The sequence below is a fragment of the Dermacentor andersoni genome, chromosome 7 (genome assembly GCF_023375885.2).
Source record: "Dermacentor andersoni chromosome 7, qqDerAnde1_hic_scaffold, whole genome shotgun sequence".
NCBI lineage: Eukaryota > Metazoa > Arthropoda > Arachnida > Ixodida > Ixodidae > Dermacentor > Dermacentor andersoni.
This window is the reverse complement of record NC_092820.1, coordinates 129,380,860-129,669,217: the sequence shown is the minus strand read 5'-3', so window position 1 is coordinate 129,669,217 and position 288,358 is coordinate 129,380,860. Positions and strand designations below refer to the sequence as shown.

General features: G+C 43.5%; 6 protein-coding genes and 2 long non-coding RNA genes across 14 annotated transcripts; 6 read left to right on the top strand and 2 right to left on the bottom strand.

Annotated features, from left to right (window-relative positions):
- The first annotated feature begins 7,986 nt into the window (after positions 1-7,986).
- Positions 7,987-14,986, top strand: LOC126533826 (uncharacterized). 2 transcript variants are annotated; one of them, XR_008613086.2, is made up of 5 exons: positions 7,987-8,109; positions 8,500-9,822; positions 10,542-10,625; positions 12,098-12,199; positions 14,858-14,986. XR_008613086.2 is itself a non-coding variant. In XM_050181029.2 (5 exons), exons 1-5 carry the CDS (start codon positions 8,011-8,013, stop codon positions 14,863-14,865), a joined length of 363 nt encoding a protein of 120 aa, XP_050036986.1. In that variant the 5' UTR covers positions 8,000-8,010; the 3' UTR covers positions 14,866-14,986. The 2 variants fall into 2 exon arrangements, 1 of the variants encoding a protein (XP_050036986.1); XM_050181029.2 differs by having other exon boundaries at positions 8,000-8,109; positions 8,500-8,569.
- Positions 14,987-31,839: 16,853 nt separating this feature from the next.
- Positions 31,840-47,834, top strand: LOC126533828 (uncharacterized). The gene is made up of 5 exons (XR_008612929.2): positions 31,840-31,876; positions 33,771-33,857; positions 34,791-34,877; positions 44,670-44,756; positions 47,715-47,834. It is a non-coding gene; the product is annotated as an uncharacterized lncRNA (long non-coding RNA).
- Positions 47,835-60,062: 12,228 nt separating this feature from the next.
- LOC126533827 (uncharacterized) lies at positions 60,063-80,628 on the top strand. The gene is made up of 7 exons (XM_050181030.3): positions 60,063-60,148; positions 63,006-63,075; positions 65,093-65,125; positions 67,311-67,394; positions 71,722-71,808; positions 79,362-79,448; positions 80,487-80,628. The coding sequence occupies exons 2-7, from the start codon at positions 63,012-63,014 to the stop codon at positions 80,534-80,536; spliced, it is 405 nt and encodes a 134-aa protein (XP_050036987.1). The 5' UTR covers positions 60,063-60,148; positions 63,006-63,011; the 3' UTR covers positions 80,537-80,628.
- A 9,208-nt stretch (positions 80,629-89,836) lies between these two features.
- LOC126533830 (uncharacterized) lies at positions 89,837-126,471 on the bottom strand. The gene is made up of 9 exons (XM_055072424.2): positions 126,300-126,471; positions 121,029-121,098; positions 117,324-117,410; positions 116,478-116,519; positions 112,133-112,174; positions 108,265-108,315; positions 102,867-102,956; positions 93,551-93,649; positions 89,837-89,962 (listed from the first exon to the last, which is right to left on the bottom strand). Exons 1-9 carry the CDS (start codon positions 126,381-126,383, stop codon positions 89,910-89,912), a joined length of 618 nt encoding a protein of 205 aa, XP_054928399.1. The 5' UTR covers positions 126,384-126,471; the 3' UTR covers positions 89,837-89,909.
- On the top strand, positions 125,095-179,648 carry LOC126533837 (uncharacterized). Of its 4 annotated transcripts, none has more exons than XM_055072422.2 (9): positions 139,389-139,730; positions 147,328-147,385; positions 147,491-147,560; positions 154,376-154,465; positions 158,181-158,228; positions 158,886-158,921; positions 162,416-162,502; positions 171,352-171,447; positions 179,433-179,648. In XM_055072422.2, the coding sequence occupies exons 3-9, from the start codon at positions 147,503-147,505 to the stop codon at positions 179,594-179,596; spliced, it is 579 nt and encodes a 192-aa protein (XP_054928397.1). In that variant the 5' UTR covers positions 139,389-139,730; positions 147,328-147,385; positions 147,491-147,502; the 3' UTR covers positions 179,597-179,648. The 4 variants fall into 4 exon arrangements, with proteins under 4 accessions (XP_054928398.1, XP_054928397.1, XP_054928396.1 ...); XM_055072420.2 differs by lacking the exon at positions 139,389-139,730 and adding an exon at positions 139,808-139,836; XM_055072421.2 differs by lacking the exon at positions 147,328-147,385 and having other exon boundaries at positions 139,390-139,730.
- LOC129385615 (uncharacterized) lies at positions 130,635-154,368 on the bottom strand. Its single transcript, XR_008613087.1, has 3 exons — positions 152,275-154,368; positions 150,812-150,982; positions 130,635-130,738 (listed from the first exon to the last, which is right to left on the bottom strand). It is a non-coding gene; the product is annotated as an uncharacterized lncRNA (long non-coding RNA).
- A 14,312-nt stretch (positions 179,649-193,960) lies between the features above and the next one.
- LOC126533833 (uncharacterized) lies at positions 193,961-216,234 on the top strand. Its single transcript, XM_050181034.2, has 7 exons — positions 193,961-194,004; positions 195,189-195,258; positions 196,305-196,337; positions 198,952-199,035; positions 201,203-201,289; positions 204,380-204,487; positions 216,096-216,234. The coding sequence occupies exons 2-7, from the start codon at positions 195,195-195,197 to the stop codon at positions 216,140-216,142; spliced, it is 423 nt and encodes a 140-aa protein (XP_050036991.1). The 5' UTR covers positions 193,961-194,004; positions 195,189-195,194; the 3' UTR covers positions 216,143-216,234.
- Positions 216,235-219,891: 3,657 nt separating this feature from the next.
- On the top strand, positions 219,892-277,817 carry LOC126533834 (uncharacterized). 3 transcript variants are annotated; one of them, XM_055072426.2, is made up of 9 exons: positions 219,894-220,031; positions 223,015-223,114; positions 230,135-230,227; positions 238,400-238,504; positions 243,739-243,878; positions 245,510-245,579; positions 256,798-256,884; positions 267,038-267,142; positions 277,531-277,620. In XM_055072426.2, coding segments are annotated over exons 1-9 (729 nt in total). In that variant the 5' UTR covers positions 219,894-220,004; the 3' UTR covers positions 277,533-277,620. The 3 variants fall into 3 exon arrangements, with proteins under 3 accessions (XP_054928400.1, XP_054928402.1, XP_054928401.1); XM_055072425.1 differs by lacking the exon at positions 267,038-267,142 and having other exon boundaries at positions 219,892-220,031; positions 277,531-277,817; XM_055072427.1 differs by lacking the exon at positions 256,798-256,884 and having other exon boundaries at positions 219,892-220,031.
- Positions 277,818-288,358: the final 10,541 nt, after the last annotated feature.

Below are 288,358 nucleotides of genomic sequence, written 5' to 3'. Positions count from 1 at the left end.
ATTGATAGTGTGAATGTGATCTATTGTTGAGTAGCCTTTACGGAATCCTGCCTGGTCCTTTGGTTGACGGAAGTCTAAGGTGTTCCGGATTCTATTTGCAATTACCTTAGTAAATACTTTGTAGGCAACGGACAGTAAGCTGATCGGTCTATAATTTTTCAAGTCTTTGGCGTCGCCTTTCTTATGGATTAGGATTATGTTAGCGTTCTTCCAAGATTCTGGTACGGTCGAGGTCTTGAGGCATTGTGTATACAGGGTGGCCAGTTTTTCTAGAACAATCTGCCCACCATCCTTCAGCAAATCTGCTGTTACCTGATCCTCCCCAGCTGCCTTCCCCCTTTGCATAGCTCCCAAGGCTTTCTTTACTTCTTCCGGCGTTACTTCTGGGATATCGAATTCCTCTAGATTATTCTCTCTTCCATTATCATCGTGGGTGCCACTTGTACTGTATAAATCTCTATAGAACTCCTCAGCCACTTGAACTATCTCATCCATATTAGTAATGATATTGCCGGCTTTGTCTCTTAGCGCATACATCTGATTCTTGCCAATTCCTAGTTTCTTCTTCACTGCTTTTAGGCTTCCTCCGTTCCTGAGTGCTTGTTCAATTCTATCCATGTTATACTTCCTTATGTCCGCTGTCTTACGCTTGTTGATTAACTTCGAAAGTTCTGCCAGTTCTATTCTAGCTGTAGGGTTAGAGGCTTTCATACATTGGCGTTTCTTGATCAGATCTTTCGTCTCCTGCGATAGCTTACTGGTATCCTGTCTAACGGAGTTACCACCGACTTCTATTGCACACTCCTTAATGATGCCCACAATATTGTCGTTCATTGCTTCAACACTAAGGTCCTCTTCGTGACTTAAAGCCGAATACCTGTTCTGTAGCTTCAGTGACACATTTTCATTTCCAGGGCGATAGCGCAAGCTAAGCCGTTCACTTGCATGGCCAGAAAGTATGTCTACGATTGAACGTCACAAAATCACTCGCATGGGGCCTAGAAAACTAACCTATAGCAAGGAAGCGTGCCATTATAGAAAGGCAGGCGCACGGGCACGAGTGGTTCGCAGATGAACAGCTTTACGACACAACAAAGATTTCAAGTTCATTCGAACTTACCGTGCAATCCTTTGACAGAGGAGCCGTACAGTCCACACCGCTGGTTGCACCTTACAGCAGCGAAAAACGCTGTAAATGAAAGTTGCCGCCGGGACACAACCGCTCCGTCTCGCAAATCTGAAACCACGATAGAAATTGGGCGTGCGTGCGACGGGCGGTGTTCTTCCGCGGCGTGGTATCATCGCGCAAGTTCCGAGCAAGAAGTTAGTTCTGTGGAAGCTTTAATGCTGCATTACCGAAACGGATATAGGATGAGCCTTCTTGCAATCGCAGACGATAATGGTACTGACCACATTAGTTGCAATACAGATAACTACTTATCATGTCCCCAAATAAAATTTCGTTGTGAAACGGGTTCGGAGCCGTTGAAGCCCGTTACAGGACGCGGCAACTACGGCGTTCGTGCGGCTGCGGTCCCGCAAATGTTCCTGTAATTTTACGGTTTTTTTTAACAGTGTATTTAACAGTGTCTTTGGACTGTGCTCGGCGCCTGCAACGTTCCAGCGCGTGATGGGCACGGTTTTAGAGGGATTGAAGTGGCAGACCTGTCTTGTATTCTTGGGTGACGTCGTCGTATTCGCCGGAAATTTCGATAATCACCTTGGGCGGCTTGCGACAGTACTAGAAGCCATCAAGTCATCAGGGCTTACTCTGAAGCCGGAGAAGTGCCGCTTTGCTTACGATGAGCTTCTGTTTCTAGGCCACGTCATCAGCAAATCTGGAGTCCGCCCCAACCCGCAGAAGACAGGTGTCATCGCAAGGTTCCCGCAGCCCATCGACACGAAAGCAGCGCGTAGATTACTTGGCATGTGTGCCTACTATAGGCACTTTGTCAAGGACTTTTCACGTATCGCGAAGCCGCTAACACATCTAAACAAATGTGATGTCGAGTTCAAGTGGGAAACGCCGCAGGCCGACGCATTTTGGGAACTCAAACGACGCATGCAATCGCCGCCGGTACTTGCACACTTCGCCGAGGACGCCGATACCGAAATCGACACTGACGCCAGTAGCTTAGGCCTCGGTGCCGTCCTAGTCCAGAGGAAAGACGGACTTGGACGGGTGATATTTTATGCTAGCCGGTCGCTGTGAAAAGAGGAAGGCAATTATTCTACGACTGAAAAGGAGTGCCTCGCCATCATTTGGCCTACATCAAAATTCCGCCCTTACCTTTATGACAGGCCATTCAAAGTGGTCAGCGACCATCACGCGTTGTGTTGGCTAGCTAACTTAAAGGACCCTTCAGGACGGCTGGAGCGGTGGTGCCTCAGACTGCAAGAATATGACGTCACGGTAATCTACAAGTCAGGACGAAAACACGCTGACGCCGACTGCCTATCACGCGCCCCCATCGATCCCCCATCGCAAGACGATGAGGACGACGACGCCTTCCTGGGAATAATAAGCGCGGAAGATTTCACTAAACAGCAACGAGCAGACACGGAGCTAAAGGCCTCGTCGAGTATATGGAAGGGAACACCGACGTTGTCCCTAGAGCATTTAGGCGCGGATTGTCTTCGTTCACGCTACTAAACAACCTGCTTGTGAAAAACAGCCTTTCACCAGTTCGCGCCAACTACCTTATTGTTTTTCGTTAGCGCTGCGTCCAGAATTATTGCACGCCCTACATGACGATCCAACCGCTGGGCACCTCGAATTCTCCGGGACGTTGTCGAGGATACAGGAAAGGTATTACTGGCTGCGTCTCACCGCCGACGTCGTCTGTTACGTCCAGACATGCCGAGACTGTCAGTGACGCAAGACACCACCGGCAAGGCCAGCAGGATTACTACAGCCGATCAAACCTCCTTGCCGACCTTTTCAGCAGATCGGGATGGATTTGTTGGGACCGTTTTCAACGTGAACATCTGAAAATAAGTGGATCACTGTGGCGACCGACTATGTCACCCGCTTCGCTGAAACTAAAGCTCTACCGAAAGGAAGCGCAGCCAAAGTGGCGAACTTTTTCGTCGAGAACATCCTGCTGCGACATGGTGCACCAGGAGTCCTCATAAACGACAGAGGAACGGCCTTTACAGCAGAGCTCACTCAAGCCATTCTGCAGTACCTCAAGACAAGCCACAGGGGACAATTGCCTAGCACCCGCAGACGAATGGTCTCGTGGAGCGCCTGAACGAAACCCTCGCCGATATGCTAACAATGTACTTCGACGTCGAGCACAAGACGTGGGATGCGGTCCTGCCGTACTTAACCTTTGCTTACAACACGGCGGTGCAAGAAACACAGATTACGCCGTTCAAGCTGGTTTACGGCAGGGATCTGATGACTGCTCTAGACGCCATGCGGCCGCACGTCTGCGACCAAGAGAATCTTGACGTCGCTAACTATCTCCAGCGCGCCGAAGAAGCCGGACAGCTCGCCCGCTTGCGGATCAAGAACCAACAGAGGACCGACAGCCGACACTGCAACCTTCGACGACACTACGTCGAGTACCAGCCCGACGACCGTGTTTGGGTTTGGACCCCTATACGCCGACGACGATTGAGGTAGAAGGTCTTACGCCACTATTTCGGACCATACAAGGTCATCCGAAGTATTGGCGCACTCGACTATGAGGTCCTGCTAGACGGCATTTCGCTATCGCTGCAGCGTCGCTCACGACCTGAAGTAGTTCATGATGCGCGACTTAAGCCGTTCCACCAGCGCTAATGAACTTTGGGGACGTCGCATAGCTGAAATTTGGATGGCGTCACCTTGGGCTTTGTTTTTTGTTGTTGTTTTGTTACTTTGTTTAACAAATGACCTTTTGTTTTTCACTCTCCTGTTATGTTTGTAGCATCGGGACGATGCCTTTTGAGAGGGGGGAAGTGACACGTGAACTCGTTCATCTTTTACGGGTGAGTGCTTTTAACGTCTAAGAAAAGTTATCGCTCAGTGCAAGACGCGTCTACATGTATCGGACGTTTCTAGAATGTTATCGATGCTTCTATCCACTGTCTGTTGTCGCCGAACCTTGCGTAATCTGATTGCATGTATGCGCCACGTGATTCGTGTAGAACTTTGTGGAAGGCACGCGGGTCCCAGTGGTTACGTCGGAACATTCGACGACTGATCTGTAAAAGCCGACGCGATTGACCCGCTGAGATTTTGACGATCGCCGACTGTGTTCGCGGTTGTCATCGTTCTTTAAGTGTAGCCTGTTTTTGTGGGCACAGGTTCACCCAATAAAAGTTAGTTTCGTCTTTCACAGTATTGCTACTGTGTTCTTCATACGTCACTCCACGTGACGCTATATAAAGAGAGCAGCGAAAGAGTTCTATACTTACCTGTTAAGTACCCAGACCCGCTACGATACCCCGAATCGAAGTAGTTACAGAGGCTCCTCCTATAACTTGGGACGAAGATAGACGGGAATAGGAATACATGAAACAAGGAAAGGTGGCAGCAGAAGATGGAATAACAGTCGGTTTAATCAAAGGTGGAGGAGACATCAAGCTTGAAAAGCTTGCCACCCTTTATACGAACTGTCTGTCGACTTCAATGGTTCCAGAGAACTGGAAAAATGCAAAGATTATATGAATCCACAGAAAGGGAGACGTTAAAGAATTGAACAATGATAGACCCATTAGCTTACTTTCAGTATTGTAAAAAAATATTCACCAAAATAATTTCCAATAGAATAAGGGCAGCTCTCGACTTCAGTCAACCAAGAGAACAGGCTGGCTTCAGGAAGGATTACTCTACAAGGAATCACATTAATATCATCAATCAGGTAAACGAGAAATCTGCAGAGTGCGATCAACCTCTTTATATGGCTTCTATACATTACGAAAATACATTTGTTTCAATAGAGAAACAAGCAGTAATGGAGGCACCAAGGTGTACAGGATGCTTACCTAAGTATTTTGGAAAATGCCTACGAAGATTCCACAGTTAACATTGCTCTCAACACGAAAAGTAGAAATGTACCTATAACGAAAGGGGCCAGGCAAGGAGACACATTCTCTACAATGCTATTCACTACATGCTTGGAAGAAATATTCAAGCTATTAAACTGAGAACGCTTAGGAGCAAGGATCAACGGCGAATATCCCAGCAATCTTAGATTTGCAAATGACATCGTCTTGTTCAGCAACACTGGGGACGAGTTACAACAAATCATTGAGGACCTGAACAAAGAGAGTATAAGAGTGGGGTTGAAGATTAATATGCAGAAGACAAAAATAATGATCAATAGCCGGGCAAGGGAACTAGAGTCCAGAAGCGCCAGTTAGCCTGTAGAATCTGTGAAGACACACGTACACCTAGGGTTACTACTTGCAAGGGACCCTGATCACGAGAAGAAAACCTACAGAAGAATAAAAATGGGCTGGAGTGCATACGGCAAGCATTGTCAGATCCTTGCTGGACGCTTACCACTATCCTAGAAAAGAAAGGCGTACAATCTATACCTTCTACGGGTGCTAACATATGGCGCAGAAACTTGGTGCTTGACAAAGAAGCTCGAAAACAAGTCAAGGACCACGCATAGTGTGATGGAACGAATAATGATAGCCATAACAGTAAGAGACAGGAAGAGGGCGGTGAGGATCAGAGAGCAGACTGGGATAGGCGATATTCTGATTGACATTAAGAAAAAAATGCAGCTGGGTAGATCATCTAATGCGTAGGTTAGATATAACCGGTGGACCATTAGGTTTACCGAATGGGTGCTGAGAGAACGGAAGCGCAGTCGAGGACGGCAGAATACTAGGTGGAGCAAGGAAATTGGGAAATTCGCGGGCGCTAGTTAGAATCGGCTGGCGCAGGGACATAATATAGCCGGATGATGCTGCTGCTGCTTCTGCTGATGATGATGATGGCGACAAAAATGCTGCAGCAAAGAAGTGGCATTTCGCAGACTGGCGCGATAATAAATGTATTACAAACGCAGATTTTTTGGTGAATCCTTGGACTCCTTTCAGTGGAGGAAAATCGCAATCGGCTCAGGGTTTAGTATATTGTGCATGTAGTCGCATTTTACGACCCTGTGCAAAAGCATGAAATACACTCGGAAAGCAAATATTTACACATTATAATATGCCCAATGCAGCACAACATGCAAGACGTGTTGCACAGAAATGAAGTCGCCAAATACATCTATACAGCACTGTTTTCTAACATAATGAATTGTCACCTAACTCTTTCCCAATAATTTGATTTATTTAATTTATTCATGCTTGTACTTTATTTATTAGAATAATATTCTACTGTCCCTGTCAGCCACCTCCTCACTGCCATTTATACGGCCTACACGTAAGCTCCTTTTCTTGCCGTTCGTGTAAGCAAGATGGCAGCTTCAACCGAGAAAAATAACAAAATAAAATGACGCTGACATAAATGAGTACGATGCCAAATACACCAATCCGGTCTGCTATTTTTATGTATGGTATCTTTTTATGTAATTATTTATGCGTGACAAAAGCTTGATGTCATTGACATTCTCGAATTTATTTGCAGCTACTCTCTTTTTTTTTCTAATTTCGCTCAGTGAGTGATGAGTACTTAAGGGAGAAAACTGCAGTACATGAAGTAGCCATGGTACTCACGTGTGCCTTCTCCAGCAAAGTATGATGTGGTCAGGGCATGGTGTTGCCTCCTAAGATGGCATGTAACCAATTGTAATAACCATGTGTACCACTAACATCGACTATACCTTTGCAACCTGCTACTCCGTGCAAGCGCCTTATTTTGATATTGTTGTGTCTAGGAAAGAAGCATATCAGGCATGTCTGGCGTTCGCAGTTTGCATGACGTAAATGAAGCTTAACTTAGCCTCGTGCTCACCTTTCGGGCACTCGTAGCTCGACAATACGTTGGGTAATATGGGCTAGAGGGCCTAGGTTTCCGAATTGTCAACCTCGGACAGTACGAAGATTTAAGGGAGTGTCCGCCAACCATACCATCTTAAAACGCGAACAATTTGTATGCGAATAGGACTGAGGGGTTAGTTACGAAGACTTCGTTTGCCTTTACCCTTAATTAACTGTTCATCAGCATGTGATTTTAAGGAAAATCGGCAAATCATAATCCTGAACATCACATTTCATGGCCGAAGTTGTTAGGATGTTGATGCAATCAGAAGCACACGGAACGATATTGTTCTACAAAATATGTGAAGGCGAAATTAAAGTTCAGACTAAAAAACGTTTGTACTTTTTAGTAATTTTCCTGCTACTTTTTTTAGCCTTGAATTACCGCTAACTGAATCTAGGGCGTGCTGCTTTCCGTTTGAATGTTTCGAAATAAAGTTGTCAAAGTTGCAAGTTACAGCACTCTAACGCAAAGATATTTCTGGATGAAATATACAATTGGAATTAACACTATTTAGCCATTAAGAACTTCATCCGTTGATGTACATTGTTTCCATTTACTACTCATGTGCTTAAATAAAGGTCTTCATTCGCTACCGTACACTTTCTCATCCACATATACCAGGTGTCTCAGCGAAGACTTACAATTTTATTTTAAATTTTCTCTAGCAGATGGCACAATTCTAGTCCATGAGCGGGTCTAGCTGAAAAGGCAGACATCACTTGTAAACAAAATTTAGATGCATATGGACTCAAAAATGCACTAATTAAGTTTTTGATTAATCACTTTATGGCCCATATTGCACTTTACAAGTTCTAGCCGGAGAGTTCGCAAGGCGAATCCACTTAGTAGATAATAAATGTGCAGACGCACAAGCTGTATCTATCTGTAATAACATTGGCCTATATAACAAGAAAATGTAATTAACAGGCATCAGCCTTGGGCATGTCAGAACAAACACCTCCAGTCGATAAGAAACAATTGAACATTTATTTCTATAACGAGGTCGGATGATTGCTACTTATCGGAACCATATAGATAAGGCTTTGTAGATAGCAGAGGGAAGGAAGAAATATATGGGCTGTGTACATGCTATGTCATATATCCAAGTGCCTGTGCCGCCCCTGACAAGAGCATTTTACGCGGCAGTAGCCGTCATCGCATTCCGCAGACCGGTGAGTACAACCACTTACGTTCCCGCCAAACTAGCCACTCTCTGCTTTTGATGTTTGTTTCACGCATTCGTGTATTATTGCTGTTTTTGTCGACTCCCGTTCAGTAAGTTTTGTGGAGCAGACCAAAAGTACATTATTCTAAACTTTATTCTAAACTAATAGCGCATATATTTCGAATGGACTGCACAATATTACAATTTTAATGTTTTGCTCAAGGCAAGGGAGAGCATTCTGTACGAAGAATGCATGGAGGGCGGAAGTACTTTATAATTCAGCAAATTATGTGGTGACTAGCTGTGTTATTATCAGCTCCATTAAATGAAGCATTGAATCAATGGCAACAAATTTACCGCGAAAAGGAAGTGAACAAATGCTTTTTTGCTTTTTCAGACAACCATGAAGGGGACACTGCTTGCTTACAGTTTCCTTCTGCTTGGGCTCCTTATCAGTACACCTTCAGGCAAGTGCTCGAAGTCGAGAGCAGGGTCAGATAGTAAATAGGCTTGTATGAACTTCCAGTCTACGAACAGCTCATCCCAAGCAATCCTAATCCACGGCGTCATAAAAAATACAGCAAATATCCGAAATATAGCCTTAGGACATTCCACAACGACGTATATTTCGCCTCGCTTGAACCACAAGGAACTGTAAAATTTTGTTCGCTATGCTTCATAAAACCAGTCATATGCACAGCACGACACTATACACCACAATACCACGTCAGCGATGAATATTTATAAAGCTAGTGTTGTGTAAACTTAGAAGAATAGTGAGAAAATATTTCGGTCTTTTTTAAGTCATTAGCGCTAGTATTTTCTATTAGTTCGGTCATATAGATTTCGATACCACTAGGAGTGTAGGAATAAATATCGGGTATCCACAGATATACTTGCGAACAAGTGTCCTTACTACACGTATTATCACCAGACTGCATGCAATTGCATATGCTTCAATACCGAGCAACGTGTGTCTATAGTTGCAGCGATTGACACGATGGCATAACACTAGCATGTCATCCTCAGTTGATGTCTCAATTTCCTCAAATCATTATATTAAGCAGAAGTGGGACGCATAATTTTAATTGTATTTTTATGTGAACTATAGGAGGCTGCTTATATTCTAACAGTTGATACAAGTAGAAAAATATTAAGAAATAGTGCGCCAACACTACGAACGAAGGAAATTTAGTAACGCTTCCTGGCAATCAGTTTTGATCAGGATTATATAAAGAAGAAACACCCATGAGGCGTATTACATGGTTTTACATGAATGAAGTCTCATTGAAGTTTGTAGAGGTCGATAGACGTTTCCTACCCATGCATCGTTGCATAAGGTGCGCCGACAAATCCGAATGCTGTATACCCACTCATAAATTCTTGCGACTTTAAGAAAAAAACATATTTCGAACATAAACAAACTCAGTCGCAACATAAGAAATATAAAATTTCAGCCTCCGTTAGCTGTATCTATTTTATTCTTTCTGTGTCGAGCATTTTTCAAAGTGTAGCGTAATCGTCTTTAAAATCTTGTAGTGGCTACTTTGGCACCATGGATGGATGGTCGGAAATGTTTTATTGTGTTTGATTGGAACGTGCATTCAGGTCCATCGGAACGTAGCGGGCCACTCACACGACGGGACAGAAAGGCCTAGCCTCTCCGCCACGTCGCGGGCCCGTTGGACTGCCCATAGTTCAGCTTCAAAATCGGGACTGCGTAAGGCAGCCTCCATGTCAAATGAAAACTGTATGTGCACGTTATACGAAAAAAAAGGTTTATTCAAAATAAAGGCAGTGGTGAAGCTCGTAGCAAACAGCAGTTGAGATGCGGGCGCATTATTCTGGAAATGATGCACAAATTTTGCAGCTATCATTATGACTAGGCTACTTGTTGCAACGCCTTTGAAGTGAAACAGCTGCAGAAACTAGAGCACCTACTTCAAGTCTATATATTTTAAATAGGCTTGCTTTGCACAGCAATTCGCACAAATGCAAACATGTTTTACCTGTGTGTCACGCCGAAAGAAATGTCAAACATCTAATACGTCCTCATTTTTTAATAAAACTGAGTGAAATTGGAGCAACCATGGCGCTTCAGCGTGCACAATGCCATTTCTCTGTCTTATTCAGCATTCTAGTGGTGTGCAAAGCATAAATAATATATATATAAGGTTGTACAAATTATCCAAATTATGTAATGTCCTTTAACAAGCAATGTGGACTGAGTATACGTTAGCCGAAGCACCACAATGTAAATACCCATCTGAAATGGTTCTAACACATAAAAAAGATGACTTTTCCATGTTCGTTGCATAGCTCTAGCAAAACTTATCGGCTGCATGTGGTTTACCCGCTTTCAGTAAACTTAATCAGGTAAACATGCTTGTTACACTTAAAGGGTACTATCAATAACAATTCCTATGTTTTCAACTGCAGGCGCTTCTGAGTGTTCCACAGAGTGCCCAAGCGGACAACAGTTTTCCTGCTTCAGCTTCCAAGGAACTTGCTCGTGTACTTGCTGTACGACCTTTAATGCCAAATGTATCTTCGTTCACAAAACTCGAATGCAATTCAAAACTTTGCATTTGCCACATTCGATCTATAATGTGGACCCATATGGCTTGAAAACTTTTATACCCATAAGAAATAGTACTGGTCTTAGAATTCAAAAAATGTTTGTCATGCCTATAAAAGATGCATGCACAAAATTGCATAACACGCCTATGAATCATTTTGTAACGACGAACATCATGGACTTTCACAAAGTCCGTTCGCTTGCGCAATTGTGCGCCAGACATCTAATTATAGTCATTTTTTTCTGTTTGGCGTGTGGTTTGGTTGTGTGGTTGTGGCGTGTGGTTTCTCACGGTGTTTCTCATTTATGTGACCATAATAACTAAAACAATTCCGCCGGCATGAATATTCATGAAATCCCTATCACAATGTCACGGTAAGCTTGTTCTAGAACAGTTGAATGGGAGTACATTTGTGGCCGCAAGGCCATGGTAGTTTTAAAAAGCACATTTGATTTTTAGCTGACATAACTTTCTTCAAACGACAAAATAAAATTACATATTAGATAGACGCGTCGTAAAAATGCGGAAACAACTGCAACAAATTATCATATTTTGTCCTGAATTTGCATAACTGGAAATTTTGGGCTATGCAGAGGTTATGCCACACGCAGACAGAGGGGAAGGAAAGCTATTTAAGAGGATAGCGTAATGTTAAAGAAAAAGGCCGTTCGCCATCAAGCCAGCACGTTTATCAAATTGGCAGACTAGACAGGATATCGGACAGTGTATTGATATGCATAGTAGACATCGTCATTGTCACAAAAGTGGTCAAGGTTGATACGTTCGGGAGGCAGAAACAAGGAAAGATAACGCTCTATAGCATAGCAAGTGGTACGGCTTGTATACGTTAAAAAAGGTGTAGTTTTTGCAATATATGTGAGACGTTTTTATTGGCTGAGGACTGATTCTGAGGCAACAGTCGCTATTATTCAAACACGTTATCAGATTAGTATTTTTACCAAATATGCCAAATTAGGAAGAAATGCTCTGAATTTTTTCATGACGTTGCAATGCTCAATTTACCTAATTTAGTTGCATTTGCGTTATTACTTGCTTTATATGGAGCAGTATTCAAGACAGAGCATTGCTAGCATGCCTCTATATGAGACCGCAAGAAAATAAATGCACCATTTCAGACGTAATTGCGAATTCCATGTGCGTGTTAAAATTACACTGATAAATATCATTCTATTTGTGCTCCTGAGGTTCTCGTTTTGATTTAAGAATTGAGGCGAGCCACACTGACTCACACTATATATAAATTTCGGTGTGTGGCTATGAGTGTACTCTGACAGACGAAAGTGGCATTCCTAACTACGATTCAACAATGTCATCATCAATAATCACGGCCTTCACAAACTCTGCCCCTTAAAAGCACAATTAATATTTATTATCTATTCGTGTAATTCGTTGCAGTGGAAAACTCCAACCCCTGCGAATATCTTCGGGGCAACACTTGTCCCGAAGGATATTTCCGCAGGTGCGTCAGTGACTCTCAGGGATGTACTTGCAGATGCGGTAAGTTTTCGTTTGACACCCGTGATAAGAATTGCCGGTTCAGTCATGGGATCTAGAAGGCATAGAAAGGGTATAAATTGTCCCCCCCCCCCCCATATTGCGATACCGCACTGGAATCTCTGAACTGAGTACAGTTGATGATGCTGAAACAAGATCTCTTTATTACTCTGCTGCGTATAGGTTGAGAAACACCTAGCGTAACATTGAGAGCACTTTTCATTAGTACTCATCAGCGTTCTTTGTCAATATTCAGTTGCTGTTGCTGACTTACCTGCGGATCTTGCCACGGATACAGACGCGGTATATGCATACCCGCAAACAATTATAGTGTGAAACCCATGACAGATTTTGGCAACATTTTAGTGTACACTTGTATATTCACAACATAAATGTGTTCACTACGCTATTTGTTTAATTGTTATGAGCATTTTCTCCTTGCTGTAATTACTTCATCAGTAACCTGTATAGAATAAGTGTAGTCGTATTTGCTGGCATTCTTTTTCAGACAATTTATAGGTTCAGCGCTTTCTTGCTACATGCTTGGCTTGACTCCTAGAGATAGCGAGCAGGACTTAAGAGGAATCTTTAGCTTGGGTCCAACTACGACGCGGCGTATTCAAATACATGCAAAACGCAAAAACGTTTTTCTTAGTATACCGATGAACCGATTTTAATGAAATTTGCTCCATTTAAACGAGAAAGTTAAATTCGAATGACTGTTGCAAGTGGAGTTTTGATTTAGGGCCTGCATTTTATTGAAGGAATTTTAAAATATACGAAGTTCGAAAAATATAGAAGCACGATGTTTACACGTTAATAGCTCTGCATCAAGAACAGACATCGTGATTTCGGCAGCCATTATATCATTCAACCAGATAACGGCAGCCATTATATCCTTCAAAGCGGACAAATTCGATATGTCAATTTATATATTACGGGAACTTGTTAGGTTGGATACAAGGGTTTGGCAAAAGCTGCATTTACACATTACAAAATTTTTTGAGATTCGTCTGTAACATATCATTTTTGTCCGCTTTAGATGTACTATGAGATGCAATTCACAGAATTGTGTAATCGGTTTCTATTGCTGAGTTACGGACTTGTAAACTTGTTGGTTTCATTTTCTCAAAATTTGCGATTTTTGCCAATTTTAAGTAAAATATTGACGTGCTAAATCGAAAAGTCGAAACCAACACTCAATAGATTTCAAGTTTTCCTTTTAAATGCAACAAACTTCGTTAAGTTTAGTGCAGTGGTTGCGGAGAAAAAGGAAGTCTCCTTTTAGAAATATTTAAATAGGAGCACCCAATCTAAACATTCCTCTTACTGGTGAGATGAAGGCCCAGATAAGAGATTAAACACGAAGTACAACAAAAAATGCAGAGAGAAATTAATGTATAAATTCCACAATATTATCGCCTTGGGGCACATGGTAGACTGCAGACACGTTAAAAAAAGTAGTTCGACCCGAAGGATAAGCATAGCAAGCGATAGCAAGGCTTTAGCGACATACTCATTTGGTCACACCCTGTTCTGTCACACCCTGGGTCATGCCCCATAGCCAGTAAGTAAATTCAAACACATGACCTCGTGCTAAGCACGAGGTCATGTGTTTGAATTCGGGCCACATACCCTTGGGCGCGATATGAAAAAAAAAGGCGCTTTTATACATAAATTTAGCTGCACGCTTAAGAACCATGGAAGTTATTTATTTCGGAGCCGCACCCCCCCCCCCCCCCCTCACGTGCTTCAGATTAGGCCGAGGTACTGCCACATAAAACCGTAGTGTAAGAAGGTTCTTATAGCGACCGTTGTTAGAATACGCTGCAGGAGGCTTGGCTGCTTGTATCTTATGGCTCTACACATGATGGACTAGCCGCCCGATGGCCTTGACTACAATTACGTTGCAGCTTAAATTATGAAGGATTGCTTTAGTTGAGGCCTCAAAGTATTATTTCTCAAATTTATTAGAACAGGTAAGGAATGCTTATTCATGCATGCTGCCACTCAAATATATGTACTTTTTATTAAAGTTGAGAAATGTGAGTACGGCTAAAAGAGGTGAGAAACAATTAGAAGCAATGAGATCGGAAAACAATGTAACAACTAGGAAGCTAGTAGATTTGCTTAGTAGTACCTCCGTTGTTCATTTTTCTTGGCGTGAGTAGGTCGACTTCGAGGAAAATAAACACATGAGCTTCAAATATGCATGCTTATTCCGATATATCCAGTGGCTCATGGAGTGCCACTGATGGAATTCGCAGTCTAGATATTATTGCAAATAATATTACTTGATGTAGGCTAGTTTATGAAATCGGTAACTTTTCCTGCAACATATTGTGATTAAAAGTTGTCACTTCTCAACCACTTCTTGCATACATTTAGAAATTCTCTTCTTTATTGACGGAATCAATGAAAAGAACCATCACACAAAGAAACCACGAATAAAACTGCAAATCCATCATTACACTGCAATAAGCAAGTTAAAATTTGTGAGCCAATGTTAGCTACCTCGGACTAAATATAACACGGGTGCGTCGCAATAGCTATGAAGCACGTGCATTGTCAAATTTTCGTGAACCTGGACAAACGAGACACTGCATGTGTTTTCATATTACGTGGTAAGTGACAAAACTTTTTTGTATTATTTTTTTCCAGATCTATAATGAATGCCTTGGTCCAGGTGTCCGTCGGCCGTCTACATGGTATCGATTCTTGATGAGACAAGACTATTCGACGACCTAACGAGAAACCAAGAAAATAAATTGTGCATCGTTGCTCGTTCCATCGACGTCATTTTTTTCTTCGTCAGTCTGTCGTAAACATATTATCGCCACCAATCGTGGTTATGCCACCGTTGTCATTCCATCATTGTCAGATAGACACTATCTGCAACATTTGTAAGACCGTCGTGGTCGTGCCATCACCGCCAATCCAGTTCCGTCATCGTACTTTGGCCATGTCGTTTCATACAGGTTTGATGACAAGTAATCATCCACCGGCATTGTCCTGATTCCATTGACATGCCATCATCGGCAGTTCAACGTCGTCAAACAGTTGTCCTTATGGATACGTTGTGATACATTCGCGGTGCCATCAGGGTCGTTGCATCAGCGTTATCCTGACTTCGACGTCAGACTCTCGCTATGCCGTCATGATCATGCAGTCTTCGTCACGCTAGCCTTTTATCATCGCCATCTTAGTGTCGTTATTGCATAACATAGCAAAACAGAATGGTTGAGCAAGTAACTTCAATGAAATCCTGCAACTGCCCTACAAGGAATAAACGTCTATCATACGTTACACGTTACCTGTTTTAACACTCTAAATCTAAGCGAAGTGCCTAGCACAGTTCATGGCGGAGAGTAGAGAAAGAAACAGGCCACGTGTAACAACAAAATAAAAAAAAATATGCAGCATGAGGAGCTTGTTTCCAAAGGAGATACGAAATTTAAACTCTCCGTACATGTCACGAGAAGGAACTCTCCTATCTTCAATAAAAATGACATCGTTGCCTCCATTCGTCTTCCTCAAGCCGCGGAAAAACTATGAGCACTTCAAGTTACGCATCTAACCTGTCCGAAAAAATGTTGTATAACATTCATTTACCACTCATATTCCTATACAACACCATTATATTACCTCTCAGATCACCCCCATTTCCGCTAAATATATATTTCATGATTGATCTTGATTCGTTTATAAAGTGTGGTAGCAGGTATTTAACATTTATAAACGCTTCTGACACATTCTTATTTTGGCATAAAATTAAGATATTTATGTGAGGCATTACCACGTTTACACTTAAGATTGAACACATATAAGCCAACTGTTCAAAATGAACGCACTCATCGCATATATAAATATATTCTGTGGTGATACTACTAAAAAACATGGTCTCATTAAGAGGTGTGTCTTAGTGGGAGACTTCAAATTAGTTAGCCGCAGTTAAACTCGTCACCATGAGCTGACCAGCTCAACTCGATATCTACTCAGCTACATCGACAGGTACCGCAGATGTTCAACAAAATGTATGCCTGTTTGGAAGCTGTGCCAAACATGTGTTCCTTTTTTTATTGCTTAAGCCGCGCATCTGCATCAAGAGCCAATCTTTTAGGGGAGGATATTTTTCGGGCGGTACGCACACATTTTCAGCCACCTAAAACGAAATAAAGCTGCAAGTGCCGTACACAGTCTCTATTTTTCTTGATAAGGAACACGTAGTCCTTTTCTTATCTGTTAATGCCTGCGTCGGCAGCCTTGCCACGAGAGAGAACAATCGAGTGACAATATAAACTCGAGGCATGTGGATGCCCGTGCTCGCAACCTTAGAACAAACACGGACAGCTGCGCGTGCATTATTGATAGCAGACGACGGCATTTCCTTTGTACGAAGAATAGGACTCTCTTCAGTTGCTCGTGTTTGCGCAGATAGTGCGCCTTCTGGACACAAGCTGTGTACAATCAAGGAGGAACATTTATACATGTACGAGACCAAAATATCAGGCGCCGGAATTCTTTCGCTGACTCACTCATCACATGGCCCGCTGCAGTTATTGAATTCAGATAGTTCAGGCGGCCTATGTTTTTAATTGTCCTGATGTTGCCGATTGCTGTGTAAGTTCACTAAAGGACAGATTGTCGACTGTGAAGAAGCACCTTATTCGTAAATTACTGAAGTTCATTGGTAAGGTTAGAAAAATAGCGGCACGAGGTCGCAGGATCAAATCCCGGTCGCGGCAGGGGGTGAAATGGAGGAACGCCCGTGTACCGTACATTGGAGTTACGTTAAGAATCCGCTGATGGTCAAAATCAATATGCAGTCTCCCACTACGGCGTATCTCATAATCAAACAGTGCTTTCGGCACGTAAAACCCAAGAATTCACTCCATTGAAATAGCGTAACCCTTCTAGGAAGTTATTCAGTTTATTAAGAGAATTACGCGTGTAAAGGCGCATATTTGTTGAAGTTAGACCATTGAATTACCGTTTGTTATGCCATCGCATATTTCCACAGAGTAATCAGCCGTTAATCAGCATATTTGCAGCTGCAATATAGGTGGCTGTACTTATACAAAAGTATTCGTCATATTTGTGCTGTCTTCAGCGGTGCCAAGTGCCTGCTTCCTCTCCTGCCACCGGAGCCATCCTTCAGAGCAGCTACAGAGAATGAAAGTGGCGGGATGGGAGAAGGAGGGTCCTTCCCACTCAGTATGTAAACCTTGGGACTCATCAAGAATATCGCGCGCCTAAATTAATGTTATATTTGCAGGCATGCGCATACGAACCCGCTCCGAAATTCGGCCTTGTGAGAACACGCCTCCGTTGCATCGCGCCTTTGTATTGGCGTTGAAAGTCGGATCACCAACGACCTCAAGATAGCCAAGGGAACATTTGCGCTTGAATAGGTACCAAATAGTGCTAAATTAGATGGGCCAACTGATGTCAGCTTTATTGTAAAACTGTGTCGGTGGCAGCTCATACTGCTAGGCCGTCGATTACACATGCCACAACTGGAGCATGACACATTCATTCAAGCGCGAAAGCTAGATATGTGAATTGTCACTTAAAATATTTCGTTAGCTATCGTTTGTGCTTCCTTGACAAACTGACAATCACTCAGTACCATGTCTCGCTGGGCGAGCTGGTACATAATAAGAGGGTAGGAAACACCCTAAAACAAAACAGCCAGCTTACTGTTTACATAGGCGCGATTTATACACCTATTGATGTAAATGAAGGGTCTGTGTAAATGTTTAGATGCACAGTTACGAAGATAGCAAAAGTTAGCAAACAGAATGGACTGTCGCACAGATATACTATATAGATAACCTTAAAATTGGCCTTCTCAATTAAAACGTAATCTGCAGATATTGATGCAGCACTCTTAGTAAATATACTTCTGTTAACACTGGTCTCATTGACTTTCGTTTTCTTCCGAAGATGTGAAAGCATAGTGTTCCTGTAACAAAACAACATAGACCATCAGGAAAGATCACTGCCTGATAATTGCTTAAGTATTCATTACAGGAAGCGCCCGCTGTGACACGTACAAGGCCTTCAGGAGAACGGCTTCTTTCTTAGGCAGATTCAATGGTCTACATAGGGATGCTTGACCTTGGTGCTGTGAAACACTAGCCACCCGTAAATAATTAATGTAAACTGCGATAGCCTCTCACAATACTGTACAAGAGGCCTAAAACCAAAATGCTGACCGTCAGACCTAAATGTAGCCTAGAATGAAAACATTGCCGTGGACACAAAGGGAAGGGTATTTTAGAAGGGGTTCATAACTATTATTTCAACAGTCTAGCGAGCATTTCTTACGTATATGTACATATGTCATTTGCTTGTTTCCTTACAATAAATCGTATGATTTTCTCAGCGACATGTAGAGCCAGCATTTCTTAATGCTACAAACAAAAATATTACCTAATGTGATCATTGCACCGCCATAGTTCTTAAGGTAAAGTAATGCACACGTGAAGGCACGCCTTCTTATCGTGCGTCCGATTCTGTAGCACAGCGTACCTCACGGTACTGTCAAGTAAAAACGTCCACATATGTATTCGAAAATAACCTTACTAAACAATTGAAGCTTATTTAGTCACCAGACTGCAACGTTCATAAGTTTCAGTTGATGCAATAGCGCCGGCAGTACCTTTCCTGCACATGCGATATGTGCCTATCCAAGGCCATGCGTCCATTTTTCTTCAAGTCTGCATTTAACTCCCTCTTTGATAAATAGTCCTTTGTTCTTAGGACTGGACGCTATGGCGGCCAGATACTCTTTCCAACCACTCAGTTTCTAATCGTGCAGATGCCACGCACTTCGGAAGTCGCTTTGAGCAAAGCCGCCGTTACCCGGCGATACGGAAGTGACGCATCTCTCGAAAAGAGACGTCTAGCGGACTTCAGTGAACAACGCGCCACGCTACTGTTAGCCCCGGCAGCGGCGACAGGCCACACCAAGCCAGCACTGATCACATCACTTAAACCTTCAGAAGCGGTAGCGCTCTCGCGCGGCAGCTAATGCGACCTAAGCAGCTCGTTGGCATTCGGTAATAAAAATGCCAGCAAGCTCCGTTTTGCGAAAGTAAGCGCCCTGCGTGATGAATATCCACCGACCAGAGAAACGGCCATACGAGCCAATGAAAACTATTCACTTTTAAAATAAAGCTGTGTGCGCACGACCGCACGTCTTTTTTCTGTGTCAGTGCTCACGGGGCGCAATGTTCCCATGTGCGCTTCTAATAAAGAGATTCCGCATGTGCACTGAAATACAATGGAACAAAAGAAACGACGGGTATTTCGACGCCAGACTGTCGCATTCATCTATTTGAATCGAAACAATACTACCGGCGCTGCTATTTTTTTTTTTTTTTTTTTGCTTTGCGGGCGCTGCTTGAGCTTTTCCAACTGCATGGCACACCCACATTTCTTGGGGAAAAGTACGGGTGATTTCCGTTGCGTAGAAGAGGATAATGACAAAAACAAGCTTTTCTCACGGATTCGGTGCTTTGTTAATCATTAGTTTTTATTGTAATATACAATGAAGTAAGAGAGAACCTAAGAAAAGTATATTCGATTGTGTGTAGGAATGCCCTCTGGTCAGGTCAGATTAACCTTAGGAACAGAACAGAGCACATTGAAACAAACGGAGTTTCGACATCTGTACCGATCTCTTCTTCACAAAGGGTATCTAACTAGCTAGAAAGTTCATGGCGGGAGCCGAAGTACTTGAAAAGTGCGCTCGGGGGAAGCTAGTGCAGTTGTTCGCACCCGAATGCAAAAATTACCTCTTGAGAGGCCATAAAGCACCGCAACTCGCCTTTATTCAAGAAAAAACAAGTGGAAAGGCTGTGGAGCAGTACGCGGAATAGATAATATCCTCATACGACTGAAAATGGTCAGGGCGTTATTGAAGGTATAAGCGAGGCATTTGATCCTAATGTGCCTCAGAATGTCCTGTGCTGTGCCCTGCGGGATCCAGAGCACATTCTTGTTCAGTGGTGTGTGTCGTCCTACGGAAAAATGGATGCTGCCAGCCAACGACACCGCAGCGGCCTGATTCGCCGATTAGTGTTACTCGGAAATCGGTACCAGTGGGCAGCTCTCTCCACCTCCGCCCCACTTTCCTGACTCTGCGAGACTGAGTCAATGTAGGCGTTTCGTTATTATTTTGAATAAATACTAATACCCCCACGCAGGTTATTGGAACCTCAGATTGCTTGGCGTGAGTTTCGCCCTCAAATGAGAGATGGACGTCGCAACGCTCCAGTGCTGGGAGCGAGACGAGTGACAGTGCTGCGTCGGACAGCAAGGGGAAGTGAATTAGTTGACGCAGAATGGCGGGAAATGTGAATTGCCGTGGACTGACATGTCAAGGAGTCGCAACAAAATGACAAAGAACTGCATTGGTTTTTCTTTGTGTATGGGCACCATAACAGAGCCCACAAGACAAAGAAATGGACAATGTCGATAGACAGGTTTTTTTCTTGGAAGAATTGAGTTACATATATTTTACTATGGTCGCTGTGAAAAGACCGCATGATTGATTGACTAGTGGAAGACTCAACAAAAAAATCGCCTACTGTGTCCCACCTTAACCAAAATATTCCTCGCAATTGCAGCCACAGGCGCAAATTATGAAATAAGTAAGAGTGCATGTAATTAAATTTTTCAAAACCAGAAGACATGCTTAAAGGAGAGTCGTTGGAGAAACTGAATAAAATGTTTGTGCTTCGAGCCACTTTGAATAATGTTCCTTTTTGCTGTGTCTTACCCGTAAACATTTAATGCAAGTACAAACAAAAAACTTATATGAAACTAAAAATTACAGGAACAAAATGTTTTGTGAACTATATAGCGAATTATTTATAGAACATACGCTCACAACATATGTTTCGGGCGAAGCTTTAATTCCTACGTTACCGCGAAAAAATGGCCAATCTTTATAGGTTCACCACAACAAATAATATCCCAGCACACATTGCAGCATGGCATATTGTGCGTAACAAAATGCTCTTTCCAAAAACATACGTTGCCAAACAAAACATTCATTATGTAAAACATAAACATTCTAAAAAACGTCATCTTTACAGCCATTTGATAAAAACAACAATAAAGAACACGATATGTACAGAAACATTAACATCAAAGGAAATTCAGAATATGCATTTCAAAGGTAAATAACCAAGGAACAGTGTCTGAAAAGATAAGTGCCGAGTACCCTGGCGTTCTTCGGATACAGAAAAGAAACTAAGGACAGTTCATCGCGCAAGTCATGCGGTGAAGCAGTTCCTGGCTTCTGTGAAACATAATTGCACTCCGCACTTTTCCCAGAAAATGTCTGGTTTTGGTACAACTTTACGGCCCTCGTAACACATTTTTCACTTCCGCCTTTTCGGCATCTACTGAGGATGGTCCGATGCGAAGTCTCATGAACGTACTTTTCCAGTTCGTCTAGTTATGCACTTCTTCCGCAACCGATCGCTCTCTTGGACGCACAAGACTGTGCGTCCAATCATATCTGTTTGCATTTTTGCAGATTCTCTTTATCAATTATGTAGGGAAGAAGAGTTTCAGTTTCAGTGTATTATTCTTTAAATACAGGGAATTGGTAAGATACAATATACAGACAAGGGTCCCAAAGTCAGAGACTGCAATGGGACCCTCGGATATTAATAACAATGTAGAGATACATTACAGAGGAGCAACTTAACTAAAAAACGAACACGATCGCGAAAATACAACATTGAAAAACAATATAAAAGAAAACAAATTGTATGTATATAAACCTATAGTGCATTAAAAAACTGTCAATACATACAAATGAGAAATGTACTTTAATGAATACGCACACTTAGTTTCACATATAAAACACACGATTGCGGAATCAGGGTGTAGACGAGCCGTATGTAAAAATACTGAAAGATATCTATAGCGGCTCCACAGCCACCGTAGTCCTCCATAAAGAAAGCAACAAAATCCCAATAAAGAAAGGCGTCAGGCAGGGAGATACGATCTCTCCGATGCTATTCACAGCGTGTTTACAGGGGGTATTCAGAGACCTGGATTGGGAAGAATTGGGGATAAGAGTTAATGGAGAATACCTTAGTAACTTGCGATTCGCTGATGATATTGCCTTGCTTAGTAACTCAGGGGACCAACTGCAATGCATGCTCACTGACCTGGAGAAGCAAAGCCGAAGGGTGGGTCTAAAAATTAATCTGCAGAAAACTAAAGTAATGTTTAACAGTCTCGCAAGGGAACAGCAGTTTACAATAGGTCCCTTACAATTCCCTTACCAATTCCTTACCAATTCCCTTACCAATTCCCTTACAATTCCCTTACCACTGGAAGTGGTAAGGGAATACATCTACTTAGGACAGGTAGTGACTGCGGATCCGGATCATGAGACTGAAATAATCAGAAGAATAAGAATGGGCTGGGGTGCGTTTGGCAGGCATTCTCAGATCATGAACAGCAGGTTGCCATTATCCCTCAAGAGGAAAGTTTATAACAGCTGTGTCTTACCAGTACTCACGTACGGGGCAGAAACCTGGAGGCTTACGAAAAGGGCTCTACTTAAATTGAGGACGACGCAACGAGCTATGGAAAGAAGAATGATAGGTGTAACATTAAGGGATAAGAAAAGAGCAGATTGGGTGAGGGAACAAACGCGAGTTAATGATATCTTAGTTGAAATCAAGAAAAAGAAATGGGCATGGGCAGGACACGTAATGAGGCGGGAAGATAACCGATGGTCATTAAGAGTTACGGAATGGATTCCAAGGGAAGGAAAGCGTAGCAGAGGGCGGCAGAAAGTTAGATGGGCGGATGAGATTAAGAAGTTTGCAGGGACAACATGGCCACAATTAGTACATGACCGGGGTTGTTGGAGAAGTATGGGAGAGGCCTTTGCCCTGCAGTGGGCGTAACCAGGCTGATGATGATGATGATGATGATAAAACAGCTTAAGGGCATGAGTAAATGGATGAAAGGATGAAGATTTAATGCTAAGGGGTAAACCATTCCACAGAATTATAGCAGCGAATAATGACGTCATTTTTCCTTAGAATGAACCATAGGTAGTGGAAAACTAGAGTTACGTACAAACCTGGTATTATTGTTATGAATGAGGTGCCTGGGATCAATGAATTGGTATGAGAGCTGGTTTATAAGTAATTTATAAAACAGAATTATTAGGGTATACTTAAACAAGTTCGTAACAACAAGGATGTTATTTTCACGAAGTACAGGAGTAGCACTCGGGAAAAGCCCACTGTTAGTTATAATGCGTATTGCTTGTTTTTGTAAGTGCTGAAAGACGAGATATGACGGTTATATGTTTTCCCCAGGAAACAATGCCATAATTAATGTGACTGCTAATGAAGGAGAACTATTATGTTAATATTGCGTCTTTAGATAAATATGGTCTTGATTTGATTAATGCTCTAATACCGAAGGTACACTTTTGCTTAATGAAGTTAATGTGCTGAGAAAACTTAAGGTTAGAATCTAATTTGATGCCCAAAAATTATACACAGTCGGAGACGGGAATGTGATGGCCATCTAGAGTTATCTCAGGCAAGCCAGGTAGTATTCTTTGGCTAGATCGAAAAATCATGAACTGAGTTTTTGAAGGGTTTATAATTAACTGATTGGACCAACACCAAGCAGCAATATGGTCAAGCTCATTGTTTAGTTTAAGGATTAAGGTTGTTAAAGAATTGTTACGCAATGAGATAGTAGTATCTTCTGCGTATAGTACACAATGTGCAGACTTAGGACAAGTGGGTAAATCAATAATATAAACAGAGAATAATAAGGGACCTAGTATGGAGCCTTGTGGAATACCTTGGTTGGTAACTTTATTATGATAATAAGCACCTCGAAAAAAATACTGTTTTTTCTCTATCATGTAGGTAACTTTTTAGGAGTTTTAGTACTTGACTAGTAATTTAGTACTGCACAACGAATGACCTCTGAGGATGAATTAATCTGCACGCTTGCTGACAAATGTCTGTCAGTCGGCTCAGGGCGGTCTCCTGTACATGTCGATTGCAAGGGCCAAGCTGAGTCCTACCTGGATGCGAAGTTTGGCGTTGAAGAAATTCGTAGGGTTCTACATGGTCTCAATGGTAGATGCGCACCAGGGCCGGATGGCATCTCCAACAAGGCGTTGCCAAATTTGGATGACAAATCAATCGCATACCTCACAGAGGAAATTAATCAAATTTGGAGGAATGAAACAGTCCTATTACCTTGGAAGACTGCTCTCGCAGTACTCATCCCCAAACCTAGCAAAACGCCTAGCGTTGAGAACTTGAGGCCCATCTCGCTTACATCCTGTGTGGGTAAGGTAGCGGAGCACGTCGCCCTGAATCGACTCTCCTGGTTCCTGGAGAATAACGACATTAACCCCCATAGTATGATAGGTTTCACACCAGGCCTATTCACACAGAATACCATGAAACTGATTAAGCATGAAATCATAGACAACGACTCTAGCGACATTCGGGCCGTTTTGGGACATTATCTTGAGAAGGCCTTCGATAACGTTCTACGTTCGCATATCCTAGCCTCGATATATCAGCTCAATCTTTGTGAGAGATTTTACAACTATGTTAGATCGTTCCTCTCGGATAGGAAGGCTACCCTCCGGGTGGCTGATTTCGAATCACAACTGCTGGAACTTGGCAAGAGGGGCACTCAGAAGGGGTCAGTCATTTCCCCTGTTTATTCAATATAACCATGGTCGACCTCAGCAGAAAGATTCTCGAGAGTGAAGGCATCAAACACATTATATATGCTGACGATATAACGATATGGGGCACAGGGGGGCAATGACGGTCAGGTTGACGGAGCCTTGTGGGAGGCCATAGACATTATCCAAATCTATCTCGAACCCAGCAGTCTCAGATGCTCCCCCTTGAAATTGGAACTATAGTCCCAAGAAACGCGGCCCAAGGCCCAAGGGGTGGACATCGTTAGAAGACAGAGGCATTAATCCATATACAAGAAATCGTTGCTGCATACCCGCAGTGGATTCAATCAAAGTCTTGGGCATGATAGTGGAGTCAGGGAGTACAAATGTCAAGACTATACGCAGGCTAATTGCTCAAACTAAATGTGCTGTTCGTTTAGTTGGGAGAGTATCAAATCGGCATCATGGACTCAAGGAGAATAACCTCATCCGACTAATGCATGCCTTCGATCTGTGCCACTTTACATACGTGGCAGCCATGCATCGATGGAAACGGACAGGGCGGGATAAACTGAATGCACTGCTTAGGTAGATTACTATGCGGGTTCTCGCGTTACCCGTACACAATTGTACAGAGCACGATAAAGCAGCGTCTCGAAACAGGTCCTCAGTCTTCTTGGGGTCAAGGCAATCACGCACCACTTCATTTATTGGTTTCCCGCACATCAGGGTCAGATAAAGGGTGTTCCCCCCAACCTCAACGAGTCGGCTCACGGGGCTGCGCGCGAACTTGCCCACCGCGCTACCCTCGACCAATCGAAAGCCAACTCCCCAGAGAACAGGGACACGCCCTCCACCTACAACGAGATTACTAAACACTACTATCCCAGCCGTAGAACTTACTTGTTTCTCATCCGGGGCTCAATAGAGCTCAAGCATTAACGCTCCGTCTACTACAAATGAATACGTATGCCAATCCGTCGCTCTTACATGAAATCTATCCGGATACTTACACCAATGCTACCTGCCGCGATTGTGGAGAAATATCCACGTTATACCACAGGCTGTGGTGGTTTGCCCAGTCACGCTCTATCATCGATAACAGCTGGGCCAGATGGGAGGTGATTCTGCGCAGCCCTCTTCTGGCCGACCAACACTGGGCTGTCCAGCAGGCCCACAATATGGCTGAGAGGCTCGATCTTCCTGTTCTCACGTGGGAGCGGCCCGCTTCGCGAAGCCTCACGTTCTGCAGGACTTCATTAAAATTTGACCATACCATACTATACCATCTTGAACGTTGGCACCTACTCAAGGCGTGATGCGGCTATGACGCCACATATTGAGGCAGGAAGCACCAGAATAAAGTGTTATCTTTTTTTTTTGGCGAGCATGGGCCCTTCAAATTTACACGCTAGATTATGTTTGGAAGATACCTCTATCCTCTCTCTACAAGCCACAAACGTCATCGGCGACGAGAAACTTCCTTGGTAACTAACATGAAGATCTTCCTTGTTAAGCACGTTTTAGACTCTTCGAAAACATGACCTTCAAATGCTGTTACGCATGAGTGATATCAGCAATTTCCTCGGTTTTGGTCTAAAAGTAATGTGTTTGTTTGTTCATATTAAGAATATCGACGCTGTTGGGAAGAGTGAGAAAACTATAGTACACGGTTTATCATAAGTGTCCTGGAATAGCGACAGCATTAATGTACCACTGGGGCATGCAAATTAAAGCAGCCTTCACCATGGCATCATTCCTGGTAGCATTCGTAAGTTGTCGTTACCCGGCACTTACCATACCTTAATACTGGCTTTGCAGCAACTTTCCTGAAACAGTAAGCAAAAAAAAAAAAAAAAAACATTTGCGGTGCATCCAGCAATTATGGCGGGAATCTCAAATACAGGAACATGTTTAGAAATTTGGAAGATACAGGCTTGTGCTGATAATATTTAGCCTGCCTGATACACGGCATTTGTCTTTGTTGATTCGCTGTTTGAGTTCTTGGAATATATTTTTTGCAAAGAAATTGCTCGTATAAAACATACTTTTCTGCTATCTTGAAGTAACTATCGTGTGTTTAATAATAAGCTGGCAGTACATACTTTTCTTAGTACGCACTGTACGACCAATAGAAGCCGCATTTGTTTATACTTCAAAACTCATTTTTCCTCTATACCCAAGAAAGAACAGCAATACCTAAATAGGTAGCTTTTCTCTGAGTATTTGTACAATTTGTTGAAGAGAGACTGAGTGGTGGATTGACATCTCATGGTCACTTGTTTGTTTGCTAGGGACAAAAGCTAGCTAAAAATAAAGGAAAATTTTCAGTGTATAAAGAAGGGCGACTCAGTCTAACGAGTTGCAGTGTGCTATCGAGGAGCAGCAGCAAATAGCTGGTCCTATTGAATAAGTGAGTATTGCAGAGGACAACAAACCCGTGTATGCAGATAGTTTTTCCTAACCACAACATTTTGAAAACTGGTAGTTAAACTTGTCTCCTAATATATCATACTTTTCCGCTTGCCTAATAATTAGTACCACTTTCATAGCAGATATTGTCCTTCGCAGCATACAGAAAACGATCAGGTTTTTTTTTATTGCTTTTATGTCGGGCTTAAGTTGATTAGTAATGTCTTCATGTCTTTTTGCCTTATAATTTGTCGAAAAAGTGTAAGTTCAGATATATGCAGCAGTTAGCTGTTTAAAGAAACTTATTGAGCAGTAGTCTACAGGCATTCAGAATTTTGAAGTTCTGGAGAACTGAAGGACCAATAATGGAGCCACAATTATTTTTCACAATCAAGAATGAACAACCGTCGCCATGTGCCACCACCTCAGGCGCAGCAGACAGTACGACACAGGGAAATGAGATGTCTCGAAAACAAACACGAAGTCATGCCCGTCAAAGTACATTAGGCGCTCCTAGCAGTTGTATTCAGGGCTTAGCCGTCCATTGCGTTTGCAAAAAATGGCTTACAATAAAATTTTGTTACCAAAAGGAACTTAACGTGTTTGCATTTTTGTGTATCCAGAAGGGAAATTTAATGTCCCGAAGCAACATTGCCATAACGCTAAATAATTATTCAGGGTAACCTAGAGCTTTGTACGCAATATGAACAAAGGACACTTTAAGACAGAATACAAAAATGACAAAGCATTTAGTAAACAAAGCCTCTAATATCTTAGTCGATTGCCCTTGTTTCTTTCACGCTTTTGGCCTCGTTTGAATGCAAATCAACTCGCTGACCTCGCTCATTTGGTACACGGTTGACATGCTTCGACACCGTTCTCATTGAATACCTATAGGTTCACGTGCAACTTCATTTTTTTACTAAGAATTGAAGTGTAATTAACAATTTTTTCTGCAACCTGGCAGAGCATGGCAGTGCCGTTTTATTGGTGACAAATTTGTTTGAACTTTTGATTATCCTACAGACAAAAAGAAACTAAGCAGTGCTTTACCGTCAACTCTTCAATGTTAGCCTTAGTGCTTTCAATTTTTGCTAAAGCGCATGATAATAATTGATAAATGGGCATTACATGTCTATAAACACTTAATAATAAGATGAAGCAGCTAGCTGAGCAAGACGCATTGGAACGCATTTGGTGTAGATCGACTTCTTTTGCATCTACGCAGAGAGTTATGTCGAGCAGTGACCATGCCTTGGCCTTTGTTCTGCTTATCTTGGTGGTCCACACGTCAAAAAGCAAGTATCTTCATGGCATGCTGATAGGATAGAATCATCTGGCATAATTGTTCCTGCAACAAAATAAAACTGATCTTTCTGAAGTTGTTCCCAATAACAGTAGTACCATAAAAATATAAGCACGTCATGCGCCGTTTAAGCTCAATGATGGTTTTTTTCCTCCGTGATTACATACTAGAATTTCACCTTAAAGGGCCCTTCAAGTTAGCAAACATTTTGTCAACGAAGGAGAACTTATCCATCTAATTTTACCAAACCGCGCTAATCTATGATACGCTAGTGATTTCTAGGCGAGATTTTTTTTTTCATACTAGCCATTTGCTACCGGAATTGCTGTGCATATAATGGCAGGTAGAGTCGACAGTGGAATTCAAAGAGCGGGATCAAAGTACGATGTAAGAATATCGATGTGCCAGGAGTATCGCTATCACCAACTGTACTTAGAACCAGCTATATAGGTGCGATACACTAATATGGAAGTCGCAGTAAAATAGACAGTTCTATCACTGAAGTTGACACTTGAAACAGCCGAGTTGACATACCTTCAGAAAATCTGAAATAAAATACCTTGCTTGCGAGTACCTGTTTTTAGTTTTCCATCTTTGTCTTTTTTAGTTTGACTGCCTCAAGGCATCCTCTGCTCGTTAATAATAAGGTGCTGCAACCAGACTGTTAGTGAAACTTTTCAAGCGTTTGAAAACGTTGTATATGTTATATGCCGCCCTAGGAGAAATATTATTGTGGCAAGAGTATCGTTTACAGGTATTTCTATGCGATCCACCTACTGTCAGCCTGGTCCGCTGCAATATTGCTTGTTGAGCCTCTGCAATACACGCACTGACGCCACCACTTATAGTCTAGGTGAAATGCAAACATTTCTACTTCGTCCTCGGTGTGCCTGTTAAGTGACAGCGTGGTAGTAAAAGTGCGCCCTCATTTGCAATGCACTTGTCTCCAGTAACATGGTTCGAATCCTACTGTGAACGCGGCGGTCTGATGATGGTAACAATTGTTAGGAGTCATCGATAACAGCAAAGTCACGTCAGCATAACGCATTAAACAGACGGATGAGATGGACAAGGCACGCAGGATTTTATGAGCTTAACTGCTGCCCCGCTAAAACGAGCCAAGTGAGGCGTCACGCGCCACATGTGGAGTGCTTCTCGCGCTTTAGGCGGCAAAATATGAACTTCTACTGACTAACATTACGAAGAAGTGACTTTTTAAGAATTGCGCAATTTCTTTGGCCCCAAGTGGCGCCCTTCTCCAATGCTGTTACAAAACATGAACGTTAAATTAAGTATCCAACAGTTCAGCGAAAGCTTTAGCTCGGTGCCTAATAAGATTCTACCAATTCAAATACAAGTGAAAGGTATAAAGGCTTTAATAAAGCGAACCCTACACCCATTGAAACGAAACTTGTTGCATATCATAAAACAGGAGTGAAATTCTCGTGACCATTGGGAGCAAACATTCTTTATGGGGGGGGGGGGGGGAGGTGGCTGTAAGTTTTTATAAAAAATTCTTTTTTGGTAGTAAGGTATTTCTAAAAAGCTCTCTAAGAATCAGGACAATGTGTCCGAAACAAACATGCATTCCAATGTTTTACACGTGTGCTCTGTTTAAACGGTATAAAACGTGTATGTGTTCTGGAATATATGACTGCAACCTTGCAGAGAGAAGAAGGGGCGGGGTAAATGCATACCATGGCCGATTTGCGCCCAAATGTGGGCGAGCTTTTTCTTTATTTTCTAGCTGTTTCACGCATGTTCTCCCGGTTTCCCGGAAGAACAGAATGTAATACCGCATTTAAATTTGCAAGGAAATTTGATCAATATCTTAGATGAGGCGTGGCCAGTGTTTCGGATGGTGTGGTTTAATCGAAGTTATTCTCTATTCTTGAGAACGGGCTGTGCGTTGGCAAGCTCACAATAATTTGCTGCGTTTTGAAACATGGACTCATTTTTCTTTCTCTGCAGACCTCACTCCGGTTCACGACATATATTGCTGCCCCGTCTTCATTATTAAGATCCCTATCATGAGCCTTTATTATGTCCACTGTAGGATGAAGGCGACACCCAGTATTCACCAATTGGCTCTAATTTCATCACCAACTCAACATACATGCTGCTAATCGCGCAATATCGTCGTGCCCTCTACGACATTCATTGCCATTCTCTTTCTTCTGGCCCAAAATTGTTTTTGCGGGGATTTAGCCGTTATCTATTTTACTTATAGTGCAGCATGTCTCACCCCTGTGGTCGACTTCAAGCTTCACATAGTTGTGCAGAAAACATGCTGCTTTCCGCATGCCAGCACTTTATGGCGTCGTTCAACGAAATTTGATGGCGGAGTTTCGATAGCTGCCTTACAATGAAAAAATATGGCTTACAGGTTAGAATGGCTGTTGATGTATATAGACAACGACGGTTCTGAGAACTGCGAGTCCGAACCATTGATATTTGAGTGCGGAAGAACTTGAACTTCATAGATGTGAATCTTGACGGCATAACTATCGCACTGAACGAGCTGCTTGCAGCAACTGAACGCTGTTTATATAAGTGTAGAAAATGAGAGATTGCAGAATCAGAGAGTGCTGGCTATGGGATGTCTGTCTTCTTTGGAACTTAATGATAATGAAATTTACGAGGCTTTTGCAAGGCCGCACAGTGGCGTCCGATGGTCAAGTCGCGCGGGTGAAAGCCTATGTAAGCGATGCGCTGTTAGCACATACAATGCTGGAAAATTCATCGCCTGGATTTCACGTTCGCAAATATGCTAGGTAACGTGATTACACGCAGTATTAGTGGCGAAAACTAATCCCGAGTGTTTCGATGCCTATATGTGCAGCCATCGGATAGTCATAGGAAATTGGAATTGTTGCATCATTGCAAGCAGGGTGGAATGCTCAAACAAACCCAAAGTGATTGCGTGTCATGGCTGATGCCTAATGCCGCATACACAGGCTAAGTAAAAGTGACTTTTATTATACCTGCTGCACAATTTTATGGCTGCAAAAAATGCTGATCCCCAATAACTTCTATGCGCGAGCTGTACAGCTAGAGCATTCTTTTTCAGATTTCTCAGCTGTAGCGTCGCGTTGCCACCGCCCAAATGTTAAGTAGGACCAGCTCCCATGGACTTTGTTTCCGGTAAAAGAATACAGTGAAGTCATGAACTTGATGTATTTGTTTGCAATTACTAATCTATTGTGATTTGCAGGTAGGATTGTCCAAAAAAATGGCGTCTTATACAGTAAGTAAACATTGTTGTTCATCCAAAACTTTTTCGTGTAGCTATCCTTGAGACAGATCATCTTACGAGAAAGATCTATTCCTTACATAACCATTAAACAAATTTAATGTGGGAGACCATGGTGACAGCCAAATGCATTTATCTTAAATTAATGCGATCATGTTATGAATAATTTAACAGAGAACAAACACAGAAGCATTAAAAAACCGCAAGAGCATCAGGCCTGCCTGAATTTAGGTGCATGGTCCCATACCTCAATCAATGCTTTGGGCGTCTATCTCGCAAAAAATGAATTAGCTGTTAGTCGCCTAGTTTTAATGAACTAGTAAGCGCGTTTTTCCAAGTTGCTTTATTTGCGTGTAAGCATGAGTGACATAAGCTGCAGCGTGCTGAAGACAGCAGTGAAAGAAATTCGCCATATGAATATTTCACAGCCTTTTTTAGTTTCAATAATCAAGACTTACAATCATAAGAAAGTATGGTGGTATGAAATGAAAATTTCGACAAACACAAAACAGTAAGATTGACTAATAGGTAAAATATTCATATAAATAAAAACAAAGCAAATGCAGTAAAAAAACCTTTCCGCAACGTCATAATCACCTATAGAAAACAACATGTGCAAGAATATAAGAACGTAGGAAGTATTACCTATATGTTTATGAGCCAATATAAGCACGGGACATTCAATTTGAAGAATCAGAAATTTTATGAGTTTTTATCTTGGTTTGTGCGACCGATACGATTTATGGGTGAGTTCTTATATTCATCGTAAGAAAAGCAAGTGCCAATTCATCGTTTCAGGCAGTTTGCAAAATTTATTAGTGCTACAACAAACGAGCTAAACTAATTAAATATTAGCATCAGTTAAAAGAATGAAGTGTAAACAAATAAAGAGTTTTAGTTATTCTATGGCAAGGCTACGTTACTTAAAAAAAAAGAGTTCAGTGTGCTTAACTGTTGAGACGTTCTGGGAAGTGAAATGTAATGGAAAGTGGGTAGTTTCTCTTGCTCGAAGTGTTCTGGCAAATGAAATTCACTTGAAACGGGGGCAGGTTTAAACTTTTATTCTTTAAGAAATCTACCATTATTCTGTGAAATCTACCATCTATTTTTATTGTGCTACATATAATCTTTATAGTGAAGCGGCACCTTTGTTATGGGAGAAAAGTAGGCAAGTAACAAAGCCTTGCCTATTATTACGCGTTTAAGACTCAACTCTTCCCAAGTATAACACTCAATTAACAGGCTGCTTGCGTTGAACGTGTCATTGTTGCGAGTCTCCAAAGCTGTATAGTCAAGCTCACAGTTCACTTGAAATGTAGCGACAACTCATTACAAACGAATTATTGTGAAAATAGAAGCGAAATTTGTGATGTTTGTTTCTGTTCCATAAGTTAATGTTACCCTAAACCCTGGCCCGCCGTCAGTAGTTCTATCTGCAGAAGAAAAAGTTGTTCTGCCGATGTAAGTTGCAAAATATATAGACACACGGCGTTCCCGACAAGAAAATCATACGTTTCGGCTGAATTAGCATATAAGCGTGCGGACTGCACATTGATATTATTTGTGTTCGACTATCAAGGATGGGAAATGTTACTAAAGAAATTCTAGCTCGTTGTGCCAATGTTGCTGACATCAAGCAAGATGAAAGTTTACAGCCGTAATTCGCCATCACGCATTTACTGTGAATTTTAAAGCTTGCGCAACGGGATCCAGTAGTAGCCACGCTCCAAGTCGAGTACAATATGATGAGTTACCCGTCACATGTGACATTTGGATGGAGTATATTTTGGAGCGCTCATGATGACTGTTGCTGTTGTTAGATTCTGCTGCCTATAACACTTTGCATATCATCTAACCCAAATGCATTTCATTAACTTTCTCGTTGCAGCGGATCAGGACTGTCTGAGGCCCGCATGCCCAAGTCCACAACGACTAGTCTGTCCGAATCCTCGAGACACTTGCAGTTGCTACTGTCGTGAGAACTTTACATCTAGTTCATGCATTTGCACGTCTAAGCCTACACGCGCTTTCAGTTTGCTCGAGTTCACGCGCATAGCGGCTAGCCCCGACAAGAGCTTTTTCCTAGATGTGCGCAAATAATGTGGTTTACATGCTTCATTCAGAGCTTTCACATACTTTTATGCGGGACAAAATTACCTAATTATTAAAAAAAACATTTTTTTTCTATATTTGCCTTGTAGATACATAGTCTGGGAAAGGGCTGTGAGCAGAATAACTTCCGCCCCCCAGCGGGCGCCACAGTTGGTTTAATTTTTTGATGTCACCTAATAAACTGAACGACCACGTCATAGACGGGGACCAAGCTTAATTACAATTTTTTTACAAATAATAATTGCAGCAGTAATGTCCTACAATTATTTAGCTATTTTCTCTCTGAAGCACAGAAAATGGGTGTCTTAATATGGCAATGGCAAAGTTTGAGACTATTCCGAAAGGCGGTATAGCATAAAACAGAAAAAAAGGAAAATTCAGGAAATCTACCCGCAAAACAATTCCGCATCCTAGGAAGACGTCTCTTGCATACTTTATTGCAAGCATCACCACGGGCAATGTTTTCTTTGCCAACAAAAAGTCGAGTGCTAAAAGCGCGATTATGTTCACGCAGTGATTAGTCGCAAATCCTTAGCAATGTCAATGTAACTGCTATAAAACGGCAAAAATAACGTTAATAAGCGTTGCACCCGAGAGCAGAGGAAGGAAAGAAGTGCGGACACTAAATTTTACTTTGATAGCCCCGGACATGTGGCAGCTAAGTCACATAAAACATTTACCAGGACTCGCAAAGCCATTCCTTTAGTATAGGGTTCACGAAAGCACAAATTTAAACATACGTCTCTAGCAGAACAACAATACACGTTTCGGGGACTTTCATATTTTATTATTTCAGAGGATGTCCCTTGTTACATGCCAAGATGCGGCAACGACTGCCAGGTCAGTTGCTTGAGAAGGACTGGCTGGTGTCAGTGCAAATGCGGTAAGTATGAAGCTTTACGCCCAAATTGCATCGTGAATATAGAGAGAATACATTTGTATTTCCATGTCATCTTGAAATAGGGAAGAAGTGCGCCAACTAAGACATTCACGAGAGGGAGAACGGCCTAGGAGAAGCGTCGTTGTGCCGCTCGTGATGGTCTTAGTTGGCGCACTTCTTTCCTAGTTCAAGTGTGTACCTCTAGCCTAAATGAATATTGTTCTGTTCCATGTGACCGTTCAAAAGAAAGGGAATGCTAGCATGTTCCCATGGCCATTTCAGAGCACCGCACAGCAGTGCAAAGCAAGTCGGCACCTGTAAACATTATGGGGATTAAAAAGGAAGTGAAGAAATTATTAGCACAGAGTTACGTAACCGATTGAGCTAGTTGTAGAAACACCATCCTGTGAAGGGTATTTCCTTGCGCATTTGTGTTCCTGTTTCGCTTTAAATATCATGCGCTTTCACGCAAGATGCTTTAGTAGGGATATAACACCAACGTATTCTTCCTATACACATCAGCACGGCCATGCACCGAATGTAGTCGCAGTTAATCGACCAGTTGAATATATACAGCGACTCTGTTCACAATTATCTGTACTTGTTCTATGACAAATAAACAAAAGCACGTCTCTCTGTGATGACGCCTTCCGATCTATTGCATCACAATTCAAGTTAGATAATGTGAACTTTGCTAATCCAAATCCAGGCCTTTCGCCAACGCTTCACGACATCGGAACTTTAAAGGGAGCATGAAAGGGCCACCCAACATTTTGCGGTTTTCCGCAAGAAATTGGGGTGGCGGGTATTTTATGGCTACACACATGAAAAATTTAGCGGCAAATCACATTTCTGTCCAAAATGAGTGATAGAACTAACCAGCTCTAAACCGACGTCCCGAGGTGGCCAACGCCTTAATGCCGAGCCATGTGTGACGTCATGTGCGGTATACAACAGAGGCATCGTCTGCTACAGAATCAGCCACCGCACCACGTGCGGTTGGAGCATAGCTGCCATTTGTTGCCGTATTTGCTCCAGATATCACGTGCCATGTCTTATACAACGCCACCTTCTCTGGATGAAGCAATCGATCTGTTTTTAATAAAGGGAAAATCAGACATCCACCCGTACGTAGCAATTGCTACAAAAGAAACCCATATGGGTTCCTCGAAAGAAAAGCGTCACAGTTGAAGAAAAATTCGTCCTGGTCCGTGTCTCGAGCCCGGAACCACCGACTTTTCGGCGTCGCCGCTTTACTATCTGAGCTAAACAGGCGGCTAGCAGATGGCAGGGCGAAACCGCATTTGTCGACAACACGAAGCAAAGGCAAATGTTTGACATAGTAGTTCTGCGGAAACCCGCAAGGTGGAGAGAAGTAATTAATAAAGGGCAATTAAATAGCAATTGCTACAAAGGAAACCCTTGGGTCTCCTTTGTAGCAATTGCTACGAGCGGGTGGATGTCTGATTTTCCCTTTATTAATTACTTCTCTCCACCTTGTGGGTTTCCGCAGAACTACTACGTCAAACACGATGTGTTTTTGAGCAGCAGAAGCAGCGATGGTGCTGCGAGCTTTCACTTCGATGTCATCGCCTCCAGCTAAGTGACGAAAGATGGCCTTGGCGATATGCGCACGCCAGCCATAGACCAGGACGGTGCGCACATAACTTGGAAGCCATCGACAAAGACATCGTAGTAAGCGCGGTCAACATAGGATGACGACATCGCTGTTGAGCAAAATGATGCTGATACATTTATCCACTGTTGTTATTTCATGCGCGCAGCAATTATTAACCAACCGTTCACGGAGGACGAAGTCTGCGCTACTTCGCACAATGCAAATTGTTACGCACGTAGATTGCTTGCTGGCGTCTATTCCATGCTCGCATTTCTCTTTGATGCGTACTCAGCAATGCCACGATTTTGTTAAGCTGCCGTCCGTTCCCACCAGTTCTTGTTTTTTTCCCTCTGTAGATGCGTGCGCCATATGTAAACAAATATCCCGTGCACATGTGTCCGCGACGCAAGGATTCAGCGCGGTGATGTACGCGTTGGCTGAACCTGTACTTCAACTTATTTTATTGCACTCAATATCGTTAAACGAAATAGCAAGGCTGACGTCTGTCCAGGGCACTGCCTGCAGGATGGGTCGGTGCGCGAACACAGTCGCCCTCGCGCCTGTCGGCAGGCTCAGCTTTTTCACGAGTAACCGAAACTGGGCGAGCAGTCGCAAGTGGTTGTTGTAGCTGTCTAGCGTGAAGTGCTCCAACAACAAAGGAAAAGCGCCAGATGAGCGCCAGTCTTTCCTATCCACATTCATCTCCTAAGCGTTACGCTTGACGGGTACCTAGGGGAACGTTAAGTACGATACGGAGGACTCCTGGCTGCGTTTGCTCTAGCATCACACGGCGTTAGAATAGGCGCCGTGGTGATATTGTTTCAGCCTCTTCAAGTTGAACAATTCCAATGGACAGCTGAGCGAAGCAGAAGATTGCCGCATGAGCGCACAGCTGAAACACCGATATGTATTGTCAAGTGTCTCCAAAGACAACTGACGACGTTTAATGAGGCAAGCTGGCTTCTGAAAAACAGCGGTGGTGGCGGCGGTGGCACCAGGCTATCGAGCGGGCGGGATTACCACGCACACTTCTTCCTTCTTGTCCTTTCTGACTCTTCTTTTGCACTGTACCCCCTACTGCAGGTGGCATTTCCCCCTCCCACGATAAGACAATTGGTTCGATGGTTAAAAAGCAGTGTAATGGAAGCAATAACGTGGTCAAGGGAGATGCTGGCGCAAAGAATAGAGCGACATACCCAAGAAAGACACAACCACATTAGCTGCACATATGAGCGCAAATAAATAAAAAATAATTACGAACGGGCGATATACGGTTCCATGCGTGCGACGTGAACGGTGTCAGGGCTTGGTTGTTGTCTACGCCGTGTTTGAGCCACACTATAAATTCAAACAGCGCTAAACGACAGGACCAGAATGAGGAGGAGACAAACACGGCGCTCCTCATTCTGGTGCTGTCGTTTAGCGCTGTTTGAATTTATAGTTACCATGCAACACCAACTCGCCCAATCCGCTGCCCTTCTGAGCCACACTGCCCGGAACGACTTCGTAGTTCACGTCACATATGCAGCGCAGCACATTGTATGGGCCAAAATACCGGCTGAGCAACTTTTCACAAAGGCCACGGCGGCGAACAGGAGTCCACACCCAGACGTGGTCACCGGGGTAATAGCTTCCTCACCGCGCTGAGCAAATTCTTCATCGTCAGTAGTTAAGCGCTCGAAGTCTTGACGCGGCAGCATAGCGTCCAGCATCGTCTGAACTTCGCGGCCGTAAAGGAGACGAAATGGTGTAAAGCGCGTCGTTTCTTGCACGGTGGTATAATATGTGAAGGTTACGTAAGGCAAGATATAATCCCACATTTTGTGCTGCACATCGATGTACATAGAGATCATGTCCGTGATGGTCTTGTTTAAGCGCTCCGTAAGTCTGTTGGACTGCGGATGGTAAGCAATAGTCTTTGGATGCCTAGCGTTGCTCAACTGAAAAATTTCGTCCATCAGCTCTGCTGTGAAAGCCGTCCCTCGGTCTGTGATTACAGTGGACGGGGCACCATGAAGCAATCCAATGTGGCACATGAAAAACAGCACTACCTCAGAAGCCGTCGCTCGTGGGAGCGCCTCCGTCTCGGTACAGGGGGTTAAATAGTCAGTCGTGACAATCACCGATTTCTTGCCGTCGGTTGACAAAGGAAAAGGCCCAAGAATGTCCAATCTGACTTGGTCGAATGGCTTATGAGGTGGTTCGATGGGTTGCAATAACCCGGCGGGGCTTCAATGACGGTGACTTTCGCCGCGGACATTCGGGGCAGCCTTTAACGTACTGTTTGACACTTGCCCAAAGCCCAGGCCAGTAATACATCTCGCGAACTCTGGTAAGTGTTCGTAAGGAGCCTAATTGGCCAGACGTGGGCTTGTCATGGCAAGCGAAAAGAATGTCGTCGCGAAAGTCTTTTGGAACCACCAGGAGGTAGCCTCGCTCATTCGAACAGCCGTTTTTCTTGTAAAGCACGTTGTCTGGCAGACAGAAGGACGTGAATACGCGACATAGATGGCGTGAAATGGTTGGCCGGCCCTCTAAATGATCGACAACAGGTCAAATTTCAGTGTCGTCACGCCACCCTCTTACCAAGTGCTAGACAGTAATGACATCCAGGAATTAAGCCGTCATTGTCCTCTGACTCTCGATTAACAGATTCGGCAGGTGCACGCGACAGTGTGTCAGGTTCTTCGTGCTTGCGGCCAGACTTGTGAACGGTCGTGACGTAACATTCTTGTAGCCGCAAGCTCCACCTTGCCAGTCGTCCTGAACGGTCGCGTAAGTTTGTCTACCAACATAGGGCATGGTGGTCTTTCACCACTTTGAAATGACGGCCGTAGAGATAAGGGCGCCACTTCGTGATCGGGCACACAAACGCGAGACACCCTTTTTCTGTGGTAGAGTAGTTCACGTCGACATAGGACAGGGAGCGACTAGCATATGCTCTTACTCTTTCATTGCCGTCTTGAAGTTGGACGAATACTGCACCAAGAGCGATGTTACTGGCATCAGTATGTAGTACCTCGGTGTCATCGTCGTTTTAAAAATGTGCTAGGACGGGTGCTGACTGCACGCGTTGCCGTAGTTCAGCAAATACCTCCTGTTGGCTCATTCGTTCAGGGAAATGGCGTGTCATCCCTTGTAAGGCGAGTCAGGGGTTCCGCTTTCTGGGAGAAGCCTTCAATGTAACGGCGATAGTACGCAAAAGAGCCAAGAAACACCATCATCATTATCATCATCATCATCATCATCATCATCATCATAAGCCTGGTTACGCCCACTGCAGGGCAAAGGCCTCTCCCATACTTCTCCGACAACCCCGGTCATGTACTAATTGTGGCCATGTCGTCCCTGCAAACTTCTTAATCTCATCCGCCCACCTAACTTTCTGCCACCCCCTGCTACGCTTCCCTCCTCTTGGAATCCAGTCCGTAACCCTTAATGACCATCGGTTATCTTCCCTCCTCATTACATGTCCTGCCCATGCCGATTTCTTTTTCTTGATTTCAACTAAGATGTCATTAACTCGCGTTTGCTCCCTCACACAATCTGCTCTTTTCTTATCCCTTAACGTTACACCTATCATTCTTCTTTCCATAGCTCGTTGCGTCGTCCTCAATTTGAGTAGAACCCTTTTCGTAAGCCTCCAGGTTTCTGCCCCGTAGGTGGGCACTCGTAAGACACAGCTGCTATAGACTTTTCTCTTGAGGGATAACGGCAACCTACTGTTCATGATCTGAGAATGCCTGCCAAACGCACCCCAGCCCATTCTTATTCTTCTGCTTATTTCCGTCTCATGACCCGGATCCGCCGTCACTACCTGCCCTAAGTAGATGTACTCCCTTACTACTTCTAGTGCCTCGCTACCTATTGTAAATTGCTGTTCTCTTCCGAGACTGTTAAACATTACTTTAGTTTTCTGCAGATTAATTTTTAGACCCACTCTTCTGCTTTGCCTCTCCAGGTCAGTGAACATGCATTGCAATTGGTCCCCTGAGTTACTAAGCAAAGCAATATCATCAGCGAATCGCAAGTTACTAAGGTATTCTCCATTAACTTTTATCCCCAATTCTTCCCAATCCAGGTTTCTGAATACCTCCTGTAAACACGCTGTGAATAGCATTGGAGAGATCGTATCTCCCTGCCTGACGCCTTTCTTTATTGGGATTTTGTTGCTTTCTTTATGGAGGACTACAGTGGCTGTGGAGCCGCTATAGATATCTTTCAGTATTTTCACATATGGCTCGTCTACACCCTGGTTGCGTAATGCCTCCATGACTGCTGAGGTTTCGACAGAATCGAACGCTTTCTCGTAATCAATGAAAGCTATATATAAGGGTTGGTTATATTCCGCACATTTCTCTATCACCTGATTGATAGTGTGACTATGGTCTATTGTTGAGTAGCCTTAGACCATATTCACACTATCAATCAGGTGATAGAGAAATGTGCGGCATATAACTAACGCTTTTATTAGCTTTCATTGATTACGAGAAAGCGTTTGATTCTGTCGACTCTGGGCGCAGCGGTGGCGTAGAGGTAGAACGCCCGCCACGCGTGCAAGAGGTCCGTGTTTCGAACCCTGGTGCCAGCAATTTCCCACCGGCTTTAAAAAAAAAGATACGCGTGTTGATAAAATTGCATAAACAGGCCTGAAGTGTGGCCTGATCCCGGTGACCAGAACCGGCAACGCACTCCCTCACCAGAGTAGGATTGGCCACCCTGGTGCAGTACTTGGCCACAACCTCCTATATGAACACAACATTCAAGAAACACCACACGGCCTTCTTATCGGCTGGAGAACGAAATGATCTTACTGCGGCAAGCTCTTCGGGATCAGGTCCGACTCCTCTGGCGCTTACGACGTGCCCGAGAAACTTCAGCTCTTCATAGCCAAAGTGGCTCTTTTCTGGTTTATGCGTGAAATCAGCCGATTGAATCGCTTCTAGCGCATTGCGCAAGCGAGGAAGATGTTGCTCAAATGTTTCAGAAAAGTCTACTACGGCATCAAACTACACTGGACAAGTCTGCCACTTCCGTCCAGCGAGGACAGTACCCATCATTCGCTGTAACGTAACTGGAGCTGAACACAAGCCGTAAGGGAGCATTCGAAATCTTTAGAGGCCGTCGGGAGTGGCAAAGGTAGTTTTCTCGTGGACTCTTTCATCTACCTCTATCTGCCAATACCCGCTTTTCATGGGTCGATCATCGGCATAATGCACTCGCTGCTCCGGCTGAAGCACAACAGGAGGAGGAGGCGGAAACGCTGGCGGCGTGCATCGTTCGGCGGTGTATTGCACCGGTTGGGGCTGGTGAAACTGCAACCCAATACAGGCGTTAACAAAGAGTGGGGGTGAGGAAGCATGGAGTCTCAGGGCGTCTGCGTAGGTCGCACGGCGATGTTCAGTCGCTGCAGGCGCGGTGTTAGCCAGGGGAAAGCTGGACCTGAGCGCTTGGTGTACCTCACCTTTGACAACATTTGCAATGGAGCTCACCGTAGCTTGTGACACGCCATGAGTCTTCTGCATTTCTTCCCGCACAACGGTTCGGATGAGTTCTCTGAGATTGTCATTCTTGCTTCCGGTCGCCAAGAAAATATCGGAAGTGGATGTTGCGTTCACTTGCCACTCGTAAAAGTTCGATCGCTGCTGAAGCATCTTCTCCATAGGTACAGCCTCAGACAAAAATTCGGCGACAGTCTTCGGAGGGCTCCCGACAAGACCAGCGAAGAGCTGCGCCTTCACTCCGCGCCACAGGTGACGCAACTTTTTGTCCGCGGTCATTCCTGGGTCTGCTCGTCTGAAGAGGCGCGTCATGTCCTCGACGAAAGCGGTGGCACTTTCATTGGAAAGCAGGATGCGGGCTTGATCGCTAGATCTGCTCATTTGCGGCGATGAGAACTGGTGTAGGTGTCTAGTAGCTGACAGCGAAACTCAGGCCACGACGTCAGTTACTCCTCACGGTTTTGGAACGTGCGCCGTTCTCCAGGCAAAAATATACATTTATAAGTTTACTGGTGCCGTCCCTTTCATGGTACTCGGCCACACGCTCAAAGTCGGCCATCCAATCTTCGACATCTTCGAACGCGTCGTCTCGAATGACTTTGGAACCCGTAGGTTCTGAAATGTGTACCGGGTCATCATTGCGCTATCCATACCAGCTGAGGTGGTTGAAATCGCTGTGTTGTCTTCTGGAGGTAGTTCGCTGGTCCTGCGGCTGGCCCTATGGACGGCAGTCTCTATTGGCCTAGGGCTGGTGGTACCGCTCCCAGGAGAAGTCTGCGGCATAAGCGGGAAATACTCATCACCTCCACTAGTTTGTCACGTGTGTCCAAAGCGCACTGGCGACGTTTAATGAGGGCAGCTGGCTCCTGAAAACGACGCCGGTAGGTCCAGGCTAGCGAGCGGGCGGCGGTAGCACGCGCACATCATCATTGCCCTTCCTGCATCTTCCTTGTATATATATATATATATATATATATATACCTTTAGCGTGTATAGTGGCGCTGTGGGAAAGAAATTTACAAATAGAGATAAACAAAACTGACGAACAACCAAACCCACCATGCGTATTTTGCTGTTGAAAAATCAGGTGCATAGGGCAAGCTACGATAGGCGGACACCACAAATAACTTACCGCTCAAATTAGGGCAGCATACACCTCGTAAGCCGAAATTGCTCCCATACTCGGCTTCAAACTTTCTATGGCACCATGCGGATTAAAGTGGTTAAAAAAATATTTCAGGTATGTCGTGAGCTAGAAGCCTCCACATAAAAAGTTATCGCACAAGGTTTGTTCCTCTCTTCCATACACCCACATTTAAAAAGCCTGGACAGCTGTCTAGCTATAGGCGATTTCTAAGAAAACATATGTTGTAATATGAAAAAGACCATTGTACTGACGTTACTATTGCGGTGAGTTTATTTCCGCGAAATGAGCTAAGAGACAGCTGATGGTTGAAACCCTCCCGATATAACTCCGACATACAGATAGATAACTGAATGCTTCTCCCTCCCCATCAGTTGGTCTCTACATCCACTACTCCTCAAATTGCTTTTATATTCTATTTTTCATATCAATTTCTACAAACAAAGAACGTAGAACTGAATAGTATAAAAGGATGAAATTTCAAATACCTATATAAAACCGTCTAAAGAATGTCACTCAAAATATCCACAATTCTCTTTACAATCGAATAGATTTCATTGAGGTGCAAAGGTAACAATAATTTTTGCTCTTTAAAAAGTGCACGCTCGAACGCGATTCCTAATACGAATGAGTGTAACTTTAGGCGATATCCAAATTTTCGAAAAGTTCAAGTAAGCATTCTTGAAGCACAATGTCTTCACCTATATTGACGCGAACGGCTCTCCCGTGCCGTGGTGAATGCCCGTTTCGGAGGCGCCACGAAATTTTATTTACAGTAGTCTGCTCGCTTACGCAAGCGGCAAATTTTTGAGCTTGTAATGCGGCAAACTGATAAACATGCGGAGACCTGGCAAAACATAAATAGCGCTTGCTGTGGTTCCTTGAGAGGGCTCACAACGTACGTGAAAAAAAGATGATTAAGCTGATGCAATCAGAATAGCTTAGAGAAATACGGAGTGACCCTTTTCCGGAAAGCAATTGCTTAACTTTTGCATCAGGACTAACCGCGATGCACTCATTATGTAACATTCGCATTGATGCTGTACTTATCTATTGTTAAATATTATACAAATTCAGTATGTTACAAATATTTGAAGACGTCGGAACAAATTCATATCATGGAAGTTGTGTAGCCAATATGTGATCACTGAAAAGTAACTAAAATCTTTGAGGCAAGAACTTACCTTACAACCTCCTTTTAACACATGTGGGGTGCTGCCAATTCGATTATAATATGGAGATTACAGCAAAGTTATAACAGTCTTCAAACGCTGCATGTTTCCCTGTGCCGTCGGGATGGGCTTTATGGAAACCTGCTACATTAAACTACATTTAAATACACTAAAATTAATATATCTTTTTATAGGTGTGGGCCCAGACCCATCATGCGGATCTATTTAAGAAATCCCAGTTTTTTATATGGACTCCCAAGAAAGATGGACATAGCTTAGGAGAAATTTATAAGTATACTTATTTTGGACGAAATAGGTAGTTTCGAGGCTCATCTTTTGACTTTATCTTCTTTTATGCAGTACCAAGAAGTCAGCGGTGTGCGGATACCTGGTCTAGTACATGCCTCGCTGTGTGTACCGGGTGTAATCCTTGCAAGTGCAATTGTGGTAAGCATGTTCCTGCCTATTAGATGCAGCGCAAATATTACGCCTAACTTTTGGAGAGATGATTTAGCAATGCCAAAATGACCATATGTGTACTGACAAATAATACAGAAGATTGCTGTACTTAAAATTGCGGCAGAAGCTATCAAAGTAAATAATTTACACGTGGTATGAGCGCCATCTTCAATTAAGAAGTGCTTTCTGGTGTTCAGTAAAAACATGTTGACAAAAAAATCCACCTCCATTACACCCTTTAAAAGTGGATGTACAGCGAAGTTGTTGCCGTCGTTACATAAGTACAACCACCACAAGCGACGTGAGTGATGCGCACACACACATGTGTGGAAGTGCAGCATATATCCGTATTCTTCTAGGCCCTCCGTCTAGCAAAGGAAGATTATTGAACTAAATGATTATTTAATGGTACATTCCGTCGGGAAAATGTGTAAAGTACGACGCGCGACTTACAACAAGCTAAAGACATGATAGCTTCGGAGTGTCAAATTCGATTATGGGAGAAAACATAAATTTGTTACGAAGAAACTGAACGACAAAGCTCTTTTCCGGCTGCCATTAGAGGTCTCTCTAAATGGCGGTACCATTAGCATAGTATACGTCGTCATTCTTGTTGGCCCTCCGCCTAGCCCAAGTGTGTTACTGAACAAATTAAATTTCTTCAGATAAACTGCATCAGAAATGCTAAATATTTCGACTGCTGAACTGATAGAAATATGACAAGTAGGGAACAACTATCCAATTTGTTTCGGCAAGGCGATTGATTGATGAACCTTGCGATTGCACAAACATTGCTTTATTCTCGAGTAAATTTCTGTACAGAATCCCCTCAGGAACTTCTATTTTAGAGATATTAAACGAAGCGCTGGTAACGCGGTAAGGAGGCTGGTGCATCACCTGATAGCACTGCCGGCGATGGTTAAAGGAGCTTCTTTGACGACGCGGCTAGAGCTATTATTCGATTATTCTTTACCTCAACCGGCCACAGTTGCGCAGTATTGCATTTGAAGAGGGAATTTGAGACATTTCAGCCAGCGGTGGCTAACGTTATATACACCTTCCAAGGGAGAGAATTTTTTTCATGCGAAATTTGCAAAATACGAGAACACTAAGCATATCCGATGGGAAGAAAAATCTGTTATAGAAAATTTTTAAGCAATATTGTTTGTTGCTTGTCAGCAACACCAGGTGCAATGGTGCAACCTAGCTTCCCCGGAGGCCACCAATGGCTTCGTGTTGAACTCGCACCAAAAGTTCCCATCGCGTGTTAAACTGAGATGTAAATTGATTTCTCGCCTCCTTGCATATGTCATAGCACTGCAATGGGGGTGTTTTCATCTGCCTTCCTTGTTTGTAGATGTAGATTAAGATGTAGAGCCTAGATTGCTCGGACCGTGTTTTCAAAAGAAAGCGACTTACGTGCCAAATTTCTTTCTCATCCGCTGATCTTTTGTCCGCGCGTCACTTTGTTAGCCTAAAACAATTAGACAAACACTCCGTACGCAAAACAGAAACTTAAGAAGAAAACAAAGTGGTACTTTCCTGAACGCGAACTGTCCAAGATATGTGCACAGTTATATGGAGGCCGCCATGGCGTGCAGAGTGTTATGCGTGGTAATGATCAGCGCGGTTGTGTTATTTTGATGAAGTATGCATTATTTGTCTATATATTCCCTAACAGTACGAGCAGAAAGACGGATATATTTGAACTGCCGAGCAGATGCGTTCTGCACCACGCTGACTGCCGTATAACGCTACGCATATCCTCAACAGTTCTCGTTCACACTCGCCATGATTGCTCAGTGGCTATGGTGTTAGGCTGCTGAGCACGAGGTCGCGGGATCGAATGCCGGCCACGGCGGCCGCATTTCGATGGGGGCGAAAACACCCGTGTACTTAGATTTAGGTGCACGTTAAAGAACCCCAAATGGTAAAAATTTCCGGAGTCCTCCACTACGGCGTGCCTCATAATCAGAAAGTGGTTTTGGCACGTAAAACCCCATAATTTAATTTTTTTAAAATTTAGTTCCCGTTCACGGAGGTTCCGCTTAATTTGCTGGCGTAATGGTCGGTGCAGCATAATCGACGGGTTAATGCCGTCATAGGCCGCGGAAGGGTGACGGCAGCGCGTGTGTGCGTCATTATTGCACGAGTTGAATATGCGCTCGTTTTGCTCCCCTTTGGTCACTTTCCCTCCTCACAGGTGGAGTTTTTACGAGGACGTCCCATAGTGCTTACTGTTCCCGATTTAGTTTAGGCTTAGGCATTTCTGGCCTGGGTTTAAAGCCTTTGTTCTACGCATGACATATGGGGAAGGGCGAACGCAGACGCTCTCGCAGAACATTTTCCTCCGGCGCGCCTATTGCTATCGCAAACAATGGGTCGTTCGTCACTGTGCTCCAGATGGCAGCTACCAGCCACGCACACAATAGACCTAAATTTCGCATTCTCGCACCGTGTTAGGAAAGCGGTTTTCTGGCCTTACACAAATTTTTTTAACCGACTTGCCGTATATTGCTACAAATTAAAGAAACATATATTTCTTGTGCGTTACCTGTAGACACTTGCTTGTATATGACTAAGACAATATATCAACTTTACCGCTGCAGCTGATTTACGCTTCAAAATTTGTGCACGTATCTTATCAGCTTTGCTTTCTTTGGCTAATGTACGTTGATAAACAGGCATGAATACTTCATTCTTTAGCGGTTTATTAGTTTCTGGCCAATCCGGGCGCAATTTCTTAATCCCGAGCCATTTTTTTATATCTCGATGAAAGTGATTGCCGCGCTGTCGTCAATCGTTTGAGTGTTCTTTAGATTACGTGCTTAGATTTTGACGAGAAGGGATCTATAGCTTTTAAGCGCTAGCCTAGGTCAGGAATATTTCGTGTGCTTTTAAGAGCACTGAATCGTTTTCGCCATCACTTGTTTCTCCTATTTGCAGTTGGCGAATACCAACAGCACCAGCGCAACGAATACAAATCCTTTGGATGATCCCCTTTTTTCAACTTCCAGGTGTCCTGTCGAACACGCACCGTGGTGGCTTCTCTGGTATAACGAGTAATAAAGATATTCTGCGGTGTTTGTGTGATGAATATCCAGGGAATGATGGGAGCTACACAATTATCTTGTATATTGTTGATAGCTGCATTCCATGATAATTGAGAAAGCTTTATATCGTAGAAATTTAGTCTTTTACTTTGTTTTATATGCGAAGAATTCAATGACAACAGGGATGTTCAGAATCTTCATTACAATGAAAGATATAGTTATATTTGATTTCTCTTTCTCTCAACGGGGAGAAAGAAGTAAGACCCTTGATAGAATTTGATTGCAAGCATTTGAGAAATTGCCGAAAAGCCCACCTCGCTACCGGCAGTGTCACATGTAAGGCTCTCGGCTATTGTGATTCTGAAAGAGTATGACTTCATAAACGCTTCAGCAAGCCACATTCGGTACAACAGAGTTCCCCTATCTGATGGTAGTCGGGGCGGTAGGAATGTCTTCAAGTTAGGAGGCCATGAATCTATGTACGTGCTTGTGGTAGTCGACGAGTTCATCAAGTACAATCGAGAGTCATGGAGGGAATGTAGCTACTGCGTAAATTCTCGGCAAAGAAATTCAAGCCTATCTGCTAATGCCCTGCGTAGAATGAGCGTATTCATCGGCACGAAGGTATCTATTGACACCGCAGTGTGGCGTGCGCCACTGATAAAATATATTGGGTCACTGTTCTGTTGTTCGTCGTGTAGCTTCCTAGTATAGGAAACAAGTTGTTTATGAGGTGCGCGCTGCATTGAAGTTTAAATGCTTTAGAAGGCTGCCTTATCATCACAAAAAATGGTCCAGCGATGGAGCAATCACACATCAGTGTATTTACCCTCGCTAGAGAGGGAAAGTGAGAAAAAAGGCAGGGAGGTTAATACCCAAAAATCGGGGAGTCTTAAGTAGGCAGAAGAATAAAGAGTAAAGGACAAGAAAAGCAAAGCGAGTGATAGTTGGGCCTATGTTAGAGTGCGGAGATGCAGGTTTTGCGTACTGCATTAGAGTAACTGTACAGCTGACAACTCTCAGAGCAAAGGGTAATTAAGCAGGGGTCGCAATGGACGTGCCCACTGTGTGCTTGGTAATGATATTGTCGTGTGCCACCTGAGATTTCTTTGCGCCAATTCATATTTCGGGACACATATATTTGAAAAGTTTTATTCCTTCGTCTCCGCACTAGGTAATAGGCCGTACTTATTTTTTTAGTTAACTGCCCCGTGGACATTCATTTTTTTTTCACTCTCTATCTCGAGGAAGAATCTGACCTTGACTTACTGATCAACATATATTTGCACAGCAAACGATTTCTGGGGAAGGCTGCAAGGGGAAGGATAGTTTGCAGAAGGAGAAGCATTGAAAACCAACATTCTGTATTACAAAGCTACAAATTAAAGTCTTTCTTTTTATCAGTAGAAAGCGTTGCAGTTGATGATAAATTCGCTCTTATCTGGGCGCAGGACCTCAATATATCCAAGGGAACATTTTCGCTTGAATAGGTACCGAACAGTGCTAACTTAGATGAACCAACTTATCTCAGCTTTATTGTAAAACTGTATCGGTAGCAGCTAATACTGCTAGCACACATTAGACAACTGGAGCAGGACACGTTCATTTATGCGCCAAAGCTACATGTGTGAATGTGCACTGAAAATAATTTTTAGCACACGTTTGTGTTTTCGTGGCAAACTCACATATAATCAGGACCATGCGTGGCTGGGCAAAATGGTACATAATAAGAGGATAGAAAACACACTCAAACCACAAAGCCAGCTTAGGGTTATACAGGCTCTAATTAGACACCTATTTCTGTAAATTAAGGGCCTGTACAAACGTTTAGATGCACAATTACGAAAGCAGCAAAATCTTAGCAAACAGAATAGAATCTCCAACAGATACACTATATAATAAAGCTTAAAATTCGCCTTCTCAATTAAAAAGTAATCTGCAGACAGTGATGCATGCGTCACCGTTCGTGTTAAAAATACTTCTGTTAGCCCAGGTCTACTAGATTCTCGTTTTCTTGCGAATATGTGAAAGCATAGTGTTCCTGTAAGGAAACTCCACAGGCCACCAGGAGATATCAGCGGCTAATAGTTGCTTAAGTATACATTACAGGAAGCAGCAGCTGTGTCACCTACGAAGCCCTTAGAAAAATGGCGTGTTTCTTAGGCAGGGGCAATGGTTCTACACGGTGATACTTGACTTTGGCGCTGTGAAACATCAGCAACCTGTAAATGATTCGTCTAAACTGCGATAACCTCTCATAATACTGTAGAAGAGGCCTAAAATATAAATGCTGACCTTCAGACCTAAACATAGCCTAGAATGAAAACGTTACTTTGGACACAAAGAGAGCCGCATTTTAGAAGAGTTGCTAACTATTGTTTAAATGGTTTAGCGAGTTTTCTTACATATATGTACAACTGACATTTGCTTGATGGCTAACAATAAATTGCATGATTTCCTCCGCGGCTTATAGAGCCAGCCTCCCTGAATGCAGCGAACAAAAATACTACCTAATGGAATCATTGGTCAGCCATAGTTCTTAAGGTAAAGTAATGCGCACGTGAAGACACACCTTGTTATTGTGCGTTTGCTTCTGTAACGCTACGTACCGAACGGTGCTTTCAAACAAAATCGTCCACATGTGCATTAGAAAACAACATTACTAAAGAATTGAAGCTGACTTCGTCACCAGATTGCAACATTCGTCATTTTCAGTTGATGTAATACTGTCGGCAGTACCTTTCCGGCTCAAGCTATATGCACCTTTCCAAAACCATAGATGCATTTTTCTTCAGATCTACATTAAATTCCCTCTTTGATAAAGAGTCATTTGTTCTGACGAGTGGATGTCATGGCGTCCAGATACTTTTTCCAACAACTCAGTTTCCAATTATCCAGATTCCATTCCAGCAAAGCTGCCGTTACCATGCGATACGAAACGACGCATACCGAAAAGAGACGTGTACCGTAGTTCGGTGAAGAACGCACCGCGCAACTGTTAGCCCAGCTGGCGCAGGCACGCCCCAACGCGCTAACCCTAACCAGAGCATTTACACGTTAGAAGCCTCAGAGCTGTCGCGCCAGAGCCCATGCGTCCTGAGCAGCTAATTGGCGTTCGGCAGCTAAAACGCCAGGTAACTCAGTTTTCTGAGAGTAAATTTCCTCCGTCAAGAATGTCCATCGACCACAAAACGGGCCAAAAAATCAAACGAAAGCTATCCGCTTCTAAAATAAAACAATGTGCGCATGAAATCACGCCTTTTTTTATTTGTCATTGTTGGTGCGGCCCAATGTTCCAATGTGCGCTTTCAAGAAAGAGATTCCGCATACGCCCTGGAATATAACCGGACAGAAGAAGAGAAGACGATTTCTACGCCAGACTGTCGCGCTGATCATTTTCAATCCAAACAATATCTCCAGCGATGCCTCTCTTGCTTGTGCTGCCTAAGCTTTTCGAATGGCTAGGCTGAGTTACTTTAATAGAAAATAAAATAAGCGCAATTCCCGCTGCGTTCGATGACACCAGGGCAAAAAAGTAAGCCGTTCCGAGAAGCTCTCTTCTTTGTTATTCATGCATTTGAAATATGCAGCCAATGAAGTGAGAGAGAGCCTAAGAAAGTTTAGTCTACAGAAAGCCAGCTATAGCTGAGAAGACTTCTGAGAGGAGCTGAAGCATTTAAAAAAGTGTGCTCGCAATATGCTACTGCAATTATTGACGTTCCAATAGCAGAATTACCTTTTAAGAGACCAAAAATCATGGCAACTCGACTTTAAGTCAACCTCGTCGCAGAAGCTGTGTAGCAGCACGCGGAGTAGATATTATGCTTTCATGGGTTAATATAGTCATGATGTAATCCAAAATATTAGTCCCGCATATGATTCTGATGTGGCTCGGAACGAACTTGTGCTGTGCCTTGTGCAATGGACAACACGACACGTTTTATTATTAAACACGGATGTGTGTTTCACATGGGCCTTGTCGCTGCTGTGGCCGTACTCCAGCTATTGAACCACAGACACGCTGCAGGAGTTGTGCAGCCGTAGTGCAGTAAAACAGGGTGCAGGTACAAGCTGCACATGGCCAACTTCACTTCAAATGCCAATTGCCGCTATTATATCACGCCTGTGCGTTCTTACGAAAAAATGCGGGGCGCAAATGTATACACGGTGACGTAGCATGTGAGATCCAGCAAGGAGAATCCACAAGTGCGGATGGTTTCAGGTGAAATTATAACCGCTGTTATTTTAGGAATTGCATCAAACAGGGCTTTAGGACTGAATGAGTCATAATTAGTTTGAGGTGAGCTGTTAATCACAGCATAATTGTGTCAAGAAGCAAGGCCCTAGCGAAGCCACTGCGTCTGCAATTCTTGGCCGTTGCCATACGTCTCGAGGATCACGGCTGAAGAGAACAAATAACAGAATTTCAACAGTTTTTAGTACTCAATAATTAGTTCCCTTTTTGTCGCATCTGCAACAGCGCTATCATTCAGACAACCGGCATTGTTGCCTCAGTTAACCTTTACTTGAAATATAACACATTCGCATCTTCTGATGCATGCGGCTCAGGGTACGACCTCACTTTCAGCATGATGTTTAACCGTTTGCCAGTGACCGGCATTCGAAGAATAAATAATTTTACAAAAATATGCAGATACTGCACTGGAGTTGCTTAAGTATGCGTAACCATTTTGTCGCTTAGAAATGTCCCGAATGTAGCTTCGTGCTATATTCGCGTGGATGACAATTTTACTTTTCAATGTGCCACTTTCTCATCTCCGTCTCCCCGCAGCCCGGGGTCATTATCAATCTTATAAAACTTAATACGACCGGTATGATCAGCCCTTATTTGTTCTTATCAATCCGCTTGGATCGCTGCGCTAGTTGGTTGTGAATATCACTATAACACTTCTTTTTAGCGCACAAATAATCACGGATGAGAAGAGAAGGGCCACAAGAACGCCGGAGTTTTGTCTTTTTTTCTCGTCCGTGTCTATTAGTGCGATTGAACGATGTTTCGTAATGCTGCTTTTATCAACCTTATCGGACAGGATCCAACCCTTATCAACCCTTATCAGTTCTTATCAACATTAGTGGAATTGATCCAACAGTTTTCAACACTTATCGGCTCTCATCAACTTTATCCGTATTGCCCAGACCATAACTGCGCCCTTATCGCTCTTTAGCACCTTATCTATCCGCATTAAAGCATTATCAACCGCGATGAAACCCATATGCCATTTGAGCGCTCTATATCATCCTCATCAACCCTTTGACATCTTATATGTCTGTGCTGCGCGAAAAGAAGCGCATAAGCCCTCATAGATTGGTGGCATTTCGGTCGGGGAAGGAACGCGATAATGGAAGACCCATCATGGCGACCACCGTGTTTCGCAATACATTTTGTCAAAACCGGTCTTATCCTGATGTCTAAAAGACTGTAAGTCGGCCCCGCATGTGGTCCCTGAGATGGATTTTATTCCACCATGACCTAATCTTTCTACAAAGCCTTCATAGAACCTCTTTTCCTTTGACATTTGCTTTCTTTTGCCGGTATAACACATTCATATCGTTCAGATATATTCACTCTCTGGAAGCGTGGAATATCTTACAACGTACTCTTAGAAAAATAGTATGTCAATTGGAATTCAGGATGGTATTTCATTTGACTTCATTATGCTTTTGGGCTTCCAAATCATTTGGCATACTAGGATGGCAGTTCGGAATGCTGACATAGAAATGAAGCCGATAATGCTGTATTGCAAGAAAGGAATCAGTAGAATTATAGTTGTGTACCACTTTCAAACCCCAGAGCCTGAATGGTTCGAAGATTTGAAACATTGTAAAACATGTGCGAATATTACCGTGATCGTGCAAAGGCAGTTCCTATTGGCTAATTCCAGCAATATGTGTTTTTCTGTGCTAGTGTTGTGTAATGTGACAAAAAAAATGCGTAAAGCCCAGTGGGTAAGAGACTCAATTTCCGAACAAGGGGCTGTACGGTGGAAACTTGCCAGCCCCAAAGTTTTTCCTTTCTGATTTTTCCCTTATATATTTTTCATTTACTTCATGGGGCGCATCGTATTACGCGTTACTGACAAACAGACCAACGGACAGATTTCCTATGTGAGTCACCTGAGAAAGCTTGCGCTTTAAATTGGCCACATTTCCCTGCTGAGGAGCGAATCTGTCCGAGTGCTATGTGCACCAGTGCAGCACCTACCGCATGACCAAGAGGCGGCAGCGGACGCGGATCTGCCAACATAGAAACGCAGAGTAAGGCCAATAAACGTGAGCTTGGACGTTGCGGAGGTCACGTGTACGTTCTCATCACCATTTTCGACGATATCGCAGCCGCGCACGAATTGTGGGAATCTGCGGGTAATGACTCTTGCAGGGCATTTTAGCGATTGGGATTTCGAGATAGATGGAGTGCGGAGATAAATTACTTCGAGAAAGCAGGCCAGAAATACGCGAAGTCGACACCAGGCGAGGGGAAATCTTCCGCTTAACAAATATTTTGAAATAACAGAGTTCTAGTTAGCTCAAGTTTACCGTTTAACTTAAACTTCAACGGCGATTGCGGCCATGTGGCACTGACAATTGGGAAATAATTTAAAATGCTGAATAACACTAGCCCTTCTTCCCGCATAAAAAACCTTTTCCTATTTCAAAGCAGCTTTACTTATTCTTTAAGTAGTCATAAGTACATGTCTGAAGCTTTGAGTAGGCGTGAGATTGTATTGAACAACTAAATTTTCAGAATTGAAGCTTGTTGCCACTTTCTTCCTTTTGGCTGTGATACGCGCTTAGTCTCAGGTAATTATCTGATCTCTATATCTGGTATTCTCTGCAGGTACATTTGTCAGTACATGCTCTTCGAAGATATCAATGTTCAGCTACTTAAAGTCTCTGCAGCATTTTAGACTCCTACAATATAGACCGATTCGCCGTCAGCGCACGGAAAACCACAATAAAATATCTTCTATAAGAACGGATTTCTCACAATCACTAGTTCATAATTAGGCTTGCGTGCCAGCACATGCGCAATCTGCATTTCACGCTTCCTAACGAAATTGACTAGGGCTTCGCTTACGCCTCTTATATACGGGATACGAACACGTTCCTGTTCATACGCTGCTATTTTTATCTCTTGCGTAGGTGATGTGTCGATTGTTGATCATGGTAAATTAAACGGATTGGTGAATGCATTCGTTGTCGAAACGGGAAGCAGCACTTGAGGCAATCCGCCGTGTTCAATGAATGGCGAAGACAGGAATACGAATATTCAAACAGGCCGGCAAGAGATGCTAACAAGCATAGTGCTCGGAGAAGGGTACACGTTTGGGCTGATTGGTTTTTGATTACGGGCAGAAAACAGCGCTAAATGACAGGATGAAGAGAAATACACAGACAACAGCGGTGACTAACAAGCAAGCGTTTTCATTAAGGCGAAAGCCTTAGGTGTCTATGTTGGCGGTGACCTTGGCAAAACTGTGCCGTGACGAGAAATGGTCGACGCCGCAAAGAATGAAGACACGCCAAGAATTGCACGGATTGACGTCACACTTCTCAGAGGGTTCCTGCAAACAAAGTATATTAGTAGCTTTGAAACGAAAATTTGGCTGATTTCGGTTTGGGCAGGAGTCAAACCCTGGCCTCCGGGGTGCTATACCACCACGTTTCCCTAAGCCACGACTTCTCCATAGTTCTGGCTTACTAAAGATGTGCCTAGTGCGTGCGAGATTGCACACGTCACGTTGCAGCCATACCGCTGACTAGTGCGTGCGTCATTCAGAGGTGCACGTAACGGTGCGGAGGAGGTGGCGTCATGTCGTGAGTGTACGAACAGAGAGCGTGGATGACGTTCTGAGTTCGACAAACGGTATAATGCTTTCGCCTTCCCACACATAAGCAGTCTCAAGTGTCTGCAGAACTTTAATTTGAGTGAATGCGGTCCCGCCAGGTGCTGTTGCGCAGAAAAGTGGGCGCGCGCTCTGCGCACTGACGTCACAGTCGGAGCAGCGGTGGAGGCGGCAGTTGCCGGTGGCGAGAAATGGAGAAGCGTGCACGCTCTTGTGGCTCGCGAAAAAGGCCGTGCAAGTACGTGAACGCGAGAGAAGCGAGTGCCGCTGCGCCTTTGTGAGAAGGTCGCCTTAGTGCCACACGTGTTCTTCCCTTTGGGGCTGTTTATGTCTTGCAAGAAGCATAACCCCGATTGCGCAACTTCATGCATTGCCAAATGTGTAGCAGGCTTTCGCCTTCCTGTGTTACAAAAGTGCAACACCTACCGAACTTCTTTCTTCCAGTCAGCATAGATATACGCTAGCGCTATCGCAACGCAAGAATTCGTACGGGCAGTGGTTGTTGACTATAGTGACGGTGTTGTTTACAGGATTCCTTTTTCATGGAAGAGTTTCTATATCGGTCAAACGGGCGATGCGCCAATGAGCACATGGGCAAGGCCTGAAAGAAGCCTCAAAAACAAGCTAAAGACACTCAATTGCAACAGCATTTTAGCCAATGCGGCTGCAAACCATCTTTTAAAGATTTGTCATTCTGGTGAAAATACCACGCTGAACGCGCACGTCCTATTTCCAAAACCTTATACATCCGTAAGAGTGACAACGCGTGCGTAAGCCTCCCCTCGATTTCACTCCTTCCGAAGGAGACAGTTTTCCATTCTCATTGACTATATTTTATTGCCCCTGCGCATGCTGAACTTCTGTTCCTCATCTGTCTCTATTTGCCTTGCAGTAGTGGTACAGTGCAGCGGACGGTGCAGCGGTGGCGTAGAGGTAGAGCATCCGCCTCGCGTGCAAGAGAACTGTGGTTCGAATCCCAGTGCCACGCAAATTTCCATAGGATTAAAAAAAATACGCGTGTTGACAAAATTGCACAAAAAGGCCTGGAGTGCAGCCTGATCTCGGTGACCAGAACCGGTAAAGCACTCCCTCACCAGAGCAGGATTGGCCACCCTGGTGTAGTACTTGGCCACAACCTCTTATATGAATATAACAATCAAACTCCGGCCCTCAGTCCCGAGCAGCTGCGAAGCAACTGACCTGCGACGCGGCAGAGGGTGCTAAGAATCCCTGGTTCCGGAGAGGCCGCCATTAGAATCTGAACCTGGCAACGTTTAACGCTAGAACGTTATCTAGTGAGGCGAGTCTAGCAGTGCTATTGGAGGAATCAGGGGCAGTAAATGGGATATAATACGGCTCAGTGAAGTTAAGAGGACGGAAAGAAGCATATTCTAAAAAGCGGGCACGTCCTGCGCTACCGGTGCTTAGCGGAGAGACGAGACAAAGCCGGCAATGTCATTAGTAATATGGATGAAATAGTTCAAGTGGCTGACGAGTTCTATTGAGATTTATACAATACCAGTGGCACACACGACGATAATGGAAGAGATAATAGTCTAGAGGTATTTGAAATTTCGCAAGTAACGCCGAAAGAAGTAAAGAAAGCCTAGGGAGCTATGCAAATGGGGAAGGCAGCTGGGAAGGATCAGGTAACAGCATATTTGTTGAAAGATGTGGGCAGATTGTGCTAGAAAAACTGGCCACCCTGTGTACGCAATGCCTCATGACTTCGAGCGTAACCGGAATCTTGGAAGAACGATGACATCATCCTAATCTATAAGAAAGGGGACACCAAAGACTTCAAAAATTATAGACTGATTGTGTTCAAACCCAGTTCCCTCATCACATCAGCCAACTGTAAAAAGATTCTGACGGGAAAAGAGAGACATCGACACACAGATCAACTCAACACACAATTTATGCCGATGAATACGAACCTGATATCCAAAGCTATACATATAAAACGACTTGTCAGGTGTATTTACACTTGTTTCATTGAGTGTTAGCCCTCAAAGCAGATCTACTACAGTGTTACGATTCTTGAAATAACACGAGCTAAGCCATTAGAGGCGAGAGAGCAATAGAAAGGCTACACTCTTGGAAGACGTCAAGTGAAATGTACAAAGGCCTATCTTTGCTATGTGCCGTTTGCCTTCGATAGACGAAGTAGCGAGAATCATTCATAATACTAACTTCTCGTACACACATAGTCATTAGAAAAATGGCGCTTTTACGCTGACAGCTGTTATCAGCACATTGCCCCATTCGTACTACAGTCCTGCCCTGCCCGCCTTTGTGCGCCGCATTAAATAATTGACAGGTATGATCCTGAACCATTTTTGGTGGTTCGGGATCATACCTGTCAATCCTCATTGATGTATTTATCACTCGTTCTCCATACGTTACTCGTAGAAGCTGGCACTTTGCGCTTCATATTGTGCGCGTCGCATCAAACAGCGACAATTTACTTCTAAATGTGAGCACTCACCAGCTTTATCAATTCATCCCTGTCGCAGTAAGCACTTTGACACGTTAGTTTACATTGCACTGCCTGCGGGATTGGGACATCTTGATTAGGCGAATGTGTTCAGGATAAGGCAAGGTCGATGGCAGCAAGGACGTGCCCACCGGATTGAGCAATCCATTGCTACTCACTTCGAAAATGAGACAGATATTTGCGACGATGTTCACGCGCAGGCACAGGCCTAGCTGTCATCCCTGCACTGAACGGCTAGGCTCACCCACGAAGCGCCTCAAAGCACGATGTCACTTTGAGGGCACCGAAAACCAGCACATAGAAGCAAAGCACGTTGCCAAACTGGGTACGCTTTGCTTTCTTGAATGATCACCTTCGATTGTTTGTGAGAAATCGTCTTTGTTCAGCTTTATCCCGACACCCAAAACATGACGGACGAATGGTGAAATTATAGAAGCACGAAACTCAAATGACCAATTTTCTTTTTAACATGGCTCTAACGGTGATATATTTTTAGACAATAACGATCACTGCGAAATTTAGCTGGATGTTTTCACAATTTAAGTGACCGATTTTTGACCAATTTCGGCCATGTGTATGCAAATAATATATTTCTCTTTATTTAAGTCGGAAAAACGCCAGAAGCGTCATGTCTGACAATACTCATTGCATGTTGCGCGCTTCTTACAAAAAAAAGCAGCACGAAAACCCCAGCTATGACCTCGAAAGTTTGCATTCGGCTTTACAAAAAAATGCCCATACAGGTCCATTGTTTCAGCTTTAAAGGTTCAAGTTTGTGAACACAGAAAAAATATAGCCACATCATAATTTTCCTTTAGACTACAATGGTGAATTACACGATGTGCAATTGCAAAAATATATATTTAACAGCTATTTAAGTTTATCATTCATCTACGATGCATGATACTTCAGAACAATTCTGACTACCTACACACCATACACGCTCAGGTGACTCCTTCCTTGCAGACTTGCATGTTATAAATGCCAAACTATTACACTGAAGGACTTTGTTGAAATCCTGCATCTATGGAGGGCTTGTAGACACTCCACTTCATTGGCTTGATGTTGCGCTGCATAGCAAACACCCCTTCATAAATGGATGCGAAATAAATTGCAGTCAAGTGTTAAAATTACACACGCGTTGCGAATTTTGCAAATTTTACTTAAGATCAATAAACGCCATAGCAGCAACAAAACAATTCGTGATACAAGTCTGGTAGTCTCAAATTTGCACAGTTTGCCCGGACATTATGGCATGATAGGGTCTTAACAGCTGTGGCTTTTTCAAAATTATCTTGCGTGACGGGTCGTACCGGCGTATAATAGGCTACATATTGTACCGCTGGATTCATACCCATCGAGGCTTATTGACAAACACATTTCCCACATTGAAATCATATTACCATATCAGCAAAACGCTATTCAACATATACTTCAAAGATGCCTAAACATACTAGTTCCTATATATACACACCTATTGAAACAATGTATTTCATCCACCAATGTGTTAGCAAATATTTTCTGATATAAATTAGTATACCGCGAAACTACACACGTATTGCCGCAATACATCTTGATTGAAGAAGAGCACTGAATCATTACAAATATTTTAGTGATAGATGTGTTGAACAAAATATGTGTTCATATGCTTTGGAAGTAGGCTGAGATGACTGGCAGCCGCCGAAGAGCCACGTTATTTCAAAATTGGGGCAGCTACAATCCCTTTACGTTTATAAATGCTATATTTGGCCGAGAGGTTCATAAGACAATGAGGTAGTTAGGATTCAGGTGCTTCAGTTCAGACAACGGGGAAACTACTAGTGAGAGCTCTTTAGCGATGACTTGACAACTCAAGGTCCCACCCTTGCTTGTATAAAGCAGTCAGTAAAATAGTTTTTGCGACTTATACAGACATCGAAGCAAGGAAAGCGCGTCGTGAAGAATTTTGCAGTGGAACACGCCTAAGTGAGTACTTGAAAACTGACAGTACATTAGATTACGTGAGTTCTTTCTGAAGAGATGCGACTACTTTAGAAAGTATAACGTTCTTGCAAATTTTGTGATGCATAGTTTTACATTGCGCGTGGCTTTACCGGTCAGTTTCCTCAACACATTTTTGAAGCTTTTTCTTTATATATCGCACACTCAAATGGAACAAAAAGATGTTCTTGCGTTGAAAGCTGCGCGTATTTACCAAGGGCGAATAGTGTTCTAAATAAGTTTGCCTAAACTTTTTCTGCTACAATTTGTTTTTAGGTTCATACATGATAGAAATATTTATACGAAAGTGCCAAAATTTTATTTACTACGCTTTGTCCGAAATGAAAAACACCGAAGGAACCATTGATTCTTAGCGCCAATAATAACATTTGACCTATGATGTTGCTAAACAAGACGTTGTCGCTGTCACAGATAATATGAAGTATGCTTATAGGATAAATCTGATGTAACTTCAGATAACGATGGAAGCGCAGGAAGGATTACTGAATCAGGTGAACCATGCGGACTGATACATCACATCGACATCCAAAGAGTGAACCCAGGCTTCCCCTACAGTTTCTACTAAAATAGAAAAAGTAATTATTGCGCACATAGGTCCAACATTACTGCTGTGTACGATGCCGTGCTCCTCGTCTCACTAATGTAGATTTGCGAGACTGCAAAACATGCCCTCAATAATGTAACTGATTGAAGGAGAAAATCTCAGTTTTGCCATCAGAGACAAGCACCGAATGCGATAGCAACATGCGAGAATAATGCACGAAGTGTAAGGCTCGCATCTGTAGTGGCAGTCTGAATTGCAGTAAACGTAAGCTAAGTAAACACATGGACATAGAAAACTGGATGACTGCGCGCAGCGTCCGTTAGAACTACATTGTCTTGTTCGCAATTCGCCTCATGTTGACCTTGCATCACCGTACTGTGGCATGCCCCCGGCGGGCACTATGTGTGCGTCCGCCTTCGTGCCTTTTGAACTGCCGGCTTTTGTAGACGTTGTCATTAAGCCTCGATCTCCTCAGCCCGCAACTCCACGTCTGGGCGCCACCGCCGCTGAGCTGCGGCGTGCGCCGCACACGCTACAGAAAGTTGTTTCTGCATCTGACCTAAGGGAGTGGGCTCTGCGCGTATGGGGGCCTGCCTTGCTTCATTGCGATTACCGTTTCGCGGGTGCTTCTGGGCCGTCGCTTTGACAACATGTGGGGGCACGCTGACGTCATGTGAGGGACGCGGTGCTTTGCTGCGGGAACCACGCACTAACACCTACTATTTTAGCTACTTTACGTTGGGTACTACGTGTCGGAGTACGAAGTCACAAGTCGGCGGAGTCTGCATCGTACGCGTACGCTTCTTTTCCATTCATTCAAGACAAGCAAACTTGTCTAACCTGAGGTGTTCGAATACTGCTTCTTCGGTGTACCAGTCTCTGCTATTGGAAGATGAACGCGCATATGCATCTTTCTCTACCTGGCGTTAAAATGCTGACGCTATGGTAACTCTAACAGTTAGTTTCACTTATGTTTTTCGGAAAATATACAAAAAACTAAAGTAATTTTTTTGTTGAAATGTTGATGACGTTGAGAAATCGCGCTGGGTGTTAATAAAATGCTCCAAGCGTCTAATCGCAATGGCTTGCACGCGAGAAATACTTAAGGATGTTATATTCCTTTCGTGAGGCATGCACCTGTGGCCTAGCGGTTAAAGGATCAAACTGTTGTGGCAGAGGCCCTCTTATTGAGTCCTACTGTGGGGCAACTGCATTTATGTTGATTAATTGATACAAAGATCTTCCTTAGCGATTTTACAACCACTTTTCCTTATCTTGTATTTTTCAAACCTCTTTCTTGGGCTGATCCCAGAGACAGTGCAGCCTCCCGCGCCAGTAAAGTTACATTATTTTCAGGGTGATACTTTGGGCAACTAGGTTTTTTTATAAGTTATGCGGTGCAGTGCGATGTAGGATAGAGGATCACCTCTGTGTCAAGCAATAAAATTTTAGTTGAGAGCAGGAGTTCGTCCTCGTCATTTCTGTGTCGCTCTGCCCTGCTTCGCGCTGCAAATAACATTACTTTCACCTTTGAGCCTTAATAATTCTTCGCACCTAGAAGATTTAATTGGCGGAGAAGATTTAATGCGAAAAGTATACACGGTCAGTATTATATTTTATGACACAAAGTTTGTGGGCTGCCAGTCTGAATGTTCTGCCGAACGATTTTATCAAGGATATAAAGCCTGGTATGCGCAAATTTAATGATACAATAGTGCAACAATATAATCCGCAAACACACATGAGCATGTCATGCAGCATGGCATGGCATATAGCATTATTATGCCTAAATATATGCGGAGCCTCACGGCGACCACTACGGCGGAAATTCGCTTAGAGTGTCCCTACAATTCCACTCGCAATGAAAGCTGAAAGTGAAGGGACAAAAGAATTTCTTCTGAAGATCCACAGCACCTTAAGTTTGCCGTGTCTCCTATTATCGCCTAAAGATGTATTTTCTCTTTTATGTGGGAGGTAGAAATTAAGCTGTCTATCGGCAGCATTCATATATAAACATATTCACCCCGTGTAAGTATGACCCGGCATACTGATAACCTTTACAAGCTCAAAACCCATAGTGAGCGAACCTACCCCCTTGAGTATCACATGTCGATAGACAATTTATATGTGAGCATGTTACTTATACCTAAACTTTTATAAAGCCATTCCCACGTGTGTGCACGTCACCCCAAAAATTGTACAGAATGTAGCTATTATACCAAGTAAATGCGTATATCTTCACAGTATTTTTCTGCGTCTAAATGTTATTTTTTACAGCCTGCCATGACGCGAACCTGCCTTTCATTCGTCGTCTTGCTCGTTATACCCCTGTTCCATTCCGGAACATGTAAGTATATCTTGATATGATTAGGATACGTAATAAATGACCTGTCAACTAATCGAGTAACTGTTTCCTCAAGATAAAAGAAAGAGGTTTTCACATATTCAAGTAGCTTCATCTTCATAATCTTATAGGAGCATGAAATTGTTACTTTCTCTTCGCACTTGCATTGCACTAACCCGAGATATTGATGGAAAATTATATTCTTGCAGTGCTGTCACATATTTTTAGAAGTAAGTCCCCTTTTCCCTTCCGTAGAAAGCTGAAACGACCACTGGAATTAAGTAACTCGCCTGGGACAATGTAGTCCATATTGTATTGCAACTCACTCTTTTTGCGACCGTCATGAAGGAGAGCACACCTGATCCGACAATAGATTCTACATTTGAAATGTGAGTTAAATCGTGGGTGAAATATGTTCACTAGCAAAGCGACCGCCTCGTAACCATTCATCATCATCATCATCATCATCATCAGCCTGATTACGCCCACTGCAGGGCAAAGGCCTCTCCCATACTCCTCCAACTACCCCGGTCATGTACTAATTGTGGCCATGTTGATCCTCCAAACTTCCTAATCTCATCTGCCCACCTAACTTTCTGTCGCCCCCTGCTACGCTTCCCTTCCCTCGGAATCCAGTCGGTAACCCTTAATGACCATCGGTTATCTTCCCTCCTCATTACATGTCCTGCCCATGCCCATTTCTTTTTCTTGATTTCAACTAAGATGTCATTAACGCGCGTTTGTTCCCTCACCCAATCTGCTCTTTTCTTATCCCTTAACGTTACACCTATCATTCTTCTTTCCATAGCTCGTTGCGTCGTCCTCAATTTAAGTAGAACCCTTTTCGTAAGCCTCCAGGTTTCTGCCCCGTACGTGAGTACTGGTAAGACACAGCTGTTATACACTTTTCTCTTGAGGGATAATGGCAACCTGCTGTTCATGATCTGCGAATGCCTGCCAAACGCACCCCAGCCCATTCTTATTCTTCTGATTATTTCACTCTCATGATCTGGATCAGCAGTCACTAACTGTCCTAAGTAGATGTATTCTCTTACCACTTCCAGTGCCTCGCTACCTATCGTAAACTGCTGTTCCCTTCCAAGACTGTTAAACATTACTTTAGTTTTCTGCAGATTCATATTTAGTCCCACCCTTCTGCTCTGCCTCTCAAGATCAGTGAGCATGCATTGCAGTTGGTCCCCTGAGTTACTAAGCAAAGCAATATCATCAGCGAAGCGCAAGTTACTAAGGTATTCTCCATTTACTCTTATCCCCAATTCTTCCCAATCCAGGTCTCTGAATACCTCCTGTAAACACGCTGTGAATAGCATTGGAGAGATCGTATCTCCCTGCCTGACGCCTTTCTTTATTGGGATTTTGTTGCTTTCTTTATGGAGGAGTACAGTGGCTGTGGAACCGCTATAGATATCTTTCAGTATTTTTACATACGGCTCGTCTACACCCTGATTCCGCAATGCCTCCATGACTGCTGAGGTTTCGACTGAATCAAACGCTTTCTCGTAATCAATGAAAGCTATATATAAAGGTTGGTTATATTCCGCACATTTCTCTATCACCTGATTGATAGTGTGAATATGATCTATTGTTGAGAAGCCTTTACGGAATCCTGCCTGGTCCTTTGGTTGACGGCTCGTAACCATTAACGCCTATCAAAAGCCGAAAATGACGGTAGACCGTCAAGGCTGAGAGCACTTTTTGGGGGTTTTCGGTTGCCTGCGAGCATTTTAAAAGGTCAATACAACAATTTATTGACATATCAACACCTGCTTACCCTATGCAACTAGAAATATAATTCATCTATGCAGCGTATTATCAGTTTCAGCACAACAAATTTGTCGTTTATTTTGAGTTTTACGAAGCAAATTTTGCTTTCTGCATATCAAGTTTGTATGCGTTTCGATATGTTTTCTACAATCAATATTTGCATACTTTTCAAAAGATTACGAACTACCGATTCTGCTGCATCGTTCTAATTTCTTTTTCTTCTGTATACCTACAGGTCGGCTGGTAAAGAAGGGTAACGCTATATACTGTGAGTAACATTTCTTCGTACAATTGGCTGTGAAGTGGTGCCCTCCGTTTTCAACAGCAAAAGGCTTCTCGCTTTCTTGAATTTCTTCTTATTTTTTGGCGTGATTTCTAGTTGTCTAAAATGAGCTGTGATCGTAACATCTAACCCTTCATGGCATCTATAAAATGTAAAGATGTTCTCACCATGCTTTGGTGCTCCTTGGACTTATGCGCAATTCGGAAAAATTGGAAAGGTTCAGACGAAATTCGTTCGTATAGCATGCAATGAAAAAGTTCATGATTGTCACCAGACTCGTCGCCATGCTCTCTTTATGCTCGCAAGGAGAACAGATCCTAGGGAATTCAGTGGGACAACTTTTCGCGTTGAGAAATGGTCATTTACTTATTTGTTTTAGTAAGCTTAGTCTACTCAAAATGGGAGAAGAATGGTCACCACCAACCCACTGAAACTGCATGGTGGGCTCATGTGCCATATTTTCTGATGAGTTTCATATTTTATTCACCAGTTGTCCCTTCTTTCCCGCGTCTTTAAATTTTTGTACAGTACGGAAGGGAGACGACACCACAATGCGCTAAGCACAAGCGCGTTGTGGTGTAGTCTCCCTTCCGTCCTTGTTTGCTGGCGCTAAATATGCTTTCAGTTTACCAACACGCCCAACAAATGGCCAGGTAAAACGACTTTCCAGACAATAGCCGCCTCATCTCGGATATCAGTGGCAGGGAGGATTGTAAGCGATGAGCCTCAGATCTTCAGAAAGTGTTATTCGCTTTTTTTAGAAAGAGCTAAGCACAACCTATTTACCCATGTGTATATAAAAAACACATTGACACCAAATGCCTACAAAAAGCCAATATGCCGTTCGAAACGATACTTTGCAGCAATAAAATGACCTTACTTTTCCTTCTGTGTTTACGCACCGCTTTCTCTGCTCTGAAGATTACTGTGACTGGCTGAATATTTGACTAAAGCGGCTAACCACCCATTCCTTCGAAAGGCTGGGATAATCAGGTCGAAGTGCGAGACTGATATCTTTTTTTAATGTCAATGCCCGAAAGTGTACACGTACAATATCTTTTTCTTTTAAAGAATTATGTGTGAATGCATAACGACATATTCATAATGCACTCGTATGTTTGGTTGGACGCTTATTGCAAAAATTGCACTAGGCCACGGCACCCAAGGGTTGGTGCATAATTTCTAAGCTATTTCAATTTAAGTTGAGGCAAAATAAAATCCTAATTTATGAATAATGCGTCTTTGAATGTTTGTTTCCATTTTAATAGTCAATCACTACCTTTGGAAAACTATAGCAGTTCTTTATTAAATATAATAACATTTTGGCGACAACTTAAAACGCAGTTAGCTGTGATAGCCATAGTGACACAACCTAGAACAATGAACATTCTCAGTAATTCTACCAAACGTTTCTGCCCTGCTCTTTGTGAAATGCGTCCTTAATTACCGCGGTGCATCTTTATATTTGAGGAATTTATTTCAAAGTTATGCATTCTCGTTAACAGGACCTTCAGTACTTGACTTAGATCTGCCTGCATATTGCGTTTCCTGGTCTGCGTAGAAGTGAACGTTTTATTCCTGAATATTTTTTTACATCTTGGCCCTCCAAATGTTTCACATCGCGAAGCTGGAGATCATTTCTGAATGCATCTGCGAGGGATAAGAAGAGCTGAGGTAGAAAAAAACGAGTCAAGTTCATTAGACATATCTGCGTTGCCGTTACAATCACAACCGCTAAGCTTTATCACACATAGAAGATAACGTTCGCATTTACGTTTAGTAAAAAAAAAATGCTGTCATATGTGGCCAGCACAACAATGCTTTCTGGCTTCTTGCTGGCAATTCTAGGGTAATATTTTGATGAGGACGTATTGATGCAGAGCAAGTAATATTATAAAAAAATATTGCTTGTATATTCTTGTACCAACATCATTATACTACGGTTACATCAATTCTTTTCATCGCATCACACCTGTGTGAACAAGTTTCTTTAATATGTAACAGCCATGAACCAGCGAACACTTGACAACAGAACAGGCGAACCAACATAGGGAACAGAATTTTTGTAACATTTAGACTAAAATACGCTCTTTGAACCTCTTTTAGATAGCTCCAAAATTCATATAGCTGTATAATTGCTATATCTTTTAATTTTCTTTTCGCCTCACAGACGATGAAGATTGCAAGCGACCAAGATGCGTCTACCCACAGACGATGGTGTGTCCAACTAGCGACAATTGCAGCTGCTACTGCAGTAAGATCTTTCTCTACCCTAAATACATCACATACCTAGTGTGACATACTCCCTTTTTACCTCATATTACAAAAAAAAGATTCCCAGATAATTCTTGAAAGACTTGCTCATCGTCCGCTTAACACTCTAGGTTGTGTATTTCGGTTAGTGGTAATTCAAATTAAAATGGAAACCAGAAAAACTGTTCACAGTGTGGCTACACTAATGGCGTCTAAAACGCAAATTATGTGTTTCAAATTACAAAATAACGTGTTTCACATAGCATAGTGAATTTCCTGTGCATCTCCGGGGACTAAATTCATCAAACTTTTGCGTTCTACGCCGCAGGGTATATTTATGTACTCATTAGGCACTTCAAACAATAGATCATCAATACAGAAGCGCATTTTTCATTTTGTTTGTGTCACTGACTTTTCTTTGCATCGCTGTCTTCTGATTCTTTTACCTATTTCCGTATGAATGCAGATATACCCCTTCTTCTTTTCTTAAGGAGTCCCTGTTTCAAAAACAGAAATTTAAAATTTTTTAACAATATTGTCCTGCCGTGTTATTAGCAACCAATATACCAGATCTGAGAGTAATGTTTTCACTTCTCTGCAGTTATAAAATACGGTATTCTGTGAAGTTCCGCGTGATATACGTGATGATGAATAAGAATAAAGTGGGTTGATTGAGACAGAAACACCTAAATGCATGGTGTTGTTTAAATTCATTCTAATAAATGTTGAAAAACATGCGATGAAAATTCTCCTTCGTTCCTTGTCTCTTTAGTCAACTAAAAATTAACAGGCGGCAATTATAATAGCTATAAACAAAAGGTACTAATACATCTTTCTATTTGTTAATATGAAGCAAATAAAACGAAGCCTAAACGAACAAAATACATTTCGCCAGATTGAATACAATGATGTGCCCAGTTGAAACCTCTAGAACGTGAAGCTACAGAAGGGAAGAAAAGTAAATAAAAGAGAAGGTGTGCTGTATCTACTGTGTACGGGCTTGAAAATTTAGGTAGACTGATTTCTCACCATCTTGGGTGGCTTCCAACTCAAGGGTAATCAGTAGACATTTCGTTTTTCAACTGTTCACCGCTAATAACGACATTTTTCTAGTCTGGAAAAGCTGCCATTCAAACAGATGTTCAAACATAATATCATGTCACTTAGATGGCGCAACTCGAATATAGAGATATTAAGTTCCAAATTACTTGTTTTGCTTTTGCCCTATATTCATAAAGTGGACTTTGAAAGCCTGTCTGTGTACTGGTAGGCCGTGTCTTTAACATTATCGTTCATATTTGATGAATTATTACATCCCACAAGCACATATGCAGGATTAGGTGCTATACTTGAGACCCTTCAACAATACATACAACGCAAACTAGAGAAGCAACTGGATTGGGTAGGCTAATAGAGTTAAAAATCACGTAAGTGATAGAGGAGACACCTTAACAGATGAAAATATTTTAATGCAATCAACAGGAACGTCTGAATAACACAAAATCTTCGCAATTGGTAGCATTCGCTTCCTTCCACTACACATCAAATACTATTGTAAAGCAGTAGAAAGACGCATAAGCTCAACCAAATAAGATCGTCTTCTCAATATTAATCATTACTGTTGAAATTTCGTGATAGATTTGCTACACAGCAAATATGATAGGCTTGCTTTTGTAGCTTCTGAAATACAACAACGAATTTGAACTCGACATAAAAGTATACATGCCCAATAATTTGAGTTGGAACACAGGCCGTAATGGCGAAATATTATATTAAACAGTAACATATTTCGTTTTCCCTAAGCAAAAAGAAGAGATGTCCAAATTGTACAAATAGCATAACGCAATCTACATGCAAAGCATCTGCTGAAGTCTTTCAATGCAGCATTTGGAAGGCAAGATGAGCCATGTTAGGCAGACTATACGTTATACAACATTCAGAAAAATATTGCAGTTAAGGCATGTTTTAAAACGCTCAGATATTTTGAAAGTGGTCAATTTTTTTGTTTACTGCATGTAGGTGGACTATAATTCTACCATTCGACTAAAGAACCATACGTTCTGACTGTGTTATTAGCAGAAAACATGTGAAGCAAAGCTTGTGTGTGTTTACAGTCCACGGTTATCATTTGTCAACAAACAATGCATAATTATACCTGTGCCACTCAATCATCACAATGTTGCTTCAAATAGAAATTTGTATTGCCGCGAGATAGCGACATTCTCATTCTGTGGTCAGCTGTTTTATGATAATGTCCGAAACTGAGCCAAGGTAGGATTTCATTTGTTGTATAATTATAAAAATAAAAACAACTTACTGTCTGTTCAATAAATTCGGGTTGGCCACGGGAACTTCCAAATATGTAAAGCGTTGTTTTGCAACAACAGCAGCGATTGCACAACACACACGGCGATATTGTATGGGTATAGAACTTACGCAATAAGAGTTATGCCTCTTCCTTACAGTGAAGACGGACAACTTCTATAACCTAAGTAGCGCAGTTGCTACACGTCTTCTCTATGGTGATAATTTCCAGCGGAATAGCGTTTTCTGCGTGAAACGCTAAACCTCTTTTACTGCGCACGTAACTGCACTTCGAGCACCTTCCTGCCCATAAGAACTTGTCTCTGGAATGCTACAAGGGTAGTACGTTTTGCAACGCGCCCGTAATATATGTCTAAGACGGATATGGTATACCGACTAAGAAAATCACAATTTCGCCATAAGGGCGAAGCAATGAATGCGATAGCAACAAGCAAGACTAACGCAGGAAGGGTAACGCTCGTAGCTGTAGTGGCAGTATGAATTGCAGTAAACGTAAACTAAGGATTGCCTTGTTCGCAATTCCGCCTCGAGTACACCTCGCGTTACTGTACTGCGGCATGGTCACCGCGGGCACGATGTGTGTGTCCGCGGTCGCGCTTTTGAGCTACAGGATTTTGTTGACATTGTCGCTGAGCCTCGGTTCTTCATCCCGCAAGGCCACGTCTGCCCCCGGCGTTGAGCTGCGGCGTGCCCGGCACACGCAACAGAACGTTGCTTTGGCATTTGAACTCAGCGAGGAGCCTCAGCGCATGTGAGGCCCTCCTTGCTTCACTGCGATTAGCGTTTCCCGGGTGCTTCCGGGCCGGCGTTTTGACAACATGCGGGGGCATTTTTGCGTTATGGGAGTGACGCGGTGCTGTGCGGCGGGAACCACGCATCAACAGGCACTATTTTAGCTACCATACGTTGGGTACTACGTTCCGTAAAGCGACGTAACAAGCCGAAATGGTCTACAGTGTCTGCATTGTCACCGTAGGCTGTTTTATAGTGAGTTCTATCACACAAATTTCTCTAACCTGAAGTGTTAGAATACAGCTTCCTCAGTGCACCGGTCTCTGCGATAGGAGGATGAGCAGGCTGAGACATCTTTCGCCACCTATCGTTGAAATTCTGGCGCAAAGGGAAATCGTACAGGTAATGGTTGGTATGGTAAAGTTCTTCATGAAATCATTAGGCGATATCGTGACCTGACGATGCCCTCTCACGCAACGTAATGGTTGGTGTGATGATGTCATCACGAGATGCTTGACGTAATGGCGTAATCGCGTTTCGTCATCATGTGAAACGTGACGTCACCGCATGGCCACATGGGTTTTGGTACCGCCGTATCTTAACGCAAGATCTTTCGCTTCGTGGGCCATATAATGATTTCTTGTTTGTAAAGTGCACCCGCTCTGCAGTTGTAGTGGTAGTTTTCATAGCTTTGCTGGACAGTCCCTTTCGCAGGGCCCGGGATGGCGAGTCAGTTTTTTTCCTGCCTTCGGACATATTCGTATATGTTTATTATATAAACACATTAATTTCCTTGACCACATTACTAAAACCTTTCCGTATAGGGTATGCTTCAAACCTCTTTCATGGGCCAATCCCAGAGATAGTGAAGCTTGCTGCGCCAGTAAAATTACATTAGTTTCACATTTGACCCTTGATATTTCGTCGCACTTTTAATATTTAATAGTCTATGAAGATTTGAGATAAATGCCATGTGCTATCAGTGTCATGTTCCATGACATCTTCATGTGGGCATCAATTTTCAAAATTCTGAGAAATCATTTTGTCAACTAATTGAGACCTGGTATAAGCGAGTATAATGATAGAAGAGTGCGGCACTATAACCCACCTATACAGCAATAGGGGATTTTATTTGGTCATGCATGGTAAAAAGGACATTAATCTATCTCATTGTATGCGATCCTGTCGAAACCATTTATGCACTCGGGGGTTGACTTCTTGCTATCTGTGTTTTCTAACGTGTTTTCCTCCATGTTGCACTCATATTCTAGGGGATGTTCCTTGCTACTTGCAACAGTGTCCCCGGGGTTACAAAACCAGCTGCCTAACGAAGGTTGGCTGGTGCCAGTGCAAATGTGGTAAGATTTTTGTTTTTGCGGCATGATGCAGGCTGTCATGATTTAGGGAGCGCGACACCACAAAGTCAAAATTATGGAAACGCCGGCTCAACGGCTTACCTTTATTCCTAAAAATTTCTGCTCGGAATTGTCAGCGCTTTATCCTCTCATTTCCTCGCTTTCCCTTCTTCTTTTGTGATGTTTTATCTTTCCGACCTCACAAACTCGCCTTGCTGCTGTTACGTTCGTAGTGCAGGCTCCCCATAATATAAAGCATTCTTCACAACGAGCGTTGCTTCCCCTAAAAAAATGTTTCATATATTTTGCCAGTAAAATTTACTCTTTAAAATTGGCGCTGAAACACCACCAGGAATAGAGTGGTGACTATATTTTGTGGAACTTGTCTACCACCAGATGCGCCGCAACTGCCTGTTCTGTGATTTACCCGCTTTTGTGCAGCGGTCGCTTAGAGGTAGAAATTCCGCCTCGCGTGCAAGAGGACCGTGGTTCAAATCCCGGTGCCGCGCAATTTTCGACTGGATTAAAAAAAATTCACGTGTTGATAAAATTGCATAGGCAGGCCTAGAGTGCGGCCTGATCCCGGTGACCAGAACCGGTAACACACTCCCTCACCAGAGCAGGATTGGCCACCCTGATGCTGTACTTGGCCACAACCTCCTATATGAATACAACAATCAAACCCCAGCCCTCAGTCCCCAGCGGCTGCGAAGCAACTGACCACGGCGGCGGTCATACCTGTGGCGCAGCAGAGGGTGCTAAGAATACCTGGTTCCGGACAGGCCGCCATTGAAATGAGAACCTGGCAACGTTTAACGCTAGAACGTTTTCTAGTGACGCGAGTCTATCAGTGCTCTTTGAGGAATTAGAGGGCAGCAAATGGGATATAATATGGCTCAGTGAAGTTAAGAGGATAAAAGAAGCATATACAGTGCTAAAAAGCGGACACGTCCTGTGCTACCGGGGCATAGCGGAGAGACGAGAACTAGGAGTCCAATTCCTGAATAATAAGGATATAGCTGTAAACATACATAGATGCTATAGCATTAACGAGAGGGTGGCAGGTCTGGTTGTGAAACTTAATAAGAGGTACAAATTGAAGGTCGTACAGGTCTATGCCCCTACATCCAGTCAAGATGACCACAAAGTCGAAAGCTTCTATGAAGATGTGGAATCGGCGATGGGTAAAGTCAAGACAAAATAAACTATACTGATTGGCGAATTCAATGCCAGGGTAGGCAAGAAGCAGGCAGGAGACAATTCAGTGGGAGAATATGGCATAGATTCTAGGTTCTAGTATAGTTTGCAGAACAGAATAATATGCGGATGATGAATACCTTCTTCCGTAAGCGGGATAGCCGCAAGTGGACGCGGAAATGCCCGAATGGCGAGACTAGAAATCAAATAGAATTCATACTGTGCTCTAACCCTGTCATCGTACAAGATGTGTACGTGCTCGGCAAGGTGCGCTGCACTGACCGTAGGATGGTAAGAACTCGAATTAGCCAAGACTTGAGCAGGCAACGGAAGAAACTGGTACATAAGAAGCCGATCAATGACTTAGCGGCAAGAGGGAAAATAGAGGAATTCCGGATCAAGCTACAGAACAGGCATTCGGCTTTAACTCATGAGGAGGACCTTAGGGTTGAAGCAATGAACTACAATCTTAAGTGCATCATTATTTAGTGTGCAATAGAAGTCAGTGGTAACTCCGTTAGGCAGAATGACAGTAAGCTATCGCAGGAGACGAAAGATCTGATCAAGAAACGCCAATGTATGAAAGCCTCTAACCCTACAGCTAGAATAGAACGGGCAGAACTTTCCAAGTTAATGAACAAGCGTAAGACAGCTGACATAAGGAAGTATAATATTGATAGAATTCAACATGCTCTCAGGAACGGAGGAAGCCTAAAAGCAGTGACGAAGAAACTAGGAATAGGCAAGAATCAGATGAATGCTTTAAGAGACAAAGCCGGCAATATCATTACTAATATGGATGAGATCATTCAAGTGGCTGAGGAGTTCTATAGAGATTTATACAGTACCAGTGACACCCACGACGATAATGGAAGAGAGAATACTCCCGTGGAATTTGAAATCCCACAAGTAACGCCGAAGGAAGTAAAGAAAGCCTTATTAGGAGCTATGCAAAGGGGGAAAGCAGCTGGGGAGGATCAGGTAACAGCAGATTCGTTGAAGGGTGGTGGGCAGGTTGTTCTAGAAAAACTGGCCACCCTGTATACGCAATGCCTCATGACTGCGACCGTACCGGAATTTTGAAAGACTTCTAATATAATTCTAATGCATAAGAAAGGGGACACCAAAGTCTTGAAAAATTATAGACTGATGAGCTTACTGTACGTTGCTTACGAGGTATTTACTAAGGTAATCGCAAATATAATCAGGAACACCTTAGACTTCTGTCAACCAAAGGACCAGGCAGCATTCGTGTAAAGGCTACTGAACGGTAGACCATATTCACACTATCACTGAGATGATATAGAAATGTGCGGAATATAACCAACCCTTATATACTGCTTACGTTGAATACAAGAAAGCGTTTGATTCAGTCGGAGCATCAGTAGTCATGAAGGCATTACTGAATCAGGGTGTAGACGAGCCGTATGTAAAAATACTGAAAGATATCTATAGCGGCTCCACAGCCACCGTAGTCCTCAATAAAGAAAGCAACAAGATCCCAATAAAGAAAGCCGTCAGGCTAGGAGATACGATCTCTCCAATACTATTCACAGCGTTGTTACAGGAGGTTTTATATATATGAGACCTGGATTGGAAAGAAATGGGGATAAGAGTTAATGGAGAATCCCTCAGTAGCTTGCGATTCGCTACTGATATTGCCCTACTTAGTAACTCATCGGACCAGTTGCAATGCATGCTCACTGACCTGGAGAGGCAAAGCGGAAGGGTGGATCTAAAAATTAATCTGCAGGAACCTAAAGTAATGTTTAACAGTCTCAGAAGATAACAGCAATTTACGATAAGTAGCGAGGCACTGGAAGTGGTAGGGAATACATCTACTTAGGGCAGGTAGTGACTGCGGATCCCGATAATGAGACTGAAGTAACCAGAAGAATAAGAATGGGCTTGGGAGCTTTTGGTAGCATTCTCAGGTCATGAACAGCAGGTTTCCATTATCCCTGAAGAGAAAAGTGTATAACAGCTGTCAGTACTCACGTACGGGGCAGAAACCTGGAGGCTTACGAAATGGGTTCTACGTAAATTCAGGAGGACGCAACGAGCTATGGAAAGAAGAATGATGGGTGTAACGTTAAGGGATAAGAATAGAGCAGATTGGGTGAGGGAACAAACGCGAGTTAATGACATCTTAGTTGAAATCATGAAAAAGAAATGGGCACGGGCAGGACATGTAATGAGGAGGGGAGATAACCGATGGTCCTTGAGGGTTACGGACAGGATTCCAAGGGAAGGGAAGCGTAGCAGGTGGTGGCAGATAGTTTGGTGGGCGGATGAGATTAAAAAGTTTGCAGGGACAACATGGCCACAATTAATACATGACCGGGGAAGTTGGAAAAGTATGGGAGAGGCCTTTGCCCTGCAGTGGTCTAACCAGTCTGATGATGAGGATCATGATGATGATGATAATGGTGGGAGAAGTGGAAGAGTGGCACTCGTGCGCGGCTGTGCTGCAAAAGTTCTCCCTGTGACTGTGACCCTGTCGCACATGAAACAATATAACTTCGTAATCTCATGAACAGCCCCAAGCCATCATGTTTAGGTCACGTACTTAAAGAACATGGTATAAATACTTAAAATATTTCAGAAAATTGACAAATGAAGCTAACTATTGAAAGCCAATGAGCTTTGCAAATTATCGAGTTATTTTGCTCAGAATCGGCTTACAATTTGTTGAAAACATTGCCTGGTGTCATGAACAGTTATTTAGCACCGAATCCTGTTTAATATATTCAGGACCATGGCGCATGTTACGAAGTAGTAAAATATCTAATTAGCATCTCTACACTTTAACAAGTGAGTGAGTGAGTGAGTGAGGAAACTTTGTTGTGAACGCCTGCAGAACGGTTAGCCTTCCCCTGTTAGGGAGGCGTTACCGTGACGCGGCCATGACGTCTTCACGGCGTGTGGCGCCTCTACTTCGGCCGCGGCCGCACTATTCCCTTTGGTCGACCGCGCCTGCCCCTCTGTTGGGGTGGCAGCCTCCCTCCGGTTTCGCTCGGTCGTTGCCTTTCGAGGGCCGCCGAGATCTGCTGGACGGCCTGGGTTTGGACATCTTGGTCATAGCATCTCGTTGCGGCCTCGAGCCGCGGCGGGATCGTTGTTATTGTTGCAGCTTCATGCGGATTCTTGGCACAGTCCCAAAGGATGTGAGCTGCAGTGGCTCTTTCCTTTCGGCACACACAACACAGATCACTTTCATAAACACTTGGACACACGTGCCTCATCAGCACCGGGGTGAATAATGACCCCGTTTGAAGTTGTCGATATAAAACCGCCTCCTTACGGGTCAAGCCCGGATGAGGTGGCGGCATAGTCCTTCGCTCTAGTCGGTACCATTTCACAATTTCGTTATAGGAAGTCATTTTGTCCTTGGTTTCCCACCACCACGACGGGTCGGCTGTAGTAGCAGCGGCACGGTTGGTTAGTCCTCGCGCCGCCGCGTTCACCGTCTCGTTGTGGTTAGCGTTGCCGCGATCCGACACATCACTGCCCATGTGGGCCGGAAACCACTTTATCACCACACACCGACTTTCACTCGCGAGATCGACCACACGCAACACACGCGCGGCTTCACCACACACCCTTGCTCTGGCGTAATTTTTCACTGCCGTCCTAGAATCACAGAGCACAGTCGTGCACTCGGGGTCGGCGATGGCCAAAGCAATGGCCACCTCCTCGGCTTGATGCGCGCCTCGAGTCCGCACACTCGCAGCTGTTCTCGTTGCACCGGTCGATGCCCCGACGACTGCAGCGGCGAATGCCTTTCTGTCATGTGGATACTCTGCCGCGTCCACAAACACGGCACCCCTGTCTTTGGCATGGAGATCGATGAGCGCCTTGGCCCTCGCCGCCCGCCGCTCTTTGTGGAACTCAGGGTTCATATTCCTTGGCACCGGACATACCCGTAGCCTTCTACTAATTGCGTCCGGTACAGGCACCTCTGTATTTTCGGGTCCCATTTCCTTTGGTCCCAGGCCTAGGTCACGCAGCACTTGTCTGCCCGTTCTTGTTTCTGATAGCCGCGCGAGCTGAGCGGTCCTCTGCGCCTCGGCGATTTCCTCCAGGGTGTTATGTACTCCCAAGGCCAGGAACTTGTCGGTGCTTGTGCAGTCGAGAAGTCCGAGTGCAGCTTTGTACGCTTTGCGTATGAGCGCATTGATCTTATTTCGTTCGCACTGCCTCCAGTTGTGAAAAGCAGCAACGTATGTAATGTGGCTTATAGCGAAGGATTCCACTAACCGGGTGAGGCTTTCTTCCTTCATGCCTGCTGTTCTGTGCGACACCCTCTTAATGAGGCGGATGGCCGTGGTGACTTTGGCCGCCAGACGGTTGACCGTCTCGCCGTTGACTCGTTTGCGCTCAATCAGCATCCCCAGCACTCGGATCTTCTCGACAACCGGGATCATGCCTTCATTGGCAATTTTAAAATACTCCGTCTAGAAAGTACAGGTAAAAAAAAAAGTGGATAGGTCCGCACATTAGGGTTTAAAGGTGGGATTGGTTTATTGCGATATTAGGGACGATTAAGAAAAATCGGCAGCGTAATACACTCCTGTAACACGCGAAGGGGAAAACCTGTTGCACGACTGAAAATGCGTCGTCTCGCTTTGTCCAAGTTCGGGTTCTTCGGATCAATTTTGACTCTAAGCTGCGCCTTCTGGCGCCAGTATAGCGGGTCGGACACGCGGAAATGACGTTTCTCTTCCACTTTACGTTCCATCCTCTCAGCAGGCGATAGAAAGGTATGCTTAAAATTAAATTAAGGCATTTTACGTGCGAAAACAACGATCTGATTATGATGCCCGCACAAGTGGAGGACTTCAGACTAATTTTGACTGCGTGGGGTTCTTTAACGTGCGCCTCAATCTATGCACCCGGGTGTTATTGCGTTTCTCTCTCATTGAGATGCAGCAGCCGTGGCCGGGATTTGATCCCGCGACCTCGGGCTTTGTAGCACAGCACGAGGGTTTACGACGGCGAGTAAGAAACGTATGCTGTTCCGTGGGTTGCCCGTCTGATTTCATTGAATGTATGTACTCTAAACCTCACTTTGCTGACCACTTGTAGCCTCACCCTTACCGGTTATGAGCCATTGCAATGAGCCACGTAAGGCGTTCCCCTTAATAAATGATGGAGTGCCTGCGCCAGCGTATTGATTTGAGGATTGAAGAAATATCTAATGCAGCCTATAAAGAAAGCTTTATTTCACATGTGAGCTTCTTCAAACAATCTTGTTTTTTTGTATATGAACGCCAAAAAGACATGTGCGCCGCGAATCTTTGTTGCGGACCTGAATCAGTGAAAGAAAGAAACCCCTAATTCGGATCATATGAGCGCCCAACAGCAGGAAAATAGTTTAGGAACCTCAGGGGTCTGATTATGAGGATGTGCCTCATAATCAGACCATGGTTTCGGAACCTAAAAACGCAGATTTAATTGATTAATAATGATTACATTTTACAACTTAGCTCTTCTACTGTAAAATGTGAGTTCATATAATTTGGTGATTATGTATTACAATGCAAACGTTTGTTGCCAGTTGGTAAACTGTGCTTTCGGACGCACATTTTTTTCTTTTTTTGTAGGTACTTTGTTTGCTTTAAAGTCAATTGTCTTATTCGTTGTATAACCACAATTTATTTTCAACATTGTCATGTTGTAATGGACATTGCACTTCATTTCGCATTCATTTTTCTCCTTGTTACTTATTTGGCAGTTCCTGTCTTCCAATTTTCGTTTCCTTGCAACTTGTAGTATTTCCTGTTTAGATGCACTACTAATGAGATCCCTCCCTGTCAGTTTATTCCTTTTGACCTTGTGATGCTGTTCAATGTGTGTATATTGTCTTAGATATATATTTAGTAATAAACTTCAACTTAGCAAAGTAATCTTGGATTCCTCCGAAGAGAAGCCTTTCAGGAAAACAAAAGGGCATTACCCGAGTTATCTGACAGGAATATTCGCCGTGTATTTGACGAGGAATGCGATCATTGTAATGATGACAATGTTTGGTTCACTTAGAACTTGCTTGCTACTTTGCCATCATAAATGCACGCGCTAACGAGTTCAATTGCCCAAGAGTTTCTTTGGCGAGTCATTGGCAATATATGCCTTCCACTGCTGAGGCTTAAACAAGTAGTCTAGAAAGAACTTGCCCACAGTTCTTTTGTGCCTAATTTATCTGCAATCACTTCCTCTATACTTGACGTTCAAACTCCCGCAAGCAATACAATTAAGATGATTAAGAACAGGTTAGCTTCAAACATGTATTCTTTTGGGTGCGCAAATGTCTCGCTACCAAAATAATTCCACTCTTCAAATATTCTGGCTCCATGCAGTCCGCGAAACTCAACGCTGCGCGGATGCTTGGGATAAAACTTGCCTTGCTGTGTGTGTTGGAGAGAGGCCATGCAAGTGCAACTGTGGTAAGTATACTTTGCTCTTTTTATGATGCAATGCACCAGACACCACGAAGGGAAGCTTGCATTCAAACTACATTATATTGTGATCTTATTCGACCAATCAGCTTCGATTATCCTGCGGTAATTGATTGTTCTGTGCCTTTAACGCAATCTATATTAGTTTCGATTGGAAAGCAATAAACGAGTCTATGTAGACGCACATTGCAGGTTTTATTGTTTTTGTCATGGTAGCGACAACGGACGCTAGCAATGTCAGAAGCTCGTAGTGGTCCGAATGTGACTGCACGAAACATTCTTACGAAAGAGAGCTCTTACGCTCTTAGCATCAATAAATTTAACAATTTTCAGTATGGGAGCCCTTCAACCGTGCATGAAGTGTTAGTATATTGGGTACCTGATACAAAAATACAGGTGCCAGCGTAAGCAAAAGATCTCCATAGTTTTATTAGGAAGTAGGCTTGTATGAGTACAATGTGAGTGTAGGACATGTCCTTTAGAATCGGGGATGGTACCACTAGGGTCAATGTGACTGTGAGTGGGGTGATGAATGAATGCTGAAATGGTGATAGCTGATGGGGAGGAGGCTGTCTAAATGTCAATCAACAAGGGAAATTGTCAGGTGGACGTCATGTGTCGACATGTATCGACAACGCTGCTCGTCCCTGGCGTCGTTCGCCTTACCCTAGTGCCCTACGAAAGACGAATTTGTTTGTTTACGCATTCGCAACTCAGTAAAAATTGCTAAAATCAGTTGAAATAGCTGGCATTCAAGTATACGGTGTCCCTTTATCCACGGATAAACTTAGCTAGTCTCCAGCGGCCGAGATCAATTAGCGACGATGACTGCCATCTTGCCTATAGCACACGCGAAGTTAATTCCTATAAATGGCGCCAAGAACAAAGCGGGACCACAATACCCGAAGTACAAAAGATGCAAAATTGTGTTCAATTTAATTTTTGCTTCGCATGCTTGGCCCGATCAGTACAGCAGTTTCTTTAGTGCTATTAAATTATTACCATTCACTTTATTTCCTTTTGCAGTGGGGCAATACAATCAGCACGAAAGACATGAGTACAAGAAAATTGGATAAAGCCAGAACTGTATTTCTGAGGCCTTTGAATGGAATGAACTGCACCAGTTTGTGTTAGGAAGGAAATAAAACATTTTGTTCTAATTACGTTACACGGTATGTTTGCTGTTTTATGTTTTACGAACAACTATTACTCATTGCACAACTAGCGCGTGTGCATCTACATTTTCGATTATTTTCTCTTGCTGCACAAGGAAACAGTATATTTACCATTACAGAAGCTCTAAAGTGAAGTTAGTGAGTTGTAAATTGTAATCTTTCGGAGATGTCAGCAGATCTCACCAGAAATATAAGGTTGCCGTAGATAAAGCATAAAAATGTTTGCACCCTCCAGGGAGTTTTATTCTCGCACTGGTAACACCCTTGCAGTAAGGGCCTTGCAAAAATTTGTAGAGGCCGATAACGGATCTCTCATTAGATGTGTGATGACAAAAGGCATAGTTGTAAACTGCGTAATCATTCTGACAAACTTGGATGAATTTCGCAGGTAGAAATATGAAACTCTGCTGCCATATATTTCTGCACGCCCTAAGCTGTCAGAATGGTTACATAGTTTTCAACTATGTCTTTCGTCATCGCATGTGTACTTAGAGCTGCGTTGTCGGCCCCTATAAATTTTTGTAACGCCATAAGAGTAAGGGTGTTACCAGTGCGACAAGAAAACACCCTTAAGGGTGTGGACACTTTCACAGTTTAAATACGGTAAAGTGCAATCCTCAGACAATACGCGTCTGCGAAACTTGTAGAACTGAGAAATTGTGAAATCATTCCTTACGAGTAAAATCTGACATTGCTTTTTGAAATGAAATAATTCATATATATATATATATATATATATATATATATATATATATATATATATATATATATATATATATATATATATATATATATATATATATATATATATATTGAACTGAGAATTTATTGAACTGAGAAACAAACATGACTGGTTGTTCTGTCTTAAATACACCGCTTTTCCACATTTGTGTTTTTTTTTTTACGGAATGAACCTCTAATTTCGATTCCTAACATGATATATGTTCTTCCTTACTTGCTTGGATGTCCCCCACTGGCATCAATGTCCATCAAATGAATCTCAAAGTGTTTCGCGACATGTTTATCAAAAAATTGAAAGTGTACTAGCTGCACAGTGCTACAGCTGGATTGAAACGCAGGTTCTCGTCATTACCTGTGATAATTTTTACCTATCAGCCACTGCGCTACATAGAAAAGAGCACCGGGAGAAGGCGGTCACGTCTACAGCTACCATCATTCATAGAAACCACAGTCTGCTATCTATGTATAAACACGCACCAGGGGTGCTATGCAGGATGCGCCGAGTTTCTCATTCACCCGAGTTTTACCCGAATTTGCTCGACGGCAGTCAGTGAACGGAGATAGCGTGAAACGCGCAAAGGCAGCAAGCAAAAAAAATAAGTAGACAAAAAGCCGCGTATGACAACATGAGCGCACCCTGCACGGCACGCTGCTTCCACGTTTCAAGCGCAGAAGTCTGCATAACGAAACGCGCCAGCGCCGCGTATTGTTATGAACGGATTATCGCAACTTAGCAATACCGTGACTGTCCCGCTGTCCGTCTGCACACTTGCCGTGAGCCGCTTGCCACGCCTTTCGCGGGCGCGTCAAGAGCGTGCCTCCTCTTTCTCTTTCGGGCACTATCTTTCTATCCTCCTTCGAATGCGAACAGGGTACATGCGGCGCATTCTTCCACCTACACTTTCGCTCTAACGAATACGTTAAAATATTACAAATAAAATAACAAATATTTTTATTTACTTAGGTATCTGTTTTCCGTTTTGAATGCTAGAAATTTGTGATGACAAACGGTGATCGAGCAAATAATTAAAATTTGGAGTTCTTGCCGCGAGTGGCGACAGTGAGGCGGAAGCTTAGAAACGAATACATTGACGCGGGTCGCACGCTTGAGGGAGTTCATACGGTGAGAAGTCGCCTGAGGGTGCTGCAGTATTATTCTCAATAAAGTCAGTCATCACCACTCTTTCTCTGCTAGGGGAATAGAAACGCAGCGCCGCGGTACGGCTGTTCATCGCAGGTGCTTTAAGGCCCCCGCTTTACCAAATAAAAACGACACACTACTCATAGATACTGGTTGAACGACTGTCGCTGCAAAATGGCAGTCCGTCGGGTCCGTAGTGACGCAGCTCAGTGAAAATGTGCCAGTTTATTTTTGTGCGCGACGCCTCTGCGATGCATTTCGAAGAAGTGCGTGCTTCCCAGCGACACAATTCATCGCTTGTCATCGCTTGCCCAGTGAAAGTGCCTCTGAGCGCATGTACGCAGTATTTGAGTGTTTTGTGCACTCCAAGGTGCTTGCGGATTACCTCTGCTGGAGCCAGCAGTGATCGCAGATGGATATCATAACGACATTGCAGCAATAGCATTTTGGCAGGTGAGGGCTCTTGTGTGCAGTTATGAAATGAGACTTCGAACGGAGAAAGAGGTAGGAACTGTTGAGTGCGCAGTGCATGTGATGAAGAAATGCCATTGCACTGCGTCTAGAAAAGCGAGCGATGCTCGGACGCTGATCGTGTCTACGACGCTGTGGCTCCGATACGACACCGATGACAGAGCAGCCATCTCAAACGACTGCTGCAATACGCACTCCTCAGCATCGTCGTCCCCCTCGGCGCATCAACGCCTTGCAAGCAGCTGCAGTGACGTGCCGATAATTATTTACTGTGCGCTACGTCGCCACAATGCAGGCAATGAAACCGTGCTGTGGGGCCATCTCAGCCCGAGAAGATACATGCATAAGCCAGCGACTGTCAACGCTTTGTTTTTGATAGTGGTGCTCAGTACATCACCGATGACACTGCATTGTGCGTGTTTTCTGTCGGTGGTGAAGATTGGTGATGCCTCTCAGCTCGGTACCGCGTGGATGTTGCCTAAAAATAAGTTGGGCGTTGCCCAACTGGGCTGGGTGTGCGCACAAGAGTTACATGCCTCGCGCGGGTCGTGACCTCTGTCTGTGATTGACAGGCGAACTCGTGCTGAACTCGTACATCGCGAGACCCCCTCCGAGCTCACCATTTTCCACCATGGTGCTTGGCTCAAGCAAAGGTTCGACTTATCGTACCAGGCATACGAACAAAAGCCCAACTCTCGTCTCCAGCACTCAAGCAGCATTCACTGCTCTTGCTGTACGAGACGTACAGCGATCATCATCATCTGTATACTGACGCTTCAACCACGGTGAATGGGTCTGCAGGATCGGTGATCTTTCCTGCAAAACCTTCCACCATAAAGATTCGACTCTCTCACCAGACTACATCGACTGCCGCGGAGCTTGCTGCTATTCGTTGTGCACTTCGTGTAATTTCTGAAGAAATACCCAAGAAATGGAGTGTGTTCACTGACTCCAAGGCTGCACTTCATTGTTTGGTTTCTGCCTTACGCCGAGGACCCCACGAACAACTAGTTCTAGAAATCAGACTGCTGCTTCACCACCTCGTCGAGCAAGGACACGACATCACATTGCAGTGGATTCCAAGCCACTGTGGCATAATGGGCAATGAACTTGCCGACGCAGCAGCACGATCTGCACATGAGGAGGGCTTGCAAGACTCCATTCCATTCTCAAGAACAGACGCTGCAACGAAAATTCGTGTGCTTGCAAATGAAGCCATCAAAACTTTATGGAACACACCAAGCTTAAAACATACACGTCTACACCGACTGGACCCATCCCTTCGACTTCGACCCCCATCTGGACTCTCTCGACTAGAAACAGCAGTACTTTGCCGACTGTGGCTTGGTGTCGCCTACACAAGATCCTTCGCCTTCCGAGTCGGTATGGACGACAGCGCGGCTTGCAGACACTGCGGCGGCGAGGAGACCATCGAACACGTGCTCTGCCACTGTCCTCAGTACAGCGCGCACCGGCTGTCACTAGCGACCTCGTTGGCACGCCTTGACGACAGGCCACTTTCAGAACAGTCAGTTTTGGAATGCCGACGTGAACTGTCGTCGCAGCAAAAGTCGGTCAAGGCTTTGTTGACTTTTCTACGTGACAGTGGCCTATTAGAAAGACTATAATGACCCCATTTCATCCCTTTTCATATTTTTTTTTCTCATGCTTTTATTTTTGTCACGCTCTTCTTTCCGTCTTTACTTCCCCTTTCCCTTCCCCTAGTGCAGGGTAGCAAACCGGAGGTTTTAAGTCTGGTTAACCTCCCTGCCTTTCTCTCATTTGCATCTTTCTCTCCCAACTCGGGAACATGGCGGCGGCAGCAGCAGCCTGTGTCATTGCATCCAGCGGCAGCAAGCGTCAGTATGACTGGCTGGACCCGTTCACGTAAATGACGACCGTAGAGTTTCAGCGTCATTTTCGCCTGTCGAAGACATCAGTGCGCTGGATGTGTGACGAGCTAGGCGAAGACTCTCGTCTGTGGAGACAGCGTGGCGGGCTTCATTCGCTCACCGTCGAAGAGCAAGTCCTCTGCACCCTCCGTTTCTACGGGACTGGGAATTTTCAGGGAAGCGTCAGCGCCGAGCGTTACATTGGACGTCATCAAACTGCTGTGAGCCTCTGTGTCAGAGATGTGTCTGATGCGCTTATCGGTACGGCAGTGCGGAAGTGGTGGCTGGCTTTCCCGAAGACTGCGGCTGAGCGGGCATTTATACAAGAACGCTTCCTACTTCGCGGAAACATTACGAACGTAGTCGAGTGTGTTGACGGAACGTACGTATGAACTAAAGCGCCTTCAATGTCAGCGTTACTGTGATTAGCTTTGAAGCAATGTCTAGACACAACATATTGCCAAATTTGTCACTTCTGTGTAGCTCACTTAAATTTTGTGTTACCGGCATCACACATGCGGCATCCTATGATACTGATATTGGTTGCCTTCCAGATGGCTCACTTTTTTGGGAAAGAGGGTAATTAAGTATAAATGGTTAAATGGATATCACAAATTGTGCGAAGTACCCTGTGAATGTTAATCTCATAAAGAACTTGGGGTTCTTTATGAGATTAACATTCACAGGGTACTTCGCACAATTTGTGATATCCATTTATCTATTTTTTCTATATAATTATTCTTTATTTATTCTATTTATTTATTTCTATTTATTTATCTATTTATCTATCTATATCATTATTTATCATAAGGAACTTAGGTTTCTTTATGAGATTACTTAGTACAAGTTACTTAGTATACATAATGCTGAATTTTGGTCATGCGTCATCTATCGGCCGCACTATGAAACAGCGAGGCATTGCACAATTCGTTGCAGCGCGAGATGCGGATGTTGCGCCAAGCCGGTTGTGCCTATGCATTTGTGGCGAAATGAAAATGCATTGAGAATCTTAGTGTGCTGGCTTGCATGAAGAAAATACTTCAGAGTGTTTGCTGTGTTCACTGTTGATGCATGTGCCAGAGGTTCTGTGTATTTTTTTTTTTTTTGGGGGGGGGGGGGTTCGAGGCAGCGTTATTCTGGATGGACAAATAATATATTTTCGTCTCATAATGGGGCTCTAATGCTTAAGTAGTAGAACAATGCAGACACAATGCTCTGCAGAACTCGGTGTGTGTGAAGATGTCATGAAACACCAAGGCAAAATTACATATCGGGAGAAATGTGGTCAAGATGCCAATGAAAAGTGGGTCTTTAACCCACCATGATAAAAACAAAGATTGCAGAGTGAATAGGCCTTTTGTACAGCTCTAGAGCAATGATTACACAAAACGTTACACAAAAGCACAAAAGCTTGCCGCAATGCCAAAGTAGGATGAGCGACATGCAGCATATTTTGGCATTGAACATGTCTTGTAACTGCTATTTTTATTCTATGCCTCGCTGTCACGCCTTTCCCTCCGGCACTCCCTTTACTGAAACGCGGCACTGCCTTTCTATTGGTGTCATGATGATCATCGTAACGGCAGCAGTAACGCTGGATAATGCTTGCCCCTTTGATTCCTGCCAGTTTAGTGACAAAGAATATGGCACGTGCATACACCTGTGCTGCAAAAATTTACGCCTGTGGTGATTTGTTGGAGAGCTAATTCGTTTTGGAACATTTCAAAGATGTGCACCATTGTGGCTTAACTAGAGCATTGGTGAGGTTGAAGACTGGTTGTATTGGTATAGAAGCTTGAAGTTGAATTGCACAACAATTCGACGGGACACAAAAGAAGAGAAATACGCACAGCAGAACGCTCTGCTGTGTGTGTTACTCTTCTTTGTGTCCCGTCGAATTGTTGCGCCATCCAACTTCAAATAGAGCATTGGGCTTCTTTGGTACAGGACCGAGGAAATGTGAGCTATTCGACAACGTCCCAGTGCCTTGCCACACAAATATGGAAGTCTGAAGGTTTCCAAACAAAGCTTTGCTTTCAAATCCACCTGCTCATGTATTGCAAGCACTGATTGAAAGAACCTTCATACAAAATAATGGTGAAATGAATGGCCTTTTAAAAGTGTAATTTGTATGTTAATTTCTTACGTTGTGTACAAGGGTTCCGCAAAAGCTTTCTTTCCATATTAACATTTTTTTTTAGATTCACGTGTGACGTATCAATTTTGTCCGCTTTAAATGTATTATGAGATGCAATTTCCATAATTGTGATATCGTTTTTCATTGCTGAGTTACAGAGTTGTAAACTTGATAGTTTCGTTTCCTGAAAATTTTTTATTTCGCCAAATTTTAATAAAACAATTGACAACCTAAATCAAAAAATTCGAAAGCAACAGTCACTAGATCTGAAGATTTTCTTTTATATGCATCAAATCTCGTCAAGATTGGTGCAGTGGTTGCTGAGAAAAATGAATTCTCCTTTCACATGTATTCAGATAGGAGCACACGAACTAAAGCTTCCTCTTAAGGTATTTCGTTACTTTGAAGATTACATGATTTCCTGCGATAGGGACGAATTGGATTTCACTGCTACCTCAGGAAGGGAGGTAGCAGTGAAATTTACTGAGTGAAATTAGCAGTGAAATTTACTAACAATTTTACTGAGTGTCGTTTGGGTGTGGTATATAAAGCTCCCCTTAGCTGTGGCCAATCCTACGTAGCGAAAACGGGGTGGTGTATCAATGACAGGCTAATGGGACGTAAAAGGTCGTTAACCGGTAGATTGCCTTCTAGTCTTTCCTTACATTGCCAAGGCTGTCATGATTGTAACTGCACGCCTGAGTTAGATGAATGCGCGAAATTGTGGAGGCATAGGATTGAAGATATGCGTCTTAGGGTGAAGGCATGGCAAATCAATAATGGTGGAATAGCATGCATGAGTCAGCCTTCGATTACCTTACGTAAGGAACAGATCAAATGCTTGTAAGGGCTCACCTTCAGTATTGTTTTAGCTATTCACCAAGATAACTTCGAATAGAATAAAGGCAACACTCGACTTCAATCAACTAAGAGAACAGGCTGGTTTCAAGACGGGGTATTGTTCAATGCATCTCATCTATGTCATAAATAAGGTAATGGGAACACCTTCGGAATACAATTATACTTTTTATATTGTTTTCATAGGTTTTGAAAAGGCATTTGATTCCGAGACATACTAGCAGTCGTAGAGGCATTTCTTTATGAAGGAGTACAGGAGGCATACGCGAATATTTTTAGAAATATCGACAAAGATTACACTGCTACCTGAGGCCTTCAAAAAACTCGGCAACCACGCCTATAACAGAATTATCGCAGAAAGTTGGGCTAATTGGTGTTGATCCATTTGCTGAAACAGTTACTAGCGCTAAAAAGGCGAACAGAAAAAAATTCGGCACAGGCGAGAGCGCTAGACTTCAACTGGCAAGTTCTATTCAGAAAAAAACATGCAAGAAACCACCCTATGCTCAAACAAATGCGCAGATGGATGCGTCCATCTGCGAATTTAGCCCTCGCAATAATCAAGATGAATACAGCCAACACCATGAGACTTTTGAAGCGGGTCTTCAACCGCCGTGGGGGTATGAAAGAGGACAATCTCCTCCGATTAATCCAGTCATGTGTAATTTGTCGCATAACCTACGTTGCTGCGTGTCTAAACTGGTACAAGGCTGAAGAAACCAAGCTCAACATCCTCCTACGCGGTGTCTATAAACAAGCCCTCGGCCTCCCCGGTTGCACTAGCACTGACCTCCTCCTTGAACTAGGCGTCCATAAAACATTGGACGAACTCATCGACGCCCAACACCGCTCGCAGTTGGAGACACTCACTCTCACAGTGACGGGCCGCCATTTCCTCACCTCGCTCGGTATCACCTACCACCATCAACACAGCCATAAACACCAGATCCCCTGCACCATGCCAGCCTGGATTGACGCCGACCCTATCGCCAGAAACATGCACACCGAATACAAACGCGCACGTCGCACAGCGCGTGCCACGGCTCTCACCAAATCCCTTGCTCGCCACGACAGTGTAAGTTTCGTCGACGCCGCCGAATAGGCCCACGGTACCCGCTTTGTAGCCGTCACCACGCGTGAAGGCTTTCTCCACCATTCTATCAGCATAGTAGCCCCACACGCTGAGGAAGCTGAAGAAGTGGCCATCGTGCTAGCCACACTAGACCTAACATGCCATATCATCTTCTCTTACTCCCGCTCCGCGATTATCAACTATATCAACGGCCGTATTTCGCAACAAGCCTTGCGCATCTTGCATAAAGCACCCCGCTCAACCGACCATCAGGTTACACTCGTCTGGCACCCAGCTCATGTAGGCATCGTCCATCCGCATCTTCCCAACCGCAACGAGGTTACCCACACCCTAGCGCGAGGCCTAGTTAACCGCGCGGGACACGGGGAGGCTGCCCCCACCGGTGGGGATCGCCTGACGCGCTACAATGATCTTGTGAAGTCCTTCTACTTAGAGCGTAGAACATTCCCCGGCGCAGGCTACAACTGCGCCTACTACAAACCAACACTTACCCCTCGTTACAACGTTATAAGACCTACCCAGATATTTACCCCAATACCACGTGCCATATCTGCAAGACACAGCCAGCTACACTTCCACACGTGCGTTGGGACTCTACACAACAATACCCCTACACTAACCCCACGGCGCTCTCGTCGAGATGGCACGCTGCCCTGCGTAGCTCCAACCTTGACGACCGAATCTGGGCGATCCAGCAAGCCTGCGAGGCGGCGAAGGGGCAACACCTCAACGTCCCCACATGGGAGGCCTAGGCCTAGCCACCACCTCTTGCTGGTTTCAATAAAGTTTATTCAGTCAGTAAGTTTTCATTTCCGGCTTCCGGCAACATTTGCAAAACATACAACGCTGATATTAGTTAAACATAGACGATGCTTCGTAAACATTTATTTTCTGCTCTTAAAAAGAAAGCTTGTTGCAGCCACGCTTGGAAGAGTTCGCTGCTAGCCGTTGATTTGCCTACAGGGCGGTGGTGGACTGAATGGTCGATCGGCAACTGCGAGTGCAGGGAACACGAATACATTGTTTTGAAAAATAGAAATAAAAGAAAGACGGTAGTGTGAGTTAATGTTCTCTGTGCTGAGGTAACAAATAAAATGGCTAAATGATTACAGCAGTACACACACAATTGATCCTTTACAGAGCTTTCAGTTTCACTGAATGTAGATTATGTGTATCCTACAACTTTAACCAAGGTATGCTCTACGTCTTTAGTTGATTACGGCCCATCCATACAATTTTGTTCAACTATCGTGAAATGATCGCCGTAGATAAGTAATAACAGCATTTTTGCGATATCAATTTCAGCCGCTACTTAACATTTGAAAAGATCTAATTGAAATAAAAACAAATAACTCACTAGGAAAGGGGCACTGGTTCGATAGCGTGATGTGCATTATACAGGTGAATACATTTACGAAGCGTGTACGAAAAGGTAACGCGGTCATGAAAACATGCGGCCGCTGAATCCTGCATTGGCAGCCCTTACTCCGTAAGGGCGGCGAATGTGCGGGTAGCCTAACAAATCAATGTGGTTTCAACCAAATACCCGTGCTTGACGTTCAAATACCCCATTCCATGAAGCCACGACTAGCAAGCTGCGGCTAATTCACTGTGAATTATAGTGGCATTGCTTGAGCAAATGTCACAGGGAAACAGACTACACCGGTAGTTTTCATTGGAATGTGGGGTGGGTTTTTTCCCGGATAATTAACCTTGAGCGCTTCGCCGAAACATTCATGCGGCGTAAAAACTGACCTTTGCGCAGCGCATCGAAAATACGACAGATATGGTATGAGTTCACGTGGTTGTATTTATCCTCACGTTATATTCACGAAAAAAGATGCTTTGTTATGCTTTCTTCTACAAGAAAATTTAGAGGATAAGGATATCGCAAGCGTATTGCGTTCTTTAATTTATTCTCCTAAAGTATTAAACCCTACAAAATCTGGTAATAAACATTCGAAATCTTCATTTATTCAAAAAGATATGAATTCCATGGAGGACAGTTTTGTTGAACTAATGGTCCCCTAAATACACAGGCGCAAAGACAAATCATGAGGTGGCAAAGGTGGTCATTGTGAGAACTTTGCCCACAACCTGCACATCATGGCTACCATCCCTAACAGATATACACGGAAAGCTCCTAGTAAGTGAGGAACTGTAGAAGAAGAGTATATATATATATATATATATATATATATATATATTTATATATACGGCCGCTGACAGGATATATATATATACAGCCGCTACGGCAGGTGAACGGCCGCTGACGGCCGTTCACCTGCCTTGTACACTGGCTGCCAAAGGGGTTCTATATACCGTTTTCCTAGTGCCTGAGACTCTTCGCGCCATTTCTTGAGCTTTTGTGTCGATAAAGCATGCAAGAGCGAAAATTCAATGAATGAATTCTGCAATTTTAGGTGCCAAAACTATAATTATGGGGCACGCCGTGACGGTGAACGGCGGAATAATTTTGACCACCAGGAGATTTTTAACGTGTCTTCAATGCACGGGACACTGGCGTTCTTATATTTCGCCCCCATGGAAATGCGGCTGCCATGGCCGGGATTTGATTCCGCGACCTCGTGCTTAGTAATTAAAATTTCCTCAACAAACTGCACACTTGAGATGCTTATATCTTCTGATGAGCACCAGAGAAAGCTGGATAAATTATACCTGCTATGACGTAAAGACATTCGACGTCTAGCTTACGTTGGCCTTGTCCGACGCTGCGAATATCAGGAATACACTTTTAATAAAGAAAATTGTAAATTACAGATCGTCCGTCAAAACAATGCTGCGGTGGTGTGGAGCATGTGATTAGGAAATGAAATTAGTGGAATATACACGGAACACATTGCAGTTAGCCATAAGTATGGGTGGTTGAAGTGGAGCAACATTGCCTAATATAACGGTATACTTCATACAAACCTGACAGAACTACCATTGCAGCCGCCGTAAGATATATTAATGGAAGTAGAATGCGCACACATCATACTTAATTCAAATGCAGTATATGGTACGGCCAGCAAACCAAAGGGTGTACAAATGATTACATCGCTGCAGAGAAATAATATTTGCGTCCATAAAAAAAAAACTGACTTTGGCAATATTAGTTGTAAATGAAAATAAAAGGCAATAAAAACTGAAAACCACATATGAGAGGCAAGTGTAAATAGCCCAGTTGCTAATATGCTAGTCATAAATGCACCACCATTAGTTGCAGCTAGAGATTAGTTAATATATAAAAAACAGATGCCGAGCAGCCGATTTCATGCCAGTCTATCAGAATACCGCTCAGCAGTGAAAAATTATTACCTGGTGACGCATAGGGGCATTACCACACGGCTTAATATGCGCAAATAAGTCTTTTTGCGTGCTCCAAGTAGCTCTAGATTAATTGCAATGAATTATTGAGCATGCGCTTGCGCAGGAGCTAAACAATACTTTTGTAAGTAAGGAGGATCGCTCCTGACAATAACGCCTTCAAGGGTTCCTATTACCTGGGTGTAATGGTCCCTTTGGTACTAATATTATTCAAGGGCAGTTCAGCAGAACAGCGCACAAAGCGACAGGAAAAGGAGAACCGATTCAGCAGCGTCGTTCACACCTATGTGGGTATACATGTAGCGAATAATATAGGCATAAATAATGGCCTGGTATTATAAAGGCCGCCAATTAGGTAGCTAATCTGCCAGAATTTTCTTCTTATTTGTACCTTCTACCTTTAGGAGAAAATGACCTTAAAGGGGCCCAGAACAACACCTCCGGCTTGGTGAAATAACATAGTCCACTAATATCATACGGCGTTGTGAACATCTGTGGCACGCGGTGCCTGGAGCTCGCAAGCGCAGTGTGAAGTAAGCTTTCTCTCAAACGCTCTCTTTTCAAATAGAAGCCTGCTCCTCGCTCCCTTCTGGGCAATTTTCGTAACAAAGTGGATTCCCATACACAGCTGCTATTGGTAGCTGCTGTTGGCTACGCACTGCAGCTACCGCAACCGCCGCGGTGTACAGCCACGAGCCGAGTGTCTAAGCGCACTGTGGCTCCCAGAGAAGAATCGCGTTTCGCTTACGTTTACGCGTCGCTGGCACCAAAATCGGAAGTTTTAAATGCGCGTCAGGATGAAAATTAGAAGGGGGAGTGTTGTAGCCTTCGCAGTGCAAGGCATTGAAGAACGCACGAGAGCACAGCAGAAACCGGGCTTGATTGTCGATAACTCCGCTTCTGCTGAACACATCGACGCACTTTTTGCGGCTAAGTATTTCTGAAATAGACTATTGTCCCTCAAATGCCTATCTCCACTGCGGTATAAAGTGGTTTAGGGCTCGTTTAATTCAAGCATGAAAGAAATTAGGCAAGTATGTAGGGAATAAACAAGGTCGCGACATTACTTTTTGTACTTTATACACACTTGATGAACAGGTACTGAGCAAAAGTATTTTGAATATTTGGAAGTATATCAATTCAAGCCTGCGACCACCTCAGAAAAAAGACCTGTTAGGTGAGCTGCATCCTTGCTGGCCAAGAGTTCGCGCTTGTACCCCTGTCATTATACAAAAATGAAAACTGCACTTACCACACCTGCAAAGGCACGTATTGTCTACTTGGGAGCAGACATGTATGCAAACATATAATCCCCAAGGACTGTTATTGCCACAACCTGTCGACGCTGGTACTGCAATGAAACACACGACTATCAAGACAATGTATTTACAGGCTGGGAAAATTATTTATATCTAAAGAGACTGCGACATTCACGGCTAATACTATTGTTTTAGCACTGTATCCCACCTAGCTATCGGCAGATGTTAAAGTGGCCGAAGTACTCTCGGTAGACGTCGTCAAATACATGTTGTTGAGAATCGCATGGGGCAATTCACAGTATATTTCCTTTTTTTTCGGTCATCTTTATGAGAATTAAAAAACTAATTAGCCAATTTCGCACGTGTTAACTTTATGGGAAAGCTTCCAATGTGGAACTTGTAGAGCATTCCAGAAACACTTCATTCAGCAGCGTCGAACTTCCTACTTATTATGTAACCTTTCCTGCTTCCTTATTAGAGTCGACTAAATAATAAATGAAAAGAACGTGACACGTCCTCTTGAACGCAGCAACTGCAACGCTCTCAAGATTGCCACGTATGAACTAATCGCGCGTTAAGCCTTGTGTGCAACCAGGTCTGCTTATCGCTTCCATGAACAACAGCGACGAGCACATTTCGCTGGCGTAAATCCCACAATTCCTGCGCCGCTGCTCTGTCCCTTCTAGAGAGGAAGCGTTAGGTCGGGGGGAGCTATCCAAATACATGTAAAAGCATAATTCGTTTTTCTGGGCAACCACTGCTACCAATTTCACGAGGTCTGTTTCACTTAAAAGATAAACGTAAACTTTAATGACTGTTGCTTTCAAATTTTTGATTTGGGTTGGAAAATTTTAGCAAGAATTGACATATAGCGCAAATTTTCAAAAAACAATCTTATCAAGTTCGCAAATCTGTAACTCAACAATGACAAGTTAAATCACAATTATGTGAATTGCATGCAATAATACAACTACAGTGGACAAATCTTATGTGTTTTAGATGAATCTAAAAAAGTTTAGTAATATGAAATTACAGCTTTTGCTGAACACTTGTATCAAACGCAACAAATTCGCGTAAGGAATAAATTGACATATTGAATTTGGCATCTTTGAATGATCTGACGCATGCCGCTTACAGAACCGCGATATCTGTTCCTGATTCAGAGCTAATAATTTACAAACGTCGTGCTTCTAGATTTCTTTTTCTTTCAAATTTTTGAAATTCTTTAAAACAAAATTCAGGCCCTAAATCAGAAGTCCGCTGCCGAAAGTCACTTCAATCTAGCTTTTTCTCCCAAATGCAAAAAAAATATTAAGATCGGTCCAAGGGTTATCTCAGAAAAGCGTTTCTGCGTTTTGAGGTATTTGAATAGTCCGCGTCGGAGTTGGTCCCGAGCTAAAGCTTCCGCTTAAGCGGCAGGTTCTGCTCGGTTTGTTGATACGTGGCACATTTGAGAGCAAAGCCATCGCGAAGTGTAATTGAGCTGGGCATGTCAACTTTTTTTTTTTTTTTGCAGCGAATATGGTAAGGGTTATTCCTTCAGGATCGGCGTCCATGTGTAGACACTTTACTCCCCATACGTGGACGAATCCCGAAGGCAGTGCAATGCCGTGATGAGCTGTAGCAAAGGTGAAGCAGGTGTTAAGCACTCTCCAAACGTGGGCTGATCCCGAAAATAGTGCAATGCCGTGACCGCAGTGGAGGTGAAACAGGTGTTAACACTCTCTAAACGTGGGCTGATTCCGAAGATAGTGCAATACCGTGGCGAAGCACAGCGTAGGTGAAGCAGGCTTAAGCACTCTCCATACGTGGGGTGATCTAGAAGATAGTGCAATATCGTGTGACTAGCCGCTGTGGAGGTGAAGCAGGTGTTAAGCACTCTCAATACGTGGGCCGGTCCTGAAGATAATGCAATACCATGACGAGCCGCGGTGGAAGTGCAGTTCACCATTAAGCGGCACGCATACACTGCTTCGCTCGTTATTCTTGTTCACAGAGTGGAAGGGCACTGAGTTTTTTTTTAACATTTATGAGGCTTACTTTGACATGAGGAAAAATTTTCTACAGAACAACTAGGAAGTTAGAGGCTGTTAAATGCGATGTTTGCTAGAACGCCCATGAAGTTTGTCATTAGAAGTATTACATGAATGCTTTTTCGTGCGAAGATGCGAAATTGTTTACTAATACTTCACTAATTAGGCAACCTGGCATAATAAAAAGATATTGCTTGCTTCATATAACAAATTAGAAGAAGCATTTGGTCACATCCTTTTTCGAGGTTTCAGAATGTTATTAAACTTTTCTTAATCTAACTAGGACAGCTGGTGTAATGATATACATCTATCATAGCATTGAGGCATTCTTCAAACTCTAAGTGCATGCAAAACGTCATATTCAAGATACTCCAACGGTGGACAATGATGGACTAGGAGATACACAAAGAATTACGCATCAGAATGACTCTTTAGGGCGATGCAGTAAAAGTCTTAAACAGTCTATTTTTTTTTATTATTTGTTAATCATTCCCCGAGAAACAAGGTGGCCAACCGCACCTAAAGGTGCCAACAAGTTATAAATACCTTGTGTAGTAATATGTATGTAACTGAAATATGCCCGAACAATATATTTATCCTTCTCACAATTAAGCCTTCATCTCCTCTCAGGTATTTCTCGCTTAAACTTAGAATATGACTTGTATTGGGCGGCACTTTTACATGTTCAATACGGAGGTATCATAACACTTTTGACTTCTCGAGGAGGCAAGTGACTGCGAAAAATGAAAATGAAATTCTTGTGTGATTTCCAGCTAGGCTAAAATAATATGAAAATGAGAAAGTGAGAAAGTTTTTGCAACGATACGGAAATGCTGGCAAGAGTGATGTAGCTGAATATTATATGTAGTCAATGGCATTTGGAATATGATATCTATTCAATAACGTTCCAAGCGACCGTAGGTACAGGAGGCTTAATACACGGCTTCCTATTAACTACATATGTGTCTTTTCTATTGCTAATAATACGAAAAGTTCATCCTACAGCTGTGCTGGGCACGCCACCTATTTCCCTTCAGTCAGCACTGTCGATAAAGAGTAAAAATTATTTTCCTGGCCTAAAAAAGAAGCTTTAAACTATATAAATACATTTTAAATGTCCTTAGGTGGTAGCCAACGCACACTTCATCACCGCAAGAACACATTGCAAAACCTTGTCTATCATGATCTTAGAAAAAAAAAAAACACGCATCGCATACGTCCGCATCCATCCAAATTGCGTTTACAGACGCAGCTTAGAGACGAAGCTTAGAGACACAGTTTGAATGTCATACACATAACAAGTGTGTTATCCACGCTGCATTAAAATGGCCACTAAAGATCCCCATAACTAAATTTCGAGACTTTCAGAGGCCAATTTGGACGCTGTGGATTCGGCTACATCTTGCTCACAGTTTCCTTTTGTGACTATAAAGTTGGTTGCTAGTTTCCATAACTTTTCTGATTGTGAAATAATAACTTCAGGTATTTAGCATGTGCTTTACTTCATATAGCTGAGTGTTGGGTTCACTTTCTTGGTGTACTGAAGTACTATTTACTAGGGTGATCTTTTGGTACGTAATTGTCGAGATAAGCATTGCATGTGCGTGAACTGAAGCGTGGTCGGGAACCAAGTTTTCGAAAAACATCCTTAACGCGACTGCTTTACTTATCTCGTATCACCAGGGTGATCGCTAAATTCCTTTAGAAAAGTTTTGTTTCATTTTCGTTTCTATCAGCGCACTTCGTCTCACTGCCGTAGAACTGCATTTGGTTCTATATAACTGAGTAGTCGCAAGCACGTTGCTTCGGAAAATACAACATTCTAAATGGAACAGCCATGCTGCTGCACGTTCACGCGAGATCACGTACGTTTACACGTTATCAAACATTTCTCTGCATTTACAAGGTTGTGTGGCACAGAGGGAATGCAACGTACGACCTTTCGGTGCCGATTGTTTGCGGCAGCGTATCGCTGGATATCGGCAGACTTATGGGATGCCGACTATTTTTATTCCAATGTCAAATATGCGGTCAGTCGAGGTACATTTCTGCCGTCACCCTTGTCGCGAAGTTCCGAAAAATGTTGAAGGGCGACTTACAGCGTAGCCGCGCGCCCTACACATTATGTGCGAGTGAAAGCGTGTGAAGGGAGCCGACGATCGCGGAACTCAACCTCACCCGTGCGAAAGGCAGGTCAGCGGGCAGGAAGCGCGTCTGCTTCCTTCGCGGGCGAGGCTTCCAACGTTGCGAAGCACCGGGGCAAAAGGCTCTAATCCGGTTGTAATTGCGCATGTGGCGGCTGCGTGCAGTCGTACATTGAGAGCGACCTGCGTTGGGGGCAGAGACTAGTTGCGTCAACGGCTCGTAGCTTTGTGCGTGCTGTGTGTTCTCGGCGCTCAGTTTGCGATAAGTGATGGACAGCACGAAGGTGACTTTGCTCACTGCTGCTGCCATGCTTGCTCACGCAAGCGCTTCGACAGCGAGTGCCTGCGGTTATTGAGTCTGATGTGTTCATATTTTGCTGTTTGCGCTGACACTATGCTTGTTAATTTAGTCACCAAATGAATTTTACAAGTTGATGCGACTGATCAAATTGCTATCCTTACTTCATATGGCTGTTCCCTAATTTGCCATGGCTACCGATTCTTCGTATGTCTGGAGATACTGCGAGTTTTAGTTTACAGCAGAAATTTATTATGAGGTGGGCGAATATGAAAAAGCAATCAACGTTTCTTTTGCGAATGATTTGCATTTGCGAATTTGCTATTTTGCGAATTCGTAATGCAGTACTAATCATTTTATCATCATTACTTCAGCTTGACCATCCGATTCTTGTCATGGCGTCATCGTCACACCGCCGTCGCCATACAGGTTTCCGAATACCATCATTGTCATGCCATTGTCATCATGAACTCATCGTCATCCCATTCTTCACATGCCATTGTCATGCAACCGCCTTCACTGCATCGGGATAGTAGAGCCGTCGTCATGTGTTCGTCGTCATTCTGTGGTAGGGGTGCCATCGAGGTCGTTTTTCCATCCATCACTGTCCCTTCGCCATCGGACTCTCGTTACGCAGTCGCTGACATACCACCGTCATCTCTATAACATCGTCATCCCATTGCCATCATGTCACCGTTGTCATGGCACCTTCAATGCATTGACGTCATTCCTTGCTTGTCAGCCTATTGTAAGCAAGGTGTCGTCATTCAGTCGCGATTATGCCGCTATTTTCATGTCACTGTAGTCATTGTGTCACCGTTACCAAGACTCTATCAGTCACCAGTTGGCATACAATTGCTGTCATGACGACTTCATCGTTCCATCGTTGTCATTCCGATTACCTCGTCTGGTTGGCGTCATACTGTCGTCGTCACACCATCGTCGTTGTACAGTCATCGTCCTCTTCGGGTCCTCAGTTCAGAGTCACCACACTGTCGTCATTAAATCCTGGTCATAATTTAAGAATCGAAATCTCATTGCCGCCGTGCTATCGTCTTGGTAGGCCTTTGACACTCGATTGATACAATTCCTTCTTCGTCATTCCACCGTCACTTCATTGGGGTCATTAAGTGGTCCTCATGCCTCCATGATAATGGGTGATCTCAGCAAGCGAGTACCACAGCAAAGTGGGACAATATCGGAATATGTGGCATAGAGTCCAAGCAACAACCGTCTCATAATAACCCCACCACGTATTAAATACACGTGACTTCAGGAGTATGGTCTGTCCCTACGTTGCTCGATTGTTATTCGCATCACCATTGGCAGTCATCGTGAGATTAGTTCATCCGTAATTCATCGCTCCTTTGTAATAGCGCAAAGAGACACGGAAAAAGAAAAACACGACAACACACGCACCGAACCACAACTAATACTTTATTCAGGAATTTAACAAACATATGTAGGAACCGAAGTCGAATCATTACATCGAAGTCTATCCTGCTGCGGGTCCTATATATGTGTGTCAACTTCTTGAATGAAATACCGGTTTTGAGTCAGCGCCCGTATTGTCGTGCTTCTTCCTTTTATCCGTGTCCCTTTGCGTTGTTACCAGATGAAGGATAAATCATGACTAACTCGCTTATCTCGCTATCATCAGTAATTTTCTTACACAACGCCTAATACAAGGGCTAGTGCAATTGTATATTTTAATGCAACGAAAAAGTAAACCTTATAAAACAAACGCCATATGACGTAGTTAAAGGAACTAAAGCTTGTATCATGTGAAAGATGATATTATGCACAATGAAAATCAAAACTATTCTTCGCTGTCAACTGTGACGATTTGCAGAGTGGTCAGTTGAAGGTTGTACTAGTTCTCGTTTGCGTTCGTAGTGCCTATTGTTTCTTCAAAGATTTACCTGAAGAGTCACTTATATCATTTGTAAGGCTGTACATATGTTTTGTTTGAGAGTCACCGCGACGCGCGTGCCCCATACTCTCTTCGTGGCACTTCTTCCTGCGCACTGCACGTAGAGGGTGTCAATTCAAACTTCGGATGGTATTTGCAAAGGTGCACGTTGTTGAATAAGGGCAGACCAATGTGTACTGAAATGCACTGAGCGATCTAAAGTTGAACGGTGTGGGAGAATAATAATGACCTCGCAATGATATATTAGAATATCGCTTAATTGCGTGCTATTATTGACGCCGTCTCAAGAACGCAAAGGACACAGCGAAGGTCCATTGTCTTGTGACAATCAAAGTTAAGACGGTTGCTGTATTTCTTGCAGTGAATCTCGCTAGGCTTGCTTTCTTTTGTTGAGTGAATTTGTCGGGGATAGCTCCCAACAATAGGGTTTATTTTCGGCGACTCGTGTTTATACCAGTCACTCATCACATCGCACGTGCGCAAGTCACATCCTTAGGAAGGTTAACTCCTTGTCTTATAAGTTCAAAATGTGGCGTCCTCACACATCCATCTCCAAGCCACGAAACCATTTCAGATTCAATTATTTCACGTGTTAGTTGATCAGCGTTTTTGCTATAAGCAGTATATTGAGCAATCTACGGTTCACAGCCGCACGATCTGCAGTGATATGCAAACGATTCGTCGCGTACGCTTTCTTGGCATTGCTCGAGTGTTCTTTTAGCCAGTCATTCACACAGCGTCGCATTTGAGTTATATGCTGCTTACCACAAGAAAAATGGATACATTAAACCACGTTGCTAGCACAGGTGGCGAACGGATCTTCATGCTTTCTGTTACACATGTGTGGCACATGGCAACCTTTCCTTTATTATACTGATATATAAGCTTGTGAATTGCCGAGAACATTACTTTAACCTGAGAAAAGTCTGCGCCCAGAAGCATATCAACTGGCGTAATCAATGTTCCCTGAAAAAAGTTAGAAAGCTGTGCATGTGACAGTACACTACATCCAGATAATAGGCACTGCCTTCAGTCGATGTTTGGATGTTGTATTCTATGGCTGTGCTTCCTATATATATATATATATATATATATATATATATATATATAAAATACAGCTGCACGTTATGTGGGCTATGCTCTCCACTGAGGGTTATGTTAAACAATGCGCCGACTATGAACATGAGCAGAACTTTTGAAGAGGAGAAGGTCAGCTAATCGCCAGTTGCCTGCATTGTTCCTGACTCGGAATGAATCCCTGGAATAGCTCCTACATTACTACTGCATCCTATTATAGCTGTGATGACGCAGTCATGCCACATAAATCCAGCCACAAAGTCATGAAATGTGCAATCAAAGAAACTTATAACTAGTAGACGTTCAAAGTGTGCGCCTAGTTTAATAGCAATGTTTACAATTTCATGAAAAGATCCAGTTTGCATGTTTATAGAGCCAGGATAGCTTTTATTATTGAAAAGACGCATGTATTTCACATAGTGCGCCTGCTTCAATATTTATACTAATGCTACAGCAATCAATAAGAAGAAGTATTCGAGAAAACTGAACTTCATTTCTCGGCGCACTAAGCACAGAATGACAACTAAAGATTATAACTGCTGTACCAATGCTAATAACTTATAACTTCTAAAACAATCTACTAATTTAACGGTGTCGCCAGGTCCTCCATGGCCAGTGCGCTGCATTAGCTTTCCCGGCGCTTCTGCATTACCTTTTGTTGTAACAATTATGAAATTGTTTTCTTTGCCATCCTTCTTTATGTAAGAAATAATTGGTTGCTTTCGTGCTTTGTTTTTATTTTTTCTTGTGAATTGTGCGATAAACGTGCAATAACTGGCTCTTATGTTTTTCAGTACTGATAGTTTTATATAATATGTGATGTATTCGTGTTGCTCCCTGCATTTATATGTAATGTCTAATCGTTCTTGCAATTACTGCTACTGGAATAATGCGATCATTCGAGGATGTTGCACACCTGTATGCGTAGATATATTCACTTTTTATGTAATGAGTGAATGATATTAGATTTATATATTATATTTGGCGAGACCACGTATCACCAATAAGTACTTAGCTTACTGATATAAGGTCCCTGCTCATAGTACCTTCGGACGTGAGGCAATAATTGTCTGTATTAAAAAGGCTCGGAGTTTTACATGAAATTGGAAGCATCGATTGCGATAGCAAATTAGTAGATAATTATACGAACTAGGGATATTAGTTTACTGGCCATATAAACTTGCACATATTCGCTTATTAACTGAATCACCAAAAGTGTTGTAAGGCGCGCACAAGCAAACATGAACACATCTCGCTCGATAACCGAGGAAACTAAGGGTGAGAGCGCTTCAGGGAGGAAGCGCAGCAGGCAGTAGCAGCGAGGAAATTTACCTTCGTGCTACCTCTCACTTGAACGCGAACTGAGCGGCGAAAACATAGCAGACATGCAGCTTTCAGAACTAAGCGCGCTCTGCCCCCGTCGCAGATGGCTACCAAAATAGAGCCCGCGCGGCCGCGTGCGGCCGCGCCATACACTGAAGCCGCTGGAGTAAAACACCCCCCCCTCCCTCCCTTGCACGCGCTAGATTGAGCGTCGATTTCCGGCTCATCCTCGCATGCTTTCACTCGCACATGCAGCATACGGCGCACGGGGTCAATGTTATCACCCTTGGACTTTATACGCAACATTGCGGCGACGGTGAAGGCGGAAAGCCACCTTGATTGTTAGTATAATTGGTATCGCAATATTGTAGAAAATCAGGGCGTTGGCTTGTCGGCCCATATCTATGTAACAGGTGGCAACCTGCACACCGAACAGGTTATCTTAATATTCTAATTATCGGCGAAAATATTCTGCCTCCGTATTTAGCAATAAAATCTTACCGCATTTGCAGTCACATCCTGTTCCGTATTTCTCGTATCTTAAACAAAGTGGTCTTTCTCCAGAACGGCATCCTTGAATTTTGCAGTCGGCTAAACGTAAAAGCAAAAGATTAGAAAAGAAGACATAATATGTAAGGGTGCTCTGCAGGTGATGACTATGCAAACCAAATGTAGACGAGGGAATTGGCTGTTTGCCATACTGCATATGTAAAGAAATAAGCAAAATTCAATTTGTAGCCTAGTGACATCGTGTTAGCTGTTATGATGACCACGTAATGGGAGACGACAACAGACTAGGACAAGAGTATGTGTTGGGGAGACGTGAAAAAAAAATATGTTTTTCTTTTCCGGTAAGCGATGTTCGAAAAAAAAAATGCCTGACCATCTCACAAAAAGCCACAGTATACCACTTTATGTTCTCTTTACTGAGTTCACCGTGGGAATTGAGAGTAGCCTATCAGCCAGTGTGATTACTTGCTTGCTCCCACGGTCCCCATTGCAAACAGACACCAGCACACTAAGGGAGGGGTCACTAAGCTTAACATGCTTAGGCGCCATTCGTCGAAAGAAGGACATGGGCTTGCGTCGTGTACCCAGTGATCTACGTAGTCCTACTTTTATTACACAACGTGCTGGTCACTCCTCGTCACTCGGATGAGCTTATAATGAAGTCTGAAAAGTGACACATGGTTTACAGTGACAGCACGTGATACAATCTATCATGTTATTAGCGAGGACCATCACACGCTCGACGCCATTATCGGAGTGGCAGACTTTTACAAACGCCAAAACAAACACATCACAAACAGGTTGACGTGATTTACCATCATTGCCGCCACATCACACTGTTTCGCGAAGAAGTATTTGCATTTCACGTGCCATTAGCCGCAGAAGACATGACAACGATTATCTAACGCAAAATCGAAGCCATGTCGCCGGCCTCCACCTGTTCACATGCCCGGGAGTTTAACCGCACGATGAATCACTTGCCTAAGCCACCGTTCGTTATGACCTTTGCATTCTCGATTTGCACTATGCGAGCACCGTCGCAGCTACGTGATAAACTTACGCTCTCCTAATCTCGTATATCAAGGCCAGAGCCTTCCACTATTCCCTCGCAATACTACCGAGTGTAGAAATGCTAGTGGTCACTCCGATAATGCAGGACTCGGTAGCAACGCCATCCTGTTACACTCTATGCTCATAACTGTTGTGCTCGCCATTTCCTATTTAAGTGGAAACAACTTCACGTTACCAACTAATTAAATCTCATCACGGGGGGCTGCCGGCTACTGTCTCTGTGTGGACCACTTTCTTGTTCGCCGTTTACTCGTCGCCCAATATCTCGCTCATGTCAATTTTACACCCGTTGACGCCGATTGGACGTCTCTCCCCAGAAAACTAGATGATGCCACTTCAGAATCGGACTCTGCATTGAGGACTTGGCTGTAAAGTCCTCTGACCGCCACACCGACGAGATGGAGCATAATATACCTTAAGTGGGACAGTGTATTTCTCACTGCTCGTGTTGACCCTGCCACAGATATATCGTTGATTCGTTCGGTGCTTCATTAACTCCTGAAGGAGGTAGTCGCACTGCTCATGTTAACAATCATTCGTGTAATTCCTGTTCTGGAAATATTTCAAGCAAGTATAAATATCGCATACCACTTCGCGAATGCTCTACTTGCTGTACCCAAGAAGTGCTCCCTTTACCGCATGCTGGTATGCAATTTCTGTCCCCTAATTTTACCTTTATTCGTTGTGGAAATGGTGTGCTCGAGCTCGACCTACCTGTTCGGTGCATTTATTCTACGTCAATCACATTAGCCTGCGACATCCTCGCCTTCCATTCTCTAAATTAGTGGCATGATAGCGACGACTGACAATGTTCTAGTGGCCTCAAATATTGCTCGCCACACCTTTCTCACTGCCACTGATAAAAGAATGTGGCTGGTCATTTTTAACGTTAGCTGATGCATGCCACTGATCCAGACCAACATGGCTGTGCCCTACGCCTCTTCTACCAAGGAGTATATCGTTTCTGTACTTGCTGCCGTGGATTCGGAGTCATCTGCTGTAGCATCCACATCGTGCTGTTTAGCCGATGGCAGTTTGGACAAAATTTGAGCGACCGACCCCCTCCCAGTGCTTACTGCCGATCTCTGCCACATGTTATGACTGACGACCCTGTTTAATTTTTTATCGTGGTCTTGGTCAGATGCCAGTTTTAATTAACTCTTTGGTTCCGCACCTGAGACGCCGGTGACTACCCGATGAGATCCTGTGTGTTTCATGCCGGACGCTGATTAGGCACGAGAAAAAAATGCTCAATAAGTAAGTTATTCGAAGTTGCTGCTGTGCCCACGAATCACCAGCCTTGCTGTCAGAGTGTCAACAGGTGTTAGTGCGTCAAATGCAGGCACTTGAATGAAGTATCACCAAAGGACATCTGTCCACTGCTGCAGACTGATGACCTCCTGGTTGGTCTTCTCCGGTCTACTTAAATTTCCTTCACTGACCTCCGAGATATACTGGCAGAGTTCTTTTGACGATCGCACCTCAGATAGACAGCATTCGTTACTACAGGTGGTCTTCTCGAGCATAATGTCATGCAGCCGAGGTGGTGTAATTCCACAGCCACATTTGAATATGGCTACACACGACCATCATCTGGCAGTCAGATGAACTCTTAAACATTTAGTTTTGGTTGTCGCAATATAACTCTGCTTGGTCATCTTGCTGGTACCTGTCGTGTGCCGACCACTTCTCAGCTTCGTGTCCATGTTGGCATTGGTGCAGACATCTTCCACAAAGGAAAGGCTGCTTCGGTCGCGCCACGCAATATCACCAGTTCATGTTGCCCTACACGCATCACTAAGTCGCGTCGATAGACAACAGCTTCATTCTCGCATTTTCCTGACCCAAAAACACCGCAAAGGAAAATCTAATTACTTTTGCTACTGACTTTTGTTTGCCAAACTTTGCTCCTGCCTTGGTAATATATAAGAAGGAGGATGCGCTTTGCTCCGTTTAACCGCCGCATGATTTTGTCCAAACGTGTTTATAGTGAGTGACACAGAGTGTGTATTGTCAAAGCAACAGTTTTTTCTAGGCAATGGCCAGGCAGTGTCACTGGCATACGCAATAATAAGGTTTGTCTCTTCGCTTCTTACCTTTGACGTCAGTGTCAGGGTCGTGAAGGACCGAAGACCATCTTTACATTACAACCCACATGGGCACCCTCTTCATGTGCTCCGCCCGCCATTGACAACAGTTTCAGTGCAAGCGTCAAATGAATATCTTTCATCAAAGGAAATAAACGTGTCCTTATTCATTTGCATGTGGCTCCTGAAGCTCCATTTATCTCGCCATCCCCGCCACCGATACACTACGCACTGAGTCATTCCTCACTTCTTGGCAGCAACCCTCTAGGAACAGGCGTGGTGGCGAAGCATAGAAAAAAGTTCATGCAATGCATAAGTTAAAGGGGGGAGTGATATAATAATGCTTTAATGTATGAAAAAGAATACATAGTCTATCGAACAAGCGAGTTGTACGGAGAAACCTCGGAGTCATGCGCGCAACAGTTTTGACACCACAGAACACGAACACACAGCGAACTTTTCCGAAGTATTTATTCGCTGTCGAGTAGTGAAGTGGGGCTAAGGGAAAACGAAGCAAAGTGCGTCCTCCTCCAATGTACCTACGGTAGAGCAGATATCGAAAAGGAAAAAGCACCAGCGTCCGTATTTACAAAAAGGTCTATTGTTTAAATTGTGTGTAAAAAAGTTCTGTCAATTATTATGTTTGACGTGCTATTAATGAAGGCAGTCAGTGAATGGCAAAGACCACATACGAAGGAGAAGCATTGTGAATTCGGCCCCAAGCGCCTCTTTCGCCACTCGCACATACACACGAATGGCGGCGAAATACGAGAAGGAAGCTCTCCTCCATGATAGTATCGCTTCTATGGCGCCGCTAGTTTTGGAGGCATCCTACGCATCACGGGAGGTGGAACCAAACTATCTTGCATCCGCAGTATCGTGGAAGGTTTCACTTGTTGAGGTCACACCTCACATTTCACTTCGTTTTACAGTAGCGTTGTATTTAACATTACGATAGTTGGACCTCTGGCTGTAGCGGATCGCTCCCGCCGAGGGAGCCGGCTGTGCAACTTTATCCTTAGGAACCCGTAAAATGCTCGATTATTAAAGTGGAGCGCAGTAGTTTAAACTAGAGCGGTAAAAAGAACATCAATGTAAAGTGCGAAGTAGGACCATAATACCCCCAAGCGATTCGGCTAACTAAAGTTGATAGATAATACCCATAGCCTGGTCCACAACTCATGTTTAGACATTCGTGTTGCATATTTCTCGTGTCCTGAGTTTCTCACGTCATTCTCCACCATGGAGCTCTACGACCGCTGTTGTTTCATAACGGTCACTCTTTTCTTTCCATATGCGTTGACTATATTAAGCTAAGCGCCGTCTATCAAATGGTGACAAATTGTATTTAGGTACCCCTTAACGAAGCGATTAATGCGACGCTGTCGATGTACATTTCTGAAGACCACCCTAATTAGGAGAGCAGTTTGACTTAGATGACATTCGCTAACAGCTTATCCCGCCGTGGCACTACCGTCTTTACTTTTATTTTTTATTGCGATAAAGACTTGCCCTTAAGGCATAATTCTTGGAGCATATATGTGTATTATATGTGTGCTGTGAGGCCTGTGTTGTGTATGATACCGTCTTTACTTACTCTTACCTGTTGTTTGTTCGCTACACCACGTTGTCGTTTGAGATAATTCAATCGGCTGTGCCCATTCTTGCAGAATGTACCAGCGACGCGGCCGGCCACATCGCACAGGATCATTTTTCTGCATCGCAGCTGATTCGAAGGGTCCCTTAGAACAGCCACCACTAAGTCTTTACTTAACTCCTAACTTCTTGGTCTTCGTTTGTATGCCATTCCAGCCCATCACCATTTCTTCGAAACTTTCGAGGTAAATACAACTTTAATATGTTTAAGACCAGGTTACCGAGGCCACATACGAAACTGTCCAGTTGGTTGTTACCTTATTTTTTCCCCATTGGAATATTACTATCTTCTACGCCATTCTATGTAGCAGCTGCGTCATTGGCACACTCATGCCTACTGCTGGTGCCCCTGAGCTCACCGTCCCTTAAGGACCTCCCCAAATTTTCTAGCAGGTTATCTATAGAATTTGCTGAGCATCCAAAATAAATGTTTTAATAGAGTTCTTATTATCTTCCTGGACCTGTACTGCTTTCCTCGCTACCGAGCATAGTCCGCGAGCATAATACCGAGCCAATTCATGGCTGCTGTCATCCAAGTCATGAGGTGGTTTAACAGGTTTTGTCAAAATACTTACTTGTTTGTGTAACAGCACCGCCAATTGTTGTACCTTGACCGGAAATGTAACCTGTAATGTAAACATCAGGAGTGCTGGAGAACACTACCTTGCAGAAATCCTTATTTTTTAGAAGACCTAGTTATAGTTTGGTTGACTTCGCAGGAAGGTGGAAATGTTTTTTTTTCTGAATTTTATAGAAACTACAACAAATCACTGCTTGGTATAAGGGCATTTATGCTTAGTCAAAAGCTAGCTTAAAATCCAGAAAACAAAATGTTTTCTTTGTTCAGCTTTTGCTGGTGCAAACGTCTGGTAACGTCTGCAACTATTCTTCCAATTTTCTTTTAGAATACACATACGGCTTCGTCCCCTTATAAGTTTAAGACGAGGCCCTCGGGATTTTCACCGCCATTTCGTGGTTGTCGCGCGCTCAGCGCCTGAATATTTCAATCACTTCGACAAAATTAAATCTACTCAATAGAGTTATTATCTAGTTTTGATTAATATTTGACAAATATTTTTGGCACCATCATCGGCATGCTTCATCTAAACAGTAAACACAGTACCTAGAAAACAAAACTCTTCAAGTTACCGTTCAATTAACGAAACACAAAGCAAACTATAGTTTCTCACAATATAACTGAAAATTGTTTAACGTGTTCCCCAACCAGTATTCCTAAATATCAATAAAATCCTGATTCATACCAAAGCTTTTTGGAAGAAAATAAAAGTTAGTGCTCATAAAAGCCGCCTAAACACATTTACGCTTGTTCTCCCCAGCTTATCGCATACGCTTTCAGTGTCTGACTCCACCTAGAAAGAACACCGGTTATGTAAAGTTTAAATTGAGAAAGCGTTTTATGCGTTGCATATTGCAATCACTCAGTTCAGCCCTTGGGCGCGGCCGGGCAGCCACCATTGAACCACGTGGCGTGACGTCACGACAGCCGGAGGAAAAGCTGGGCCCCAACTCGCGCGCAATATGCAACGCATTCTTGGCTTAACCAAGCTAAGCCTGGCCATTTTTTTTCAGCCATGCAGATATACATACAGGTGTGTGTTTTTTGCTATGCTTGACGTAATTCTACGTAAAAAGTTTAAACTTCAAACTGCGGTGAGTATCAACTGGCAGTGAAAATGGTACAGATCAAGTTTTCTATTAGGTGTGATACATGATAGCCATGGCTGATGAATACCAGAGTAGTAAACAGTTTAAAATTTCAAAACTTCAATTGAGTCTCCTATTGAAGCGTACTTCGGTCGCAGCATCAATGCGCTTTTGAATCGAACGTTCTGATTCGACATCTACCTCACCAGCCGTACTATTGTAGCAGTGAAACAGAAAACAGCTCGTACTGTGTACTTTTTAAGCGTGTAAAAAGAACCCAAGTGGTAAGTATTATTCAAGAGTCCTCTATGTCTTATAACTGTTCTGTATCTTTGGGTCGTGTTGTAGATATTGTATTAAAACTGAATAATGTTCGATCACTCAAAACAAGAGCTCTTCCTTTGCAGGTTTTTAAACACCCTAGGGACGATTAAAAAAAAACTTGCCAAAAAGAAGAAACAAGTTTTTATGCGCATATCATTTTTATGTTAATAAAACACAACACCAGGCGAACAATTTTCTGTCAAAATTGTGAAGTCTACACCAAATGATGGTTTACGCTGTAACAAGGCAGACAGCACTACGCACAAGTCAGTATATGCCTTCGATTTCAATGTCAAGAGCTCCCCACATCATGCGATGCTATTTACACCAAGCTCAAACAAAAGAACGCGCGCCATCTAGAGCAAGTAAGTGATAACGAGCACGATTTGAGATGAGCACGGGTTGTCGATCGCATTTTTTTTTTTTTTGTGCCCGCTTGACGACCTAAGCTCTTCTACCGTTTCTAAATGACTAACCACCAGGTGAATTATTATTCATCCAAACCACCTTTAACTTTCCAGTCCTCGTATTTAGTGGCGGCGTCAAGTTTTCATATGACCATTTCGCGGCTTTTCGCTCAGTGAAGCATACCTAGCGCCACTGTAACCCGGTGACAGTGCCATAACGTTTCAAAAAACAAGGTTCCTAAAAATTACGCAAAAGCACTTACGTTAGTGCTAAGCATGTTGTTTATTAAAGTAGAGGGTACTAGGCTGAACGCGCCGCCCTGGGTGACCACAACTGATAATTCGATAGGCGTCCGTTATTCGAATGTTGGTAGACATGTTCTTAAACAGAATAATTGGCGTTGCCACATTCCTATATGCTTGATGGCCAAACACGTATTGCATATACGCACACCTACTGATGCCGTAGCGTGCATACAGCTTGCGCGATGTATTGAGAGGCATGTATAACAAGTACAGTTATATGTATTTAGGACGTTCACACACATACAGAATGCTGTTTAATTAAGAGGCTGATAAGTGAATGACTCTTCCGGCTAAAACGCTGTGTCATTCGCTCTCAAACTTTACACGTTGATAACACTTCACATTCTATGCATTTCGATACTATGATTGCTCGAATTATTAGCGTATTTCTTGCAGTTAACATGAATAAAATGAGTGAGCTTAAGAAAGCGTATAATCTCTGGAAGCGCAACGGTGGTGTCATATGTTATTGTTCAAGCTAAGCCATGCTATGGGCATTGTACAGTGTGCGTCTTGTTTCAGAAAGGGTACTCGTTCAAGCTTACCCTTGAAAGTTGGAATATGTGCCTGTACCCATATTATCGTTTTATAAAAACAAACTCGAGTAGCGACCGCATCGTTTCCTTAGAAAACTTTACGATTTTGCACATTTCTTTTTTTCGTTTATGCTCAAGCACGTACGTGCCACTATTGCCATTTGGATTACTCATTAATGTGATTATTGATAACTTATTCATAATAACTGTTTAGTTGTATTTACGCTATATTTGCTGATATATTTTGATTTTATATTAGGTTAAGTTACCCATTCTATAATTTAGAACATCGTTACAGGACCAAAACATGCTCTTCTGATACAAGCAACAAGTGTAGTCATGCCGAAACATAAATATTGATGGACCGTCAATTTGGACAGAAACACTAAATTATGTGCCTTATTAGTGGCTGTCATATCACAACCATCGGCGTGCGTAGAAGACATGACTGAATCCTAAACAACTCTTCTCAATAATCTGTGCAATATTCCATAATTTGTGCATGGCTTGCGAAAAACGAAATAACACCTTGTAAGATACTTTTTGCTCCATCGTGGTAACTGATGGTCTAGTAAAAACCGTTCTTAATTGAGCGTCATGTAATGGACACGTATTGCAGTATATTGACAGTGACAGCGTAACAACTAGCACAAAATTTTCTTGCATTGATTATTATTGCGTGATCATAGACATTTCATTTTTTACACAATTTAAGTAGCAGATGGGGTCGCAAGTTGTTAGGTACTATCATCTATTCCTACATATACACATCACTGTTCCTGTTTGTAGCTTCCCCTGTACTGAAATTAACTGCAAATCAATGATAATGTCTACTGTTTTCTATAGGCTATAAAAATTCAGTCACAGTGCACACGACAAAACATACGGAAAGAACACACGGCTAAACAATCAGCGCTTTGTCCAATCACTGTATTTGTATTTTCTGATGAGCTGTCACTCCGTTTAGTTACACCGTGCATGAAATTTGCACGATTTCTGTAGATGAAATTTTAGTTCATTAGATGAACTTAGCTCATTGTTGCTGTTACCGAACCTACTTTTGTAATAAATTTTAATTAATGATGAGAGAGTGTCATCGATGTTTTCTCTAATTACATAATTATTTTCTAAGTCCTTGGAACAATATTACCACTGTTTGCTCAATTAGTGCTACATTTAGACTCGCATGTTCTTTGTTCTCTTACCTGCACTCCCACCACATGGTCTTGGTTGCGAAGATGGGTATCCTGTAATATATATACAGTGAATAATGAGGCTGGCATAAACATGCAGTTCAGAAAATTTTGAACAGAATTATAGAGCAGTATCAAAATAAGAACAGTGGTTCGGCTTGTGGGGCATATACCAGGAGACATGAGAAGATGTCAACAGCTGTTGTTTATTGTCGCATGGTTTAAAGCAGTCCCCAGTTGCCTAGTTTCAGTTTCTTCCCGAATGACTGAAACACTTTCTTGTGTTAAACAAAACAAAACAATTAGAACACCTAACCAGTTTTTCGAAGTCCACTATTCCCAATAACGTGGTTTCTAAAACATCTCTTTCATGTTGAGCAGTCTATTTCAAGAATTTTTCGGCAGTCATCAAAAAAAGGTATATTTGAGCAATTGTAATTAAAAATATTAGCTCGGCATCAGTGCTTCCATCACCTTCTGGGCTCCGCCAGCTAGTGCGATGTTGTTTACCAAGGGATGCCTACTAGCCCAGTCACACACTTTGCTCCTTGAGATGGTCGTTCAGTGTGGCCTATTTGACATGTAAAATTACAGAAGCAAGACAGTGTGTTGTGACCTTCTGCATGTGGTTCTTGCGGCCAGCTTGACATCTGTGATCTGTTAATTGTACGTTCTTGAATCATAATACTAGTTCTTGTAGTGTAAAAAACAGAAGCCACACATTGCTTCACCGTTAACATCCTTGAGACTATGTATCCACCATGTCTATAGGTGAAAAATATGCGAATGCCCTCATTATAGTATAAACTTACAGTCTAGGAGAATCACGCGCGTGTGCCATTGTTAAAAGCTTCTCTGTCATTTAAGCCAGAATTTTGCGTGGTTACGCTACTTAACGCAACCGTCTAACCTAGATGTGCAAGCTGCTTTCTAATGGGTGGTGTGAAGACCTCTATAGCTCGTTTTTCAATCTGCTCGTTGCCACACCTCACTTCACCATTTTTCAGGGCGTTGAAAAAAAACGCCAAGCTCCCCTTGATTGCGAGGGGTATCTTCAGCACACACAAGTTCACCGTCGAAATTCCTCGGGTACAGGAATCGCTGCTCTTTGTTCAACTGAGCATTTTCGTTTTAATTATTTTAAGGGATATATAAGGAAAACTTGAAGCCATTCGATTATGCACCTAAATTTTTTGCGCAAGTAATTTCAACCTCTTAGGATAGCTGAAGGGCTAAAATTACAGTACCTAACCCTCGAATTCCGCGTATTTTAATAATTCTAAGAGAACTACATACCGAGGTAGTGGTGGTTGTGCAACAGCTTAGCTGGACATCCATTTTCGCAAGCGAGGAATGGCTAGTCATTTCCTTTTTGCTCGTCGCTGTAGCCGAGCTGCGCTGCCGCAAATTCATTCACCGTACAAAAGCGCGAATGCCGCCTAACTACCGGCTGAAATTCCTTCCTGCCTGCTGTAAGTGGGAACTATAACAACAAACAAAGCATCTTGCACAATTTGTCTCTACTGTAAAGATGAGTGCAGCTCGGGGATCAATTGAGGGGTCGTAAGTATTAGAGTTCTCCCAGCCACGCTGCGTACACGATTGGCTTGCTGAAAGTCGTTCCCCTGTTTGCGAATTCATTACGGATGATGTTTTATATTTCCGATTTACGAACACCCGCACTCTGAACAGGAGATACCGTAATCGATTGCCTGTGCATCATTAATGGGTGAATAATTTTTCGGGCGTAGAATAAAGCAGTTGTACACAGGAAAAACTTTAAAAGAGATATTGACGCCGTCCTTCCGCGGAATGCGTGTCACCATTTAAATCATACCTTTAATTTAGGCTAAGTAAACGTGGTGGCACCATAGCGGTAGGATGCCCGACACCGGGCACAGTAACTTTGTTGTTGCCACTACGGACGACGCGGTGGATAAACAATCTGGCTAGCAGTTGCATGCTACAGCTAAACGTTTTGTTCTCATAATCAATGTGCAGAAGTGAGCTCACTTCCATTTTTGAGACATAATCGTAAAGAGAAATCATAGTGAAGTACAATTCTCTGTTTTTCAAAAATCCGGCCCACACTGGAAAGTAGTATAGTTTAAAGATGTACTCCCAAATTAACCATAAAGCATGCGTCATATGGACACTAAATGACACATCCTAAAGGTTCTATTCCGACTCGTAAGCACAGCGAAACGAAGACAGAACCATCGTGAAGGAACTCGTCAAGAGCCTTTCCACCAGAGCTCCGCATTTCCCTTGTTATTCTTCATCGTAGCAAGAAAATTACGCATGCGGCGGCAGCCACCTCTCGCCAGCAGCGCCATTATATCTGTATTTTGTGTGCGAAAGGCATGAGTGAAATGCTGACGCTCATTCTGCATTAGCATGGGATCAACATCCGAGAAATCTTTTCCGCACTCACCAGATTACTTCTGCGCCCCATCCACCGTTCACACAGTAGCAAGGTACAGAAGATTGTTTACAAGATCGCCTGGGCTGACTGCGAGTGTTCATTTATTTGGTGAGACGAAGAATTTCGTGGAGTGCCTTCCCCAACACGCAAACAATCTTCAGAATTTCAGTCATCTTCGCAGCGCAGTGGCCCGGCGCTAGAAAATAAACTGACCGGGTACTGTAGTTCTCTTGGAAGCACAGGGAAATCTTGCAAGGTTTGTTTTCTGGAGTCTTGGCATATACAGCAGAAAGCAGGAAATTTCTTCTGGTTATTAGCCCACTTCCCTTTATTAAACGCTGAAGAACTGCGAGAGGACTGCGAGAGACTCGGTGACGTCACAGGCATGCTGGAGCGGGCACGACCGAAAAAAGTTTAAAAGCTGCGCTGCTGGCTCTACCCATCTCACCCTGAAACCAGGAGCCAGTCCGGCCTTCGAAATGTTGGGAATTCTAAAATATTTTGTTTGTTTCTAAGCTCCATCCAATCAATATTCCCCATTTTTCTTGTTCTCGTAACGGAATACCAGTTCGCAAACTGTGACGTGCACGTGCCAAAGACGTGTTGACACTAGAAGCCGGGCGTGGCCTAGCCTGGGCGTGGTCAGTACTCAGCTAGTACCGTTGGCTGATATTATAGTCGCATGCCCGCACATTCCTGCGTTAACATATCCCTATGTACCAAAAAGGCAAGTGATTAATAAATAAAAGAATAAATAAAAGAATAAGTCCCCATTTTAAGAGAAAGCCGAATAATGGATTGCGACAGCGAACTAGCCGACAGCTATACCAAGTCAGAATATTAGTTCTAACAGCCGTATAAGCTTGTACATATATGTTTACCAACTACATTTTCTAGCATGGTGTCACGCACGCACAAGCAAGCATGAACACATCTGACTCGAAGCCCGCGCACACTCGCTGCCAAAACGCGAAAGTGAGAAATCTCGGGAGCAGCAGCGAGTGAATTGATCTTCGTGCAGTCTGTCACTTCAACGTGAACTAAGCAGTGACAATACAGCGCAACCGAAGCTATCAGTACTCGGCACACTCTGCCCCCATATCAGTACGCTTTCAGACAGGACCCGCGTGGCCGCTCCCCACGCAGCCGCCACCGGAAAGGCCCCCTCCCCTTACTCCCCGCTCCCCGTGGCCTTGCACGTCATGGAAGGCGGCGCACTGCCTCCCCACTTTCCTCCCTCGCGCATGAGATTGGGCTACAACAGTCGGCTCACCTTCGCACGATTTCACGCCCACATACAGCATGCGGTGCGCACTGCGTTTTTATCGCACTTTAACTTTCCACGGAACATCACGACCACGAAGATGGCGCAAATGTGCTTTGAGTATCCATGTAATTTCATATTCCATAAAAAGACGCGAAAGCTAACGTAAACTTACAACCGCGGCACTTCAGCTGTTTCAGCAGATGATGTATTGTGCATGTATAGGTGAATGCGTGTGCGGAAAGTTTAGTTATGTACGTGCAACGCCACCATTGCTCGAACGCTAATCACGGAACAGAACAAAGCGCAATATTCCTTCAACCAATGTTACAGGCCGTCGCTTTTGTAGAAAAGATATGTGACGATATCGACCTCGACAACAACTGTTTCCTCTGAGCGAACTTGTTTATTATTACTGCAGTGTTCAGCCTAATTTTAAAATAGGAAGCCGTGTGCCCTTTTGCCGTATCTTTTTTTTTCCTTTTTTGTCCTGCTATAGGTTTATGCTCTACGTTGCAGGCGCACATCAGTTTTTTTGAAAATCGATATTAAGGGTGTTTTTCAGAAACAGTTCTGCTAGACATACAGCTTCAACAACGCGTTTAATGATCGCGTTTGTGGCCGTTCACCCAAAAGGTTATTGTTCGCAGAAGCGTGAAAATACCTACCACCACCAGGACCCCCCGGTTGTCCCTGAGCGCCCGAGTTATCTGAAATAACAGAAACGTTTCCGCCATATGACACACAGGCTAATTCAATAGCTATCAACTCATAATTATATAGGTAAATTCACTAATGTAGCGAGTAAACAAAGTTATACAGCGATGAACAGGCAAAGTTAAAAAAATGCTAGGTGGTGATATGAAAACGGAGGGAGTAAAGGGGCGGAGGATGGAAGGCAAGTGTCAGTGGCGCGGTGCTAGTACTTGTGCCACAGATGTGAGGGGGAATAGATGAGTTGCAAGTGGGAAATCTTCAGTGCATGATGAGGGGACAGTAAAGAACGTGCCAAGAGGGTGGATAACTGGTGTAAGATTGCTACACGTACCCAGGGAAATCCAGGGATGTAAAATCTCTGCACTGTTTCCTCTCATTCTCCTAAATATAGTAACTATTTCGCTGGTCACACTGAATCAACTTCTCCATAGGCAATCCCTGGATATTTTATTTTTTTTTTTGCAAGCTGCTGTGTAGTAGCAAACCAAGTGCCAAAAGTTATCGCGCTACATCAAGAATGATTAATATACGACACAACTTTCAAGCAATGATTGACAGCAGTGGCTATGGTAATGGGTACACACTATATAATGTTTTCAATACCGCTTTAAACTTTCACACAACATCAACGTTTGATAACGGTCATGGCTGTCGGAATTGCATTCTACACGTTTCAAACAGCCAGACAAGTTATAGTGCAAACCACAGACGTGCGTATATGCGCCAACACAAGCAATAAACTGAGCAAATCAGTTTAGCTTCACGTTGAGAAGGCCCCAAAGGTACAATTTTCTTACTGCATCTGCAGCCGCACGAGCTTCCTGGGCTTGGACAGTCAGGTGGTCTGTGTTGCTGGCAAGTAGGCACAGGACAAGGGCCCGCAACTACAAATGAAAACATACGTAATTTCTATGCATGACAAGTCTATTATTGCAATACTGTTCGTGGTACACTGGTACACTCAATACACTGTTGAAGAGTTTGGTTAAAAAAACAGAAAAATATCACTGCCTCAGAAATACTCATTGTGTTGCCGTATTCACCTAGACAAAATTGTATTGCGTTAATTAGGTATATCTATTGTTTCAAAAAGCGTGTTATTAAGTTCTGAACAAAACTTTATTATTTCTCTGATCAATATGACCCCCGTCCACCTTCTAAACATAGGATAATCGATGTTCTTTCCAACGCCTCACGGTGAGTACAATGTAACCATCTGCGAGAAAAGCTAGTCGATAAACACACGAACCCAACAGGCCCGATGCCTACTTGAAATGTGAAATTTTACGGAGTGATGAGGTTAATGTTTGACGAAATTAAAAAAAAATTGTCACCCGCAGCCGGTAGCATTATTCCAGTCCTTCAGTTGTATTATTAATACAGGGAAAAATTAACGGCACAAAAAGTTTAGAAACATCAACAATTAGTTGAAAAAATTTCAAAAATTGCCTTCTGAATTATTTTACTGTAGATATTGCAATTTAGGAATTGCAGCCGACGAGTTGCCAAGCATAACGATTTCAAATCAGTTTTGAGGATAGCATGAGTTTCTGGATATGCGCCATCGAATCAGCGGTGGAGATGCACTATTGTTCCACATATTTCTTTATTAAAAGGCTATTTTACCTACTGAAGCACAAAAGTAAATGGAACGCTTGTGTGATTTGTCGTCCAGTTTGGCAATGAATATCTAGAAAGTGCTCTACTTATTTGTAAGTAAATATGCCTTACTAACACATCGGCTACATTTGTTAAATAGCAATATGTGGCGTAAAGCAAATTTTACGAAGTTCATTAGATATTTTTTTATTGTTGAATATGTTTCGATCCCTTCATCTCTATTTCTCGATCTGCCCGTCTCAATGACGAGCAGCCGATGATGAACTCATATCCTCTCTTCCTCTGAGGCCATGCTGGACACATGGTTCGCTATTGCAGAAGTTATCAGCCCTCTCCGTTGTCTAGCCCGCTTTAAGTTACTCTGGTCCCTTCCATTCTGCTCAACGTTATGCTCACCGCACCAAGTACTCTGCATTCGTCGACCTCGCTGCCCGCTACACGATGTTGCCATGCGCCCAGACGCGTTCCATCTTAGTCAGCAACACGTCGCCACATTCACTTGCACTGAACTAAACTGGCTGAAGTCACAAAAGGCGTGTAACCTTTTCGCATGTCTTTTGCTGGCTCGATTCTTTGACAGACCTCACCTGCCGACTAGCCCGCAGGGCCCTTCGCCTACAAGTCTATTGTAGTCCATTGCCCACAAGACCGACCGCTTGCTCAATGAGACCGATTATATATTTCGCTAGCCTGTGGTGGGCACTGGATTCTTAGATGAAATGTGACTCTTTTTTAACTCACCTCCTGCAGATTGGTGACGAGCAGCGTTATCATGCCGCCTTGAGTCAATTGATAAAGTGATAGGGCTCATTAGCCAGCGACGACCCACTGCACATGTTCACCCTATTTGACGGCACCTTGTATCAACGTGATGTGTACTTGTTTCTGCTTCTACCAGCGTACCTGCGCTCCATAGCTCTGTGTGAAATATACGACGCTTCAATCGCTGATTACCTTCCGCTCTGTAGCACCTATGACCCAATGGACTGCCTCTTCCAATGGCCTAGCCTAGCGCGCTGAATTGATTGTGAAGTGAATGTCTGAGAGTCCTGGTAACGAGTCAAGAAATAATTTATACTTCCTCCTGATTATGGCACAGGAATACGACTGATTTCTCGGCGTATAACTGCGCCGCAGCCAGCCTGGCTGCAAAGAGCATTCAGAAAACATACAAAGTGAGTGGCTGAGAGAGCCACAAATGTTGCATACAAGGGATCATCGCCGAAGTGGGTGATATCTGCCTCATAGTACATGTTAGGGCCGCTATTTCCTAACTAACCGATATTTTGGATTTGTACCGTGGCGCTACGACAGCAAAGTATGCGTGAGCACTGAGCGCTGTTTCGTGAATATTTTCTTGACTTTGGCGAAGTGAGATGTACATGGCCTTCAAGATTTCGCAGCGCACCCGGCAAGCCATTGGCATTCCCAGATCGCGGAGGCTACAGATAGCCGAATGTTTACTTCCTATCTCATTCGATACACGGCGCCATAGAGAAATTTTATGTAATTGAATCTTCCTTTTAGTCGTGAGGGCTGTTTCTGTTTCCTTCTACAACTTGTTTTTAAACGGTCCTTGTTTGTAATACAACACTGCTTGTTGTCAAACATAGGAAGCATTAAACTTTTTCCACTTTTTTGGACGGCCAGAACCTGGATTTCAGAAAAACCTGTGAATTTTCCGTCCTTGCGCTCCTCGGATAAGATGCCACAAACAGCAATTTATGACTTGTAGGCCCATGATGTGAAGTTTCTCTGTCGTGGGTATTCACTCTATTATATTTACCCAATCGATATTCTGCGTGGGCCGTTCTTTCACGCTGGCTTCGAACTTCTGTGTCCCTTTCCAACATTCGCATCTGGAAAGGCGTGAGTTGCCGTCGCTACACGGTGGAGTGCGCATTGACTCAAGCGCTTTAGCCCAGCTCTGCAGCGGACGTCTCGGGCTTTCTAATTTGCGACGCCACCCTTCCTATGGTCTCGCTCCTTAAGCACAACGGGATGATGCTTCAGGCGTCCGTGTCATGCTAGGTGACACTCCAAGAAGAAATACCCATTGTATGAAGGAGAGATAATAACATACCTTCCTTTGTGTAGGCTGGCTTTCATCTTTGTCAGAGCTTGCTTTCACTTTAAATAAACTGAATGAATAGTTTTACTCCCTGCTCTACTTCTTTGTAAGAATATTGTAAAAAATCCCACTACAAGACTGATTCGAACCCACAGGGTCTGTGCCACGCAAAAATTACCGCGAAAAATAAAATGCGGTGACATTCAAGGTCCTTTAAAACATTCTAAAGACTGTTAAGCTCTAAGGTTCTTAGGACCTCTATGACATTGTTCATCATAAAAAGAACCCTTCAGACAAAGCTTGCAACATCATAGAAATGTGTCCACCAGAGACAGGGGCCCCAGCTATCAAAAACGAAGAAGCTGATTTGCATGTGTTTCTCTAACACTTCCAGTTAATAATGTGATAATAATTTAAATAATTTAAGAGTATTCAGACTATTATAATACGGTAACACGGTGTCAACATCGCTTAGCGGAATTTTTTTTTAGTAACGGATGCCCTGATGAAAGAAAGTTTCTGATCGACTCGTAATTCGGAAGCTGGTTGCAACGCGACGGCTCTTGAGAACACCTTGAACGTTACAGGCAATGCGATGACAGTTGTAAAGGAAAGTCCACGTTTACGCGTTGCTCATAATTTTATAAATGAAGGAAACAAGATCCCAGGACTCATGTCACGAGGAGGCCATAATTTTTCCTTAGGAAAAAACTAAGGATAAAACCACAACATATTTCAAATGTCACTAGTAATTCAAACAGGTATACGCTGGTTTTCTTCAATACATTTTAGACATGCAAAATACACTTACCTATTGGCGAAACGGCAGTCAAGGTAAGGAGTGCGCTGCACAGCGCAACCACGTAACACCTCATGGCAGGCTGCGGATTAGTATGAAGAACTGCTGAGTCCGAGAAATGAGATAGGTGAATATAGAAACGTCCCTTCTTTCCTGGTGTATCTTTCTACCCGCCTGGCAGTGCTTACCCATACATGCGCTAACCCTTCCAGGTGCGTAGACCGATACACCGGGAAAGAAACCACAACTAAAGCGTGGGAAGAAGCAACACATGAACACAGGGCTGCTTCAGCCCTCTTCTTTCCTAACACTGCTTCATTTCAGTTTAGAACTGAAGATATCCCTGCACATGACAACACTAATTAAGGTGTTGGCATGCTTGACTGAATAGTTCATGTGCCGCTTGCCGTACTGGTGAATGGGATCGTGCGACTTTTTTTCAGTACGACGGTTGGGAAGCGGTATTTTGTTAATTTTCATGAGCAAGAGATTCAGATTATTGCACATATATAACTCCTTTTGCAATACGTCAAGATTAAATTGCATATTGATACGCCAACCTACTATATAATGTGCAATTTTTCCTAAGTCTACTTTGCTATTACATAATGATATGAAGTTTCGGCCATTTACCAACAATTTATCATAAATATGTAATAACTCACAGATAAATGGACTTGACTAACGGCGATATTTCCAAAAAAATTGAGTGTGCGTGCTAAAGCATGGAAGAAAAATAAGTAAAAGATCAACTAGGAAGCACACTGCAAGGCACGAAATCAAACAATACAGTATATGATGTTTGTCTATGTAGCCTGAATTTATTGAGTGCTTAGTAGACAAATCATAGATTATGCCGAAGAAATCAAACATTGATATATTGTAGCTCACTACAACGTCATCGGTACGTCATAAAAATTAAACTTTATACCCAGCTCCCTCTAGAGAAATAGCAGTCACATTAATTGTAACTGACCGCTTTGCCCCGACGCCGCTGGACTGCTACTGCGGTACGATATTTTTTGAGCAGCGAATAAAACGTTCTCTGCATTCGAACGTTTTAAATCAAAGTACGCAAATAGCTATTTTTGATAGCGTTTTGTTGGCGGCGCGTGCTTGCTATATTGTGTCAACATTTAAGCATACAACGTAATCATCAGGCGAAGATGATGAAATTCCCAAGAATTACATTGCATGAGACACAGAAGTTACAGTTGCTGAAGGCCTTCTACGCTGAACTTTCAACATGCTGCAGCACAACCTAAAAATGTATGTGTACTCCTACATTACCGCTAGATTAGCTAGTAGCTGTGAACTATTACTCCTCCGTCCGTTTATCCATAACCCGACATCCCTATGTTGTTCTAGTCTTCAGCCCACCTCACCATAACCTGACGCACTCTTCCGATATGGTGAATAAAAATAAAGTTTCCTCAACGCCACCTTTGCAGAGCGAGCACATGTCTCCAGGATAATGCACACTTGAGAAGTCGAAGCACACACCACAACGTATAGGTCGCGTGCACTGCAACACTAAAAGAAACAGGTGGCGCCACCAACGGCGCGGAACGATACTTATCAGTAGTATCGAAGCAAGTTCGCGCGCTGCAGAAACAATGACACTTTGCACTATATTCAATAGCGGCAAGAAATAGGTGGCGCCGCTTTTATTTGGGTTGCTGTTTTCAGAAACCGTTACGCAAACATTCAGGACGTACGTTCATCGATCAAATTTCATGAAGTTCCTGGCAAAAACCTTGAAATGCGCAACCGATTTGAGCCGCACGGCGTTCGATCGTAAAGATCAAACGATTCTCGTGTTGCTGTTATGCTTTTTGCCAGCTATAAAATTGATAAGCTCTCCTTTTGAACTTCCATGTAAAACTTTTACGCTGTGGTATTATACACACGAAAAGCATCTGTCCATACAATTACCTTACAGCGATAACATTGCACGCCTAAGTATAATCTCCTGAAATATTGTGTTATGGTTACGACCGTTATTGGGAGGCTACAAAGCTGAAATTTTAAGAGAGAGTTTGCTGCTCAGAAGTGAATACACAGATTAGCTGAGACTTCCTTAAACGTACATTTCTCCCAATTCTGTTCTCCGCGTCATCCACAGAATACCGAAAATGGTTTACTTGCATCTTCATTTTCTTTACTAAGAGTAATATGCTTTTCCGTGCGCGAACACGCATTTTCTGCGCGTTTAAACACCGGTTTTACATTCCGCACTTTCCAATGAACATCGCAAATTCTGAAAACCTAATTCAAAAAAGAAACTATGATTATGAATAAGAATCAGACGTGACTAATAAAAAATGTCATCTCAGGAACAACGATGGTCTAAAAGCCGGCACTAGAAAAACTTTGATGCTGCATAACTGATAGAAATGTGCCGTTCTTTCCCACTAGCGACATCATAGCTTGCGCCGCATAAACGTTCCCGATGTCATTCACCGAGGACACATTTAAATGCCCGAGGTACACGAAAGGACGCGGTGCTCGCCGTTGGCAACTGCACAATGTAGACGTCGACAAAGCAAGGACCCTATAACGTAAAACTGTTCCAATATGTATTTATTCCAATCTCCTGACGTCATACTTGCGTAACCGCCGACGCAAGCATCGGGCTATGACCCGCAGGGTTGTCTGAACGGACCAATAAAATGGTCTCCTCGCTTATAGGAGGTAACTTTTGTTTGCTATAAAAACGAATAACATTGCCTACACTGAGCTACTTGTCTTATTTACATGGCTGAGAAGAGGCGAGAAGCAAGCTCAAGTGGAGAGGGATTCGATGGGGCCGAGTTAGTGCACTGGAAACCGACAACTGGATGAAGAGGCTTATGCCGGCGTCTTTGATTGGTCCGCTTTCCCTTACTTATCTTGCGGTGGCTGGTCGAAAAACGCGACGGCATGCAGGGGAAGGCTAAGAATACCGCTAAAACAGATCCTCAGCAAAGAATAGCTGGCAGAACGAGGTTGTAAACATGCCGAAAGTACTCGAAAACGTTTCACGGCCACGCAAAAAGCTTTATTGTATGCAAATAAACGCGTGCTCTCCGGCAGGTGCGTGCAGCCAGTGCCTCAGCCATCATCTGCAGCAGCCATCTTTTTTGCCTGTCGGAACGGGGCAGCCTGCGACTATTCGGAAAACACTCAGATTTGTTCGGCACATTAAGGCGTCTTTAACGCGCACATGTCACGTTCACGTGTGAGTTCTCGCGGTTTTGTGACGTCGCATGACAGGCAGGTCAAGTGGGTGCCGCCCGAAAACTTTTGACCAATAACCGAGCGCTGACGCGAAAAGGCGCCGAATCATAAATAACCGTTTTCCTTTTGTTCTTTCCCGTCATGCATAATCAGTGTGTTTATGCCATAGCAGATGCGGAGCTATCGCGGTTTTCGTGACGTCGCGTGACAGACAGGCGAAGTGGGGGTGGTTCAAAAACGTTTTTGACCAATGGTGGAGGGTTGACAGCAGAATTGGAATATAAGGGTTCGGAGTCGCTTTACGTTATAGCGCCCCTCGACTAACTTATGATAATTAATTCACTCAAAACGTCATATGTACAAATGTTACAAATCAGCATCACCTACTAGAAGCGTAACACTGCTCACTTCGAAGCAGTGTGAAATGCAGAAGAAAATAAGCGGCGCACAAGAATAGGTGGCGTCATTGCCTCGAATGGCGCAATAAACGTCGTTTTTATTCCGATAGCAATTACATGGACACTCCCGCCGCATTATTGCCGTCACGATCGGCGCGATGTTCCGTATAAAGCCTAAGAGAGATAACACCGTCGCCGCGCGTTGTATGCTGTATATGCATGGGAAAGCACGCGATGGAGGCCGGCGATCGCGGCTCTATCTGGCGGCGTGAAGGAGGAAGGCGGAGAGCAAACGCGGCGTCTTCCGTCCTGCAAAAGGCTGCGGGGAAATGGGAGGGAGGGACGGGGGGGGTGGGGTGGCGTTGTGCTATCGCAGCAACTTCATACTTCGCGACCGGGCGCAAGAGGAAGTGACGACAGCGGTGCAATCTTGCGCGCGATAGGGAGGAAAGCGGGCCGGCAGCGCGGGAGGGAGGATGGGCGGCTTCTACTCTGCCACAAGTGCGTACTTTGCACGGTCATGCGCGGTGGCGCGCGACGTATGTTGAAAGCGATCTGCAGACGGCTCGTACCTTTGTGCGCGCTGTGTTCTCACCGCACTTTCATTGAAGCGATAAACAGCGCGAGGGTAACTTCGCTCGCTGCTACTGCCGCGCTTGCTCACAGCAGCGTCTTGACAGGTGTGTCCGCGCTAACCCAGTGTGGTGTGTGCATGTTTGCTTGTGCGTGCTGACAAAATGCTTGTTATTTCGGTTAACAAGCAGATGTTCCCAACTTTACACGGTCGACAAAAGCACTATCCTTACTTCGTATAGCTGTCTACGGATTTGCTATCGCAATCCATGATTCACCTTTCGGAGGAAGCTGCTACTTCTTTTTGCACGTTTTCAATATAGCTTGCCGGCGGACATAGTTTCTTGACGCGGTAGAGTTCAAGGTGTAATTATTTTTGTTTTCTAATATTCTAACGTGCGCCGCAGCGCAGGCGCGTTTCTGTGGCCTCTTGAATCAAGCGCTGACCAGGCTGTTCGATGGGCGCGTCAGGTTACACGCGATTCAGGTATGAGCGCCATCCCCCTGCCGCCATGCCAGCTCATGATGCCCTTAGCACAATTTCAGGGTCGAGCAAATTTTGGGAGTTCTTGTGCAATGCCGCTTATCGTGGTGGCTATAACGGGAAACAGTGGGGCACAAAAGAATCACTGTGTGCATCTCAAATAAAAAAAAAATTTCTGAAATTATTGCGCTCTCTTCTGTGATGGCTTCGCGATGTCGAAATGAAATCGGTCGGAAATTCAGGAGGCTGCAATGTCTACTGAGCCTCTCTTCTATTGTTTGCAGGGACGCTACGTGCAAGTTTTAGCAATCGAATTTTTTTTTGGCTCTTATTTCGACGGGATAATGTACCCAGTTCATTTACGTCTGGTAAACACCGAACACAATGCCTAAAGTGCCATGATGCGCGCTTCATATATGTATGTACAGTAAACGTATATTTTAGTTTTCTCGCGTTATTAACCGTAATTCTTTATGTTATAGAACTTCCGTAGAAGACTAATAAAAGCTGGTGGCTATTGTGGAATACACTGTTCCTCAGAAAAGAATGACATGTACAGTAAATGCGCGCATCGTGTAGGGCATGTGTGCCCCGTTTGCCAGTACTTACGTGCCGAGATGCAAGAGGCTGTGTAGAATTCGGTCTTGCCTGATTGGCCTTATGATAGCAAGCTTTCTTTGCTGTCCCTCTCATTGTTCAGTGGCTACCTCTGCTACACCAGCAGGATTTATGAAATATGACAATTGCTTTTTTCTTCTTTTTTTCTGTCTCTCCTCTGGCGAAAAGTGAGTTGAAATGAATTTGGACTGTAACATGTGCGCAGAGGTGCGAAACGGCAATTCGAGGAGAATCGTACCGTTTTTCTTTTTTTTACTTGCCATCCTCTATATATTGCCAGCTGCACGCTTCACAATGTACCGCTAAAAGAACGTTTATTTCGGACTCGCAAAAAGTTCGCTATGGCAAAAAAGTCCAGTTCAATATTTCTTTGTTTGAATTTTATGCAGGACAATTTGCAAACTATTGTCTTGCATTTCTGACCTCCCTGTGATAAAAATATGCACTGCCGCAGCTGTTTGTGACGTCTTGCGGGTGGTTCCGAGAACAGATACCGCCACCTTACGAACTACATAAAAAGTAGTTTGCACTAAACTTGACTTCTAGAAGGTGGTAAGGTGGCCGTTACGTGCAGTAAAGAAAAAATGAGGAGCAACAATTGAAATAAAGTGGCACAGAGTGTCAGCCAAAGTTACCATTTGCTGCTGGCATATTTAGGTTTCTCTACGTCGACGTAAATCATCGTACACTTTGCGACTGCCAACTTAGGTAGAAAACTGTGGTTTCTTCGCCACAACGCGAACGCCAGATGACGGCACAGAAGTGCAAATATTAACGTCCCTTGTGCTGCATAACAGTTGCGGTGGTCCGCTGATTCAGATGTATAAGAGAAACGTGCTAAGGCATTATTATCACGAAAAAGTGCAACACAAAATGCTTTGCGTCCGAGTACTAACTTTTAATACCGAAGGAACCTTCGGTATTATTCATTGAAGATAACTGTGTTCTTTGTCCAATAACGCTGAAAAGGGCATTTGCGCCCCTGCATTGCGGCGTTATACCTGATTTTAAGTGCCCAGACGAGTTGTCTGCCTATTAACACTCACCTGATTTTTTTTTTTCACGCTAGTGGTAGAGGATGCCATGCATTTTGCTTTCTCTTTAATTGCTCGGCTTGGGTATGTTCCGCTTCAAATAGATAATCAACACCAAGTTAACTTACCAAAATTTTTCAGCCCATGTGGAGGGTATATCTGATTAAAGTACTTTGCGCACAACACGTGGACGAGACATAGACACGACACACACGAGAGCTGAGCGTCAACAGTTCACTTTGAAGCACGGGACCGTATGCACACGCAAAAACTTGTTCCACATCACACATGCGTAGCCTGCATGTATGTTTTTGATCACGCAAGCACGATAGCTCCTTTCGAGATTGGGCGATAGACGGTCTTGTAACACAGATATCATCTCACCGGTCTATCACTTCCAGCTCGATAATTTTGCGGGTCAACTAACTGCTACTTCCGATGGGGGCGAAATGCGAAAACACCCGCGTACTTAGATTTGGGTGCACGTTAAAGAACCCCAGGTGGTCGAAATTTCCAGAGTCCTCCACTACGGCGTGCCTCATAATCAGAAAGTGGTTTTGGCACGTAAAACCCGATAATCTAAATCTATCTAACTGCTACTTCTACTGACAATTTTACAGGTACGATAAACTGTAATGTACGTGGGCGTTTCTTTTGGTTTGTATCTGTTCTTGCTCTGCACTGTTGTTTAATCGCTATGACGTCGGGCAGATGAGCACTAGGTTGCGGGATCAAATCGAGGCCACGGCGGACGCATTTTATTAAGTGCAAGACGCGAACAAACGTTCACTTGGATTTAGATGCACATTAAAGAACCCCAGGTGGTCCGGATTATTCCGAAATCCCCCTCTTTGGTGTACTTCATTATCTAATCGGGGTTTTGGCGTATAGAAGTGCATAATTAATTTTTAAAACGTTGTACTGTGTTCATCAAGAAACCCTCTCCACATTCTTGAAAAATTGTTGCGATACTTCTGGGGGCGATTATCAATACCTTCCGAGTTGAGCAGCGTAACTTTTCCCGCAAGTCAGTGGTATGTTCTAGACAATTACTTCGGAACTTTCAACGAACTAAGTCTGGTGTTACTTTTTTAGGCGATCGTCTCAGAGACGGCAGGCTTGGTCAGTTTCCACAAAGCTTGCAACTTATTTGGCAAGAATAAAAAAAAAAACTACTTTAACATTCGCCTGATGTCTCATCATTTTTAGTCGGCGCTATGAGCAGTGAATGGACGGAAAAATGCAACTTTTCTTTTTATTTTTGAACATCGCAGTCAAGCACCAGTTTGCTGTCATGACTTTCGTTTCAGAAGACTTTGAGCAAAAGTCACTAGGTCATGCGTAGGGTATCCGTCAGATCTAAGACGGAGGATATGTTCTTTAAAGCTATATGTTATCAGTTCAGGACAAAAATTGCGTAAGGCGTAGGAAAAGTATAACTCAGCTATTCTCCGTCTAACTAGCTTGTAATGCACCGGTTCATAAGAGATTAGTGGGTTATTAGCTCGTGGCTCGCACTTCCAGTGGATATGTTTGTCTTGCAATAAAAACCTAATGTTGAGAAAGTGGATGCTCTCGCCAGACACGGCCTCTCATTTGTAAACGCTAGAGGTAATAAGCTATAACGTATGGATGGTGGTATGCTTCTGCATAGTGATTCAAGATATTCAGAGTGCCAGTCAAAGAAAATTAGAAAATCATCAGCATACATCAAGGATCTTGTAACCTTGAAATCGGGAAGGCGACCGCTGAGGTCTCTTTCTATTTCAGCTAAAAATAAGTCACTGAGAACTGGGGCGGTACAAGAGCCTTTACTAATACTCACCTTCTGCTTCCCTCCCCACTTCGCTCGTGTATTCCATGTATACTTCTCGTCATCGTCTTGACACGCGCCAAAATCTCCAGTCATGATATATTTATTTATTTATTTTTATTTACATGTACCTTAGAGGCCTTCGAGAAGGCATTGTGCAACGGGGCAAATAGAATAAGATAGTTTGGAATCGGGAAAAACAAACATCAGTATAATGAAAGGAATATGCACGCAACATGGGAAATTATTTCGACGTTAGCAAATACAATATGTAGAACAGTAACAAGAAGCGGCAAACACAATAACCTAATAACATAATAGCATTATAAAAGTATTTTCTCGTATACAGTAGTAAAAAAATTAGGATCACATGTCTAAACACTAACGTTAGTTTATTTTTCAGTTATCTTGCCCTCGCTTTTCCGGTGCCACATATATTAGGAATACTAGCCTGAGTACCCCATACTTTCTCGCAAAGAAGCACGTGCTGGTAGAAAGACACCAGTTTATGTGAACATAAGTCCGTTGAGTACGGGTCCCTAACTTTGCCTAATAATTTCTAGTCTGTAGGCAGAATCGAGTGTGAACAAAAATAATATAGTGCTTTTTAAAGGACGTTTAAAAGTCGAGGTGGCAGTATGAATGTGCACAGGTGTCGTGGCGAAAACATGTTTCTCTTTCAACGACTGCGGCAAGCATGCCGCACAGCAGGATTCCTTTGTTCGTAGAAGAAAAGGTGCACTCGAAAGTGCTACAATATTTAACATGCTCTCCAATGCAGAAGGTGTACCGAGCAATTTTAGAGCGTTCCCTCGTCGTTGTATGTAAAGTTGGTGAAGAAGTCCTCAGCAATGTTCATCCTCAAAAAGAGAAATAGTCGCAGATAACGGTAGCAAATAATGAATCAAGGGAACGAAGTACACAACTGAACGTCTTGTTACAACTAGAATTCACTGGTGTGAATCTCCTGAAACCTAGGTGAATATATTAGGACGCTAAAAATGGCACCGTATATCTTATTTCGTTCATCTTTCTTTATAGAAGTGAAGGACGGTAAATCGGATCTGGGTGTAGTTAATTGGAGTGCCATTGCTCTCTTCTCACTGTTTTGCCAAAAAGATTGTGACAAAATTTAGGCGTTAAAATACGCTTGTTTCATGATCTGTGTCACAAAATTTCAGTGCCAGCCACGTCTCCATGGGCTGAATTATTTCGGTCTATCGGAGAATGCGGATAGTGCTTCGTGCAAAAAGAAAAATCATTTGGAAATTAGTACCTTTCTGGATATTGTAAAAATATATATTTGATATTTTTATTAGAGCTGGGTAAAGTTGTTTGGCCCTAGAGCACGCAACGGTCGTTACGAAAAAAGAACTCAATTTCTCAATCCAAACACGTCGTCTTATGCAACACTTTGACCATAAATTTACAAGAACGATAGTGACTTACCAGAAAGACTCCTAGGTTACTCGCATTACTGTGGTGAATGTTGTAAGTGACCTTTAGTTATATATTACGAAAACGCCTGTCATGATCACCACACCAGTTGGCCCACTTCGAATCAGATGTATTTCGTAATCACTCTACGAAAAGAAAATTTCGTTTGGTTTTAGTAATTTCTTGCCATGTGGTTTCAAATCGATAGGCGTTATCGGCTCACTCGACTACATGACAAGTCTTCACAAAAGTCTGCAATGAAAATACACTGACAATATGATATACAAACAGCATCTGCTATCATTGGTGAGCTGGAACACAGGAAGAGGTCCTCTTCTCAGTCTTATAGACACCACAGGAGCGTTCGACTCGCCAGCATACTATCAAGGTATCAAACGGCGCATGCGCCACTCTCCCAGGCAGCTTCGAGGCGGTTGCGAACGCTGACGTTATGAGTGCTACCAAATGCATGGCAGGAGTTACACCTTAATAGTGGGTCCCATGAGACCAAGGAAAAACCTTTGGCGTTTTCGTTTGAGGTTGGAACGCACATTCTGCTTAGACGACTGTGTGTAACCAATATGGTGTGCGCAAAGAATAACCACAGTATGACCAGTGTTTACGCGTACATTGATCGTGCCTGCAGTGGATGGTGGAATGCTGTCCTGGTTTGCCCTACAGCTGTTTGAGCCGTCCAAATCACTGCAAGCACGTGTCGCTTTCAAAGCTGGATGTACTGGACCTCTCGCCCGTTTCTGGGGGTTTTCTAAACATCTACGTCCTCCTGGCCACGCATGCACCCTCAACACCATGTCTGCACGATCGCGGCGGCATAGACGTTGCGAACGCGTCTTGGTTGTATTAAGCTGTGCAACCACACCTAAAGCCTGGCAATAATGTTATAATGAAGCAATGCTTCTTGTCGTGAGCTTTGCTAGCTTTCACCTTCCTTCAGCGACACAATTTAGCTGATAGCGACAAGGCAATGCCAAAGGCTTGTGCTTGTAAAATTGAGAGCTTCTAGCAGTGTCTTGTCTGTTTGACTTGTCCGGCCTGAACAATGCCATCCTCGGCTTAAGAGGAAGCTTTAGCTCGGGTGCTCCTATCTAAATACATGTAAAAGGAGAATTCGTTTTTCTCGGCAACCACTGCACCAAATTTGACGAGGTTTGTTGGTTTTAAAAGAAAAACTTTAAATCTAGTGACTGTTGGTTTCGAATTTTTGATTTAGGTCCTTAATTTTTTATTAAAATTTGACAAATATCGCAAATTTTCAAAAATAGAAACTATCAAGTTTACAACTCTGTAACTCTAAAACGAAAAACGAGAATACAATTCTTTGAATTGCATCTCATAGCACATCTAAAGCGGACAAAATTGATATGCTATGCATGAATCTAAAAAAATTTAGTAATATGGAAATACAGCTTTTGCAGAACCTTTGCACATAACGTAACAAATTCACGTAAGATATAAAATGACATATGAAATTTGTCCGCTTTCAATGGTCGAATGGATGCCGTTTACAGAACTGCAATATCTGCTCTTGATGCAGAGTTATGAATTTGTAAACTTCATGCTTCTATTTTTTTCAAACTTTCGAATTTTTGAAAATCTTTTAAACAAAATTCAAGACCTAAATAGAAATTCCGCGATCAACAGTTACTAGAATTTCACTTTCCCTCTCAAATGCAACAAATTTCATTAAAATCGGTGCAGGGGTTATTTCAGAAAAATGTTTTTGCGTTTTTACATGTATTTGAATAGGCCGCTTCGGAGTTGGGCCCGAGCTAAAGCTTCCTCTTAAGGCACCTGCGTCCTCGTCGACTTTACGCCATACCGGTTCAGATTGTGTCAGTAAATTGCCCAACTTTGCCTTCAAATGTGAAAGTTATGTTGGTCTTATTAGGTTTTTCCTGCAAGGTGAACCGGGGCCCAACACTTATGGTAGCCAAGATCAATGTCTTAGGACTCCGGTTGCATGCGGAAGGCAGAAGCGTCGTTACCATCAGTGCGCTAGAGAACAGCGCACAGCAGACATTAAGACTAATCAAATGGATTGCGAGTAGAGACTAAGGCACGAAGGAGGTTGTCCTAATTTGTTTAGTGATGGCCTTCGTCATCAGCCGCGTCGTCTATGTGGCACAGTACCTAACATTTGGTGCGGCATAAAAAAAAACATATAAATTGCATCATAAGACGAGCGTTCACACAGGCAATTGACACCCCCGTCACAACCCACCGCGAACAACTCTTAGAGTTGGGGCTACGCAACACGCTTGATGAACTAACCGAGGTGCACACCACCGCCAAATACGAAACATTCATAAAGAGCCCGCGCCTGCGGAAACTAAACATTCACTACCACGCGCCACACGGCACGAAACTCAGCATTCCACTAAAGACGAGGAGAAACTTTTACATTCATGCACAGCCAAAGAACATGTACCTGGAGCACCACAAGCAGCGACGAGAGGCAAGTGCGTGCCACATTGAGCGCAAATACCATGACGTTTATGGCATGGCCTACGAAGACGTCGTAGAATATGGAGAATGCAAAGGATGACCGTCGTAGTAGTAGACGCGGACGGGGTAAGCGTGGTGAGCGGAACCGTGAAAATTGACAACCCCGACGATGCGGAGGAACCAGCAATAGCCTAAGCGGTGGCCTCCACCAAAGCTAGAATTATCATAAGCGACTCAAACATCGCAGTTCATAATTTCGCGAAAGGAGGCATCTCACCAGAGGCGCTCAATATCTAAATAATAACAGCAACCACCGTAGCGGGACGATCAAAATTACTTGCCTGCCAGCGCACACCTCTTTCCCCGGCAACGAGGCGGCTCATAACTCAGTTCAAAGGCTTACTCACCGAGCGATCTAGCCATCACAGCCGGGAACGAGAAGACACCGCGTGATCAGCTACAAATAAATCACCGTCTACTATTGGCTGGGATTAAGGGCCCGGGTAAATAACTACGATGAGCAAGAACGAATGTCCAGCAGAAAAGTCTGTTTATTTCGCAAGGCATCGTGTTCTTATAGCCCACTGCTAACATTCCGTACGCAGCTTATCAGGAGCGCTGAATGACTGTCACAGCAGCAGCTCGCCAGCCGGTACCCACAAGCTTATCCCGAGCTAACCAAGAAACACGCGGCACTCTGGGCCGCTATTTTCTAGCGATGCCTTATGCCTTATTCTATGCTATTTTTATCATCCACCAAACACGGCCGCCTGATCCCGTTGATAATGTGGGCCGACCGTCGCTCTGACCACTGGCCAAGCGCGAAAAGCCTGAAAAAGCATAGAAACGAAAAAGGCATCGCTACGATATACCGGCCCTGGTGCCTCCTGCAAACAAACATACATTCTAACCCCGTGGCCTGCAGCACGTTCAATACAAGGCAATACAATGATCGATGTAATTCTTAAGGGTAGGGTGTATCTGCCACATATTCTATGGGCATGCTCGAAAGCGGCTTTTTACAAGGGCTGGAAAATTCAAAAGCTGCAGTAGTGGGAGACCCTGCTACTCAGCCCAAACCAGTTAGAGCAGGTCTGGAACATCGAGCTAGCCTAGGCAGCCGCTGAAAACAAGGAAATCTCGGCCGTCTGCTAGAGTGAGGGAGGTTGCGTCCACGCCCGTGATTGCTAGCATCATTAAAGGTTGACACCCTCTTTCTCAGCATTTGATTCATGTCTAGCGACTAGTATATGCAACGTCAGCGAACATCTGATGTCTTTCTGAAAGGTATGCATGACTACATCCGTCTCTACAGGCCCCAACTGTAAAAGCTACCCCATTGGTTCCTTCATCGTAGTCAGAACTACTCTAAATTGTAAAGATAGCAGCCACGAGTGATTCCGAAATCTGGAGCCTAATGATTGCACTGTAGAAACCGCCTCGTACCTTTGTAACCATTTGTATAAGTGAGATCACATTTCTAACATCAAATAATTGAAGAACGCTTCTAATTTAATACTAAACTTGTGGAGACATCTCATACTCTCCAGCAAATGTGGATATCGTATCCGTCTGCTAGCCTTCTCTCATGGGGAAGTGCAAGCAGGCGCAAGTTTTTCGCAGTCCCTTCCTCCGTTATACATAAAAGGCACTCTCTATTATACAGGAACTCCTGCAGGACTTTCCAGCGTGCGGCCCTGTGAAGAGAATGTAGTCACCAAATGCCTCATGTGCTGCAGGCCATCCATCCCCCATTGGAGAGGGCTTTGGACACCTGCTGGCAGAGAACCCACATTTGCTATTGAAGGAAGCATTTGTTCAAATGTGAATTTTCATTTTCCTAAGCCATTTTGAAGTGCAGCTTTTTAAATTATGCATGGTGCTCACGCAATTTCTAGGAAGGTTAGCCTGACGTTACGAATTTCTCTGACGTAGCAATCAAATTAACTGGTTCAGTCATTTTCCTTACTCGTGCCAAAGGGTGCCCTTGCCATAACGGAAGCAGTATCAGTAGTGTTCGAATTTAACAGACGTGAAATCATGTGACGACCTGAAATCACTGTACGCGAGATTGTTTCAGGGGCATTTACGAAAGTACTGTCTTCTGGTGAACAGAAATAATGTGAGTGTTTGCAGCCGCGCCCACCATTCCGGGACCAAAGACAGCTGTAGGACACGTGCAAGAAGATCATTTTATTGGTGAGGTAAAACATAGAAAAATAGGTTCATGCGTTGTAGCACTATTCTAGATTGTGTTGCACTGTCCATTCATTGCACTCAAACTGGTTCTCGAAATGGTTTTCGCAAAGAAAGTAACTCTGCTGAAGAAATCGATCCTCCCTCGGGACCATGGGTATTTTCCCAACGATCATCGTCTTTTAGGGCCAAGAGACAAGAATATTTCCTTCCACGACTTGTACACCGTCTAACAAGGTGAGACAAAGTATTCTTTTTTCATCATTATGCGCTAAGAAGCTAGAGAGATTGCTGGGAAACCGCAAGTAAAGCGACCATTTCCTTCCATTTTCCTCTTAGCTAAATTAAAAAAACGGGACCCTGCAGGCACCAAAGAACTAACGCCATCAAGAGACACAGCACCAGAAACTATGGCAAGTCATGGAAGCCCTCTCTCCACGGCGCCACCATATTGTTCACAAACTTCTCATATTCTTCCACCGTGACGACGACGTCCGCATGCCTGCCTGTCAGGCCCAGTACTTAGGGGAGAGTGTCAGGCTGTCCCTGATGGAGTGAGAGTTCCTCACATTGCATAGCCTAGAGTTCTATGGCCTTCCGTGGCCTCCGCCGGCCCTGCCCAATATAGCTTGTGCATCCATGATCGGATCGAAATAGCTGCGATGTGCCAGCGTCGGCGCACTCTGCTAAAACAGTACCAATGGAAGCAGCGACACCTTTAGGGAGCTTTAATACCCGCACACTCTCTGCGCACGTGCTTTCATGTGAATGCTCTCTAGAACCTTTCTGTTAGCTTATATATATAGTGACAATCAGGTAATGCCAAATTTCGGACCATTTTGCAAATAAAGCGTCACTGCTCCATCGGGCGGAATGACTTCTTTGGCTCTGGAATGCTTGAGTTCTCGTCTGACAGTGAAAATCTTGAAGCCAAGTTTTCTTTGGCACTAAAACCTTGGTTTCGTCTTGGCCTGCCCATCAATGGCCCATGGTCGGGTTCTCGCCGAGCAAATTCAACATCACATTTAGAAAAACGTGTTCGGCTTTCTCGTTTTCAACCTCAACGCATCAGCGCTTTTTTTTTAACTGTGACGCCACGCAAGCTGGTATACATTTATCCTCGCAACACAGACTAGCTATATAAGATTGTTGGAGCATGTGTGTTGTGATGATGATTTTCATGCGATGGTACAAGCCCACAACGAGAAATTGGCCAAGGGTTGCGTCTGCCACTTGATTGTGATGATCATTTCACATGGCACATACCAACCAAACAGGATCGGCCAAGAAGCATGTCCACGCGTTGATAATAATGATGATGGCTTCCATACAAACGATCAACACACAACGGTGTATCCACTAACAAAAGGACGGTACATATCTTGCCATTGTGAATTAGCTGTTTGTGATGATTACAGTGTGTTTATTAGGAATAACTTTTCATACTGAGGTACATACCCACAACGGGAGGTCGACCAACAAACGCTTCGGTGCATTTAAAATAAAAATGAAGAAATGAAGAAATGCAAGACAATTAAGGAATGTCCCTTTGCGTAGCATGGCTACTCCAAAGACATGCGGTGTCAGTTTACATTCTGGTCATTTCTTTGTTGACAAGCTCTTGTAATTGGTCTGCAGCCTTCACTCTGTCATTGTTACTGCGTTCATGTTTCGTGGTCATCATGTTGCCGCCACTGGTATTATAAGCTTGGCCTTATATTTTCTTTGTTGCCACTCAGTTGCCGCCATTCCATCGTCCTCATAACATCTTTGTCACACCGTCAAGGTGATATGGTCTTCGTCTTGTCATCCTACCATCATTTCTACTTTGTCATCGACTTTTCATCGGCATTATTTCGGTTTCATACAGTCGGCAACACGCATTCGTGTTCATAAAGTTATCACGATGCAGTGGTGGGTGTTCCATCTTCTTCACAGCCTTGTCATTCCACCATCAGCCTATTTCCGTGGTCATAACGCCACTGTCATTCCATTGTCACCATTTCTTCTTCGTCATTCTTTTATCATCATGATGTCTTTTTTGTGTCACTGACTTTACATTTATTGCTTTTTTGCGGTAGTTTTGTCATAGCAACGCCAGCGTCGTCATACTGTTGCCATCATGCAGTGTCGTTATTCTGTCACCGTCATTCAATAGTAGTCATTGCAACATCGACAGCCGTCACTCTGGAATCGTTATCTTAATACTGCGATCCCACCGTCATTACTCCTTCGTCGTTTCTCAGTTCTCGTTATTGAGTATTTAGTCGTCGTTTATCGTCGTGAAGACTTTGTGCTCGTTTCATGGACGTCAGTTATGGTCGCCATGCCACCTTCGTCATTGTGTCACAGACTCGTCGCCATGCATTCTTTGCTGTACCAGCACGACTGTTCCCTAACCGGCATTTTGTTTTGCTCATCCAAGCTTTGTCATTTCAATGTCATTTCAATCTCGTCATACTGTCGATATCATCCGGTCGTAATTATAGCGTCTGCATTGTAGTTTATTTTTGCGTTGTCGTTATAAGTTTGTCATCATTTGATTGTCATGCTTACATTCTTGTCATGCTGTCACCGTCAGACCACTGTCGTCACACCGCAATGTCATTATAACATCGTTATTCCTTTTTCAACAGGTTGTATTTGTCTTTGCGTTATCGTCTTCGTAATCCTGCCGTAATAATTCTGCTTTAGCCAACCCATTGTTGTCACGCCATTGCAGTCTCAAATGGGTCGTCATATCGTCATCATCGTTCAATCCTTATCCTTCCACTGATTGCATGCTATTGTCGTGTTCGGGTGTTGTAAGTCTGCGAGCCAAAAAGAATTGAATGTTGACGTGTGCGCTCTAATCGAATATGATCGCTACACAAGGAGGCCGTTGTTCGCGAGCATGTACAAAACCTTTATTTAATGAATCTATACTGAGTGTGAGACTCACATATTTTTATGTGTGGTTACAAAAAAACGGAAAAGAAAGCCTTAGCCTTCTGTTGCTTTAAGATGCACCTACATTCGTGGGCCTACAGACATCTCTTATTGCAGCTTCTTTTTCGGGTGCACATTTGTGTATTATTGTTCTGTGTGTGTAATCGTAACAATGAAAACCAAAAAGCACCCTCATACGTTGTTTCATATTATCGGCTAGCACTAACTCGCTGCAAAGTGGTCATGACGCGAGTTTTTAGACATCGCCTGCCCGGCAGGCTGATCTTATTAGGTGTTCTGTGCACATGTTGCCAATTGTGACAGCTGCAAGAGAGAGAGAAGTATACTATCGCAAAGGCAGAGAGGTCAGCCTGCGTTACCATGCTACTACCTGCTATTCTGCACAGGGGAAAAGGGAAACGGGCAAAAACAGTGATTGAACATCATGCCGAGGAGAGCAAGAAAGGATGCATGCATACACTAAGAGAACGGTTTTCTTAAAGCCTTGAGTGTAGTGTGGTGACCTTTAAATAATCGAAGCAGCCCTTGTAGCTACTGTTGCCACTGTGCGGTAAGACATTGCGAATAAAATAGTACTTTCAGACAATGTTGCCCTGCAAATGCTTGCTAGCACAGAACCCAGCGTCTTCTGCTCTGATGCGTAGAGAGGGAAGCCGCGAAACACATGTTCGAGGATCTAAGATACTTTCCAACGTTCACAGTTGGTGCTGCCCGCTCGGCCGATAAGGTGTGCATGGCGTCTAGCGAAGGCGAAGCGCTGAAGGCACAAAAAAAATTTAATTATTAGGGTTTACGTGCCAAAAGCGTGATCGGATTATTATACACGCCTTAGTGCGGGACTCCGGGCTAATGTGGACTACCGAGGGTTCTTTAACGTGCAGGTAAATCTAATTACACGAGTGTTTTTGCATTTGGCCTCCATCGAAATGCGGCCGCCGTGGCCACGACTCAATCCCGCTACCTCGTGTTCAGCAGCCCAACACCATAGCCACTAAGCAACGTCGGCGGGTGCCCTGAAGGCACGAAAGTTACACGAAAACAAAATGCAAATAGCCAATCTAGCTTGCTGTTGGCATTCAACATTAGCATACATTGCAGGTGCAGCGCTTGCACGTAACATTGAGCTCCGAACTACGCAGGGAATATAGCGATTTCAAAACCAATTCCCTCGCATGACTGCATATATGTCCCCAGGGCACAGTATAAAGCATGATGTGTCGAAATACGGCATTGTGCATTATACTACTAGCCAATGGGAAACGCAGTGCCTAGAATAACAAATCTATCAAACACTTATTTTTAGGGCCGTTGCAGTGCGCTGTGGACAATGAGACGTTAAAGTCAGGAACCATAAGCAAAAAAAAAAAAAAACAATAAAGATCCTCATGCTTGCAGGTTACGGTATATGCGCATAAGCCTAGCCTGCACAATAAGTGACGCAAATATGACACGCCAGTGGGAAGGAGAGAGGAAGTTCTTGTAGAACAGGGCAGATTATTTTCACACAGCACTTGTGGGCGTCCTAAAGTAAGTACAGGCTAATGGGTAGCTATTTATTTGTTAACGCTACACGAAGTACTCATTAACTGCTTTTATTTTCTGTAATTTGACGTCAAGACATGGCTTGTACCAGGTGAATCTGTTTTTTTATTGTTACTCCTCATATTGTAGATGCTACTGCTGATGACGTTAACAAGAATGCGTTAGCAGTGAACAACAATACGCAACGTACATGAAACATACACTGGTATCATTTTTATATTTTGCCCTGAGTGCACAATAAGTCATTGTGCAAAGTACAGTTTCATTTCTAGTGTTATCATACAGATCGCACATCTCATTATGAACGTGCACATATACTGGGACTTTGTGAACTAAATAACATCAATGTCAAAAGACTCTGGCCATCGCCATTTTAACTGGTAGTTAAAAAAATATAAGAAATTGTTTCGGAAGGTTCCAATATGCGCATCCGTATCGTTAAGAAAAATTCCAAACATTCTTGCAACCGTTGTAGAACGCGGTAATTTTTAACTTTCAATCATAACCGTTGACTTCCTAGCGAAAACGAAGTGGGACCAATGTGTTCCACGATGTCTCTGTAGAAAGGGGTCCTATTGTCACTCAGCATGGATAAACTACTCGCATAGGCCTTGATTCTAGAAATTGCAGGCCTCTTGTCCGGACACTATGGCTTCCGCACGTACGCCGTAGGCCAGCAGTGGATACTTTCGTGGCGCTTCTCTTTTCTCATCGTCTTGCTAGATCTTCTCTCTGGTAAACGTTCAACATCATGAAAGAATAATGCAGATCCAATGCATATGTTCAAAAGTACGCCAAGCGGGTATTGAAAGCTATATAATTGGCCTATTTCATTCCTTTGTCCTTGACCCAAAGCAAACTGGCCCGCAACTCTTCTATCGCGCACCCGTCTCCCAGCAATATGACAAATGTTATAGTGGCTTGTGTTTATTCCTTCCGTTGTAGTATTTAAATTGCACTAACCGCTCCATGGCTGTTCCTCAGCTCTCGGTACGTACTATAGTATGACAGTTACAATCATCATCAACAGGAGGCAACCATGTTAAAGAGCTACTTGGCTTTGCCAGGATATGTACCACCCCCTTCTTGGCCAATCCATCATTGAATAAGTAGGATTGTGTGGAAGCTATACCCTACCTACACACACGCTTCTTGGTCGATTCCTCACTGTCGGTATCTGTCATAACGTCAAAATTGCAATAATCATCAGCATGCTGCTATCTCGAAGACCTTGTTGAAGTTGGCACGATGTGTGCTGCCAACTCCTTTACCCACTCCCCATTTTGGGCACGTTCCATAGTATGGTAATCATAATGCGAATGAACCCGCAGCCATCATGTGAAAGAGCTTCTTGATGTTGGCACCAGATAAACAAATGCGCGATTGAAGCCTAGGGCCCCATACCCTAAAGCTATTAAAATATGATTTTACTCCGATCTCCTGATGTCAAATTTCTGTAACCGCCGACGCAAGCGTCGGGCGGTCCCCCGCAGGGTTGTCTCAACAGACCAATCAAACGCTGTCCTCGTTTATAGGAGGTCACTTTTGTTTGCTTGAAAAACAAATAACATTGCGTATGTTGAGTGGTTGTCTTATCTAATTGGCTGTCAAGAGGCGAGGAACACGCTCAAGTGGAGCGGGATTCAGTAGAGCCGAGCCACTGCACTGAAAATCGATAACCGGATGAAGAGGCTGTTGCCGGCGTCTGCCATTGGTCCGCTTCCCATTACTTATCTTGCGGTGGCTGGTCGAAAATCGCGGCGGCATGTAACGGAAGCTTAAGAAAGACGCTAAAATGGATTCTCAGCAAAGAAGAGTTGACAGAATGAGGTCGTAAACGTGCCGAAAGTGCTCGAAAACGTTACACGGCAACGCAAGAAGTTTTATTACGCGCCAATAAACCCGTGCTCTCCGGTAGGTGCTAGTAGGCGGTGCCTGAGCGATCGGTGGCAGCCATCTTTTATTCCTTTCGGAAAGGGGCAGCCTGCGGCTATTCAGAAGAAAATTAAGTTTTGTTCGGCATATTAATGCATCTTTAACACGTACGCGTAACTTTGGCGCGGTAAGCTTTTGCGGTTTTGTGACATCTCGTGAGAGGCAGGTGAAGTGGCTGCAGGTCGAAAACTTTTGACCAATAGCCGAGGGCTGATGGCAAAAAGGCGTCGAATGAGAAATAACTATTTTTGTTTTTTTTTTTTTGGTCAAATCATGCATAATCAGTGTGTACACGTCATATCCGATGAGGAGTCGTCGCGGTTTTCGTGACGTCGCGTGACAGACAGGTCAAGTGTGGGTGGGACGAAAAAGTTTTTGACCGATCGCGGAGGGCTGATTGCAGAATTCGAGTAGAAAAGTTTGGGATAGTTTTACGTGATAGCGCCCCTAATCTACACATCATCGGGCTCTCCACTGGAGGGCGTGGATTATACAGGTAATTTTTATTTTTTGAGTGGCGGAAATCTACTCGGCTTGAAACAGACGGACCAACTGGCCCTGACAAAGTCATGTGAAGGTAGGCAAAAAAGCTTTGCCTTGAAATGGAGCGCGCACTTCAGAACTAAAAAAAGAACGATCAACCCAACATGACTCACTTCGGGGACAGCCCAAGTCGCTATTCACCAAGGCGGTGAGGATACGTTTCTTCGGTCAGCTTGTAAAGATTTTACAGCACCATAACCACGGACGTCATTATATTTGCTCACGTTACAGTGCCAGCCATTTATCGCCTTTTCATTGGCGCTTCCTCGCTTGCTGACAATTGCCATGGCAGCCGTTGATACAGCTCAAAGAGCCACTATTTCAGCCAGCGCAGTGACCAGTGAGTGGGTAGAAAAAACAAAGCTATAGCCAAAGTTGCAGAGATAATGCGATTGTGCCTTTGATTTATCCATTACTAGCTGAAGGCGACGAATGTAGGGGGGTGATGTTTGATTTTAACATTGCTAATCGATGCTCTGTAGCATCCTAAAACACTCATCGGGAATTGTGAAAAAACACAGCCCGCCGTCATAATGCTATGAAGATCTCAGCCAAATTTTGCAGTCGTGTCCGGCACGTCAATCTCGCAAGTGGAGCACTAATATACTTTTTTCTTGAACAGTCTGTTCAAAAGAAAAAGCCTTCTCTTCACTGTACTCGGGATGCCATGGACCGTCATATAGCAGAGCGCTATAGGCGGCTGCCATTAGCCAATAGTTGGCATCTATCAAGAAGGGTGTTTGGATCAGTACGCTTCTTGAAACTGTTACCACGTCTATATACTGACGCACTTTAATATATAGGGGGATGTTAGCGAAAACGTGCGCTTCAAATTTGGATACGAATTACGTACTTCCAGAACTACGACTAACTTTCACTATTGCCTGCTAATGCTCAGCCGCGCCCACACGCGTAGCAACAAAACTTTCGCCACACCGACTATCGGTGTCGTAGCCATCTCGCATCGGTGACTTCTAAACACTGTGAGTTCTAACCACTCAGCTAGCCTCAAACCACGCGAAACTTAAGGCCAGACAAAACGCATGCGTGTCAGCGGGAACTCACTCCTGTCTGTGCCTGTTTAGATGCCTTCGCAAACTTTGCTTCGTCTTCAGCTATTGCGCAAAATGCGCAATTTGAATGTGGCTGTTACCCATTGGTCAAGCTGGCGCAGGCCGAAGCCGGTCCGCACGAGATAACATTGCCCCACTAGAGTACAAGAGCGCAATTCCGCCCCCCAGCCTTGTCGTGCACATAGTTAGCCTATAAAGCGTGATTTTCGGAGAAAGAAGGGGAAATAGAAATGTAATACCCATGTCACTTGGCCCGAGGCTAGCTGTACGTAGCTGTCTAGCACACTGTAGCGCATGGAAAGGATGAGGCACCGCAAACTGCACTGTAAGCTCAGGGAAAGCCTCCCAGTTTGGCGCAACGTAGGCGCCAAAATTGGAAGCAGTGGTGTCTATGTAAACATCCGAAATCAATGGTGCAATTACGTGAGGCTATCCAAACCTTTCTATTCCATTTCTGCAGTCAGCCCTTAAATATTGGTCGAACGTGTTTTGGGCCACCACCACTTCGCTTGTATGTCACACGACGTAAGAAAAATGACAAAAACCAGAAATATATTTTGGCGTGTACAGACTGATTAAGTATGATTATAACCAAGCAAAAGGAAAATTGTTCTTTTTGATTCTAAGCCTTTTTCACCATGGAGCCCTCCGTTATTGGTCAAGGGCTTTCGGGCTGTGCCCACTTCGTCTACCTGTCCCACAAAGTCACAAACTTGCGGAAAGCCCATCACGTAAGCATGACGTGTGTGCTGTTAAGACGTATTTATATGCCGAACAAAACTTTTTTTTTCGGAATCGCCGGAGACTGCTCCATGCTGAATTGAATAAGCCTATTGCTCTGGCACTGGCTACACGGAGCTGACGGGCAGAAGGGATTGATTTGCATGTATTAAATTTTTTTCCGTGGCAGCATTAGGTTGTCAAGCCCTATCGGCACATACACGGCATCGATTGGCCAACTTTTCTTCGTTGAGGATCCGTTTTATCGGCATATTTATCCTTCCGTTGCACGCCGCCCCGATTTTTTAACCAGTCATGAAACCTAAGCAAGGAGCAAGGAGTAAGTAAGCTCGGCACCGCGGTGAGTGCTAGGGCTATGGCGACTTCTTCGGCCGCGCCCGTGCGTCCTGTGGTCAACATGGCGCTCGCGAGGCACTTGCCGGTGCGGTCTACAACCGCGATCGCGTGTGTTCTTCCCCCTCCTCCTCTATGAAGCATTCTTTATTTAAATGATGGCAAAACAAGGCAGCCGCGCTAAGTTTTCGGCACCTCCAAGTAGCAAGCGCATAGCCTATCAGATTTAGCGGCTGCCTCTGACACGCTGCCGTCGCAGGTCTGTGGGATGTCACCGTTTATTCCAGCCGGAAGGTGCACGACGTGCTACGCGAGTAGCCAATAATAGCCAGAGCAAGTACAAGAGAGTAGGGCACTTCAATAAGGTCAAGTCCGCCGAAAATATTTAAGGGAAAAAGTTGTCTTTTGCTTGGTGTATTGGCTGTGCTCCCAATTTCCACTCCAATAATCAGAAAGAAATCCTGCGGCCATTACACGAGTATATACGGTAGTCGGAATTCAACTGTTTTCCCTGCTCCGCTTGCGAATCCCTCAAGCAATACACATTGCATTACGCAATAGGTGCGCTAAGCATGAGTGCGACTAGCTAGGGAGGGAGCCACCTTGTTGCTGCGAATCAACTGACTTCTCGGTCGGTACTTCAAGACAAATTGTAGCGTGACATGAAGCTTTTTGTGTGAATAATGTGTTCTTTGAATGGAAGGAGGCGAAACCATACGTGCGAAATCGCGAAGGAACTCGTGCCTCACCCAGAGAATAGTGATCGCTAATGTCTTGTGTAATACAGGGTGAACGCTTCCGATATCAGTAGGATATCCACATCTGTAAGTGCGCAGAATGTTTAGGTGCTCCGTAAGTGCTTTCTTGGAGATCTATGACCGTCGTCGTGGTTAGCGTGAGAGTACAATTGGTTTGTGAGTTGTGTGGGCTTGCCTTCAGGTTGCTTCACGTCGCGCGTCCATATGTTAAGGCATAGGTCGGATTTTGATTCAGACAATGGCGGTCAGCACGGCTGAGTGCTGCGGCCTTGAAAGCCCGCGCTTAGAAAAAAGCTATCGTATTCACTATGACGTAGTACTCCTGCTATAGGTGCTTAGGACAGCTCCCCACTGATCTATGACCGGGGCTTATCTCGTTACTAAAGTGCCTACGAGCTGGCTCTAAAAAGCGAGCCAATGCATGCGTTTGTCTACTAAACCTTGTTCCTGCCCCTCCGTAGGCGGCTCAGCCTAATAATAGCGACACACTCTTGCTTTATTTTGGTAGTGCTTGCGACCTGTAAGTTTACGGTATGCTGGCTGCTGCCGCGTTAGCTCAATAGCCTGGCACTGCATTGCGACGGCGCCCGGTGCCTTAATTACACCTCCCTACATAATAATTCCCTGAAGCAAGCAGGAAGCTGTCACTAATACATGCGTTATCAAATCCCCAGCTGCACCGTTTGGGGTTATTGCTTCTCCCGCATTTCTTGCGCTAGATGTACGCGCAGATAAATCTGTGGCAGTGTATTCAGCAAATGTATTTTGTGTTCAGGCCTCTTCGATGAATGTCACAAATTCTTATATTTTACCGAAGAACTGTTTCTCGTAATCTGCATGGTCCTCGCAAAACGTCAGTCAATCACGCGCACAAGGAGAGCTGCGGGCAATCGCACTTCCATTGAGCAACTTCTAATCGTGGCGGCTTACACGGATCCTGCGGAATCGGTTCAACAGTCTGTCATAATCTCAAAAAAGTGATCAAAATTCTCAATTTCGTCTTGACAAACGCATAAATGTTAACTTTATGATTGTAACTCTGTAACGATGGTGAAAAGGGGGGCACTGCCAATGACCTAAGGTAAGAAGATAACTTTAAATTTCGCCGAACTTATGTTTTCAAAGAGAAGTAAGACCAAAGCAATGTGATAGGGACGACCATAACATTTAGCCGTAGAAATATAATGTGTCTTTTGCAGGTCGGCGATTTACACATTACTGAACGCGCATTCCAGCATAACTCTTTGTTCTCACGTAACTTCTAGAGTGTACATGAAATCTGTTTGCAGACATTATTGCGTCTGTATAATAGGTGGGAACGTTCGGCAAACTTCCGATACATGAAGGCGCGTTTTTGTAGCACGAGAGCGCAGAAAAAGGGGCTAGTGGGTGTGAAATATGCTGCCTAGAAAAAGAGATACCCTCTACGCATGTGAGTACAAAGTCTTTCTGACTTGAATGGGAACACACCGTGGGCTAATCTTGCTTTTGCTAATTAAAATTTGTTGGAAATCGGTGTTTGATATTTTTTATCACTTTCAGAGAAACTTACGCGACAAGAAGCGCTCAAAATGTTATACGCTCGCTTTGGCGGGTTCCTCCGAAAAGTGTATTTCTCACGAATTTCATATTTTACGAAAAGCTAGTAATTTAATTCGCAACATAGAAGCGAAATTAAGATTATTGTCAATTATGGGTCACATAAAAGTGTTTATCCCTTCCTGTTGCGCCATTTTGAAGCGGCAAAAACAACACAATTACAAGGATTGACCGCTCCCACAGGAGGACAAAAAATGGCAAGAGTTTCAGAGACGCGACTGAGATTCCATTTAAACTGCTCAGGCGAAATAGCTTTTGCAAAAATTGAGTTATGCTTCTGCAAGTGTGCTTTGTCACTTGTCTATTTCTACCCAAAGCAATTTTCTTCTCTTTATTCTAGAATTGATTCCATTGCAATTTTTAATTATTTGGCGGTTAATTTTGTTAGAAAATTTTCCACTTTGGACGCCGTATGACTTTCATACGACATGCGCATTCCACCCTAAATTTGAAGCTCATGTGACAGAGGCAGTGTTTATTTTCAAAATATACTCACATTAGACAGGTTTTAATGAAAATAAGACGCATATTCATACTCAGTTTTTATGAAAAGTCGCGACGCTACACCTTCCGATACTTGTATACCTCTCTATAATGCAGCTTGGGCTCACGAAATAAAGTTTACAGTGAAGCAGTTGTTTACCTTCGAGCAAATAAGGTGAGGAAAAAATTTTACGTAATTTCACTGAATTCCCCATAATCCTTAAGAAATTTTCCAGCTATATACAATGCCTCAGCGCTGTTTTTTTTGTTTTTTTTGCAGGTGGTCAGAAAGATGACCCCACTTGTCCTCTGTAACCTTCCCGTGATGCTGTTCATTATTTCTACTACATGCAAGTATATTCCGCAAGAAGTATCACCTAAAACAGATAACCTGTCGTTTGCCCAACACAAGCGAAACCATCCAGTGCATATTTTGTTGCCCTGGCCCTGGAACCTAACAGTTCTTTTCCAGAAGTAGAGGCCTAATACGTCTCTCACGGTAGCGCGGTACCAACTTCCTAATTTTTAGACGATATTTAACCTCAAGCCATCACGAGTGCTTGACCTTCACGCATGGTCTTTGCCTCTTCACACGAATTATGGTGTGTTGGCAGTTGGCTGCTGCGGTCGTTTTTAATTTACAACTTGGCCCGATGCTGCGGGCCATCGGCTTTCTGGTCGAACTGACAACCTTTGCCAATGAATAACTGCTAGTGGCCCTGTGGCACTGCAGGCGTGAACATTCTTTGCCAGTCACTCGGAATGCGCATGCGGCGCTGTGTAGGTGCCTGGAGAGGCAAGCACAATGAGCGGAAGACGAAATAGGAAACCAAAAATTGCGGAAGTCGGCAGCGAAGACGTGAAGTCCACAGCTTAAACAATTTAGTGTGGTATACGAAGTGAACAAAGTTGTAAACATCCTTATGAATACTAGTCTGCATGAACTAATTGATGACGTTGCTGGCCTAGCTTGCCCACTGCAATTCACCTACCCTTAATTTTGTTACTTCTTCCGGAACGAATAGGTTTGTCAATGATTTTCCGGCTTGTTTTGACAATGCTTAATATGCAAAAAAATATGTTTCAAGTCTCTCTGCTCCAGTAAATTTATTGGGCCTTTTCCCTGTTGTCATTAGCGGGCGCGGGCGTCGGCAACCATTGTTTTCACCTTGCTCTGCTGAATCGTTTTCAGTGTTTCCAGTGCACTACCAGCCATTCGCTTTTCCGCAATTTCATAAAGGTAACGGCACAACGAACATAGGTAAAATCAAGAGAATAATTATTTCTTCAACTCTTATCAGCCACACAATTTGGTCGTTTGCAGATAGATTACCGAAGTGAAACAGAATTATGCAAGGTAAAGTTTTGCAAGATGAGTTTCAAGACGTCTGATATATATATATATATAACCTATGAATGCTCTGCTACGATTGTCAGTTTTTTATGAATCAATGGTAGCTGGCGGCAGGCCTGGCGGCAGGCGTGGCGACGGGTGGTGGGGAAGGCATTCAGGCAGGCAAGTAGTCAGGTGGGTGAGTGAGTGGGCGCGCGTGAACACTTGCAATAGCCCTCAATGAAGCAATGCTTTAGCATTTGACAGCAGCCCCCACTCGCCTCGAACATTCGAGGAATATTTTAACTTAAGGAGATCTGTAGCCTAGATTACGCGTTTGCGGTGCCGAGCTAAAACCTGCGGCGGAGGAACCACCCGGCCTAAACTCTGCACAATTGGTAACTTAACTTTGTAGAAGGCTCGTGTAGCCTTGCGTGAACATTTTTGAACTACTTCGGAAGGGTGCAGTGCTTGTGAAATTGCATCTGGAGACTTTCGATGAACTAGTTTTTTAACCGGTGCATCGAGAGGAGTGCGGATTATGGTTTTCCACGAAAGATGTAGGCCTTGTGTTGAAAGCTGTCAAGCCCCCAGCAAGAAAGAACTGCGTAGCAAGAACAACCGCTGACATAATTTCTCAGCTATCTAAGAACTGAGAGGTCAGGGACGAAACTTTTAAAGCTTGAAAGGTTCGACGGCACGTCTTCAAATACAGGATATCGGCTTTAGTTTAATGATATACGCGTGGGATGAATAAATGCGACTAAGAGAAGGAAATAATACTAGCACGCATATTTTCTTGAGTTGTGCTAGCCGCACGGAGTACTGCAATACACATAACTGAAAATACCAGTAAATCTTGAGACCAGTGAAAAAAATAAGTGAAGGCAGTTCGGAAGAACCTTATGTAAAGATGGGTAGTGGTGTTTAAATTCAAGTTTGTTTAGCCATAAAGTACTTGTAAAAAACGCCTCCTTTTAGAGCTGGTCATTTCTTTGCTTCCATCTCCTGCCGTGTTACCGCTAACAACGCACCAACTGCACCTTAGGCAACTCAAAATACGATCGTCTAAAACAATAGGCAGACTACTAGAGTGCCTTCCGTCATGCCATCTACTTCACAGAAAATCTTCTACCACCGAGAGCGATCGCATCAAACAGACCAACACAGATTGATTCAGCCCTAATCACCCAGAGCCAAGCTACACTGTCAGCGACAAAAAGCATTTTCGGTGGCACGCTCCCAAAGGTCCGATGAATAGCATTTACGACGGCGCTTCAGAAGTTTTGTCGACAAAAAACTAACAGAGAAAGGGGATACATTCAACTTGATGATCCTAGTTGAGGATGTTTATGTAACTTGCTCTAGCCGACATCGCTTTCCTGTCATAATGGGAAAAAGATAGAGATACAAGCTTCAATTATATGCTAGAGATGTTATGTTTTGTTGGATTGACATGCTAGAGATAGCCTGGAGAAATCAGTATGATCGTTCATGCTAGATTTCTCAGGCGAACATTATGAAACATAATCAGTCTCGCACATGACAATGCTACTTTGCCACTCGAAGGCACATTTTAAAAACACTACTGGCACAACTAATCTAACAATCGTCACAATCAACCGTCTCGAATAAAATTTGAGTTTATTAGGCAAAGGTAGAGCATAAAACATCAGTGTGCTGACGTTCCAAGGGCTTTCGGTGTATCCATAGAAATTTCAGGGGCCGGCTGACAGCATGCGCCGATATGTGTGGTGCGGGGTGTTGCAAGTAAACCTGAGACCTTTCTTGTAGCTGAAGACGTTGGCCTCGTCGCAGGACTGATATGATGGGTAAAGCATGGCGGTTTAAGCATGTCATGAGATCGGCCGAGACAAGTTGCAAATTGAAGTTTATGAACGTAGAGAATGCACGAAAGCGTGCTCATGTAAGCGTAGAAATAGCTAAGATCTTATCGATATTCCTAATGCATCCACATGTGAGACAGTTTATAAAGTTTTATTTCAGTTTATCACATCATGTATGTAACCTAATTAAAAACATACTGACGCACAAGATCGGAGTGTTTATCCGCTTATCACTGCACTGGCACTTACGGTAGTAAATGTTTGTGCGCCTAAAGCAAAGGCATAACGAGCATGCGTCTGCAAACGACAATACATAATCGTTAGGGTGCGCGAACATACAGGGCCATGCGGGCGATAGCAGAAACGGGCGCACAATTCTTGTACACACGAATAATATTCAACAAACTGAAAGCCACCTTACCTCGGTACAAGCCAAGCCAGGCATAGACTGCTCAAGGTGCCGCAGCTCTTGGTGTTAGTAATAAGTTTCTCCATCATCTGTGGTTTGAGCAGCTCGCTCGACAGGACGGCAGTCTGAGAACCTTATCTCCTGTTGGTCTTACTCCGTGGGTAGTGCGAAGATATGACGTCACTGGAAAAACGAAGTGGTATGGCGACGATGGAATAGCGACAATTGAACAACGTTTCTCAGATAACGACAACAGTACAACAGTCTGACGATGTTGGCAATGGTTTAATGATCACACAAATAAAAGAAGTACGTGGCAATGACCACAGGACAATGACGCAATGAAAAGGAGGGCACGAAGATGATCACGCAATAACGATTGAATGACATCAACAAGATAACAGTGACGTGTCGAAGAAGGAGCAAAGTTGAAGGAATAACGAAGCCGGTATGATGTTAACAGCGAGACGAATGAGATGACGAAACTGAAATGGCGATAATAGAATTACCAAAGTGGTATCATGGCCGCGACAAATATCTCGTGTTCCAAAATAGTAGAGACAAAGTAAGTCACAAAGTACGGCAAGAGGCTAGACAAATATACCGACTGAAAGTGCTTGAATTCGGCAACGTTGCAAATAACAATAATATCATGATTTCGCTTAATTAATTAAAAAGTGAGAAAGAGCCATCAAGAGGAAAGTATTCCATCTAGCCATACATGCACCAGGTAGGTCGCTGAACGAGCGGGAAGATATGTGAACAGCCTCATGGTATTCTTTGAAAGTGAGACGATTAGGCTCGCGAGGGGTATCGTATGCTTAAGCAATAGAGCGAGAAACTTGCAAGACAGGCACGAGACTGCGATAAGTGTGTCAAGTTATACCCGCCGTAGTTTCTCAGTGGCTATGGTGTTGGACTGTTGAGCACGTGGTCGCGGGATCGAACCCCGATCATGGTGGCCGAATTTCGATGGGGCGAAATGCAAAAACACCTGTGTCGTATATTTAGATGCACGTTAAAGAACCCTAGATGGTCGAAATTTACGGAGTCGTCCACTACGGCGTGCCTCATAATAAGAAAGTGGTTCTGGCACGTAAAACCACATAATTTAATTTTGTGTCAAGTTATATGCATTACGGCGCCTCGCAGCGAATAATTTCTATTACTTGTTATACGAGATGCGAAACAGTTAACTTGGGGCGCTATAACGTAAGGCTATTCCAAACTTTTCTATTCATATTCTGCAATCAGCCCTGCGCGATTGCTCGAAAACTTTTTTGGACCACCCCCCTTCACCTGTCTGTCACGCGACGTCACGAAAACCATGGCAGATCCACATCTGATATGACGTGAACACACATATTATGCATGATTAGAAAGAACAAAAGAAAAATAATCATTTGTGACGCAACGCCTCTTCGCTATTAGCCCTCGGGTATTAGACAAAAGTTTTTAGGCAACAACCACTTCACCTTCTTCTCAGGCGGCTTCACAAAACCGCGAGAGCTCACCACGTCAAAGTAACGTGTACGCGTTAAAAATGCATTGATATGCCGAACGAAAAAAGTGTTTTCTTCTGAACCGCCGCGGGCTGCAGCTTTCGGGAAAGGAACAAAAGATAGCTGCCGCCGGTGACTCAGGCACTGGCTACTCGCATCTGCCGGAGAGCATGGGTTTATTTGCATACAATAAAACATTTTGCGTGGCCTTGTAACGTTTTCGAGCACTCTCGTCACGTTTACGACCTCGTTCTGCCAACTCTTCTTTGCTGAAGATTCGTTTTAGCGGCATTGTGTTGCATGCCGTCGCTATTTTCGGTCAGCGACCGCAAGCTAAGTAAGGGAAAGCGGACCAATCACAGAGGCCGGATCCACCCTCTTCCTCCGGTTATCGATTTTCAGTGCAGTTACTCGGCCCCATCGAATCCCTCTCCGCTTGAGCGTGCTCCTCGCCTCTGGTCAGCCAATTAGAATATACAAGCCCCTCAGTGCAGGCATTGTTATTCATTTTTAACGGAAAGAAAAGTGACAACCCTGTGGATAACCGCCCGATGCTTGCGTCGGCGGTACGCAAATTTGACGCCAGGAGGTTGGAATTAAAACATATTGGAATATTTTTACGGTATAGGTCCCCTGGTGTGTTAGGATATCCATGTTGGATGGGAATGCTGGTGTGAAGCAGCTATAAAGCATATTAATTTTTCCTATGTCAGTATCTCGGGATGCGCTCCTCTGTTCGCCTTTTTGCCAGAAATCCAACCAGACCATGAGTTGGAGCTTTTGCAAAGCGTCAAGATAGCGGAGTAAAGATATGAGAACCACAGAAACAGAAGTGCAGTAAACAAATTAAAATTAATTTCGACGGCAGACATCGCTCACACATTTCGCGCATTCACGTGAGACACATTATTATGGTAAATACCAAGAAGGTGGGGCGTGACCCTTCATTTTAGGTATATTATTTTTACCACCAACACCCAGTTCTATATCAGTAAAGAGTAACAGGTTCAAGTGCAAAACATTGCGGTTCCTAACTTCGTACAAAGACTGTCGCCTAGAAAGCAATATTGAAGTGAGTTTGGCATACCAGTGAATGCGACTGAGTTGAGCTTCCTCTATTTGAAACATATTAAAATATTTCCACAGCAGGCGTTAGCAAGAGGATATTTCTAAGCGGGGACAGCTGAGCTAGTTGGTTGTGAATAGCATTGTGAAACATAGCGGCATCGCTGTCTTTTTCTTCTCGTCCGCGTTTATTTGTGCGATTGAGCGATGTTTCATAACGCTTAGCAAAAGAAACCTTGAAGGGTGATATAGTATATGTGAACCGTTTTAGAGAACATTAATAGGCGCAAGAGCCCGGCAACTGCTCAAAGGAAAACGTATTTAGAATAAATCAAATATACAGCGTGATGATAATGTACAAGAAATTATTACCAATAAGAATGTGGACGCAAGGGCCAGAGCAAAGCTTTGTTTCATGTCCTAAATCTGCGAACGCTACAAATTTTATGCAGGATGTGTTCAGAATAATATAACGCATAGCACTGTTTATTTGACCATTCTGTTATGAAAGTGTTTCCAAAAGTCACGACAGCGTTCTGCTTACACGTTGAATATGCAAAATATGAAATAAATACACATTATCTACTTTCGGTGGCTATTTACATCAACACAAAATATTTTTAAACGGCCCATATGCGCTGAAGTTACTGTAATTATGTACATCAGAATATATTAGAAGAGGTTAGCTGTTAGTAGGGAAACCTTGTTATCTTCGTCAGCGAATGATTATTTATAGTGTGCTTTTATTCTTGTAAATAAACTGTGCTGAAATATTATAGATTACTAGGAATGGTATGAGCCATTATCTCTTAATTGATTTACCACTACTGTCAAGTTTTTTTTTGTGATCACACGTTGGCGGAAACGACATGCGAATTTGGTATTTTGTTTTGATGGAGTAGAAATAGGGATATATAGTAATTATGCGATGATAGCACTAGCGTCAATAATTTACGTTAAACTTTAGGCTAAAGGAACTTTCGTGTGTTTCATTGTCTTTCTTTTGTAGCGGCAAGTCCCTGTTCAAGGGGACTGGTTTGTGGCTTCAAGGAGGAGCGGATCTGTCCGAACCCCGAAAGGCCATGCAGTTGTACATGTGGTAAGAATATTGATGCAAAAAACCTGGTACTACAAGAATGCGTCATGTACGTTCACTTTTAAAAACTCCAGACTTTCTCTTTTCTTTCGGACGGTATTTGAAACAAATATATTTGTCGCATATTTCAATGAGCACTACCGTGGCTTTAACAAGAAGTCATAGTTTACAATAAAGTACTATCAGACGGTAAACGTCCTGCTTGCTTCCGTTTATGCACCTGCTTCCACGTTTGCGTTTTTCTCCCACCTCGCAAACGACTCTGCTAAGCTATGACATACACACGTCTTCCTTCATTAATGCTGAGCGTTTGCTGGCTTATGCTCATGGCGGTAATTAGACAAGGTTGTGTCTGGCTTTGTCTCGCATATAGAAAAACGCAGGTGCTGAACGGTTCAATCACGCTACAGCACTGTTGTGTGTTGGACGTGTTACCGTTACTTCTTGGATAAAATTTATACCGCAACACACCCGAACACGAAATACGAATGAAATCTAAATATCGGCATAATAACAGAGATATGCATCCTGCCGCTATGAGATAACGCATTGCGGTATTCACCTCTCCGTTTCGCCCGTGTCGTTTCTCGATAAAGTGTTATCCAAGATGTGATCTAACCTCACGGCCGGCGCCGTACTCATTAGACTACGTCACTCTCATGCTTCTTCAGTTCCAACGTGAATTTCTTGTTTCTGCCATCTTGTGAACGTGGCACGTTGCACAGCACGGGGCCGGGTCTGCGGTCGAGTCAGTTTTCATTCAACAATAGACTCGTGAATAAAAAGTGCGCGTCGTAGTCGATCTTATCGGTCTTCAGCGAGCGTCCCACCGCGTGTAAACAACTTACTTGTAAAAGCAGAGCATGCTAGTTCTTCCATCCTTCTCTAGCTGCATTTGCTAGCGCTTTAGGACAACGTGGTAAACTGCAATGTCTTAGGTATATTATGCCGCTTACTGCGTTTACAAGACGTTCAAGAATGGTATTTACACCGTACTTGTACTGATGTCAAGAGACGCAGCACGCGTTCGAGTAGCAAATGGCCACAGTGCATATCCGCGCCAAAAAAAAAAAAAATAATAATACGAGTCGCATACATGTTCAGCGGTGCAGAGAGGATTCAGAAGTTTCTACAGGTAAGATTCGTTGTAGACTTCAAACATTTTTTCCCGTCTTAAACAAAATTGTTTCGCATTAATATTGCTGGATGCCAAGCTGAAATGTTCTTGCGTATAATCAGCTTTTCTCACCTATCTTTATCTGGAGTGTCTTACAGGGATAGATAACCGCTGAGAACATGACTCGGAATGACACCGCTGATGAAATGATTCTTTACCGTAGTGGCTAAAACGAACCATCTTTTTCTCATTACGTGTGCATTCACATTTTTAATTCATCACTAATAGTCGCGAAAAATTACCTTTGGCACACCACATGGCAAAAACATGAAGCAGCATGAAGGTCCCCCACGTGACCTTCTGCTAGTGCACACGGTTAGTGGTCTCTTTATTGGTATAGTAATGCAGTAGACTATTTATTATTATCAGTTTTTCCTTAGTTACAATGTACAGATCAGCCTTCTTTTGTAGTCAGCAGAAAAGTAGCACTGGCTTCGCCTTCGTTTTCGATGAGTTGGTTTTTTTCTTATGTAGACAAACAACGACGACGGCGCCAGCAAGCCATGATGTAGGCGTCTACTTGGGAGAAAACGCGCTACAAATATAACAAATGTCTACAACAACGGGAACTTAGTACACCAGCTTTGTATTTTCAATATTTCTTGAAAAGGTCCACACTTAAAACCGCACTTACACTCACTCCTGTGAAAGCAGAACGATGGGTGGCTTTCAAAATTTGCGAGGCGGGCTATCGACATCGCTCTCGCTTCTCAGTGTTGCTGGAGGAAGTACTCCTACTTTTTTAGAGGTTGCTCAGACAGGAAAAATTCTGCTGATTAAATATTCACGCGCTCTTGAAAATCGCCGCTGCAGGTGTGAACTCTACCGAGTGTAAGCATTGCGTTGCGCCATAAAAAACTAGGTCTCTAAAAATCAGTTGTCGGTCCCTTTAATGCTTAATTTAGGTCTGAATATTGTCAAAAAGTGACTTTTTGCCTAAGTTAGAAGGATTTTTCTGCAGAAGTACTTGATTTATTCGTTCAACGTTACTATAGCAATTTTAATATTAATAACATTAACAATAACAACACTATAACTATGGTATAACCTTACCAATTATGATGCAAAAGTTTCGGGAAGCGCAGAATTTTTTGCATCTTGCATGACGAAATAAACGCAGGAAATTATAGCGTTAACCTGTGACGTCACATGAAATAACCAAGTCAGAAGAATATTCTAAATCAGGATTTGAGATAAAATCCAGTTTCACTCTAGATTAAAATATCATTTTGGACCAACATGTGCTTCTTTAGAAACTGCTTATTTTTTTACAAGCCTTTACAAAAGAATTGCTTGTACCTCATTCACACAATCTCCAACATGCCCTATTTTTTCCAGAAAATCTGTCATGGCCACTTTAGGCGTGTGGGACGTTTCGTGCACATTGACTCATATGCTATGGGTCAATGTCAGTAATCTTAAACTGCAATGTCAGTAATCTTAAACAGCCATGCGTAACTATGGTAGCACAGTCTGTCATGTTCACCAGTGTCTTAAATCACAGCACCGTGTTCTTAATATTTCAGAAAACCGGCACTCAAACAATCACAACTATCACTAAATAATTCCTACTAGTATTGGACGCCTTCAGAATTTCTTTGCTCACCTGGGGTCCTTTAATTTGCCCGCAATTTAAGCACAAATGCTTTTAGTATTTGCCTCATCCACTCGATATAATATATATATATATATATATATATATATATATATATATATATAGCGTCCAATACTAGTAGGATTTCTTTTGTGATAGTTGTGCTTGTTTGAGTGCCGGTTGTCTGAAATATTAAGAACACGGTGATGTGATTTAAGACACTGGTGAACTTGACAGACTGTGCTACCATAGTTACGCATGTAATTACCTGAGACACATATGAGGTAGGCACGTCAGTCAAGCAAGTGTCCGATTTTGGAAAGCAATCTCAAGAAATACATATTTCTTCTTTAACATGGTTTATTGGGCCGAAGAATCGTCTAGGCAGTTGAGTTTTTTATTTCGTCATCAGAAATAAGGCTAAAACTTCTTAGACCCATAGTGACACGCGGTCCATTTACTGGACACCGCAAAAGAAATGCTGAATTTGTGGGTGTACGGCCGGTATAACGTGGCAGTCATCAAAAGTAAGCGCTTGTGTCCGTGCGAAAAAGCTTCCGCGGTAACGCACGATATAAAAGCATTACTGTGGTTTAAAACAGCATTGCATCGGTTGTTCATCACTGTATAAATGTTCACTACTACTCCAACGGCATAAGAAAAAGGAATTCTTGTGTTATAAATATATCTTTTTAACCATGCGTTGGCGTGCCGGAGTGTACATAATTCTAAGTGTATGTGCCTTCCTTATGCGACCCAATCAGGTATACAATGTTACATTTTTTTTGCAGCTCATGCGCTGTGCGTCTGTATATTAAGAAAGAAAACCTAAAAAAATACTGTAATCAGCATCAAAACATTTCGACCAAAGAAAGCCCTCAATTATTTCAGAAACCCTCAAATTTACCAGCTACCTTATTAATAACGATTGTATCTTTAAATTACAGGTCATCCTGCTCCTCAACCTTCGCCATGCGGTGGGGCAATAAGCATTGGTAAGGAAAAAGAAAATCCAGCTGTATTCCACTACAGCGACATTTCAACGTGTTTCACCAAGAATAAGGACCTCACTTAAATAAGGAAGCATTGTAAAATAAGGGACAGAGGCCATATGCTCATATATAACGTCAACTGGCTTGCCCTTTTCGGAAGCATTCAATACAATTCTAACCACTTGAATATTCTGCAGAATGGTAAGCCTACTCGAGGAAACATCACTTACTTTCTAATTATAACAGTATCCTTATTATAACAGGTTATTCATAGCTACAGTACAGAAGTGATCTAAAGTAATCGGCATTATGTATTTTATGATTTCTAAACCGCTCGAATTTTCTGCAATGTATCGCTGAATTTTGCGTATGTGTTCTGTTCAGGAGAAACATCAGGTTGCTTGCGCAATACATATATTTCGTTGATCTACCTCATTGCGCCGGTGAAATTGCAAATACCTAGCAAATAGAAACATTGCCTGCAGAAACCCCGCATTTCGGTTTCCGCATTCAACAATAAATACCATTAAATTAGAGTGACCTTAGTCAACCCCGTCAAGCAGATAAAGCATGATTTATGCCAGAGTTTTACTGTTACATAATAACTTCTGCCAGCAACATTTTATGGCATTCACATGTTGTTTTTCATTTCTACCTTAGGAGTTGCCTCTGAAAGCTATATAGAAGACGACCTCGGTGAGTTTGTTATACATTTTCTTGGAGGTTTTGTAAAATTACTAAAACAAGATATAACGTTCTGCGCTCAAAGTATGGAAGAATGTAACTGAAAAAAAAAACGCTTCAGGGAAATAATGGGCCCATCTCAAATTCTGGCTACATCAAGCTTCAGTTATTGCTACAAGTTTCTGCATGCGATTTCCTTAAATCTCAAAAGAAACTTAAGAGTAGGTTTAAGATCTTTTGATGTGAAGGACAACAAGCAAGCCAGCGACTTGAATTTCCCTAAAGTCAACAGTGTGTTTTGACGAACTTGGTAGTGAATTCATCCTGAGCTTTTTCAGAGTTCCCAATGTATTTACCTGCGCGGGGATGAAGAGAGAACGAAAGAAATGTTCTACATTGCACAACATTGAAATGCAACCACCTCCTCCTTAGCAGCATAGCGTCATCGCCATCAAAAAGGAAACCATAGCTTGCTTATAAACAAGCTCTAATGCTAGGAATTTCCCACGATTAGGGTGCCCTGACAACTAGAGTTTGTGTTTTGTTAGCTATATAGAAGCTTGCGTGTCTGGACAGTGCCAGTAACGTTTCTTCAGAACGAACTTCACACAAAACGCGGTAAATATTATAGGTTGCAGAATGCACACAGGATACGTAGGGTAGCGAGCAATATTTAATGTTTGTAATGCTATTATTTATTTCTCGACATGGTAGGGCACAGCTTCCGAATAAATCAGACGCACAAAATAACAATCTGTGAGAATCTGAAACAATGAAACTGCTTAAGAGAACATCATCATTTCTGTACGATGATAATAGCAGATAGAAGGCTCCATAGAAAGGATGTACAAGAACTCATGTACTTTAGAGCGTAATGTTATGGTTAAAGTGGCCAATCATTGAAAATTACGGCACAGAACAACCGTGATATATATTTTATGCTGCTAAAACATTGAAATAGGCGCCCCCCAAGGAAATGAAAGTAAAGGTATGCAGCATATCTATCCATGTGGAATCTGCATAAAGGGAAGCTCAATGTAATTGCATAAATAGTTCTAACTCGAGTACACGCACGCATGCACGTACACACACACCCAAGCGCAGGCGCACACAAATTATACCGAGCCTTTGTTAGGCGCAGTTGTTGCCTACTAGCGAGCATGACGGACGCCTGGAACACATCGTGGTTTCACAGGCGGCATGCGCATACTTACGTAGCACAATTGGAATCCATTCTATCCGCAAATAGCCTTTTCTTCATTGTCGTGCAGTTGCGGATGTGCGATAGCGAGTTTTGTGCGTTTTTTTTTCTTTTTCCCCGCGCGGCCGGCCCCACCACGGCCACCGATGCGCCGAGGCGAGCTCCATCTGGTGCTGGATCAAGGGAACCAGCTGCCCGCACTGCAGGCGTACTCCGCTGTGGTTGGTTGGCTTATATATGTCAAAGGAACAGCCAGGTTGCAGCCAAAGTCACGAAATACGAAGGGGTCGGAAAGAAACGCTTCGCTTTTAAAGGAACCGGGCGTGCGAAATAGGCAAGCAGGGCTTCAAATTACTGGAAGACGAACCCCGTTTACGGTACGAGCTGTGCTAGTTGTTTTTACCGTTAGTGTAAAATTGAACATGTTACTTTTGCACGAAGTTATCCATTTCTTTGTTTATCACAGCCTTATTATTTTTAATGAGGCATTTCGCACTTCTTTATACGCGTCATTATGCTGTAAAAGTCAAAAATAAGACGGCATATATTTTTTTTGAATATACAGGAAGGTGTTATGGCAATGTTATTGGGTTTTCATTACGGAGAGCCTTCTACTTGTAAAGTAGGGTGCTCGAAGTGGTATCACCCTCCATTTATATCAATCATGTAATACGGTTACTAAGAACTTTAGTGAACGCTGTAAAAAAATGTAAATTACGTAATTTTTGGCTTCCAAGATTTTATTTATTAGTTCTCATGATTATTTTGTCATGTTAGGTATGTTATGTTTACCGAGCCTGGCTTTCAATGACAAGTGTCAAATTTTATATTAGCAATGCTCAGTAATTATACATTTGTGATTGATGTCAATAAAGCACCCCCTTCAGTTGAATATTTCGTCGGGAAGAGTAAAGTCTTCAGCCTTGCAAACGCGCAGCGATTAGTGATCACTTGTCCTAATGTATGAAGATGTACTTTGCGCTTCCTCTCACATTATAAATAACATGCTTAAGATTTTCTTCTTTTATGCGGTGGGGGGGGGGGGGGGGGGGGGTATTGATGGCATTTTCTGCACATCCGTTTAATGCCATAAATCATTACTGCAGCGGTTGAAACCAATAGATCCAGCCTGATACACCGCTCACGTAAATCCGAGCGTGCATTTTTTGTCATGCCTAGAGAAAACTTTGAGCCTTAAGCAAAGTGCCTTTAATGTTCGTACAACACATAATATTATTTAATTTAAACATTTGTTTTATTTCGGTATGAAGAGTACGCTGCAATGCAATGACGGTTGTGGCAAAAGTGGATTTCTACACGCGAAGAAAGCCCAGCCTTTTGTTCGTAACCAAAGCACCCGAGGTTGTAGCGTATGATTTTCGAAGTGAATTACGTGAAAAACACGTTAATATTGCCACACACGTGTTATATTTGATTTTTCGAACAAGGAGCGCGGGTGCTATCACTCGAGAGAAGAGGAGGAAGAACGAACTGGGCTCGCGCTGTGAATCTAACCGGTCAGCGCTGCAAGCGCTGTTGGACATATAACCTGTAAATAGTTGCTAGTCTTAGTGACTCGTACTTTGCGTAACGTTGTGGTGGAGGGTGGCGCGTAACAAAATCTTCAAGAGAGGTTATTTAGAATTTGAACATGTTCTCCACGGCAGCTCCTCGGCATGGTGCTATTGTCAGTTGGAGATAGCAGTTGTGCTTCACGCATCCACGGCATATGAGCAACGAAGTGTGATTCCTTTTCTAATGAGCAAGGGACGAACGCGCATCGAAATCCACGGGGAAATGCAGGCTACGTATGGGGAAAGCTCTCTCGCTTTCAGAAGGTTGAGTTGGTGGTGTATAGAGGTGGTGTATGAGTTCACACGCGCATAGAACAACGTGGCAAAGACCCCATGAAGCTGAATCCGCGTCGCATTCAGCTGGTTATGTGTGCTTCCTTCCTGAGCACTTCCTCTGCAGATTTTTCGCCTCGACTACAAAATTTTATAAGAGCTCCAGCAAGAAACGTGCCGGTAAGTTATTATACAGAAGCGCATAACAGCCAAAGCAGGTGCTTGGCGAAGTTTTTCTACGTTTACACGGGGAAATTGGCAATGCCGTTAGAACAGCAACACTGGTAATGAGCGCGTGGATGATCCATTTGAAGTTAAAGGAAGGAAACTCACATACGCCATGGCTTTCAACTTATAGTGGGCCATACATGGAGCTTGCATTTTCTCGCCAAATCTTTTAAGACACATGAACACATCGCTTGCACTGTCTAAATCCCTTCACTTTTTCCTAAATGTAGGTTTGTCCCGTTGTCCGACGCACAGTTGCGGCTGCGACCAGAAAGTTACTTGTTTGCATACTGTAAACTCGTGCAAATGCAAATGCGGTAAGTGTTAATGTATTGTTCAATATACTCTTCCGTTCTCCTACAATACAGTTGTGTTGGGCCCACATAGCCAGCAAACAGTTGACATCATAGTATATTTGGGCGCATGCGTTCTAAGCACTGTAATTCAGTCGCAACCTGTAAGAACGTTTCATCAAAATATGTTTATTCCATAGCCAGAAAGGCCTTAAACAGAAATGACTGTTTCAAGCGTGACGGCGTTGCTATTGCAACACCACTTGGTCTGAAATACCTCAGCGACAAAAAAGTGGCAGTCGAAAAGCTTTATGTGCAGCCTCTTTCCAACCTACTTCGAATGTTTAACGCATGCGTGGCAATTTTCCCGTTTTCCGATTTTTATGAAGTGAGCATTCAAAATACTCATTTTTTCGCAACAAATGAAATTTAGTTGACGTGGATGTAACAGTGATACTTGCTAACTCATTGTAGTGGTGGGTTTCGCCAATGTACTCTTGTTCTCTGCCCAATTTTGCACAGCTGTTGTAGCATAGGGCTCCTTGCAAAATGAGAACAAATTTTATTACCACCTTCTTAGTGATAAAGAGAAAGAAGGTGCGAGGGACTCAATTTCTTTTGTTAGTCACCGGCATTAATGCTGTTTTATTTTTCATCCTCCCCTTCTTTTGTAGCATGGAAAGCGTGCTGTCTGGCAAACTTTTACAGCAATTATTTTTAAAAGATATGTAGATCCAACGCATCTATTTGAACCTGTGTGAGGCAGAGCTTTCGTTAAGCGTTTATCTAAATACCATAAATTTGACCATTTCACTCGCGCATCCTTGTCGAAAAGGAAACTTGTGTGCACCCACTCTCAGATATGCTACGGAATGCGACAAACCTTATGTGCGGTTGTTGTTCTTCATTTCTTGCTATTTATTTTAAATTTACGGACAGCTTCCTGGCCAGTTCCCCGTTGTAAGTTTGGGCCATAGTGTGGAATATTATAATCATGAACAAACGGCGATAATCTAATAACAGCTAATGGGCGTTCGCACGAGAAAAGCGTACGTGCGGTTGTGGCCCAAAGGTTAAAATGCTTGGCTGCTGCGCTGTGCGAACGAGTTTGGAATCCCGCCGCCAGACTTTATTTTTTGAAGAGAATGTGAACCGAATAGGCGAGAGGCAGACCAGTGACCGACCGAGTAGACTGACCACGTAGAGTAGAACCCGAAAGCCCCGCTTTCATTGCTCCTCTCTTGCTCTCTCATTAATGTCAAACGAAAGACCTTCTCTTTGCAATGAGCTACTTTTTGGATTGGGAAACAATTTTATATATCACGTAGTGCGCAGCAGAAACATCCATAAAAAATTTTGCATGAAGACCTATAATTTTTACATTTACAATTTTACTCGAAATATTTTGTGTAGGAAGCTAAATAAATCATTATTTATTGTATATCTAGGCAAAATACAAAAAAGCTGCTCGACATTCTCTAATAGTCAGAAACAACATTAACTTGACTCTGTCCAGCTGCGCGGCACAAATATAATTTTATATTTCGCACAGGCATGGCAGAACCTTCATATAGAGAGAAACACCTTTACAATGAAGTGTTCAGGACTTCCGAATATCTTCGTTATGCGGATCACTGTGCTGTAAAGGTCGCGCACCGTTCTACTGACAAGAAAGCTGACTAAGCACGCTCAACAAAACAAAACCTTCATTTAACATGATTTCGAATATCACAGAATGTGCAACCGCCACCAACGCTATAATGCACCAAGGTCCAGAGCATGATCGGCAAGGAACAGCACGAAAAATACCCCATCACCTCTCGTGCCTTCAAAACCATTTGTTCGTTTACAGGATATTCATCATTGCCGCTTCCGGTAACACTAGCGTCTTTACCGCAGCATTATCTGACTTTGAAGATGTCGTACGACACCATCTTCAGTCGCATCGTCGAATACAGCCGTCAGACTACTCGATGCGCTGAACCGAGCAGCGTACTGGTTTAGCCATTCCTTGTGCAATGCAAGAGTACTAGTTCTGACATCAGCACACTCCAAAATTACATAACAAGCGCTGCCGTTAGCGCTAGTACAGAGCGCACGCACCTTAATCACGACTTCTAAAAACAGTGTTGGCCCCCACAGGAGGAATTTGTTGTAAAGAAGAAATCAGCCGTCGGGGACACCTAAACTTCGTAGTAAATTAGAAATCGATGCTTGTTTTATTGGTCCGGCTTGTTGAAGAATGCGCACCATACACAGTGGCCGCTGGGCCCAGGCAACGTTTATTGCTTTGATGTGTGTTGATAGAGGCGTTGTGCGAGATGGTTAGAGAGGGAGTGTGAGGAGGAGGAACAGGGCGATAACTTGCCGTATGCTGGCATGACGTCATCCCGGTGTAGCACCTCGTTCAGCCTACGGCACATAGCGGTCTGGGGGTTTTCGTGTCAAGCAAGACCAGCGCAGCGCTGGCGCCGGGGTTCTCGGGGCAGCCTCGCGTATTCCTGGCCCCTACTCTGGTGTCCCAAATACTTGGTGGCTGGCGGTTTCCCCTTGGCACTTAGGGTCACAGACTCCGTCGTACAGGTCATGCTCCCCAACTCGCTTGATCTGTTCACTGTGTCGACGAATGTTCTCCCCCTCTAGACCATCGGCGTTCACCATGCGAGTGCCATCCGATGACGTGACTAGCGCTGGGACCCATGGCTCGCCTCGCCTGAAGTTGTTTACCTAGACCGGTTCCCCCAGCTGCAACACACTAGGAACGTGCTGGTCAACCGGAGACTGCGGGGCGAGCGGACCCGGTGGTGCCACTGCGTTGTGCAGTCTGGAAAGGAGCTCGTACCCCATAAGGGGTTTTGTGGGCACTCCCTCGGCCTGCAGCGTCCTTCAGTACCTGTGCATGCCGGTGCATGCATAACTGTGCATGCCTGTGCATGCCTGTGCATACCTGTCAATCCTTGCCAAGCTTGTTTTCAAATACCTTCAAAAACTCTTTAACAGTTCGCATGGTGCGTTCCGCGAGCCTGTTTGACTGCAGATGATAGGGTGCTGTCCGGAGATGTGTTACGTTATTCAGCTTCATAAACTCCAGAAATTCAGCACTTGTATATTGCAAGCCATTATCAGATAAAAGCGTCCGGAGCAATCCGAACGTGCCGAACAGGGTGCGCAGGGCTTCTATGGTGGCATGGGTTGGGGTGCTTTTCAGGGGTACTGCTTCGATCCATTTACTATGTGAATCCACAACGATCACTCGCATGTGTCTATCGATCGGCCCCGCAAAGTCAGCATGTAGCCTGGACCAACTCTAGCCCGTTTCTGGCTATGCGACCGCGGATTTATTTGGGGGGCATAGGGGCTGCTTGTACGCAACTGGGTCACGACTTAACCATGTTGCCAGTCTAGTTAACAATCCTGGAATACCACAGCAGCGAGCGGTCTAGTCGCTTCATTGAGCAAATATCTTGATGGATATTATGCAGCAGGCGTAACATTCCCGCTCTTGCGCTGTTAGGCACGATTACACGATGCCCCCTGTACAGAAGCCCATGACTCCACGTTATCTCAGTCTTGCGCTTGAGATATGGTTACAAATGCAGGTCTTTGCGCCCCGAGTTTCTTGGCCATCCTTCCTGCCCCCATTTTTGCACCTTTGCTAAGTCCTCATCGTGCGAGGTGAGAGCGACCAGTTGTTTCGCGGACATAACACCGTCATTGAGGTTTCCCATGGGGAAGACATACTTACCATTCCGGGTTTCTTCCAGGGTCTCTGGCTGAGACGTTGTGGATGTCGGGAGTCGACTGAGAGCACCTGCTGGAACCTTGTCCTTTCCAGGCTGGTGTTCGATGACGTAGTCGTCTGCCCTCAGCAGCAGGGCCCATCGTTGGATTCGGGCGGCGGCCATCAATGGCGTAGCCCTATCTGGATAAAAAAGTCCCACATGCGGCTTATAGTTCATCAACAGTGTGAATGGCTTACAGAGTAGGTATTATCGGAATTTCGAGACCCCTAACACTAGAGCCACAGCTTCGCGCTGCAGCTGTGAATAATTTCGCTCAGCTTCCGTCAGTACCCGAGAACAAAAGCCTATGGGTCGACGCACCCCGTCCCTGACATCGCGAGAAAGCACTGCACCGATTCCCTCCGGGGAGGCGTCGCATTCCACGACAAGAGGTTCGCGCGGGTCAAAATGCGCAAGAAAATCAGTGGACTTGAGAAATTCCTTCACCTTGCTGAACTCCCGTTGTTGACTGGGACCCCACTCCCACTTAGCTTCCTTGCGGAGCAGTTGATAGAGTAGCGCCATGGCCCTAGATGCACTAGGAAGAAACTTATGGTAGTATGTTAACAACGCCCAGATACGACCTTAATTCTGCGAGGTTCCGTGTGGCACCTGCATCTGAAGAATGGCATCAAAGTTTTCCAACTTTGGTTGACGTCCCTGATCACTAATTTGATGTCCAGGAAATCCACCTGTGCTCGAAGGAACTTGCACTTGTCCCCATTTAAGTGCACGCCATTTTCCCAAAACCATGCAATACTTCGTGCAGTGTGGTGCAGTCATTGTGTTTCTCTGCGATGATGACGTCGTATAAGTAGACCTGAACCCCAAGAAACCCTTGCAAGATGGTCACCATGCGGCGTTGCAACACTGCCGGCGCGGAAGCCGCTCCAAAGGGCAGGCGAGTGAAGCTAAACAGTCCCTTATGCGTGTTTATGGTCGTAAGTAGCATGGCTTCCTCTTCCAACGGTAGCTGATTGTAAACCTACCGCAAATCTATCGTAGTGAAAACCTGACCGCTGCTCTACGATGCCAAGATATCTTCCACTCGGGGCAACGGATATTGCTGAATATGACAAGCTTTGTTTACCTTGAGTTAAAATCACCACAAAGGTGAATGCCGCCGTTGCAGTTTACTACCGTTACCACAGGAGCAGCCCGATTAGAATGATGCACAGAAACAATAACCGCGGCCAAAAGGCGCTTAAGTGCAGCGTCGATCCTTTGAGGAAAGGCGTATGAAACTTCGCGTGCTTCCCAGAATTTCGGTACCACTTTCTCCCACATATCAAAGTGTACCGGCGGACCCCTGATGGGACCTAAGCCTGGCGCGAACGCATCAGCGAATTCTGCTACCAAACGGTGCACGTTAACATCGTCCGTCTCGACGAAAGGCATTCGCTCACCCATCGTGTTCACGTTCATTACTGGCGCCTCGAGCATGTTGAACGCCTGCATCAAGTCGCGTCTCCACAGGTTGGGGCCGGAGCAACCGAGGACTGTCAGGGATCCGTTCGTCGATCGGTTTCCGCACGAAACCTTGATCTTGAGTCGTCCACGAATGGAAAGCCTTCCCGGAAGCAAGTCAGTCTTACTGGCGAACCACGCAGCTTGGAACGCACTGTTTCTTTAGCTCATAGGTGGGCCACGTGATGAGCGACACTGGTGACCCTGTATCAATCTGCATGTCCCCTGGAACGCCCCCCCCCCCCCCCCCCCCCCAATTTAATCTGCGTACAATGGGCTGCGTGATGCCGACGTGGCTGACATGACTGTCCACTGCTTCCAACGCGAATACGCCGTTCGTGTCCACAGATGTGCCCTCTCCCGAGACGATAGGGTACTTACGTGACGCGACCGCCCTGGTGGCCCTTAAATGAACTCTCCCTACGGAAACGCGCTCGGGCGCTATGAGCTCGCTGTTGGCACTTGAAGCATGTTGCCTCACGGAACCGGAATCTTGACAGCAGGGCTTACTCCTTTCTTCGAGGCATCAGCTGGCGTCTCAGTAGAAGTCGCAACTAAAGATCACACAGATACGGCTGCCGGCTTTTTATAGGCAGCGCACATCACCGACATGCAGATAAACACGCAGACAGGCGGCGTGGCGGCCACCCGCACTGATCTTATTAACAGACAGCATCGAACCCGCGCAATGCCGAACGGCCGCATACGTCGGATTACTCGAATGTAACGACCCCCCTCTTAAACCAAAAATACCGTTACAGAAGCACCTATGTTTTTTTCTTTTCATTTAGAACGCTAGTACAGCCTATGTACAAGAAAAATATATGCAATTGTTCATTGCCTTTATAGAGTATCAATCGTAAATCAACCGGTCTGGCCATCTGCGCACGCGGGTGTTGTGCCGAAGCGTTACTTGGGGGGCAGAACGACTGCTGGCAGTTTCTGTACGGTATCACTGGTGTTATTGCTTTCACGGAAAGCTGCTGAATCACGTTGCATGTCCTGCATAGTAGTAAAATCAGGCAGGACGGTTGCTGCCCTCAAAAGATCTGCATTTACAGGCGTTAGGCGCTGTTGCGCGTGAATCAAGAGTGGGTATCACTCACAAGCTTGTTAAATTTACGAGGAAACTATTTATAGGTTTCTCCTCTGACCACACCTCTCGTTCTCCCCTCCCCCACCGGAAAAACACTAGCAGTACCGCGATATTTATTGGCAGTGCTCTCCGTACTCTTGATTTACCCTTTCATTGCTTGCGTCGTATCTGGTTCCAACAACGATAGGCGCGTTCGCAGTTTCCTAGCACGAAACAGTGCACTAGATGTTTCACCAGCGAAGGAGGGGGGGAGGGGTGATTCTGTACGAAAAAAGAAAATGATCTATTTGTGCCGCATGCTGATGCCGCAGTAGTGCGGCATCAGTAGTCGCTTTTCACTGTCTCAACTGCACGTTCCGTTGCACTGTTTGGCGTGGAGTGGTATGGTGGAGAGTGTGCTTTACTCCGTTTTTGCGAAGAAATTCCTGAAATTCGTAAAACGGTAATTGGGGACCACTGTCCGTCACGACCTAAACTGGCAGACCATATGAAGCGAATACACCACGGACAGCCTCGTGTTTTCTGTGCAGTTGGGCTGGATATCAGTTCAACTTTAGTAGTAGTAGAAGTTGTAGTAGTAGTAGTAGTAGTAGTAGTAGTAGTAGTAGTAGTAGTAGTAGTAGTAGTAGTAGTAGTAGAAGAAGTAGTAGTATATACATAAATAGGTAGCACGTGTTTAAAGTTTGAAGTTTATTTCTTTCTTCACCCAAAAAGTCTCTCAAGCGCGATGCCTGCGGCAGGAAGGAGCTTCCACATCCGCTGCTAAGGTTTGCGAATGGTGTCACTGGCTAACACTCCTAGGGTTAGTTGTAGTAGTAACACATACATACCCCCCAAAGTCGATGGAAAGACGGCGCAGGGGGAGCTCAATTAGTAGAGCGTCGCACGCGTAAGGCGAAAACGTGGGATTGTTCAGCACCTGCAGCAAGTTGTTCATTCATCCACTTTCAATTCCATTACTTTAAAATTTTTTTGGGTCAATTAGTAAGTACAAGTAATTTTCCCTGTGTTGTCCTTAGTGTCTTTGTTTGTTGGCTTCATGTGTTTATATATATATATATGTGCACGAAAAGAAAGGGGGTTAACCGAGGGGTCTGATTTTTATTATGCTTATCATAAAAAAAAATTAACACCAAGGACAACAAAGGGGAAATTATTTTTACTTACTTCAATAATTAAAGAAATGAAAAATATTGGAAATAGAAGTGGATGAAGAAACAACGTAGCCGCTGGTGCCGAACGATGCCACGTCTTTTCATTACGCGTGCGATGTTCCAGCAATTGAGCTACCGCAGGGCTGTTTTCCTATCTACTTTCTTCTGTATTTACGTATTCTACTGGAACCCTGGGAGCGTTAGCCAGCGCTACCATTCAACCACACATATATATATATATATATATATATATATATATATATATATATATATATATATATATATATATATATATATATATATATATATATATATATATATATATATATACATATATATATATCTATATATATATATATATATATATATTATATATTATATATATATTATATATTATATATATTATATATTATATGTATATATAAAGGGGTATATATATAGATATATACCCCTTTTGGTAGAGAAAGGGCTAGCATTAGTTAGCCTAAATCACCCCGGTGTTCCTTAGTTCCTTATCAACTTTCTTGTTTACCTTCAAAGTAGAACTACGTGGGTTTATCACAGCTGACCAAGAGCGCAACGAGCATTGCGGCGTCGGAACCTACGCAGCCGTGGTAGTAGTGCGCTTCAAGAAACAGTCTCGTTTTCAAATGGCAGCCACATGATTAGACGTATTACGCGAGATTAGGAGAGAGAGATAGCAAGGAATGGAAAGGCAGGGAGTTCAACCAGACGAGCGTCCGGTTTGCTATCCTACACTGGGGGAAGAGAAGGGGGCAACAGAAAGAGGTATGCGGGATAGAAGGAACACTACTTGTGCACGCAGCAAAGGGCCAGGAAATCAGTCTAATTCAAGCAACTGCTCCGCCGATACGTTAGGCTGCTGTCATTCTGCTGCCTGAACCTAATCTTGGTGCTTCCCCATAGCTGGGGACGTGAGATTGAAACTGCCGATACGTACTGCAGCACATTAGGATAATATCTAAATGTAGATGTCAGTAAAAAATGGCAATAGCTTAAATAATTTTAGATAGACTACTTGCGGCTGCGAGAAAAGTAATAAGTCCCTTTTTTTGTAGTTTTTTGATGCCTTGTGCCTATTATACTTTTTACTTTTCTCTTTTTCTCTATTTACCTATAGGAAATTAAGAAGTGTGGTGCGCGCAGTCTTTTCCCATCGGGATAAACTTGCTGTCTGCATCATTTTGTCTTTTAATGAACCCGAGTGGGGAAGGCCACAGTGCCAAACTGATTTTACATGATGTGTAACAGAAAACATCGTCATTCACTAGATTACCATACATTCAGTGTTGTGGTGGGCGTACGCAGTACACCTAGACATCTTGCTCATAATATATGTGCTCTTACATGCAGCGACAAAATATGAACACTGCTCGCGTCCTTGGAAATCTACTTGCCCCGTCGTCTATTGCCGTGGCGAGCATACAAAAAGATGTTTGTGCACCTGCGGTAAGTGCGCTAGTGTCATGTTCATTATAAGAAAAGTGTTGCGGCTAAGGTTAAAAAAATACATGATTGTGTTGGCATGCCATCCGTAGAGCGTTCAGTGCATATTGTTAGGGTACAACAAATATTGCAGAGGCCAAATCTCACATTAGTTGGTAATGCGGTGGGACAACTACGGGGGATATTCGTAGCCTTTGATATGCACACCGGAACTCCATTATAGATTCGCGAGTAGTGGAAATTACTTGCCTTTTTTTACAACCTATGTACTCTTTCCAGCAATACCTTATTTCTAGGTATAAACGCACCTTGTTTTTAGCATTTTTATATCCTGTCTTAAAATTTTTTTTTACAGGAAACACGTATGGATTTCCTTCAATGCTTTGTGCTATATTTCGGTGGATGACAATTTTTTCTTTAATAAACCTTGCTCCTAGTTCCGTTAAGAAAAGATTTGCCACTTTGGGATGCTTCGCACATTTGCTACAAGTCACTGTCCGGCATCTTTATTACTCATCAGTGGGAACTCAAAAGGAAATCGGGTGTAACGTTCATACACTCTCCTATTATTTTCATTAGGTCGTATAGATTAACCGGTGAGCATGCGTGAAGCTTTTTCTTCTGCATCGCCCTCGAGGACCGCGGCATGCTCACAACTCGGTTATTGCCTACCCACATTCTGCGTATGGCACGATTAATTATGTTTGCGAACAGTGATAACATTCAATACAGACAGTGTTAGATTAAAGACCAACTCACTGACCCTACTTTTCTTCTGCCACGAGGTTTTAGCTGCAGCATTTCTCTTTCTGAGCTGCGCTACCACAGTAGTATAACGTTTTCGGGTCGTGTGTATATATATATATATATATATATATACAGTAGTCTAACGGTGTCAGGCCCTATATATAACATTTATTTTCACACACCTACACCTTTCCAAATCATCTCACAAGAACAATGCCCTTTTTTAATGCGAAATTTCGCTCTCTGGCATCATACATACTTGATATAGGCAGGCAATATGCATATGCATAATTGGTTTTGTCCGAAAACAGTCATATGGGTTACGTGGTATCTGTTCTCTTTGCTGTAAATTCCTTCCCTGAGCAACTTTCATACAATATTGACATATGTACCTCAACAAGTTGTACCCTAATTTTGAGACGCCATACCTTGCATAGTGTTGGAATCGCACCGCTGGCACGAGTTGTTGCAAACTCAGCGCTGATGCCCGTTATTGCAAACGGGTCGCAAGCCCCAAGGGTAGCGTTGGCCTGGCGGCCTGGGGCACTGGAAGCATCCGAAGGTCCCGGCAAAGCATGAGTCGACTGGTAACAGAACAACTGGTTTATTCTAACATCGCAAAAGAGCGGGCGGTCAGGTCGACCGAAGTGAGAGACGGGAGAGCACGTAACTCGACAGAAGAAATCGGAGCCTCCCTCTTGGCGTCCGGGGGCAGCTGCTCTTATACTTTCACAGTTGAGGGCAAGAAGGAAGGTCACGGGATGTGACCACGTGACGGCGGGGGACGGACGAGCTGAGATGCATGTTGAGACGAGTGTAGTGACTCAACCGCCGGCCGGGCGCCGGACAGACCTCCTCGCTTCACACTTGGGGAGCTCCTCTCCCCGGCTGCTGCGCTTTGACAAGCGTGGCACACACACACACACGCACACACGAAGACACGTGGCACTGAAACACGCCTGGACGCGCTTGGCGGGGAGGCGTATCTGCGGCGCTGAACGGGCCAAAATGTCCGCTGCTTGGAACGAAGCCCCGGCGTCCGTTGCATCCGCGCCGGCTATACCCGCGCGTCGTAGGCGAAACGTAACAGACCGCCCCGCCGGGGGAAGGAGATCCCGATGGTCAGGGGACTGCATCCGCTGTCCGGAGGGATGTCGCTCGATGATGCTCATAACCGAAGTCGGGCGTCCTTCGGCGTTTCTTGAGCGCAGCGCACAGAGAAGGCCTCGTTCTCTCGTTCAGGTTCACACAGGACACTGCAAAGTGACTTCGGGAGAGTTGACATTTTTGTTCTCGTTTCCGGCAAGCGTTAGAACTACGCCGAAACTCAACCGCTCAGTCAGCAAGCACGGCACAACCCTCACTAAGCCCTGCCAGGCTCTTTCCCCTATTATACTACTGCCTAGTTCCTTACAGTAGTTTAGCAGCACTCAGAACGCGTCCACAAATCGGAAAATTGCACTAGAAAGCACATCATCACTTTGAAACACTACACAAAAGCAATATGTTAAAAATCCTGCCTCAGGAAGAAAAACATCAGTAACAAACAATTTTGAGGCTGATTCCCACGTTAGGGGCTTCGACTTAAGCCATCGGCGTTACCGTTGAGACTCCCCTTTTTGTAACGCACCTCAAAGGAATATTGTTGCAAAGCGAGGCTCCAGCGCAGGAGGCGGCCATTTGTGGAAGAGATAGTCTGCAGCCATTGGAGAGGGCAGTGATCCGTCTCGAAGCATGCGAAGCGGAGATCGCAGCGAGCGACCGTACACTAGCTCAGCTGGCGAAAACCCCGTAGCCGCATGCGGCGCGGTCCTAAACGCAAACATCACCCCAGGCAGACACAGCCCCCAGTCAGTTTGTTGTTTAAAACACAATGCTCTCAACACGCGCTTCATGACGGAGTGGAGCTTCTCAACGGAATGCGATTGTGGGTGGTACACTGAGCTGTGTAACAGCTTTACCCCGCACCTTTCGAGAAAGGCTGTCGTCAAAGCGCTAGTAAACACTGTGCCCTGATCTGATTGGATTTCCGCAGGAAAACCAACTCGCGCAAATATGGACAGTAGTGCATTGACTATCTCAACTGAGCTTAGTTCTTTAAGCGGCACTGCTTCAGGGAACTTTGTCGCTGGGCAGATCACAGTCAAAATGTGTCGGTACCCCGTGGCTGTTACCGGCAGAGGTCCCACTGTATCAATAACGAGCCGTCTGAAAGTCTCCGTAATGATAGGTACCAACTTCAACGGCGCCCTCGATTTGTCCCCTGGTTTGCCCACCCGCTGACAGGTGTCGCATGTCTTCACAAAGTGGTCTGCGTCCCGAAAACACCCTGGCCAATAGTACTCCTGCAAGAGACGGTCCTTAGTTTTCTTAACTCCTAGGTGTCCGGACCACGAACCCCCATGCGACAAGCGCAACAGATCCTGACGGTAGCACTGAGGCACGATCAGCTGATCGAACTCCACTCCTCTGCGGTCTAGATACTTCCGGTACAGGACCCCACCTCTTTCCACAAAGCGAGCATTTTTCTTGGCGATACCTTCCTTGACAATGCAGCGTATGTTTTCTAGGCTGCCATCCTTCTTTTGCTCGGCTATCAAAGCCGACCGGCTGACTTTTAGCAACCTGTTAAGTCCATCTGACGTAGGCGCGATGAGCAAATCTGCAGATAGCTCTTCTAACTTTCCCGTGTCGGGAATTTCCTCTCCAGTATCTGCTGCCTTTAACGCTACAGGCGCAATTTTATTCAGTTCGGGCGTGCTCTGAATATCAGCTTGCTGCACCTCTGACCCTTTCTCATTGTTTGACAACGTCGGTCCTGCAACTACCGCCTTTGCAGCGAGCTCCCGAACCTTCGATCTGGTTAAGGCCTGAACGCTAGCCTCACCAAACAAAAGCCCCTTCTCGCGCAGGAGGTGATCGGACCTGTTCGAAAATAGGTACGGGTACTGGGGGGGCAGCATAGATGACACTGCGGCCTCCGTCTCAAGCGCTCCGAAAGGTCCTTCAATAAGCACTTTTGCTACGGGCAGACACACGCTATGAGCTTCCACGGCTTGCTTGATCCATGCGCACTCGCCCGTGAACATATCGGGTTCTACGTAAGAGGGGTGAACTACATCCATCGTAGCTGCGGAATCGCGAAGCACTCGGCACTCTTTCCCGTTCACGAGGAGGTCTCGCATGTAAGGCTCGAGAAGCTTCATGTTCTCGTCAGTGCTGCATAAGGACAAAAACACGACTTTTGTTTTTGTTTCTGGACACTGCGCCGAAAAGTGACCCGGCTTCTGGCACGTATAACAAACGCGCGCTTGCCTCGTCTCGAACCGTTTTCTGCGTTCGGCTTCGGCTGCCGCCGTCTCCTTACGTTCGGTCGGACTGCTTTCACTCGCATCCGAACTACGTGTGTCCCCCTTTGCTCTCATGGGTGTGAACTTCGGCCTCTCAAACTTGGAGCCAAATTCACCCTTTTGACCATCCTTAGCTCCGCGAGCCCGACGCGTCACAAACTCCTCGGCTAGCTCGGCGGCTCTAGCCACCGTACTAACGTCTGGCCTATCCAAGACCCAGTACCGCACGTTCTCAGGTAACCGACTATAAAACTGTTCTAGCCCGAAACACTGCAGAACTTTCTCGTGGTCACCAAACGCTTTCTCTTCTTTGAGCCACTCCTGCATGTTTGACATTAGCCTGTAGGCAAACTCTGTATACGACTCACTTCTGCCTTTCTCATTTTCCCGGAACTTCCGACGGAACGCCTCCGCTGACAGCCTGTACTTTTTTAGCAGACTCGATTTCACTTTCTCGAAATCCTCTGCCTCCTCTCTCTCCAAGCGAGCGACTACGTCGGCCGCCTCGCCGGGTAACAAAGTGAGCAAGCGCTGTGGCCACGTTTCCCGAGAGAACCCCTGCTTCTCGCACGTTCGCTCAAAGTTAACCAGGAACAAACCAATGTCCTCTCCAAGCTTAAACGGCCGCATCAGGTCAGTCATTTTGAACAATACTCGTTCTCCTGCACCGTGTGCCTGACTTCCATTACGAGCGCGTTCCATCTCTAACTCGAGCCGCTTCATTTCCAAAGCGTGTTGACGGTCGCGCTCTCTTTCTTTCTCTTGTTGCTCTCGTTCTATCTGTTCTTTACGTTCACGCTCTTCTTTTTCTTTCTGTTCTTTTCGTTCACGCTCATCTTTCTCTTTCTGTTCTTTAAGTTCACGCTCCTGTCTCTCTTTCTGTTCTTTAAGTTCGCGCTCCTGTCTTTTTGCCCGCTCCTCAATGGTCTCAAGGCATTCCGACAGCTCGTCATCCTCAGCTTCTAACTCAAGAATAGCCCTCAGCAGTTCTGGTTTTCTGAGTTTGTCTGAGACATCCAGACCCAACTCTCTTGCAAGCTCCAGCAATTTCGGTTTGCGCAACGACTTCAAATCCATGGCTGCTCTGAACGCTGCTTTCTCTACTGCCTACTATTGTCTTGCCGCAAACTAACCCGGCAGCAACGACAACCACAATTACCAGCTCTGTTTCTGACACTAACAAAAGCCTGGCAAAACTCAGTAGAAGAAAGTCCCGCACTCACCAAACCTCGCAGCCAAGAATTCAGCGCAGTCGTTCCGCTGCAGGCAACCAGTCATCACACAGGGCTCGTTGCACTGCTCCCGGATGGTCGTTGTGCTGCTCAGCATACAGTCAACTGCATCTCTTCGCTGCTGGCCTCCGTTGTCGCGATCTCACCGCTGGCAACCAGCTGTTGGAATCTCAGTGCTGGCACGAGTTGTTGCAAACTCAGCGCTGATGCCCGTTATTGCAAACGGGTCGCAAGCCCCAAGGGTAGCGTTGGCCTGGCGGCCTGGGGCACTGGAAGCATCCGAAGGTCCCGGCAAAGCATGAGTCGACTGGTAACAGAACAACTGGTTTATTCTAACATCGCAAAAGAGCGGGCGGTCAGGTCGACCGAAGTGAGAGACGGGAGAGCACGTAACTCGACAGAAGAAATCGGAGCCTCCCTCTTGGCGTCCGGGGGCAGCTGCTCTTATACTTTCGCAGTTGAGGGCAAGAAGGAAGGTCACGGGATGTGACCACGTGACGGCGGGGGACGGACGAGCTGAGATGCATGTTGAGACGAGTGTAGTGACTCAACCGCCGGCCGGGCGCCGGACAGACCTCCTCGCTTCACACTTGGGGAGCTCCTCTCCCCGGCTGCTGCGCTTTGACAAGCGTGGCACACACACACACACGCACACACGAAGACACGTGGCACTGAAACACGCCTGGACGCGCTTGGCGGGGAGGCGTATCTGCGGCGCTGAACGGGCCAAAATGTCCGCTGCTTGGAACGAAGCCCCGGCGTCCGTTGCATCCGCGCCGGCTATACCCGCGCGTCGTAGGCGAAACGTAACAATAGTGACTGCGATCCTATCTTTATCGGGTGACCACTTCTCACCGCCTAACAAATGTTATCGCACAGCGCAGGACGCGCCTGCATGTAAAAGAAATTTCTGGAATGTTATCGATGGTTCCATTCGCTGTCTTTCGCCGAAACTTCTGTAATCTGATTGTATGTATGTGCGACGCGAATAGTGTAGAACTTTGTGGAAGACACGCGGGCCCCAGCGGTTACTCTGGAACATTCTAAGGTTGATCTATAAAAGCCGACGCGGTTGACCTGCTGATTATATTTCGACGATCGCCGACCATGTTCGCCGCCATCGTTGTGCTATAAGTGTAGCCTGTTTTGTGGGCCCAGGTTCACCCAATAAATGTTAGTTTTGTCGTTCAAAGTATTGCTACTGTGTTCTTCAATGTCACTACCACGTGACAATATTCTGTAATTAGTTTGGTTCGAAATTATATAAGTTGTTTTATCCTATTTGCTTGGTGCACTATAGACCATAATATGTAACTAAAAAAAATTCATCTTAGCTTTTGTTACCTGCTTGTTCGGCCCTTGTACATGCGTTATTAAGGTGCATCACATACTTACTATAAGATACTCGTAGCTTTTTCATAACGGCTTGCTGGAGCAAATAGTTAGATCAATAAAGCAGGAACGCTGAACTTGAAAACCCATGTGGAACTCATGTCCATAGCTAGAAAACTTCAGCAAGGTTGTGAAAATACGAACAATGCACTGTCTATCGTTAAAGTAGTTCAAGATTACATGCAGATGTGTTTGCTGTAACAAATTCTTATTGTTGAAACCAGAAGTACCCCCTCTTCCCCGCCCTTATGCGCAAACTGCAATTATTAATGCCTCTGGTAGGGTTGGGCGCTTTATCTCAACAATGTCTGTCAACGACATTCAGCTCTTGCCCCCTTAGGTACGTCATTATGTTTTTAGCGATATCTCCACAATTTTCGACTGCCTATATACGCAAAGAGAAAGAAAGAGAGTGTGCGCAGTACTACAGTATGTATGCGCAAAATGTAAATGGATTCAAGGAGCAGAGACAGAAGTATAAGTTTTGTTGATATAACAACACGATAGGGTATGTGGTTGTGTTTTACCAGCTTGTCCAGTCTGAACGTCGTAAACAAGAGCGAGGTTCAGGGAATGGTCGAAGCATTTAGTGAATAACAATTGTAGAGCAACCAATGTCGCTGAAATCAATTTTTCGACAGATGGATTTGCCTTTGTGAACAACGACCCAGGTTGGTCATATGGTCAAAACAGTGGTTTCTGTGGCACTGCTCCGTCTAGCACCGTCATTTACAAGTGGAAATATATGCCATAAATACCGCAGAAGTGGCAGGGGGGGGGGGGGGGTTCAGAGCGGGAGGGCCGCGGCCCTCCACAAAGCAAGGTTAACCAAGGCCAGACAGGTAGGAAACCCCTGATCTAGGACATCACCCGTAGAGCGAATCAAGTGCCGTGCAAATGTACTCGAGACTCGATCACACCTTTCAAGTAATGTATCAAACTTCAGTAGCAAACATTTACCTCAGATGGAATTCAGCATCAGGGAGTTCCTTTGTTTTGAGCACGCTGCAAGGTTGCACACCCTGCCAGAAAATTGAAATAATCAATGTGCGCAGCCAAATATGCAGAAACGGGAGGACCTTTGCTCATCTTCGAGATGTTGGCGATTCTATGAATGCCGATCTGCGCACAATGCTATGTCAAGACAAATAGTGTTCTATTGTATTCACTACAAGGGAAACACCTTCCCTTAGTTAGGTTAGACACATAAGAACTTCTGCATGTCTCATCAAACTCTCACCCATGTGCATTTTTTCATGTTTAACAGTTAATCCGCCGCCTAGCCATTCCCCGAGCCGGCCCTGCTGTAACCAAGTAAACCAAGCACCCAGACCATATCCAAATTCACCTTGTTGCCAAAATGGGGCCACAACTGCCGTAGCTCCAGTTCAAGGCCGGCCCTGCTGTCAGCCTATTGGAGGGGGCCGTTGATTTATCGCAGAAAATGCAACGAGAAAGTTCAATAAATCGAGACCGCAGGAAATTGTTTTGCGCAGTTGTCCCTTTTTGTACGGATAGGTACGTCTGAAAATGGCCTTATTTACAGCCGAATACTATATTACCAAGAAGTAAAACTGTCTGGTTGTGAAAATATCTTTCTTTTTTGTTTGTAATACTTGCGGATGTCTCTTAAGTATATATTTTAATACAAGAGTTTACTTTATTATACACTTTTTTCGCCGATAGCTTCATATTTCTTTGTTCAGGGGATATGTTTCAGTATAGCTTACCTAATTTCTTTTAGAGAACAAGTTGTTCCCTAATTTTGTTGACGCCATACCTTGCTTAGTGACGGCGATCCTATGTTTCGAAGCCATGATTTTGAGTTTTGGATGGAAGCACAAACCCTTCGTGCAGCAGTCCATCAAACGCACAGCAATTTACGGCGACGCGACTATGTTACTGCACTTCATGTTGAAACAAAATTTAAATGATGCAATATTTGTAACACTATACGAAAAAGAAACATTCAAAGTAATTGTCCAGAAGATATCAAACAGCCAAGGAGATACTCCCTGCCGCGCCCCTCAGTTAAATTGTCCAGATATTCAGTAAGCCGAAGTTTCCAGTGTATGAAGGTAGCAAAAACCTAAGACACTACTCTACCATGACGGAGACTCTATTGTAACGCACAACTGCAACACGCCGTATCTCACAACATTTTAATTCATTTATCATTTTGTAAGTTTCAATTAAAAACAACAAATTATGAGCCTTAGGCTTCACTTGCTGTCATTGTCTGTTGGCTTCTTATGATACTGAACTTACTTATACATACATACATACATGCATACATACATACATACATACATACAAACATGTATGCATGTATGCATGCATGCATACATACATACATACATACATACATACATACATACATACATACATACATACATACATACATACATACATACATACATACATACGTCTGCCGAAGACACGATCATGAACTCACGTGCCTCAACTTGTATACTAGTGGACATGGTAGCTAACACGAATCGAGTGACACAAGTGCTTCACATTTATTAGTAAATATATCGCTAGAATCAAGCAGGAGCACCACACCTAAGGAAGGAGCTTAACTAGGCTTCGCTTCAAATGTGCTGAAGCAACAATTTGCAACACTAGAACCGAATAACAGTGCCCGAGGTGGCACTGTTAGCTGATAGCTCTGATATCCTAAGGCTACAAGTATTAGAGGGCTCCCGGGTATCAGACAAATATCAGAAGTCAAGAAACTTGGCACCCAAATACATGTTAATTGAGAGTCTCAGTAGATGATCAAGTGTAATAAAGAAAGTTAGAGAAACAAAGAGAGTGAATTGGATTAAAATAAGGGAAACAACAAGACCATGCAGATTTACAAAAATGGGAAGAAAGAAATTAGAACGAAATGTCTGTTCAATAGTAAAAAAGGCAGTGCCTTGCTATTTTGACGCTCAATCTGATTGCCTAGTGTCAAAAGCATACGGGAGGAAATATTCACAACAAGGCGGGGCATGCAGCTCCTAGGAGAAAAAAATCCGCACACCACTCAGAAAAATGTAATGGAATACAAAGGCACTTGCCAAGTGAAACCCGTAGGTAACGTATATCTTCCATAACCGTTTGGATTTTAGGTCTACGGAAGCATCAACTGATCAGAAGTTATTATAAACAAGAGACGTTTAGAGAATTGGTGCAAGAAGCAAGGAAGACATTGATACGAGTGGATACAATACAAGCACAAGCAGCTGTAGAAGGTAGATAGAGAAGTTTTGAGGAAGTGAAAATTTATTAGGGCGATGTATACAAAAATGCAAGAATAAAAAGTACGTACGCAATATCTCATAACCGCAATAGGCTAAGTGACTATTTCTCACCGCCCCGTTTCATAAGGAAGTGCTAAAATTATCATCATCATCAATCATCTGGCGACTGTGGAGGCAACCGTAGAAGGCCGACCGCGCGAGACGTCAACGTGCGCGTTGCCACGTTGAGATCTCGTGTTTTACGTGTAGAAGTTTTACGTGTTGCGGCAGACTGTCACCGAAAATATCCTAGGCAACTTTTCATCTGTGCTTTATGCTGGGCCTCGCACACTTTGCCATGTCGATTGTTTAGCCTTTTTGATCAGCTAATATGTCGTTTTCTGGTGCCAGGGGAGGGTGCCGTAGAATGCAGACCACACGAGGTTTCAACGTGCGCACTGCGTCAAGTTTTGCCTCTCTACGAGTATTTACGCGTTTCGCGAAAATGTTTGAGAACATATTTCAGGCAACTCATACCACTTTGCCTCCAAAAATTTTGCCGTCGCAACCGTTTAGCCCTATCGTGCTGTATTTTTGTACCTTTCTATATTCTTTCGCAATGCTTTTGTAATGTCTCTATACCGCGTAGTTATACTACGATTAGAAATTTGTTTTTCTAAACCAATCATGTGTCCGTTCACAACGTATTTATCCCCATAACTGCAACGTAAAAATTGCCCTAGTTTTAGAACTAAATCTGCTGGTAATTTGTGACCAAACGTCTCCGTAATTCAAGAACGGTGAATTCCGTAGAACGGACAGCCGTAAATAAAGAGTCTAATAAAAAATACGAGCGATTTCGCATTTACAAAACGGAAGACTCTGTATGTTGAATCTGTACTATACGAATCAAGCATTAAAATACAGGGGCTTCTTGTGTAGAGAAAGCGGGAGACTTTGCATGCTGAACTCGTGCTGTATGGTTCAACCGCTGAAATACAGAGGCTTCCTGTATACCGAAAACGGAAGATGCTGTATGCTGAATTTGTGATATACGGCCCAATATTTAAACACAAGTGCCTCTCGTATTGCGCTTCCCAGAGCATATTCATTGTCTGGTGAATGTACTGTCGGGGACAAAACTTCCCAGGACGCGCCAGCGCCAACTGAATGTTATCGTTGCTCTATCTTCCGGTATCAGCCGCGCTAAGAGAGAGGTTTAGCGTGTCCGGTATTGGGCCGTCAGGGCGTTAGGGCGGAGGCGTAAACGGGAGCGGCCTGAATGGTGCCGCCACCTAGTGGCGCAAAGCTCTAACAGCCTAAAACAGCTAATATTGCAGTAACCATGTGTACTTTACTTTGCTGCGGGTGTAAATTTTTGGCAACAACTGGATTACGCCAGTGCCTAAAATTTACACCAGCAGCGAAGTACCATACACTTCGTTAAGGCATTATTGGCTGTTTTTGTCTGTTTGAGCTGTGCGTCACCAGGTGGCTGCACCATGGAGACCGCTCCCACCCACGCCTTCGCCACAGCGCTCCAACGCCCTGTCCTCCTGCGTTTACCTAAATACAGGACAAGCTAAACCTCTCTACTATCTGCGTTCGCAAAGAGCATGTGTGAGCCACGGTTTTCGACAGTCTTGAACGCAGATAATAGCGTGGCTTCACCCGCTGATGTCTCAACGATGCAATTCGGTCTACGCTCGCGCGCCCGGGGCGTCCTTATAGTACCTATCCATTAATGCGAATGCCACGAAGGAAGCTCATAGCGGAAGCAGCATGTCGGTATTGAGAAAATTGTCTGGCCAACTCATTGGCATAACGGACAAGGTAAAATACTTTCCACTTTGTTTTATGAATGAATAGCATATAATATATACAAATAGGTGCAAAAATTGAATCAACTTCTTTAGATCAGAGAAACAATTTCAGTTTCCTCAACCACTCGCCTTGCACTCTTTCCTGGTGAAAGTTGTTCTTCATCCTGCATGTGTTGCAAAAATAACTTGCTGCTGGTAGGGTAACCAAACAGTGTTCGTGATTTTACATTATAGATAAACCAGCAAAAAAGCATAATCACAATAAATAACAACGCGATAACTTATGAGTTAAAAAAGTAATACTATTGTTTAACATTGATGGGACAAGGGACGGTTATGTAGCCGCCGTTTCAGCAAACGTACTTTTCATCAGGACAGCAACTGTTTTTCTCGGCAGCGTTTTTGTGTATGCATAGCTCGCTCACCCCTACCCTTACTAGGGGAGAAGAAGCTGAGGCATGTAGTAGGAGAAGCCGAAGTGTTAAAAAATGTAGGATGGGTATGTTTACCTATGATTGGGATGGACTCTGCGCTCAGTCCTTAAAAGAGTAGAGGTGACCAAAACAGTTAAAGATCTACACATGTGAGCAAGCAATTATCCAGCAGACTTAGCTTTCCCAGAAATCCAATTTGGAATTAAGATAAACTGTTTCTACATTTTGAATACAAGCAATGACGCATGAATTCCAAACAAATTTTTATCAAGTTATGTTTGCTTAAGATCGGCATAAATGGGAAATGAAGGCAGATTATGAATGCACATTTTGATGTAAGCCGATAAAAACATCGACTAAATATTAAATAAACAAGGGCATCAAAATTACGCTGCGTACGGCCACAAAATAGCAATGAACAGCCTTTGAAAAAAGAAGAATGAGAGTGGGACGGGAAATGTGATAAGCAGGAGCAATATAGCGAAAAATTGAGCACATTTTAAGTTCATGCCACTATTGACAACTTCAGCTTTCTGTCTTCCTGTTGAACCTCTGTTTTACTTGAAGAAGAAGATAGGCCATTTTTCAAACAAGTCTTAGTTTACAAGCTGCAGAAAGCTTTAATTTTACTTTAATGGGAGAAATACCTTAGGGACAGTTCTACTGGGTAGTGTTCATTCAGCAGTACCATCGATAGGTGTGAACTTAAAGTTTAACGGTCTCAATGGACCTTAGTACTCGCTGACCATTCACTGGTTTTTGTTCAAGAGAGATGCCTTCGCTTTACACAGGTTGGCAGGAGTGCTAGCAAACATCATTCTTGTAACAATCGAAAGTGAAGTTTAGTAACAGCGAACAAAAGATACAAGCAGCATTCTACAATACCGATTCAAGTCATCCTAAAGACCTGCTAAAGTAAGGTACCCTCCCCCCATATAGACAATAATTACACACCCCATTGAGGTTCATAGTGTCAATCACACTGTTAAAACAGAGAGCATCAAGTGATGAGAATAAGGGGACCGGAGGGTTGGATTATATTTGTTAGAACAACAAATGTTCCTAGCATTAACGTTGAATTGCACCTCCAAGAGGAGTACTTTGTGAGCCAGTGACCGATGCATACGAAATCTCTTGACATCCTATGCAGCAGAAAGTTGCCGAGGAAGTGTCGTGCCCACAAATGCACTCTTTAATCTAAAAAGACATCCTTCAGTCAAACCTTCTGCAGACATGCCAACCTTAGAATTCTAGAAACACCAGCGTGGACGGCAAAACGCGTTAAGTTAGTTGGAAAATAGTAAACATTATTTTGTTATTCAACATGTTTACTGTTCATTAAAGGGTCGGATACTTTTTTCTCTACGCGTGCTGCCAACAGGCACCTTGGTTTGCCAATCGTAGCAACAATGACACGTGGCGCCGACACGGAGAACTGCTTCTATAGTTTAGCTAGAAGAGCACGCCACATTGACAGCCTGCTTCATAGTCCAATCTGGTGGAGGATGCATATTCCCGGGTAGATGAAACTAGAGTACCCTAACGATTACTGTTACTGACGAATGCGCACAAGCAGTAACGTATAACATGGCACTCGTAATTATATTTCCCCAAGCAGCATTTACTGTAAGATGTTGCCAGCATATAGATAAACAGCCGTAATACATTTAGGGCATGTTGAAACTCTTTAGTAAATTTATCTCACATGACAGACATTTGCCGCCCAATATTGCTAGCACGGGATGCTGCGGTTGGGAAGCAAACTTATCTCTGCAGCGAAATTAAGTATTAAATGGTCTGACTACAGCACTTTCACTGCTGTTTAGCATCGTCAGGTCTTATATTTAGAAAATGTGAAATAAGTACAGGATGCATAATTCAGTAGTTTGAACTGTCAAGGATTCAAAAGAATTACATGAGAAGACACATGATCGCATGATCCCAATTCACAAATAACCTTGTAGGTGATACCAAGAACTTGCTCAGCAAAAGCATGTCTACCATTCGCAAGATTCAGAGTTCTTAAGCGCATATCTAAGAAAGCATGGGCTGTTTGCCACCGCCTTACCTCATGAGCAAGTTTCCGGAAATCATCTACAAGGTTTGTTGTGATCAATGTAAAGTTGCTTGTACGGGAGAAATATGGAATTCAAACAAGTGAATTCTACCGTATAAGCATGAATATCAGCAATAAGGAGAATCCAAGAAGTTCTCCCGCTCGGTACTCATAGACCATCAAACACAAAAATTACTAGGGTGATTTATAATGCAGGCATTTAAATAAAATCCGTTTTCCAATCTATAAGTGAAATTTTTCATTATTCCGTCTACTACGACTACCTTCACCAAATACGTTGATAATCATTATCATATCTATGCGAAATCATTCCGACCAATATAGAAGCCTTCATAATCTGTTTTTCTTTTTCACTGCCAATTCTCTCTATAGAAGAGGTGTCCTTATAAGACCATACCATCTACTTATTTCCCGTTTTTGCTAAAGGATAACTGAAAAATTGCACACTCCAACTCTATTGAGCTTGAGCAAGTTCTGTGTTTGAGCTTGCTGATTCCACTTCCCTTTGTCATCTTTGACCCACCTGGTTAGCTAAGCACGTAAAAAAACTGCAGGTGAAAGATAGCGGCGCCAAGTAGGAGTTGTGCCTTAGAGAACATTTTCATTGTCATTGCAGAAACAACTGCTTGTTGCATGTAGTGTCTCAATTGTTATGAGTTCAGTTTGAAAAACCCAGCTGGTTAAGGCTGGCCTATCTTTACGAGAACAGGAATGAACATTTCGAAATCTGAGGTCTTGGCTTCTTTCTTGAAGGCCATAGCTATGTTTAGGAAACATTGACTCCCCAGGCTGCGTAAAAAAGGAGAATATTCCGAGCTACGTCTTTTCCAAAAAAGAACCAATTTAAATTTAATTCGTACGTTTACGACACTATCCTGGTGATGTCAACTTTATTGCACAAAGCAATACTCATGTCTGCGTTTTGTGTGTTCTGATACAGCTTGCCAGAAATTAGAGGGCCATGTAATGTGACTATAAGATTGCCGTCACTTCTATATCTGTCACTATTCGAATGAGCCACATGTAGCGCTCTGCCCATCTGAGTAAACTCATTTTAACTTATTTGACTTTTTATGGGAAACTTGCCGCGAGCTAATCTCGGAAAAAAGCAGCACGAACATTTCTGTACATTCTTTGAATTGTCGCATCGCGGTTGGATACCAGGAACCCGTTTTCACCGTAGGCAGAACTCCATGTTCTTAAACATATTAAAGATCAAAGTGCAATACTAAAGTTTTTATAATCATGTCATGCTAGCGCTATTAGCGGCAATGCCTGCTTCAAGCGATTTTTTCTATTAAGGTGGAAGTAGGATTCAAATGTTTTGTGGCAAGACTGTGCAACGCAGGAAATCAGGCAAAATGATGAAGTTGTGTTCACTATTTAGATGTCTAGTTTGTTTAGGATATGTGGCTAATTATAGTCCACCCTGAAGCTCGCGCAGTACTATTACCTGCCTCGATCGCCATTCTATGCCCACCTGCTGCTAAAAACTAGCCGTACGATCAGAGTATTGCCTAAAGCCTAGATTTCCTCATATTTAACTGCATATTCGATTATTAGTCGCTTTTCTATAGCTTCGTGTCTCATATATATTCAAGTGCATAGGATCTGAATAACTCTTTCCTAATATGTACATTTCTACTCCAGCTATACAAGGAAAAAGAGGAAACAATACATAGTCCATGGACAGCGGACGAACGAACATCCCTGTCCTTCTTAGAATAAATATGACAGGCTGCGTATATTTTGGAATTTATAGCAGTGGTATACTTCAGCATTGTCTTTGTATAAAGAGTATTGTTCTTTGTGCTACTAGTTGTTTTTGCTGGCGTTGTATGCAGTGCACGAGGATATTTAAAAGACTTCCCATTCTATAGTAACTACAATTCTCGTACACGCTCTCTGCGAGTGTCCATCACGACAATATACAATAGGAGGCTTGGTGAAAGAAAACAGCAAATTAATTAGCACAGATTGAGTTGGGTGATAATGTTCAATGTTGGTAGACGGATCGGCCCATTTATGTGCTATTTGTCTTATTATAAAAATGATAAGTTGTAGCTGGAACTGTTATATAGCTGACGTAAGTTGTTATACCGTTGCAAAGACATATTTGAGCACTACCTTTTAACCTATGTTCGAAACGTTAAAGCGTTATTGTCGAGAAGCTTTCATGCTGTCTTTGTTGTAGAGTTAGTTAGAGAAATATTCATCTTTATTTATGCTGCTTCGGAAAGAGTAGAATACAGGAAAAAACTTCTCGTCTGCTTATTGTTTTATTGCTGTTACAAAAGCGGCAAACTGTGTATGAATGACAGAGACAAGAGAATGATAACGAATGAAGTGCCTAACGGGGCTGACTGGTGGCAATTTAGTTGTTCCATCAATACATCATTTACACATTTACTTGAATGAGCTGCAAACGCTCCAGTGTGAACTACAATGCCTACTGTTTTTCCAACAGAAGCAAGATTTTCTTTTCAGTGAGCTTAATGGCTGAACGATAGACTTAGTTGAAGAAAAACGGGAAAAAGGGGCGAATTGACATAATGGATCCAACAGGGCGTCGCATTGACGTACAAGTTCTGCAGAAATGAGTTGTCATATTCTATGTCATTGTGCATCAAAGTTCCTTCTGAATTGCTTTGGCTCTGCGATTGGCTATCCTATTGGATAGCGCAGTGGTTAGAATGAATGGCCCGGAGAAACGTTAGTCATGGTTTCGGTCCCAAGACGAGGACAAATTTATCTTCAATGCACAAAGGTTGTTTCTTAGAATTCCTTCATAGCTTCGTGCTACAGTCGGGCAGACGGCATTTTTTCTCTAAGAAAAAACCTCCCATTCATACAGAATTAAGGTGAAGACGACCAACAGCTGTGACACGGCTGAATGACGCCACAGTAAACCCTATAAACGACGTTTTCGTTGACAATGAGCCGCAAAGATACAAGGTACACCACGCTGTTGCTGACGTAAGTGGGCGTGAGAACCTGTGTATAGATTGTGCTGACAGGCATCGTGTGACCGAAAGGAAGCTGGGTGCAATAAAAAATAAAGCTGAATGTCTAAAGAAATCAAAGAAATTCGCTGCTATGGGTCGGCGAGAGCTCCGCTTTAGCAGAATTAAAACAGCCGCAAGTTGTACGATTAGGAGTGACTATGTTTTTGTCACTCAGTTTAAAAGAGCAGGTCCTTTGAAGGTTCCTTGAAGAAGCCAAGGGACCAAGAATGTCGACAGGTCTGTCATGCCTGCAAAATTTTCCAGAAAGTACGTAAACTGATCAGCAACGTGAGCGATCTCGAGACGAGCATCATTTAAGCACTATAATCAACGGTAAGGATGCAAACGGGAGATGTATGGTGCGGGAACGATTACATCCGCTGCAGTTAATGGCAGTGTTCATTCTTTTCCGTCTGGAAGAGAGAGGATCCTAAGTGTTAATGTTACAGCAGATATGCCAATGTCGGCAGCAACAAAGAGCTTGTGATTGTGAGGCTGAGTTTCTATTAAAATAGATCTGCACACCAGAGAAAGTGCTACTTCCGGTCGAGCGAATCTATGGCGCCGCCATTCACATAGAGGATGCTCCATCCGAGGATAAGCGTCGTGGGAACATGAGGGCAACCAAATAAATGCAGTTAGCATTGACGAAACGCATGGACGCACTCTTTGCTAACCGGTGAAGTGCGGTATGTAGGAGGAACGTATGCAGCGTGGCTGTTTTCTCGCGCTTTCCTCTGGACGCGCTGCGTCATCTAGCGCTGCCGCCGCAAAGTACGTGCGCGGTTTATGTGTGAATATATATGCAAACAAGAGTGTCGGCGTATATACGACACGGGTTCGACTCCTGCCAGCACCGAAGAAATATATATTATTTCTTACCCAATGAAAAGCCGCACATATCCAGCGAATAAAGTTGGCGTCAAAGAGGTTAATTGAAGTATGGCGCAATCTGTTCGGTGCATACCCAGTTACTCATAGCTACTGACCCAAGAAGTCATATGAGACGTTTATTGAAGGGCGGTGCATATTTTGTATCACACTTCATGTGTCACATCAATAGTGGCACATGCCAAGTGATGCAAGTTGTTGGTAAAAAGGTTCATTAGAGCGACTTACCAGTGACGCAAATGGATATTAAAGATGTCTATTGAAGCACGGCACATGATTAGTTACGCATATACATAGTTTCAAGTTGAGTTTAAGCAAATCCATTGAAGGGCGGCACATAAACAAGGTAAGTTGTTACCGTCACATTGCTAGTATCACGTACCCGTGACCTAAGTAGGCTCGATGACTGGTTGCGAGCATGGTTGCCTCACCACAGCTGCCCAATGTTCAAACCATTATGCCACAGACAACCCGGTGCCCCAAGTCAGTGGGAGAATGATTAAAGACAACGATAAATAAAGAGACAGCCAGCCAGGCAGACAGATTGCCCCTGGAAAGTGAGTGAAGTACCCTAATAATGCTAAATTAAATAAAAATCGATGACACACACCTTATTCAGGATAAAAATGCTTGGGGACTCCTATGTGCCGGCGCATTGCACTGCAAGCTGATAGTGCAGAACAGTATTAGTCGTTTTTCCCAATATATGGTAACGAGATTCCCTCGATAGCAAGGGCTAGCGCCATGGTTATTTCAACACTAACTCCTTTACTTTTTACGAAAAAAGGTGACGGACTTGCACAGTTTGAGTCGCATACAGGTCAAGCGGTTGGAACTCGAGCGATCAAGGTCCCCCGTCTGAATAAGAGTGGTGATGCATGGGTTACAGAACACACCGTGGCGTAGATGGTTATCGTAAAGCGGTCTTTCAACAGGAATAGGCTTTGATGCAGCGTACCTGTCATGGCTGCAAAAAACGCATGCAAACTGTGTAAAAAACAATTAGAGAGCGTCGGTAACAACAGTGGACAATATGTTCGGGAATACAACTAGCGAAGTAAATCGTTATGGTGTTAAGGTTATTGCATGTCTTTTGGCAGCGACAAAACAGCGGCCGAAGGACTAGTGATGGAAAGCGCCGGCGCAGTCGTAGGTAAAAAAAAGGAATGAAAAGAAGTACTGGTCGAGGATATTGCAGAGGCTGTGGCGCCGGTCAACATGTATTGGACGCTTATGAAAACAGCACGGTGATGGGAACCTTTTGGCGAACAGGCGGAAATGCTTGATCAACTAGGGTTAGGAGGTTGTTCCAGAGCCATACACTGCATGGGTCTACATCATCATCATCATCATCATCATCATCAGCCTGGTTACGCCCACTGCAGGGCAAAGGCCTCTCCCATACTTCTCCAACAACCCCGGTCATGTACTAATTGCGGCCATGCCGTCCCTGCAAACTTCTTAATCTCATCCGCCCACCTAACTTTCTGCCGCCCCCTGCTACGCTTCCCTTCCCTTGGGATCCAGTCCGTAACCCTTAATGACCATCGGTTATCTTCCCTCCTCATTACATGTCCTGCCCATGCCCATTTCTTTTTCTTGATTTCAACTAAGATGTCATTAACTCGCGTTTGTTCCCTCACCCAATCTGCTCTTTTCTTATCCCTTAACGTTACACCTATCATTCTTCTTTCCATAGCTCGTTGCGTCGTCCTCAATTTGAGTAGAACCCTTTTCGTAAGCCTCCAGGTTTCTGCCCCGTAGGTGAGTACTGGTAAGACACAGCTATTATACACTTTTCTCTTGAGGGATAATGGCAACCTGCTGTTCATGATCTGAGAATGCCTGCCAAACGCACCCCAGCCCATTCTTATTCTTCTGATTATTTCCGTCTCATGATCCGGATCCGCCGTCACTACCTGCCCTAAGTAGATGTATTCCCTTACGACTTCCAGTGCCTCGCTGCCTATTGTAAATTGCTGTTCTCTTCCGAGACTGTTAAACATTACTTTAGTTTTCTGCAGATTAATTTTTAGACCCACTCTTCTGCTTTGCCTCTCCAGGTCAGTGAGCATGCATTGCAATTGGTCCCCTGAGTTACTAAGCAAGGCAATATCATCAGCGAATCGCAGGTTACTAAGGTATTCTCCATTAATTTTTATCCCCAATTCTTCCCAATCCAGGTCTCTGAATACCTCCTGTAAACACGCTGTGAATAGCATTGGAGAGATCGTATCTCCCTGCCTGACGCCTTTCTTTATTGGGATTTTCTTGCTTTCTTTACGTAGGAGTACGGTGGCTGTGGAGACGCTAAGATATCTTGGAGTATTTTTACATGCGGCTTGTGTACACCCTGATTCTGTAATGCCTCCATGACTGCTGAGGTTTCGACTGAATCAAACGCTTTCTCGTAATCAATGATAGCTATGTATTAGGGTTGTTTATATTCCGCACATTTCTCTGTCACCTGATTGATAGTGTGAATATGGTCTATTGTTGAGTAGAATTTACGGAATCCTGCCTGGTCCTTTGCTTGACAGAAGTCTAAGGTGTTCCTGATTCTATTTGCGATTACCTTAGTAAATATTTTGTAGGCAACGGACAGTAAGCTGATCGGTCTATAATTTTTCAAGTCTTTGGCGTCCCCTTTCTTATGGATTAGGATTATGTTAGCGTTCTTCCAAGATTCCGGTACGCTCGACGTCATGAGGCATTGCGTATACAGGGTGGCCAGTTTCTCTAGAACAATCTGCCCACCATCCTTCAACAAATCTGCTGTTACCTGATCCTCCCCAGCTGCCTTCCCCCTTTGCATTTCTCCCAAGGCTTTCTTTACTTCTTCCGGCGTTACCTTTGGTACTTCGAATTCCTCTAGACTATTTTCTCTTCCATTATCGTCGTGGGTGCCACTGGTACTGTATAAATCTCTATAGAACTCCTCAGCCACTTGAACTATCTCATCCATATTAGTAATGATATTGCCGGCTTTGTCTCTTAACGCATACATCTGATTCTTGCCAATTCCTAGTTTCTTCTTCACTGTTTTTAGGCTTCCGCCGTTCCTGAGAGCATGTTCAATTCTATCCATATTATACTTCCTTATGTCAGCTGTCTTACGCTTGTTGATTAACTTCGAAAGTTCTGCCAGTTCTATTCTAGCTGTAGGGTTAGAGGCTTTCATGGGTCTACATACAGTGCAATAAATATTCATGGTTTTCTATCAGAACTAGTTTAATGCGGGATTCGCTTATCGAGAAATGTTCATCGTGAACCAGAAACTTCCTGTCAACTAGGTCCCACTGAATTGTCCCCAAACATGCACTCTATATAAGTCATTCGAAGCTACATCCCTGTGGAATTCAGTGACGCACCTAAATACCTATATAATCTGCAGAAACTCCAATCTTTTGTAGGCCTATAAAGCGACAACACCAAGGCGAACGGAGGATGGCTACAAGATAAAAGCATGTAGGTACAACCACGTGGACCAAACGATGGCTATCTGTCGATGACGAAAATGATAGATGCAGCATGGCATCGACTTTCGAGAAAAGTATTGACTCTCAACAATGCCTTGACGGTTATTGCAAGACGACAAGAAGCTCAGAAGTTACTGGATGGGGGATGAATTTGCGGAATATGGTGCGTGGGGCGTGGAGTGGTAATTAAAGCCATAGGGCACTTGTGAACTTACCAACGCTCCATTTACGACGACTACGTGCGCAGTACCACTTTATACACACAATGCGGGTATCAAATCCCCATGTATAATTTTTTTTTACTTTTATACTTGTGGAACTATGAGTTGCAACACACAACGGGACAAGGACAGCAACTAACGAAGGCAATCACTGTTTCGTCGCATGATTTAGTCGTCTGTTGTTCTTGACACAGCGTGCGCTGCAATTCAAATTACCGTGAAACACGAACTAGCCTGGTCTCGAATCTTGTTAAATTTCAATCACATTATCACCTGCCTCGTATTCGCGCACAATATATGCCCGCAGGTAAACCTATGGTTCAGATTACTGCCCATCTTTTATGAACTATGAAACCTTGTTGCATTTTTCTATTTATTCAGAAGCCACAGCTGCTTGCCACTTGTATTTACGCTAAAAATAATCATGACTGATGTCTGTTTTTGTTCCTGCAAAAGCTAACAAGGCATTGAAGTCGGTCACTCTGCTTATAGGAAACAAATAAGCCCCATCCTCCCTAGAGCGAAGGTATGACATCTCATGGTTAAGACGTGCACATATGAGTGAGTTGCAATAACACAATGGACAATGCAAATTAAAAGAGTTAGGATGGGACGAAGAACTGTGGTATATTAGGGCGTATCACAGCCGGCACGCAGTTCGGTGTTTAGGCATCTACAAGTAAGTCCTTCTGCAAGTGGCTTAGGTAAAATGATTTCAGAAAAATTTAGGCACATCCACACTAATCTGAAGATATATTCATTGCAATGCCAGCTAGCATCGATGTCCTTCAGACTAGTAACCATTACAATTTATTATAGCATAAAGCAGTGCATTCAAGGATATCAAATTTTTTCGCATCTGGTGTAGTGGTATTTGGTGTGAGACTTCAGGATAATGATTATTAGTGCCGACATTTTAGTACCTGGCAACCAACTGTAGAAATTCATAACGCGAGCTACTTTTCTTTTCTGAAGGCTGCAAACATTGCTCTTCGGAGTTTTGGATGTGGAAAATAATTGCGGATGCAGCTGTTGTGCGTGAAGCTACGCAAGTTTTTAATTATCATGTTCCTATTAGTACAATATAGCGTAGTAGTACAACAATTCCAATACATATTTCTCAGATGCATGTGTGAGAGATGTTGCACCTTCCTCATCTTCGCTATATAAAAGGAAATGGCCACCAGTAGTACCGCGTGTTAAATTTTAGGTCCCTTATACTAAAAAAAAGACGATGCTGAGGGGATGTGTTTGGAAGGAGTGCATGGTGGGCAACCTTTACACTATCCATAGTAATTGTGCTGTTGCGTTGTGTAACTCGTATACAAGCGTGATGACACGACAATAATTACATAATTATGTTTCACGAAATATTGCACTGAAGAAATGGCTCTTAGCTCCGGAATAGCAAACATAAATTGGAATGTTTTATGCAACGTCAGCGCACTTTATTTAACAGCCGACAATGTGGCAAAGTGGAATGTTGCTCCGGTAATGTTGAATAATTTCTAAAAAAAACACTAGCACATTTTTTTATGTGCTACCTAGCTGGTCAGCACGAAGTTGCGGGCTAAATTGCCGCAAACTGCTGAACAATCCTTATTACACTATGCGCGAAATCCCAAGACTCCTTAATTTATGTCATAAATCCAAAACTCCACCCGTTAAATATAATTCAAGAGCCAGGCTTACCACCTTGCACTGAGCATTGACAAATGGCATATGTATATTTATTGTCTTACTTAGTTCTCTAAAATTCACAAAAACTTTCAAAAATTGCACAAGCAATAGGCATTTCGTAGCGAAGGTTATGGATGTAACTGTGGTTTGTTTAACTATTTGCGCGTTTAACTATGTACTCAGCCAGACATGACGCCGTGCTACCTTGTCTTCGGATTCCTTATACACGTGGCCCTTATATGTACAACGGCGGGTAAGTGCATTCTCGTTTTAATATGAAATAAAGAAATGTAAAACACTAACCAGAATAGGCTTTTCCCGTTATGCCCAACTATAGAAGCCATTTAGACTGTAGACTTAGACTTTATCCAACCATAGAGGCCACACAGTTACTAATATTTCCTCCTTCGTTATCCCTCTACTGCCATTTATACCTTTGTTGCCCTCTGCTTCGAACATTCACGTGAGAGAGAGAGACAGAAATAACATTTTTTAACTTTCCAAAGGAACTAAGGCTTCGTTCCGCATCTCCTGGTAGGCTCAGGCCTCCTGGCCCAGCATGTTCTTGACGCAGTGCGCTAGTCGCGGCAACCGTAGTTTTTTCCAAATGACGAGATAGTATTATAAAGCTGCTAGTGGATACCTTAGGTACTGTTTATGTGCTCAGCTAAAGTATCCTTTCAGTTATTATCAGTACTGGGATAATTCAGCCCGATGGTAATTACAGCACTGGTGAAATCGAATGTTTTATTTGAGTGACGCCCTATGCTGTATAATGACTTGTGCTCAGAATAAATAGAACTATATATTACATACTTTATTGCTGAATATCCGTCTCCAAAAAGTGTGTTTTGTTCTAAATATCACTGAAAATGCAATCTGCAAAAAATACCCCTGTAACGTAACTTTATCCGAAATGACATTAACATCTTGCAGCAGCTCATATGACTGATTGCTCCAAAGTGGTACGTAAATGCTCTGTCGTTCTTTGCCGTGTCTGCGATACGGCTTGATATAAGCAACCTAATTAGCCTCAACGTTCTATGTCCTTTTCTTCTGTATTATAACAAATTCAGGGCTTTCAATCACAGTAAACTTCTAACACACTGTCCTGCTATTGCGCATGCGCCTTGAATAAGGCAAGTCCACTTGTCAAAACGCTGGCTTCTGCTTTCACCTTGTTCTTCATTTTTCTTCTCCTCCCCAATTTCCATCTCCTGCACTCCACGTGTTTTCCCTGTAGTGCTGCCTGCAGCATTTGGAAGTTTAATAATTGTGGCTGTTTTCTCTCATTTACAGGTAGAATCGTCAGAAAAGGCAACCAACTGTGGTGTAAGAATGTTTTCTTTACAGATATGTGAGCTGTTTTATTAACCCTGTTTTTGGATCTAATGTAAAAGATGAAACCGTTGTTCATCTATAGCATTTAAGTTTTGCAATATTTATTGTATTTTTATTGCACAAAAACTAAACGAGAGCATTTGGTACTGGTTATTGAAAGTAGTGTTAATTTCGTTGTGATGAATTCACCTGAGAGTGAGATATTGTTTTGGAGATCTAAGGAGGCTCCTTGTCTGCAATAACTTTTCATGACGTGAAACTAAGCAGATCGCTTTCTGACAGAATATTCCTGTGCACAGAAATTGTATACTGCGCACTAGAAGCACCATTGAATACGCCGTGTTGGCGTACATAGAAAAGCCCTCATGACAATAACGAAGCTGAAATTCCATCACAGGCATATTGAAACGTCTGTGATTCGACAGCTGCTGTAAATGTGAACATTATGTGCATAGTGTTTTAGTGATACGAGTTGCAGTGGTTTTGCGCATGTTCGCAGTACCAATATCTCGTAATGTACGAGAATCACTTATTTCATTGTTGCTGACAATGCTATATTTTATAGTTGCTGGATAGGTGCTTTTAAGTATTATGGACGCATTAGAGTTGACTTTGTTTCATAGTTCACATTCCGCTTCAGACTTCAAACAAAGACAATTATCAATTCAAAATTCATATTTTTTTGGTGCAGGGTACAAGGAATTGTTCTTTTGACGATAAGATGATAAACTAAATTCTCCCATTCTACGCCTCAAAAACTTGCAATGATTAAGAGAACTCTGGAAATACTTCTGGAAGTTGGGGATAACGTGAAACCAAAGCCGTACACTGACGTTATTGCATTTCGCCCCCATCAATATGCAGCCGTCGTGCCACGAATTTTATTCAACGTCTGGGTGCTTAGATGCGTTACGGCGTAGCTACTAGGCCCGTACACTGGGCATGTCCGAAATATAGTCAAAATACGCTTTTAACGGCCACAATTATCTTACAACTGCTAGTGCTAAGGAAATGTAAAACACAGCAAACTTCATTAGGCTGGTTCAATTCTGCAGAAATGATAGCGTGTAATACACAGTGACACGAAATCTTATAAAGTGAGAGCAAAATCGCGGTCGTGTTTTGTTGGAATACTGAGCACAGGTCAGTTTTGTGCTACCTGTTCCCATGCAACAAAGAACTTCATTTCTTTCGTACATCAACAAGGCCAAGGGTTACTACTCAGCCAAGCGGAATATATTGTGCGAGGTTCTGCGTTGCCTAGTGCATCCAGGCATTACAGGGCATGAGCATTCCGGTATATCCAATGCCGCATATGAATAGGTTGATATGTGCGCATTTAATAGCTGATGTAATGCAATGAGACGGCAGGATTGACGGCTGGGCTGTAGCAAATAATACTATCACCTAAAGTGCTACGTATATGAAACATGTGGTTACTACTTTGGGCTAACCACATGTGTTTAGGCTATGCAAGCTTAGAAATGTTTATATTAGTTTACGCAACATTTCAATCATCAGTCTAAATAACGAGTTTTCTCTTCAAGCGAAAATAGGCTTATTCTCTGCTTATTTGCCACGATAACACATGACCTCTCGGCCTTTCCTAAATAAAGTGTTTTCTCTGAATTATCGCGCATACAGCGAAAGCGCCTAACGGTTCCCACTCTCATTTGGCAAACATTTATCTAAATAGATAAGAAAGAGCTTCAGAAGCTCAAATACAGCAAATTCAGCGGCACCATAGAAACAAAATTGCGGACAATAAGGGGAATGGAGGCGCGGAATTCTCTATTAAAACATTACCAAGCAAACAGTCAAAGAACCATGGAATGCATTAGCATAAAAGCTTTTTTAGGCATTTTGTCTGAGTTTATAGTCATAGAGTTCCTATTAACACAAAAATTAGCCATTTTGTTCCTCTTCTTATTCTCTCCTATGGCTAGAGGATGCTCGAACATTTGCACACCTGATGCCAGGACGCACATATCAGGATTTAGTGGCTTAAGGTGGCAGGCAATTTTGCGGTGACCATATTAATGCACAACAACCGCCATGGCTGCTAAGTGGCACTGGCTGACGCTCCCAAGGCTAATATTGTGCAAACACAAACATATCTGAGGAATTGGATGGCAGAATGATCATCGTGGTAGTACTTTAGGTAAAGGACCGCACGTATGACGTGGACGAATAGGGCTCGGCTTCCACCTGGATCAAGCAGCACTTTCTCTGACTTCTTTTTCTCATTAGCCTTGCGCATTTTCCGCAATTTTTAAAAAAATACATATATACCTTGTTTATTTGTTACACATACCCATAAAAATAGAGCTCCTTCCTAGAGCATTACGCAGCCTTTTCTAACGCAATACAGACTGGAGGCATGACTTCTTTTGTGGGGGCTGCCTTCCACCTATTTATCACGGGGTTTCGAAATATGTGGCCCCCTGCAATTTCTGTCGCAACAGGACATACAACACTGACCAACTAGCTTTTTAAAGTGGCAGGAAACCGTCCAATTTTTCGGACCATATTTAGGACAAATCTCTTAATGGCTGCTCAAACGACATCGTGATGTGAACAGCTAAATAGTTATTTTTATTTCCAGACGATCAAGATTGCAAGATGCCCAAATGCATCCGTGGACAGAAACTGGTGTGTCCAACGAAGGACACGTGCTCTTGCTACTGTCGTAAGACAATTATTTATCTTTTCTTACTAAGATCTTCATTTGTTAGGTCTACAATACATTTTTTCATTTAATGTGCAACTGGTCAAAGTGAAAGGTTCCGCCCTTGGTATATGGCGGCGAGCCTAATTGTATTAGTCGTCTCTTGAACAGCATAAATGAATGAAGTGTGTTTCGTGGCAACACAATTTGCTGAGAAAAAGTTTGCTGTAGTAACCAAGAATGATATGAAATTAGGTACGTGTTTCTTGAGCTATGGCTACGTGCATGAGATATAACAGGAGTATGTAGTATTGAAAGTAATCGTAAGGAGAAAGTTTGTATTTTTAGACATGCAAAATATACATCAGGGTCTGGGCACTGTAAAGGAGATATTTCATTCAGCGGTGGTAACAGGAAAATATTCAGCAAAGCTAAATAATCCAGGCTGATAGTGTACGGGGACATGTAGACATAAAAGGAACCGAATCTCGGATAGACTGGAATAGGACCTTGTCTCCATGGTCCGCCATAAACTTCTATGAAACAGTCGACTGCAATTCAGCAAACTCGAACATCTGACTACCGCAGAACTTCTTCGAACTCTATGCACCTTCTTTTTTTATACGCTCCGGATGAATGACGTGGATGTTCGCAGATAAAATGCGTACTAAACAAAATGCACCTAACTTGTGCTCTATATACAAACGAAATTGTTGTCTGGAGACAACCCACTGGGGCTTAAAGCGCGGCAAGCACAATGCTTTGACGGAAACCATGCTTTGCCACTTCTCACGATGGTTAGAGTTTCAAGTGTTAGCATGCAGCATAAGCAAATGAATCTAAGAATAAAACCTCGTTAGAGAAGAGTCGCAAAACATAGTAACATTTCTGCAGACCTAATGCATATATCGGAATTTACAATGGTGCGTTCCAAAGTGGGAAATTAGACTGCTTGTAAAGCTTCTGCCACAAGTAGGACTAAAATGCACTACCTGCTCTCATATGAGTTAAAATGTCATATTATGTTGAAGGTTGCTCTTAATAAGTTCTGCAAGCGCCTTCAAGGCGCTAATGGATAAATGAAATGCGCCGGTGGAAATACTGGTGGGCTTGATATTAGTGACAATCATGAAATAGCATGCACTCTTTGGCATTCACCGATGTTAGAAACATCATTGAAAGAACGTATGCGCGGGATAATAAAATTATACAACCCAGCAGAAACTTCTGCTCCTTCACTACGGCTGTCAAATACCACGTATGCTTCAGAGACAACCAAATCGAAAATGTTGGGTTCTTGATCAGGCCACACATCATACTAGTTTGGACGATACCTCTTGCCGAAGTCTGATTTTGGCAGGCTTGCCGATCTGCCACAAAGCGTAGAACTTGACGCTTTCGCCGGTGCTCTAACGGAAATGTTTTGCACCGCGTAGAGAAACTGGGTCAAATTTGTCGGTATCTTTGGGGCTTTTACGAAAACAGTTAGGAGCGATTCATAATTATTAGCATCGATAGAACACAAAGCTTGTTGAAATGAGGCATGTGCTAGCTCAATAATGACCAAGTAAACTAATTTTAGCTGCTGTTTATTAATTTTAACTGCTGTTGAATGCTTGGGCGTTGTCACGTTGACTAAGATGTGCTTTTAAAACGCAAGGATAACATTCTCAAAAGTTATATTTCACTATTTGGACCAAGTTAGATAAATCTACATCTGAGTGACTTTTGCCACGGCCAGTGCCTATTCTTGTTTGGGCGTTTATTGACATTTTCATTTATAGACGCAACGGTATTATGCAGAAAACTACTTCCTTCATTTTAAACGCCTTAGTACAAAGTGGCCTTTTGGACGTTGAAGTTCACTTTCTCTACTCCTTACTGCTCACAATAATAGGAACACCGGATCTCTAGGTGTGAAAACATTCGTTCTTCTTTGAGTATTGTACATAATACCAAGAAGGTAGGCCCTCATGATACCGCCAACGTGCATAAGCGAAGGACACTTCACCAGAGACTCTATAGATTAATTCTCGACGCTGCTCTTTGCAAACTTGTAACGCGGTAAATTAGTCTAATCACATTGTATGCAAATTCAATGAATATCCAATTTATGTGCACATTTCTTTAAATAAGCTTCAAGTGCTGCTAACAAAAATATTCCTGATATATTTGCTTTCCTTTCTAGAGGATGTCCCTTGCGTAGTACCACGGTGCTGTTCTGGACAGAAAAGCACATGCTTAACGAAAGCTGGATGGTGCGAGTGCAAATGCAGTAAGAAATTTGTTTTACCTCAAGTTTGATGCGTTGTTCTAGACAGTACACTTCACACTTCTATTGATTTTTTTTTCGGTGGCCAAGATGGCAGACTTCTTTCCCTACATGCGATATACCCAGCTGTTAACCTCCGCAAGGCAATTTTGTCCGAGCGTGGATAAATATTTTTCTACATGGTTGCTAACCAGTTTGTCAACATGAGTTCTGTAGATATATTTTCTTAAATTATGAAAGTGAACTATAACATTTATCGATTAGCTTTATTGCTAAGCTCCTTTTAAAATTCTCAAATAATGAAGTCACTGAACTCCACCTTAAATGATTTGACAGTATAATTTATGCAAACAACACAACCTCTTGTTCAAGCCATATTTTTAGTACAATACATCAGCACGTGCACGATTTGATGTTGTGCAAAATGTTTTCCAGGAAGAGCAAAATTTCAAGATTACAGGTAGTGTTATCCAAATGGTAAGAAAGCCGGGCGTCGGAGGTTCCCTACAGAGTTCAAAAAGCCAAAGTAGCAGGACCCTTCAGGACACCAATCTAAAATACGTGGATACTTTTTTTTGTATCCTGGCGTACTGAGGCAGCACCATATTGTTTACGCACTCACACATCTTTTGCAACGAAGCACTGCAATACATGACCAATTTTTAAGTTTCCTCAAAAGCGAAACTGGCCCAAGCACACCAAAAATATAACCACTACGATGATTCCCAAGGTTCTGTCTCAGATGGGTTCCCAAAAAATTTTAGTATAACTCTGTAAAGTCGGCTGTTTTGCTCCATCTTTAATGAATTCCATTCACTGAGTGAGTCCACACTTAACAATGCTTTGTTAGCAGCACCGACAGTAGCGCAGTGCTCCTGCAAAAGGTCTTTGCAAGATGAAAGTAACTGGCACAACGTTTAGTAAAGTTCTCACCCATAACACATTTAGGGTGCTTATAACTTTATCTTAAATTCCATCTTAATAGAAAACATTTTCTGTTCACTCAAGTGTTTACAACAAAGATGCATTCACACCTGGAGTGCTGTCACCACCTTGCCCCCATACCGCCTTTTGTTTCAATTTCTGCTGCCTAATATTTCTTTAGAGTCCAGCTAATAAACCCGGCATGGCACAGGAGCGCAGCTGCTATTGATGTGAACAGATGCAGGAAGTGGTCATGCTCATTGCTTGCACTGAATGCCTTTTGAAAAATAGGCAACATTCAATCACCATCATAACCAGTCAGCATGTTGCCTCATAATATTGCATGCGAGTTCCCACGTTCCAAGCCATACTATTTTCTATATTATAGTGATAATCCACGAGCAAACAATAAGAAACGATCAGCTATCTAAATGACATGAAAATGTATGACCTATGTAGCAAGCAGGTGTCCACATTGTAGAGAAACTAGTGCTAAAGACAATATGCTTGATTTAAACTTACAAGCAACAGATTATTTTCGGACTTCTGGCCTTGCTTTCTAACGCATAGAGATAAACATAATTACAGCACGACAGCAAGAACCTATTGCGGTATATATATATATATATATATATATATATATATATGGCACATATTTTATCACGCCATCTGTATATATATGTGTTTAAACGTGATGCAATATTATGTAATGCTGGCCAGAAATCAAGAATAGGTATCATAAACAGTAGCCACAATAGATGAAAGACGGAGAAGGCGCTGGAGAATGTTAAGAAGTAGTTTTAATAACTAGGGCGATCCCTATCCAATTCACGTTTTTTTTTTATGCGGAAGGAGTGGTTGTGTTGGTGATGACGCTATTAGGACACCAATACAAAAAATGTGTTAAGCGTAAATGGCTGATATATTGGGAATAGTTGAAATTAAATTTTGTGTGCGAATATTTTGTGACCACATAGATCACGAATCAAAGAACACCAGAAGTGTATAGAAGTGAATATACCATAAATTTCAAATAAACAATGTTTGTATACTAGATTTTTACAGTACAAGGTTCATATTCCCACCTTCGCTATAGTATGGTGTTTGTATGATAATGATGCAAGCTATGAAGCGCTTTTTCGCAAGTTGTATATTCGAAAAAAATATTCAGATTCTTTGCACACCCACTTTCTTTCGAGATTGCTATAATTGCAACTTAGAAGAAAATATTTCTCACTCCGTGCGATGTAGGCTTGCTCCATGGCATAACTTCTAGCCTTTTGTCTAAATAGGACACTCGGGATGAAGTTTATCAGGCATTTCTTTCTATTTTATTTTAGACTAGGGGAATAGAACACACTATCAAAAAAGTATATGCAGAGTAATCGGCAACTATTGCAATTTACGAATAGGTACCATTTCGATTCGAACAACATTGAATATCGCAAAAGTTCATTTTCTACTCGAAATTTTCTAACATTCGTAAAACCTTGTTTAAAATATTGTATGGGATTTCGTCTGCCAAATTAGAGGAAATAGGTGAACATTCACACCGGGGCATACCGCGTAAAGAGTGGCCCGGAATCCAATTCGGCGTCCACGAGATCCACTAGAAAGGTTCACTCCACGGCTATCGGCTTCACCTTTTTTCTCACCGCTGCCGCCGGAGTCGCTGGCCAAGGACCAATAGGAACGCGAGTCATCAGAAGCCTCTTACAACAAGCCGGACCCCAAACCACTGTGATGATCACGAAAAAAAAAGAGCAGGCACGCTTGATGCCAGCCGAGAAAGCATGCTGTTAGCGGGTACGCGTGGCGTACCCAGTGTGCACGTGTTTCTTGGCGCATACTCGGAAGATGGCACTAGCAGGAAATTTATACATACTCTTGCTTCTTTTCGTTTTTCTCTTTCTTTATTTCGCTGCTGGGCAAGCAGCATGAAGACCGTGGCATTTCGGCGGCAGTATATTTCGGGTCGCTTTAGACGCTCCATACTTCATTATGAATGTTGCATTGAGCAATGGTAGGGCAATTCCTGCAGTGTGTGTTCTAATATTTACTGGTTCAAAGGCCGCATTAACTTAATTTTATTTGAAGCAGACACGATGCCTTATTTTGGAGAACGTGCTCAACTTTAACAGACTTCGTTCATGTCGATTACTTTTGCAGTTCCTAATAACAAGCATTGCTCAGATCCTTGGGGCTCATATTGCCCAGTATATAACGGCTTCCAGTTGGCTGTGTGTGTTGGGAACCGACCCTGCAAATGCAACTGCGGTGAGTCCTTATTTGTAAACTAACAGTGGAAGCTTTAGTGGAATGTTTTGAGAAATCACTCCCCAGAGCATAACTTGGGTGACATCTCCTATACTAGTTCTATCACAGCGTTCTGGTAAATTATTGCTGCTCAGTATTGCTCAGTACTGTCCTGAATCACTTGTTTTATACTATATATATATAGCGAAGGTGTTTTACCGAAGGTAGGCGGGGATAACTGTGTAGACTTTCGTCAAGGCTTTTCTCATCGCCTCCAAAAGATCGCCACCGATATCTTGATCAGCTAAATAAGAGTAAGGTTAGTTCCATGCCCGTGACGGAATCCAAATTGTTTAGGAAGAAACAAGCTCCGTTTTTCAAGATATCTACACAGACGAATGTGAATTAGTTTTTCATTAACTTTTCTCAAAATTGGAAGAATAAAAATTGATCTCTATTTGGAAATCAGTGATTTGTTAGTATTTTTATGTACCGTGATTACCTTATTTAATTTTAATGCACTGGAAAATATACCCATTTGAAAATTTAATTATTTATGAAGCCAAGTATATTCACAACAACGACAGCAGCCAATGTTATGTGATTACATTGAATACTCTCTACACAAGCACTAGATCATTTAGGTAGCTTAATATACTCTTTATTTCTTCACTAGTTGCGGGAAAAGAAAAAAAAAGAATGACCGCAATCACCAAGCTTGTCTGGGGGAACAGATGGAGCAGGAATGGCGGAGGAGAAGTATTCACTGAAGGCGTTAGAAATCTCGACTGTGGTAGAGATAATGGATGCTTCGTGACAAAATTTAGTTATACTCAGATTGATGGGTTTATTGAGAAAATAATTTGTGAAACGCCACTGCTCTTTTAGATCTGAACCACACGAGTAATTTCATTTTGGTAATAGCTTTATTTCGCATCATCAGTGCATTACCATTATCATCATCATTCTCAGTGCTTTATCACTGCATTCAAAGCGTTACAACACTGTTTGTAGCGATCTTATAAACGTAGAATGAATAATAGTATTTTAGTTTCTGATATTGGTTATCCTTTTTACGTCAGCTATTAAGTGCTCATCATGTTAGCAAGGGCTTCCTAGGAAAGGAATAACTTTCATGGCACTGAACAGATGTCTTAGATGAAGTGACACAGTTGATTGCTATTGAGACAAAGCTTCTATGATCTGACTCAACGGTGTCCATTGAGGTAACACAAGACCAATCAGAGCTAGATATTAACTTTACAGATGTACGACGACAAAACATATGTTTAACAATACTTCTGTTATTTATGCGAAGACTGTTGTGAAAGCAGAGAGATACTAGGAAATGATCCATAATATGACTCTAAAGAATCAACGGACCAACTGGGCTGGTACGTTTTCTTTCATCTTAAAACTGTAAAAACGCACCAAGACGAGAACGAAGAAAAAGACAGGACAAAACGCTTACTCTTAACGTAAATGTTTTATTGAAAGGAAACAAATATATGCACCGAGAAAACGAAGTAGGAGGGTTGCGCATGCGTGTCATGTGGATCACGGTTAAAGCTTTGAAAGCAACATTATAAATAAAAACAAGTTTAATTATGAAGAAAGTTAAATTCCTCATCACGTAGCAAGACCGAAGGTGACTGATGCAGGTATCTCCCCGTTACATTATGTGGTAGGCCTCTGCCATTTCACGGGTTAGCCAGCTGTTACTCTTGAAGATTATCTGAGTATCTTTCAATAGAAGATAACAACCTCATTTCCTACAGTGGGCGGCTACATGTGTCACTCCGGATGAGTTGTATGGGGCCAGGTGTTCTCTTAGTCGCACATGATGCAGTGCGCAGATTGGCCTACGTAAAACTTGCCGCACCTAAACGGCCCATTGCACAATCTACAAATGTTTCGGTCTTGCATTACGATGGCTTCCTGTGCATACGCGAACAAATTGTCTGAAGTTTGCTTTTTGCGGCAAGAAGAAGCTCAACCTTATACCAAGTGTATATACGTTTTAATTCATGCGATTTTCTGTGTAGGTGGCGAATGAGGGCTACTTTATTCTTGTTACAACAATCTTTCCGGGTTCTCCGACTGTCTTCTTTAGTTTTTAGTTCTTTAAAAGACTTCGCACAAGCTGATTTATTGGCATTCTCAGCATAGCCTGCTTGTTCTAGCTTGTCGATCTGGTTGCGAAAGCTAGATTTCATTATATGTTGATATCATTTTTTCAATGGAGAACCTATGCCGGTTTTTATTATTCCTCTCTTTACAATTTGCGAATGGTAAGAGTGGTAGTTAAGGATAGGTTTAATAGAGCTAGGTCGGTTGTACCAGCAGACATAAAGCGGTTGAAAGACTAGTCTTAAACCGAGAAATTGTAATTTGTTATCATTGGGCAATTCCAAAGAAACTTTTTATTTTTTGCAGTTTTCCTTCAAAGCCTCTAAAGTGTTTACAGCATCCCAGGTTCGATTAGTGGAATAAGTTACCACCAGAAAATCGTCCACATATATGAACACCCAAGTTAGTAGTTGAGAAAGATGACGTTGTAGCCCTCTATCGAGCTTGCCTGCAAATTTCACTTAAGATTGGAGCAACTGGCCATGGTATGCGAATTCCTGGACGATGAAGATAAAGGTATCCCTGCTCCCAATATACATACGTAGAATTTAGGCAAACGCTCAGCAACTTCAGAAAGCTTGCAACCAAGGTTCCACTTTTTAGGCTAGAGGAAGGTTCGTCATTACTTATTTATTAATTTACAGGTACTGCAAGCCCTTACACAGGGCTATAGCAGGAGTGGAATACGAACATTTACAAATCAAATATTTTTAGACGGAAAATTGAACACTGAAACACAAAAAGGGACAATAAATTCTAAAATTAATAACACCAAGCGGTAGCAGCACAAACCGCTGAAGATAACATAGATACAAAGTAAAGTATATTGCTTACAAAGAAGGATATCTCCCATGTGTTTTGCGAAGAAATCAATTGATGAGCATGGAGCGGCTTTTTCCGACAGGAAGTTCCATTCTTTGATAGTTGTTGAAAAAAAGGTATGATTGAAGCAGTCCGTATGAATAACAGGTGGACCAATAAACATTGAATGACGATGTCTAGTGGTTTCACCGGGAAGAATTTCCCAAAAGTCTGTGTACCTAATATTACCACGATGATGAATTATTACGTAAAGACATTTAGGTATTTCATATTTAGTTCTAGCCTTTAATGTCGGTAGGTCTGCCTGTACACAAAGTTGAGAAGGGGAATTCGCCCACCAATATTTTTTAAATATGAATCTGACTGCCAGACGCTGTATTTTTTCGTTTTCTGATATATTTATAGCAGTGTAAGGGTCCCAGACAACCTTAGTATGCTCAACTATAAGTCTAATTAATGTTCTGTAAGCTAGACGTTTTGTTTCTTGACCTGCGAATGGTAAATTACGTCTCAGACACCACAGCGACTTGTTAGCCTTTGCGCACACATAATCTATATGTGTGCGCAAAGTTCCAGCGAAGATTAATTGTGAAAATCATGCCAACATACTTATGCTGCTCAACTCTTATAAGTTAACGATTAATAATATGATAAGAGTAGTCAAGTAATTTAACTTTATAGAGACTGTCATAACTACAGTTTATAAGGGGTTTAGCACCATTTGCCATTTATCACACCATTGCTTTATCTTCTTTAAATTTGCGTGTAATTTATTCTGGTCTCCCACTGTATCACTTTTATTTTATATAATGCAGTCGTCTGCAAAGAGCCTGATGGAAACGTCTATTTCATTCCGGAGGACATTTATAAATAAGAGAAGTAAAAGGGGGCCCAAAACACTGCCTTGGGGAACTCCCGATTTAACGCATGATTTCTGAGACCTTGTACCACTGATTTCGACATATTGTTCGCGACAAAGAAAATAGGATTAGAACCGTTGTGTAATAGCAGCATTTTTGAACATAATATCAATTTTTCCTAGTGGTTTATGGTGAGACACTTTAGCAAATGCCTTCGCAAAGACCATGAAGGTCATATCCGTCTGTACCCGAGAGTTATTATTTTATGAACGATCATGGGCTAATTCGGTGAGCTGAGATGTTGTGGATAGGCCTTGACGAAAGCCATGTTGGTGGATAGATAACAAGTTATATTCATTAATATAATTTAGCAGATGTTTCTAGATAATATGTTCAACCGTCTTTGAACAGGTGCTAGTAATTGATGAAGGGCGATAATTTGCTAAATTGTCAGCACTGCCACTTCTTAGGATAGGAATCGCTTTAGCTTGCTTCCATACCTTCGGTAAAAAATCATTACGAAGTGAAGACCGAAAAATTAATGCAAGATATTTAGAATTCCTTTCGGCGTATCGACAAAGAAACTCGTTAGGGATGCCATCGGGTCCAGGCTTTTTCTTTATCTTCAAATGATGCATCAGGTTGAGTACACCTTCTTCAGAAATTTCAACGTCAGCAATAGGCGGCCTGTCAGACGGAGTTTCAATACTCGACATAATACCGTAATCTTCTATGAACACAGATGCAAAATAATCATTGAAACGCTCAGAAGAAGGATGCTCCTTAAATTGTGTCGCTGAGCGAGCATTCGATGATGGATTAAAAGGTCTCCAAAATATACCCGGTGCTTCTTTAGAAATTTTGGGATTGTGATGCCAAAGATGCTTTGTGTCTTAAAAATTTAAGCCAAAGAACTAGGTGTCTTAAGGTTCCTTCCAAGACGTTGAATGGTGGAACGAGTCTGAGCGCTAGGAAAATTTTTATAATTCTTACGCTTTCGTTTGAATTGTCTCTTTAAGTGTATCAATTCTCTAGTTATCCAAGGGCTTCTATTACTAGTTTTCTTTATACGCTTAGGTATATACAGCTTTACAGAAGACATGACCAAATTAGCAAAGTACTCCCAGAGACAATCAGGACTCTGATTACGCATATAAAGTTCAGAGAATCTCAGACTCCTCTAGCAATTCTAGAACCCCAACATCATCCGCTCTAGCAAAGTTTAACACGACATTTTTGCAGGGATGGTTGATAGTGTTGGCGGAAAAGCTCAAAGACAGCACTACAAATTTATGGTCACTATGGTGTATGGTTCATGGTCATCACTGGTCTCGCAGTCTATTAGTAAAGGCAACCGGTGATTAGACACGAAAACAAGGTCAAAGATAGACGAAGAACGAGCACTGATTCTAGTACAGTCGGTCACCACTTTGTTTAATACCAAAACAAAAAACAAGACCTAGAAGCTCATTGCAATTCGAAATTTCTGTATCTCCAGGAGAGTAAGTATTCCAGTTTATTCCAGGTAGGTTGAATCACCTAAAAGTGTAATATTATCTCCTTGTTGCATGTTGCACTCCATAAAGTGCCGGAGACAAGAAAGAACCAGGACTAGTTAATTTGGTGGCCTATATATACCGTCTATGTGGACGGAACGAATCTTAAAAATTATCTTAATCCAAACTGCCTCAATATCAACGGGCACTGAAAGTATAATAAAGTCAATATTATCGGGAATTATTAACCGAGTAACCGTCGACCGTTATACATTCTTTCATGCCAGCCAATAATCGATCAGGAGGTATGGAGTAACACAAATATTCGATATCGACGTTAGATGCACTGCATCTAGGAGGATTATCTGTTTCTAGAAAGTTAATGACCGTTTCGGAATTGCTTACACGATAAGGATCAACAGTAGTTAGACGCTCCAAGTTTTTTTGGAGATACCTAGAGATTACGTTTCACCAAGTGCCTCTCTCGGGAACGATTGCCCTGAAAGGCATTCAGGCTCATTGATATTGAATAAAATATATGTCCAGTTCAGAAGTGTTTGAGGATTTAACAACGGAAGCTAAATGTTGAACATTCAAGTCAAAGAGCTGTGAACCGGCCTTTTCCTTCCGCTTTGAACTTTTTTGTTTAGCAGACACAAAGTTCTTGCTGAGGGCCCCCGACGCCTTTTTCTAGAAGATATCTTCATCAAAGACCACAAAAAAAACCTTCTTTGCCTGCTATAGGGACATGTAAATGGTTACGAAACATGAATTTACAAATCGATCAAATCTTTCCCACACCCCGCCCTCTGCTTTCTGTCTTACCAATAGCGTACCACGTACTCAGAAATACACCTCATACTTTCAGCATCCACCACAAGCCTGGAGGTAGACCTTGCTGTTACCAACTTGCTCACATGCTTGAGTGGAGGGTGGAAGCAATACTTTGGACTGATTTCAAGAACATACAGATGTTTGTCATGAGCGGAGACATTGCTGAGATTCAGGACTTTACCCGCTTTCACTTGCGACGTTGTTTTGGTCGGTAGTTGCGCAAGTGTTTGACGCCACAAGAACTCTACCGCATTGTTTCTAGTTCGACACCAGTCGAATCCGAACAAAATGAATGCGGAAGCAGGGAAGAGGAGCTTGAACTGTGCATGATCAATTAGTGTTCCTGAGCCATCAACAGAGCAACCAGTAGGAAGAGAAAGAGCTTCAAAGCCGTAACCGTGACAACAGCTAACGTATTGAACAAGTTATGAGGAAGAAGCATCAAGTAGGTTGATGTTTATATCGCCCATTAGGACACGGACCTGTTGTCTTTTGAGATAATGTGAAGAACGGCGTCGAGTGTGTCACAAAAAGTCGGAATCGGAGAATGCGGTGATCGATAAATGGAACTAAAGACAGCATTTTTATGATCTTTGCCTAGGACAGAGTAATGAACTTCAATCCACGCTGGCTCGCAGTCACAGGTGTTTAGATGAAGATCTAGCCATCGTTTACATCTAATCACAGAAAGAATAAACATGGCCGCGCGACTATGCTGTGATAAAGTAGGATTCGAATACTCCGTATTTTATATGGAAAGCAGTAGAGATTCCGTCGAATACACGACAACAGCACTTGAAATTCTTCAAAACGCTTGCACACACTACGTGCAATCAAGTGAATCACTGAATAATAGTTATTGTAAAAATGAATTTAATGTCACTAATGTAAATGTACGACATAATAATCGAGAGAAGAAGAAAGAACTAGCTGATTAGTCAAATGCCCTTAGATCACACTCAATTTTCATTCAAAATACCCTGCTGTTTGTTGACAGCCTCGGCTTTAAGACGCAATCAGCCGCCAGAAAGAGCCAGTTCTTTCCTTTCTTAAGTTGCAAAGCCTTGCTGAACAGTCGCTTATTCTGAGAAGTGAAGTGTTCGTTGACGAAAACAGGCATGACACATGAAATAGTGAAACTGAAGTCATTTGCATGTAAAGAGGCTTTACGAGCTTTCGCAATAAACATGTCCTTAAGCGTTCGTGAGCTAAATCAGATTAGCAATTTTTTTTTAAGAAGCAGACGAAACACAGTAAATGATGTGTAAATCAGTAGCCAAAACCGGACAGTCAATTTCAGAGGCAATAGTTTGAAGAGTAGCCGTGCAGTTTTCATCTTGAGTGAAAGGAACTCTCTTGATTTCTACGATGTTTTTTCTTGAATATTGTTCCATGTCATAGATATGCTCTTCCAAGACCTCGTGCCATGCAATCAGAGATTCGTTGTTTGCCGCAATCGCTCCTTTTCAAATCCTAGAGACTCAACTGTCTCGTTCAAGTAAACAAGGCTGTGCTTGAAGCCCTTGATCGCGTTCTTCAGAATATTAATACCCGCCGTGGTTGCTCAGTGGCTATGGTGTTGGGCTGCTGAGCACGAGGTCGCGGGATCGAATCATGGCCGGCACGGCCGCATTTCAATGGGCGCGAAATGCAAAAACACCCGCATGCTTAGATTTAGTTGCATGTTAAAGAACTGCGGGTGGTCGAAATTGCCTGAGTTCTCCACTACGCTGTGCGTCATAATCGGAAAGTGGTTTTGGCACGTTAGACCCCATAATTTTTTTTAGGACATTAATGATCAGGGAAGGGTGATATTCAAGCTTGGAAACGACAGTATTCAGTACCTTCTCAAGCATGCTATCCAGTCTTTCCGTAGGAAGATTGTCCAAATGTCCTACACGTTGAGGCAATTCAGCAACAGTAGGCATGATAAGACGAAATGGTAGCACTGAAAGCAGCATCATCCGCAAAACTAATCTATAACAGAGTGTATAGCCATAGCAGGTGGTGACAAACCTGTGTAGGAAACAATGGCACAGTCACAGATGTAACCCCTGCCTCATTGCTGCTGCTGCGAAATGAAGTCAAGTAGTTTCAGGGAAGCTTATATAGCTAGGCTTGCGGTGAAACAGATGCGCAGATCTCAGGACAGCACTGCGTCGTCAGCAGTCAATTCAGAATCCTATCGGTGAAAGCCCACGGTGATACAGCTTGATACGCTGCAGGCGCACCAGCAGGCACTGAAATGTTGATCCGGTACGCAGATAGAACCACCTTTGAAGGCAACAACGGCACAGTCAGAGATGTAACTGCTGCCACACTACAACTACTGCTGAATGATGCAATACTGAAAACAAGCTTATGGGCCTATAATTATTTAATTATTTACCATCTCCCTTCTTATGGATTAGTATAATGTTGGCATTTTCTAGCTCTGCGGTACACTTGAAGGCGTGAGGCATCGCGTATAAAGGGCCGCAAGCCTTTCAAGCATATCTTCGCCATCTTTCATTAGACCGACTGGTATTGCGCCTTCTTCTGGCGCTTTTCTCCGGGAAATGTTTAGCAAAGCCATTCTAACTTCATCACTAGGTATATAAGTAGCTTCTGCATCCTGTTCATCCCTATTTCCAATGAAAGCGACGTGGCTGCTCTGGGTACGGTACAGGTCAAAACAGGATTCTTCTGCTGCTTTTACTATATCAGAATTTCTGACGACATCACCCCGCTTATGTTTCACTGCGTACGTCTTGCCTTGTCCTAAGGCAAGTTTTTTTCTTACTAGTTTCATGCTGTGGCCATTTTTATTGCTTCCTCAGCCTTTCCCCTCTGATAATTGCAAATATCCCTCACTGATTGTTGTTGTTGTTGCCTTGTTGTTGAGGGCCTTAACCGAGAAAGTGAAAAAGTGGGGTTGAATATTATTATGCAGAAGTCAAAGGTAATGTTCAACAGCTTGGCAAGAAAAGAACCATTCATGGACGCCTGTTAGTCCTCTCGAGTATGCAAAGGAGCACGTTTCTCTAGGTCAATTACCCCCAATGAACCTCACCATGAGAAAGCAAAATACAAAAGAATAAATAAAGCCTGGAATGCACATGGCAGACACAACCAAATCCTGACTGGGAGCTTACCACTCTGATCGAAAAGAGAAGTGCGCAATCATGGCACTCTCCCTGTGCTAACATATGAGGTAGAAACATGGAGGATAACAAAGAGCCCGAGAAGAGGCTAAGGGCCGCACAAATTCATGAAACCAAGAGTGTTAGGCGCATAGAGTTTCTCACTGTAACACCTGGAGGGTAATCTGGCGCCACCGTCTATGGGAGTTACTTAAGGGGGCACCGTGCCGTCATTGGAATGACGGTATATGTATCTGCGAGGCTCGTGTTGGCTGGTGTTGTAAGAAGCTTCGTCTAAAACGTGCATATGGCTACGCAAATAACGCGTGCTCAAAGAAAAATCTTCATAAAATGTTTCCATTCACGCATATTACATCTTTACTCACCCACGATGCATGACCAAGCGAAGAAAAGCAAGAACAGACGACCAACTGTTTCAAAGCGAGCGCGAACCTTGTCGTCTGTCCTCCAACTTTAGCGGCCCGCTGATACTTTTTACGTAACGTGTAGTCGTACACACAATAACAAGTTCTCATAGTTAAACAAAACATGTTTTCGAGTAATCATAAAGCTAAAACAGCTTTTCACGTGCTGTTCTAGTAGAAAATGAATCATTGTGACAGACGGAACTGCACTTGCCAAGCGCGTCTTCAAGGTGTCCTGTCTCTACGAGAACGATGCCAATCAGAATCCACAATATACCGGCATTCCCATGCATACCACAGCGCAGCAGCGCCAGATTTCCCTCTAGGTAATGTAGTGAGAAACTCTATGGTTAGGCGTAACTTAAGGAAACAGGAAGAGAGCGGTGTGTATTAGAGAACAAACAGGGATAGCTCATATTCTAGTTGACAGTAAGACAAAGAAATAAAGGAGGGCAGTCCATTTATTGCTTGGGGTAGATAAGCAGTGAACCATTATATTTGCAGAATAGCTGCAAAGGAAGGGAAGGGAAGCGCAGTCAAGGACGGCAGAAAATTAGGAGGGGTGATGAAATCATTGGCACGTGCAGGTTGGTATCAGCGCAAGCAAAGGGTAATTGTAGATTGCTTAGGCATATAAAGAAATAGGCCTATAATTATGATGACAGTGTAGTGGAATTAAAATTATGGCCCAATACCAACTTCATCCTTTGGTTCATTGTAGCCAAACGTGGAAGACGCGTGAAAGAATCCCGCGAATACACGCGGAATTACTGCGTGACTAGGCACCCGATGCACTTTGCGAGTATTCGCGGCCTTCTTTCACGCTCGGAAAAACAATTTTGTGCAGCACGTATTCAGCAAAATACAGCTGCATTCTGTGTTTTTCATGTTGTTCTACAACTTTCTCATTCACGCTCTTATGTAACTGTAATATTTGCGATGTTGAATAAATAATTGTAAAAAATTATGTAATCAGGAGGAACGCAAGAACGTCGTTGGAGTATCTCTAAGCGACAGCGAACATTATACTTGGGCTCTGTTCGGCTACGTGGCACTTGCACATATTTAAATATTGGTGCATGATAGCTGGGAAACCTTCTATATGTATGTGTGTGAATACGGTCCACAGTTTCTTTAGCGAGATTTGGATGAAAACACTTAAATGTAGCATTTTTCTGTTGTAGTGAAATATCATGTATGTATTTTATAAGCATTTAGGGCTTGTTCTCCCGCCAAACAAAGCTTATTGAAGCGATTGCAGGCCTGTATATTTCGTAAAAGCCATTTTTTCGCCAGATATACTGTTTTCCAATGATGAGAGTTAATCGAGCAAACAAGGCTCTATCGTCCGCATACATTAAGACTTTTGACAACAGAAGCATGTGCAGCAAATCGTTTATTTATAGTGAAAACAGAGCAGGGCCTTAAACTGAGCCTTTTAGTACATCGCATATGACACCAGTGAACGAGATGTGATATTTACTATTTACTTTTTTTGCCTTCGTGCGTAGAAATAGATTGAGATGAGTTGAAGAGGGTTTCCAACAATACCATAATTTTTTTTTCTATCAATAAAGGGTGACGGTGTTGTATCGAACTCCTTCCTTTAAAAAGAAAAATTGCACATAAATTTTTGCTTGCAACGGCAGAAATGAAGAACAGCGGTAGTTGAAATACTGCGGTTGATGTAGATCTACCATTAACAAAGCCATGCTGCTGCAGGCAGACTATGTATTGTTTACAAAACTGCAAATAATTGTAGTACAATACGTTTTTTCAAACAGCTTTTTGCCTACACTAAGAGTAGAAATTGGTATTAAACTACTCTATTGGTTCAGGGCACCAATTTGGGAGGCCAAAATTTGTTTTTACTATATTGAAATGAATGATGTCATTGACTGAATACTTACCATATGCCTCCCATTTTCTATCTTTTTCAGCTGGCTATTACAACCAGCATGAGAAGCGGGACTACAAATTCTTGTGATGGCTTCCACATTCCTAACTTCTTTCTTCCTTGACGACCATCCGTTTTAGCAGGTTTCGGTATTTCTAGAGCAATAAATTACATTAAATGAATATGCGAACATTTTTTACGATGATGCCAAAGCGCACAGCTGCTAAATAATTCACACATTGCCTTTGCATAAGCTGCACAAGAGTAAAGAAAAATGTAGGATCCGAGGCTTGTAAGCACGGCTCGACATTTTTCCGTAACAATACCTTCTGTTCATTCATGTTGGCCCGAAAATATGACTGAGCGGAACAATGATAAGCGATGAGCATTTCCATTTTCGTTTCATAGGCAACCTAGTTTAAGCCAGAAATGCATAGGCCAGGATATAGGTGCCGCTAGCCAGGCGAAACTTGTAGTCTTAGAGAATAGCGCCACGTCTCGCATTATATTTTATCGCACTTGTGAAATTGTTCATACTTCTCAGGCTGTTTAGCGAAAATGTAAAATTTAAGAAATAGAAGAAAGGATCAGGTATATACAGGCTACTGCAGCTTCATCGTGAAAGCCAAGATAATCGCAATTGCCGTGAGCAATTTTTTACAAATAAAGGAGTTTTTTATTGTATTCTAAAAAAGCCAAAAACACAAATTAAGAAGCATCAGGAACTTTTACTGAACCAAATCGACCCAAGTTTGTAAAGATACTTGAAATCCACGATGTGACAATGAGGCGTCAGCATGAAGATTCTGGGACGATCCTCATAAAATTGACCTTTACGCTTTATTTTCTCTAACAATCAACCAAATACCAAAGAAATAAACGAAGTAGATATTCCAAACGATGACTTTTTCTTTTAAATTGGTTTAGGGTGTCATTAGTCTCTATTTAACACAAAATAAGCAGTGCACTTGGCAGCCATAATAGGATAACATGTATCACCTGTTCTCCTTACGGTAGGATCGTCACTATAGCAGAGGGCATGCACTGGCTTCTCCAGAGAGGGGCCCTGCCACTTTCCCTCAACCTCCCAATTTCCAATTGTTCTATGAGCAGTGATGCAATTTCTGCATCCTAAAGAGACACAATGCCAAGGAGATTCATGGCTGCAGCATGTGGTGACTAGCACTGCGCAGCGTCCAGGTCGGCATCAATCTTCTTGGAATTTGGCCGTTAAAATGCAGAAAGCACCAATCACTGCTAGTTCTTCAACCAACTTGCTCAATGAGTGCAGCTGTTTTGGTTTGATACCCCTAGCAGTGCACTGCTGTATGACATAGGTCACATTAGTTTATTCTGGTAAAACTAGAAATACGTGCACTCATGTAGACCACTAATGTGCACACTAAGTTTCTAGACGCCCCTATTATATCAGGAATATACACTGAAAAAGACACATTCTACGTATATTTTCACAAGTGACACTGAAACTCACTTCCAGTCCCAGTGCAGTTGCAACAATTGATCACTGGAGGAAAGGCTTGCAGTGGCATCAGCAATGGTTTTTTTTTCCTCCTCCCTCCAATGCATTTCCACGACATCACTAAATTTGATCATGATGACGCTACAGAATGAATGGCCAAAGAATTCACCATTCATATTCCAGCTGGAGTGTCTCGCAGCTGGTTTTGAATCAGTAAAAAGATGTCAGTATTAAAACGCGAAGGCACGATGCACAAAAAGCAACAATGAAAAGAGCTACATGGACATTTAGGCTGATATGAATGTACGGATATAAATGACTAATTAAAAACACTAAAATGTGGCTGCTCTCGCCAATGGCAGTGTGAGCTAGTGAAATAATTTATTTCTCATTTCTCCTCTTGTTTTAAAAATTAATTCTGCTCACTTAATTAACTGTTATGGCCACATCTTAAAGGCAGTTCCTCCATGCAAAACTACAGTGTTGCATTTTTTTTTCTCCCCGTCTTACTAATGCTACTGAAGTTTTGCTTACTCTGAAAGAAAGTATTTAACACAACTACTGCACCGACAAAGCATTATTCCAAGCTTGTGGCAAAGCGTCATTTAGTTCACAACGATGCGCTCCCCTTTCAATCCGTTCTCTCTATAGTGCTAGCTTTCAAAGCGAAAATAGCTGTTTGGCATAACTAGCCACTTCTATGGTCACAAGAACCTTTGCAAATTATTGACGCTTATGTTGCTGATAACGTATACATGCCACCGGGAAACGCAGTGGGACGACACGGCAGATATGCCCAGGCATCTCGGTACTTTACTGATTTTAAAGCTTTTTTCAATCAATCAATTACTGAATTGCGAAAACCTGCAATTTGAAGCTATTCCATTATTTTGAATGTTCTATCCCAGTAAGGTAGCACCTAGAGTGCCGGGAAATCTTCCGTTTCCGTGAATGCAAAGAGCGCCTACACGAAGCCGTTTGCGCGAAGCACTCTATGGCATCGAACGGAGAAATTGAAAAAAGAAAGTTGAATGTGCGTGAACTGGTGGAAAACAAAACACACGCGGTTGGCAAGGCGCATAACTCGATGACTTCGCAGCATTCTGTGGCACCACCTCTATTTTATCTCACCCATCACATAGAATCGCTCATAGCGATCACAATCACGATCATAGCGACCTTCGAGGCAACAAGCCCACAAAAAGCGAACAACACGCAGTAATATTCCAAAGAAGTCGCAGCAAAGCACACAAAGAACGCAGAAAATGCAGGAAGCTCTTAACGAAACTGTATGCAAACGGCTTGCACGAACACCCGGAATGCACCGAAGCGTCAACAGCTCAAACGCGCAATCATACAAGTACACGCATAAAAATACGTGCTTATATCTTAATGAATAGTAACATTTAATAACAAATTTTGTAATATAATGTCATTGCCGAACAATCGCTGTGATTTGCAAGTATATGAAAGTTTTTTGCTTCGCTTATTTGATGAACTACTTTCTTTATCGCAGTAACGCAATGCATCGGCCGGAGCTAATGGGATGCGCGGGAAGTGGCCCGAAATTCAAACGTCGCAAAGCCGCGCCATATGTGCGCGCACAGTTTTCATATTTCGGATTAAAAAACAAAAGGAATGCGTGCCGCAACCATACTAACTGAACTATTGACCTGAAAAGTACAGAAATGTCACTGTTTGTGCTTGTTCGACATCATGGCAAACCACAAACTGTCTGTCGTCCCATTCTTTAAACATTTGTGCGTGTGCTTCTGCGCTATACGATTTGTCACCGGGAAAGTATAGCAGCGCAGATTGTTCTTTGTGGCCAAGCGAATTCTCAGAACATTGGCCAGCACCCTGTCTATGTCACAGAAAAGGCTTTGGTCACCATGTAAAATATGAGCACCGTAGGTATCAGCCAGACTTTTTGTTTCGTTCTATTGTGCGCTAAGGGGTAACATCTAAGCGAAACGCACTCTATAAAAGCGATGTTCACTGCTTTCTCCGCCGCCCCCGCCGTGGTGGCGTAGTGTTCTTGAACTAGGAGAAAGAGAAACGAGGTGATGACGAACAATAAGCGAGTGAGATTTGTTTTTAGATACTTACTGTGAACCGAAAGCAAATTTCTTGGTGGTCTGCTTTGACGTAGCGAGGCTTGTAAGCATGGCTCGACATTTTTTCCGTAACAATACCTTCTGTTCATTCATGTTGGCCCGAAAAGCTGGCTGAGCGGAACAATGATAAGTGATGAGCATTTCCATTTTCGCTACATAGGCAACCTAGTTAATTTTTTTTCCACGTGCTGCACTTTTTACCTACACAACACTATATAGAACAGCATAGGTTGAGACTTAGTGGAGGCCTGCAGCCAGTTCTGCATAGGGCTGACTTTTCTAGTAGGCTGACCTTTATCAAATAAGACAGCGCCTGAATATTTAGGTTGTGGATAGCAGGAATATCGTAAGTAGAATGACTTCAGCACAACAACATATACAGGTGAGACTATTACGATTAACTTGGCTTTCAAGAGGAAACTGCAGTAGCCTGTATATAACTGAACCCTTCTTTTATTTATTAATTTCCTATTTTGGATAAAGATCCTGGGAAGTATGAACAATTTAAAAGTGCGAGAATATACAAAGCTAAACATGGCACTACACACTCTAACACTACGAGTTTAGCGTGGCTCGGGGCACCTATAACCTGGCTTATGCGTTTCTGGCTTAAAAAAGAGATCTGTAATTATACAGTTTTTTTCATGACATAGGTTCCAAGTCGGAACCGTCATTGAAACTAAATTGACTAATGTGCTAAGACTACTATCGCCCTGCTACTATGAGCCCATGTGTGCTTCACTTAAAGGAGCCTTGCAATTACCGTAGGGCTTTCACCTGCCGCAGGAAGAAGCTTTATTTTCTAACGCGATAGCATTAGGGGCCCCATGTCGCTGAATATCAGGTGCCGGCGTCGGCAGAGTTGTCCGCGAGCGAAAACATCAGCACATATTCAGGTGTATGTACATGCCGAGCCTTTCTATGTGACATGTGATACATGGGGGTTCCATTGCCACACCATTCAATCACTAAAGTTGGTTATACCTTGCCTAACATTTTTGACAAGGATATTCCTTGTAGTTTTGCGATTTACAGCCCACAAAAAATGTCATGACACAAAACGCAGGCACCGAATGTCTTTGATGTTAAATGTTCTGAGATGCAAATATCAAAATTACGAAACAATAACAGAAACCTGAAATTGTGTTTTTGATTGACGCGGCTATGCACGACCTCCAGGATCGGCCCACTCGAGAGAATACGTATCTGACAGAAAGCTCGCCTTCGTGCATAGCCTTGGCCGTCAGCGCCTCCCGGCATACATTACTGTTACATAAGCTGCTGCTGGGAAGCGTGAGCACCAGTCAGGGATATTTGAATGCAGTCGCGTTCCACTCTTAAGAGGACGCGTTAGCTTGGGCCCAACTCAATGTAAAACATGTAAAACGGAAAAACGTTTTTCTGAGATAACCCCTGGACCGATTTTAATGAAATTTGTTATATTTGAGAGAGAATGTTAAATTCTAGTGACTGCTGTAAGCTGAATTTCGATTTAGGGCTCCAATTTCGTTAAAAAGATTTTCAAATATTCCACCATATGAAAAAAATCGAAGCACAAAGTTTACAAATTCATAGCTCTGCATCAAGAACAGATATCGCGGTTCTGTAAACGACATCCATTAGACCATTTAAAGCGGACAACTTATATGTGTCATTTTACATCTTACGTAAACTTTTTACGTTGGGTACAAGGGTTGTGCAAAAGCTCTATTTCCATATTACTAAACTTTTTTATATTCATGAGTAACAAATCAATTTTGTCCTCGGTTGTAAGTTTTTCTTTTAAATGCAACAAACCTCGTCAAATTTGGTGCTGTGGTTGCCGAGTAAAACGAATTCTCCTTTTACATCTATTTAGATACGAGCACCAGAGCTAAAACTTCCTCTTAAAGGTGAATCTATCTGTGTCTGTCTGTCTGTCTGTGTGTCTGTCTGTCTGTCTGTCTTATACATATATATATGTATAAGTACATACATATATGTACGTACTTATATGTACATATATGTACATATAAATCCTATTTTACATCGACCTAACTTAAAAAAATAGAAATATATAAATACAGTATGCGGTATGTGCTACAATTTGTTGTTCAACCTGTACCACATTTAGCAAATACTCAAATACAATGTTTACCCCGTGAACGTAGCACTTGCGAAGGTTTCTCTAAACAGCTCTCTCTAAAAACGTTGAACTTGCCATCTATGTGGTGGTTCTGTTGGGTTGTCTCCACCGGGGTGTTTAGCCTGGCGATCCAGCATGAGAATTTTTCAGCCCATTGCCATCTATGCTACTTCTCCATAGTGCTTATTTTCAAGCGCTGAAACACACTTTCGCCTATTGTATTTAGAAATAAAAATGGGTGAGGTCAGGTTTGTGATGGGGTCATGTGTGAAGATGCATTTAGCTTTTTTTTGACAACCACGTTTCTCTAATCCTTTCTAATGCTTGAATAAAAAAATCATCGACGGTTACGTTACTCCGTAATGCAAACTTTAGCGCAGCTGAATACGTGTTTTCATTTTGCGATGTATTGAGGCATCGCACCCATAATCGCACCGACAGCCACGACCCGTGGCGTTAAATACAGGCCGGCCATACGGTTGCCGCTTCTCTGCAACTCCAACACCATAATCTTTACCGATAAAACGCTTGCGGCAAACGCTATGCGCGAAGGCGAGCTTTCTGTTTTTTTTTTTATTATTTTCCCACGCGTCCGGTGCCGCAGCTGCTGCGGATGCGCGGAGGTCAACCCCATCTGGCGGTACTTCAAGTTGGCTTCCTCCGCTTTCTTCCTCATGTTTCCGCTGCATCCTCCTCCTTGCGCTCTCTTCGCTCTCACTGTATTTCATCGCACGCTGCGCTCCGCGTTCGCTCTTCAATCTTTCGCTGTGCTCGTTCGCTCAGTTAAGCCATCGGCGTCTAAAAGCTGCGCTCTAAGATAATTATTTCAGCAGATGAGCACCATGCTTGATCGACATGTAGAGCGTGCTCGCCACAATAGCTTTATTTATCAAAGAATGCTGGGTAAGATCTCACACGTGTTGTCGACATGACTTATCACTTCCTATAATATGATTTCTATAGTGGCTTATTCATGAGTGTGCGCAGAATGCTAGAACTTCATGAACTGTGCGTATTATATGCTTGTTAAAGAACTTCATGTGATAGACATTTTTTCGAAGTCCCCGACTGCCGCAAACATGATACTGAGATGGCGACTTTGACTCATAAAATCTAAGAATGCTTCCTTTAGAAGTCTATTTGGCACTTATTTTCAAAGAAAGGAGTTCTTACTAAAATGTCATTCAAGTCGAGTTCCATTTTGATTTACAACTTGCATCTTATTACCATCTTCTTGCAGGCTCAGCAAGGAATTTCCAGCTCACCTGCTGCCTATATTATAAAGACGGGCATTCTGCTGAGTATTGTATTTTTCATGGTGCAGCTTCTCTCGACAGCATGTAAGTACTTTCCTCATATTTTAGGAAGAGAAAAGATCCTTCCGCCTTCAACTTAGCACTATAGGTGCTATCTCAGTAGGCAGTCCACAGGCATCAAAGTGGGACATAGCAAAAATTGAGGAGCACATCAGTTCCCTCCGAAAGCACGACATCATCACAATATGATCGTAGCGAAAACTAGATGCCTGTAGGTAAATTTCCTCTTAAATAAGTAGCTTTACTTTTGGCCAGCTTTCGTAGCAATCGGTTTGTCATAATAAATTAGAGTTACCGTTGTTATGAACCTGCCTAGTGCACATCTTAGTTACTAGCTAGTGTGCGTAGAATCGTTTATCAGACCGTATACATTTCAATATGTGACTTGTGGGACACCATAGCAGGAATGCCTACACTGTTAGTGCTCCTGCCTTTTTAGTCAGGCTGCCTAAGTTATTTCAACGAAACTAAAATAACCGTGACCAAATAGCGCTACAGTTCATAGGGATAGTAGAAAGTCAATAAACATATCCATTGTAAAGCGAGTTTTTAGGCGTGCCTATGACTATATGACTTGATCACTCATCTATGCTGCGCTATTCAGCTAACATGTACCAAGCCTCTCAAGAAGCAAAGATATGCACGTGAATACGACAAAATGCATAATATAGGGATCAACGCCAAGGGGACCAATATAATTTTTGATATTTTCTTTACTGCTCTAGCTGAAGGTGGAATGCATAATCAGTTGGCATAAATAGAAAGAAAATATAATGCAGCGTAGATCAAACAGCAGCATAATGGCAAAGAAAAAAAACAATTCTCATCGTGTAATTTAACACAAACAAACGATAGAAGAAAGAAGAAATAAATTTGCCTAAAGAAATTATGATTCTGCGAAGAAGCTGAAATATTACAGCGTGAGCGCATTTTACTGGGCGGATTCGGGCTCTCTACGGTCTCTTATTCTACATAATGCAAAAGAATTCTTAGTGACATCGTACTGCTATTGAATGGAAAATAGAGCTGGAGTCTACAGTATTTGGTTGCCTTGGGTGATGAAAACTGATTTTATTGAGAGATTCTCTAAATTAAATCTGAACCGCCTACGACAAGGGATGTCCAAATATCTCGACATTCAAATACGATCAGTATAGACTCTCATATTAATTTCGTATTCGGTTAGGTAACTTACTATTTCAGTAAAAATTGGTTTCTTTCGCGCATATATTAAGCAATATAGATATAGAAGTCTCGAAGGAGAGAAAACAATGGGTGTGAATACAGCTCCAGATGATTTTGCTCAAGGATGGTGGTAATTAATCCGACGATATATCACTTCTTGGGTGCATGCACTCAAGGTCAATTATTTGCAGCCATTAAATTAGTCGCCCAATTCTTTGAGACATATATTGGAATTCGTTCTAGTTGATATTTTGTTAGGGTCATTATGTTTGCGTTATTTTAAAACGACATACGGTGCCGCCGTATTAGACTCGTCTCCTTCAGTGAACATAGCAATGTCAGCGCCTATTTTCAAGCGCCCAACCTGAATCAAGAATACCATTGTTATGGTGCACCAAAATCCGAAAAGCTGCTGTTGATTCTATACGAGCTGCGCAGTTGTGAGGAAGACTAATGATGAGTGGTGCTACATGCATGGGCCAATGTATACCAAACCTAATCTCTTTTTTACGAAACGTACTCACTGTCAACTTGATATTTCATGTTGCTGCAGAAATGAAAAAAAAATTAATTCATCACTTCAATTGAGTCGATAATATTAGTAAGCCCCTAGCCCCCTACCCAGGACGTCCACCATTTAAATTGTTTTACTCAGACCTGCTTCAGAAAAAAAAAACATGTTGATTACCAAAGCGATGAGCAGCCATTGTATTTAAACGCTTATCAACAACCTTTATTCACACGCTCTCGGTTTATTAAGGCTCACAGCAGTAAACTGACAGCACGCAATCTTTGGGACTTCCAAAATTCCTTTGCAAAAGTCACATTCCCTCATTTATTATAATTTGAATGTATCGACTGCTATTGAACAATCGCATTGTCCTACCCACCAGGTAGCCGACCCAAGCTTCATCATTATTTACAACTATATCGGAGTAAAGGCGTACTCATCAACAAATAGCCGGATTTACCTTTAAAGCAAGATGTATCATTAGAAATTGTGCACTAAATAACGAGCGAACTTCATGACATGTTAACATACGAATAATAGTCAATAAAGAGTTCCCTGCCCATCGCGGTAGCCTACCGGCTAAGGCGTCGGTTTTTACTCGCAGATGAGCAAACATAGATACCATGGCTGAAAGTAAGAGCTTCATTTTTTGTTGTGCTCTAATTGCATAGCTCTTTTTAACCACCTTATATCCGACCACGCCCATGAGTAAAAGTAAATGGCAAGGTAGAATGCTTTGGGCTCGACACTGCGAATAGGAAAATGTTCGTGTTCCTGTTCACATCAGCTGTAGCTTGTATTAAGGCTGGACCCACCACCTGTAGGTGTACCCAGCCATTAGCCCGCAACCATGCTCTGGATTTCCGGCGCACACGCGTACCATACCACCGGCGCCTAAAATATCACCATGACTGAACCCGTCGCCTTCGCCTGGCAACAACCCGAACCTTCCGTGTTATCGATACCAAGGACCGAACGCACCCCATATAACTCGGCAGGCATTTCCGGCTGCTTTCAGCGACCGTTCAGTTCTGGAGCTACTGGTCCTAGCACAAACAAAAAGTAGTTACCAATAAGGAATGCGCATACAACACCATAGCGTGTGGGCTACCTGAAGGGTGCCTCTACTTTTTGCACTGTACATAAGTTACCTCCCCAAAATTCTTGTATATTCTAAAACATTATAGTATACGGACAATATGGGCATAATATTAACAGGAGATAGTGTGTCACCACAGCAAGTCAACATACTGTCTGAGTCTACAAAGGTAAGATAATGGTTTATTGAAATCAAATCAGCATAACATTCTGTAAAAACGAATTACACTGTTTTTATATCTAGAAGAGATAACATTGGTACTGCATCAGCCAAGCTCTATCTGCACAACGTGTCAAATGGAGCAGGTTATTTCTTCTAAATATTGGTGAGTGTTTTTCTAATAACACCTTCAATGGGATGAACAAATTCACAGCCTTCGCATAAAGGTGGCGTGTCAATGTAATACTCTAATCAGAACACGTTAATGCTTTCCCATTTCTGTGCTTGAACCACTGTAGTTTTTGTCATTCTCATATAGTTTACTGTATAAAACCATGGGGTGTAAGATACATATCATGCCTAGAACAACTACTATCACTGTTTCTGGACAGCCTCAGAATGTTTTATACCGATGCAGTGACGTTCACTCAGCGCACTGAGGAGGTCTGCCAACTCGCGTTGTATCGCATTCGTTGTCGCCAAACCTACGTACGCCCCCCGTTACAATCTTTGCCACCGAGCGCACATGTTCGATCCTTGCGATGCAGTGTGGGCGTGGAGACCCATCCGACCGCGCGGCCGTTCGGAAACGCTGTTCGGTCCTCATATGGTTGTAAAGCGCGTCACCAAAGTTACCTAGGAGGTCCTCCCGGAATGAACGTTAAGGTGGTCCTGTCATTTTCCTCATTCTGAAGCTCTTGACGGTGCCAAACTGAAACCATATCTCTCGTGCTATGAACCCGACTGCTCAATGACTTTTCCGACGCTCTGTAACTCAATTGCGCCTCTTTTCTGTTTTGTTGCTGGTCCTTTCTGGTGGAGGCCGACATATTCTCCTTGACCCCAAAGTTATTTCAACTGGTAACACCCATCGTGACTTCGTTTATTTTGGTTTGTGCTTTACACTTCTAAACTTCTTACACAGCATCCCGATGATGCTAGGAGGGTTTTTTTTTAAAGCGACTAAACCGATATGCGATAGGGTGTAATGTACCCGTGTGCGTATGGATGCGCTTGGATGGAAGAGAGCATTACTGGGCGTTTCCCGCCAGGTGGTTCAGATTTTTGGAGTCCCCTAGTACGGCGTGCCTAATAATCAGATCGATGTTTTGGCACATAAAACTCCATTATGAATTAACTGGGCTATTCCAAGCAAGTACGTGGACTCCATGCCGTGCCTTGGTGCTTTGCCGCAGGTCAAAGAAACGCATGTGAAGAAGTAAATGATAACAAAAGTGTTGTCTGCATTGTCGTGTCGGTGCGTGTTGTCATGTTTTTTTCATAAGCATGGAATTATATATTGCTTACCCGGAGTATTATTGTCCTGTTGGAGCAAACGTTATTCTTACGTTCCTGTGGGACACAGCATCAGTTACCGATGTTAATGTGATTGCGTTATTTTTTGATAATTGCGAATGTTTACATTTTTTTCAAATGCGCTGCTAATGTTTCTTATACGTCGAAAGACCGCCGTGGGTGCCCAGTGGCTATGGTGCTGCGCTAGTGACCTTGAGGCTCTAGGTTCGAGCCAGACCGTGGCGGCAGTATTTTGATGTTAGCGCAATGTAAAGCAATCTTGTACTTAGATTCAGGTGTATATGAAAATCACCTGCTGAAATTTCAGCAGCGAAAAGAGAAAGCCGTTTTGGGCTTATCCTTGTGAAAATAGAAAGGTTATGTGACGGTGCTGTTCCGCCAATGATGAAGAGAATGGCGCCGGCATGGAGTAATACATCCGTTCTTGCGTAATGTCTTGTGAGCAGCAACGTCTTCTCTACGATGATGACCGCAATGTTCCGCATGCGCTCCGAACCTCAACGTGCCCAATCGTAACTTGCAGAGCGTACAAAGCGCACTTGCTTCCTTTATATGTACAAAACTCTCATCTCTGATTCCTACTGGTTGAAGGGTCCTTCATCATTGACAAAATCACGTCGCAGCACCACAGTTCAGCCACCTGCGCTTATCTGTACCCGCCGAGTTACTGCGGAAGTTCGAGACACGCCCGCTGACAACTTTGCTACTGTGTAGTACGAAGGGGGAACCGCCATTACCAAGATATATTACAACCCGCAAGCTATAGTTCTAATCGTGATGGAGAATGTGGGCTAGACGCAGCCGTTTAGGGCTAGTCTCATGGGGTGCTGTTCATTACGGGCCACGGCCAGCTGCACGCGACTACCACACCACCACACCACCAACCAGTACGATGCCTTGAATGCCTTGAAGTGCGCGACTGTACAGTGCACATTGGCTTCCGAGGACCAGCGACTGCAGCTGCTCCTTGTCATTGACGAGTTGGGCGGCTATCGCTCAACACAACTGCAACGTCAGATGTTTGCTGATTGGCGAATGGGCAGCCGCTTTGAAGGAGTCCCTCTTGAAGCAGTTTCTTTCTGTGGCAGCTACAGGCATTGAAGGAGACGTTTTGCGCCATCAACTGCAGCTTTCTATTATCGACTTAGGTCAAGCTTAGGTCTATTTGACTTAGGTCAAATCAATACCAGCAATTCGGACCGGGTCGTCGCCATCAGAACACTCGTATAGCTCATGCGTGCTGCCAATAAACCACGTATTTAACAAATAATACCGGAACATGGCACTACAGTCGGTACTCTTTAAGTTAGTTGATATCATCTCCCTCTCGGTTTCTTGCATTTCAATGTGCCCATTCAATCTTTTACTATTGGACGTCTTTCATGATACACCATGCACTGTACTTTCAGCTTGCACCCGCCACTCCAAACTTTCCATATGTTTCTCCCTGTTGAGACATCTTTTTCTGACGTTTCATCGTTCATCTATGCATAGTTATTAGCATGCGAATAAATGCCTTAACTTGATTGTGTTTCGGAGAAAGTAACGGAAAGGTTACGTATTGTTACTGCCACTGAATACTCGACTAAGCTGTAATAAATTGTAACACCAACCTTGCTCCTGCTGAACCAGCTGTAGCTGTAAATTTTTGCTGACAGGCTTTATTGAGCTTCTTTTTCTTGGCTGAAACACTAATGCCAGCAGGCCTAGTTAGAACTGATTCATCCTGAAGCTTTACACAAGCAGACGGGGATGAAGAAAGACACACAAGGACAAGGAAGCGCTCACGATTGCGTTTTTTTCTAGTTGGTTCGCTCTAATGGTTCCCCAGAATTGTGACAAGGCCTGAGGTATCTATTTCGAACGCTCAGCGATAAATCATTAGATGGCGCGAGGCCACCAGGAGAAAAGCAAACTCTTCGTCTACTTTCCCTTCCACCACTCCTTCACTTCCTCCCCGTGTGTACAAAGGCACAGCTAGGTTATCAAAGCGAACTGAGGAGAAATAAATGTCCAACGACTTTAGTAGGACGTTGCTGAGTGCTACTTAGTTCAAACTTCAAGGCAGGTTAAAACTGCGCGAAAAAAACGAGGACAAGCGGAAGGAACACACAACACCGCACGGGCGCTCAAGCGGCGTTGTGTGTTCGTCTTGTCGTTGTTTCCTTTTTCGCTAAGTTTTAACCTTTATTCAACGACTAGACGCAAAGCCGCAAAAAAAAGACATGTCTGTTGAGCGCGTATATTTTGCCGGTGCTTTCATTTGGATCTTTTTGCGGCTTATAGCCCACAATGCTGACGTTTAGGACTACTTTGGTCAATAAACATTGGCACAATGCTCAATGAAGTTCCATATAGCGGACTGAGATATGTTTATGTTAATAGGAGTTCCGCAAAATTTATAATTGGAAAACTACATGCACCTTAATAAATTTACAACACTTCTCAAGTCAGTGTAAGGACAGCAATCGTACTGGAGAGCACGAGTTTAAACCTAACACTGCAATGCTCCATTATTTCGCCAAAATAGAAATGCGCCATAATTGTCCCTGAGGTGACAAATGTAAACAAATGAAAGATATACGAATTTTGTTTCTTCTTTGCTCTTTGTAATCGTTAATGTGATAAGCTACGCACGTATTTCAATTCGTTCGCTAGCAATAACTACTTGGCAACTGCCAAGCAATAACTACTTGGCAGTTGAATATAGAGTACCTAGCAAGGTTGCTATAACTGGAAACCGCTTCATTGTGTTGTTTCTTTTCTGTTTTAGCTGCTGCCGATTGTCCAGTGAAGTTGACAAAATGCAATGGCACAGATATAGTCACATGTTTGAGGCGTGATGGAAACTGCCAGTGCTCTTGCAGTAAGTAATTTGCATTTCTTCTTTTGAAAGTCTGGGAAGAATACATTTTCCTTTTCGTGAAAGCGGCTGTAATCGATTCCAGAGAAAGAACAGTGCTATTTTCACATGTGAAATTGATTTATGCTTCACGTTCTTTCATGTGAGATCTTCAGCGAAACTGGTGCTTCATTTAGCATTTTGTTTCGCGCTAAACTTTACTGATGTAAGAAGCGACACTTAGAAACTGGTGCAATCCCCATATGCGACATATGCTAGAGCCATGTCTTGCGATACTAGCATCGCGTTATTCTGCGAATGTGTGGCGATCTTTTGCAACCAGCTTGAAACTGCATCACACTGTCACCATTCAAGTAACTTAAGATCACGCCGCATGTAGAGGATAAATAAATTAGGTCTGTTTGTTTTGCGTAAACGTTTTAGAACACTTGTTTTCGTTCGGTGGTGGATATAAACATGCACAAAACACACTTGCAGCTTGTTGAAAGCAGCAATGCCACCAGTGTGATTTCTATAACTGACGTCATAGTACCGACATGACATTCGATTAGGAAGACAAGCAATTTTGTAGGAGACTGTGGTCAAGCTTGAAACGCAGTGAGGATAACTCTAACGCAATTTTATGCTGATTATTACTTACCTCAGCAACGAAAATCTATATTTTTTTACTTTCCCTTCCATTTTCACTATTTCAATCACCTATATCATTCCTATGCCGAGTATCACGTCAGAACACACTTGGACTGCAGCAAAATATTCTGCCTTCGAATATAATATTTTCTTCCTCATGATGGAAGGCACATTCCGCGAGAGGAATCCAGACTCTCTCGAGTGAAAGTGCACTGTTGCAATAATACGTTTGTTTGGGCGAGTGGGTTCATCCTCACAGTTTTCATAAAAACACGCTAAAGTGCCACTCCTATCGTCTGTGTTCCGTTTGTCTTTGTCTATAGTGCGTTTCTATGAATACTTATTCTCTGCAAGCTCGCAAGACTAAAAGACCACTGGCTGTTTTATTTTGCGTAAATTGACTGACGCTGCTTCCTTCGGCTTTTTCATAGATGAGATATGTTGTTAATGGGCGCATCGCAGAATTTAGACTTTTGTATGTAAGCTTAGGCATTAAACCTCTAACAGGAAGTAAGTGATGATTGCGTAAACCATACTGTATGTATTATCATGCAGGAATAATTCAAAATCCATATCTTGAAACTACATTTCTCATCTCAACTAGCTTCTATTATGGCCTGATGTATAGCATAGTACGTAATAACTGCGGCGATAAGTGCACATTTGTCAGCCTTACACCTCTCTGCACTTCCAAACACGACTTTTCATGACAAAAATGCAACAAGAAAGTGCATTGTTCAACCAACCTTAGGAAACGTTTTCTTATTTGAACCCGATGAAGGCGCGTATCCAACGATCAATTTGCAGGAACTGTCTCATTCCATAAATTATTCCTTTCCATATTGATTATAGGAGTCAACGTGCGAGTGTATGGGGACTTAAGCTTGCGCAGGCTACGGGTGAAGTAGTCACTGAGATGCTGATATCATCAATAGAAGCACAAGCCACTTTCGCTTCGTTATCATTAGCCGAACTTACGTTACCGCTAAAGAATGATGCACATTTGCGGCGTTCATATTATTCAGCTTCATCGATAAGTAACGTATGAATGTTTTATAACAATGAGGCATGCGAAAATCAAAATAGTGGGATATATAGTTACGTAGCGGCAGACAAAGAAAGGAAAACCTACATATGTTATATTTACAAGGCAATCTATTGCTGAACCATGCGGTCAACCGGGCGCGCGAGATCAAAACCAACTACTTCATTAACGCTCCTCTAGATAAATAATACCCCAACATAGCCCCCGGCTGCTCACGCACAGTAAAAAATAAAATTAGGGGTTTTAACTTGCCGAAACCACTTCCTGATTACGAGGCGCGCCGTAGCGGAGGACTCCGGAAATTTCGACCGCCAGGGGTTCTTTAACGTGCACATAAATCTAAGTACACGCGGGTTTTCGCATTTCCCTCCATCTAAATGTAGCCGCTGGGGCCGGGATTCGATCCCGGGATCTCGTGCTAAGCAGCCCAACACTGAGCAGTCACTGAGCAACGACGGCGGGGGCTCACGCATAGTCGCTGCTCTTGCTATGTTGTGGGTGAGCGGTAAATTTAAAGCGGGGTACGTAACACCTGTAGGTTAAAACGGTGGGAGAAGAACACTCGAGCTGTTGAATCAGTAAGGGACGTCTGTTATGTTTCTTAGGACACGGTAAGGTCCGGCGTACCGTGACGCTTTGAGAGTCCGAGACGTCGAGTCGGTGCCCATATAAGAACAAGGACACACGAGGTATAGGTAATGTCCCGATGATGAGAGTCATAATGATTCCTATGACATGTCTAGTCAGCTCTACAAATGGCATCACGGTCGTACTTAGTGTGCTTATGGACGGCAGCGGGAATGATAGTCTGAAAACGTTACGTTGAGTCGCCGCCAAGCAGTAGATGAAGAAGAAGTATTTTAATGATTGGAAAAGCAGTAGATGAAAGCCTAAAAAACCAGCGGTATCGTGAAGGGAGGAATTTTAGGATAATGTAACGGTACGGTTTATCTAGAAGAGCGTCAATAAATTAGGTTGCCGGCCGGTTTGGCGAAAAATAGAAGAAAGTTGCCTGGTATGCATTTCATATGTCGATGAAGATACAATGACGTCCGCGACACAACACAGGCAGATGGACTAATAAAATTCGTGTAAGAGGGGGTACATCAGGCTTTCGAAGATGATCAGGCGTGCATAAGCAGAAGGGCATGACTTTAAACTGATAAAGGCCATCAGGGGTATCATACAGGGTCAACGGCAATTTGATAGTATCCTGGCTGAAGGTCGCTTGAAGAAAAATACTCGTTGCCGTGAAGGCAATCCAGGACGATGTGTATGCGTGGGAGCGGATTCACATATTTTTTCAAAGTGAAGCTTTTGTTGTTTCTTCTCCCGATTTTCCGGGCGCCGTGATGTACGTACGCAATGAACACATACAATTTTATTATTAAATTCAATTACGTACAGCCTCATGATTCAATTAAAGTTTAATTTTTCAACCACGATGCGTTGTGCCATGTAAGGCAATGATAATGTTCAATTCGCAGAGATTAGGAACAATTTATGACGCACAATGCCTGAAGCAAACACGTCTCCCTCTTGGTTATGTAGCCTACGCAGACAAACAGCAGTTCTGCACGCAAAGTACCGTTAAATACCAACTCACAACTCTCGTATTGGATTAAACATTGAAGTCGTTACGCATTATCCTTCAACATCACCGCTAATTATCGTTATTCAGATCAGCCAGCATGCAAAGATCTGCTGACATCGGTTGCCACCATGCCATGAATCCGCAAATATTTTGTTGGCCTTGTTAAGTGGCCAGTAGTTCTCCCGAAATGTACAGCAGTCGTCCTTTCTTTTCAACCAGAACCACATGAGCAGCCCAATGGCTGCTAGGTGGATCGATTATATATTTCACCAGCATCTTGTCGAGGCCCTTTTTGAAAGGTGTGATGCTCAGCAGGGGATGCCCGCTATTACTGTCGGTGCATCGGATATTACTGTCGGTGCAGCGTAGATGCGGTGCCTGACAGCGCACGTTTGATCCCGAGGATTGCTACACAGGTCAATGACGTTCCGATATTAGGTTAAAAGGCGAATTAGGTCGTCACCTTGATGGAGTGCAAGGTCTGGGGCGATCATCTTGTTCAGGTGTGTAGTAGACAGAACTGGTGAAGAGCACGAGATATCGGTGGTATGGAAGGGCAGGGGATCTAACGCAAGAGCGAACTTCGCAGTGGGCGCGAAGTAGTCATTCTAGGCAGTTCTACTGGCGATGAAATTGTTTCAGCGGTGCCCGCCATGCCAGCCATAAACCTGGCTCGACCCCAGGATCTTTGGACCTTTTCCTGCACTGACGGCGACGACATCGATGTCTGGATTCGACTCTATGAGTGCGTAAGCGCACATTTTCGGTGGGAGACGACCCGGATACTGCAGAACGTCATACTTTATTTGAAGGTACTGCAAAGGCCCGTTTTAATAACAACAAAACGAAGTAACATGCTAGAGCGCATGTAAGACGAAATATCTCTAGTTGCTTCCTCAACGTGCAAGCTGCCAGCATGTCGTCAAAAAATAACGTGCCTCACCTGTGCAGACATCTGCCGAGTCGCACTCGATGTACATTAAGAACGTTCTGGCGCTTTGCGCAACAGTTGACGCCAACATCAGTGGAAAAGGTAAGGTCGCGCACGTGGTGAAAAGACACATGAACGACGTGTTTAACATCATAGTGTTTAAAGATTCTTCGACATCCAACAAGAATATTAGTGAATGATGACGTACCACCGACCACTTCGCCAGACTTCCGAACACGACAGCAAGATCAACGTGTGAAGTCCTTCATATGGGCATTCAGCCTTCAACGTCTGACAATCATCAGGGTCGTTTGACACGAGATCAAGGCCACATCACCCGCATATTTAATGTGACGTGGTTTCCAATTGGCCATATCACTTATAGAATCCGTTAAATGCACTCTAATAATTCCCATTGTAAGAAAAGTTATTATTGTTATTATTATTAGTATTATTATTATTTGTTTTGAACACGTATACACGTATACACAGTTAACAGGAAAGGGAAAGCGAGGAGCAGGCTGGCAACTGCCACCGGAAGGGGCACAACGCCTGCCCACTCTTCTGAACGGAGGGGACAGCAAAGGCGCCTTGACCGTCGTTGTGTACAGAAGAATCTGTGAAAACTTGAAGATAATCTGGAAACTTTTCCAACAAGTGAGACTGAGCCAATTGGAATATTGCCGAAACAGCCATATCAGACCTTTTGTGCATGTCAGGGATTGTGAGGCCAATGGGGAATACGTGTTTTGTGATACCTTTTGGAGGCGGAGACTTATCTGAAGCAGCATGTTCAGAAATGGTATTAAGAAAAAGCACACACTGAGGAAGGAAGCAAATGGCTTTACCATTTAGTGTTTTTTGTTCGGTAGAAATTCTTATAATGCATTAACGCAGGAACAACTAACCCAACTTTCAACTCGCAAGCGCGGGCCCTCAGTCCATCTGTCTTGTAAACCAAATTGTCATTTACCCAGAAAATCCGCCAAAACAATAGATGGAGGCAGGCGCAAAATGAAAACGTATTTACAATATAGTTACAAAGCGATCAAGCGCTGAAGCATGTGGACGAAGCTGCGCCCTTCATAGAAAGCGTCATTTTCATAGACGCTCCTCTAGACAAGTATTATAGTGGTAATATGATACATTCAAGAATGTAAAGGCAGCGTCAGTCGCCGCCTTAGAAACATCCTCCAACAGTAACTGTGTTTAGATGTATCACGCATTAAACATTTCTAGTATCCGTGATATCTCCTGGAAAATTTTGCCACTCTTCTTAAAATAAACTACCCTCGTGGCTGAGGAAAAAAAAATGTGCCGTGGGCTTTTTGTAATGATGTTGCGTTCGCAGAAACACTAAAAAGAGAAAGCGCATACAATGTACTTACAAAAGATTGCCAGGGACATTTCCCCTTGACCGGCCTTTTAAGCGTTGAATATATTGCTACACTATTCTTTACTAGAAGTGATTGATATCAAGGCCGGCAGCGCAAAGAAAGCACCACTCATTGAATTGAAATGTAAGTGAAACACCTCAGGATGATTTGTTGTCTTTAGTGCGCAAGGGCCAGATATTGCCAAAGAGCGCCATGCAAGTGGCGATGTGGTGTCGAGGCGAAACGCCTAAATAAAGGCAGATTGACATGCTTCTCGGTAGATAATGTCGGAAGGCGCAACTAGGTAAACAGGAAATGAACGTTAAACACACCCGTAGCCACGATACGAGAATAATTTAACTTGCGACAGGCTAGTAATGCCGCAAAGTAGAAAAAAATTGCTTAGAAACAATGTATATTTAGCGGGGTTCAAAGAACACATGGCTCATAAACACATGACACATGCGCATCATTCGGCAGATAGAGAAGGTAGCTAGACTCAGCATCAACTCGCCCAGTTTTCCATTTTCTTTAGAAGGTAGCCATATCATTTTTGGTATTATAAATCCATGCAGCTACTATACTAAGATCAGTGAAGTTTCTCACTGGTGGCTGCAGCTGCATGCGTGAAGTCATGCTTTATCCACGACGTAAATTTCCAAAATAAAGGTGTTCTTTTCCAATTTGTATTCAGAAGTGCAGTTATAAACACTACCTTCTTGTTTTTTGGTGGCCGTTAATTTTGACTTCGAAGCCTTTGTTTGTTATTTACTAAGAAGGCCCACATTGTATAACATTTTTTCCCAGTAGTGCTGTATCAGGTTTATCCTTTCGGCAGTATCGGAACACATTTGCGTCCTCTAAACCATGGCATATCATGGTTTAGAGTGACAAATATTATTTGTTGCACTGGATATAGATAAGAAAACTGTTTGATAATAATATCCTGAAGCCATACGAAGATTTATCTCGTTCATCAACTGGAAGACGCCAGGATGCGATGATTGAATGCTAAATGACTCATTTGTTTGCTTACTTCTGTTGACTGGCTTATTGTCATTGTGCAACCATTTCTGTCTCAGTGTACGGTTAAGTGAGCAGGTGCTTTCTGCTGAAAACATTTCGTTTCCTTTCTCGCACGCATTTGGCCCAATTATTCTTTTTTGAAAAAAATGCTTTAAAAAGGGAAGAGGCGCTTTTGTTATTTTGTGCACGGTATCATGGTGCACTGTCTTTATAATACTATGCGGTGCGTCGGCGAAATGACGCGAAGGCGGCGAAGAAGACAAACATGCAATGATGCTGGCGTATCTGGCGAACGGAAGTGAAAGAAAAATACGACCGGAAATGACGAAAGAATACCTTCGGCCAACAGCTAAATAACAAGCGAAGAATGAATAGCAAGAAAAAAATGCTGCAAGAAGGATATCCTATCCTATCCTAGCCAGAAGGAGCTCGTGAACGAACACGGAAGCCAGAAGCGCCATGCCGCAAGAACTCGTGGGGTGCTGATCCCGAATACCAACTCTTGCCCGGCAAGCCACCTGCGTGGCGATTTCTCTGCAGAGCACGGTCTGCTGCATTCGAACCGCGAACTGTTGCCGCCCTCTGCCTGCTGTTGGTCGTCCGAGGTGAGACTGTGCCAGGCGTACCATTATGTCCTAGCCTCGTCTGATCATGACCCATCCACCCATGCCACCTTCGTCCCCACCGTTCACGTGAAGGGGGTCTACCGACTCCCCGCCACTAAATCAAGGTCCACATGGTGAACGCTCACAAGCACTATATTTCGCATTGTGGGACTCTATACTTCCGTCTTCCACCACGACATGCCTCACAACCAAATCGGTACGCAAAACAAGGTTATTTCAGCACCAAGCCGATGTGGGGCACAAAGATGTGACTTCACCAAAGCATTCCTACCATTCATGGCTTGTCTAATCAGGTGGTATTTGTGTACCTGGTCAATATGCACACAATGCTAAATATATTGGCTGTACATTCAACACTGAGAGTAGTTGCGCCCTAATTAGATACAATAATTAAAAAAATGCTCATTTGAAATTGTATTAACTAAATCTGACAACGTCCCATCGCCCAAGCCGCATGCCCTATTTGCCTTCTTAGTGTTGAGCAATTATGAAAACGGTTACCACTATATGATTATTTTGGTAACATCTTGGAAAAATTTCGCCGCACAATAATTTAGAGGGGTTACTCACATCTATTTGTTATATTCCAAGTTATGTCCAAGTGCAACAGACCATGACCTGCACAGAAGTCGCCAAGCAGGCGGTGTAGCCACGCTGGAGTTTCCTACGCAATAGTAACAATGATACAACTTTGTTATATATGTGATTCTATGAGCACGAAATAGTACCTACGAGCGCTTCTACTCCAATCCATTTCTCTAGTTTCCCTCTGTACGTTCTCATACAATAACTGCACAGAAATTGGGCTCCTTATTGGGCGCCTCTAGGATACGCGCTGTATAAGCTGTGGGTAATGGTAGCCCATTTGGTCAGGGTGAAACTTGAACATACTCGGTCGATATTTGTTTTTTGATGCTTATCTTGAACCATGCCTTCGTTTCATTTAGTAAAGAAAAGCGACGGCTGTTCGACGCCTTGGAAGTGGGGTTTCTGCTCATGGTGGCAGAGGATCTCGTGTGACTTTAAAGACGGCGCTTGCATATGCAGATGTGGTGAGTATGTTTCGCACGAACTGTAGGAATAGATACGTTTTGGAGTACATAATGAAGTAATAAAATGATCACTAGGCGTATGGTACGATGCGCTGACTCATATAAGCGCAATATTGTAGTAAAATTACGGCGAAAATCGAGAAACGTTACTCGGCAGATTTGGCAACATCTTCTTAATAAAGCGAGATGCTCACAAGAAAAATGTTACACAGATTGCTTTACAAAAATTGCAAAACTGCACGGTCTAAAAAGCTTTACAGCTGCAGGTGCATGTGAAGTACTTCTCACAAGACATTATTTGAAGCAAGATAAAATGGATTGCTCAATAGCGTCAACTGTCCACAAAATTTCTATTCATCAGTAATCTTCGTACGGGTGTTTCACTTGCTAACCTGCTCATGTATTGCGCGCAGGATTGCGAATACAAAAATTTAGCGAATGGCATGTTAGATGTGCTTCGCCATAGGTGTACACAACGACGATGACGCTGTTAACTTCACGTTATATTTAAATATAACTTGGTGTTCCCAAGTTCTGCTACGTTATGCCCTGCAACGTTGTACAATATAGGCTTATGACATAGGGATAACCATGACTGTGCTGCTTCATCTTTTTTCGTATCTTTTTATTAACGTAGTTTTTACAAGACGAACAACGTTTCTATTGCCTAATTATGTTTGACATGGTTGTTAGTTATAGCTTTTACGTTTCTTTACAACAATGTTCAGCTAGATTGGACCGTAAATTTTTTTAAAGCTATTGTAGTATTAAGAAAGGAAGGATTGGTCATGGGCTGAAATACTTATCGGAGGAGGGTATGCCAGTTTGGTGACAGGGCGAGTGGTATTAGGAACATTCCAAATAGAACGAAAGATGGAATATGTGCAGACAAAGAAATAGAAAGAAAGAAATGACAAAATACAGGACAGAATGAAGGACGCGTCCCGGCCCTAAATATCTATTTGTAAAGAACTGGTTTGACGGCATCAATTTTGTGTATACGTCCCAGAGAACTATGAACACTAGACGTTTTTCTTGCTTCCTGGCATTTTCGTCATCACTAGAAGCATCTCTCAAGGTACACATGAATTCAACCTTAGAAACAACATCAAAGTTCCTGTCCTGATTTATTTGAAGCTCACATTGACGGGTTCACCCATGTAATTGTTCTCAAATCTTTGAAAGAATGCATTACACTTGCATCGACTGCGACTGTGGAACACTAACTGCAATTTCTTGATTTCTCAATGAACTCCAGGTGATGTTAATAATGGTTTCAGTGCTTAGTAACGCGGTCTTCCTGCTAAAGCAGTTTCTATTTTTTAATCCGCATCACACATTCTGTGGAAACCGCCTATCTTTGACCGATTCCGCATGATAGGTAAGGGCAATCGCATAAAGGAAAATTCAGAAAATTGTGTCGGTTGTAGATTATTTGAGTACACTGGGACATTAGCCACAGACACGATTTCTAGTAAATAAATGCAATGGAAGAACTGCACTTTTCGCCCCGAATGTGAACTATCGCCGGAATAGCGAGATAAGTGTTACATACAGTAAGATTTGCAGTGATTCGTTGCGTTTTAGTTGAGGTAAATATCCCGGCATGGGGGAGGGGGGGGGGAGGGGGGGGGGCAAGCGACAAATCTTTTTTCGACGAAAAAGCTTCTGCATTGTTGCTCAGGCGCTGACTTCGGGCAAACCTTTTCTTGGAATTGTGTGAATAAACGGGTAATTGTCTACCCTTGTCAAAGGCTCATACTTTTTCTGCACTGCGCAAAGGTATTCCTGCCATCTGCTTGCTTTTTCAGAAACGTCACTATATTGGAATCCGAACCTTCCTTAGCCCGCTTGTTGCAGGAATTGATAAAAGACATAGTATACGTATGACATGCCCCTGAGCACGACGGCCCTATACTCTACAGATTCAATATTTTCCTAAGTCTGCAGTGGATTGTCATCATGTTGTTTGGCCGTGCCCATCTAAGACGAGAACTAGTGCTTCCAGGCGCTGATATGTTGGTAGTCCAGCCAATGAATGAGGAATTGTTCGTCATTGACAGCCTGTTTTTGTTCTCACGCACTTGTACAATTTCTGCTCAAACTTGGTCTTTATGCAATTTTTGGGCATATGAATTTATAAGGAGTGCTTATAGAGTGTTCCCACATGTACAGCAACAAGGTAACCCTCAGATACCATGTTGTTTCCGCAGAAGGATGGTGGTGTTACTGCTAATCACCACTTTTGACGTGACTGCAAGTTAATGCAATTTCAGACATTTATTATAGTACTAGCACTTATAGTGAACATTTTGTTAGTGTCTCTCGTATGACATGTGTTACCTTAATCAATCACTTTGCAGGAGCATAGCTGGGACTGCCAGCAGTGAGGAGCATCTTTGTGCTTTTGGCCTTGTTGGCATTTATAGATGAAATGCAAGACTACATGCATTATCTTAAGAAAATAAATTAAAGTTTTTTTGGTGAGATGCCTCCAGCGTGTATGTTTGTTATTTTATTAATACTGTACCTATGAAGTGTAATTGTTCTAGTTTAATGTATCTTTAGTCAATCTATGCTGACGAAAAACCCAAATAATCACAGTTAAGTTAGGCAGTGTCATAGGACATCGCAAAAAAACTTATTAGCTTCAGTCACACATTCCATCATCTGTGTTAAAGAGGGAGGGTGAACGATAGCCATCATCCTTACTGATGGCAAAATCAAGAACGCCCTTATTTACGCCGCAAAAACAAAAATCAAGTGCAGGAGATAAAATTTTCCTGCAGTGGCTTTTCGAAACTGTAAATTGTTAGGGCATCAGCAATCTTGGCGCAATGTAAGAAAACGTTTTACTTCCTTTACAGCATATATTACGCGCTGCCTCACAAGAATATTATGGTGGACATGATAACATGGTGACGGATGAGGCACCGTAGATCTATACTCCACTTGTAGAGCAACCGAGCAAAAGGTTATCGAATCGGCCTTTACTGAACGTGACGTAACGATTGACTGCAATTACGCGAAGTGATTCTACCAGTTTTACATAAAGCTACAATGCACTGGCTGCGTACCGACCATGCAGGAAAGAACACCAGGCGCCCAAAGGCACCCGAGAGGGTGCCGCTTGCAGGAATGACGCTGTCGGGTTCTGGACCCTGTAATGCCTTTGGCTTTACTGTAGTGGTGGCGAAATGCTTGAGCATGCGTAAGTTACTCGGATCGAAGCCCAGTGTCACAGGGGTACCCGTCGTTTCTTATTATGGTTAAAGGTGATCCCCGGCCCTGCACGAGTACCCCACCTCATCACCGATGCTGTAGTGGCGTTGATGCAAGAAGATATTCTTTGATAAAAACTTGTTTCTATCGTGAAGCAGTCACACAATACAGAGTACGTGAGAGAACAGGAATCTGAAATAAAAAGTGATATGCTCCTGCAACCATAAACCTGCGACGTGTAGTCTAGTCACTATTGAATTTCAAACAGATATAGGTAATTCTACAGCGTTGTCACTAACATGGTATGGGGTGCAAATAACACGACATCGAACAACCTAGACTATAAAGAATCGAAGCGCGCAGTAAACTGCAAACAGAAAACAATGTGTGGCAGCGAAATTCGCAAATTCTTGCGCTAATACAATTTCTATGAGGTACTTGCACCAGCGGTTTTAAGTATATCCGCCAGTCGGTCTCTTTGCGTCCTCTTTGGCCAGCCCGCGATAGCCGGAAGAAACCAGTGGTGGTCCTGCAGGGATTCCAAGAGTAACGCTCTCTTCAGGGCGGTGACGCTTGCGTTGCTGCTTTGAGTTATGAAATAAACAAGTGGCGCAATTTTTCGATAGCTTCAAATTTCATGGACATGGTTTTTGCATGTGGAACCCAACTGGTGGAACTCTACTGAAGAAGCGCGTGCAAGCTAGATTTGTAGAAAATAACTTTACTTTATGGGGAGCGTTCTTGAAAATTTTTCTAAGCAAGTTGGGCATGCAGCCTTCCTAGACGCTTATCAATTTTCCATATTTACTGTAAGTTAAATATGTTGAAACTATCACAGCTAGGCATTCGACATGTTTCGTAGCGATACCATGAATGTTGAACTGGTAACTAGTGTAAATGTCAGGCTTTTCATTACCAATGAAAATAGGGCTGCACTTTAAATCAATCAGTTTCATACACTGTACTGCTATAACTACCTTTTCCTAAGTGGGGACATAGAACTGAACCCTGGCCCTACTAAAAAGATCTTTCTCCCACTCGATCCTTAGAATTTCTTTCTGCCGCGGCAGCTACTACTACTCGCTACAGAAACAGTTCCGACTCGACCATTACATCCCATGTAGCCAGCAATCAATGTGACCAAGACAACGAGAATAGCATTAATTTCGCTGTTATAATTGTATTATATATTGTATAATAAATATATTTATTATAATGTATTGTGTATTATTAATATATATTACTATATACTAATAATATATATTGTTAGAAATTATTCTTACATATTCTTATTAATCGCTGGTTATAATTTTCCAAGAGTCATTGAATTCACGGTTTATTATCTTCGAATACGGTGTATCTGTGCTTGAAACATTTTTAGGTTCTGAAACTGCTGATTGGCATGCGTTGCCAGAAAACCGTCGTGCTTAATTAGCATCGCTATGTAGAGGTGCAATTCAACTCGTTTAAAAGAACGATGACCTTCATAATCTTACCCAGTGCAACAATATTTTCCATTTCATAGATAAACCGGCAACTGATAATACTGACACAGTGTTTGGTTGTATCTAAAAACTTATTAGGGAAAAATAAAAAAAATATTCTGTCCCAAAATAGATCGTTGCCACAAAATAGGTAGGACCAATGAAGGCCGAAGACGTTTATTTATCATAAAAGGTACAGATTGTCACTCCAAATTTTTCGATACTCAAAAACGCTTTCAAACTAAAGGGCTTTGCACCTCGGTTCACAGAAGAGTTTCCCCTAAGATTGGAGTGGTTAGAAAGAAGTTGTGGGATTCTGCCGCCTCCTTCCACAACGACGGTTAACTAGTTAAGCTGCGGTACGAGCCCGTTTTCATTGATAATGTGCGGTATAACTAGAGTCATGGGTCTAATGCTCTTGTTAGTGAATCCGCTAGCAGTACTGTCCGCTCGTTGGCTTACTGACAAACCAGCTCTATTAACACTGCATTGCAAAGAAACTTCCGCGCTTTCTCTCTTTCATTTCAGCATATTCCCATCACGTTGCTGGCATTACAGAAACCTGCTTGACTCCGATATTCGACTTCGACTTCACTCCACCTAGCTGCACCACTGTTCGCACCGATCAGGCAGGTGCCAAGGGCGGCGGTGTTGGATTGAATTTCCCAGTGAGCACGCAGTCATTTCTGTCCTCTTGTCTTGCAAGTGTACGCTAATGGCGACCGAAAGCTTTCGCCACGTCAGGCTAGCTGCCGCTGTCAAAATAAAGAAACGAAATATTTTACTGTAAAGCCAACGAAACAGCCGACTTGCGTTTGTATATGTTCAGGTTTGTAGATACGGTCATTTTCGATGTAGGTGTTTATGCAAGAAAATTCTTGAGCGCTTCACACACGTTCTAGCGTAACCTTTTATATATAACGCAAAGAAAATCTGCATGTTTGGTTAGAAAATAAATCTCTCAGCTAGCGTTTCACGGCATTGGATCTGATTTATGCGCTTATAGTGATTTCCAGCGAAATGAGCGAATGCACGCACATTCTAGATAGATAGATTATATAGATTGATAGATAGATAGATAGATAGATAGATAGATAGATAGATAGATAGATAGATAGATAGATAGATAGATAGATAGATAGATAGATAGATAGATAGATAGATAGATAGATAGATAGATAGATAGATAGATAGATAGATAGATAGATAGATAGATAGATAGATAGATAGATAGATAGAATTTACAGTCCGCGTTCCCGTCCTAACCTAAAGGGATGCTAAAGATAGAAATAGGTGTAGCTTTGATAACAAAGTTTGATAACAGAAGAAATTTACCTTTGAGAGTGAGCGGAAGCTTGGCAGGCTGGTAAAGAAACACAAAACATGCAGGTAGTGACGCCGCCTTCCATTTTTCATACCACCTGTTCATGACCTCATGGAATACGATGCCGTTCCTCTGGGCCAACTTTTATATTTATCGGTAATGATCGACTACATGTTCCTCGAAAAAGAAGAGGACACTACATTTATCTGCAAAACAATTGAAATTAGGATTCTTGTGGCATCAACATACACTCCCCTTTTGTGACTTAACAATATGTTATCTATCATCGATCGCAATATAATCTAGCAAGAGCGTAGACAGGAAAGAAAAAAGAAGCTTCTCTGCCAGGTAAAACAGCATGTCCAAACGACAGAACCAGATAGAGAATACAAACAATAGTCCGAGATGTAGGCGTCTATCGGCTATTGCAGAAAACGCCGGAAAGTGCTGCGTCACAAGGTAAGGCAAGCAAGTGGGCAGGTAATGCGTTTCATATGCTTGGAGTGTGCGAGCGTTGAAGCTATGTGGATCAGGCTATTCTCTTGTATTCTTGTAATCTAAAGCCAGCAATAGAAATGATGGTTCTGAATGGTAAGGGACAGCGCTGGCTCAATAATAACTTAAAATTACCTCATGTACATGCTGTGTTTTCCAAGACAAATATAAAATAGTACATGTCCCGTAAAACATATATGCTCGAATATGTAAAACAAATGTAACGCGCTTAAGTATTTGCCATATCAAGCTTTTTTGAGAAATATTTGATTTTGTGCTACAATATTTGGGCTGTGTAAGCATTTTATCAGTACTTAATTATGAATACTAACCAATTTATTCGTACGTCATTACGAAGCAGCAAATGTGGGTTTATCTTGTGTAGCTGAATATTTATTCTTTTTCTGCAAATTTAAAAGCCCACGTGTAAATGTTTTTCTTAAGGAACTTGCTATAGAATTGATAATTGTCTTTATGAAGGTCGCCATGAAAGAAATATGGCTGGGATTGTCTATCCTCTTTGTCGCTGCAGCCGCTGTCAACACAGGTCGTAAGTATACCTCTAATCTGCAAAGAAATTGACCTCACTAATCTAACCCAGCTCATCAAATCGTTCTTGAAGCCATCAGCAGTGTAATTCAGTTTTTTGTCGTCGTCATAAAACTAAAACTGTATGGAAGATCTGTTTGTTTCTCTAGTGAGGTGGCAGAATCTATTGCGTTTCATCAGAGATTGTGTTGATATAATGGTGCGATAAAGTCTTAAATATTAACAGTTTCAGGATATCATTAAATGGCATTCGCTACACTCAGTAATGGCCGTTTGGAAATCTAGATTTAGACATGTTTTGAAAAGTGTAGAATACATATAAAAGTTGTCTTATGTAATAGTAAGCATATGTATTGGAATCTTTCGTGAGTGCTATAACATTTAAACAAGGCTGTTACACAGTACACGCAGTAATGCGAAGACCGCTGTCGGCAGTTGCGTGTTCATTAGTTTGTCGCGATAAAGGTATAGATCATTGTTAAGAGCCTGTGATCACAGCGCATCAGATTTGAGATAATGTACATTGAACACATTTGCTTATTCTTTTAATGGGATGACTTGCCACATACAGTCAATATTGCGCAGCAAGTACAATGCTATAGCAGTTACGTATACGGCAAAGAAATGTCGTGTGTGTCGTAGAGCTCCGTTGTCCCATAACAGCACATTTTCATATGCACAGCGTAAGGTGGTAATACAGTTGTTGGAAGTGACCGTTGCCAATCTTTCATCTAGTGCCATCACATGGAGGAAATAATAATACACGGTCGTTAGCAGCGTTAACGTCATGCTAAATTGTATTTAGGTTTACGGTGAATGTTATTTCAAGGTTAAAACACACTATACTGTAAGCGCACTAACGTGCGAGGAGACGCAGAAAGCCATGGCGACAGTATAATCAAGGATGAATAAGGAGCTGCGTAATCTACCCCCGATCAACACCGGTATGTGCGGCAGCGTGCCCAGAGTTCGTGTAGTTTGCTGTAAAGAATTGAGAAATATTGAATGCGAAGGAATATGTATAAAAATAATTTAAAGTGCTGCAATTTTCACCGTAATGGTCTGTGTTATAAATTATCAAACAGTTTTGCTAGGTAAGGATATGTTTACTAAAATTTTCTTCAACGATGGCTTTAAGTTGTGCATAGAAATGAGATATATTATAAATACGTTTTGAAGCCGCAACCAAAGAGCCAGGCTGGATTTCGTAAAGGCTACTCAACAATAGACCATATTCGCACTCTCAATTAAGTGATAGAGAAATATGCGGAATATACCCAACCCTTATATATAGCTTTCATTGATTACAAGAAAGCGTTTGATTCAGTCAAAACCTCAGCAGTCATGCAGGCATTAGGGAATCAGGGTGTAGGCGAGCCACATGTAAAAAACTAAAAGATGTTTATAGCGGCTACACAGCCACCGTAGTCCTCCATAAGGAAAGCAACAAAACCCCAATAAAGCAGGGCGTCAGGCAGGGAGATACCATCTCTCCAATGCTATTCACAGCGTGTTTACAGGAGGAATTCAGAGACCTGGATTGGGAAGAATTGGGGATAAGAGTTAATGGAGAATACCTTACTAACTTGCGATTCGCTGATGATATTTCCTTGCTTAGTAACTCAGGGGACCAATTGCAATGCATGCTCACTGTCTTGTAGAGGCAAAGCAGAAGGGTGGGTCTAAAAATTAATCTGCAGAAAACTAAAGTAATGTTTAAGACTCTCGGAAGAGAACAGCAGTTTAAGATAAGTAGCGAGGCACTGGAAGTGGTAACGAAATACATCTGCTCAGGACAGGTAGTGACCGCGGATCGAGATCATGAAACTGAAATAATCAGAATAAGAATGAGCTGGGCTGCCTTTGCCAGGTATTCTCAGATCATGAAGAGCAGGTTGCCATTATCCCTCAAGAGAAAAGTGTATAACAGCTGTGTCTTACCAGTACTCCAGGCAGAAACCTGGAGGCTTACGAAAAGGGTTCTACTTAAATTGAGGACGACGCAATGAGCAGCGGAAAGAAGAATAATGGGTGCAACGTTAAGGGATAAGAAGAGACCCGCCGTGGTTGCTTAGTGGCTATGGCGTCGGGCTGCCGAGCACAAGGTCGCGGGATCGAATCCCGGCCACGGCGGCCGCATTTCGTTGTGGGCGAAATGCAAAAATACCCGTGTGCTTAGATTTATGTGCACGTTAAAGAACCCTAGGTGGTCGAAATTTCCGGAGTCCTCCACTACGGCGTGCCTCAAAATCAGAAAGTGCTTTTGAACGTTAAACCCCATATAAAAATTTGTCAGCAGAAAAGAAAATCCACATGAGCGGGGTAGTTGGAGAAGTGCGGAGAGAGGCCTTTGCCCTGCACTGGGCGTAGCCAGGCTGCTGCTGACGATGATAGTTACCTTGAAAACAACATTTTTGGTTCGCGACAGATAGCGCGGTTTCAAAGAAAATATGATTAATGAAGTGTAAGTAGCTTCTGAGCTTCCACTAAGGAGGAAGAGAGCTCGCATTCATTATTATTGGAACATTATGGTTGAAATAAAAGGCCGGATACACACGTGTTCACAAAAACATACTGATAACAATATCAAAATCTGGACAAGGTACTGGAATATTTCATTTACGCTCTCAACGCCACTGTACTTTACAATTAGAGAACCATTGAAGCAATATTGTACTCTTTGAGCATTGAGAATTAATAATTTTGTGCACGATAAGTTTGAGGATAAATATTTTTCTGAGCACCAGTAATATTTTCACCGCAGAACGGCAGCGATCATGGCAGCTCCGAGGATTTAAACGAATCTGCAATGTCCGTAATTTTGCAATCGCAACAGAAAAACGTTTCGCGTTGAAAAGTGAGGTTAGGTTAGGTAATGATTTGGGCCGCACAGAGCACTATGGGGCCTTTCGAAACGCTTCTCTTTGTTTGAGGTGAAGATTACCCCATTGGGCGTTGATATTTTCGATAATGCGGCCGAATGGAAAGTATTTTTTCGTCATTCCAGCGAATCTCACTTTAAAGATGTACAATTACTTGGACTGTGCGCACCATGACCTTGTATAAAAGTACCCAGATATATGAAAATTTATCGATTCATTGCGCCAACATTATCGCTATGATGTATTTCTCCTGTACGAGGTCAGTCACCACGTATTTGTCACGATGGTGCTGTTCGTGCTATGTTTAGGTTTGTGATTAATTTTTAAGTGTGCAAATAATTTTTTAATACAGTAATTGATGAGACTGAGTAAGGTAGAAGGTTGGGCTAGGTGGTCCTAAATAATTTAAACTACAACATCACGACTTATTGAACGAGTACAATACAAAAAAAAAAAAACAGGTAAGAAGAAGCATTTGTCATCGCCGGTCTCCTTTCACGAAGTCACGCTGGTTCCTTTGACTTGACAAGATGTTGGACTATGCCAAACACGGAACAAATATATAATCTTGCCTTGCACTATTTTTGGTGCGATCTTCTCAGCTTGTGGCGTAGCCTGGCAGGCCTGAGCGATATACCAAGATGGACCGATATCATCTCGCGACACGTATCCGCGGAGCCCTAGAGGTGTGCCAGGAAAACTCCCCGCAATAAGGGCGCAGTGTTCCTAGCAAAATACAACGTCCTTATTATGATTATCCTCATATGCCTAACATAGAAGAAGTGACCACGGCTGTTTGCCACTTCACCCTCTTTTATATTCAATACAGCTACCTTTAAAACCTTGTATCTTTAACATCTGATGAAATGGTGGCCGTGGCCTTTGCTGTTTACAGGCCATACAAAAATGTGGAATACCTATTTTCTTCAGAATTCCTACCAGCTGCTCGATTACTCAACCAAAACTCTACTTCTTTTCGAGATCCAGCGTCACTTGCTCATGCAATGGCCATGAACAGTGTAGTTACTTTTCTCGATAAAAATATTTACTCGATGTCTTTATACCTTGTTAATTTTCTTAACAAATGGCTTCTAGTAAAAGGAGCTTAAAATTTCAGGTTCCGTTTTTTGTTAAGTCATCATCATCATCATCAGCCTAGTTACGCCCACTGCAGGGCAAAGGCCTCTCCCATACTTCTCCAACTACCCCGGTCATGTACTAATTGTGGCCATGTTGTCCCTGCAAACGTCTTAATGTCATCTGCCCACCTAACTTTCTGCCGCCCCCTGCTACGCTTCCCTTCCCTTGGAATCCAGTCCGTAGCTCTTAGTGACCATCGGTTATCTTCCCTCCTCATTACATGTCCGGCCCATGCCCATTTCTTTTTCTTGATTTCAACTAAGATGTCGTTTACCCGCGTTTGTTGCCTCACCCAATCTGCTCTTTTCTTATCCCTTAGCGTTACACCCATCATTCTTCTTTCCATAGCTCGTTGCGTCGTCCTCAATTTCAGCAGAACCCTTTTCGTAAGCCTCCAGGTTTCTGCCCCATATGTGAGTACTGGTAACACACAGCTGTTGTACACTTTCCTTTTGAGGGATAGTGGCAACCTACTGTTCATGATTTGAGAATGCCTGCCAAACGCACCCCAACCCATTCTTATTCTTCTGGTTATTTCAGTCTCATGATCCGGATCCGTGGTCACTACCTGCCCTAAGTAGATGTATTCCCTTACCACTTCCAGTGTTTCGCTACCTATCGTAAACTGCTGTTCTCTTCCGAGACTGTTAAACAGTACTTTAGTTTTCTGCAGATTAATTTTCAGACCCACCCTTCCGCTTTGCCTCTCCAGGTCAGTGAGCATGCATTGCAATTGGTCTCCTGAGTTACTAAGCAAGGCAATATCATCAGCGAATCGCAAGTTGCTAAGGTATTCTCCATCAACTTTTATCCCCAATTCTTCCCACTCCAGGCCTCTGAATACCTCCTGTAAACATGCTGTGAATAGCATTGGAGATATCGTATCTCCCTGTCTGACGCCTTTCTTTATAGGGATTTTGTTGCTTTCTTTGTGGAGGACTACGGTGGCTGTGGAGCCGCTATAGATATCTTCCAGTATTTTTACATATGGCTCATCTACACCCTGATTCCGTAATGCCTCCATGACTGCTGAGGTTTCGACTGAATCAAACGCTTTCTCGTAATCAATGAAAGCTATATATAAGGGTTGGTTATATTCTGCACATTTCTCTATCACTTGATTGATAGTGTGAATATGGTCTATTGTTGAGTAGCCTTTACGGAATCCTGCCTGGTCCTTTGGTTGACAGAAGTCTAAGGTGTTCCTGATTCTATTTGCGATTACCTTAGTAAATACTTTGTAGGCAACGGACAGTAAGCTGATCGGTCTATAATTTTTCAAGTCTTTGGCGTCCCCTTTCTTATGGATTAGGATTATGTTTGCGTTCTTCCAAGATTCCGGTACGCTCGAGGTTATGAGGCATTGCGTATACAGGGTGGCCAGTTTCTCTAGAACAATCTGACCACCATCCTTCAACAAATCTGCTGTTACCTGATCCTCCCCAGCTGCCTTCCCCCTTTGCATAGCTCCTAAGGCTTTCTTTACTTCTTCTGGCGTTACCTGTGAGATTTCGAATTCCTCTAGGCTATTCTCTCTTCCACTATCGTCGTGGGTGCCACTGGTACTGTATAAATCTCTATAGAACTCCTCAGCCACTTGAACTATCTCATCCATATTAGTAACGATATTGCCGGCTTTGTCTCTTAACGCACATATCTGGTTCTTGCCTATTCCTAGTTTCTTCTTCACTGTTTTTAGGCTTCCTCCGTTCCTGAGAGCCTGTTCAATTCTATCCATATTATAGTTCCTGATGTCCGCTGTCTTACGCTTGTTGATTAACTTAGAAAGTTCTGCCAGTTCTATTCTAGCTGTAGGATTAGAGGCTTTCATACATTGGCGTTTCTTGATCAGATCTTTCGTCTCCTGCGATAGCTTACTGGTTTCCTGTCTAACGGCGTTACCACCGACTTCTATTGCGCAGTCCTTAATGATGCCCATGAGGTTGTCGTTCATTGCTTCAACACTAAGGTCCTCTTCCTGAGTTAAAGCCGAATACCTGTTCTGTAGTTTGATCCGGAATTCCTCTAGTTTCCCTCTTACCGCTAACTCATTGATTGGCTTCTTGTGTACCAGTTTCTTTCGTTCCCTCCTCAAGTCTAGGCTAATTCGAGTTCTTACCATCCTGTGGTCACTGCAGCGTACCTTGCCGAGCACGTCTACATCTTGAATGATGCCAGGGTTCGCGCAGAGTATGAAGTCGATTTCATTTCTAGTCTCACCATTCGGGCTCCTCCACGTCCACTTTCGGCTAACCCGCTTGCGGAAAAAGGTATTCATTATCCGCATATTATTCTGTTCTGCAAACTCTACTAATAATTCTCCTCTGCTATTCCTAGAGCCTATGCCATATTCCCCCACTGACTTGTCTCCAGCCTGCTTCTTGCCTACCCTGGCATTGAAGTCGCCCATCAGTATAGTGTATTTTGTTTTGACTTTACTCATCGCCGATTCTACGTCTTCATAAAAGCTTTCGACTTCCTGGTCATCATGACTAGATGTAGGAGCGTAGACCTGTACAATCTTCATTTTGTACCTCTTATTAAGTTTCACAACAAGACATGCCACCCTCTCGTTAATGCTATAGAATTCCTGTATGTTACCAGCTATTTCCTTATTAATCAGGAATCCGACTCCTAGTTCTCGTCTCTCCGCTAAGCCCCGGTAACACAGTACATGCCCGCTTTTTAGCTCTGTATATGCTTCTTTTGTCCTCCTAACCTCACTGAGCCCTATTATATCCCATTTACTACCCTCTAATTCCTCCAATAACACTGCTAGACTCGCCTCACTAGATAGCGTTCTAACGTTAAACGTTGCCAGGTTCAGATTCCAATGGCGGCCTGTCCGGAGCCAGGTATTCTTAGCACCCTCTGCAGCGTCACAGATCTGACCGCCGCCGTGGTCAGTTGCTTCGCGGCTGCTGGGGACTGAGGGCCGGGGTTCGATTGTTGTATTCATATAGGAGGTTGTGGCCAAGTACTGCACCAGGGTGGCCAATCCTGCTCTGGTGAGAGAGTGCGTCACCGGTTCTGGTCACCGGGATCAGGCCGCACTCCAGGCCTGTTTGTGCAATTTTCTCAACACACGGTTTTTTTTTTTTTTTTCCGGTGGAGAATAGCGCAGCACCGTGATTTGAATCACGGTCCTCTTGCACTGGAGACGGATACTCTACCGTCCCCGTAGGAGTTAAATTAAAATTTAATTTATGGGGTCGTACGTGACAAAACCACTTTCTGATTATGCACGCCGTAGTGGAGGACTCCGAAAATTTCGACCACCTGGGGTTCTTTAACGTGCACCTAATTCTAAGTACACGGGTGTTTTCGCATTTCGCCCCCATCGAAATGCGACCGCCGTGGTCGGGGTCCGATCCCGCGACCTCGTGCTCAGCAGTCTAACACCATAACCACTGAGCAACCACGGCGGGTCCCGCAGGAGTTGTACGCCTCATTTAACCTACAGTGGTGCCCTATTTGGTCAGTCAAGGTGGACTAATCTGAGCTCGGTTATACCGCATGGATGGCACTCGGCTACAGAACCTGGTAGTTATGACCTGCACATGTGAGTGTGAGGCCATACATATTTGAAGATACATATCGTTCTTTTTTTTTTTTTTTTTTTTTTTTAAGGAGGGTTCCCGTACAGTGATAAAATAAAGGACAAGGCATTAAAAGAAAGAAACAAAAAAGAAATGGGGCGAAAAAAAAAAAAAGGAACATAACAGGTGATTTGAACTCGTGACCCTTCGATGTTGCCCGGAAAGATAGCTCAGTCGGTTGGTTCGTCAGGCCCCAGGCTACTTTCAAGCGCGACAGCTCCTGCTCCAAGCCTCGCACTTACGTGGAAAGAGACTCATGTTGTCCGCGATAGTAGTTGGAAGGCATACTTTCTAGGAAAAATGGCCGCTCGAGGAGAAGAGCGAACTCGAGCGGCTTTAGAGGCTAGGAAAACTGCCTTAAGATATTTAGACTTGAGGGAAAGCTTCGTAAACAAACTATAACACGGCAATCAGCACTCGAATACGACGAGAGAAATTACTGAGACGTGGAAAATTCCCATGAAAAAAAATCTGGTTTGCGAGACAAATGGTTGTATCTATTGAACCTCTTAAAAGATGAGGGGGAAATATGCGCTCACCGAGAGGGCATCTTCAGCACGGGACCACCCCAAGGCACCTTACAGAGATGTGGAGAGCTTCGCGGCCGGAACGAAGCATCCCTTCTCCGCCGGCCAAGAGGGGGAAACGCGCTTTCCGATCGCTCAAGGTTGCGCGGACAAAGCGTACCTCTAGCGTCTAGGAAAAGCTTAACCAGGTGCGATGGCGGCACGCATAGCGTGGGAAGCTAGCCGCCAGAATAATTATACCAAGGACTGCTGCTGATGAGGGCGAAATACCTTCGTGTAATTATAATAACCCTAATAGGACTACTTTCGAAAAAAAAAAAAAAGAAGGAAACGGCCCAGAGGGCTATACTACGAGAGCTATGACTGATAGTTTTCTATATGTATATATATATATATATTCATCTCATCTATGGGATCGCATGCGCGCGCTGTTGCTTTGTCTCTGCGTGTAGTATAGTTAAGAGAGCCAGTTTAAGGGCGGAGAAGAAGAAAAGAAAAGCAAAAACTGCAGCGCCGTGGTTTTAAAGCGCACCCGTGGTAGAGAAACGGAATGCGATATAAGCGTGCGTAGCCATGATACGCACACGACAACTGCCTTAAAATATTTAGACTTGAGGGAAAGCTTCGGTAACAAACGATAGCACACCAATCAGCACTCGAATATAATTATAACCCTAATACTAATTGTAAATATTCATCTCATCTATGGGATCTAATGCGCGCGCTGTTGCTTTGTTCTGTGTGTAGTAGTTAAGGGAGCCAGTTTAAGGGTGGAGAAGAAGGGAGGGAAGGAAAGTCTCTGAAGCAAAATTACAGCGCCGTGGTTTTAAAGCGCATCCCGTGGTAGAGAAACGGAAGGCGATATAAGCGTGCGTGGCCATGATACGCACACGACAAACTGCCTTAAAATATTTAGACTTGAGGGAAAGCTTCGTTAGCAAACGATAGCACGGCAATCAGCACTCGAATATAATTATAACCCTAATAATAATTGTAAATATTCATCTCATCTATGGGATCTAATGCGCGCGCTGTTGCTTTGTCTCTGCGTGTAGTAGTTGAGAGAGCCAGTTTAAGGGCGGAGAAGTGGGAAGGAAAGGATAGTCTCTGAAGCAAACTTGCAGCGTCGTGGTTTTAAAGCGCAACCGTGGTAGAGAAACGGAAGGCGATATAAGCGTGCGTGGCCATGATACGCACACGACAAACTGCCTTAAAATATTTAGACTTGAGGGAAAGTTTCGTTAGCAAACGATAGCACGGCAATCAGCACTCGTATATAATTATAACCCTAATAATAATTGTAAATATTCATCTCATCTATGGGATCTAATGCGCGCGCTGTTGCTTTGTCTCTGCGTGTAGTAGTTGAGAGAGCCAGTTTAAGGGCGGAGAAGTGGGAAGGAAAGGATAGTCTCTGAAACAAACTTGCCGCGTCGTGGTTTTAAAGCGCAACCGTTGTAGAGAAACGGAAGGCGATATAAGCGTGCGTGGCCATGATATGCACACGACAAACTGCCTTAAAATATTTAGACTTGAGGGAAAGCTTCGTAAACAAACTATAACACGGCAATCAGCACTCGAATACGACGAGAGAAATTACTGAGACGTGGAAAATTCCCATGAAAAAAAATCTGGTTTGCGAGACAAATGGTTGTATGTATTGAACCTCTTAAAAGATGAGGGGGAAATATGCGCTCACCGAGAGGGAATCTTCAGCACGGGACCACCCCAAGGCACCTTACAGAGATGTGGAGAGCTTCGCGGCCGGAACGAAGCATCCCTTCTCCGCCGGCCAAGAGGGGGAAACGCGCTTTCCGATCGCTCAAGGTTGCGCGGACAAAGCGTACCTCTAGCGTCTAGGAAAAGCTTAACCAGGTGCGATGGCGGCACGCATAGCGTGGGAAGCTAGCCGCCAGAATAATTATACCAAGGACTGCTGCTGATGAGGGCGAAATACCTTCGTGTAATTATAATAACCCTAATAGGACTACTTTCGAAAAAAAAGAAGGAAACGGCCCAGAGGGCTATACTACGAGAGCTATGACTGATAGTTTTCTATATGTATATATATATATATATTCATCTCATCTATGGGATCGCATGCGCGCGCTGTTGCTTTGTCTCTGCGTGTAGTATAGTTAAGAGAGCCAGTTTAAGGGCGGAGAAGAAGAAAAGAAAAGCAAAAACTGCAGCGCCGTGGTTTTAAAGCGCACCCGTGGTAGAGAAACGGAATGCGATATAAGCGTGCGTAGTAGGATATGACAAATCTTTGTTCAAGAAGGATTAGTCATCTTCTAAACCTTTTCCTGAGGGCAATTATAGCATAAAGTGATTACACGCTGGTGCGTTAACTCTAAATAATAATTTTATTGAGACCTGTTTTAACAATAATTTCTTTTTATATAGCGGTTGCTAAGCAACTTGTACGTAAGGACACGCCACTGTTTCAATAATATTTTCTGTATATACAAGACTTGCTTGGCTATCAGTTACATGACCAAGTGTGTAGCGAATGCAACAAGGTGATCTAGAGAAAAATTTTCGTAAACATTTATCAGACTGCGGACGTATTTACCCTCGTTTGCATTCCTCATTCAGGGACAAATTTCTATATCACTATTAAAAGATTACCCGGACTGCTATGCTTAGGCAGCAAACTCAATATTTTTCAGCCTCCCATGATATCTAAAGTTCGCAAGAAAATAGTATGTAGCAGTGTTTGAGCTAGCAGTATTTATTTATCTTGCGCGTAGCGAAACCGAAAGCACTACCAAAATGTTTCTGGGAGCACTTTTTTTTGCAATATATTAGGGATCTCACATTGGTTCTTATAGTTCCGTAAAGGCCAGACTACAATTTGTTTTCTGAACTTTAACAATCTATACTGTCACTGTTCAATTAAGCAAGGCCATTGCTTCAATAATCAAGGAGTAAACGAGTAGATAATTGTAGTAAAAGTGTGCAAGCCATAAAGCGGGTAAATAAGTGTCTTCTTGAAAATGAAATCGTAATATTTTCACAAAATGGGAAAATGTCACTCATTGCAGTGTTTTTTTAAACACATTTTTCAGGTCACCCTTCGTGCGTGACACGTTGCCGCAATAGTACAACGCGGTCATGTCTTCATATAAGGAACGGGGAGTGCAAGTGTGGCTGCGGTAAGAGACATCGCTTATAGAGTGCGCTGTCGCTTATACTGTGCACAAATCTTTGACACTGTGGGCTGCTTTACGGTTCACATATGTTCAAAGTCATAATTCCTTTTCACAGTGAAATATTCAAAGCGACTCTCATCAGACCACGTAAGCAATTGTAGGCGCATTACACGTTCCTGGAAGCGTCATACCGCAATGTGTTTTACAAAATGTGATTAGTATGTTGCGATAAAATTAAATCAGGGAGTGCTGGCGCCGCCACCTGACACCCTTCTTTCATCTTAAGTAGCCGACGCATTCTCTTGTTGCCTCGGTTAATGCAAGTCAAAGACATTTTTACTGCCTTCACCTGCATTTCGAGCCTGCTACGCACTTAATCAAAACCCCGTTCCCTCAGCTGCCGCCTGATCTTCGCATCCCCCCCCCCTTTTTTTTTGTCTCAGCATGGGCTGCATTATCAGAGCTATTTCTCGGCGCTTTGTGTTTCGCAGGTATCTCCGAATGATTCGCACGGCTTCTGGTTATTTCAGTGCTACATGGGCGATGTGCGAACATAGTGCGTGTGAAGTCATTTCGCTGGCAGGAGAGTTGCTCATAGGACATGAAAGCGCATAGGTTTTAATAGTTTTTAGTCGCGTTCGCGACGCACATGTTTTTTTATAGCTTGACACAATCATCACATAGATTTCTAGGCTCAGAACTTGCGTTTCCGTGGCGCATAAATTAGGTGCGGGGCCCTTTAGGAAGGTCCAGCACATGAAAATGCAAGAACTGTGTTAAACGTGTAGCACTGTATATGCGCCAGTGTTTTCCATTATAAAGCAACAACAGTAACTTTTCATGCCCTAATATGCGCAGGCTTTGTCGAATAAGTCGTGCGCCCTGAACAAACACTTCTTGCTTTCATGTGATGTGCTGAATTGAGACCAGAGACAAAACATTACGAGAGGCACCTCGTTCGCAAGTCTTTCAATTTAGCTTCCTATTGATTAATCAGACTGGCGTCTTGCTGACATCAATGGAATGAACACGAATAATCGGTGACCAGGCACTAACTATATTTTCATTCGGAGAAAGGAAGCAGAAAAGAGTCCAAACAAATATCAGTTTTCTTTATAAAATGCTAGTGTTTGATCACGTGCCGGGTGTTCCAACTAACTCCAAGAAATTTATTTAGAAAGTGATGCATTTTACATGGGCGGGACCAACGATGCTCCATTTGCAAGTTGCTTTGAGGAAGTTGTGCAACCAGGTTTGCGGAGATCGAGATTTTTATCCTTGAATATTTATGAACCTACACTTACTTGCTAGGCGGGAACACATACTTGAAGCTCTAGATATGAGTCCAATATTGAACACTAAGTATTGGCACGAAAGTACTTCGCAACAAACTACAGTAAAGTATTGCTGCTATTTCTCTCTGATAGACAAGGTATCGGAAATTTCCAAAAATAACGACAGATATTTGGGGAAGAATGGAGAAACAAATCAGCTAATACAAACCTTGTTTTAGGTTTTGATTCGAAACCCTACATCACAACTTGTAACGTTTGCTTGTATTTTGTAATTTAATGTTTTCGGCTGTCTATAGCCTCGTAGCAGTTTTTTATGTTAACGCCACACATTTTTTTTTTTTTTTTGCATTGGACCATTTCACATGTGTCCGTGGCATACAAGTCTTTCCCAGCTATTTTCTTTTCTTTCCCACCAACTTTTCCCTAACGAAATATCCGCATCTTTTCGGGAGCTGATCACACGCCAGCCAATCATCTTTGGCGAGCTTCTTTGCCCCCAGGCTGTAAATGCGGTCGAAAAAATATTTTATAGCTTTCTTTAGGAATGAATTAGCGGTCTTGGATTTAAAAGTGATCTTTTGTATATAATACACTAAGCTGTCTTTAATCTACCTGTCTGCACAGGCGCAGTGCCTAATTATACCGGAGTAAATATTTCTGTGGTAAAAATATGCATCTGCATTTAACTTTCATATACACCATACTTGCCAATTTTATTTAATTCACATTCGAATAACTTGATGTTCGCGGAGCTCTGAAATTCGTTACTTCTACAACAATTACCTGCATTTCAGCGTCAACTAACATCCCAAATGTGGCCCGTGGCTGCGTGGTTGAGCGTCCACGTCGGCTGTGGAAGGACGCGGGCTCAAAACCACATTCCGCTGGTTACTCACCGATTATTATCCTAGTCAAAGACATATCACGCCCAAAACTCGGCTTTCTTTGGGAGTGACTTGTCCTGGGTGAGGAGCCACGGCATGCAAATCCTGTGAAGCCATGCCGGCATAACAAAATCCTCCTTATGGTTATCATGGAAACTCGAATGATGGCAATTTCCAGTGTTGAATCACAGAGCACCTATCAGATGGGGGACCACCTCATGTCAGGCCGATACACCTCTTTACAAGCGTTGAGCGCTCGTACCTATTGCGCAATAAGCCCAGAGTGCGCTTATTCCTTTTTGGACCAGTAGGTACCTGTATATTTCACTTCGCATTGATAACATCATTGGTAACGGTCGTGAGCGTGCTTCATTTCTTCTATTAATGCTATACTCTACTCTCCTAAATTAAAAGAAAATGCACATCCAAGGCAAATGCTGGAATCTATTTCAAATGAAGCTTTCGTTAAGCGGGAGTGAATCCTAATAGATTTCTCCATTTCATTCGTGCGTCTTTGGGAGAAAGAAAACTGGCGCGCACTTGGCTTCCCGCATACTTGCGCTACACACTATTACATATCTTACAGACCATTTTATCGAGCGCGCAGCCATATTGCTATCACAATGCAGTCTATCACCCGGCGACATCCTGGCATGTGGGATCATGTATACATAGGAAGGTACACAGCGAACGTCTTTAGGCTAAGAGGGACAAGTTTTCGCGTTTACCTGAGAGGTCTCAACAAGCTTTTGCAATTGGGAAACTGCTTATTGTGTATGTACTAAGCTTTGAGCTTCAATATTGATGCAACATTGAACAGTGACGAGCCTGCAGGCACTGCGGAAGCTCCGCCTGAGATTGAAATAAGAGGCGAGACAAGTCTGAACATTGTCGATATGTAACATGCGTGCAACGTGTTATTATTGCACGCCTAACCTTGAAATCTATAATGGTGTGACTGAGGTGACAGCAATCAAATGTGTATTCATCAGCCATGCGGTGCACTGAACCAGAGTAATTGTAATCCAAGTAACTATCGAAGCTCTAAAGAAACACAATTTGCTTGTTTTCGTGCTCCTGAGGTTTTCGTCGTGCCATTTTTTAAGCATTGCGTACCGCACACACGGTTGTCAAGCTTTTCAAGATAAGGAATTGTTGAATAGGTCGACAGGAAGGCTCTTTAACTTGGAGAGCTCAATAAAATGACATAGTGATAGTGGCCCCGAATATGCCAAAATCAACCACACACGCAACGCGTTGAAATAGCTTCCGAATTGACTGTGCAAATGCGGCTCGCCGATTCCAGAAAGCTGAAAAACGATTAACTGCACTCTGCAACAGCAACTTCATTTTCTCGAGTAATACAGTGCGCGATGCTTGGCGTCTTCAAAGAGCCTGCTGGCGAGATTTAGAAGCGCTAGAAAGCTCAAGTCAACAAGCGATGGTCGGCACACGGTACGCATAACTTTCGTTACCGAAGGATCGAGAACACACCTTCATTTTCTTCTTCTGCACATCTTCTTTTTATAGCACCTCTCTGTTGCACATCTGTCAGAATATTGGTTGCCAAACATATTTATTTTATAACACATTTTAGCAGAATAGCTTTAACGTGCGTGGACGAAGAAATAGTTGACTTGGTGTATTCTCTCTAGTTGATCGACTCGAATACGCACCTATCCTTCACATACCGTTTTGATTGTGGGTGTCGAATTCGTCTGCGTGCAATCACTAGTAAAAAAATCTAACCTGAGACGTCGAAAAGCTGATGGCGTGAAGGGCTTCCTGTTGATGATGACCATCCAAAGCCGTCGCTTGTCGGAAACCACAGTGGTGGAGCGAACGGAGTATCCGCGGGCAAAGTTGCACTTCACATTCGCTTCCGAAAGGTAGTTGTGGAGCGGAATGCTGCACAGTGGTAGGCCGTTGATGTTGATGCATTTGACATTAAAGCAATCACCGCATAACGTGTAAAAATCGTACTAATTCGCAATGATACCGCTACCGCTCCAAGCTGCAGCTGATAGGAACGGTGATGTGCACAAAGCAGTGCGAAGGGGAGAGCATCGGGGCACACTCCTTCGAGGCTACGTTCTCCCTCGCGGATGAAACGGTTTTACAGGCTTGTGTTTGTTTGCTTCCAACTTATATTGAATGTACCAGCCGTACCTTGGCTAGTCCCCCGTTGTGGCTACATGCCATAGTAAGTCAATAATACATGCCATCCACACGTAGCAATCATTCCAAGTAGCTAGGTGGTATTGCCGCAATATGTACCTCCCGCTCCTCGGCTAATTCCATATTGTGTGAATATCCCGTTCCACCGCACACTTTTTGATCAACCCTCGTTGAGAGCGTGAGACATAATAAGAAAATCATCACCATTACAAACACGTAGGCACGGATCCTGAGTGATCCACCGTTCTGGTCGTGTTCCCTGTTGTGGGTGTATTTTGACACGTGTACTTGTTTATCCTCATCGGGTGACCGCGTTTCACCGCCTAACAAATGTTATCGCAAAGCACTAGACGCGCTTGCATGTACTAGATATTTCTCGAAAGTTATCGATGGTTCTATCCGCTATCTGTTGTCACCGAACTTTGTATGATCTGATTTCATCGCGCAACGCGAATGATGCAGAGCTTTCTGGAAGATAGGCGAGTCCAGCGGTTACTCTGGAACCTTCGATGACTAATGTATAAAAACTGACGCGCTTGATCCGCTGAGCAAATTTTCGGTGATCGCTGACTGTGTTCGCCGCTATCGTTGTTCTTTGAGAGTAGCCTGTTTTTGAGGGCACAAGTTCGCCCAGCAAAACGCTAGTTTCGTCAATCACAGTTTTGATGCCTTCTTCACCGTCACTACTACGTGACAATATTATAGTGGGAGAATCACAATCGTCAACACCCAGCGATGATCGCAAAGAGCTGGTTAGTCTTGCACGGGAGAAGTTTACGTGCGGAGACACCTCACTGACCCAGGTCTGTCTTTCTAGAAGCTTCCGCTCAAGTGTGTAGTCCGGCTGGAGCATTTGATCCCGTACGCGAGTTTCGAATCCTGGCACCGGACGCGCTTTATTCTTTTACATTGTATGCAAATCTACTTAGAACGAACACGACCAGCGACAGACTGACCCAACCGAAACCATTTCATAGTAGCGAAGTAAACCTCCACTTAAAAAAAAGAGAATATCCCCTAGTTCGGACTCAACAATGCGTGGGAGAAGCGCTCTTGAAGGGTAATTTCTGCAACTACTTGTATGCAATGGCTGAATTACCAGCCAAACAAAAGTAAGAACCCGTAGCTTAATCTGTTCACTGTGGCGAAGAGCGAGCACTGCGAAAGCTAACACCGCTCAAAGGTCCTTGTCATATTTATGCAGTAGCAAGGTCAGGCATTATGTACCGTTACCTAATTGTGAAGTGTAGCGAACTTCTTTCCTCCGTTGAAAGAAAGCGAGAACCGAATGAAGAGGCTGATGGGGCTGACGGGGCGTCGGCTCCCCCTCAATAGTGTTGACAAGGATGTATAAAAATATTTTGAAACAGCAATGCTCAATACGCCAGGTGTGGATGCGAAATAAATTGCGCGTAATATTGCTTAAGTAACAACATAGAAAGGGGGAACATAAAACAAAAAGAAAAATATCACAATAATACGTAATCTACATCAGTGTCAGTACAGAAAATGAGCTATGGGGTGGCATAAAAATGAATTGAATTAGATATGGCCTTTACTTTCAAAAACAGAATAGTATGTTCATAGCTAAACAATGCTATGTAGCTGCAGAGCAGCTGTGCTAAGTTGTTGTCCAATATTTTTTTCCTTATATTCTTAACGAAATCTCGCAGAGTAAGGTTAGAACTTCAGTTGAAATTAAGGTTATTTGTGATTGTGGGAGCCACGTAGCCTAATTTTTGTCCACCAGAAATAGTGCAGGTTTTATGAACTGAAGTAGTTTTATCTATCTCCGTAATGAGCATCTTGTCGTGGGACGATTCGAAGTTCCAACACGTAATTTATTTCGGTGTGTCTGCGGTAGTAAACGAAAACTGAATACCTAATTGACCTTAAGAAGTGGGCATTTGTTAAATATGCGCTTTGTGGGTAAGTCCTGAGCTAAATCGTGCCGTCCTTCAATTGTACACAGCACTGTTTTCTGGAGGGTAAATTTTTTTTTATAGGTGGTGAAGCGCGTTGTGCTCCAAATAAATGATATATGAATATTTAGAGTAAGAAAAAGAAGCATAAGAAACGTTCCTTAATTTTGCGGACAGTATCACATCAGTGATGTTGTATAGGCAACCAACACTAATACTACAGTCAGCCTGAAATTGGGTGAATTGACCTCCCCCCACCCCCATCTTAAGTTGAAGTCTTACTAAAACATACACCAAGACACATTTGGCAGGAAAACTGCTGCATCTCTGTCGCTCCAAAAATACATATTTGTATATTGCATGACAGTTTTAATGGGTCTTATAACACTATAAGTGCTTTTCGTTAGGTTGAGGCGGAAGTTTCTTACTTCAAGCCAAGCGGGAGTTTCAAAAGATAGAAATTACTTTCTTCTAAATCCAGCAAAGTACTGTGAGTAAACAATATATGTTGGTATCATCTGTATGCATATTGAAATCAACAAATAGTATTAAGGTCTGATAAACAACTGCGGCCCAATTGGGGAAACTTAAGGTATACCTTAGGAGATGATAGATATTGTGCCATCATCATTTGCGACACACCTTTTTCCTTTGGTTACTTCAATAACTTTTTAATATATATAAAACGAGCCTACGTACACCAAAATTATTCTTGCTTAAAAGAATTTTTTTGTACACAACATAAGGCCTTCCGGATGTCTAAGGATAAAGCAAAGATGTATTTCCTATACTCAATATTCACGATTCTCTTTTTTACTGCTAGAAGAGCTCATTGACAGCAATAGGCTATAAAAATTCGCATGGTGATGCGGCAATTATTTTATACTTGTCGAAGAATTTTTCCAACGTGCTCTAATTAGCCTGCTCGAGTATTTGCGACAGTCCAAATACAATAGGAATATCTCTGTAAAGGGTGATTTGGTTGCGATAAATCTATTTATAAAACAAAAGTATCACACGAGCTATTAACTTTTCACGGAAAGCTGCAGTTGCAAGTACGGTGTTTGAAATGTTTGCCAACGCTTCAACTATTATTCCTGATACACTCTTAAAGGATAGACTTTTATAGTAATTCTGACCGGTTGATGTAATATTCGTGTTTTTCAATTAAATGCCCTAACTTTCTTCGTAAGAATGGTCACAAATGATGCAAAACCTAACAGCGGGCTGATAAATTCACAGCCGTCAGAAGCAGGCACTTCAACATTGATAAAGTATCGGTTAAACGTGTTCGTGAGCTTGTAACCATCCTTATCAGTGCAATCCATTCTGATCACGGTTGACTGGACGCCTTTTTATTTATGAGCTGGTTTATTTTTTGACATAGTTTCGTAATGGTGTTTAGAATTCTGCCGAAGTGTTCAGCATGATAATTAGGTTTTGCTGTTCTCAAATGTTTATTTAGTATTTCGGGCCATTTTTTAGTCAGTGTAATGTCTCGGGCTCAAGACTTGAATTAAACTGTGACAGATTCTATTCCTCATTATTATTCTCATGTTTTGTTCTTCATTTACACAAGGCTTTTTCTTTGGTTGGCAATTGATTGATTTCTAACATTTTTCCCATAAATATTTGATACCTGCTTTACAACGCTGTACGGCGTAAAATGTTTAAAATGAAAAAAAAAAGTTAGTGACGTTTCACTTCGTGAACACGGGTGATGCGAAGTCGTATGGGCGCTATAGCGCACACGACGCTATTGGCCTTCGGCGCGCCTTCATACCTGTGCTGACCGCATCGCAGATCGTATTCAAGACAGGACTCTCGCGGCCGCGCCATGCATAGCACCGGCCGGTGTAGAATGCCCCAATTGTAAACATTCGCTTCATACCTAAATTACCTAGCATGGCGTCAACGCGCACAGGCAAACATGAACACTTCGTGCTCCACGACCGCGGACACCTGCTCTCAAAACCCTGGCGTGAGGCGAGCGAAGCAGCGAGCGAAGTGACCTTCATGCTGTTTAATGTTTACACGCAACCTGAGCAGTGAGAACACTGCGCACGCAAAACTACTAGCCGTCGACCCACCTAGACTGTGCCCCCAAAGCAGATCGCTTTCAATATAAAGGTCGTGCAACCGCCCGCGGCCAGAGTACAACGCCCCACTCCCCCTCTCTTCGCCGCTGCAACGGTGCCTTGCGCGCGAAGGAATGCGACGCGCTTCCTCCCCTTGAGCACGCGAGATTGAGCCGGCATCGTCAGCGCAACGCCCCCCCCCCCCCCCCCCCCCCTTTTCGCTCGAACACACAGGGCACTACGCGCGAGGATGATGTTACCACGAGACAAACTCAGTACGCATGCATCGCAAAGGAAACCTGCAGCAACTACCAGAGGAGGTCAACCCAGGGCTCCTCCGTTTACCTTCCTCCTCCACAACGCTTCGCCTCGTTTCTACACACACTTCGCTCACCTTACCTCCATATTCCCCTAGGTCGCATTACTTTGCACTGCGCTGAGCCCGCTTCTTCGTACTTGCTGTGGCTCTCCGTGGCTCCGGCGCGCGATTATCTTCTCTTTTAGGCGCCCTCCTCTTTCGCTTGCTTCACGGCCTCAGACAAATACCACCAATTTCAAGACCTGGCCACCTACGTTTGCCCGTATAAAAAAGGTAATAATTAAGCTATCTGGAAGCTCTCGGGATTTATGATTTCAAGAGCAAAGTAAGATTCTGCATTAACATTTGCACCGTTAGTCCACTCTTTACAAAGATGGCGAATAATTCCACTACAATTTGCTTGTGACGAATACAGAAGTTCGTGTATGCAGTATATGGATTTGTTACAGAAGTTACAATACCTGGTAATATTTTATGTATGCTACTGTCCCGATTGTGTTAATCACGACCATCGAAAGCCAACTGAGAATGAATCCAACAAATTCATAAAGAAGAGTAGTTGTTTACAAAATGTTTACAAAATTCGGCATGAAATTGACCAAAAAAGTAAGTTACCTGCGTTCCGATTGGAACCCACGACATTCGCATTAAGCGTGCGTTCCCCTGCGCTTCGTGCTACGGCGATGGCTGTCAACCAGGCCGCACTCTTGGATATTTACACGCGCTATATCAAGCCCCGAAAATGTTAGCCAATGCCACACAGGCCCGGAGTCACGTCCTGAGTCACGCTTAAGTCACGTAGTTTCTTTGTCCACGAGTGTTAGGTTCACTCTTCTGCTTGCATTCGGTCTTGTTTTATGCTCTGCTTCTTGCAGTCTTTAGTTATTATTATTGTGCGTGTTCGCATTCTAATATTTATTAAAAATGTAATAAACATAAGTAAATAAATATCCCTACATATCTACATTCCAAATCGCTGCTACGTATTTTGCTTATTTCCTTTCCCCCGTAACGTATGCCATATACCCTGTCGCTCAGACCAAGTCAAGCTGGCGACTGTCGTCTTTTACGCTTCCACATCTTCGGAGAATAAATTTGATTCCGAATAAGATATAAGCGTTTCCTCTTGGGCATGTCAGCGGCTTGGAGTCTTTCAAAAAGAACACAATAAAAAATAACCGTGAGCGCAACACAAACCGTATACATACGAAATTTTATAAAATAAATATTATTTAATCTGAATCTTTGCAATCTGCATCACCTAGGGAATATATGTTGTGTACTACTATACAATGATGCGGTCACAAAACTCCCCGAATTGTGTTCAATATGATGTTATTACGACATTTATAGAAGTGAGACTGTTGTGTGTTTAAATGACAAGGACACTGTTGGTTGGTTTATTTTCTTGACATTTTTATGCCAACAACATACTATTTTGACATAAATGTAGTATCTAAAAAAGGTCATTCATTTGCAGTCGGTTTCAACAAACTATGCGCGCCATGGAACACAACGAAATGCCGGCCATGTGGACCTTATCCCACGTGCTATCTGATAGACAGGGAATGTGACTGCTACTGCTGTAAGTACTGTCAGTTACACAGCATACACGCACAAAAAAAAGTATGAAATTATGCACATTCCGTTCATTGTGCGAATCGATTCCTCGAGAGGGATTTCGCAGCAACCTCGCTATCCAGCCTCGTTTAGAGTGGCACAATGCCTTAGAAGGTGAACGAACGTGTTTGTTTAAGGCGCACCTTTAATTAAGGGCAAACCTAGTTTGTAGCCTAGTGTAGCCTAGTGTGTAAGACGAGCCTAATTTATGCGATGCCAGCGTCTCTGTAACAACAGCAAAACGACGATTTCTATGACCACCATCTAATGACACCAGCGGCCTAAATTCTACTCCTACCGCCTGAAACGAGTTTTCGACATTCCTGTTGTTAGGATCTGGACAGGTGCTGAAGGACCCTTAGCGAGAAAATCGTGAATTGTAACATCATATGCGAGTAAGTTATTATTCTTAGTTCTGTATATATAATTTCTTACGTACCTGTGTGTAATCCATCTGAAATTGACCTAAAAGACAATTACATGTGTACTCCGAAGAATAAACGTTATAATTCCACTCTGTGAAGAGATATGACCAGCGGCGAAGCTGTTAATGGCGAACTACTCCTGCGCCTCGGGTTGGCCCGGCGTTGCACAATCTTTGGGATTTTTCTTACACGTGGACACGATAATAGGTAAAGTAGCCCTTAATACCTTCACCGTAAAAGAATACTGACTAGGAATTACTTACCAAACAACAATATGATTTGAGGCTCACCGACTTGAGCCCATGGCCCTCGGCTTAGCATGGCAACATCATATTCAATACGCCAGCTCGGCGGAAGCATGCGAATTTCGAATAATGGTTAGAACATCGGGCTGCTGTGCTGGGAGAGAGGTTCGAACCCACCGTCGGTGCAACATTTATTTATTGCGATAGCAATTAGAGAGACACTTCAGAGGGTTTTATTCTGTAGCCGTGGTGCTGCGTGTAAAGTTCAAGCGCGATGCGATCATATCGCGGCCTGGCCAGATCATGCACTGTTTGAACTAAAAAGCGCATGTGGGAAATCCGAGAAAGGTGGTGCCTTAAGGGATTCCATCTTCCCGTGCGACAGTGTTACATGCCACGTGATGAAACGCGCGCAAGAAGGAGGGAGGAGAGCGCGGATATCCTAATCTAGCCCGTCGATTGTCGCACAGGCTGTGCGCGCGCTTAGCGCACACGCGGCCTGCGATCCTTCTTTCTGAAGTAATCGGCAGGGCTTGCAAAGGTGGAGGTTGGGCGATCCGACCTTGCTGGTGGCTGCATTAGCGCTTTTTTCCATGCGTCTACTCTTGGAGGCCACGTAATCCGAAGGCTCAGGGTTGCAGTGCAGCGAGAGGCCTCTCGAAGCGCCCTCTTCCCTCTGCATGCACTCTTCATCGCACCAACGCTGAGACAGCGAGTGTTCGGGATCATCGAGTGAGACCTGTTCATATGTGCCTGTGGGTACATGCTACCATGCTTTATTTATTTAGTAAGCGAATCTTTATTGCAATTTACCGAGCCGATAGAACTATAAAATTACATCGTGTAGTTATCTAATACTTAACTATTCCTATGAAGGTTATCATGTCTGGTCTAACCACCACTACGTTAAAGATGCACAAAGTGATGCCAAGTAGCAAATTGAACCCCTGCATAACAGAAGATACTTCGAATGACGAAAATAATGCTTCACTTAAAACGTGCCTACCCACTTGAATTTCCTGCGCAATTTACATCCTGTGTATTCGCATGTAAAACACTAGGACATTATTCTATGAACTAAGTATTGGGGCCAAATTTGCTCGTGGTGATTTTTGTTTGCGACAGTGCCGCAGGCATAGCACCGCTAAAGTAAAATGTGAAGCTCCGAAAAAGTATATGTGGGAACAATAGAATTCCACAGAGACACTTCAGACTGCTCTTCAGACACTTCAGATGTCTCTGTGGTGAAATTTTTGTTCCCGCGCGTTCTTTGTTCGCTCAGGCTCTCTCCTGCGACATAACTGCGCTTCGTTAAGGCCAAGTCAAAACACGCAAAGCGTATCGACGCACTCGCGTGCCCGCGTGAAGCTCATAACTTGAATTACCACCAAGCGCCGTTAAATTGAAGAACAATGCTGTTTTATTATTGTGAAAGCAGTTATATAGACACTCCAGGCGCATTTTTGCCGTCGGTGTCTCCATTATAGACCTCAGACTCTGCCCAGGCGACGCTGCGGAAAAACCCGTCACCAGCGCCTGCATCGTAGACTTGGCGCGAACTGAGTAGTGCAAAAAAAACTGTCCGCAAGCAAAGGTGCATAGACCACAATGAACTCTCCGCTTTCGGTTGTGTTGAGGCACGCTTTCCTAAAAATCAAGGACCTAGAAAGCTTCTTCCGCCCATCTACGCTTCGGAACGGGAGGAAGCTCAGCAGGGCGAAGTACGTGTACAATATAAAAGAAGTCCCAGGAGTTATTTCGGCGTGCTGCAATCCGCAAGTACAGAGAGCACCAGGCTTGTTTACAGGCATATCAGTATTAAAATCTAAGCGTTTCAAATTGGTTAATATTGAAAATGTCCTTAACACAATACTTAAGTATCTTCTATATATTTATGCAACTTATCGTAATGTTTTTTCTCGAAATTATTTACAGACAGTAAATCTTTCCATAGCCTTTTTCAGGGGGGCAAACTGAAAGCGTTTTCTAAGGCAGCAAACAGCTTTTGAAGAAGACGAAAGTAAGCTTCCTACAGTGCCTACGCCCCGCATCTTTCTTTCTCGAAGGAGCCACAGCATCGCTCAGTACATTTGAACTTTTCGCAGACGCTTCGAGCAACAAGCGCGCACAAATAAATGTAAATAAACGCGACATTTTTCTCTTTACACACGTGCGTTAGTTCGCAGTTACTAATCCAGTGCTCCTACAGCAACTTTACTGCTCACAATTGAAAAACGCAGTAGAGCAGGCTCAGCACATTGCGAAACGTGCTTGCTGTATCGGCGCAGGACATACAAAATACCGAAACTAGAAATGTGCTCGCGATACAACGATGCTCTAGAACAGGATTTTGAATGCATAAACGAACGAAAATGTTTGGTTAAACTGACCCGCCAAATCTCTCCGTTCCACTTGTTGAGTCAAGTGGAGGCGGACGTCTGTTAAAAGTTGGAAATATTGATGACACATACGCAGTATGGTTGGCAACGTTTTTTTTTTTTTTGTTGTTGTTGTTGTTGTTACCGACGAAGTCGCGGCTGCAGATTCTTGAGTTTTCGCTTGGTTACCACGGTCCTCCGTCAGGGTTACACAACGCAATTACAGCAGAAGAAAATTGTCGCACTTTCTCATGCAAACCGCAGTGTTGTGGGGAATGCAAGTAATTCGATTACCCAGCAGGTTGAACAGCTTGTTTCCAGCGCTCTCGCCTTTCCCCTTCATACGATCGCGATGGAAATCGGCAAAACTGAACGTTGTTATTCAGTCCTTCACGCTCATGGCAATTTACAACACAACAGAAGCACCGATTCCGGCGTTTCTTCGTAGCGCGCGTAGCTATCGCGGTTGCCGTCGCTTCCGCCATCAGTCTGACGAGTGAGCCAGCAAGCGCTTTTGGCAGTTCGGTGGCGCGTCCGACTATCGGAGAAATTTATAGCTCTCTGCCTGGGTGCCAAATACGCAAAACACTCGCAATATGGACCAAAATCTAGTTAAATCATTGTTTCGCAGTCGCTAGCTGCATGGCCAACTTAGCAAGGTAGTCGGGCTTCGCACTACTCAATTACTGCCTTTTCGCACCGGCAGGTGGCGCTATGCCTCTTGCAAACCTCCAGAGTCTGACGTCTGAAGTCCAAGGGCGATAAACTCGTAGCCGATCGCCGTATGCTGTATGTCCTAGTGAAAGCGCGCGAGGGTGAGCCGGCGAACGCGGCTGAATCTCGCGTGTGCGAGTGAGGAAGCGGGGCGAAGGAGCGCTCTCTTCTATTGCAGGCGAGGCAAGAGGGCAAGGCGACGGAGGGGGGGGGGGGGGGGGGGAGGGTGTTCTTTTCCGGCAGCTGCTGCATACGGCGCGGCCGTGCGGGCGCCGTACCTTGAAAGCGATCTGCGACGCGGCCAAAGTGCGCGCCAGTGCGCCTCGTGTTCAAAGCTTGCTGCGATGTGTGCGAAGTGCGCGTAGTGCTGGTAGCTTCGTATGCGCTGTACTTTCGCCGTTTCCTACACGCTGAAGTCAGAGATGAAGGGATGCCAATGCGCTCGCTGCTGCTGCCGCTATTCCTCACTGCAGCGATTTCATAGCGAATTTTAATGGTGATCGAGCGAAGTGTGTTCATGTTTATGGGTGCGCGCGTGACACCGTGCTTGTTAGTATAGTGAGTAAGCAAATTTTTACAATTTTAAACGGCCGATAAAACTGCTATCCTTACTTCGCATAGCTATCTACTAATTTGCTATCGCAACTGGTGCTCCGCCTTTCGCGCGAAGCGGCGAATTTTTATGCAATCGTTATATACACTCATGACATCGTGCCACCTCGTCGTCATTGGCAGCGTCGTCGCGTCTGCAATGACGCACGCACTAGGGACACCTTTCGTCAACGAAAGCCGTGGAGCAGCCGTGGTGACGGGGAAGCGTGCTTGTTTCGTTCCCTGGAGGACCGGGTTCAAATACCATAAAGACCGAAACTCACGAACTTTTTAGTTCAAGTTTATTTCGTTTAGAAAGGTCTCCCTGATAAATATGACGTCAATCCGAGGCTTTTGTGAGGTGTTTTTACGCTTAGTGGCGTCGGCCATTTTTGGTACCATCATGCCTACAGAATTTCGCGTAATGGGGCGTATAATGCTTTCGCCTTAAAATGAAGGGTCTTTTGAGGTTCAAGTCCAACGCTCCAATCATTAGAATACGGAAGCAAAGCACGTGTACTTATAATAGTTTCATTGTTGAACATCCTTATGGTACATTCATATTCCTCTAAACTGTGTTCTCCTCCTTTGTCGCCCTGCTCTGCCACGCTACGACTATACATAATTGTTTCATCGCTTGCGCCGCGCTAATAAAAGTTCGCGTTTCTGATTTCTGTAGTTCTTTCTCCACCGTCCGGCGCTAACGTAGCCGGCAATCCCCCAACTGTGACGGCCCTAATCAGCTTTGTTCTGGCCTAAATATGTTAGGGTATCAAAATGGTATTTAGGTTATATTAGTATAATGAGAAAAGTCAATGAGCCACCATTATTTCCGCGATCAATCATGGTGGCACGATAACTGGCCCCACCGTTTGCAACTGCCTTCTGCACAGAAGGCATCTATATACTTCTTCGGTTAAAATTAGAAGTGCAATACCCCGGAAGTTTTGCATACACATTGTTAACCTGTGCCTTTCAAAATGTGGTTACTTTTAGGAAACACTGTCCTCTGACTTAAGTAGTTGGTTCGCACTGCAAGGCACATGGACGCCGATCAATAGCCTCCATACTACAACATGTTCACATGTGGTCAGCGAAACCTTCAGCCTAGAAACCACAAACCAGAATTGTTACCTTTACCTAGGTGTTCTTTATGGCATGCTTATCCTCATATCACAGAAATAATGAAAAAGCGCAAGATTGTCCACAACGGCCCGGAATATTGTGAATGCGCTGCCTTGAGGGGACGTATTTTTCTCGCAAGGGCAGTACATTTTTGAGAGGGGTTTCAAGGCAATCTGCAGCGCTGAAAGATACCAATCTATCCGACGAAGGGATAGGTTTAGAATGTAATGTTATACGTCAATATTTGTTTGATGTTGAAGATAGTTTCATTGGGTACGGGGTTAACCAGACCGAGGGGTAGCATCTCAGCTCGTTATGTTGCGATGAACTGCTTATTCTTGAGCCTGTTTATCCGCCCACGTAAAAGAGACGCCCAGGAGTAAGCATCACTGGAACGCCTATGCAAGCTTAGCGCTACCCGTGCTCCGCACCATCCTGTTCCGCAGGGAGTATAAAGGTTATAAACAGGGATAAGGTGCCTCAGAAAGGCTGGCCGACGTTTCGATAGGAGGACCTACCTTCGTCAAAGGAGGCCTCGTTATCCTCGGCAGTTTAGCTTTAGCGGGTTAGTAGAGGGACGTCGTGTGCGGTTGTTGTTGGTGGCGGCTGGCTGTAAAGGGAGACTGCAAAGAAAATGAGCGCTGTCGCTTGATGTCTCTAAGCGTCTTGGTCTTTTTTTTTTTTGCTCGTGCACTGACCGGCTGACTGGTTCTTCTAAACACACAATGATTGCAGATTGATGTAGAGTCAGGTGCGCTTTTCCACTGGACTAGTAGATTTGGCTCATTTTTAACAGCACACATTTTGTTAGCGTTATTTGACTAATTTGGATATGATATTTTTCCTTGGGAAAGCTTGCCAATATTTTGTCAATATAGCTTTATCTCGATGAGGTTCGGTTGGTGAATTTGGCTCAGATAAAGAAAGTTTACAATTAGCGTTATGCGCGAAGACTTACGCTATTAAAAGTATTTGTTCATTTTTCTGGAGTATTTGATCATATCCACTCAAAAAGTTGCCATCGTCAGATTGCGCGTGCCGGATTTCATACGCTCCAGTGTTTTCACTGAATAAACGCGAAACAGAGCAACAGCAAAACAAGGAATAAGTGTTTTATCAATGCGTTTGCCTTCAGCGCATGCGACAGCGGATTGCGAAGTTAATTTAGAGCAGTACGGCAGTGACAGTTACAGCCCTCACTTGGGGAAAAACGTACGCCGGGCTTTTCTGTGAACCGGAGAGCAAAGACGGTAAATTATATGTGATTGCACACTCACTCACCGGCACCTTGAGCAATACTTTCAGGCTCGGCCCACATTTTTAATGCACTAGCTTCGGAATCGGCCCTTGCAGGCTGTTAAACAGATGACAGGAAAAGCACGCTGCAGATCAGAAGATTGCTTCGCAATAAAAAAAGGCTGCTTCGTAAGCAGGACTGTGGACTCTTGCCCTGCCCGCAACATCCAACTGTAGCTGTTTGCGTGACAGGTACTAGTTTTGTCACAAATACAGGAAATTGCTTACGTCTATTGAATTGTCCGTTACAATAATATGAATGTCTGACATTTGATAGCTTGTTGATTGTTTTCTTCTGCATCTGCACAATTATGCGTCAGTTTGCTGTTTTGGTATGACCTGTTTTAATGCAAACGATTGCATATCACCCGGTAGAGCAGTAATTACTACTACGTGATTTGTATTGTTTTGCATTACCTTTGTATATACAAAAAAAGAGGACTGATGAAAACGCAACGACATAAGTTCTGCCGCCATTCGCACTACCACACAAGACAAATATTTATTTTATTCAGCATGCAAAATGCCTTAACGTTCAATTTCTCGCGCTCCATTTCTGCGCTGCTGTCACTTGTCGGAAGTGAATAAATAGTAGCCGCATTCGGAAGGTCGTCCTCCCACAACGGAACCAATGCAGAAGCAGACAATGAATTGATCTCGTCAATTTTCATATATATGTATAAGTGTATAAAGCCTAATGTGTGTTTAACTTGAGAGAATCAATTGAAGATCAGCAACGCTCCAATTCTATTTTGTAGAGCATTCTATTGTGCCTTCCTTGAAAACAGAGAGCAGTTTTCATAGGACGCATAGGATTCGCTCACCATTAAAAGGAGCCTGGGAAAGGAAGTGCTGATTATACACACAGTGATTGAGATTACAATGTGAAATGTTCGCTTATGTCCGGAGTATTTTAAGGCATAAATAAATATTTCCTCAAGGTACTTTGCTGAAACTCAACACTGTAGTACCATCATCATCATCATCATCATCATCATCATCATCATCACCGTCGTCGTCGTCGTCCTCATCATCATCAGCCTATTTATGTCCACTGCAGGACGAAAGCTGTGTTCTCCAATTACCCCTGTCCGATTAACCGATTCCAACTAGCACCCACAAATTTCCTAATTTCGCAGCACCACCTAGTCTTCTGCCGTCCTCTACTACGCTTCCCTTCTCTTGGTACCCATTCTGTCACCCTAATGGTCGAACGGTTATCTAATCTGCGCATTATATGACCAGCCCAGCGCCATTTTTTTTCTCTTAATGTCTATTAGAATATCGTCTATACCGATTTGCGCTCTGATCCAAACGTTCTATTTCTCTCTCTTAAAGTTCTGCCTAGCATTCTTCGTTCTATCGCTCTCTGAGCGGTCCTTAACTTGTTCTCAAGCTTCTTTGTCAGTCTCCAAGTCTCTTCGCCATATGTCAGAACCCGTAAAATGCACTGATTGTATACTTTCCCTTTCAATGATAATGGTAAGCTCCCAGTCAGGAGCTCACGATGTTTAAGCTGCTCTGTAACGCACCACTAATCGTAAGCATGGGCAGTCTAAGAGAAAAATTTCGGTAGGAGAACTTCACGGCACGCAATCTCATGGCAGTCAATAGTAGTGCTGAAACGGTCATGCATAGACGTGAATGGCCTTGGTTGCTATCCTCGAATCCGTGTTTAGTGCCGGAACGCAAATGCCAAAAAGTTTGCCCCAGGTTGCACTTTGCGCGGGTGGCATTTTGTAAGAGCATCGCGCGCGTCTATTCGAGGGCGTGGGTGTGACTACCACCTGCGGGATATGGTATTTTTAGCTACAAATTTCTACAATTAAAAATATGAATATTATGACTAGTTCAGCGCTGATTCTAAATTTACTTAATTTTTAATCAAAACCATTTCTGAGCTTCACACTTCCCTAGGCGTCTTGGTATATTAACAGTTCTCTTGCAAAAATCTAGTCGCTTTGTTTAGCTTAGTCATCATGTTTGTTGCCATTTATGGCGTGTTTTAGAGCACAGCCTGTAGGCGCGCGTTGCTGGGTTGAGCTTCAACGCGCCTGGTCGTAATCACGCGAGCACGCTCAGGCCATTGCTGGCGCGTTCGTCGTCTTCCACACTTAGCTCCGATACCGCTCATCATCCCAGCGTTCCCGTCATGGGCGAAGGAAACCGGTAGGAGGGATCATGGAGCAACGCGTTTGAAGCCGAGTGTGTGGTCCCAACCCGTGACTAGCGATAGAGACGAAATGTGACCACAGATACAGGCAGGGCAGCCGAGCAGCTGCAGGCCGTGGGCGTATTGAATAAAATCTGCCGGCAAACATACGCCTCAGCAAATCTCGGTTCTGGCTCCGTGATCTCGACGCAAGAGGTGACGTGTTGAGTCTAGACTGACCAATACATTGAGCACAGTGAGTGGCGTCACGGAGAATTCGCTTGCCAAGGCTGGCTGGCGACGTATTGCTGTCTCGTACTTTTTTCCATGCTTCATGTTTTTCATACTACCCTTACCTCTGCGAAGGCTCTGGCGGCACTGACCCACTGCCAGTTGGGGTGGTGATTTCGGTCTCAGGTTCTTTGCCTCAATATATTGCGAATTGAAAATACGAATCAAGCTGCGCTCAAATTTAGCCTTAAGGAGTATCGTAATCGTCGGACACTTTCTTTTATTTGAGGAAGTCACCATTTGAGCGCTTCGCTAAATGATTGATTAGATGATGAAATTTTAGTAGTGGGCAAGTGCGAAATATAGTAAATAAATGCATAAAATGAAACATATTTGTCCAAGCTTGCCATATTTTCGTTTAAAATTGTGCCTAGAAACAGCATACCTGCTATTTGCCTTACATGCTACAATGTGTACCAAGGTGTCTAATGCACATCGACGGCAGAAAGGTCAGACTTCTCAGGCGCTATATAAATTGTAAAGCCAGGCAAGTCTTTCTTAATGTAGAGCAACAAGACGATACATATTTAAGCCTGCGTGGGCGTAGAGAAATACAAGAAAATGCCCTTGAATGCAGACGTGTTTTGATAACTACTCGAGAACAAAGACTAGCACATATGAGATCGAAATTGATTACTCAAGCAAGCAACGCTGGCATACGAGCTACACAAACTTGCATTGTAAACAATTATTGTTGTGTGTCAATGCAAATTAGCAATACAAGAAATCAGTATATCATCCATTTTGACGAAGCTGCGTAGTGGTCGTTTATTTGAAAATCTCCAGAACAAGCTACGTAATCTCTCAGGAATAGAATGTTTTATACCTAATCAATTTGGGGCTAAAAATAAGTCATCTGCTAGAACAAAAACGTTTTGAATTAATTACAGATTTGGGCAAACAATGTTCGCAATTAGAAATGACGAGTATCTAGAAAGGAGGTCATACAGAACAGGTTCTTTGATAGTTTTGAACATGGGTGTTCCCTCTTATTAGAGAGAACGTTACAGTTAAAGCTACGTAAATATACATGAACATTTAAAATTGCAACACATCATTCAAAATCTTGAGTCCACCTAGTTAGATACGGTAATTAATAAATTGGAATGTATTTATTGACTTTATTTTATTTCCAGGAGCTGCGAATCCGTCCAAGAGAACCCAGCTGCACGAGCTTGACAACGACCTAATGGGCATGCCAGATTTGTTAAACATTTTAGTGCTTAACAATAAACACTCGATTACATATACTACAAATGGCGTCAGATTCTACAGGCCTCCATATTTCGTCTAGATTTACATCTTACGCTAAATTTTGAAATATTTGCAACACTTTCAATATATAACAACCGGCTTTTCGACGAACCCCAAGGTGTCCATATTTCATTTTGCAAAGAATATTATTGCTAATAAAGATGTCATATTTCAAATTATATAGCAACAATGTAACAGTAACATTCTTTTTCAACAGCGCAAAGAACAAGGACCAGACGAGTGCACATACCCAGCGCTGAATTTACAAGAGTTACATGTGCACTCGTCTCGTCCTTGTCCTTTGCGCTGTTGAAAAAGAATGTCACAGCAGCTTGCCCAAGCTTTAACACCGTATGTACCAGTGGTTGTGTTACTACAAGCTACCCTAAATGAAATATAGCAAAATTCTATCGAAATATCATTGTATTGAGCTTTTTATAGCGCCAAACAAAATGTAACATTGCCTTTACGCACATTTTTATGTAGGATGTGCTTGCCATCAGAATATATCTGTCAGGATGGGAAAGCAGGAGCAGCTATCTACTCACTGCTGCGTGCGGTCCTTTTAAAACAAGCTGCAGAGAGCAATGAAGTTGCTAATTTCTATTTAGGAATGTATAATTAGACCTCGTAGAAGAACTACCATCCTAAGGCATGGTATGAACCATCGCGCATGAAGCGCGACTCAATAAAGTAAGCGTCACTTCATCACAAAATATGAATACAGCTAAAAATTTTGCGTACGCAAAACGTATCTTTTTATCGAAAGAGACAAAGCTGTTGCCGCAAAAAAATTATTTCTTACGTGAATATTTTCATGTGTTTGTCTTTAAAGAAACGTTGTTGTAGGAGCACCGTGCATTCGCAAAGTGTTGTTCATTTAGAGCAACACCTTTAAGCTAACTAGCAATGACAGTTGGGTATTGCCATGATTGGCCGAGCTAAGTTTGCGTACAGGAAGTTTGCGTGTGTCCAAGCTAGCTTGAAAAATTCAGTATGCTATAAGAAAATTCCAGACTGTTCCAATATATGGAAATGACTTTTGCTCCCATCCGTCGAATACAGGTACATCTCCGTTGAGAGTATATATATACAGTATGGCTAAAAAGCTTTTCGCAAGCACTTTTATTTCTTGATAAAAAGTGTAACATGTTCTCGTCTCGTCAACTTGGCTTGATACTATTACATTTACTTCCATGGCGATACTCAATAAAATATAAACATATTGTGGACTAACAGTAAGCTAGCAGCAGTTATCTTCCTGAATAAAAAAAAATCATTCGATAGCGCTGGTGTAAGTCTACTGCTATAAGTTAACAAATTATGATTTCGTATAGAATTGTTAGAGATACTCTCAAATTTCCTTAAGGAAATTACCGGAAGGAAGGCTTTATCACTTGAGAATGTCAATGCTCCTGCGCTTTACACATATGCTATATCCTAAAATTTATTTTTAACCTGTCACACGCCTTGAAGCACTCCGAATCGTATGATAAGCTTGAAATGCGAGCCTTCAGCCTCGCTGGGGACTTTGCCATCAAAGTGAGCTACAGCAGACAGATTCTCGCTCTGGTTAACGCAGAATGCCACCTACCGAATCAACTATTTAAATACACAAAGCAACATCAAAGCATAAATGTTGGCGGACATGACATAATATGCTTCTAAACGTATGCAGATGCACGTCGTGTCATTCGCTGTCGAATACATGCGCTATTTCGAAGTTTTTATTAACCCTTTAACTGGCAAGATCTGGCAAGTCTAGAACATATTTATTGCTTTATTTCTTCATTATATTGTTCATATACACACCATCTGAAATATAGGAGAGTTTGTCGGAAAATTAAGCGAGATGCACTAGGTCAAAAATATTGTTGACCAGCTGGTTCAAGGTGAACGTATGGTTAACAACTGGTGTTTCATACTTGCGTTGGCAAGGTAAATGCGTGTCCTGACAAGAAGACACGAAGAGCGCTCAGTGGAGTCGACAGTTTGGTGAGGAGTTGCGCTTCGCTGCTGTGGGTTAGATAACATTTCTGTTACTTTCAGCATCGCACATCCGACTTGGTTTGTAACTGCGGCATATGTGCGCAACAGCTTTCGTTAATCACTTTCGTCAACCACTCAGGTGGATCTGTAGCTTCGCACATTCTTCCGTATGCGGAAAGTACGCGTTGTTATAGAATCGCGTAGAAAGGCACCGGAGAGAATGCGGTTCAGTTTCTGTTAAAGCAGGTATCACGTTAAAGCGGCTGATGTCGCAACTCTTGCAGCAGTGTTTCATTTTCGTTTTTTTTTTACTTTATTACCTTAAAGACCCCTTGCGGGGTATTACATCAGGGGTCTACAGTGATTTGGGCTGGCTCAGGCGCACTTTACCGTTATACACCCTGTTATTAGCCTTCATCCGAGAGAAGCGCGTACAAGATTTGGTAACGTTGACACTGCGACGCAAGTGTTGTGCGCGCTACGTTTCTTCTTTTTTTTTCTGCGGGTTATTTACAGCAATGTGTCTGGAATGTAGAATCTATTGGGTTGCTCGCAACCGTCGGTCAGTCGCATCATCACCGCCGTCGCTAGGGTCATTAAGGTTGAGGGAGATGAAAAAGGGGTGTGACGATTCTCTCCACGCCACAAGAGAAAGCCACAGTCAAGAACATTTACTTGACCACGGAAAGATTCTCGAAGTTGAGGGACGAGTGCACGGAACTCTCATCGCAATCGTCCGCCCTGAGAAGCTCAGCCACGGCTAAACGAAATCCTATTAGAGCCGCGGCCTACACACAGAGAGCCGCTTTGATTGCGTAATGTATGGCGCACCAGCCAGCGACAAAAAATAAAGCAACGCAGATGAAATTAAACCGCTAGCTGTCTGTATCGGAAGCTCAGTTATTACTGGAAATTAAATGGGCAAGTTTTGTATACAAACCAACGTTTTTTTTTACTCAACTAGCAACATCTTTCAGTTACTATGTCGTCCCCTAAGTACACGCAAAAATGATGACGTGACCTTGTGACAGAACGCCGCAAATTCATTAGTCTCTCTTGCACCGTGACGTTCCACTCTTTCTCCGAGTGGCATCATCTTGACGTAACAGCGAGACCGAACCGGTTCCATAGCAAACCGTTACAGAATACGGCCCCTATATTCTAAAGGGCTGTGGGCAGCTGTGTAGCATATTAGCAAATATAGGTCTATAAATGTGCACAGGCTTGTAATTTACAGTTTCGTTCGAAATAATAACCCATCACAGCGTTATGGAGGACGCTTGGCGTCGGTTACTCCTCAGCGTAAACACCGCCGCCGAGTTTACCACAGGTGTCACAGTTAAATTACACGAAATGATCAATTCGTATGGGACGAAAATGCTTCGTTATCTCGGGTGGCATCGCTGCCTCACGCCCATCGACATTTTTTTAAAGGTGATATGCCGCAGCACCATCGGGCGGTGGCTGGAAACATCACAGCCTGCAGACACCGACTGGGTTAGACCGCAGAGGACACTTGCAAGCGCTACCATCTTTATTACCCTCATAGCTGTACAGGTTGCCGAACATCGTTTTGCAAAAATGCTGTCATGAAACCAATGAAAATTAAATACTCACTGTGACACATATCCGCTACCAAGAGCAGCATGTCTTTATTAAAGCAAATATTTTTACCGGTCTATTCTAGTTTATGCTGATATAATTATTCCATTGACAATTGAAGTCCACTAACAATAGAATCCGCCGTAGACTCATTACACGACCTGAAATATGCAAGTCCAACGCACTATAATTTCACAACCGCGTGATTGCAGCCAAGATTGACTTACGCACACGGCGAACGGTACTCCACTCAGACGAAGCGAGGGTAGCCATGTTATCCGTCGGCGGGGCCACCAGCCGTATGGCTCATGACGTCAGCCCAAGCCGATTGGCGGCAGCTTGTGTGTATTCCCCTTTGGGGGCCAAATGTCGGTGTGTTCTGAAGTTGTACTTGACGATAGATATATAGATAGATATATAGATAGATATATACATAGATAGATAGATATATAGATATATATATATATATATATATATATATATATATATATATATATATATATATATATATATATATATATATATATATATATATATATATATATAGATAGATAGATAGATAGATAGATAGATAGATAGATAGATAGATAGATAGATAGATAGATAGATAGATGTGCTCAAAACGGCTGAAATAGAGAAATATTGTTATTCGCCGTATATGAATGCGATTCGCAGTAAAACATGAACTGCGGCCTCGACAGCGACTACGTGGTATGCGATGTCGTGTGCTTTGTGCTGAAACGATGACAGTATTTGCAAACCAGCAATGAAACTTTAAAAGCAAATTGGCCAGAGCTGCGTATGAAAGCAGTACCGCATCGCACATTTCAATGTACCGTTAGCTGTTACGTGCAAAATACTGGGAGATTCAGGCTGATACCAGAAGCGGTGTAGTCTGACTCAGCGTCTGAAAAGTGCCAGGTTATACGAGGTGTGAAGAAGAAGACGCGCCTCGCGGCACAGACACATCGCCAACGCGCGGCTCGGCTCCGCTCGCGCTGTTGATTACTGTCGCCTTTTTTGGACAGTGCTTCGGGCTGTCTCGCCGTTCCCGGTCGCTGCGCTTTTGCCTTAGGAGCCGCCAATAAACCTCTTCTCAATTGGTGGAGGTGCTGGGACTCAAACCCCGTCGCTTGTAACCCTGGAGCTGCGATCAAGAACCCTATCGCCCGCCATGACCGACAGCTCATCCCAAACGGCGCCGACGCCGCAGTCCGTCACTTGCACCGGCGTTGCACGACAACGCGACCCCAAGATCTTCAGCGGTGCAGACGACGAAGACGTAGAAGACTGGTTGGCGTCATATGAACGGGTGAGCGCGCACAACAAGTGGGATGATCCAGCGAAGTTAACCCACGTCATCTTTTATCTGGCTGGTGTTGCCCAACTCTGGTTTCACAACCACGAAAGTGACTTACCCACATGGTCCATCTTCAAGACAACCTTTACAGAAGTGTTCGGCCGACCCGCTGTTCGCAAACTGCGCGCTGAACAACGCTTGCGCACCCGAGCACAGCAGACGGCAGAAACATTCACGAGCTACATTGAAGACATCATGGACCTGTGTAAACGAGTCAACGCGGCAATGCCCGAAGCTGAGCGAATTCACCATATACTGAAGGGCATCGATGACGGCGCTTTCCAGATGCTTCTAGCCAGGAATCCGCGCACTGTGTCCGAAGTCGTCAGCCTATGCCAAAGTTATGATGAGTTACGGAAGCAACGCGCTTCGACTCGGCGTGCTCTGGGCAGCGACGACTTGGTGGCGAGCCTTGACAGCATGTACGACCCATGCTCGTTACTTCAACGGGTCAAGGACTTCGTGCGTGAGGAAGTTGCCCGCCAACTTTCTTTAGTCCCCTTCACTCAGGAGCCCACCTCCCGTCTTCCAAACACGCTCCGCACTCTCATCTCCGAAGAGGTCGCTCAAGTTGTCCCTTCCGCACACCATCAGCCGCCTGCAGCCACGAATCTCAACTCTGCTCTGGCAGTGCAGCCTGTCGCGACTCCTCCCACCTATGCGCAGCCAGTCCAGCCTGTGGCCGCGCCTCTTACGTACGCGCAGGCAGTACGCAGGCCTCCGCCTTCGTCTTTCGCGACCCATTCCCAACCGGTGCCACCGGAAGCCCATGCTGCATCTTGGACCGCACCGAGAGCTAATCCTTGGAGGACGCCGGATAATCGTCCCATCTGCTATTCTTGCTGCACTCCTGGACACGTCGCCCGATATTGCCGACGTCGGCCTCAAGCGTTCGGCGACGCCTCTCGGCCCTTCCAGTACGGCAGCCAGCCCTTTCGCCAATACGCCACTCCTTCCCCTCAACCGTATGCTCGTGCTGACCTTCCAGAATTTCCTTCGCGTCGCTCGCCATCCCCTCGCCGACGCTCGCTCTCCCCAATGCGTCGGCGAACCGCACCACCTGACCAGGAAAACTGAACGTCGCAGTTCACGAGGCAAGAACTGCGCCCCATTCGAACTGTCTAAGTCCTCGCGCCTGTCCTGCTAACGTGGTCGAAATTAGTGTAGAAGGTGTTCCTGCATTCGCTCTTGTGGATACCGGCGCAGCCGTTTCTGTGATAGCCGCCAAACTGTGCCGTTCGCTGCGCAAGGTGACCACGCCGCTTTCTGGACTGTCGCTTCGTACGGCAAGCGCTCAGCACGTCACTCCGCACGCAGCCTGTACTGTACGTGTGCTTATTCACGGCATTGTTTACATAGTCGAGTGCATTGTTCTTCCCACCTGCTCGCATGACGTCATCCTCGGATGGGACTTCTTATCCCGTCATAAAGCCGTGATCGACTGCGCACGCGCCGAAGTTGAATTTTCCCCTTGTGACGCACCCTTGCACGAAGATTGTGACCGCCCTTCTAAACTTACCGTGCGCGAAGACACAGATATTCCACCTGGCTCCTTCGCTCTCGTACCCGTCTCTTGCGATGCCATCACTGATGCAACGGTCCTCTTCACACCTTCCGACGTCTTCATGAGCCGTAAATCTCTCCGACTACCCTTCGCAACACTTGGCATGGCTGGCGGCTGTAGCAATATATACTTTTGCAATCCCCTCTGTGCGCCTATTACATTGCTCGTTGGTGAATGCCTTGGCATCGTGGAACTCCTCGACTCTTCGTCTTTGGTTGAAGTCCCCGGAGACTCTTTTGATGTCGACTCCGGCCCGTCGTCTTCGCTTTCCGCGCTTGACGAGACGTCCAAGGATGCATTCTCGAGTGCCATCGCCGATACCCTCACACCTGCCGAACGCGCCGACCTTCTTGATCTCCTGCACCACTTTAGAAGTTCATTCGACGTTTCACAACCTCACTTGGGCCGCACGTCGGAAGTGCAGCACTACATTGACACCGGTTCACATCAGCCGTTACGTCAACGACCCTACCGCGTCTCGGCCGAAGAGCGTCGTGTCATTACCACCCAAGTCGAAGATATGCTGCGCCGTGACGTTATTCAACCTTCGCACAGTCCCTGGGCATCGCCTGTCGTTCTCGTTCGCAAGAAGGACGGGTCTATTCGTTTTTGCGTCGACTACCGTCGGCTAAATAAGGTAACGCGCAAAGACGTCTATCCTTTGCCGCGCATCGACGACGCCCTCGACAGTCTTCAGGGAGCAGAATTCTTTTCGTCCCTTGACTTGCGTTCGGGGTACTGGCAGGTACCGATGGCTGCATCCGATCGCCAGAAAACCGCATTCATTACGCCTGACGGCTTATATGAATTTAACGTAATGCCGTTCGGGCTTTGTAACGCCCCTGCCACCTTTGAACGACTCATGGACAACACGCTGCGTGGCCTCAAGTGGTCCATATGTCTGTGTTACCTCGACGATGTCGTGGTTTTCTCGCCTGATTTTCCGACTCACCTGCTCCGCCTCAAACTTGTTTTGACCTGTCTAACGAACGCTGGCCTCCAACTCAACCTCAAGAAGTGCCGCTTCGCCGCGCGAGAGCTCACCATTTTAGGCCACGTTGTGTCCAAGCACGGCGTTCTACCCGATCCTGCAAAACTTCGAGCAGTCGCTGAGTTTCCGAAGCCTCAGACCATCAAAGAACTTCGGAGCTTTGTGGGCCTATGCTCATATTTCCGGCGCTTTGTTCGGAATTTCGCATCGATCATGGCGCCATTGACTCAGCTTCTGCGCGGTGACACCACCCTCTCCTCCTGGTCCCCTGCATGTGACTCCGCCTTCGCTACGCTGCGTCGTCTTCTCACCTCCCCACCTATTCTTCGCCATTTCGACCCGTCGGCTGCAACTGAGGTACACACAGATGCCAGCGGGGTCGGTCTCGGCGCCGTCCTCGCCCAACGAAAGCCAGGCTACCCCGAATACGTAGTCGCCTATGCGAGTCGCACGCTGACGAAGCCTGAGGCCAATTACAGCGTGACCGAAAAAGAGTGCTTGGCCTTAGTATGGGCACTTGGCAAGTTCCGACCATACCTGTACGGGCGCCCATTCGACTTGGTCACAGATCACCACGCGCTTTGTTGGCTTGCCAACTTGAAAGATCCCACTGGCCGCCTAGCCCGTTGGGCATTACGCATCCAGGAGTACGATATTCGCGTCGTATACCGCAGTGGGCGAACACACTCCGACGCCGACGCCCTGTCTCGTTCACCTTTACCTCCAGACTCGGCCTGCGGAACAACTTCCGCACACTCCATCTCATCTCTCGACATGGACTCCTTTGCCACCGCACAACGTCGTGACCCGTGGATCGCTTCTCTTTTCGACTATCTTTCTGGATCATCGACCATCCCTGTATCCCGAACCCTCCGACGCCAAGCAGTTCATTTTGCCATTCGTGACCAGCTGCTCCACCGACGCAATTACTCGCCTGAAGGCCGTCGGTGGCTTCTGGTGATTCCCCGCAGCTTAAGGTCACAAATATGTGCCGCTTTCCACACCGATCCACAGTGTGGCCACGCCGGAGTCTTCAAGACGTACGAACGAATTCGCCACCGCTACTACTGGCGCGGCATGTACAATTTTGTACAAAAATTTGTTCGATGCTGTCTTGACTGTCAACGCCGCAAATCGCCGCCTTTACGCCCGTCTGGTGCCTTGCAGCCGCTCCCGTGCCCTGCCACACCCTTCGATCGCGTCGGCATCGACCTATACGGCCCGCTTCCTATGACGCCAGACGGCAATAGGTGGATCATAGTTGCTGTTGATCACTTGACACGCTACGCCGAAACTGCTGCTTTACCAAGTGCTACGGCACGGGATGTAGCCTTTTTTGTTCTACATCGCTTCGTGCTTCGACATGGCGCACCTCGAGAACTCCTCAGCGATCGGGGTCGCGCCTTCCTCTCCGAAGTCGTCAAAAGTTTGCTCTCGGAGTGCCGTATTATTCATCGGACAAGCACGGCATACCATCCCCAGACTAACGGACTCACAGAGCGATTTAACCGCACACTTGGTGACATGCTGTCGATGTACGTGGCATCTGATCATGGTAACTGGGACCGCATCCTTCCATTCATCACGTTCGCGTACAACACCGCGATCCAGGCCACTACGGGATTTTCACCTTTCTTCCTCCTGTATGGCCGCCAGCCTACGCATACCATCGACACGCTCCTTCCGTACCGTTCTGACGCCTCCGAGTGTCTACCTGTGTCCGACGTCGCCCGACAGGCAGAAGAATGCCGCCAGCTAGCGCGCTCCTTTACGGCCGAGCAACAGCAGCGCCAGAAAGAAAACCGCACCGACACGCTTCCGAACACCACCTACGCTCCAGGCGTTCTTGTGTGGTTGTCTGTGCCTTTCCAGACTCCGGGGCTTTCCTCGAAACTCGTCCCAAAATTCGAAGGGCCTTACCGAGTCTTGGAGCAAACATCTCCGGTGAATTTTCTAATTGAGCCACTGTCACCACCTGAAGACTTGCGCCGGCGTGGACGTGACATTGTTCACGTCTCGCGTCTCAAGCCCTACCACGACCCTCTGCCTCCTGATTCTTAAGGCGCCAGGATGGCTCTTTTTTGTCCGGGGGGAGATTGTGAAGAAGAAGACGCGCCTCGCGGCACAGACACATCGCCAACGCGCGGCTCGGCTCCGCTCGCGCTGTTGATTACTGTCGCCTTTTTTGGACAGTGCTTCGGGCTGTCTCGCCGTTCCCGGTCGCTGCGCTTTTGCCTTAGGAGCCGCCAATAAACCTCTTCTCAGAGGAAAGAACTCGACAAAATGACGTGTAACGCACATGCAAAATGTCCCGAAAACCTTGTCGGCCTTGACAACATTTACTACGCTTGGGCTAGTGCTCCCGAGGTTAGAGAATTGGGCTGTTGCGCTCAAAAGCATACATTTGATTCCATTGTCACAGATGCGCTTCTGTTGATAACAGAGGTCTACAGTTTGGCGAGTCAGGAATCTACCATATTTCAACACTGTTCCGCAAAAACAGTGCTTTTATTCAACGTAAGTCTACCCTCAATATATTTTGTGGTAGGTGTTTCACTAAAGACAAGATACAAAAGGCCGCAACAGGTTTAGTAATACTGCTTTCTCGACAAGTGGCTGAACATACTTAGGATCATGTTTTTGCAGCTAAGTTATCTTGAGCCGCAAGATTGTCATTCGCCTTCTTAATCAGGCACGAACAGTATGATTTGTTCAACAAACAAAGTCTTTACTTTCCTTCCTCCTTAATTTAGATATGTACCTATTACGGAAAGACTAGCTCGCAAATATTTAATGTGTCCAAGAATGTGCCACGTCAACACTAGTATATCCTGCTCTAGCAAAATCTCAGCTGTACCTTGTAAACAAACGAAAAACGGAGTTTGTGGCTCGCTCAGTGCCATATGCTGAATGCCTACGTAAGCGTCCTCGTACGTCCTGAGCTAAGAGCCTGGCAAGACTGACTTGGTAACCAAATTCGCTGGCTCTGAGGAAAATCTGATTGGCTGCTTAGTTCTTATTCAACAACCGCGAACATCGCTTGTTGTAGATGCATATTTGGTAACGAGAATTGGAAAATAAGACCGTTTCTGCTTCTGCACGGAAACATTCTCGCTTCGTAATGTCGGATGGCTGCAGGCGCCGCAGCCGAGAACACCCAGCAGAAATCTTTTGTATTTTGTTCACCTGCGCAGTGCTGCTTCA

What these genes read in the sequence shown, in the direction of transcription:
- LOC126533826 (XM_050181029.2), top strand. Translation starts at nt 8,011, where the DNA reads ATGGGCTGTGTACATGCTATGTCATATATCCAAGTGCCTGTGCCGCCC. An exon ending in CCTTATCAGTACACCTTCAG is followed by an intron (nt 8,570 to 10,541) that starts GCAAGTGCTCGA and finishes TTTCAACTGCAG; the next exon opens with GCGCTTCTGAGTGTTCCACA. An exon ending in AACTTGCTCGTGTACTTGCT is followed by an intron (nt 10,626 to 12,097) that starts GTACGACCTTTA and finishes AATTCGTTGCAG; the next exon opens with TGGAAAACTCCAACCCCTGC.
- LOC126533827 (XM_050181030.3), top strand. Translation starts at nt 63,012, where the DNA reads ATGACGCGAACCTGCCTTTCATTCGTCGTCTTGCTCGTTATACCCCTG. An exon ending in CCTGTTCCATTCCGGAACAT is followed by an intron (nt 63,076 to 65,092) that starts GTAAGTATATCT and finishes GTATACCTACAG; the next exon opens with GTCGGCTGGTAAAGAAGGGT. An exon ending in GAAGGGTAACGCTATATACT is followed by an intron (nt 65,126 to 67,310) that starts GTGAGTAACATT and finishes TTCGCCTCACAG; the next exon opens with ACGATGAAGATTGCAAGCGA.
- LOC126533830 (XM_055072424.2), bottom strand. Translation starts at nt 126,383, where the DNA reads ATGAGAGGGACAGCAAAGAAAGCTTGCTATCATAAGGCCAATCAGGCA. An exon ending in GACTGCCGTTTCGCCAATAG is followed by an intron (nt 117,411 to 121,028) that starts GTAAGTGTATTT and finishes TTTCATTTGTAG; the next exon opens with TTGCGGGCCCTTGTCCTGTG. An exon ending in TACGTGCCTTTGCAGGTGTG is followed by an intron (nt 89,963 to 93,550) that starts GTAAGTGCAGTT and finishes CTGCACTCGCAG; the next exon opens with TTGCCGATCGACCATTCAGT.
- LOC126533837 (XM_055072420.2), top strand. An exon ending in CTATATAGAAGACGACCTCG is followed by an intron (nt 158,922 to 162,415) that starts GTGAGTTTGTTA and finishes TCCTAAATGTAG; the next exon opens with GTTTGTCCCGTTGTCCGACG. An exon ending in AAGATGTTTGTGCACCTGCG is followed by an intron (nt 171,448 to 179,432) that starts GTAAGTGCGCTA and finishes CATGTTTAACAG; the next exon opens with TTAATCCGCCGCCTAGCCAT.
- LOC126533833 (XM_050181034.2), top strand. Translation starts at nt 195,195, where the DNA reads ATGACGCCGTGCTACCTTGTCTTCGGATTCCTTATACACGTGGCCCTT. An exon ending in ATGGTGCGAGTGCAAATGCA is followed by an intron (nt 201,290 to 204,379) that starts GTAAGAAATTTG and finishes TTACTTTTGCAG; the next exon opens with TTCCTAATAACAAGCATTGC. An exon ending in ACCCTGCAAATGCAACTGCG is followed by an intron (nt 204,488 to 216,095) that starts GTGAGTCCTTAT and finishes TATCTTTTTCAG; the next exon opens with CTGGCTATTACAACCAGCAT.
- LOC126533834 (XM_055072425.1), top strand. Translation starts at nt 220,005, where the DNA reads ATGACTTCAGCACAACAACATATACAG. An exon ending in GCAGCTTCTCTCGACAGCAT is followed by an intron (nt 223,115 to 230,134) that starts GTAAGTACTTTC and finishes TTTCTGTTTTAG; the next exon opens with CTGCTGCCGATTGTCCAGTG. An exon ending in AGCCGCTGTCAACACAGGTC is followed by an intron (nt 245,580 to 256,797) that starts GTAAGTATACCT and finishes CACATTTTTCAG; the next exon opens with GTCACCCTTCGTGCGTGACA.